The sequence below is a fragment of the Bacillus rossius genome, chromosome 11 (assembly GCF_032445375.1).
Source record: "Bacillus rossius redtenbacheri isolate Brsri chromosome 11, Brsri_v3, whole genome shotgun sequence".
Classification (NCBI taxonomy): domain Eukaryota; kingdom Metazoa; phylum Arthropoda; class Insecta; order Phasmatodea; family Bacillidae; genus Bacillus; species Bacillus rossius.
Genome location: NC_086338.1, coordinates 300,804 through 544,596, shown reverse-complemented (window position 1 = coordinate 544,596; position 243,793 = coordinate 300,804). Strand labels below are relative to the sequence as shown.

Here is a 243,793-nt window from a genome sequence, read left to right as displayed (position 1 = left end):
GAGTAGATGAGGCGGGGAGGAGTGGAAGTCGTTAACTGACGGTGACGTTTCTGGCCAGCCCCCCACACATACGCACAAGCAACAAGGCCTCTCTTTCACACACACACGCACACACACAACCTGGTCTCTCTCTCTCACACACACACACACACACACGTGCGCGTGCAAGCTCGCAGGTCTCTTGTTTATTTTTAGACCTCCCCCTCTACAGCTAGTAAAATAAAAGAGAGAGAGAGAGAGAGAGAATGTTGACACCAGTCCCCCCTCCCACTTCCTTCGCTTCGTCTGAGTCATCTAGTCCTCCGTGTCACATTCCTGCCTGCCTCCCTTCCTCCGGCCCATGTACCAGTTGTGACGATACAGCGCTTCATTATCTTCCGTCTACACAGCAGAGTTTAAGTATTTTCCTGACGCATCACCACACATCAATTTAAATTATCATTTGTTTAATACGTAATTACTTAACAGGTACCACAAAATGTTAGTACAATTTATTTACGGAAAAAAAAAAATTTTTCTTTGGAATTTGTTGCAAAAATCGTGGTGCGCGCTATACACGAGTAAATACGGTATGTATTACCGTGATTTCTCGCACAATCGTCGCACTTTTTGTACTTAAATCAAGTTTGAAAAGTAGGGGTGCGACAATTAAGTTTAAAAAAAAAATTTGTTAGGTGAAATTCATAAAAACATAACCCATTCATGGAAAAAAAAAGTATACAAGAGCACGCCAAACAATTTATATTAATAATTCATGCAACAAAAACCTTTCTTTAAGTTTAAATAGAAAAACAAAATCTGTGACCCGGATGTAAGCTACTTGAATCTGTGACGTGAACTAACGCGTATTGTCGTAGTCCACACTTACCACGAAAGAGAGTGGGCTATCAAATGTAGTTAACTCGGCACTCGACAGAGCGCGTGTTGCGTGCAATTGGCGAGATATCAATATTCGACTACGTGTGCGTGCTCTATACGGGAAGCAACAAAACCAAACACGAATGATGCCAATTAGCGCTGCCTACATTTTTGTAAGCGGTACACTGCGGCGACGCAGACGAACAAATTAAGGTTATAACAATTAAAAAGTCTTTTAAAAGAAAATTTACACATCAGACAACTTCGTATTTCTGTTAATTAAATAAGTAAGTGGTAATGTCCTAATAAATATTAGATTTCTACTTTAAAATATACATTGTTTTATACAGAAACGATACGTACACAAAGCGCTCAGAATCTAATAGCGGGCCCAAAAACATCATGGGACGTTTACGGGAGATTTTTTTTTAAATTCAAATTTTGACGGCCTAAAATATGAGTGCAAGGATTATGCGCGTGCAATGATTATGTGAGAAAAGAGGGTACTCTAAAACCTTCAACAAAAACCTTTTTTTCCATTAATATTTTTTTTTTAATAATAAACTGTATTTACTTTCCAGACATCCTCATAAAAGTGTGTTTGTCTGTAGTTCTTGTAGTGCAGATAAGGTAAGGCCTAGAACCTTGAAATTTTGTTCAGAGATCATCCATCTGTTTGCACCACAATGTTTTTTTTTTTAAATTCATTTTATTGTCTTTCTTAGTGATCTTCGACCATGCTTTCCCAATAATCTCCACAACAATGACCAATGCATTTATCGTATTATATAGTTGCTGTTTAATTGTTTGTGACACAGATACAAGAAAATATGAAATATCAAAATATGATATGCACAAAACCCTCTATCCATATTCCTGTTATTAGTTTTAACAATCACTTCTTAGTCTGTTAAACAATTTATAGGTATAGTTAAATTTTCAAATGAATGATTGTGAATGAAGGATCACAACACACAACTCAGTATGAGAAATGTTTTTCTGCAGTATGGTAAAACTAAAATAATTAAATGTATATTCATACTTACAGTATATATCTAGCCATAAAAGATTACAAGGACTCTTACTCATGAAGACATAAAATACTACAATAATAGAAAAACTATGCAAATTACTATACCTATGTGCACAGTATGTGAGTAGCCTTCCTTGTTAGGACAAATATTTTAGGAGTGATGTCAGATTAAGGTACACACAAGATTTTATTAATTAGGATTAAGCAAAAAAACACTTAAAAAAAAAATTAAAAAAAATGCAAATGACTATAATTTCACTGTTGAACTTTAATACTCAATATAACCAGACATATGTTTTAAAAAACAATAAATGAAATAATATACTTTCAAATTTACATGATAATGAATGCATACGTTCAACACCCTACTAGTAATTATACAATTATTACAATCAATAACAAATTCTAAATACGTAGGTAAATAATACCTACATATATTAAATACACATACAGTAGCGTCCTGCTAATCCAAACTAATTGGTGCACACACCTGTTTGGAAATGATATTTTCAGATTAGCGTAGTTATTGCCATAATATAAGAGTGTGTAGTAAAATATATATCTAAAAGCATTGAGTTATAACAGAACAGAACACAGCCCATCCAGAGTTGGACAAGATTTGGAATTTTGGTTTGGGAAAATATTGGGCAGGAAAAGGGATGGGAATTATTTGAGTTTACAAATTTCAAAAATTCCCATACTATTTCAAAGGAAAAATGTTAGCCTTGTTTTTTGCATAGTCTCAAATCTAAAATTTATACATTGATAGAGGCAGGTAATTTTAAAGGACTGCAAAATTAAAACACAAAGCCTAATTGGTGAGATAGTGACAAAATTAGCTCATATTTAACTCATGTACATTATTTACGGTGGCCACGTACACATTCACCAATATTACAAACATGTTTACAATGAATTTCCACTTGATTCTAGCACTTTTTTTTTACATTTGTTTAAATTGCTTTTAAGGCACAAATTAAGTCTCAACGTCTATAGTGCCATACATAAATGCAATAAGTTGCTACTGTGTGAAAATGGTGGTAGATTGATAGTAACTATTGATTTAACATAGGTTAAATAAATTTATTCACATTTTGACCATAGCACTACAGTTCCCATTCTACACATTTAATGTGTCTAAAATATGTATTTTCAATTGTGGATGAGATAATAACTTTGATTATTTGGTGCATGTTTCAAATTCTGATTAAAGTGCTTGTTTTTGATTGTGCCTGTGAATATTTTTCACACCACCTTTAATATTTTAAGTTTGAACTGCTAACAATGATGCATTTCCGATTGCATGTATATATTCAATCAGGTTAGAGTGTAGTACTTTCTTTGAAAATATTTTAACAATAATATTTAAACATGGACATGTACACTACTGGAATAAAATAGTGGAATGGGAAAAAGAAATTTCTCGTGCAAAGTTTTAAGAACGATACGTACTATAAAAACTGGGATCCCACCCAGCTGTACCTAAAACACTTTTAAAAGCACAAAAAGCATTGGGCCAAGACTTCAAAAATAGTTTTTAATATACAAAAAAATTCAATAATTTTTTGTTACTTACACCTGAAAACTCACTTGGATTACCCAGATTTTCAGATTAGTGGGGTTCGGATTAGCAGGACTTTACATTTATCTTACATTTAACTGAACAAAAAAGCTACAACCATTACTAAGATAGGCTTAACTTTTAAAAATGAAAATTTGTGACCTTGAGAATATAATTTTAGCTGTAAACACGTACTATAAAAACAAGAAAATATACTATATTTTCTGAGATATTAAAGAATTAAAGATATACATTAAATTTGACATACTAAATTTGACACAGTACTAACTAAAATATTAAGGTCAAACCTACTTACCCACGCATATTGATCTTAATCACATTTTAGTTTTTAATTTAGAATATGTTGTATATCATCATCAAATTGTTACACAGACTTTGTAGACATGCAAACTGCTAATTAATCATGATAGCCTGCATAGGTACTACTAAAAATATGAATTTCCTAATGTTCTCCAAGATATTGTGAAATGTGTACTGGTACCAAATGTTTATTCAGTACCTATCTGTAATTTTTTTTTCAGGTCATATTACATGCATTTAAATTTACTAAGTTAATTCAAACAATCAAACATAACGCAAAATAAAAAATCTTAAATATAATAAGTTCTGGCATTAATGACCAAGTTTATCAAGATTAAGTTTGTTCCTGAAAATTCGTTGTATTAGTTTTTTCTTTAGAAATTCACTGCTTTTTAATTTTAATTACATCAAAACAACTATATTATATTAAGTAAAGCACTAATAAAAAATAGTTTTGCTAATATTAAAATATTAATTATGTTGATTCTAAAATTTTCAGCACAGAAAATGTTTCGGGTAATGTATTTAACGTGCTTTCTTGGAACATAAAGTGAGAGTATTAACTTCTAGTAGCAATAATACAATTTTCCTTATTCAGGAAGGTCACTCTAGTGGCAAAATCAAATTCCAGGATTTTAAAGGTTTTCTTAAGAAATTATCTATGCTTTTAATAACGTAGTCACAATTTATTAAATGTAGCTAACAATGTTGGTTACATCAAAGCTGAAATCAAATGAAACCTTTACTATAAAATACAAAACATTTCATATTATGTAAAATAGAAAATATTATGATAAGATTATATGACTTCTGTGATAAAACTTGATTTCCTGAAAATAATTCAGTACATAGTGTATGCTGCTTAAATCATGACAGTAGCAATCAACAGCAAAACTTTACGAAAAGACAGCTTTGGTATAAATAATACAGCAAACCATACGGGCACAACAAAAATTACTTCAGCAGCTGCTAGGAATGAAAACAGTTCACACATTAAAAATCATAATAACTAACACCAACAATCAAAACTCTCACCAGTATTTTTGTTAGTTGAGCACTTTAAGTCTCTATAAAGAATTTTATCACAGTAATCTGCACATAATGATTTTTGAGTTGTGAAAGCTGTGTTTACCTGTCAAGCATATTTTTATAAAATTAACTAAAAATTATTAATACTGGCTGTAGAACAAACATATACAAAAACTAACTGTAATGGTAAAACTTTAACTAACATTTTTTTTTCCTTAGGTTAGCCCTTCAAAAAATCTATAAAAGGACACAAAAAAAGAATAATGGCACTATTTGTTAGTCTAGTTTATTCTACATTAAACATTACTTTAGGTTTTATTCTGCAATAGAGGCTCCAGTCATTCACGTGACAAATCAAGGTAATAGCTTTCAGTTGTAGCTTCTGTTTATTATTACAGTCAATGTAAAAATAAAAAAGAAACACGAGAGAAGAAAAACTGAGGGGTGACTTCGGAGACTTCTTCTTCCTCCAGCTAATGGTTGGCACCCGTGTGCCACACTTCTCACATCCGCTGCGGACCAGTAAACAGTACCTTCAAAATGTTGGTTTGACTGATACATTATGCAGTTTTTCAATTTAACTATTTGTAATAAGTTATGTGTAACGCTTCGGAACAAATAAAATAAATCTGTTAAGTATTTCTCTGCTTCAAAAAAAAATTCTATGTCATAATGTAAAAATAAGTAACTAATGACAGCTACAAGACTTAAAAAAAGTAAACTTTTTCCAATCTATTCTTATAAAATTGTGGTACAAACATTATGTTAAATAAACTACTTTCATTGACTTTAATATTTTAAAGATCAGGTATTTGCCACTAGAGTTAAGTTTTAATTGAAAATGCTGATTATTTTCATTATTTCAATTGCATATTATCTTGGTGTTATAAGGTATATTGACATGCTTTACGGTGTTATCTTGGTTTTATCGCAACTCACCAAATAATCTTGTCCCTAGTGACAGCTCTTACATCAACAAGACTGTTGTGTCACCAACTACTTTTTAGCTTGTGGGTTGAGCCCACACTTGTATATATGATGGTGTGACTGATGTTTCGGCATGTTGCAGCCATCTTAAAAGGTGATTAACAACTGAGGCCTGGTGTTCTGGCACAGCTGAGCTGTGATTGGTTCCTATGGGCGGCCATGACTGATGGAGGGCCTAGCCAATCAGGGATAGATCCACCAAGTGTGTTAGTGCAGCAGTCTTGACTTTAGCTGATTCCTGAATGGTGACCATGACCAATGATATTTTGAAATAGAAACTATACCAAAAAAACTACCAAATACAAAATCACTGTTAGTTCCCCTCACGTTCAAACCTACTTGTGGCATGACAGGTAAATAATGAATACCTTCTTTTATCGCATAATCGTCGCACCCATATTTTGGGCGTCAAAATTTGGATTAAAAAAAACTTCTCGCGTAAACGTCGCATGATGTTTTTGGTCCCGCTATTAGATTCCGAGCGCTTAGTGTAGGTATATTTTTACAGTATAAAACGGTGTATTATAAAGTATAAATCTACTATTTATTCGGAAATTAACTATTTTACTTATTTAATTAACGGAAATACGAAGCTGTCTGATGTGTAAATTTTCTTTTAAAGACATTTTTAAACGTTATAACTTTTATCTGTTCGTCTTCGTCGCCGCAGTGTACCGCTTATAAAAATGTAACCAGCACTAGTTGGCATCATTCATATTTGGTTATGTTGCTTCCCGTATAGAGCGTGCACACATAGTCGAATATCGATATCTCGCCGATTGCATGCAACGCGTGCTATCTGTCGAGTGCCAAGTTAACTACATCTGATGGCTCGCACTCTTTCATTGCAAGTGTGTACTACGGCAATAGTTACGCGTTAGTTCACGTCACATATTCAAGTGGCTTGCGTTCAGGTCACAGAATTGTTTTCTATTTAAAGTTTAATAAAGTTTTTTTGCATGAATTATTAATATAAATTGTTTGGCGTGCTCTTGTATACTCCACCTTTTTTTAAAAAAAAAAAGTACTTTCCTTTAAATGAATAACTTTATCTAACGAAATGTATTTTTTTTCCGCATAATCATCGCACCCCTACTTTCAAACTTGATTTTGGTATAAAATGTGCGACGATTATGCGAGAGAACAACAGCCCAGTCAATTAAAATCATTGAATGCAAAACCCTAATTTTACATGACATACACTTACTGGGTAAACTTTCAAGCCAGTACTTAAATAAAGAATTTTAGTGAAGGTATGTGGTTGAAAACAAAATTAACTATGGGATGTGTCATAATACTTTCTTACAAATGTTTTGCCGCGATACAAACAAAATGCCGTGTTAAGTAACTGATACAGTTTAATATTAAGGCATTTTGTAACCCAGTGTCAGAAAGTCTTTGTGTAAATGGTTGAAGAAAGAAAAAGTGAAAATACTCCTGAGAATTTAAACTATGCAAACATTAACAATGATGTTCAACATTTTCCAAACATCAACACATCACACATGCGTGAGCCACAACTGTGAAGTATAGCACCAACAATATGATTTGCAACAGCAGAATCTCATCACCACACACAACAAATCTGAAGTGCTCTGAGGCACAAAACATCTCCAATATTAACACAAAAACATGTTCAAAATGGGTACTAAAAGGTATCACATTGTAAAATATAGTCAGGATTAAAACTTATTATATTTAAAATTGTTAGTAACAACCAGGGAAACAGTTACTTTTAATCTGCATCATATGTAGTACCGTATTTACCAGTATAAGCCGTGCCTTCGAAAAAGCCTCAAACCAAACTTTTAAAACAGAACTTATGACCATATTTCAAGTTTCTATTAAATGTCTATTCAGGACTTGTGTGATTATTCAAAGTTAGAATAAAATTGGTTTTAAGGTTTTTTGTAGTAGTCTTTTGTTTAAAGCACTCTTTATTCTTACCAGAAGAGTAATATTAAATGTATCAATTCTGCAAATATGTATACATCCCAACAGATATCACACAGTAAATATTTTATTTGTGTATTAAGTGTGAATAATATATTGACTGTCAAGTGAGGAAAAGGCATCATGAATGTTAAATGGCTACTGATCGAAGCTCCAACATCCCGACCATGAATAACCGAAATCAATGCTATGGTACTCAGATTATAACAAAATAAATCGGGATGTTTCTGAAGAAGCACAAGCAACAAATTCTCACCTTTCAAATAAAATAAAACTTTTATTACACTACACAAATCCCCCCCCCCATTTTCTAGTCAGGTGTAAGAGACTTTCCACGAGAAATATACTTTCTATGTGGAACACAATTTTCCATTTCCTGAACCTTTTTATGTTTTTTAATCATTATTCGGATTTTTCAGCAGCTGTAGTGATCGCGACCACAGTTAGTAATTATTGCAGAGTACAGTAGAACCCCGATTATCCGCGACTCGATCATCCGATTCGCGGATTAACCGTGATTTATGTCCATCAAGTCCAATTTTTTAGTTACATATAACCAATGAGTAATGACTCAATATGTATGTAAATGTTAAAATACTTTGCAAAATGTATGTTGGGCAAAGTACTTTTGACTCAGTCATGTTTATATACAAAGAAAGTTAAAAAAAATACTAGTCGATACATACGTATGTACATACTATTTTTGTGTTCCGTGTTACGTGAATAGATTATACACCGGTGCGCGATTCCATGTCCGCATGACCGGACTGTACACTCCCGCGCGCAGCACGGCGCCGTGCCACAGAGATTACCCGGCGCATGGAGACAGTCCATTAGTGTACGTTGTTGAAGCGTGAAGGTGGTGATCATTTTATGTATTGTAACAGTGATCTGCATTCCGACGGATTATACCGTAGTGTTGTGCGGAAGTGGTGAGCGTAACATTTCATCATGTCATCAAATGAACAGAAAAGAAAGCGAGTGGTACGGTCAATCGACAGCAAAACAAAAATTATGGAAAGATTTCAGAGTGGAGAAACGATTGCAAAACTTGCGACTGAGTTTGATGTCGGTAACACAACAGTGTGCAACATCATAAAAAATCGCGAAAAAATCCTTCAGTTTGCTTCACAGGCTGACACTTCAAGTGAATTAAATAAACGAAAGACGATGAAAGAATCCACATTTAGCAGCTTGGACGCTTGTTTGTTTGAATGGTTTCAACAGAAAAGGTCGGAGGGTGTACCACTAAGTGGCGTAATTTTATCACAGCAGGCTCAAATTTAAAAAAAAAAAAAACTAGGCCTGACAGAAGAATTCAGTGCATCGCGAGGTTGGTTGGCAAGATTTAAAGATTGTCATGGAATAAGAGAATTGTCCTTGGAAGGTGAAAAACTTAGCGGCGATACCGAAGGGGCAAGCACATTTAAAAAGGAGTTCCAGCGGATTATTGACAGACACAACTTAGTTCCAGACCAAGTGTATAATGGAGACGAGACTGGTTTGTACTGGAAGTGCTTACCAAGTAAAACACTTGCAGCATCAGCAGAAAAGTCTGCGCCTGGCCACAAATCGAGTAAAGAGAGAATCACAATCATGTGTTGTGCTAATGCTAGTGGAGAAGATAAACTAAAATTAGTGTGTGTCGGGAAAGCAAAACAGCCACGATCATTTAAAGGGCACGGAAATGAAATATTTTCCAGCTGATTACTATCACAATAAATCTGCTTGGATGACTCGAGAAATTTTTAAACTGTGGTTCCATTCCAAATTCGTACCACATGTTTCTGAATTTTTGAAGTCAAGAGGTTTGCCGGTCAAAGCAGTGCTTTTCTTAGATAATGCACCATCTCATCCAAATGAAAACGAGTTGAAATCAGCAGATGGGAATATTTTTGTATCCTATTTGCCTCCAAATGTGACTGCGCTCATTCAGCCAATGGATCAAGGTGTTATTGTAACATTAAAGAGACATTACCGACGAGAACTCTTAAACTTACTGCTGGAGGAAGATAGGGCAATGGTTCAGTTTTGGAAAAACATGAACTTAAAGGAAGCAATTTATCTTGTTGTTAAGGCGTGGGGAATGGTCTCAAAAGTAAATATAGTCAGATCTTGGAGGAAGTTGTATTGTGACATTGAAGGTTCAGCTGATAACTTCCACGGCTTTGAAAAAGAAGACATTGAGACGGAAAACTTTGCTGAGTCGCTTCAATCGACTATAAAAAACAATGAGCAATTTGTTCATGTTGATGAAGAAAACATATAGGAATGGCTACAAACTGACGTCTTGCTTCCTGTGTATGAAATTAAAAGTGATGACGACATTGTCAGTTCGAACACATGCGCGGCCGCCGATGTCAGTTCAAGTGATGAGGGCGACGGGGAAGATTTGACTCCAGCAATACGTGTGAATCTGCAAACTGCGTTAGAGTCAACAGAAACACTTTTACAGTTTATGGAACAGGAAGAAGATAGTGAGTTCTCAGATATTCTTACATTAAGAAAAGTAAGATTAGACATCAAACGAAAAATAAACAAGTCGCGACAGAAAAAAGTAACAGACTTCTTTAAAAAAACTGTAGAAGACTTAACATATTTTCCTTAAAATGCTTAAAATGTGTTCAAAGTTCTAAACATCTAGTTTTATAATGTTCTTAAGATAACTTTTGTAAAAGTTTGTACTGAATTCCTTTGTTTTAAATTGCAAACCGCTCCACTTAAACTCCTCACTGTGAATGTGTCACGCTGTTTGGGCCAGTAAATCATTTCTCTCGGTAACAGTGATGTCAGTAGTGACGAAGATAGTGGTGGTAGGTCTGATTCAAGTCTGGAAGGGATAGCACCACTGCCAGATAGTGATTAGGAGAGTACCAAATCGTAACACTATATTGTTGTCTTACGTTACGGTGCTATTTTATCGATTATTCAAAAAATAAACATTGTTTCCTTTTGTGTCGTGAAAGGTAACGGCACCATTTTCCTGTTATATTACTTCTCCGTTATTTTATTAGCACCGACTGTACTGAAGTTTGTGTGTGTTGCAACTAGTGCTTGGCACGCAAGATAAATTCAGCCTATCACTAGCTGACGCGGCGCAGTGATACGACGGTGTTTTTTATTTCAAAACTCAGCTAAGAGTGAACGGAGAATAGATACGACCCCTCACGGTTCCCGAGATTAGGGTCGTTATTTATATGTAATCTCCGAATGTCCACAGATGCAAGCATGACTCGGCTAACCGCGATTTTCGATTATCCGACTCACTCGTCCCCTTCATTAACACGGATAATCGGGGTTCGACTGTATTTCTCACAGAAACACACACAAACAACATGCAAGATGTCCGTCATACATTAGCAATAGCAGGGTTACCAACCTTGGAGCTTGATGGAATTGTGAGGTGTAGCCATGCGGCATTGTCAGGTTTCTAATAAGCAGCACACCATTCTTTTCCGACATACATCTTATGAAACATTAGCGGGTTATTCGGGTAAATACGGCAGTAAGTGCTTGAGAAATGTTTATCACTTTGCACCACCACTATGAACAGTACTTAGTTTTAGTATCCCATGAAACGTCTCTTTATTTTAGGTGTGAGCTATTTAATTTTGGTAGCATATATTCTATCTATTCAACATATTTTAGATTCAAGCTTAAATTTAATACTTAGATTTTGTACTTCACCTTACCAACAGAACCATACAATTTTACTCTTTTAACAGGTTTTCCCTAGAAATAAGTTTGAATTTTAAAATACCTCGAGAAACTTCTTAAAAGGGATTCACTATACATAAGAGCAATTTGAACCCTGATACACACACACAAAACACATGCATGGGATTACTCTACTTGTACAGAACCAAATCAAATTGCTTGATAAAAAAAAACCTAACATATTAACACATTAAAAAGTTTGAAAAACAAATGAGATGTACATTTCTTTTTACAGCTGACATTACTAACATTACTAGAAAAACCATAGTATTAACATGAGAATAGCTAATACACACATTTTTTAGATTCAAAACCACACAGAATAAGTTAAAAACTAAGTAAGTTAAGTAGTTCTGTAAAGACATACTGTTTTTACATTTAATCACTAATATACTCTAAATGTACATCTTAAAACAAAAAAAATAAAATAAAAATTATTTTTCAATTTATTTCACCTGCTTACATATCACATGATATAACAAGCCTAGTGACCTACCAATAACTTGATTGAGTATTCGAACTCATTTTTCAGTTGCATGATATGTAAAGCATCATGGTTAACTAGTAGAAAGTAACCATGTATGTATCAAGTTATCATCTAAAAATAAAAATATACAAAAAAATACCCAGGTCTTATTAAAATCTTTGTAAGCCATCATAAAATCCTAGAGAAATAAGGTACATTTAAAAGAGGAATTTTTTCTATGAGAAAATTACGTGCTATCAATTATTTTTTTTTGTTATTGAGAGAATTTACTCAATAATTTCACCATTTCACACCTGCCAACCCACAAGGTTTAAAAATCTTGAGGTTTGTAAAAGATTATCTCTAACTTCAGAAATTGATTGTGGATACAGTAAAAAATGTAAAAAAATAATTATTATGTATTATGTATAGTTAACGTGGCTAAAAGCAGGACTGCTACACAACTGACGGTGGGCAGAAGGAAACAGCCGGGAAACAGATATGCAAAATATTTATCTTTTTTTCTGTCCAACTACCACCTGCTTCCTGTTTAGTCAATTAGTTGGCTGCATTCAGTTTGAAAGTAGGCTACATGGCAATGGCTTTTGTGCAAAGCAATAACACCAGGAAATACGTCTGAATACGACTTGTTGGATATTGTCTTGTAATGCTTGAATTTACTGCCACTTAGTTCACGTTCTGACGTTGTGAAAAGCATTAAATTAACTGTAAGATGTACAACCTCACACCACTTAACACACCTCTTCGTGTTTCACTAGAAAATGTTAAACAGAAATCACCTCGTGGATGCAGATTGAAAAACAATATACGGATTAAAGCTGTAACGTTACAAGAACCCTGCCTTCCTAATGAAATATTTTTCTTTTAAACTATTTTTATGCATGTAAATATTTCTTAAAAAGTCTTTCTAATAATATTTTACCATTTGTTATAAATTTTAGGGTTGATATTTTTCACTTGCTGTGTGTTTTAAGAAGGTATTTTGTATTTTATTAGACATTTTTAATCATTACTATTTATTATGTAATTATTCACAAATAAGCAGTTGTATTAGATTTGTGCTTGTTTAGGCCTACTTTTTCAGGTTTTTCTCAATAAGTTGAATTTTGTCAAGTAATTTGTGTTGGGATTGCTGTTTTTAATGTTCATTAACGTGTTGCAATATAATTATAGATCACGGGACTGTGTCTGGGCTGGGGTGATGTGTAGAAAGAGAGGCATAAGAGACATGTAAGTGTGAGTGAGAAAGAAACAGTAATTCCCCTCAGAAATAGATAAAGACGGGAATTCCCCCACTGCGTGGGAACTGAGTGATAACTGCTGTCTCACGGTGTGGGAGAGAGAACGAGAATGGGAGTCCCCGATTTTGATGTGAAATTGAAAAGAGACAAATCAAGGGAAGCCCCGAGTTATGTGTGTACAGGATTTTTTTTATGTATTGTAATTTGTTCTGTGATTGGCTGGTGTTGGAGGGAGTGCTGGATACTGTGCTGTGATTGGCCGAAAGTTACGTCATGGTGCAATCCTTGGTCTCTCCTGAGACCAGTGTGTCGTTTTGGTTCCTCAGTCATCTACTGAACAGTGACTGAGGAGGTTTAGATTGATGAAGATTTAACGAGTAAATTTCGCAGTTGTGGTCCGGGCGTCACCGGTTTATAATCTACCTTATTTTCGTTATTTGGACACAATTAGAATTTTTTGACTACAGTCGTCGGTAATCGTAATCGCCCAAAACAGGTCTTACCAAAGTTTTTCACTGTTTCCGAGGACATTGTCCTTCGGCACTGTACCGAAAGTTGAGTGCAACTGCGGGACTTAACTTCGAACGGTTTTAACATTCAATTTTCGGCCAATCAGCGTGTGAATCAAATTAATGAAGCTTGTTTGTGAGTAAGTAAAATACTGTTTCAACTTGTAAATGTTGTCGCAAGATGGCGGCAAATGTCTCGTGAATTAGTAAGGTATAAATAAATAATCAGTGAAAAACATTTTGTGTACGAGAGACACAATTGAAATTCAACAATCGCCCATAACTATTTTCCTGAGTGAAACATAACCTCACTTTTTCAGCATCCGAATATGCAAGTGTACCTTGCGAGTAACCCTTCGAAGACCAAAACGTAAAATATCTGAGCTAGTCCGGCGGTCTTTGGAGTGTAACAAAGCAAAGCAACACAAAAACAAATAATAAACAAATTTGGAGAGTCATAAATTGACTACTGTTATTGAATTTGCTTCAACACTTTGATACCTGGTGGCAGTAATTATTGTGCTGGCAGTGCTAGTCATGCATCAAAAATATTATTCTAGTCTTCATGATTAATTTAGTTTGTGTGTGTAAAACAATTATGCAAACACAAAAAAAGTTAAAGTTTTTAATCATTGGGAAAAAGCGAGAGAAATTCACACTTAAGTTGCGAGGGTGTAAGAAGTAGTAAATAATTTTGAGCCTCACGACCAAATTGAGAGTTGGCAGGTATGGAATTCCTTTTCAAACACATTCAATATGAAAGATAAACCATGTTCTCAAATTTATGTACTACTATATAGGAGTAGCATAATACAAACAATTATAATAAATGAAAGAATACCCAATAAAAAAAAATCCAGTTAAAATATTACAGCATATTTCCAGCTCAGAATCATATGCACTTGGTACCTCATGTATAGGTCTGGACTTTCTCCTTGATGGCATATTAACAGAGGTACGAGTAAAAATACATTTTTTTAGCATTTTGGATAAAAGAAAATAGCATTTCATACCACATGAAAAAAAAAAAACGTATTTTCAGAAGTTTTAATTTATACTCTGTCATCTGTAATTATGTATTATGCATCTTCCCAACTCAATACAGAACATTTCCTAACATCAGCTATATAATTGGCAACATATGATATTGAATACGCAATGATAGTAATTTTGCAAATCACTGCTTTTGTTTTTGAAGATCAAATGTCATAGGCAATGTATAAGTGCAGAACCAGAAAAAAACTGTGCAAAAAGAAATGCATTATATTTTCTATCACTTAAATTTTACTAATATATTTTTTTTAGGGGTGGGCCACTCAAATCTTTAAATACCATAAAATCCTTGGTACTCGAAGGATTCAATATTCAAGGGCAAAGATTCAAAGAAAATTATTGGAGGAAATGGAGTTAATCAAAAATCCAACCATGATAACATGAATAGGGACCCTTTTATTTCGCGAATGGTTTATTCACGAAATGTTTATACAAGCATATAGGGTCAACATACCAACAATTTGTGTTATTTTTATTGTGTTACAAACCGTTTATGCGTCGCAAAATTCCGCGAAATTTCACGAAATTTGCCATTTTTCTCGTTTTGCGCGAAATAGGGCTAAATTCCTCTATTTCACGAAATTTCGCACGAAATAGTCAATTTAAAATCACTATTTTTAAGATTTGCGCAAGAATATGTTTACAAGTCAAAGATAAAACTCCACACTACACGAAAATATTTTACAGAACGACGCCTAGGCAAATCATTTTTTCACTTTATAATTTGATAATATAAGTAACTTCATATTTTAACACCATCGGGTTCAAGAAACGGGTTTATTACGTTTATTAACCTAACAATAACACAACTGTTTTGTTTTCATTCGTTGGCCAACGGGTTTCCTAACGGCCATAACAAGCCATAGAAAAGAAAGTACATAAACACTTCATCATGGCAACACCATGTTGAATTTTTTAATTTTTCGCTGTGAATCTTTACTTTTTTCTTTCAAACCCCATTTATACGGAAAAAAGTCTTAATTTTCTAGAACATTCACAATATACCGTATTGGCCCGAATATAAGGCGACCCCGAATATAAGGCGACCTGCAGTTTCAGGAGGCCAAACAAATGTAAAAATAATTTTTGGTAGAAATTAATGTGAAAATTCATTAGACATACATTTTGTGTTGATAAATCGTTTTTGCATTTATGTATAACAATTAATTTATATTTATCACTTTACTTATTTAAAATAAGTTTGAATGGCCTACCCTAAAAGTCAAAAGAAAACAATTAGAAAATATTTACACTTTTAAATATTACACTAGAAATTTTTTCGTGTTTACTCTAATGAAGCTGCATAATTGTCATCTTCAGAGCTGTTTATTTGTCTAGAGCTCGTTCCCCGCCGTTCCACCGATGTGTGATTGTTGATTTTTCACAGTTTACTGTATCTACGAATTTAAAATTTTTACAATGGCTATTAATCACTCTTAAAATACAGCATTTAACTTTCCGTTTGACTTAAGCTACGTATTACCACAGAACAAGGTGTATTACTATTTAGTAGTGTGTTTAACGTAAAAAAAGCAAACAAATAATGCATCTTGCCGGAACAAAACAAGTGGCTAGCTGACATGATGAAGCATACGGCCATGAATAACTTCGGTTACGTGACCGCGTATATTTGTCCATATTACTCTCTGACAGAGAGAGTCTGTTCTATGAATTTGAAAGAATAATCTATTATAATTATGAAAGGTTTTTACATAAATAAAGAGCGGATTATTAAAATAGCTTTTGAAGCAACGTACCAAATTCCTGTTAATATGGCGTCTTCGAGCGTGTTCGGCAATGTTCGTTTTACAACAAAGAAATATTGTGGAAAGACAGTTGGCAGCCGTGAATTTCCATACATTACATCCGAAATGTTTGTAAACGTAAACAATCGTTCTGAAAATAACTGTGATATTTTAGTACAAATATTTCAGTTAAAAATCTGAAGATAAATTACCGTAAATGTTAACACGCGATTGTACACAAAGTACAAATATGAATTGTGAAATAAAAGGTTGCCATTTTGAGATGCTTCAACATTCACGTTTTTACTCAAGAACAAATATTTTAATTTTCAACTTCAAACAATTGTAAATTACTGCAATATTAGGTGGATTTATTGTTTTTACCGTGTGAGGTAACAAAGTTTTAGTTAATATAAAAAATCGTGAACGTTTTGTTAAACAATGTTTCTACTGTAGCTTTCAGCTTGGAACTAATGTTTGCGGTTCTGACGTCTTGGGTGCGAAAATAAGGCGACTTCCAATTTTTGCATCTCTCGTTTATGTAAAAATGGTCGCCTTATATTCGGACCAATACGGTATCTGAAGTCAATACCGAATTACGGTAATTTACAAAAAGAACAATAATTTTACCAACATGGCGTCCTTCCATACAAAATGACATCCTTGATGTATTGTGAACAAAACTTACACACTTTATCTCGTCTTCTCTGAGACGTTCGGAGAAACAGATTTATCTTTGGCTCAGAAACTCCGGGTTTGTTTGTTTTGATGTTGCTTATTGTTGAATACACACTTTTTATATATTTTTTTAGATTGAAAAGTGGATTTAAGTGTTACTCTTGAATTTATATATTCATACATTTATCTGAAACAGTAATTTATCTAGTACTTTTCCCTCGAATGAAGCATGTAATTTAAACAACATTTATACAATTGCAATTCGCCATATCTAAACGTGTTACAAGCGTTTAAATCATGCCGAAAATTGTATCAATTTGCAACTGACGGATTTGATGCAAAGAAAAAAATATTGATGTGCAAATTTTGCAACTTCCCAACAAGGGTTTATATTAATATTACAATTTTAAATGTGTAAATGTTCAAGTGTTTATAATAGCAAGATGTTTTCAATATTATCTCATTATGAAAGTTAAAATTTAACAGTTAAGTTATTTTCACTTTTCCTGTATTCTCTCTCCCCCCCCCCCCCCCCTACATAAATGTACTACGTGTTAAGTGAAACAAATTTTATTTACCGCTTTATTAAAAATTTTGACTTTTTACACCGCTTCTACTGGTTTTTTTACACCGCTCTTACCAGGTTTTTTTACACCGCTTTCACTAGTTTTTTTGCACCGCTATTGGTAGTTTTTATTTACCATTTTTCAGGGTCCCTACATATGAAGTTTACTAGGGCAACTTTTTTCTTCCTATCCTGTTACTATTCCCCAAGATATTGTACTTTTAATATTTAATTATATAAATAAAATCACTATTATGTATTAATACTTTAATATTGGAAACTTCGTGGGCAAAACATTAAAAAGGTTAGAGTTTCAACACCACAGTTAAAATTTTTCATATCTTGTAAAATCTTTTATTTTTTACCATTGACACCTAGATACATATTCGAGGGGTTTACTCATGGTACTCTTTGGGATTCAAATGTAAGAAAACTGGGAATAGAGACAACACTAATTTTTGTACATCACTTTGAATCGTTCATCCTATTTATTTTATTTGTCAAGAACTAGAGTTTTTGACATAAAAAGACAAACTTCAAGGGCTGTCAAAATAAAATGGCTGGACCGATGTTAACGGACAAGCTTTAAACATCTGCCATCCTTATTCTCCCGGTCTTCCCCATTTCCAGCCCCCTGTCTTTCCTCCTCTCAGAGGAGACAGCTTAACCCAACATGTATGGTTTGGTTTTTTACGACAATTGGGAAAATTTTTGGCTCACGGCCTATGTAACTTAAATTGTTTATACCATACCCCCCTCCCTCCCAAATCCACAAGGTGGAGAAAGGGTTAAAGCTACCAATTTTTCGGTACCACGAAAAAATTTATATATGTACCTTCATTTTGACGCACTCCTGACGCAGTTTGACATCGCCGGACCTCATTTGAAAGGAAACTGTTAACCGCGTTATTTCATTCTGTCAACACATCCACGGAAGACATGAACGTATAATAATAAATGTTTATGATAACTGAAATTATAGAAGTTCAATTTACAACAGAGAATGGAAAAATATAAAGTTTTAACACAAAATGAAAATTACATTTACAGCCATGTAAGCCATGGAATTTAATTCTAATTGATGTGCAATTGTGACAAAACAAAATTCCCAAAGAAAACTTAATGGAAACTCTGGATTTTTGTAGAATAACCTAAACTTTCAATTTGGCATATCATCACAGTGAAAACAATATTTTGCATCTATTATCATTTATAGAATTTGCAATTCACACGTACCTCCATTTATTAATTACATTATAATGTTCGAAATTTGTACTTATACTATGTTAAAAAAATGTATAAATACATAAAATAATAAAAATGGTACAAAAATTAAAAACAAAAAAATATTTTAAATGCTACACATATCTCTTATACAAGCAGATTTCATAAAAACTGGCAATTTTTGACAAAAAACAAGGAAACAGTAGTACTGATTATTAGAGACCTGAAAAAGTATATATTTTTTCTTTAAAAATTATGTGTAATTTTTTCTCTAAAATAGATCTTTGTTTTTTATTTTCTCGACTTCACATGACAACCGTGGTTTCAAATGACAACTAAAACTATTTTTTGTTGTAAGCTGTGTATGAAAAATTATAACCATAAGCCAGGTTTTTTCAATTCTAACGATGATGGAAAAAATTCATAAATCACATATTTAATGCTTCGTACTGTTTTCATATTATCAGGTTAGATTTAAATTCCAAGAATGTCGGATCATGTTATCAAAACAATATTGTTATTTGTATCATTATACTCTCTGTATTTTGTATTGAAGTGTTCATTAGAAAGTTATTTTTGCTTATTTGAGCATGCCTAACAATAAGTCTCAAAATGTCTTAGCAAACCAATTTCTTTATTCTACATGTGGCAGCAGTTAAATAGGTATCTAAGTAAAAATATAATAAATTTTCTATAAACATTACAAAACCACTTAATAATTAAAAAAGAAAAAGTATTACCATAATGACAAAATTATTTCAAACACTAGATAATTTTAATTTATTTGTTGGCTAACTTTAAAAAAAAAAGCAGTACAACTAACATTTCAACAACATTTTGCATTTGAAAATGCCAAAATTAGTGTTATAATTAGTGTTATAGCAATTGCTATTTTTTTCAGGTCTCTACTGATTTTACAAATTGCACACACATATATGTGTGTATTTATACATACACACACAGAGCATGTTGCTTGAGAGTACTAGATAACATTTAGTTTGGCACATTAAAAACATGAAAATATGTATTTATCTATCAATAATGTAAGTTAATGTATCTAGTCTCTAACACACTACATTTTGATCCACAGAAAATACTGTATTAATTACCACCAATAAATCAATAAAATATGGCTCATTACAATGAGTTAGCTCACAACAGACTGTGTGATGATGTTTCTGTGTTTACCGTGATTATCAGATAGCTCGAAAACACCTACCAATGTTAAAACATTATTAAAAAATAACGCTGCTGTCTTTAAACAAGTAGTAGTTTTGATTATTAGTAGCAGATTATTAGAAGTAGCTTTGACTATGACTGTTTAGTTCATACTTCTGACACAATCACATTGACGGTAGAGACACAGACTTAAAGCGACAAAATATCACGAAACCCCGAAATTTACGTCAACCATTTGAATTGTCTAAAAGCGGAACTTCGCAAGCACACAAATTATTAGGTAGACGTGAGAAATTATGTTGTGTGCATAGCTGATGTAATACACGTGATGCTGGCCTGGTATCTGGCAGGGACAGAAGTGTTAATGAAATATCTATAGTCTGTCATTTAACACAACCTGATGATATAATGCTGCACTATACAGTAAGGAAAAAAAAATATATGAAGATTTCCAACTGAAGTAAATAACAAGGGTTATAAATTAAACATTACCTATTTTCCACAAAAAAAAATACTAATAGGAAGAACAGTTTTTATAAGGAATGAGAAAGAAACTGTAGTGTTTAAGGTTTAAGGAACAGGATGTTACATTTTGATAAAAGAGATGCAATGTTATCATCGCTTAAATTTCTAATGCTTCCAGATGGCTCATTGAGTCTTCATCTGCCTGAGGTAGACTTCTCTGACCTGGTTGCATGCAGCACACCGCCGAGCGCCTAGAGCCCACCAGGGCCAGGAGCAGTGCAGTCTGCCGTCACACCCGCGGCTTGCAGACGTGCCGTGGCACAACGGGCACACCCACAACCACCCGTCGCTCGGAGGTGGACACCCGCACAAAGTCTGGGGAGGCTGCCCGAGGGGGAGGGGAGTAGTGATGACGCTGCTGCGGCCGCCAGACACCAGGCTGCCCGAAGGGCTTGGGAGGGGAGTAGTGGTGACGCCAGGCTACTGGTCGCACGAGCCCATCGCCTCGAGGCCCCGGGCGCACTCGCGCAGCAGCAAGGCCTGGTCCAGCTCGTCCACGGAGGCGCTGAGCTGCGACTCCCAGGCGCAGCGCCCCTCCTCCCCCTCCACCGGCCGCACCGCCAGCCGCCGCACGCGCGCCCGCAGCTCCTCCACGTCGTCCTGCCGGAATTCCTCCTTTACATTAGTTCATTTCCGTCTACAAGACATCGGCTTAAAATTATGAAGTTTATTTATTTTACTCACACAAATGAAAGTACTAAAAGGATTGTAACAACCCAGATTACAGCCTTCCTCATACAATCCAGTAGTAATAATTTTTTATAATTTTTTTTGTTAAATTACAGGTTAGATGTAAAGTTTTTTTTCCTTTTAAAAGTTATTGTAAACGTAATTCTCAGGGTTTATTGTTTTTATTTTTAAAATTCATAAGTTTATATTTCAAGTATTTTTTTTTTTTTTTGCTGGCTTCAATGTGTGGGAAGGCGTGCTGACGTGATTCTCCTTTGTTTTTTCCACGACCGAGGATTTGTTTCACACGCTATGCGTGTGAGTCACGGTCAGGGGAGTGTGAGAAAGAGACAAAATCGCTGTGTCGTGGGAACAGAAGTAAGCATTTCGTGGAAGCTTCTGTGGCTATGCGCTTTGATTGGCTGCAAATTACGTCAGCGAGCCCAGGACACTGCCCGCACGAAGGGAAGGAAGGCTGTAATTCAGTCATTGTCCGAGCACCCGGCCGAGCGGTCGTTGTTGGAGCAGGCCGTGGCCGGGCGATGGCTCCGTGTATTATTTTTTTTACGTACAGTTTAGTTTATTTTTTTTTGTGTGCTCTGTTGTACGAAATATAGTGTGATTTATCCATGAATTAAAAAAACAGGTAATACGTCGAAAATTGTGTATAAATTTCTTCTTTCTTCGTGCCAAAATTTCAGATTTTTAGACTGCTCCTGAGAATGTATTTGTAAAATAACTGCTTCATTAAATCGGGGTTCTAGTGTAGATACAGACAGCAAATAAGCTGCTACTGTATCATGTGGTGTTAGATCAATTGTGACTATCGATTTATACATCGTCAAAACTATGACATTTACTTCTTTTAATGGCCATTGCAATGGAGTGTCCGCGTTTTGTGGTGTTGCAGTCAATGGTTGTTGACGTATATTTATTTTATCCCACTTCTGAAGCTTGTGACGAAATGATACAAATAATATTTTGTTTTCTCGTTTGAAATGAAAAATATGCCATGTTTTGAACTGTTCACGCAATTTATCTGTTACTCTTCAAAGAGTCGGCAGCGGAAAAAAAAAATTTATACTTATTTTTAGACACCTGCGAGTACTCCAAATTCGAGTTTTGAGTCGTGTTTTTTAGTAATACTCGAACTCAAGCTTGTGGCTTTTCAACAACTCGAAATTCGAGTGAGCTTTTCTTGCACTGTACCTTTAGAAGTAAAAAAACTCTCATAAAAACCGGGAAAATGCAAAATGAGGGAAATGTTCCAATTTTTTTTATCATCTCACTATATGGGAAACAATAAGAAAATATATACCACACTAAATAATATGTCAGAGACGGTTACGTTTTTATATATTAACTAGAACTTCACTATCTCACATAATTAAAATTATAAATATATCCAATATCTCCGTTCTTCATTATTGCCGAAAGTTAAACATGAAATCTGCTGTTCTTGTGTAGAGATGAGAATGTTGAAGCATCTTGATATAGCCACTTGATGCTTAAATTTTGTAACACGATTGATTTTTGAACTTTGTATTTAATTACGTGTTAAAGTTTTATTAATTTCAGATTTTTTGAGAAATAATACTATAAAACAATAGCTACCACCATCAATATAATTGTTTACGTTGAGGAATAGAAGTTAAATTGCCATTGCATTATTTGGATATTCATTGCAGCCATTTGACTTTTCAGAATGTTTCTAATGTGTTAAAATGAACATCGCCGAATATGCACGAAGACGCCATATTTATAGGAAACTAGTACGTTGCTTAAAACATATTTTAATAATGGAACTGTAATCCGCTCTTTTGTGTATTTCAAATGCGAGTTTTCACCTTTATTTTCATGCATAATATACATTTAAGATTAAAGGGGAACGCTAAGAAAAGTACTTACTGTATTAATTTTCATGTTTATGTCACCATACGTTTGGTTCATGGCCGTATGGTGTACAATAGCACGTGGCACAAAAAAAAAGTAAGTTGTTTACAATGGCGAACGAAGCTGTGGTGACCATACACTCATGCAGTAATGCTTAATAATTAAACTTCACTCTATTCATTTTGAGAATTTATTGTTTTCTCTAAATTTTCCGATGGTTTGCCACGAAATACAGCACTAATTCTACGTAAACAGTGGGAAATGCTTTTGCACAAGGCGGGAAAAGAATGCAATATTAGTAGGGATGGGCCGGTCGAATCCAGGATTCGTCGAATCCCTAGAATCCAAGGGATTCGAGGGATTCGACGAATCTGCGAGGATTCAAGTAACCTATTGGCGAAAACCACACACATTAGTAAACATTCAGCCAAGAACAAGAGAAATATGTATGCAGGGCCGCAACTGGGGCGGGGGGGGGGGGCAAGCGGGGCATACGCTTGACATTAAAAATACTAATGTGAATTAACATTAATGGTTGTTTAGTTCTAAAGTATTTATAATGTAACTGACCTGACCTAATCAACCATTTTTAATTATTAATTAGGCATTCACGAACACACGGCAAAATAAAAAAATGGCGATGGTCAAATGATAAATACAGGTCTTGTATGCTTAATAAGAACGGCGATATCTCCTAAAGTATTTGTAATTTCTTATCTCCGCCGGGTTTAATGAAAAGAGGAAGTAAAGAGCATAGAATAAAAGTATTTTCGGAATTTTTAATTTTTTTTAACAAATATCACCCAACTATGAAAATTAAAAAATTCGATAACTCCTAAAGTATTTGGAATTTCTTATCTCCGCCGGGTTTAATAAAAAGAGGAAGTGAAAGAGCATATAATAAAATACCTAACCCAACCCAACCTAACCTAACCTAATGTTTGGAGTGTGTATAGTGTACATAGGTATTTAAGTATTTTTGCTGACTTTACGTGTGCAACAAATTTGAGACTGAACATTCGAACATTTGAATTCCCGCGCTGCACAAGTAGCAGCGCCACCCCTTCACAGTTGGCCACCATGGTTCCAGATTTGGCAACACTGCCAAGGTTGGCAGCGCGTCGGACTTCCGTCAGGAAGTCAGTTCATCGTGTGCTTTCGTGATGGTAAGTGTGGCTATCGGGCCCGCTCACCATTGTTTTTCGTCTCGTAACGCAATCCGTTGCAATCGTTGTTTGTACAGTCAATTATTTTCGCGTGATGCGAACATTTTGGTCCTCCGGGCCGGATCTATTTGTGCCGGCGTCGCTTTCGTTGTTTCGGCGTGTCGTGTGCCGCGTGGTGAACGTTTTTGTGTGTAGGGCGAATTTCTTGAGTATGTAATTTTCTCTAACCTTTTGTGCTTCGTTGAACGTTGAGCTTGTCTCCGCTGTAGTTACTCGTGCGTCACCGAGGTAGCATTTACCGGCATACTTCTCACGTGGTGGTGTTTTAGGTTACGTGTTGAGTCATTGTACTACGTGACTATTTACTATGGCGGATAAACGGTCAGCGCTGATACGCGTGCGCATCGCAGAGAGTCGCCTGAAGCGGGCATTTGACCTTTCTCAAAGCGCGCGTGAGGACCCCTCGCAAAGAAACTTATTTCTTGCAACAGTGCGCGACTTGGAAAACATAAAGGAGCAGTTTGAAACTGACTGCGTCGCGGTGGAAGCAGCCATCGGCGAAACAGATGTGGACGTAGCTGAGCACGCTTCTCGCATGGAAGCTTTCGATGATAAATACTTCCAAATCAGGGCCGTTGTAGCCGGCATAGAGGACTCAAAGGTACAGCCCTCCAGCCAACCACAGTCTCAGGTGAGCAAACCACGTGTGGCCCTGCCGAAGATATCACTTCCAAGTTTTGATGGTAGTCCACAGCAATGGCCCAACTTTTCGAACTTGTTCAGTACACTTATCACCAATAATAGTGAGCTTTCCCCTGTAGAAAAGTTAGCCTATCTGAGATCTGCCCTCAGTGGAGAGCCTTTAGGGATGATCAGTTCCTTGACTATGTCCAATGCCAACTTTGATGTGGCCTGGAAGCTACTCGCAGGGCGGTATGAAAATAAGCGACTTGTCGTGGCAATACACGTAGATGCACTCTTGCACGCACCAGCTGTTACCTCTGACTCACCTAAAGCACTACGCCAATTGTTGACAAACATCACTGAGAGCATTTCTGCCCTGACGGCACTGGATGTGCCAGTGACTCAGTGGGACTTGATCCTGCTTCCTATCCTATGCAAGCGCTTAGATTCTTTTCTTCAGACACAGTGGGAAATGTCGCTTACTAATGAGTTCCCTACAGTGAGTGATTTCGTAAAGTTTTTGGAAAAGCACTGTCGCGCTCAGGAGGCTGTTGCTCAGTCACGTGGCAAGTCGTCAGGACTGCAGCCGCCCATGAGAAAATCTTCTCCACCATTCGCTGGCTGGAAGCAATCTCGTGGTCAAGCGCTGAATAGTTTAGTCAGCTCCTCACAGACCTGCGGTCTGTGTGGTGGCCCACATGCTCTTGTAAAATGCAGTAAGTTTAATCAAAGTGACCCTAAAGATAGGTATACCATTGTGAAAAGACAGGATCTGTGCTTGAATTGTCTTTCGCCTGCACATCGAGCCAAAGGTTGTCCATCGTCAGCATGTCGTCATTGTGGAGCTCGCCACCATACTTTGTTACATTTTAAGCAGCAACCACCCAAAGGCAGCTGTGCATCTCCAGAAGGCTTCAATGCTTTGTCAACAGAAGCTAATTCTGCGACAGTTGCCGTTACCGCCGCAGCCCCGAGCTGTTCTAAGACTGTCCTGTTGTCAACTGCTCAGGTAAACATCCTCGACCGCACTGGTACACCATTTGTTGTTCGGGCACTGCTTGACACTGCTAGCCAAGCTAGCTTCATTTCAGAGAAGTGTGTTCAGAACCTGCGGTTAACAAAAAGGGGGGCTCATTTGCCCATACAGGGCTTATCCAACACCCCTGTCAATGTGGCCAAATCCTATGTTTCAGTTGTTATCACACCAGTTGGCATCTAGGCGTCTCAGTTTGCGCTGGATGTTTTTGTGCTTCCTCGTATAACCAGTAGCGTGCCAGGTACAAAGTTGTCTGATAGGGTTCGTAAATCTGTGGCACACTTGCACCTTGCTGATCCTGCCTTTGACACTCCTGGTCCAGTCGACCTACTTATTGGTGCTGACCTGGTTCCGTATTTAATGAAAGGTGGAAAGATTGATGGGTCTCCAGTGGCTCTAGACTCTGTACTAGGTTGGATCCTGATGGGGAAGGTGGAAATTGAACAGACTTCAACCAACATGACATCCCTTTGTGTTTCGCTGGTGACCTCTCATCCCCCATTACCTGATGTCATGAGAAGGTTTTGGGAGATTGAAGAATTTCCCCTTGTGAAGCATCAGTCTCCCGAGGATGTACACTGTGAAGAGCTGTTTGTGAAGTCTTACACAAGGCATGAGACCGGCCGGTACAGCGTTGCGTTACCGTTTTGTCAGCCTGAGCCAGAGTTAGGGTCCTCTAGACCCAAGCCATTAATCGTTTGCTTCGCCTGGAAAGACGTCTCAAAGGGGACCCTGCCCTCAAGCAGAAGTATTCCGAGTTTATGGAGGATTATCTCGCGATGGGCCACATGGAAAGAGTCGCTGAGACAGAAATGGACTGTGCCCATGCCTTCTATATACCTCACCACGCTGTCGTGAAACCAGACAGCTCCACTACAAAGGTGCGCGTTGTTTTTGATGCATCAGCCAAGAGTTCCACAGGTGTGTCGCTTAATGATACTTTGTTAACAGGGCCAAAATTGCAGCAAGATATTTTTAATCTACTATTGAGCTTTCGTTTACATGTTGTAGTTTTCACGGCAGACGTAAAACAAATGTATCGCCAGATCCATGTCCATCGTCATCATCAGGATTATCAACGTATTGTGTGGCGCTCTAGTGACGCAGCTCCAGTCCAGGACTACAGGCTGAAAACTGTGACCTATGGAGTGTCTTCAGCCCCATTCTTGGCACTCCGCACTCTTAAGCAGCTGGCTGAAGATGAGAGAGAACAATTTCCCACTGCCTCTCGAGTGTTGTTGTCGGATGTTTATGTGGACGATGTTGTTACGGGTGCGCCGTCTGTGGACTCTGCAGTGGCCATGCAGCAAGAGCTCATCAAGCTTTTAGCGAAAGGGGGATTTCAACTCCGAAAATTCATGAGCAACCATCCGACACTCCTGAATTGGCTTCCTGCTGAGGATATTGAAACCCTCCAACCGTTAGCCTTGGATCAGGACAGCTGCACTGTAATCAAGGTACTGGGACTACAGTGGAACCCCACCTCCGACACATATTCATACAAGGTCCGAGCCAGCGCCTGCCCTGCGACAAAAAGAACAATTTTATCGAATGTGGCAAGGATTTTCGATCCTCTCGGTTGGTTGACACCTATCAGCATGTTTGCAAAATGTCTCATTCAAGTCCTTTGGGTTCAAAATCTCGACTGGGATGCAAAACCACCACCAAACATATTAGACAGCTGGAACAAGTTCAACAGCCAGCTCCCTCTTCTGTCTGCACTCAACATCTCTCGCCTTGTCAGGGGAAAACAGGGCTGTTCCTATCAACTTCATGGATTTTCAGACAGTTCAGAATTGGGTTATGCAGCAAGTGTCTACCTTCGTGTGGTTGATGTTGATGGGACAATCACGGTACACCTGCTCGCTGGCAAATCTAAAGTAGCCCCTGTCAAGGCCCAGTCTCTACCTCGGTTGGAGTTGTGTGGAGCTCTTCTCTTGTCTCAGTTGCTTCGTCACATGATAAATGTGCATGGAATGGAACTTGAATTCACCTCCATTGTTGCCTGGACTGATTCACAAGTAGCCCTAGCGTGGATCCACTCTTCATCTCATGAGTTAAAAACATTTGTGGCAAATAGGGTTAGTGAGATTCAGGACCTGACCCCTTCAAGTTGGTGGAGGCACGTGCGTTCAGAACACAACCCTGCTGACTGTGGCTCACGTGGATTGTTACCTGCCCAGATACTTGACCACCACCTTTGGTGGACAGGCCCTGCATGGTTGACGTTACCTGCAGATGAATGGCCTGCAAGTGCTTCGTGTAGTGACATTTCCGATTTGGTCCAACAGGAGAAGAAGTCGTTGGCATTGGCAACTATTCTGTATACTGAAGACATTGATTCACTGGTCGAACGTTTCAGCAGTCTAATGAAGTTACTGAGAGTGACTGCCTATATTCTGCGTTTTGTTGCTAATTGTCGTCACTCACAAAGTGCTCGTGAATCAGGGACCCCGTGTCCTCGTGAGTTGGAGACTGCCTTAAATTTCTGGATACTTAGAGTTCAGTCGATGGTGTTCAAAGATGACCTGGCCTCTTTGAGAAAGAATACGCGAACCTCACCACAGATACGGAAGCTTCATCCTTTCCTCGACTCTGATGGGTTTCTTAGGGTGGGTGGCAGGCTTGACCAGTCGAAGCTCCCGTTTCAACACAAACACCCGGCCTTGCTTCCTAAATCAAACCCCTTGACGAGCAGGATTATACAACACTATCACAACGTCAATCAACATCCCGGGATACAAGCACTTCAAAGTATTCTTAGAGAGAAATTTTGGATTCTCTCAGATAAGCAGGCAATCACCAGCTGTGTTCACCGCTGCTTGAAGTGTTTCAAGGCACAGCCACCCACTTTCACACCCCTCATGGGAAGTCTCCCGGCCATGAGAGTTCAGCAAGTGAAACCATTTTCGAAGGCCGGCGTGGATTACGCTGGCCCCTTTTTCATAAAACTGGCTCGTGTGCGCAAAGTCACTCTGTTGAAGGCCTATCTGTGTATATTTGTATGTTGTACCACTAAGGCGGTTCATGTGGAGTTGGCGTCTGACCTGTCGACTGAGGTGTTCCTTGCTGCATACAAACGTTTCATCGCCCGCAGAGGGAGATCCTCTGACCTCTATAGCGATTGCGGGACGAACTTTGTTGGAGCCCACAACCAGCTGACAGAACTGCAACACATGTTGTCATCCTCATCGCATCAGCAGACCATAGTGGATTGTTTGGCTCCTTTTGGAGTGAGGTGGCACTTCAACCCTCCAGCCGCTCCTCATTTCGGAGGCTTGTGGGAGGCTGCAGTTAAGGCGTTCAAGTCACATTTAAATCGGGTCATTGGTGAACAGATTCTCAGCTTTGAGGAGCTCTACACGGTCGTGGTCCAAGTGGAGGCCATACTGAATTCTAGGCCACTCTGTCCATTAAGTTCCGATCCCAATGATCTGCGTGCTCTCACCCCAGGACACTTCTTGACCATGGAGCCGCTGGTGTCGCATCCTGAACCCGAATTGGAACAGGTACAACTTAACAGACTGCAGCGTTGGCAACTAGTATCGCGGTTGCATCAGGACTTTTGGCACCGGTGGCACCGCGAATATCTGCACACACTGCAGCAGCGTTCGAAGTGGCAAGATCAAACGATAGCTATCACACCAAACCAATTGGTGTTGATAAAGGAAGATAGAGTACCTCCCCTGCAATGGAAGTTGGGACGCGTCCTGCATCTTCATCCTGGATCTGATGGTGTGCCTAGGGTCGCTACAGTGCGTACCACCTCTGGGAGTCTAAAACGCCCTGTAGTGAAGTTGTGCCCATTGCCTCTTGAGTAGTGTTGAAATGGGTCATTTCAAGGTGGGCGGAATGTTTGGAGTGTGTATAGTGTACATAGGTATTTAAGTATTTTTGCTGACTTTACGTGTGCAACAAATTTGAGACTGAACATTCGAACATTTGAATTCCCGCGCTGCACAAGTAGCAGCGCCACCCCTTCACAGTTGGCCACCATGGTTCCAGATTTGGCAACGCTGCCAAGGTTGGCAGCGCGTCGGACTTCCGTCAGGAAGTCAGTTCATCGTGTGCTTTCGTGATGGTAAGTGTGGCTATCGGGCCCGCTCACCATTGTTTTTCGTCTCGTAACGCAATCCGTTGCAATCGTTGTTTGTACAGTCAATTATTTTCGCGTGATGCGAACACCTAACCTAACCTAACGTATTATTTTCTGATTTTTAAATTTTTTTTTTGCAAATACCGCTCAATTACATATTCACCCTAAATTAACTCATGAGTAGTGTTAAAGTAGGTTTTTTTTTTTTTTTTTTAATTTTTTAGGTCATATTTACTAGCATCGCATGCCCATATTTCATCAAGTAAGTTCTTTGTATTTGTTTTATGCCTTTTTTAATGGAATAATCTCCGTGTTTTAGGTTCATTTGTACTAGAAAACAACTATTTGAATGAAAAAATTTTTTTTAAATAATTTTTCAATCATTTTTTTCTTCATGGATTCGGATTCGATATTCGACAAATCTTTAAAGGATTTGACTAAGTATTCGGTTTCGGCCAAAAATAGGATTCGACCCATCCCTAATTATTAGTATAGAGAAATTGACACTGCATGTAAAAAAAATACGTTAATCGCGAGAATTCGTATATTGCGGGTACGTAAAAACAGGGTATGTTGATTTTAATCAGCATGATTTAAATCGTGATTTTAATCATGATTTAAATCATGTGATTTTTTTTTAAAATCAGTGATTAAAATCAATTTATAATATTATAATATGAACGTTAATATTTCCTATACTGTAGTGTTTAAACAAAGTAATCATGCCTACTTACATAAAAAATTGACTACTGCAATGATAGAATGAAAATTGAATAGTAGTTAATTTCTTCTACAATGTATTTTTAAGTTATTTTGAAACACTTGTTAAATATAGGTGGGTGGAATGTACCTTTAAATGCCACCTCATTTTCTCTCTTCTCTCCTCTACCTCATGTGTTTGTGTTGTGTGTGTGTGTCATATATCTCCTTGGCAACAGGTTTGTCTTCCAACAATGTAAAATGCTATTTTAGAACTGTAGGAAGGAAATTTTCAGTTCTTTGGTATGTCTGGTTTGGTTCAGTCAACATTAAGAAATCGACTGGCTACAGAAAAATCTGAAAAACTTGTATTTTTGTTTAAAATTTTAAATAAGTAATATTTTATGCAGAAGTTTTACTTTGAATACTCTCGTATATGTGCAATTCTGAGAAGAAGAAAAAAAGGAATTTGTGATTTTGGTTTAAATTACTTTATTTAAAACAATTGGACTATAAGACTATAACACTATAAGGGATGACAGAAGTGACAAAGTTACATTTAAATATGATATATTTTCAATGATGTATTTATTTTCTATAAGACATCTTTTTTTTTACTAATGTTAACTATGTTACTGTACTAAAAATTTTCATAAAGAGACATCATTAATGTTTCCTTAAAACATTATGCAATGTAAAATGTGGTTATTTCAAAGAAAGAAAATTAGGCTAGTTGTCTTTACAAAATGAATTAATCTGTTATTAATTGTACTGCAGAGCAAAGTCAAGTCATGAAAAAAGTCATGAAAATGTACTGTATATTACACAGATTACAATTTTTTATATTTTACATCAAAAAAACCCGATTTTAATTCAAAAAATCTGATTTTTTGATTTGTTTTAAAAAAATCAGGATTTTTTTCATACCCTGCGTAAAAATGAGGTTCTACTGTAGTATGAAGTTTATTTATTATAATGCTTCATTTGGCATTGTAAACAACCTAGTCTTTTATTTTCGTTAGCCACATGTCACGGTAAACAATACAGCCATGAACCAAAACGTGTGTGACTTGAATGCGAAAATTAAGTTCAGTTTAATATCTCTCCCCATAAAACGTTAATGTAACTTGCATGAAATGAGTTTCAAATGTTGTTTTTAAATAAAATAGTCAAATAAGTTTTAAAGCAACATAACCAAGTTTCCGTAAAAGTGTGCCGTCTTCGTGCATGTTCGGAGATGCTCGGTTTACATCAATAGAAAATTTTGGAAAGGCAGTTGGCGTCTATGAATTTGCAAATATTGAAACGGAAACGTTTGTAAATTTTTAGGCAAAGCAGCATCCTAAACATTTGAATTTTATTTTTTAATTAATGATACTCTGAAAATACTATTTGAAAAACATGTTTATTATTTTATTATCTTGTGATGCTTAACTCAGTATAGGTCAAGCCAAGTCAGATACGTTTCTGTTGACAAGTTCGATACATCGATATATCGACCACGTGACTAGGAGTAACAAACTTCAATGTACCAACTTGTACGGATTTATTCAACATTTTCTTTCTAACTATTTATTCGTTTTGTTTGTAAAAACCAAAATAATGTACTACAATATCAAACCTAATAATAATTATTGACGTTGCGATGGTTGTTTCCAATGATTACAATTAAAAAAACATTACATTTTGGTCAATTTTTTTTGGAATATCTCCACTACTACCCGATCAATCAATATATATATTTATTTTTCAGCAGTTGAAAACTGATCACTACCAGGATTTGTGTGTAATTAAATGCAATTAAGCGTGGATATTTTTGCAAGCAGAATCGTAAAGAAGTTTTCAAAAATCAGCTTTCATGTTGTGAAAGTAATACGTTTTGAGTGTTGAGATGGATGCCACATCAGCTCATTCTTCACAGTTTTCAGGAGTCAGTAATTTGGAACTTTTACAACAAGCATGGCAGTTGTGATGCAGTGTGCAATACATGTTTCAAATCTTTGAAGACTCCAACTGATTCCACTACAAGTTTGATTCGTCATTTAGAAAAGAATTCTAATGAACTTAACCTCTACAAGAAATAGAGGTGGAACGATACCACACTTTCGATACTCGATTCTGTATTGTTTTTTCAGTTCGATACTTTCGATACTTTCGATACTTTCGATACTTTCGATACTCCAGGGAAAAATATTTTCCCATTAAGTAACAATTATTACAAATAACATAAATTAGTTTTAAACTATATAAATTCAATCTAGCATACCAGCACAATGTCTGATTAAACTTAAATACATAATGTGTAAATAATTGCATTATATTAATGAAAGATATAAATTCATCATTATATATACGAGGGTTATTTTTTTTTCAACCTCCGATCGGCTGTAATAAAAAAAGGGAATGAATTGGGAAATTATTTTAATGTTAAAAGAAACGTACATGTTTACTCTATTTTTCCACATAATCACCGTGCAGATTGAGGCATTTGTCGTACCGATGCACCAGCTTTCCAATACCCTCTGCATAAAATGATGCCTCCTGCCTATTCAGCCACGTTTTAACAGTCACCTGCAGTGTGATTACAGTTTCATTTCTCCATGGCATGCCCATTAATCAATACCCTAATCGCTCGTACACGAATCGACACGTCTCGTAGTGTTTACCCCCTTCCACCAACCATGTGGAGCGGCCAACTCACACCTCAGTTGAAGCTTGGTTATGGGAATGTCAACATGGCTGCAACGATAAACTGTACGGCGAAATGCAAGTTGCGTGGAGTCATCCGTTTCTTACAGGCAGAAGGGCACACTGCAGCAGAAATCCATCGCCGAATGAGTGTTGTGTGTTAAAACGTGGCTGAATAGGCAGGAGGCATCATTTTATGCAGAGGGTATTGGAAAGCTGGTGCATCGGTACGACAAATGCCTCAATCTGCACGGTGATTATGTGGAAAAATAGAGTAAACATGTACGTTTCTTTTAACATTAAAATAATTTCCCAATTCATTCCCGTTTATTTACTACAGCTGATCGGAGGTTGAATAAAAAAAAAATAACCCTCGTACATATAATAAAACCACCAGAAATGTAAAATACAGTCCATAATCAAGTAAAGCTGACATGAGAAACAGTGGCCTTACAAAATGTTATGAAGTCCTTTCGTGGAGGGGGGAAGGGAGGGGGGGGGGGGGGGGGGAAGTCACCAAGCCTAAATTAGAAATAAAAAAAATTAGGCTATTGTAAAAAGAAAATCAGAAATTTTTGCTTGTTTGTTTCATGTTACAAACAACTTTATGCAACAGAACAATTTTCAATAAAATTATAACTTGAGAAACGTAAAATACAAAACAATCTGATCGTAAGAAAACAATAACAAATGGGTATATTCAGTTAAAAGATTAATGAATGCACAAAATATGATATCCGTGCGTTGGTAAAGCGCGTGCACCATTTTCATATCATTGCTAGTTTACGCCACTAGTCTCGCTTGGTGCTGGCCATAGATGCTACAACCGAAGTGCACAGTCTTCCTGATACTATCCATGTATCTATGGTGCGATAAAGTTATTTTCTTACGTTTGCAAAGGTAAACAATGAACGTTTTTCAAAATGAAAGCATTAAAACGTAGTTTATCAGGAGGAATATAACAAAAAAATTTGTGAGTTTTAGGACTTTTCCACTTCGTAAAAACATATGAAACGGGAAATTAATGATTTTATAAGTGTATGTTCCGGGAAAGTAAACCATTGTAAATATAGTACTTTCGGCAGGATCAAAATTAATCGGCGTATGACACGGGAAAATATATGAAACAAGAACGTATCATCGTAGTTGTATTTTTTACGATGGCGACTCAAAACTTAATTCAATACAAATGAACAAGCATTCCGGTATCGAAAAAATGTATCGAACTTACAGTTTCGATTCTCGCTACTTTGCGATACCGTCAAGTATCGAAGGTATCGAGGTATTGAAGTATTGGAAATCCCATCACTAACAAGAAACTAAAGGAAGAACATTCAACAAGAACACTTTCACAGAAACAAAAAAATAAATGACAATTTCAAGCAAACGACCCTTGGTGAAGCATTCCAGAAGCCAGCAAAGTTCCCTCTGGATCATGCCCGAGCAAAAGAAATCACAATGTATATAGGAAAATTGATGGCAACAGATTTCCACCCCTACACAATAGTTGAAGATTACGGTTTCAAACAACTGTGTGAAACCATGGAGCCGCGGTACAACCTGCCAACAGCAACTACATTTTCAAGGTCTGTAATCCCAGCATTGTTTGATGAGCAGTCAAAGATCCTTAAAGATGAATTGGTGACTGACATTGAAGGGAGCATATTTTCTTTGACCTTCACAACTGATATGTGGACCTCTCGGAGTGGATAAGGATATATGTATCTCTGACTTCTCACTACATAACAAACAACTTTCAGCTCAAAAAACATGTGTTAAGCATTTCACAGTTTCCGGGCAATCATACTGGAGAGGCCATTAGTTCAAAACTGACAGAACTTCTTCACACGTGGGGCCTTGCTGAGGTGACTGTCTCTATATATGTTGTCTCTGATAATGCAAGAAACATAGTGAATGCTGTTTCACTTTCTGGGTATGAACACATACAGTGTTTTGTTCATTCGCTTCAACTTGCCATCAGTGATGCAAAGAAAGGTCTTGGTATCATTGATTTGCTTGCTTCTGCCAGAAATATAGTGACGTATTATAGTCACAGCAATGTGGCTAGGGAAGACTGCACTCCAAACAAAAACAAGGAGGTTTTCCAGTTCATGAACTGATTAAGATGGTCGACACCAGATGGAACAGTGAATATCTGATGCTTTCAAGGTTGCTAGAACAGAAACAACCTGTCATGGCTGATTTGGTAGAAAATTGTAGGGATGGACTGTCGGCCAAGGATTGGAAGATGGCAGAAGGTATGGTGCAAGTGCTTCAGCCAATCTATGAAGCCACTAAAGAAATGTGTGTAGACAGACTTCCAACATTACCCACGGTGATTCCAGTTTTGATTGGAATCGATAGTGTTTTAAAGAAACACATTGATGCAAGTGGAGCTGTTCAGCTGTGTTGTTTGCAAAACAACTGAAGCAGTGTGTTTGGTCGGGATTCCCGGAATACAAAAAGAATAAAGTGTATAGGACCGCCATGATGCTTGATCCTAGATTCAAGGCCGTTCTTCTTGATAAGTATGAAAAAGACTTAGGAATGCATGAAATAAGTAAAGAAGCCCTAGAAATGAAAAGTTGTAATATGCAGCCCTCACAAAGTATTACGTACTAATGAAAGTAAATCAAGTGTAGCTACAAGCAGCAGTGATAGTAGCAATATCTGGTCTGTTTTTGAAGAAATGAAAGAACAACAATCTACAACACCTGGTGAGTTATTTTTATTAATTTTTTTAATTTTTTTTTTTCAGTTTTATTTTTTTCAATACTGAACTAATTTTTGTGATTTTTTTTGTAGAAGTGCAGAGCGTTGAGAGAGATCTTCAGATCAGGACTTTTTTCAGGGAAAGCACTATTCTCCGCTCAGAAAATCCATTGGCATGGTGGTGCCAAAATGAATAAAAATTCCATTTACTTGCACCAGTGGCAAAAAAGTACTTGGGGATTCCTGCTACACAAGTAGCAAGCGAGAGACTGTTTTCTTCTGCAGGAAATACAATTACTTCAAAGAGAGATAATCTCTTGCCACAACATGTGAAACAACTAATTTTTTTGCATGAGAGACTTTTACCTAACCAATGTTGTTACAGGGTGTCTACTGAGTTACAAAAATAAAAATTAGTGACTTTTTCTTGACAATTTCCACTGAAGTGTGACCACGAAACTTGTCAAAATGGTATAATTTTTAAATGTTATAAAATTAAGTGTAGCCTATACCTTACATCAAAAATAAAATGAAAAATTGAAGATTTACTTATCTTTATCAAAATATACAGGCCTAAGTGCTGGAAAAAAAGACATATGAAGGTTAGTTTGAAACTTAATTGAATAAAATTAATTATATCTGCTTTCCCGCATGCCAATTTTTCGTCGCACTTTAAGCGCTAAAACAAGTTAACATTTGTTGGCAAACATTTTCAGCACATTATATCATAGAAAATATTACAATTCCATTCCGTAGCACTTTAACCTCTTCGACAATGATTTCAGTTGGAAAATAAAATAGGGCGGTAATTTAGGGATTTTGTTATTTTGTAATTTGTAAACATAGTCGTTAGCAAAACGAAAACACGAAAATACATCACACATTTTGTGCACAAATTTTTGGCTTTCTTTTATCCTAGCCAAACATAAATTTACGTTTCGTACACACAAGCAAGCAGTAAACAATCGAACTCAACGCAAATAGTTCGATTATGAACGCTCGCGCTCGCCATTTGGCCAACAACTTATCGATATGGACGCAGGTCGCGCGCATTGACGCCTTGACAGCTGCAATTGATTATGTGCGATCGTTGTGCGATCTGTAGAGTAAGAATGAAACTGACTATGCCGTGATCGGCACGGAACAAATACCATCCTTTTTTTAAGCGTGTAAGGTACGAGAATTGGATAAATTACGTTTTCACAGCATTTGAATTGACTTTTTTTTTTTAAATAAAGAAGAGCAACTCGCTATTATTAAAATTTTCTCTGCATTCTATGTAAAAATTATGACGTTGCACGTAGGAGAATAGAAGCTGTAAGCAACATTTTGAACGGGAATTTAAAGTAAACGTCTTATGGCGAAAATGGCGGGACTGGCCTAGTTAAACACAGGAAAATGTATTGTGTGGGAACATCTTAAGCCATGATTTTCCTGAAAATGCAGACTGTCAAAAGCACAAAAAATATTTTATATACAAGATCAGTGCACAAGAAATACACATTAGCCTTGTAATAAATTTTTTCGTAACTTTTACCAAAATATACTTAAAAATGGTGACTTTTTCGGGACTTTCGTGACCTTTTACAACATTCGTGACTTTTTCGTGACTTTCGTGACCTAGTAGACACCCTGTGTTAAAATACAGTAATATTGTAAAAATCTTCCCTCATTTTAAATTGTAATAAACTGATTGAAAATATTTTCTTGCGTAAAAACTCTATTGTAACCACAGTTTGTTTGCACGTTATTTATAATTACCTAAATGCAGTTTCACAAATTCACTAGGTAAATTTCTATAACATACTGTAAATCCCTGTAATACAATTCTCAAGGTTACCAAGAAATTTAGAGTTAGACTCATTAACAGGAAATTTTTTATTAAAAGTGTAAAATTCTAAAATTGTATTTGTTTACAGTGCCAGTTCTAATTTTTTACCATTATGCAAGAAATATTCTTAAGTAGGAATTTATTTAATAGGTTTTTACTGTTACAAAAAATTATTTATTTATTTATTTTTGGTACACTGATTTTGAATTAATATGTGAAAAATGCTACTCGCTCTACTCGACTCGGACTCGTGAGTATTTTCCTAGAACTCAACTCGACTCAACTTATAAAAACCCTGCTCGCAGATGTCTACTTATTTTCGTATTTTTGATTATGAAGTCCCATTAAATATGCTAAAATTTAAGCAAAATCTGATCTAAAAAGCAGTTCACTGTAAACTACAGCAAATCACAATGCAGTTGAATGCAAGGTGTCTATAAAAATCTGGTGAACCAATCTCCGGATATTAAAAAATTTTTTTATGACTTCTTTATATAATATGGTCTAATGATACACAGAAGTCATAAGAATTTTTATTTTAAAGAAAGTTCAAATCTTTTCACACATAATTTCCGCATGATATACAATGACAGTCTCCAAATGTTTATATTTAATGCATGACTATAAACTGAATTTGGGCGTCAAAAAAAAAAAAAACCAAATGCCAGTTACAAAAAAAAAGGCCGCTGGAAAGTAAAGCATGATGACTTCCAGCACAGTTACTGTTTTTAGAACTTTTTTCCCCCTGAGTCTTTCATGATCAATCTGTGAGTTTCGTTACTTTTTCGTGACTTTCATGACTTTCAGACACCCTGGAATGTGATGCAAAGCAAGCCAAACAACAGAAGGATGTGCTGGTGATTGACGCACCTCCTCCGGGGGCTCGCCGTCGTCCTTCTCGCTCACGGAGGAGCTGTGGCCCGCGCTCGGCACGTCGCACCGGTCCAGCTCCCGCTCGTACGAGGCCAGCAGCCGGGGGCCGGGCTCCTCGAAGGAGCTGAGCTCGGCGCCCACGCCGGGCTCCCGGGGCCCCCTCAGGGCCCCGCGCCGGCAGTGTATCTCCTCGGAGATGCGCTCCAGCTGGCGCAGGGAGGCCGAGTACGAGGCCTTGGTGGCGGCGACCGCCCCCTGCAGGGCCTCCACGCGCTCCTTCTGCGTGGCCAGCTGCTGCTGGCACAGCGCCTTCTCCTCGAAGTAGGGCCGCGCCTTGGCCACGCTGCGGCGCAGCCTCTGCTCCAGCTGCTGCGCCTGGCACGCCACATCACCACATCACAAATACCAAGCTGTCTCATGTGTCAATTTTCTTTTAAAGACTTTTTCAAATGTAATAAATTTTATCTTTTAGTCTTCGTCGCCGCTGTGTACCGCTTATAAAAATGTAACCAGCGCTAGTTGGCATCATTCATGTTTGGTTGTATTGATTCCCGTATAGAGTGCGCGTACGTAGTCGAATATCGATACAGATAGCTCATCGATTGCATGCAACGCCGAGTTAACTACATTAGATAGCACACGTTTTCTTGTGGTGTGAACTAGGGCTGGGCCGATGCCGATTCCGATTCTTAAGTATCGGCCGATATTCAGAGTATCGGCATCGGCAGCATCTGTAAAATATTTGCCGATACTTCGCGCCGATACCTCAGTCCAAGTTATTACACTGTGTTATATTTTTTTGTTAGAAAAAAATCACGCAACTGGTTTTTTCGTAAGTCAAAACTAATTTTTAAAATGTTCTATATCTTGGAGCCCTTAATTCCCTATGGGATCCACTGAACAAAAACTGAATAAATAAATAAAAAAATATTCATTGCCAACTGTGGAGCAAAGACAGCCTCATGTTACGTTTACCAGTGCTCGCGATAAAGTAAATTGCACTCGCGATCACGTTTACAGCACTCGCAATCATAGAAACAGTTGCTGAAGAACGTCTGAGTTGCTTGCCCCATCTCCATGTTATTTATATATCTAAGACTTTGCTGATGTTAGATTGTTGTATTTGTTTACAATTTAGTATTTACGTTAGCATGAATTGTTAAAATCTAAACCTAAAATGATATTTTAAAGATTTTTCTGAGTGTGATGATATGGCTGGGAAGAGAAGTGAAGTTTGGAAATACATACTTCACTCTTCAATCAAATGAAGATACCAAGGCTACATGCACTTTCTGCCATGTAAAAATATATAACGAGGTGGGGTGTTTGGACTTGTAAATATTGTGTGTAATTTAGTGTATACAGGGATGCCAACTTCCGAGTAGTCTCATCAGTAGTCACCCCTCCTCGCCAATGGATCATCGACCACACTTTGTAAGAGAGGGGTCCGGAGACCCACCCCCGGAAAAATTTGAATTTCAAGGTGTAAACTGCTATTTACGCAGTTTTTGTATCTGAATATTAAATATACTACCAGTTGGAAATTTGCTATTGTTTTATAATATTTCAGGTTAAAAATTATACACATTGGTAGCCTTGAGGGAAAGAGAGAAAACAATGAACACCTTAAGTGCTATCTGCCCTCTAAAACTCACAAATGACCAAAATTTTTTTTTTTGTATACATACAACGCACATGCAAACACAATGAGAGACCAAATAAATCAGAACACTTAAAACATGGTACATTACATTTACCTGCACTCACAACTAAAATATCTCATTTATGGCTAAATTATAAATAAAAAATTGCAAGCTCACCTCAACAGGAATTTCTGATCACATATTTCCGAAAGTTATGAAATAGGCCTAGGCCTACCATTTTTTTTTTTAAGTTTTACACTCATTTCTGGAATGTCTATATACATTTAACTTATATACACACACATATTTACAAAATCGTCTCATTTCAGCAGTGTGCCAACAAGTTAATTTATAAATCCTCCTTATGCACCCCTCCTTGCTTCAACTGGTTAACAGTAGCATGCTTAGCCATTTCTAGTTGCTTCTTGGAAAACTTCTTTTTGTAACATTTATCTCCGTGTGCACCCATTTTTATTTTTTCAACCATTAAAGCATTTAATGTCTCAGTTCCAAGATTTGCACGAAAGTCAGTAGCATTTTGCCTTACTATACTGAAAATACGCTCTGCCGCAGCATTGCTGTGAGGAACTAATAATATGGTCAGCATAAGTTTTGGGAGAACCTTGTACTTAACACTGCCACTCGCATCTACCAATTTGGAGATTTTTCCCCAACATACGTCCATTTTTGGTGAACCTAGGATTTCTTGATTTAGTTCGTCAATCTGGTACCTACTGAATTCAAGCTCTATTTCATCCATCTCACTTTCATTGACAACCCCAGGAAATTGAGACATAAGATACTCTACAGATGAAAAGTTCTTCTCTTTCTTAAGATTGACATCCACTATCTCAGTGTGTTTCAAAAATGTATCCTTCATGGGCAGTTTAGAAATCATATAGTCACAAGCTACAACAAAAAAATTTCTGACAGACTCATAAAATGACTTCAACTGTGATGTAGAAAGTATTTCTTCATTTTCCCTTAAGTAAACTCTTGCTTTGGCTCCAATCACAAGGTTTTCATCTGATTTCTGATGCCGTTTTTTTAACTGTACCTCAGTTATGTCAGAATTAGTTGAAACTACTGCATCTGGTTTCATGAAACGAACCAACAGATCTGTGAACAAGGCCAACAGTTCTCTGCTAACAATGTGTATGGATGGAGCCTCAGATTGCAACTTTACATTGCAAGAAGTGAAAGCGGGTAATACACTACTAAGAAACAAAAAGTACAGCTTGGTGAGAGGAGATTTTAAAATGTTCCTTACACTTAAGAAACTAGAATTATGGCTATCGTTAACTGACTCATCTTCGACACCAAACAACTCTAACAATGCATCCCACTGTTCCAAAAGTCTGTTAATAGCATCCAATAATGACAGCCAGCGGGTCGAAACATATTTAAAAATTTTGTGTGTTTTCAAACCACACAGCTTTTGGCAAGCAACTAATTCCTTTTTCCTCTTTGAGCTTTTTTCAAGGTAATAGTAAATGTCAACAACTAATGTTTCGATGTCACTCCCCAACTGTTTTGTAGCCTTCTGGGCACAAATATGCAATAAATGGCACACGCAACCTTGAACTACTATGCTAGGATTTGCTGTTTTCAAGAAGGATGCTACTCCTCGCAAATGCCCTAACATTGTATTACAATTGTCACTGCCAAATGCCACACAATTTTTCCAAGGTGTATTTTTTGCCTTCATCTCTGAATCAATAACAGAGAAAATTCCTTTTCCAGTGTTGTCGTCTGTTTCTAAAATGGAGAGCAAAGCAGTTACTATTTCTCCTTTAGAACTGTCAAAGTAACTGACCAAAATGGGGTAGAGTTTAACACTATTTTGGTCTGTACTGCCATCAGTTGCCATGGAAAACTTACCATGTTGCAGGATGGAAACAACATCGCGTGTTGTATCTTGCGCCATCGACTTGAGAACTGCAGTTGTTTTAGTACACGCACATGCATATTTCTTAGCAATTGTAGAGTCCGGAAACATGGCCCTAAATAAATCTCCGGCGTGGTCTGCTGATGATAGTGGTAAATTATGTTCTACTATAAAACACGTAAATAGCATTTCCGCATTCATGATGCTGTGAGAATTCTCTGTCTTGGTAAAAAACGAACTTAATGATTTCGTTCCCGCCTTAACCTTCGCAAGTTCGATGTGTTTCTTGGAAGCGATGTGTCGCCTGCAATCATCACGGCCTCCACGTTTGACTGAAAAGTCACAATTACACACGGTACAAAAAGCACTATGTTCCGACACCTCGCTGGTTTTCAAACATTGCCATTCGCGTGCATACTCAGTCCGAAACCGCTGCGCTGCGACCTTTTGTCTTTTCGTGGTCGTGCATTCATCGCCCGACATGGTTGTTGAATATTTACTTCGCCTTATATCATGACTAATTTATTTTAACAACCACTGTTCCACATTTCAACAGATAACGCAAACACAAACTACAACCGGCAAAGGCAAACTAATACTGGTAACCGGGTGTAAACAACAATGTCCCAAACTGAAGTGCGTGGCAACAGTGCAAGTAAGTTAGTCGCTTAGTGAGTATGGTACGCTCGCCGCGTAAGACAGGTACGCACGTAACAGAACATCCTGGAAACTACTGCTACGAGTACCGAAACATCGGTACGTCTACGCATCACTTTAATGGCAACGCTGCACGGATAGCGACGCGCGCGCGCCAGCCTTGTGAAGGTGAACTACACAAAACAAAGAACGCAATAAACATCTTCGCGATGCCTGGCCTGTAGTCCGCATTCTTCACTAACAAATGAATACAACGTAATTAATAAATACATAAAACAAGGAACACGGCTCTCAGAATAATGTTTGTCTGCCGATTAAAAATTTACTGAACGCCAAAAAAGAGGACTACTAACTAATTTGCCGCGCATCCGTAGTCAGCCATACACCGTCCGGAGATTCGTAGTTTACATACTCTGTCCGTAGGAACTACGGAAAATCCGTAGACGTTGGTATCCCTGTGTATAGTGTTTGGAAACATTTGAATTTTGAACTTCCCGCGCTGCTTGCTAGCAGCGCCAAGTTTTTCAAGTTGGCTGCCTGCCAAGGTGGGTAGCCCTGCAGCTTCCGGCAACGAAGCAACTGTTGTTGTTGAACCATCATGGCGGTAAGTTCTGTTATCATGCACACTTGCTGCCAATCGAGTTGTTCGCGAGTGAATCATTATTAATTGTTTCGTTTTATATGGATTTTACAGTCTCGTACGTCTCTAGACAAAACATTTGGTCCTCCGGGCCGGATAGATCCGGTTTTTTCTGGTGTTGTTTGAAACGTGATTCGTGTGCACGTGGTAATCAATTACACTTCGTCACACGTTATTTCGTGCGCTTTTCTTTCGTTATTTAGAGTATTTTCATGGTCAAGATTTCTTCGGCAACGTGTTTTAGAAGAAATTCGCAGAGATTTAGCGATCTAAGAAACTGTTATATTTTCTTTGTTTTCGTGGAATATATTTCGTGTTGGGGTTATGCTGTATTATTTATCGGCGTCTGCTCATGTTTTTTGTTGCGTTAGGTGTTTTTGCTGGATATAAATTTTGATTTGCTGTGTCTAACTTTGGTTATATTGGTCTTTGTTGTGTTTATTTCTTTGTTGTGTTTTTTTGGTTATTTCGTCCTGTGCTTCTGTTTGTGACCATGGCAGATATAGGCTCGGCACTCGTGCGTATCCGACTAGCAGAGGCTCGGCTCAAACGTGCCGTCGACCTGTCTCAAAGTGTTGTTGACGATATTTCTAAGCAAGGATTGTTTCGGGCCACAGTTTGTGATCCACCCCAAGTCCGTGATAAGTTCGAGGCGGATTTTATGGTTCTTGGGGCAACACAAAACTCTGACATCGATCTCTCAGAACTGACGGCACGTATGGACGATTACGAAGAAAAATATTTTGAAGTCATGGCGACGGTAAGTGCCCTGGAAGGGTGTTCGATGGAGAGCTCAACATCGTCAAGGCCCAAGGTGAGCAATTCTAGGGTGGCTTTATCAAAAATTATGCTTCCAAGTTTTGAGGGTAGCATTAAAAATTGGCCTAACTTCTCCAACTTATTTTGCACTCTCGTTGCTAACAATAGTGACCTTTCATCTGTTGAGAAACTGGCTTATCTGAAGACTGCTCTCAGTGGTGAACCCCTCAGCATGATTCAGGCCTTGCCCACGTCTGAAGTAAACTTTGATGTGGCTTGGAAACTACTTGTTGGTAGGTACGAGAACAAGAGGCTCATTGTCTCTGTCCATGTGGAGGCTTTACTTCAAGCACCCTCTGCATCAGCTGACTCTCCCAAGACATTGCGCCAACTGTTGAACACAGTTACAGAGAATGTGTCTGCTCTTAAGGCCTTGTCTGCCCCTGTAGACCATTGGGATCTGATGCTGCTGCCCATTCTATGCAAACGTTTGGATACTGCCTTACAAACACAATGGGAAATGACATTAACAGACGAGTTTCCCACGCAAAGTCGTTTCACTTTGTTTCTTGAAAAACATTGTCGTGCTCATGAGGCTGTGATAGCTTCCCGTTCTAGGAGTTCAGGAAATCAGGTTCCAAAACAGACGGCTCAAGGGTACCAAAACAGCTGTAGGCAGTCTCGAGGTCAGTCTGTACACATATTAGTAAGTTCTCCACAGTCACAAAGTTGTCTCTTGTGTAGTGAAATTCATGTGGTTAGGTCATGCCCTATCTTCTCGCAGGGTAGCCCCAAGGAACGATATGCAATAGTAAAGGAGCATAAGTTGTGTCTGAATTGTCTTTCCCCATCACATTGATCAAATTGGTGTCCATCTAAGTCATCATGTCATCATTGTAAGGCACGTCACCATTCCATGCTGCATTTTGGGGGTCAGCAATCAGATGAAGACTCCATCCCATCCAACTCAGACAAGGAACCACCATCATCTGACTCTAATCCTGCCACTGTTGCAGCAACTGCTGCTAAACCTACCTCAACAACAACAATATTGTCAACTGCTCAAGTACAGATTTTTGATCATTCTGGTGTGCCTTGTGTTGTACGTGCTTTGGTAGACACTTCCAGTCAAGCCAGCTTTATCACCGAACAGTGCCTACAAAAGCTCCGGCTGGTTCGCAGACAGGCCCATCTTCCGATACATGGTTTGTCCAGTACACCTGTGAATGTGGCTAAATCCTTCACATCAGTTGTCCTCTCCCCAGTGGGCAATCCAGACAATCAATCTGCCCTGGATGTACAGTAAAACCCTGTTAAGAAATTTTTCAAGGGACTGGATGCTCAAAACTTTTTAACAGGGAAAACTTCTTAAAGGGGAAAAGTAATCTCCAATGTGAAAATTGATTTTACTCAAATGACATGTACTGTATTCACACAAAAATACACTTATTATCATTGGCATGCTGGAATAACGGAATAACTAATGACATATTTTTTATCAGTAAATTGAATTATTAAAACTGTATTTAATTTGATTAGCACATTAAAATTAGTATCATCAAAACACTAGCAAAAAAAAGCAATAACTAACATTTATTGTTTTAAAAAATATACGCAAATAATTCAAAGAAAGTAATAGCTGGCGGTATATGGTTTACTTTGTTTTCGTCAAGTGACTTGAAATGGAAAATTGGTGTACTGATTGAACAGCCTCTAGTCCCTGAGAATGCAAGCAGGTGATTGGTCGTGTGGCGTGCGACACAGGTTTCGACGATCATGCGTGTTTCTCATTTGTCACTCTAAACGGCGCACAGATAGAACAGCGTGTGGCATGCGGCGCAGGTTTTTCGACGGTATTGTTCTGTTCAAATTAACTACCGTATTGGCCCGAATATAAGGCGACCTGCAGTTTCAGGAGGCCAAACAAATGTAAAAATAATTTTGGTTGAATTTAATGTGAAAATTCATTATACATATGTTTTGTGTATACCTTTTTGCATTTATGTATACCGCATTTAACTTTCCGTTTCACTTATGCTACGTATTACTATTTAGTAGTGTGTTTAACGTAACAAAGTAAACAAAGAATGCAGCTTGCCGAAACAAAACAAGTGGCTAGCTGCCATGGTGAAGCATACGGCCATTAATAACTTCGGTGACGTGACCGCGAATATTTGTCCATATTACTCTCTGACAGAGAGTCTGTCCTATGAATTTTAAAGAATAATCTATGATAATTATGTTGTTTGAAAGTTTTTTACATAAATAAAGAGTTGATTACTGTGAAATTATTAAACTAGCTTTTGAAGCAACGTACCAAATTCCTGTAAACATGGCGTCTTCGTGCGTGTTCGGCAATGTTTATTTTACAACAAAGAAATATTGTGGAAAGATAGTTGACAGCCATGAATTTCCAAACATTACATCCGAAATGTTTTAACATTTTCTGTTTGTAAATGTAAACAATCGTTCTGAAAATAGCTGTGATATTTTAGTACAAATATTTCCGTTAAAAATCTGAAATTAAATCACCGTAAATGTTAACACGCGATTTTACGCAAAGTATAAATATGAATTGTGTAATAAAAGGTTGCCATTTTGAGATCTTCAACATTCACATTTTGACTCAAGAACAAATATTTTAATTTTCATCTTTAAACAATTGTGAATTACTGCAATATTGGGTGGATTTATCGTTTTCTCCGTGTGAGGTAACGATGTTATAGTTAATATAAAAAATCGTGAACATTTTGTTTAACAATGTTTCTACTGTAGCTTTCAGCTTGGAACTAATGTTAGCGGAGTTGACATCTCGGGTGCGAAAATAAGGCGTCTTCCAATTTCCGCATCTCGTTTATGTAAAAATGGCCGCCTTATATTCGGACAACTACGGTATTAAACGTTTGGAAATTTTTTAATTTTTAAAATTAACCTTAAAAATTGTTCAAAAGCTTAAAAATAAACGATATTATTTAATTTTTTTCCCACAAACGCTGAACGTTATATGCGGGAAGCAAATATAAAGACAAACGTTATGAAAGGGAAATATTAACATAGGGATATATGGAAGTGATCAAGGGAATAATTTTTTGAACTTAATAAACGGGAAAACGTGTTACGCGGGAACGTCTTAAGCGAGGTTTACTGTATTTGTGTTACCACGCATTACCAATAACTTGCCAAATGCTAAACTTTCATCGGATGTGCGTCAATCGGTGGCTCATCTGAAGCTTGCTGATCCCTCTTTCGACACACCTGGTCCTGTTGACCTGCTTATTGGTGCTGACCTATTTCCTCTTCTCGTAACTGGAGGCAAGATTGAAGGGTCTCCAGTGGCTCTAGACTCTGTTTTGGGATGGATTCTCATGGGAAGGGTGGACGCCAAACTTCCACCATCCCGCCTGGAATCACATTGTGTCACATTGTTTACTACTTACCCTCCATTAGATGATGATGTACGTAAGTTCTGGGAAATTGAAGAATTCCCACATGTAGAACACAAGTCTCCTGAGGATGTTTGTTGCGAAACCATGTTTGCCGAAACTCATGTCCGAAATGAAGAAGGCCGATATAGTGTGTCCCTGCCATTTCGCCACTCGAGACCTGAGTTGGGCACCTCTAGACCCCAAGCTATAAATAGGTTAATGCTCCTAGAGAGACGCTTGAAAGGTGACTTAAAGCTCAAACTGATGTACTCAGAGTTCATGGAAGACTACCTTGCCAAGGGTCACATGGAAAAGGTTCCAGATGATCAGATTAATGTGACTCCAGCATATTATATCCCCCACCATTGTGTCGTGAAGCCGGAGAGCTCAACCACAAAGCTGCGCGTAGTGTTTGATGCGTCTGCTAAGAGCTCATCTGGTGTCTCGCTGAATGACACACTGCTAACCGGCCCTAAGCTGCAAAGAGACATTTTTGACCTGCTGTTGAAGTTTCGGCTACATCCCTTTGTGTTTACGGCAGATGTTAAACAAATGTACCGTCAAATATCTGTTCTGCCCCAGCATCAGGACTACCAACGCATTGTTTGGCGCTTCTGTGATTCGGAACCTGTGCAGGATTATCGATTGAAGACAGTGACGTATGGCGTCTCCTCAGCTCCGTTCTTGGCCCTTCTAACTCTTCAACAACTGGCGGTCGATGAGAAAGACCACTTTCCAGCTGCCTCAAGAGTTTTGCAATCCGATGTGTATGTCGATGATGTGGTTACCGGTTCTCACTCTCTTGAATCTGCTCTGGCCATCCAAAAGGACCTTCGAGCTCTTCTTGCCAAAGGGGGCTTCAAGTTGAGGAAGTTCATGAGCAACCATACAGCGCTCGTAGACTGGCTTCCGCCTGAAGATGTTGATATGCCCCAATCATTTGATCTGGATCCTGAGAGTCAAGTTGTGGTCAAGGTCTTAGGACTTCAATGGAACCCAGTCTCGGACACCTTCTCCTGTGTAATCCGAGGCCACTCGAGTCTTGTTACGAAGAGGAGCATCCTTGCCAATGTAGCCAGAATATTTGATCCTCTAGGATGGCTTACTCCACTGTTAATGTTTGCAAAGCATCTATTGCAACTGTTGTGGGTCCGGTCCATTGACTGGGATGATCACCTCCCCCCTGATCATGCTTCTCAGTGGGATCATTTTAGCCGGGAGCTCCCTCGGTTGCCCTGCATTGCTGTCGCTCGGTTCATTAAGGGTCCAGAAGGCTCTACCTATCAACTGCATGGTTTCTGTGATAGTTCTGAGATTGGTTACGCGGCTGTGGTGTACCTGCGCATAGTGTGCCCGGATGATCGAACCATCATTCGTCTGCTGATCAGTAAATCCAAGGTTGCACCAGTCAAAAGCCAAACCTTACCTCGTCTGGAGCTTTGTGGAGCACTAGTGTTGGCTCGTGTGCTCAACCATGTGATTGAGACTTACCAAGAAGTTTTGCCTGTATCTTCCATCACAGCCTGGACAGACTCACATGTGGTTTTAGCATGGATCAACTCATCTCCTCATCAGTTGAAGACTTTTGTAGCTAACAGGGTAAGCGAACTCCAAGAGCTTACCCGTCCCAGTTGGTGGAAACACGTACCGTCTGAGTTCAATCCTGCTGACTGTGCCTCTCGTGGTCTCTTCCCTCTTCAACTATTGGATCATCACTTGTGGTGGACTGGTCCACCGTGGTTAATAGTCACCCGGACAGTGGCCTTCCCAGTCACCAGATGCAGTGGAAGTGGATCCCGCCGTGATGGAGAAGAAGATTGTCACGTTGACCACTGTAACGTCCTCTGATGATCTTGGCCAGTTGGCAGTGCGATTCAGTCGACTAACCAGGCTTCTGCGTGTCACGTGCTGTTTATTGCGCTTTGCCCACAATTTTCGCGTGTCACTGAAAGAGCGCAAGACTGACAATATCAGAGGTGCCAACCTTTCACCAAACCTTTCAGTAATATATTTGTAAAAAATCAGTAATTTTCAATAATTTTCAGTAATAAACAAATTACCTATTACACCATTAACGACAAAATCAATACACAACGAAATCGTACACAAGAAAACCATAAACAAACTTATAGCACTAGAAATATAAAAAATTCAGCTAAACCAAATAGGCCTACTTAGAAAGTTCAATTTAACTCACCTATTTGAACAGATTAATGTCATTTTCAACTTAGGCCTAATAGTTTATGTACAATTTCAATTTCCATATATAGTAACTTTCACATCAGTTTTTAATCAAATGGTGAGCACATGGATGCCCTCTTTTTTCACACACAGGATAAGGCTAAGTATGTCCAATCAATACACTTATAATGTTTCAACAACATGTGTAAAATTATATACAGTTAAAATTTTATGTCCCCAGAATTTCACTCAATTATGGCGACTTTTGCAACATTTTGTTAGTTGCTTTTTTTGCTCGAACAAGCAGTTCTTTGCTGAATTTCTGTTCGTAACATACTTTCCCGCTAGCCATCATGTGAACATTTTGTATGATTAACGACTCTAACAATTTGGAGCCTAATGTTGAACGGAATTCTGTTTTGTTCTTCCTGACTATGCTGAATATTCTTTCACAGAAGGCATTACTGTGAGGAATACACAAAACTGCTAACATTACTTTTGGGAGAACACTGAACTTAGGCGCACCATCAGCAGTTTTCATATTCATGATTAAATGCCATGAAACATCCATTCTGTCACTATTGAGAATTTCTTGAGGGAGGTTCTCTGCTTGATACCTGGCAAACTCAAGTTCCAAATTGGACGTTTCCTCCTCACTTAGCAAGAAACTGAATTTCTTACGGAAAAATTCCACAGGGTCAAATGTCATGTTATCACGCTGATTAACATCTGCAACTGCTGCATGAATCAAGATTTCACTGTTGAGTGTAAATTTGTCCACAATGTATTTACAGGCTGACTGAAAATATTTCCTGACAGTGTTGTAGAATACAGTAATATTTTCTTCACTTAGTCCTACACTACTGTCTTTCATGTAGGACCTAGTTTCGAAGCCAATCACAAGACTGTCGTTTTCTTTTTGTGATTTTCTGTTGCAATACTCTACTGCCAAGACACTGTCAGCATTTCTGATGGCTTCAGGCTTAATAAATCTTACATACAGTTCACTTAGCAAAGATAGGAGTTCACCGCGAAGAACATGAATAAGTGGGTCCTCATTCTGCAGTAAAACATTAACCTTTGTGAACACTGGAACAGTACTCTGAAGAAAAAGACAGTACAACTTCGTAACTGGTGAAGAAAGAGCTTTATTAATCCTATCAAATCTACTATTGGAGGAAACAGGCTTAGTCTTGCTGACTGAAATCTTTTTTACTGGTCGGTCATTGGTTGAACCATGTTTCTTGCGTTTACTTGATTTAGCAGACTGACTGCTGGAGGATTTGTGGCTCGCAATTTTTTCTTTTGAAATCAGTTTTGTAGGTTAACTCATCTTAGATTTAGGACACATTCCCAATTGATTAGATGATGTAGACGTAACACTTGCAACAAGCTTACTAGAACTCACTGGAGTGGGAGTGGAAACATATTTTGGCGTACAGTTGTTTCCAGCTGAGTCAAAAGGAGAAACTGAAACAGCCGACACCCTAGCTACATTAACATTAGATCTTCCTGCTGGTAGTGTTTTGTCACCAAGGATAAACGTTTGTAATGTAGGCCACTGTTCCAACAACCTGTCAACACAATTTTTCAGTGACAGCCATCTAGTGCTGGTATGTTTAAATATTTTATGGGTTGCTGCATCACAAAGAACTTGACACTGTTTCAATTTCTGGTGACGTAGAGCACTTTTGTCCAAATAATAATACAGATCTATCAATAAATCTTCAATAGAAACAGGTAACTCTTTAGCTGCTTTCTGTGCAGCAATATGTATTAGGTGGCATGCACATCCTTGTACGAAAATATTAGGATTTTCCTTAGTAATAAAGGCAGCGGTTCCTTTATGCAGGCCAGTCATAGTGGAACAATTATCAGTCGCAAAGCAAATACAGTTGCTCCATGAAAGGCCTTTATTATGCAGCTCTTCATTTAGGAGTTTGAAAATGTTTTCCCCAGTATTTGACATAACACAAACTGGAAGAGCCAAAACTTCAGGAACTATTTTCCCTAAATCAGATCTGTAGGCTGTAACAACTATCGGGTACAGAGTTTCCTCACCAGCATGATGACTACCGTCGGTAGCGATACTAAAAGCTGACCTCACCGCATTTCTCACGATTTCCTCTTGGGAAGCCTCTGCAAGTGTCTGGATTACAGCTGTATTCTTGGTTCGTTTGCAGGAGTATTTTTCAATAATTTTTGAATCGGGACACATTGCCTTTAATAACGGGCCCACGTGGTCTGCTACGGCAAGTGGTATGTTATGTTCCACTAAAAACGTAGCAAAAAGCACTTCCGCATTTGTTGTAGGATCGACGGCATCACTCTTAAAAAAAGAAGTTACAGGCTTGTTCAAAGCTTTCAATTTAGAAAATTCGACGTGTTTTTTGCTATTTACGTGACGGCGGCAATCGTCCTTCCCGCCATGTTGTACGCTAAAGTTACATTTACACAAATCACAAAATACGTGTTGTTCTGATACACTTGAGGCACTTAAAGATGTCCATAACTGCGAATATATTGGACGGTATTTCTGACCAGTTTTTGGTTTCGAATTCATTGTCGAAATTTAGAATTTTACACGCACATTTTACTTTAAGTTCACTCGCGTGGCTAACAAAAACTAACAGAACAGCAGCGCTACCTCAGCGGCGCAGCATAGCATTCCGCGGAAGAAGCAACTCGAGATAAAACAAACGAAGCCGGGCGCATGCGCCGAGGCTGCTTCAGAGTAATGTCTGTTATTTTCGCCACACGCCACACTTCGGGTAGATGCGTTAAACCTATTGTACATCTTCGGGCAAATGCTCGTTAGCTGACAGCAGTTGCCACTAACGGAATGTTGTTAAATCTATGGCAAGTTGTGACGTCACGCAACTTGAACAATAACAAGTACAGATGCGTAAATACAAATGCTGAAAGTAAGATTTTGAAAATAATAAATTCCGTAGTTTTACAGGAGCAATCGTAATTCCGTAATAAAGCACTATTATTCGTATAAATTACGGAAAATCCGTAGTACTTGGCACCTCTGCAATATGTCTCCTGATGAGTTGAATAAGGCTTTACATTTTTGGCTCTTCTGGGTACAATCACATCATTTCAAAGAGGATATAAGTGCTCTGAAGAAGGGACAGTGCATTTCCCCTCAGATTCGCAAACTAGTACCCTTTCTTGATGACAGTGGCCTGATAAGGGTAGGTGGTCGTTTAGCTCACTCCAGTGTTCCTTTTGAGCAGAAGCATCCGGTGCTGCTTCCAAAATCTCACCATTTGACTGATCTCATTATTAACCACTATCATGAAAAGAATCATCATCCTGGAGTTCAAACTCTTAGAGAAATTCTTAGAGAACAATTCTGGATTCTTGCAGATAAGGATGCCATCTCTCGCTGCTTGCGTCACTGTGTTCTATGTTTCAAGCAAAGACCAGTAGCAAGCACACCTCTCATGGGCGATCTTTCCGCTATGAAAGTGCAACAGGTTAAACCATTTGCCAAGGTAGGAGTTGACTATACTGGTCCTTTTATGGTTAAACTTGGTCGGGTCCATGGGGCAAAGGTTTTGAAGGCTTACCTTTGTATTTTCGTCTGCTGTGCGACAAAGGACGTTCATGCAGAACTAGCTTCTGACCTGTCCACTGAGACCTTTATTGGAGCCTACAAACGTTTTCTTGCCAGGCATGGGAGAACATCTGACATCTACAGTGATTGTGGGACCAACTTTGTCGGAACTCACAATCGTCTTAAGGAACTTCAGCAACTTCTGTCGTCGGCACCACACCAGCAGGCTGTCACTGATGCATTGTCCCAGCTCGGTGTCATGTGGAACTTCAACCCTCCTGCTGCTCCCCATTTAGGTGGTTTGTGGGAGGCTGGGGTAAAGTCATTCAAACTCACTTAAGTAAAGTTATTGGTGAACAAGTGCTCACATTTGAAGAGCTTTACACCCTTCTAGTGCAGGTGGAAGCTACGTTGAACTCGAGACCCCTGTGCTCTTTGAGCTCTGATCCCAATGACATCAGTGCTCTAACCCCTGGCCATTTCTTAACCCTGGAGCAGCTGGTCACATTACCAGAGCCTAACTTGAGGGATGTACGGCTAAACCGCCTTCAACGTTGACAACTTGTGGAACGCCTCCAACAGGACTTTTGGCATCTTTGGCACAGTGATTACTTACACACGCTCCAGCAGCGGCAGAAATGGAATGAGCAGGGAGTTTGTCTCACTGCCAACCAACTTGTGTTCCTGAAGGAAGACAGACTCCCACCTCTACAGTGGCGCTTGGGGCGCATCGTGGAGCTCTATCCTGGGAAAGATGGTGTTGCCAGAGTGGCTACTATCCGGACTTCTAGTGGAACTTTGAAGCATCCTGTGGTGAAGCTCTGCCCGCTTCCGTACGATTGTTGAAATGGGACATTTCCAGGGAGGCGGTAATGTTTGGACTTGTAAATATTGTGTGTAATTTAGTGTATTGTGTTTGGAAACATTTGAATTTTGAACTTCCCGCGCTGCTTGCTAGCAGCGCCAAGTTTTTCAAGTTGGCTGCCTGCCAAGGTGGGTAGCCCTGCAGCTTCCGGCAACGAAGCAACTGTTGTTGTTGAACCATCATGGCGGTAAGTTGTGCTATCTTGCACGCTTGCTGCCAATTGAGTTGTTCGCGAGTGAATCGTTATTAATTGTTTCGTTTTATATGGATTTTACAGTCTCGTACGTCTCTAGACAAAACATGGGGCAATGCTTAAACATGTGGGCTGAAAAAAAGTATTTGAGAGTGTTTTATTTAAGATGCATGTTAGTAAGTGTTTTGACCGTTTGATGGTACTCTTGTCATTATAATATGAAATTAAAAAATTCTTTATAAGTAAAATATCCTTTCATAACACAAACATTTCTTTGGTTAGTATCGGCATCGAGTATCGGCAGTATCGGCCCATAAGAATCGCTATCGGTGGAATCAGTGAAGAGTGGTATCAGCCCAGCCCTAAGTGTGCACTACGACGATAGTTATGCACTCCAACTCACGATCGTGTCACAGTTTTTGTTTTTCTATTTAAAGTTGAACAATATGTTTATGTTGCATGACTTATTAATTTAAATTGTTTTGCGTGCTTTTGTGTACTCTACTTTTTAAATGAACGTACTTTCCTTGAATAGGTTTTGTTTTCATGAATAATTTTACCTAACAAAGAATGTTTTTTTCACATAATTGTCACACCCCTACTTTTCAAACTTGATTTTAGTATAAAATGTGTTACGATTATGCGATAAAACACTGTATAATTTTATTGGCTTTCACCTTGCTGGCTTGGGTATTATTTATGTAAGTGTGAATTTCAGTGTTTTATTGCATTTAGCTACATGTTTGTTACATAATAATAATTTGATGTATGTGTTTTATAGTAATTTTAAGAAAGTGCATATTGTATTTTGAGAGAAAGAAAGACGTGCAGTGACACAGCAGCGCCAAAAGACAATGTATTGCATCCTGTGTAAGAGAGACACAGACGCTAGACCAGACCATGGGAATATCTGACAAGAATCCCTGGATTTAAAAAGAGATGGAAGGTGTGGGAGAGGACAGAGACATGTGACAGAGTGAGGGAAAGCCCTCAAAGAACGGGGGTTACTTCATTATAATTGTAAGAGTAAATATTTCAGTCAATCATAAGACAGTATTTCGGGGAAGTCCCCACCTAACTGAAATTTTCCAAGTGTTTTGTGATGTGCCGAGTTTCATCAGTTGTTCGCGGGTCGGGCTAGAAATCGTCCCGTCTCGGCGGCTCGGCAACATGCAATGTTGGTCGTTTAGTAAGAATAAAAGTAGTAATTAATTTCAGACTTTTTTTTTATATGGTAATTATTCTGAACAATTTAATGTCAATTGACAGTCATCAACAAATTTCTACACCCTACTACCTACAACAATCATAGAGTTTTCGTTAAGTGTTTTGGTTTGTGCAAATAATAGCAGTCGTCTTAGCCGGGCACGATTGTGACTTGTTATAATTGCCGACCCAACGTCTGGCTGGCACTTATTTTTACACGCTCTGAGAACTGAAATCTTCTGAATCGTTGAGTGAACATTTTGGCAAAATCGTCTAACTTCACTCGTGTGTGTTACAATTGGTTGGCACTACATGTCATGGTTTTTATTTCTTCACGCCCTAAGAAAAAAAAATTCAGCGAAAGAAAATGTTTAGAAAAGTATGATAATAGTCGGAGATCGGCACTGATGGCGAAAGAATGTGATGTCTAAAAAATGAAGAAATATGTGAAGCAAATTTTCCAATTTCTAGACCTTTGATGCAGAATAAGGCCGATTACTAAGCTTTGAGGTTAGGGATTTCAGAATTTAAATACAGCAATGGTTGGCTACAACGGTTTATATAATACAGTGTATATAATATTATTATTTATAATAATTAGAAGGTAATCAATTTATTAATGTCGTAATGTTTTTCCAATAGTTTGATGGTTAATACAAGCCTCATTATTGAAAAGTGCTAAATTTATGGTCCCTTCAGGTTTGTAATAATGAGATGAGACTGTAATGAGCAAGGGATGTAACCCTCAAGCAAACAAAGGTCTGTTAAAAGAGGATACGTATGCTCACTATGATTTTTTACATTTAAGGTGACTGAGGGCTGCAAAAGTGTTAGCAAACACCTACAGTTCATGAGTAGTAGCCAACTATAAATTATGGTAGTTTATAGTTAGGTCAAGATACTTAAAAGTATAATGAGGCTGTAATAATTTCCTTTAGTTGAAATGATCATCCCTTTTTTGAGTGAAAAAATTGTGAAAACAAAGAGCCAGGATACAGGCACTAAGAAGTCTTGTTGCCGTAGGACTGCATGAAGTTAGAATGTATTCCTGGAAGGTTGCTTTATTTTTTTGGGTAAAAGGGAAAAAGGGGGGGGGGGAGGAAATTTGGCTATAAAGCTTTCCACGGTACTTGGAGCATATTTACAATTCTAGGTGCCGGGTAATTTGGTGGGAATAGAGAACTGAGACCACAACATCACTAGTATTTGGACACAGCCACTTGCTAACCCAAAGTTCTAAGAAACCATCATCTGCAATGTTTTTGTCTCTAACTACAGCTAAAGGTCTTTAATGCAGCATTCTATGGTGCAGCACAATCTGTAATCCAGCAACAAGTAAGCCATTCGCATTAAAATAATTTTTTATGTGAATTCCAGTTGTTCATTTTGTCCGCTCGATCGCGTTACTTAGCTACATGAGTTCTTAATTCATTAAAGAGTTTTTCAGTACAGTGTTCCCGATTTTTAAAGGTTTACGTATTGTGGTTTCACATTTGGTACTCCCGTTTAAACTACATTGATGTTATATAATACTGCAAAATCGCTAATCCGGCATGGCCGTGATCTCGAACATGCCATATTTAGACTCTCGTAGTTGGAAGCCATACCTTCTGCTCGGCCGCGTTGAACAGCATGGCCCTCTTCTGGTGCGAGCGGCCACTCTCCACCTTCTGGTCCTCCGCGTCCCTCACCTGCAGCATGCGTGAACGACACAAGTAATACAACAGGACTGGCACAAGACGACACATCTCGTGTTAGACTCCCAAGACAAAATTTCAGTCAGCCCGAAGGGAAAGCACCAGTACAACCAGGCCGGCCTCTTCCCGGCTGCCGCGCTTTCCCCCCCCCTCCAACACCGGGTCGGGCTGACGTCACGTGGAGGAGTCCGGTCTAGCTCCTCGCTTGCTAAGCCGTACACAGCGGCAAAATAAACTTGCCATCTTGAAAAATCTAATTAACCAATCTTCACAAAACTTTGAGGTTATATTTCTTAAGTTATGCAGCCGTTATTGCGTTTAGCGAAGAGAAGTAGCCTGGCTTCTTCAGTTACAGACACTGGAAAGTGATTGGGAAAGTTCCCGTAGCGGCACCTAAGATGGGGTTGAGGTCACTTGAATGTTATGATTTTTCTGAATATAGGCTAGGAGCGAAAGCAGTAAGTGAAATAACGTTTCTTAAAAAAAAAAAAAACTATAGCGGAACAGTGGTCACGTAATTTTCTACGAAATCATTATTTTCCTTAGCAGCTGTTGCTACTTTTGACCCCTGGTGAATAAGTTGTACCACCCTAAAGATCTGTTTCTGTGACCAGTTGCCCTGTGGTTTGTATCGCTCCATTTTCCGCCAGAGAAAAAAAGATAATGTATTAAATAATTGTTCGAAAGTGTTTTTTAACTGAGTAATGAGTCTGATTTGAGCCCAGTTAAATGAAATGGTGTAAATTTATCTTGGTTAGAGTTAGTCTTGATTCCATGTTTTTAGAGTCATAGTACACGCATGCCAGTACGATAAAACTGAGTACCCTATATTTTATGGAAATATTAAGAAACCATAATACTTTTTAGTATATTGCATTTAAAATATATTTTTAAAAAGTTTTTTTCATCATTTTACTCTATGCATGCCTGAGAGCAAACGATGTTTTAATTTAATCGTGACCTGACTAACAATAAAACATTCTTCATCAACAATTAAAAATGATTTATTAACTTATCCCTTAACTAAAAATCCAACCGACGACATACAAATCCAAAAGTAAGGCTGCGAAATTATTTCTTGAAACCAAATTTTGAAATTAAATTTTCCTCCGCATTAATTTTTGTAGTAATCAAGATAATATGTTGTGATAAAAATCTAATCACTAATTGTTGCATTTATATGCTTAAAAAACGAATAGGGGCATTAAGTATTCGACAATAGAGTCTGAATAAAATCGCTATATTTTATCAGAACTACATATCAATGAAAAATGGCGGTATTGGATCCATTAGGTACGGCGTTATTGTATACATTTACATTTAGTTTTTTTTTTTTTTTTAATATTTATCGCATGGAAAAAAATTGGGGGATATTCTTTGCAGTGCGTTTTTTAATGTCATGTCAATGAAACTAAATGCGTAAATTACGAGATGCTTAGAAATAATATTCTTAATATTGAGCCAGTGATTTAAAAGCAATATAAAAGTTTACTCTTTCCAATCACCTGCAAGCAGAAAGATTGCTATTTTTGAAGCGTTGTCAAAATTCCTGTGCGACCAACTTTCACAAATGTCACCTAACAAAAGCCTCTGCCAGTGGGGATTAAATATACCCAGAGCAGGTAGTCGTGGCAGGGTACAAGTCCTGGAAATACCACTGAACAAAAAAAAAGTGTCGTTATTGCATAGCAGCGGGGCCCCTTCCCGGCAACCATGCTTTCCCCCTCCAAACTCACGTCTCGCTGAAGTCACTATGGGGGCGCTAGACTAGCTTTTCGCTTGCAGTTCTTGTGTTGAACGTTCAGCAACGGGCGTGATTTTGACTAACAGTTCAGTGCGCCGTCTATTCTTGCTAAATGTGACAAAGATGAATAAACAATCTGAGTACAGAGTTAGTTGTGCTATGGCACAGTGTACCAATTGGGGATCGAAAACTACTGGTGTTGTGTATCACAGATTTCCTAAATGTGAGGAGATTAAGCGAGTGTGGGTTTTGCGCTGCAAAAGAAGTGACAAATTTAAGCCAGAAAATGCCAGAGTGTGTTCTGTACATTTCCGCGCGGATGATTACGAACGAGACTTGCGAAATGAACTTTTGGGAATACCGCAAAGAAAAATCTTGCGAAAAAATGCGGTCCCTTCTCTGTTTATTGCAAACTGGCATGGTGACAAGGCTTCGAGTTCATTTCCCAGCTGTAGCTCTGGTGACTGCACTGTTGCCAGCCAAACTACAGAACAGGTATGTATCTAAAAGTACAAAATTATAGTTGTTAATATAGTAATTTATAGTCGTAATTAGTTTATTGCCAGTGTTTGACAATAATTCATTCACACCAATGAAAAAAAATTCTTACACGGCTAACTAATAATTAAAAATAAAGGTTACTATAAGCGACATTATTTATTATTTTAACTATATTAGATAGTTTATTATAGGGTCTGCCTAGACAGGGATATAATTTTAAGGTTGACATTCCTTGGTTTAAAACATTAACACGCAAACTTCGAAAGAACACTGGTATCTTTTACCCCCTTGGAATTTTAAGTGGTTATCATACCACGCACGAACACATTTGAAAAAAAAAAAATTGGATGTTTGGATGTTTTCGTTAGTTACTGCATATAACCATAGCAATTTAACATTAATATAAATTACACTATAAGTTAAGCTAAATTAAAAAATAACAAATGGCTGAAATGTCATTTCTAATAATTTTGGTTTTGTTTTCACCCTAACTTTATTTTACATATAGATAGTTGCTATTTTTATGTCTTTGATATGCACACCTATTCGTTTTCTATTATAATTTTTATATATATTTTGGATTAAAAGGTATTTTTCATTGTTATGATTGTTTGGTCCAGGCTCTATTTATTAACGTTTACAAATACAGTAGACTCCTGACTGTCCGGGTGTGAGTTATTCAGTTTACGGGTTAATCGTGCAATATTTCACTTCCAAAAACACACAAAAATTTTTTTTTATTAGTTTATTTATTTATTTATGTGAGAGCCTTTACGCTGTGATTCAAGATGAATAATGCTGCCAAACATAGTGCATACATAACTGGTGAGTGTTAGGCCATGAACTTCACAACTGCTGTGGCAAATTATAAACGCATCTCAGTGAGCCGCGCGCGCCTGTGTTCCACGCGCCAGAATGAACCGCCCACAGGTTGACGGCAGCGTGACTCGCGCGAGCGTGAACGGACCTGTGTGCGTAGTTTAAGGCAGCAATCGCAAGGCAGCAGTTTTTTTTTCAGTCATCTTAAGGGAGTAATGTGCATTAATGATTGGAAATGAGTGGAATTTAACTTTCAACAAAAATTAAAAATTATCGAACAGCTAGACGTAAAATAGGGCGATGGAAAATACGGCTATGTTTACGTGACATGTACTGCAACGTTTTCTGTTAATTACGTCTTAAAATTTTAGTACCTATTACGTACAACAACCCTAGACAGTGTTTGTTTGGATAGTCAAGATAATTTTTTTTAACCATGCAGTTTTATCGACATTGCTTTAACTGTGTTATTTTTTTATCCGCGGACCCCTTGACAGTCACTACCCCAGATAATCGGGAGTCTTCTGTAGATACATATTATATTTTGGTTTCTAATTTTATAAACTTTTTTTATTCAATGTGAATATTGTAACTTTGCGATAGACTAGGCGGGTACCTTTGAGTGACAGCTTAAGTGTTTGTTAATAATAAGGGGCTGATTTAGAATTGCACACAATCATTTTAGACATTCTATATACATATATTTTTGTCCAATTTTGCTTAAATGTAATAAACAAATTATATTTTACAGGTTACCAGTGACAGAGAAACGCGCCAAGAAGCTAGGCAGGTGAGGAAAAGAGCTCTATCAACATTAGAAACTTTGTCACCTAAAAAAAGAAAATTTGATAAAGCGACTAGCACAGAAGCACATCAAAATGAGGAGATGGTAAAACTCCGTAAGCAAGTTGAGATTTTGAAGAAAGCTAACGCAGTACTAAGGCAGAGGGAAGCTGCTAAGCTTAAAAGACCTAAGTTCGTAGCAAAACGACTGCCATCTTCTCGCAAAGTAAAAGTTGGGGAACAGAGAAAAGAAATAGTTCAGATTCTGTCCAGGTGTTTCACGCAGGGGCAAATTAGGTGTCTCTTGGGAGGGAACAAGAGAGTGAAATGGTCCTCGGAAGATATAGCGAACGCCTTGACTTTAAGATCTCTTTCCCGAAAAGCATATGACTATTTGAGAAAACGCCACACTCCTCTACCATGTCGTACTACTTTACAAAGGTGGATTAAGCAGTTTAAATGCAGGCCTGGAATTTTGAATGAAGTTTTGTGTATGTTGAAAGCCAGAGCAGTCAACTACAAGGAGCATGAAAAAGTAGCAGTGCTGACATTTGATGAAATGAACATAGACGGGCGTATTTCATACGATTCATCAGACGATCGCATACTAGGACCTCACAGTAATGTACAGGTAGCTATGGTCAGGGGCCTTTTTGCTGCATGGAAACAACCAATATTTTATGACTTTGACGTGACGATGACATCAGAGTTGTTAAAGAAAATTATTAGCGACCTAGAAGCTTGTGGAATCCGTGTTGTCGCGGTTACTTGTGACATGGGAGGGAAAAATTCTAAGGTGTGGAAGGAACTAAATGTAAACACAGAAAAATCTTTTTTCATGAATCCTGTGGACTATGAAAGGAAAGTTTGGGTGTTCTGTGATGTTCCCCATCTTCTTAAATTGTTGAGAAACCACTTTTTAGATGAAGGTTTAATATTAGCTGATGGTACATCATTTCAGAAACAAATAATTGAAAACATTTTACAAACTCAAAAGGGGGACTTATCAATAACACACCACATTAACGAGGCTCATCTAAGTGTAAGTGGAAGATCTCGTCAGAATGTAAGAATGGCTGCTCAATTATTTTCCAGGCGCACTGCTCTAGCAGTTCGATATATTCTGAACAAGAACTCTGAAAGCACCTTCGTTGAGTTAGTCAATGACACGTTCGATGTGATGAACTCTAGAGTTCCTAAAGACGAACAGACTCCCCTAAGAAGCGGATATGGTTTGAATTTAAGAAGCCAAGAAAACACACTGAAACGTTTTTTGGAAGTGATTTCGCAAGTGAGAGTAACAAAACGAAAAAACCTACTTCCATTTCAGAAAGGTTTCATAATCTCCATAAATTCTCTTTATGGACTTTTTGAAGACATGAAAAAATCAAATATGTCTTACATTTTAACTTCAAGATTAAATCAAGACTGTTTGGAGAACTTCTTCTCTCTTGTCCGTGGACTAGGAGCTTTTTATAACAATCCATCCCCTTTCGAAGTTCGTAATAGAATTAGACTTCTATTACTTGGAGGAAAAAACGAAATTCCTCTCTCCAGCGATGTGTCAGTAGAACATGATTCACCTACAAGATATCAAGGAAGTTCCTTAATAGCTAGTAATGAGAACGATTTTTTGAACTTTGTTACCAATGAATTGTGTATAAATGTCGTCGAGGGACCCATGGAAAATAGCCATGTTAATGAATTGGAAGAAACGTTACAGTTATTGCGGTTGGAAGAAACAAGCAACGACTTTGAAAATGAAGACATAAATGAGGATGCAATAAAATATCTGGCGGGCTATTTGGCATTTAAATGCCGCTCTGTAGACGAGACCTTAGGTGCTAAAAATGAAATATTTCCTTCGTCGGGGCAAGTGCCACACGACTGGATAACAGTAATTTCAAAAGGCGGCCTTACTCGTCCAACTGATGAATGGTGTCAAAAAATAAAGCAACTGGAGGTATTGTTCGGCAGTTTTCACGGACTTAATATTTCCAAATGTGAACGAGTTATACACACTCTCAGACCTGCCAACATTCAAATTTAAAAAATCATGAGGTCCTCGATAAAAATTTTCAGGCCCATAAATACAGGTTAGATATAAAAAACAACAAATGAGAATCTTTAAATTTAAGTGACATACCTGTACATATGTTACATGGTCTCTGCTTCAAAATTTATTTCAACAAATTATAAGTTGCAGATTTAATTTAGTTGAACATAATTTAGCGCTGTCGTATAGTAATCATGCAGGGCCGCAACTAAAAAAGATGTAAAATAACATTCTGCTCGTGTAACACTATTATCACTGTTCACAGCAAAATTATTGTCTTTATTGGAAGCAATACACTTCACGTGTTAGTTGTTTTTTTGTAGCGACATGTTTCACAATGTCTCCTCTTCCACTATGCGAGATAGAAAAATCAGCACGGGACACGCTACAAAACACAAAATTGCTTCCTTTATGTGACTCGAGTATTGATGGAAACTCGTTACTGTAAGCTTTCGTAAAACTTGTTTTGTAACTTTTACAAACAAAATTTTGGGGCCCCAAAAAGTCGTGAGGAAACACTATTTTGGCGTGAGGGCGTGAGATGGACCTTAAAATCGTGAGCCTCACACCAAAATCGTGAGAGTTGGCAGGTCTGCACTCTGAAATGTCTAATCAAATCAAAATTTCCAGAACTTGACGAGACTATTATTTCGCTGTACGCAAGGACACGGACTTTCATTAGAATACGCCATCTCAACAAAAAACTCCAAATGCAAGCCACGGAGAAGCATTCAGCAAAAAAGCGCCGAATGTGGGCAGCTTCAGCTTCTTCTAAATCATCATAAAATAATCAAAATGTAAGTTATAAAATAACCACTAACTACTCATCAATTATATATTTGCATAACAAGATGACTAACTTATATATTTTCTAATTATGGTGGCTGTCAGGATTAAACGTATGGCCGCAGGTCAGCTTGCATAGTCATGACATGAGACCAAGGAAAGTATTTCTACCTTTGGTTAACCTGCTAAGTAATTGCTTATATATTGCTTACTTAACTGAAGTGCATCTTGAGAACATTATTTTCATCTGCAGCAAGACTTTAAAAAACTTTAAGCTGGTACTGTATATTATAGTGGAAAAATAGTTAATAATATGAAAATGCACTTTATTTTTTTTTAACAATTTAAATACTACGTGCTAAATTTTTTACACTTAAGTATTATTTCCAAAGAACTTCTGACCCTGTTTTCACTGTCGTAAAAAATAACTAGTATGTAAATAACGAACAGAAATAAATGAAACTTGTAGAGAAGCATTAAAAACCCTTCAATGTTTTTTTTGTTTCAGTTAGATACCTTAAAACCACATTGTTTAGTTTTTTTTTACATAATTGCCTCTGAAGCTCTGCAATACAGTTTGATAGGCAGGCAGCCACCATAATAATTATATTTATTTATTTTTTTCTATAATTATGCATTTTGTGTGGCATGATTTTTTTTCCTGGCATGATGTTTGGATTATTCATTAAAAATCTTATTTTTGTTATGATAAACAATAGTTATATTAAATAATGTAACACAGTATGTTAGAAAAGTTAGTGTGATATATAAAATATAATACCTATATATACATGTCCACACAGATACGTGTGTGTTTATATACACATACATGTGCATATACATACATATACACAGACCTATATATAAACAAGTAGATGATTTAATATATATTTCTTAGGAAAATATGTTAAAACCAAGAGATAGCTTCGAGATAGCTTTTCTGAAGCATTTACCATTGTGCAAGTGAAAGCGCGCACGGAACCCGAAAACATACAAGACGATTCTGAGCGAACGGCTATATCCACTGACGATAAGAAAACGTATTTTTGATACTTGATCCTTAATGCACATATTAGATGCTTACATTGATTTTCTAGTGCCATCTGGAAAGTAATATCCTTAAGCCGCGTACACACTTGCGCGCCGCGGCTGCAATGCAACACGAAACGCGCGCCACCCGCGCGGCGCGGAGCGTCACAGCGCGCCGCGAGCGCGCGCCGCGCACCCGGCGAACCACCTGAGACTGACGAACACCGCAGTTCAGCCGGTCATGTACGACGAGGAAGACGAAATTCTTCTCGTTAGCAGTGCTGTGGTTGTAATAGCTGCTTACCATTGTATGCAACGAAAACATAAGCGTCGATCTCGACGATGGTGGTGCTCAAATCTTTTTAAAGATCGTGTATCTAACCAGATGTTAGGAGTCCTGAAAGCTCAGGAAATAAGTGGCCAATACAAAAATTTCACACGAATGAGCCCGACTACTTTTGAAGATTTATTGATTAAAATTGGACCAAAAATCTGTAAGAAGGAAACACACTTGCGAGAACCGATCACTATTCAAGATCGGTAAGTAGCCTATGAATTGTTTACAATTTGTACTAATGCCTGACAGCAATTTCCCTGTCAGCATTATTAAAAGTGTTAATGTTCAATATGTTTAAGTACACAGGTTTTCAATTTTAATGTTCCAGGTTAGCCGTGACATTGCGGTTTCTAGCGACAGGAGACTCGTACTCAAGTCTGCAATATCTGTTCAGAATTTCAAAGCAGGCTATAGGAGGAATAGTAACAGAAGTCTGCTCAGCGTTAATTGAAGTGTTGAAAGAAAATATCAAGGTAAGTTGAACGTTAGAACAAATAAACGTTCTTATTGCTTAAGTTTTTATTTATAAAACAATATTTTCAAAAATACAGTACTCAAATGATGTAAGAAAGAAAAATTAAATAAATGAACTCATTAAATTCAAATTAAATCAGAGTAGTTCACATAAACAAATAAATAAATTAACACAAAAATTGTGATGCAATTTACACACAGTCATTAAAATCATCAGAACACTGAGATGAATGCGATAAAGGACTTTGCATTGACGCCAGCGGTGAAATGGTGTGACTTGAATTTGTTTGTATACTTGTAGCCGAGGCACTAGGTAGCATAGTAACTTGTGCATGTGGAGTCATTTGTGTCGGGGACCGACCAGCTGGAGAAGACTGCGACAGATTTGGCTCAAAGGGTTGTTGTTGTTGTTGTTGTTGTTGTTGAGCAGGAAGATAAACTGATGAAGTTGATGAGTGGGAAGCTGGCTGTTGCATATACATGCGAGTAGAATAGTTTTCAGGTGCATTGGAATGAAATAGTTGACCTTGACCATAGTTGTATGTAGGTATTTCAAACAAACCTCGATCTGCTTTCATCAAAATGTCATAAACAGCGTGCTGAACCCCCAATCTTGTAGCTGAAGAAAATGTCGCCATTTTGGAAGATAAATATGCGCAAAATGTTTTAATCTCGCTCTGTTCAGAAGACATGTTGAATTTTCCAGCAGTAGCTTGTAGAATGCTAATAGCATCCGCTAGCAGTGCAGTTCCATCACCCTGTTGCCTTCCTTTTGCTCGCTTAGGTGCACTTGGAGAAAGAAATTCTTGGTCTTCATTTTGCACATTCAGTTCTTGATGGACGTGGTTTCCTTCAATGATCACCGGCTCCTTAAACATAATAATTAATAAACATAAATATACTTGCGATAAAAGTATTTATTACATAATCCCTCTACATTAAAAATTCTTAGCTTTGTCAGTACAGAAAGTTTCAATATTTGAAAACAAAGGGCAATACTTGTGAGGGAATGTAAATTTTCATCGAAAACAAATGTGGATATTTTCATATTAAATACTTTCTCTTAACAGTGCACAAAAATACGATTTAAATAGTTCCCAAAAGAATCTGTTTTCCTAGGTAAATTTCAAATGAAAATGAAGTAACCTGATTTTCATGTGAGAGGTCATACAGAAATATTATGTCTGTGACCACTATTGTCTTATCATGTATGTATCTATCCTTTCAGCTCCCCAAAAATCCCGCGGAGTGGATGGAAGTTGTGAAGGTGTTTGAAGATCTTTGGAATCTGCCTCATTGTGTGGGAGCTATCGACGGCAAGCATGTCATTATACAGTCTCCAATGAACTCTGGCAGCGAGTTTTACAACTACAAATCACAATTTAGTATTGTATTGTTTGCTTTGGTAGATGGAAATTACAACTTTTTATTTGCTGATGTGGGATGCCAAGGAAGAATTTCGGATGGGGGAGTTTTTAACAACAGTAAACTGTATGACATGATGACGAAGAGAACTTTGGGGTTGCCATCTCCAACAGAACTTCCTGGACGACAGATGAAAGTGCCGTATTTTTTTGCAGCTGATAATGCTTTCGCCCTTGGAGAAAATATATTGAAACCTTACTCTGGAGATTTAGAGAAGGGTTCTTGTAAAAGAATATTTAATTATCGGCTAAGCAGAGCCCGTAGAGTGGTAGAGAATGCCTTCGGAATAGCAAGTTCAGTATTCAGGGTTTTAAGAAAACCAATCCTCCTGGAACCTGAGAAAGTTCAATTAATCGTTACTGCGATTATACATCTGCACAATCATTAAAGACGGCATTCAACAAACCTATACACACCGCAAGAATTAATGGACTACGAGGAAGGTGGTGTCTTGACGGAAGGTTCCTGGAGAAAGGATGAAAATATGACATCCCTGGTTCCATTAAGAAGTATTCCTAGAAGATCCTCTGCCCATTTTCAAAAAATAAGGGATGAACCAGCAGACTACTGCGTTAAAGAAGGTGCGATATCGTGGCAGAAGTCATATGCTTGAAACTAACGTGTGTGCCTAATTCGAGAGGTTTACAATGGTGTTGGCAGACACATAAGTGTATTTGATGGTATTATATCCACTTTTTTACTATCTTCCATTTTAAGGCTAAATAATTTAAAACATAAGGCCAAGATACATCTCTCGCCATTTAATCATACTTATAAAAACTATCAACATGTACTGTTAAAATGTTGAGCTTACCGTGTTCATTGTTGGCCGTGGCTTATCTCTGCCTTCCAGAAATTTTAACGACTCGTAGGCGAACCATCGGCTGGTATACACTTCGGAAGTACCTGCAAAAACATGCGCCAGGATTACATAATTTTTTGTTAAAAATATGTCAATAATTATTTTATATTCAGGTGTGTCAATTAATTAAAAAGTATTAAAAATTAGGATATAATTTGTCATGTTATATAAACACATTGATTGTTCTATGTTCAGCAGTTTCATTCAATTAAAGGTAGTGTAAACTATTAAACATATACAATATGCAATACATTTAATGTACATTTAATGTACTGATAACAACAATTTCTATTATATATAAGAGCTACGTATTAACTACTAAATGTGGTATTCAACGACGGTACAGCAAAATACTGTGAAACCTAAAATTAACATTAATTTACTTGCAATGAGAAGTATAATAAAATCTTACCTTTACCAGTCCCTATTGTGTTTTTTTCTTTTGACTTCTCCCTTCTGTACGACGACAGCAAACTAATCATTTTTTTCCTGCATTCATCTTCTAACTGCCCGACTGTAACAGCTATGTCTCTCCACGCATCCATTTTTTTAGCTTTTTTGTAGTAGTCTCTATTACTTGGGTCCCAAAGCACAGGATGTGTTCTATACACTTCAATCAAGCCCAACATATCTTCTTCGCTCCACTCCATGTTCGCTGCGTGTGCGCTGCGAGCTGCAAACACGTCCACACTGGCGCGCCGAATCCCTTTGTGTTCGTCGAAAAAACCGACAGCTGGCGGTTCGCGGCGCGCGGTTCGTGGCGTGCGCGGCGCACGCTCGGCGCGTGTTCGAGGGCCCGTACACACCTGGCGAATCCTGTTCGTGGCGTGTTGCATTGCAGCCGCGGCGCGCAAGTGTGTACGCGGCTTTAGATAACGAATATTGTACCAAATCATCTGCTAAACCTTCAAATCACTGTGTGGCGTATTATTTTTTTTCTGCCATATCATAGCAAATTATACATTGAAAACTTAACCATTAGAGGCTATGAACATCAAGGAATATATCCCAAAAAAAGATTTTACTTTGGTCTTTTAGTTTCTTCACAATGACGAGTTTATTTTATCGCGGCGTACTGCTGCGCTGGCCGGCAACTTCCAGCCCGCTCTCTCTCCTCCACGTGACGTCAGATGCCTTCAGCCAATGAATGCGCAGTCAGCGGGAATGGCTTACCTTATATACTCTAACTACCTTGAGTACAACGAACTTCAGTTAAACGAACACTTCACTTAATCGAACTCATTGTTTGGTCCCGCCAAAAACGTATATAATAACCTTGAATTTTATTTCATCTTAACGAATTTTACGACGGTCCGTTTCTTCCTGAAACAAAAATATTCACTTGAACGAACAAACTTGAGGCAAATTTTGAAAAAAATTACCATCCAAAAACTTGTACTTTATTTTTAATTTTCTTATTCAAACGTAACAGCGTGTACGTAAACAAAAACAATAACGGAACTAGTATGTGTGCGCATGTACTGTCGACATGAGTAGATTAATTCTCGTGTTTTGAAATAATAATGGGATGGTATTACGTCCGTTGTACGATAAAAATAGTACATATTCTCGGACTTTTTGTTTGTTGGCTACTTACATCACGATAATTTTTGTACGGTACTTTGGCTAACCTGTGCTGTTTTAATTTATTTCTTGAAATTCATTTTTTTCACCATATTGTTTTTGTCGTGTCTACAGACGTGAAATTTTTTTCCTTTTTTCAATAGTGTTGTGTTCTTCAGTGCCGGTTGTGGGAAGCCTACAACTCACGTAGTTTCGGTTCCCTGCAAGAATTTCCGAAGATTTCCGAAGTTTTGCGTTTCGGTATTAACGCCACTTCAGCCGCTAAATTAATGAAAACAAGCATGTTGTGACTAACCTAACCCAACCCTTCGATTTTTTTAATTTCAATTTTTGAGTGAAATCCAAAGTTGCACGAACGTGGTAGGAAACCGAAACTACGTGAGTTGTAGGCTACCGGCCGGTTGTAGAAATGAAGCGTGTATCTGGGGGATAAAAAAACGAACGCAATTCTTCAAAACTTTCGACCTAAGACCTAACTATTCAAAAGAATGGCCATGCTTGTCTTCAAATGTTTTGGAACACCACGCGTTTTGTAATGTATGCACGTTTGACTTTTCGATTGCACATAGGGATGCAACATCGCTCTTAAAAACATCGATATCACGAACATCGATGTTCAAACGAAAAAGCATCGATGTCAAAAAACATCGTTCTGACAACCGATACATCGATGTTTTAACCGATGTTTATATATATCAGGAAAAACATGCCAAAGTGATTTAAACTAAAGTATGTAGCCAAAAACCATACCTACTACAGATTCCTGACCACAATATCCACAACCTAATTACAGTCGTGTCTCGTGCAGAACAAAAACATGTATTAAAAGCAAATTCTGCTACCAAAAACTTAAAAAATCCCATGAACTTCTTGACCATCTCTCAGTAAACTTCAAAGAGTTGTGGACAAATTTAAATGACTAAAACTTCAACATTAGCAGAAGTAAAGGTAAACATTAAAGGGCATGTCCCTAATTTAAATGTATGTAAAGCTGGCCGTCTGTTCGGGGTTTATGTGTGTCTGTGAGGCGGGATGATAAGCGCGACGCTCGCTGGTGCTTCTAGAGAGGTGTCTCCTCTGGACTGGCACGCAGTCTTGTCGTCGTCACACAGGATAACTGAGAGAACTGAGCGGTGACCGTGACATTATATGGCCGAGAAATGAAGATAAAGGTGTACTGCACTGCCCTTAAGTGGTTTCAAAATTCTGTATCGGTTGTTTTATCCCTAAAAATTACTCCGAAAACACGCCTTTTAGCCATTTTCACTCTACTAAAAACACATTTTAAAAACTTAATCCGAATTCAAAAGTACCTTTCGACATTCAGCGAACACTTTAATGCTTTTTGTAAACAGACCCCACTCGGATATCTTGAGTAGTTTTCAAATCACGTTGGTTTTTCCTGAAGCTCTGCGCACCGTGTGTGTGCCCGGGCAGACTGCAGGCTTACTTAAAATAAAATTACCCTTGTTATTTATGTTTTTAGTTATCATTTCATGAATATAGTACAAATCATGAGGGATATATTTATCCAAAAACCATTGCGATACGACATTTAGTTTTCAAGAAACTTTTTTTTTTAATTTTCGATACTTATAAAACTTACATTTTTAAGTATAAAAAAGTAGGTAAATGCTAAACCATTTTGGTTGGTACCCTTATCATTTTTTTTCCAGTATTTTAAGAAGTCCAAAATCATTTAAAAAATAACTATTTTTTTACACAATTTATTTTTAATTAAAAAAAAATAGGGAAAAAGCATGAAGTGTATGTGCAGGTTTAAAATGTAACATTAATTTTCTCGATAGAGCTAGCGAGACCGTATCAGTACCAATCAATAGCTTGTATGTACAACAAGCTATGGAATTGTCCATAAAGACTCGCTGCTTTTTCCTTATATTTTTTAAAATTTTAAAGAAAATTCTTATGTAAACAAATTTTTTTAACGGTGTTCATTTTTTCCAAATGATTTTACACTTCTTAAAGTACTGGGAAAAATGTATACTGAAATCAACCAAATAGTTCAGTATTTACAACATTTATGATACCTATCTACTTAAAAATGTAGGTTTTTATAGTAAGTATAGACAGTTAAAAAAATTGTATCTTAAAAACTAAATGTCGTATCGTAATGTTTTTTTTATATATTCAATAAATATTAATGAAATGATAGCCAAAATATTATAAAAAAACTATGGCAATTTTAATGATGAACGATGTCGATGTTTTTGGACTTTTTCGTCGATGCATCGGCGATGTATCGCTCTTCAAAACATCGATGCTAACATCGATGTTTCATGAACGATACATCGATGTTTTCAAAACATCGATGTATCGTTTGCATCCCTAATTGCACATGGTGGAAGGGATGACTGTAGAGGGCACATTGAATTAAAGAAACAGGCGGAACATTTTATAGTCATGACGAGCAATAAATCCATATCGTAGTTTTTTCGCTACATCTGAAAAAACGAAAGTAACGAACGCAGAGTTATTGTTTAAAAGTTCTTTTGTTTGTCTTCTGTTGTTTGTTTATAAGGCAGTTCTTATCCAACCAGGATAAAAGAAGCAAATAAAAATATAATTGTTCAAAAGTATAACTTTGAATACTTTGAATTGAAGGTTGAAAATTTCCTGTAAAATTAATGACATTTCTTACATATTCAGATGATTGTATTGTTCAAATAGTTTTTTTCTTCGATTCATTAATTTTCATTGTATTCATATACATAGGCCTACATTTTTAATTTTTTTTGCATATTATTGTCCTTTGTTTTCTCTTGTGTGTGTCATAATTCCTCAGGAAAAATTTATTGTGCATGATTTACGCGTACTTTTTTAATATAATTGTCATTACTGATGGGTGTGATTTGAGGTTGGCAGCTCTGCCTACAATGTGTCTCCTGACCATAGACAAAGCATCAGCAGAGAGTATGTGAACAGGTTCTTCAAGCGGCCATAGACTAATGACTGAGATACTGAACCTTAAAACACTTAAGGTGTTTCATGTGTTTATCGGTATACATATTTATAACAATGCTTATGTTTCAGTATAAAGAACTTCAGTATAACAAACTCAACTATTTTTTGGTCCCTTCATGTTCTTTATAGTGAAGCTTTCCTGTAACTGGAAATGAATTTGGGAAGGAGCATACACAAAAATTTTTGACTTGATAACGTCTTATAAATCGATGAACGCCGGCTGCACGCACGAAAAAGCACGACTCATCGTCACGTTCCGCCTGAGCCGAGCGCGCAAGCGAGAGCGCGGAACAAGCGATAGAGAAGCACGATCGTCTTGTGACGCATCTATCTCTCTTCCACTCCATCGGCCTATGCGTCCGAGTAGAAGAGAGACAGCGGCAGCATACAACCTACAAGTGAACTGTTTTGTCAACTGTTTATTAAGGACGTTATCACGTAAAATTATCGTCCGTAAACCGACTTTACAGACAACCCCCTATTTTAAAAACATTTTGGGACCATTACCTGATAAACTATCTTGCCTTTTGAGGTAGAGATGCACTGTTCAATACCACAATCTACCACTTTAACGCAGATCAACCTCGCAAGCGAAAATAGTTTACTTCGAAATCATGTCAAGATTTTATTTTTAAATACGAACTTCAAATTGTTTGTTTGTTGAACAATTAATGATAATGTTTGAAATTTTGGCAGTCAGCTCAGTACAAGGCTAATGAGAGTAGTTTAAAATTTAGATAAAATAAAGTGTATCTTTTACTTTGCATCGTTATGCATGAAGGCTCAAAGCATTTGGACATCAAATATTATTGCAGTTTTTGGGCTCCAACCACTTCGGTACTGTCTCGGCACTCATAAACTGAGTCACGCTGTCATAAAGTCCTCAGTGGCAGTGATCGCTAACACGTCACTCTCATGTTGTCAGGATTGTAGGTTTGTCACAACATCCCCAACATGACACACATCTATGAGAACTGTGTCTATACCCAAGTGATTCGGAGCCAAACATAATCTTGGAACTTCCTTCACCTTAAGAATTCATCACACACAAAAATTTTCTGCTCTGCCTTTTCGGTGGTTTTCGGCCATGAGGGGAAAATGAAAGTTAAGAAACCCAGTGGGGGGAACCACACATAACTTAGAAAGTCACAACTTAGAACTGTCATAACTTAGAAAACTTGGAAAAATCCACGTAACTTAGAAACACACAACTTAGAAACACACAACGCAGAACCACACAACTTAGAAACGTCATAACGTAGAAAGTCACAACATAGAACTATCATAACTTAGAAACACACAACTTAGAACTGTCATAACTTAGAAACGCGTAACTTAGAAACACGCAACGCAGAACCACACAACTTAGAAACGTCATAATGTAGAAAGTCACAACTTAGAACTATCACAACTTAGAAACACACAACTTAGAACTGTCATAACCTAGAAACACGTAACTTAGAAACACGCAACGCAGAACCACACAACTTAGAAACGTCATAACATAGAAAGTCACAACTTAGAAACACACAACGCAGAACCACACAACTTAGAAACGTCGTAACGTAGAAAGTCACAACTTAGAACTATCACAAGTTAGAAACACACAACTTAGAACTGTCATAACTTAGAAACACGTAACTTATAAACACGCAACGCAGAACCACACAACTTAGAAACGTCGTAACGTAGAAAGTCACAACTTAGAGCTATCACAACTTAGAAACACGTAACTTAGAAACACGCAACGCAGAACCACACAACTTAGAAATGTCGTAATGTAGAAAGTCACAACTTAGAGCTATCACAACTTAGAAACACACAACTTAGAACTGTCATAACTTAGAAACACGCAACGCAGAACCACACAACTTAGAAATGTCGTAATGTAGAAAGTCACAACTTAGAACTATCACAAGTTAGAAACACACAACTTAGAACGATCTTAACTTAGAAACACATAACTTAGAAACACATAACGCCGAATCACGTTACTTAGAATTTGAATGAGAAGGCATAAATATTTTGAAAGGACTGTAGTGAGAAATATTTTTGTTTGCACTCCCTGCATTCAGAGCTGCACTCTTGTGGCTAAATATTTACTTTCGCGTTCAGTTTGGTTCTCTCTGTATAGATGGCGCTGTTAGTTCCACACAGAGCTAAATTGACTTCAGCTAATGGTTTGCTCGCCACATCTGAACGACACGTTTATTTTATTCCTGTTTTCAATGATTATGATTTAATTTGTGTTAGTAAAACAGTTATTTATTTTGTATAGCTATAATAAATTAAGTTGATTACATAATGAGCGTTGGGCTTAATTCACGTGTTTAAATAACTACAAGTAAAACCAAGAAGAAAAAATTGAATTAATTTTCCCGGTTTCTATAACGTCACTGTTGACGGAAATTAAAACGAAATAAATATATATATAAAAATTGAACTTGTATTATCTGATGTACTTTCATTGTAGCGGCATTAGGTATTCTTCTCTCGAAGGTTACATTAGTGCCATTTATTTAATATTAAATTTTAAATTTTTTTAAATGTAGCGTTAAACATAATGTTGAGAATATAAATACAGAATGTATGTAAAATAATCATTAAAATTTTAATAAGTGAGAAATCACGTAATGTAGAGAAAGCAGAAACATTAATGTTCAGACGCAGGTTAGTTATTAAATATTTTTAGATAAAAAGCGTTGCAAATTTTATATATGAGGAACATAAAAATTTAATTTTTCCATTTCATAAAATTTATATCAAGGTACTATTTTCCTGTTGATTTCCTGGGCAATACTGCACAAGCAATGTTTACTGGGGATGCAGAAAACGTTTGGCCAGACAGCTGGTTCCAACATGACGGCTAGGTTATTGGAGAGGTGGTAAAAAATCAAGATTCATGAAATGATTTCGAACCTGAGCTTTCGCGTTTGCGCTACGTCGTTGTATTATACGTAGTGAATTTCCGAGTAACTCTCTTTACTTGATGTGAGATAATGTATTTTTACGGGAATAAAAAGGTTTTAAATTTAAAAGTATATATTTTATTACAAATTTTTTCTTTGTTACTTTGATTAATTTATTGTTTGCGTAACCTATTTTCATAAGTTTAAAATAAAATTCGATAACTATTTTCGTTTAACCCTTTGAGGCACACAGAAAATATACTTTAAAAATAAATTAGAATCTATTATGTAACTTTTAGCAGACATGGCGGAAGGAAAATTAAAGCAGCCAATGTTGCTTGTTCTTGTTAGGATCGCCAGATAGCAGCTCAAGGCTTACTCACGCGAGGTATTTCGGCAATACCACTGAAACATTGCGAATAGTAATATTTTTTCAAAGTGGTATCATAGAAATACCACTACAAAACAAAGGGTTAATATACCTATTCATATCTTTGAATGAGTTACCCGTAGTTATTTATAACGATTTTTGACTAATATTATAAAAATTTTGCAAAGGTATTTTCCGTTTATATATTACTCATTACTTTGAATTAGTAACAGTTTAGGAAAAATTGCTGTTTCTTTTCTTCGGCTCGTAGAAGTTTCAATCGAGTTCATATTTCAGCGTGACTCATGTGGCTGAAAATGCGGGTCGATCTGCTTGGTGTGACCTGCGTTATGCCCTACGTCTAAATCAGAAATTTTACTATCTCTCTCGGACTTTCTCTTCCATCACGTAAGATTGCAGCGTATTATGTCTACAGACTTCTAAGTTTCCAATGTCTTAGTAATTAAGTTGAAATGTACGTACTACGGCAGTTCCCCCCCTTTTTTTTTATAGTAAAGTGTTAACAATATACAGTTTTTCATCAATTAATGATTACATTATTTTTTATTTCATATTTCACACAATAAACGTAAAAATTTAATATTATGTATTTTAATGGTTCTATGAAAAAAAATTCCTTTTTCTTATTTACTTTACTCAAAAAGTAAGAACTGTGTAAGGTGATTTGGACGAATATTTTAAGCTCTATTGCTTGCAACAAGATAACTATTTACTCGACTTTGAATTAACACTTTCAGGGAGCGTTCAAGTATTACGTAACACAATTTTTTGATATTTTTGACCCCCCCTCCCCCCATGTAACGCGCCGTAACGTTTTTCTGTACCCCCCCTCCCCCCTAGTAAAACGTTACGTAACCCCAAGTGACCATTTTTACCTAAAAGTCACAATTATGTGGCGTAACGTACCGGAATAAGTCACTAAAATACCTTTGTTATTGTTTTAATCGCGTTAATGTTATTTATTAACATTTGAAATGACTTGTTTTTAAAAGCAAGAGCTTTCTAATGTTTTTTTTGTCCTAATAAATTTTTACTACTCAATCATACATTTAGCAATCATACATTTAATTACGTCGTTTTCCTGACTTGGCTCTGTCCTTACACACTTTTTGCTTTATCCGCCATTGTTCTTCTCATGCATTCTCCTATTTTAGCGTTTTACTAATAAAGCTTTTAAAATTAAATAACAAATTTTATTTCTAATAATTATTTTTACCTTTGGCAATGCAATTACAAACATAAAACTAACTGCAATAAAATATATTTGTCAAAATATAATCGTATTTAAGAATACGATCGAACAAAAACGAAAAACATTTAAAATAAAATTAGCCATAATTAAAATAAGTAGATTGTAAAAAAAAACAATTCAATTGGAATTTTACTGCTCCTCTGTCCATGGGTTTGCCAGCCACTCAGATTCTTTCATTACTGGCATCCGGAGAGCAGACGAAGAGGGATCCGGAATTGTTAACCCGCTTGCATCAACTTCGTCTTCGTCGAGCCAATCGGCATCCTCAGACGATGTTTCACAGCGACGCACAATCCAGTGAAGCTCATTTGCCCTTCTTGCAGCAAGTCGCTGTGGCCGTACTCGACTTTCACGAAGGTCTTGGGCAGTCTTGCCATGCATGTAACGATTGTGCATTTGCACACTCTTGTGGGATGTAAAAAAAAACCCACAGGTTGAACATACTCGGTTCTTTAGGTTGGATTGTACTGATGGGCAAAATAAATCGTAAGGCATCTGCTTAAACCCTTCTAGAGGAGGCGACAGATCAACAGAAAACCTCACAAGAAGTAGCGAAAACTTGCATGATCCTCTGTCTATCTGACTAGGTACCACGAACTTGTTTGCGGTTTGAAGGATTGGGCAGGGTGGCGACAGGAAAGTTTCTGGAAAGACAGATTTTAATGCATTCCTCAAGCGGGAACAGCAGGATTCATCCGCGCATTAAATAACTTGCAAGAATATTGCGATTCATGGACATGAGCGCTATACCACGCCGAAACATCGTAGTTGTCAATTTTCATACAGTCGGTCGAGTGCTTGGAGTACATAAACGAAAAGGGTTGCCATCTTGGGAGAACAAAATACGAACAATTCAATCGGGAATCCTCCATAAAAAATAAATTAAAAGGGTTGCCAACTTGGGAGATTTTAATTCACTAGTTTTTTTTATTAACCTTTCAGACCAATCGTCTTTCGTACCACAACATTACTGTTGTGATGAGAGAAAATCTCACACATAGAAAACAGTGTATTTTGAATATCAATACCTATATAATTTCTAATATGGCGATTGGAGTCTACGTTTACAACCGAAGTATAACGAAGCCATCCGAATAGCGGTATTTTTTGTTTTAACTACTTTACTGGAGTGACGAGAAAAACTATCACAGCTGTTGATATATATATATATATATATATATATATATATATATATATATATATATATAGAGCTTTATGTTTGGAGTTAGAAAAACCAATATTCACCAATCCTGTAAAGCAAGCAGAAGCATTTTGTGAAGGTAAAAAAAAATTTAAGCTATCATGCCATTTGAAATTTTGAGAAAAAAAAGTTTTAAAAAATGCGTGGAAGAATCTGTCTCTACGCGACCGTTCTGAAGGGTTAAAAAAAAAAAAAAACAATGTGACGTAACGCGTAGGTCAAACCCCCCCTCCCTCCCCTGTAACGCATCGTAACGTTTTACAAGACCCCCCTCCCCCCCAAATTCGTTACGTAATACTTGAACGCTCCCTCACTAATTCATTGCCAAGTGCGAGTAGGTGAGTGGAGAGGCATTATTCACAAATGAGTTAACTAATTATTTTCTTGAGAAAAATGCTGTGACACATTTACTTAATTGAATGTCTGTGGTTGGTTCTGTTATGTGTAGACCTACATTATATCAGTCTGTGGCTTTTTGCCTTATAGTGCTACACTCCATTAACTAGTAATTTTAACATTATTCACTTGCGTTGTTTTGTCATATTTTGACTTTTTTTTTTTTGCAGCTGAAATTAACAGTAGGTCCTTTCCCTTTAAACACACAAAACTCCTTTTGATATATTTTTAAAGAATTCTTAACAAAAAAAAGTATTTATAATGAATAAGAAGTTCACGCCAGTATGCATTCAAAATAAACATTTTTTCTAACATTCCGTATTAGAAGTGTATAAATGTATGTCCGGAAGCTGAAGTCGGTGCGTGGTGTGTTTGGAGTCCGCCATCTTGGATTGTGACATCACGGCGGCCATCTTGAATGACCTACACTATGATCTCGCCGCCATATTGGAATCTACCATTTTGTTTCTGAAACTTTCCACCATCTTAAAATCAAATGCCCCAATTCGTTACGGCCGCAATCTGGTTTTCCATCATCTTGTTTTTATCTGCCGGAAGTTGTCATCTTTCTTTTCTTTCTTCTACTGGAGGTCGCCATCTTGGATTATGTAATGTCTACCATTTTTGTTTCTGCTATTTTTTCCTAGTGTGTGTCAGCTACTCTCTGTCTCATGTACATAAGTTTGATGTTCCATTACCTACTAATGAGGTTATGACCCTTATCGACATATTAAATTTAATTTTTTATACAGTATACATTGGCAGTTAGGTGACTCGAACCATGGCAGTTCGGAACTCTGGATTAGAAACATACGCCTTTGACCACATGACCATCGAGACATTTAACAGACTGAGAATTATATAAGGTACTTAAATATAAAAAATGTCGCATATTCGGACTTGTAATTTTTTTCAATATGATGAAATAAAAATAGCAGAATTTGTTAGAGGGAACTGCCGCCATACTTGTTTTCAATTCACAATAATAGGAGCGCGAGTGTCACGTATTACACCAACCATATGCTAGAGGGCGCTGCCACCATCTTTGTTTTCAGTTCTTGCTACCAGGCACGTTAGTGACCAGCCGTTTACTATAGAGCGCTACCGCTATGTTGGCAAGAGTGCAGGACCATAGCAAAAATATTGTCACTTCCGCCATCTTTTCGGACATCATAGCCGTCATATTGTAATTATTAGGGCTGTACGGGATAGGTAATTTTGGTTCGGGAAAAATTCGGGCGGGCAGCTATGATTTCCCTCGGGAAACGGGACGGGAACGGGAATTATTTAAAAGTGCAATATGTATCCAAGCAAATTTATTTATTTCAAAAATGGGCTATCAAAACCATATCATTTTAACTTTTAAAAGCCATAGTATTAAAATAATAATTTTGAAAAATAAACAATACTATGAAATGCCTCCATTTTTGTGTATGAACACCAGTTCCTCTGTATGTTCTGAGGAAAGGGACATACGCTTGGGGGATACAATGTTCCCAGCAGAAGAAAACACACGTTCACTTGCTGTTTCTGTTGCAGGGATGCCTAAATACTGCATTGCAACTTTACACACGTTAGGAAACGCATCTTTTCCTTTTTCTCTCCACCACTTTAGGGGATCATCACTTCTTTGTATAACAGGCATACTGAAATAGCAATCAGTTTCTGATGACATGATCTGGTTACTTGATTCACTCTCAGCAAGTTCGTCAAAAACACTCCAGAGAGAAGTAGAACTCTGTGCCAACTCACTGGTACCTGCAGTTGTTACTGAAAGAAAAAGAAACACCACATTCTTACACAATGCTATAGTGGCTTTTGTATAAATAAAATAACTAGGCCTACAAATAAATTAAACAATACCTGGTTGTGCCGTTGCCTGTGTGATTTCTTTTACTTTTTTATCCAGGTGGTTACGTGCCAAAAGTTTTTCTTCCGTTGGAATTACAACAGCCTTAAACCTCGGGTCAACTAACATTGCAGTATAGTATGGCTCTTTTCGATCGTAGCATGGAAATCGTGCTTGGAGAGCCAGAAGTACCTCATTTGCAAACTCCCATCCCTGTTTTGCATTGGTGTTGATGTAGGCCTTCAGACAATTTTTTAGAGAAAAAATGACCGGAATGACCATTGATGCTGATGGTGAACGTTCACCACAAAGTTGGGTTGTAGCATCATACAATGGTTGCAATATATTAATGTAAGAGTCAATAAGGTTCCATTCACTCAACTGCAGATTGTCCATGTTCAGTGTTGGTAAGTGACGAGAAAGAGGTATCTTGTTGTCAAACAATCTCTTCAGCATTAAAAACTCTGAATTCCATCTAGTCTGACAGTCTTGAATCAAGTTTAGTACCGGCAGATCTAGTTCTTCTTGAATTTGATGCAACTGTTCAGTTGCTCGCGCACTGTGTTTGTATCGTCCAACAATCGAACGTGACTTTTTCAGTACCTCTTTGATCTCACATGTTACTTTAACAGCATCTTGCAATACAAGCTGCAGTGTATGTGCAAAGCACTGCAGCTGCGTAAACTTAAGTTTGCATAGTGAAAGTCCCAACTTAAGGTTTCGTCCATTATCACTCACAATGTACATGTCCACTTTGTCCCCCGTATTTTCTAAGTCCCATTCATTGAAGCACTCTACTAGTTTCTCACTAATTGCTTCACCAGTGTGTCCACCAGGAAAGCTGTAACACCCTAAACAGTACTTCTTCATGTCGAAATCTTCAATAAAATGACATGTCAGCGACATGAATGCTTCGTTGCTAGCAGATGTCCACAAATCACAAGTGAATGATAAAGAAGCAATTTTGGATAAACTTATTGCATTGGCAATATGTTCAGACATTTTTGCCTTTGTTTTGTTGTACAGTTCAGGTATTACTCTTCTTGAAAAAGTGTTACGAGATGGCACTGAATAAAGTGGTTGAGCTATTTTAAGGAATTTTTGAAATTTATGATTTTCCACTGTACTGTATGGCAACATAGCATCAGCTATCCATTCCCCAATACAGTTCGTCAGTGAAATGGCCCTTTCATGTGTTGAAGGCCATTTGTAAGCTTCGTCTAAGCGAAGTTGCTTCTTTGTTGGTTCTAAAGTTTTTTCCCCAATATTTCCGCCTTTCCGTGTTGCTTCTATCTGTTCAAGTTCTTTTTTCAAATTTGGATGTTGCATCAGATGTGGAAGCAACCCAGATGTGCTACCAAAATTGGTTTTTAAAACCTTTTTGCATTGTTTACACTGTGCAGACACATTATCTGGCATTTTTTGGTAAAAGACCAGATAGGAGTTTTTAATTTGGTGTGGCGACTTTCCATGATGAAATTCACGTACGTAAACACACACACCTTATGTAAACAACTTCACACTAAAATACTCGCCAACACAGATAATATCACAATGCGTTTAAAACCGGAGTAAAATACATTGAATATCTTGTTCTGTAGAGAAAGGAACCTGAATCTCTGGCGCTCGGCTTTGTGTGTGGAACAGCATCGGTGACAAACTTTACGATATGTAAATACAGTAGAACCCTGTTATAATGTTCCTGCTTATAATGTTTTCCTGCTTATAATGTCATATTTTTAAAGTCCCAATATTTCCCCCATAAGGACAATGTATTTATTTCCTGCATATAACGTTCATAAATATTGTAATTTCCTGCTTATAATGTTTGCTTTCTAACATTCAATAAGTGGGGAAAAAATGTTTTAAAACCAAATTATTCCAACACTTACGATAAAAAGTTTCCTTTATGTATGTTTATTTTTACAATCACTGCCATACAATACATGAAGTTTGTTAAAATACAATTTTATGCAATATACTGAAGGTACACAATGTTCATAGTTACGTGTCAGTTGGCACCCTTAGTCAACTCTTCTCTTCCTTGCCATTCCAGTGGCTATTCAGATGCACGTACATAGTCCTACGATATTTAAGTTGCCAACCATTGAGCGAGGGCATAACTAAAAGTGTTTTCTATTGCTTACAAATAATTTTTTTTTTTTCATTCATATGTAGGAATCCCAAAATTGAACATTTTCAGGTGGCGAAGGAGTAGACGTTCTCACTCTTAATGTGGTCATCATGAATCGTGAGACAATTTTACAAAAAAATGTGGCAGTGTATCTTTAAAGACAAACAAAATTTAACCAGGGAACAAGACGAAGTTGAAAAATTGTTGGCTTGTTTCAGAAAATTCATGTATCAAGTATCTTTGGTTTTAACATTAAAGTTGTTTACGAAGCTTGGTGAGTCCATTGGTACAAAGCTCGAACATTGTTAAGAGTTAAATTGAGATTTCCTGCTTATAACGTTTTCCTGCTTATAATGTTTTTTTCTTGTGCTCCCTTGAAAAACATTATAACAGGGTTCTACTGTATTTAGAAATAACATTTCACCACAGTTTCTCTCAACGCCTATCTTTGCTTTCACCGTCGTTTGTCCTAAACACCAAATTTATGAACGTTCAAATAAATTTCGATGTAATATACATCAGTGTCGCCAACGTCTTTCCGCAATATTTCTTATTCGTTAAAACGAACATCACCGAACATGCACGAAGACGCCATATTTACAAGACTTTGAACGTTCACATCACCAAACGTTTTACTCATGGCCGTATGGTACACCTTGGCAAGTGGCACAAAAAAATGTTTACAATGGCAAATGAAGCTGAGAAATCGCCGTGGCCACAAACGAACGTAGTAAAGTAAACTAAATACAGTTTACACAATTCGCTTTACTTTTGTTGTTCCGTCTAAACTTGTGTCACGGTTAGCTATAAAATGGAGCGCTAATGCAACATTAATTGCGGGAAATGCTTTGCATTAAACGGGAAAATAATGCATTAAAACTATAGGGAAAATGACGGTGCCAGTAAAAAAAATACGTTAATTACGCAAATTCGTATATCTTAGGTACGTAAAAATGAGGTTCTACTGTAATCACAGAAAACTTATGTTCCGTTACGACGACACCTAAAGATAGGTTACGCAGTGATTTTATCAGAAAAATTATCAATATACATTTTCGGGAAATATTACTTTCCCGAATAATTTCGGGAAAAATTCATTCCCGAAATTTCCCGAAAAATCGGGATCCCGCCCAGCTCTAGTAATTATGTAATTATTAACCTATATATCCGGAAATTATTCCAAAATTTATAAAAAAAGTTGCCCATTAATGTAATGATGTCTTTGGTTCAATCCTTGACCAATACAAATAAAGATTTATGTTTAAAGTTTAATTTAATTAAATTCATTTAAAAATACAAAAAATATATATATTTACTGTCCTGATCTGTCAGCTTCCAGTGAGCCGCAGATGTAGGTTTGGTAGCCATATCGAAATTCTGTACTTATTAAATAAATAATCAAGAAAAAATCGACAAAATATTAGAAAATTAGCCAAATAATATATCGATTGAATAAATCGATTTCAGTCCTCGGTTCGAACCTTGGTCGAAAGAAAAAAAGGGATTTCAGACTAAAAAAATATATTTTTTATTTCTCTCTTTACCTTCTGACAATTGGATAGTTGGCCTTACAACGAAACGTCTCTCTAGACAGGCCGTATGACAAGCGTCTCCACACCAAAAGGTTTGGAAACCCCTTCAGCTTACTCATGAACCATTTCAGGTATAGACAAAGTATCCCGAACCAAAAGATCTAATTCATCGGTTCTCAACATACTGTTCGAACAGATCATTTACAATGTCAGCCTTGTAAGCCAAGCGTATCCGAACCACGATGTATTCGTTTTCGATGCTTGTTATGTTTTACTGCTGATAAAGACACTGCACCTGTTAAAGTCTCCTCTAGTATGTAAACAACGATGGTAGACCTCCACAATGATCTATACTGACGATAGTCAGCATTACTGTTGTTGTAGGTGATAGGTCAGACTGAACTGAAGAACCTCCAATTGGTGATGGTACATACGTCATCAAGGTCTTCGTCGTTGTTGCGACTGCTACTGTCCAGTCCGAGTAAAGATTAAAATCAACATTTCCAAATTGCTCTGGCTTCCACAGCTCCAACTGGCTACGACGGCTACAATGGCTACAGCAGCTCCAACTGGCTACAACGGCTACAATGGCTTCAACTCTCTACAACAGCTACAACTGAATTTGGCTCCAATTGGTTTCAATCATATTTAGCCCGAAAGTGTCTCGATTGCTGAGAAGACTTTTTTGTTACTTATTATTTTTTTTGGTGACGATTATTGCATATTTTAGTTAGAAATTGTAGTGTGAGAAAACAATCTTAGGCGATAAATTAAAATACAAGAAATAAAACATTTTTTTTCAAAATACCAAATATAATTTTTTTTTCAATAAAACACACTTCCAGGTAAAACAAGGCATTGTTGTACTATCCCGTACATCTTAGTTCATGAATTATAGTACATTTTTCTTTAGTGATGGATATATTTTTAACATTTTGGGAAGCAAGTAGAAGTCTTAACCTATCGACCAATATTTTAGGATCTTCTCATGTTGTGTAATCAATCTCTTCTGCTGCTGCCTCCATCTTCTTTGCGCTTTTACTGCCAATTTTCTGAGAAACTTGATAGTCTTCTGTTTTAAAACCAGCCTCATAGTTATTATAATCATAATCGTCCCATTGCAGGGTTCCCACAGAAATATGAAAGTCAATTTCCCTGACTTTCCCTGACTTTCACTGACCACTTCTTACAAAATTCCCTGACCATAATTAACATGCTTATACCAATACTTTATCTAATGTACTCTTTTTTACAGCCTCCACCATCCCCATAGCTGCCCATCACGCTCCTGTTTAACAATATATATATATTTTTTAATTTTTTATTATAAATTTTTGAACTCAAAAAAATTAGAAATGTTGGTATAAGCATTTTAAAAATTGAGATTATTGAACGAGAATACAAACTAAAAAATAACATTATCATGATAACAGTACCATCAAATTTAAATAAACATATGACAAGTATAATATTACCAAGTGATACAATTTACAAATCTTTCCCAGAACAAAAACCTATTTGAATTAAAAACAAAAATATTGCATTTGCCAATGGTTAACCATCATATGTTGCTTCAGTCCAGTATCTTTTTGTGTAACAAATTAATCTGTGCTGAAATGGTTTCTTCTTCATGCTGTTTTTCTAACCTTAAAATCTTTCTTCTTTCTTCTAGTTTCTTTATTTCATTTTGGGGTTGCCGCTTTTGTATGGTTCCACCTTCTTCTTTCTTGTTTCGCTTTGCATTGTCTAGATGCTCACTATACCGTCTTCGAGAATTTCTGACATAAGACAACATCTTTTGTGTTAGCGGGACCTTGTGTATGGTCTCGTAATATTTTATGCCATCATAAACTTTTCTTTGAGCTATGAGACTTTCTTCCTGTAGATTTTCAACCAACAAGCTTTTGTTGATCGAAAAACCACTCTCAACTGTTGCATTGCCATGTGAAAATATAGGGCACAATTTCACAACTTCCCACAGTTCTTGGTATTCAAGTAAAATTGAAGAATAAAATTCATCTAAGCACTGAGAAGACTCTACATTATTTTCTTCTAGGAATTCACAAAACTTTTTCTAAAGACCACACTGTGCTTCATCACAAATGCCAGAGTACTGAGTCTTTGCTCTTTGTGCAACAGTTTCCGTTATTCTATTATGTGAATACAGAACATCTAAGAGGATATCAAATCTAATTTTTCCTTGCTCTGGCTGTTTATGAATAATTTTTGGGTCCAATGAGGACAACCCCTGAACTACTGGATATTTTAAGAGACTCCGTTCAAGTATCTTCTCTGTCATTCTTGTTAGTATTTTTTGGCAATCTTTCTTGAATTCAAGAACTTCGCGATCAGTTGAAACCACCTCTCTAAGAAGTTTCTTAGTCTGAAATCCCAGATCAATGTTTTTGAGTTCACGTAAATTCTCCGCACAGTGTAAATCAACAGCAAGAAGTTTCTTGACTGTAGCAGGCATCTTGTTTGACTTGACAAATCGTTGCATCAAAGTTTAAATCAAGTTTTTCAAGTCTGAGGACAAGTATGGAGCGAGTGGACTTGCTGTTTGATATTTCTTCAGGAAAGGTTCACAGTCATTTGATAATGACTTGAAAAAAGAAAGTTTACACTTCATGAACTTGTCTTTAGATTGGTCTCTAACATTGAGTAATGTCTTGGTTTTTACAGCCTTTGTGTTTTCGATAAATTTCTTAACATCATCAAACAGAAGTAAAGCTCTTTCTAAACATGGAACATTCTCCAACCACCTAGTAGTACAGTACTTTCGAGGAAACTCTTTTCTTCCAGTGACAGAAGTGAAATCTGCACGCCTCGCAGGTGATTCATTAAAGATAAAATAAATATCGCGCAGAAAAGTAGGGACATCCCAACCAACAGAATTCAGTCCTGTTCTTATTACACCATTTACAACATGGAGACCACAAACACCAGTGTTCACAAGAATCTTGCCATCTGGTTCCGATTATTCTCTTATCTTCTCATCAAGTTTCTTAAGGAAACTCAAGTTTACGTTGGGCCCATCCATTGAAATACTCAAGATTTTGTTTAGTGACATAGGTTGAATGCCAGATGTAAAACTGTGGAGAAGGTTTTCTGCTGAGGCATGTCCTAGGAATACACTATTATAGTACTGTGTACAAACCTTATTTCGATTGACATCAAAATATCTTACGAACAAGTCCATTTGTCCTCTCTGAACTATTTTATTTATAGATTCATCAAAGGAAACAACATAATCTTTGCATTCACTTAAACGTTCCTTCAACAGCTGATCAAAATATGGTGCAAGTCCATGATTAATAACATAAGAACATTTAGTTTCACCCATTGAGAATTTTGAGGCAATCCCACTGTCTGGGAAAATTGAACGAAATATTTCACCTAAATCTGCGGTTGAATGCAATGACATATTTTGGGTATTCACAACTTTCAAAGCCCATAAAACCTCGGCTCTTAAAACATCATCTTTCAAGCAGAACGAGTCTACTGACACCGAACAAGCAGGTATGGATACAGTTGTGATTTCAAATATAGAAGACTGAGGGTCACTACTGTCCAACTTAGTACACTCTTCTGAAATGTCTGTAGTTTTACTTCCAACACTTGTATCTGTGTTCGCTACATTTGAGGAGGATGATATATTCACTTCATGACTACAAAAAAAGGTCTTCACTGATGTCTGGGAATTCACACATTTTGTCAAGTTCGTGTGCTTCTTTCCTTTAGCATGTGAGATCACAGCTTGACGACCCATGTTACCCAATTCAAAGGACTTCTTACAAGCTCTGCAGTAAGCATGAAAAATATCTGGACCTTTACATAACCATCCCACAAACTCAGGACTCTGCTTAGAGTCAAGCCATAGTTCATTAAAGACTGTTCTTTTTGAGGTCATGTTACACTATTTATAAAAGCTCACTGGATACTGAAAAAAAATGGAAAAGAAACAATTAGTAACCCTGAAGTAAATAAGATAAAGTTTTTACACATTATCTTCAGTCAACCTGGAAAAAAAGTTATTAAACACAACACACATACACAAAATTGCTGCTCATTAAGAATGCCATTAATTATAAATTATATTCCAAGATAAAAAAAAAAGAAGAAAGAGAATAGAAAAACTAAAAGCTGAACAAAGAAAGAAACCTCCACAGCATAAAAGAAGTGAAAGCTGTGGACGGGCAGTTTAACGTCATACCCAGGACATATTCACTGACTTTCTGCTATATCAGCACAATTTTCCCTGACTCACCGGGTTCCAAAACATATTTCCCTGACATTCCCTGACCAATTTTATTTTCACTGACTTTCAATGACTTTCCCTGACTTTCCAGGTCTGTGGGAACCCTGCATTGATCATCACGGAAATTATCAGAATTGATAATTTTAACATGTCGCTTCCATCGTTTAGGTCTCAGTGTTTCATCACAATTGTCCATCTTGTAAGATTCAGGTGCTTCAGCTTGGTCTTTGATCTTGAAAGGTTCAAGTGCGTCATCACGTTATTCGAACTTGTCAGCTTCAGATGCTTTTATATTGTTTTCAGTTCTGCAAAGATGACTTAAATTTGCTATTGATAATTTTTTTTTTCATTTACATTAAAGATGCTACTTTCTTCGTTAGCATTTAATTTCAAATCATTAACAAAATCTGGGATAGTGTTGTCTTTATTTTACTTTCTGGATGATGAAGCACCGTTCTTGTTATCATCAGTTAGCTTGGTTGTACAGATCTTGTGATGTTTATTCAAGACTAGCTGCCCGACCCGGCTTCGCACGGCTATACTAATGGAAAAGAATTAAGCCACATCTCCCATTTACAGTAATGGCAAATAAAAATTCAGTCAAAATTTATTACAATGCTGTATAATGTACCGGAGAGAAAATTAATAGCACCGATGGTTTCCCGACTCGTGCACGCAACGTACAACTGATGTACCCGTACTTCGCTACGGCAGTCTACAGGCAGATCATTCTTGCGCCGCTCATTATACATGCCCCTCCTTGTGGGTACGCCACTGCCGCGCGATGCCCGTTGCCATGGAGACGCAGAAGGCATGAACAATGCAAAATCCTGTTCTCATGCAGACAAAGTACCCACTGTTGCCTGGTTTTAACCACCCATGGGATCTAATTTTCGGAAAATGTCATCCTGCGTAACATAAGGTACATTACTGTGAAGTTTCAAGTCTGCAAAAAAATATATATACTTGAAAAAAAGGGTAATTTTTGATATTTAAAGTACCCGCCAAAATTTCAACGGTGATGAGGACTGCACTAACAATGAAATAGTCGTTGCCATAGAGACGAATGATTCATCAACAAAGCAACAGCCGTTGCCATGGTGATTTCCTACCAAAAACTGGAAATTTTGATATATTACGCCCCCGAAACTCCCCTTGGTATCGGAATTCCGCAGAATCCGTTCTTAGTGAGGGTCTACATCACAAAATGAGTAACTATGCTAAATTTCAAGCCAATCGGGTGTATAGTTTTAGAGATCTCGTGATGAGTGAGTCAGTGAATTGTATTTTATCCCCTTGGGGGTAGAATTAATCAAAATCCAAACTCGGATGCCTACGTCATAACATCTACCTGCATGTCAAAATTCATCCCGATCCGTCCAGTGGTTTGAGCTGTGCGTTGATAGATCACTATGTCAGTCAGTCAGTCACCTTAGAGTTATATATATATATATATATATATATATATATATATATATATATATATATATATATATATATATATATATATATATATATATATATAGAGAGAGAGAGAGAGAGAGAGATATATATATATTTCATCAACTAAATGATGCTGAGTACAACTAAATAATTTTTGGTAATGTCCCAAAATACACTCGCTTCTCTCATGACGGTTAACATTTATTGCAAGGTAAATTTTTTGCTGCAATAACTACACTTGTGTCCATTCGATAACGGCTACAGACATCGCTACGGAATCCATACTAGCTTCTGTGAATGTGGTCAGAAGCATACTGAGTGTTCCAAACTAAAACAAATATTCAAGTAGGAATTTCAGTAAACCATCAGCTAGAGTTAAATTTACATTTGTAGATCTGCTTTTCACCTACAGATGTCTCCTCATGTAATTGCTCACATTGTTCGTAATTTAAACAATATATCTGAATCCATCTAGTACAATTTACCTTGTATAATAATGCAAGTATAAAACATTCGTTATTTGTTATGTTTTAAGCGAGATGCGGGATGCTCACTCACGATCGGAATAGGAGAGCTTTGTTATATCTCAAGCAGAAGGAGAATAGTCTTGCATGCTGTGGTTCTCAGCTGTTTTAATACATATAAATCGACTCAGTGATAAATCTCATTTATGTGTAAGTTTCACCTGATTTAATTTGTAGTTGTAATTTGGTAACAGGAATTCACTAACTAAACGTAAAACTGAATACGATTGCATGTCTCATATCGAAAAAATCCTTGAAATTATTACCTACTTTTTAATGACTAACCAGAAGCACGCTAAGAAATTCAAAAAGTTTTGACAGGAATAACCAGGAGCACAGGGAGAACACCAACAAAATGTTGTCAGGAATAAAAAGTGGCCGAGGTCAAAGTCAAGGTCATGCAAGATGGCCGCCGTGAAGTCACAATCCAAGATGATGGACCTCAACCACACACAATGTACTGGCACCAGATGCCGGACATACATTTATATATTACTCATATGCCACATCGGAATGTTTTAGGGGAAAATTAAAGAGTAGCGGTTCCTGGAAAACAATAGTAACTAAAGTTAACTAAACTAAAGTTAAAGGTTAGTTAGGTTGCCTTTATTAATTACGTATAAAGTTTTACTTACATACCAAATAAATATTACTACTTCTAAATTCACGCAACGAATCTTGAAGCTGATATTTTATAAAATTACCATAATAGGAACCTATCATAATTTTTTGTTTTACAATATAGATTTTATACTCCTTATATACGAATTATAACCAAATGAATAGTGCCCACAGCGTCATCTAAGAATAATTAGTTCTTGAGTTTGGCTAGGTTAATTTTAGTTCTCAGTATATGTTCTTTAATACTAAGTGGGTTAAGTGTTGGAAAAACAAGTATGTTTTAACTGTGCGTAGCCCTGCTTTTGTGAATAACAGATTGTTTTGCAAACAGCCTCTCTGTTTTATTTGTACAAAACATTTCTTTTAAGATATTTTCGCTTTCACTTGATTCGTTGTGAGGATGACTTTGACTTTCCACAAAAATCTATAGAATTGGTTGTAGGGAAAGTGGAAAATAAGTACATTTCATCTTAAACTATTTTAGTAATTTGGTTGCTCTTGTATTATGTACTAGCCAGGCCCCGATTTCAGGAGCCAGCGCTCTGGGAAAATAATTTTTAGCCGCCCCCCTTTCTTTCCAGTTCACCGCAAAAATAATAAAACTTTTCAAAGTCAAGCTTTAAAACAGCATATTATGCAACTAAATACTAAGGTTTTTCAAAGACAAAGGCTATGGGTATTTTTTTTATTTAATAAATGCTTGTAGTATTTTTATACGGCTGTTATAGGTACCGTAATAAAATATGAGTTACAGTATACATACTATTAAACGAATTATAAATCTTTTTCTAAATTATTTTATTTAGTAATTTATATTTTTAGGCATTATTTCTCGTCCCTAAAACCTTTTTGTACAATTTTTTTCGTACCACGTATTCTTTTGCCGCTCAAAAACTGGAAATCTGGGCGAATGCCCGGTTGACCCATATATAAATTGAAGCCTAGTACTAGTACATTTTGTGGATCTACAGTGCGAAATTACTAGAATATGAAGCGTAATACGAAGTTAGGTCATGATATGTAAACATATCAATGCCTGATTATTAACTATTAATGTATACTTGGTTTATAAAAACTTATAATTTTTTCCTATTATCATAGAGTTCTAAGGTAAAGCTGCCATGAAGTGAACGATTTTTTATAAGAAAATGGAAATTCTTTCTTTTATTTTCAGTATCACTGATAGAATAATTTCTTTGAAAATATGATTTTTTTTACATCCGGTCATTCAAATATGCTAATCCTGTATGTAACCTGTGGGTTGTCTTTTATACACTGATTTTTTTTTGCAAGTTCTCGTAAAGCAAACGCAGTTGTGAATCATGGTAGTTGAAAGTGTAGACGACCAATAGCGCTGGATTTCAGTAATTAATAAACAGAGTATGCGGTTGTTATCAACGAGTTTATTTGAGAACTTTTAATATGTAGTTCGCTATTATAAGACATTATTTTCAATTTTCCTCCAGAATCATTACTTTGTTTTTTAATTATATTTAATTATATAATTATGTTTATATACATGTGTGTGTGTAAATCATGACCGTGGTTATTTTATCGTGACTCAACAAATTTTCAGTTAATTATTTTTTTCGTAACCGGAAAAATTCAATCACTTCATTACCATTTGTTAAGTTTTCACACACTGTGGAAGCAGCGAACGCATATTGAAACCTAAATTTCTTGAAGTCCCATTACACATTGTGGAGCGGGCTTGAGCGGTAGATACGTGGCACTTTTCACGTGGAAGAAGTGTGAAATACATGACAATTTAACAATTGGATGTAACTGTAGTAAATTATGTTTAAGAAGTGACCACGGGCGCCTGAAATTAAATAAAATCAACAAGTATAATTTGGCTACACCTTAAGGTGTTCACTAGTTGGAATGTTATAAACTTCGCAAGAAAAGCAAACGCACAGGATGCTACATGCAAAAGTGCAATAAAACTGCGGCAATTTATAGGCAAAATACGCCAGACGCTAGACATCGCCGACCCTGCAACTTGAAACAATACAAATGTCGAAACAATTTACATTTGGCTTATTTCTATAAGTACCTAATGTTAATTTTTTATGTCAAAGTAAGCAATTCTTTATAATTTCATTAAAAAATTTCATGTGCTTTCACTGTTTGATAGTTTCATAAGTGAAAACGTGAAACGTGTAATAAAAATAAAGTCGTTAGCTTCCATACATATAAATTCAGTGTTTTCGGAACACGTTACATTAAATATGGAGGGCAGAATTGCATTCATTGATAAAATTATTAGTTTATCATTAGTAGTTTCTTGTTTTGTCAATTTTAAGAAATGTTTGATTTAATGTTATTTTGTTTAAAACATAGTTTTAATGAAAGTAAAAATAATTTTAAAACTGCTGTTTTAATTGAATTAGTTCAATATATAAAGTTGGAAAATTTGTGACGTCACACCATCTGTGACAAGTCCCGGGTGGGGGTGGGGGGCAAAAAATCATGATTCGTGTGACATAATTTATGGATGGCCCCTTGTAAGTGTACACGTGCATCTCTCAAAGCTCGTTGTATTATCTGAAAGGGTGATAAATTTTTATGTGTTAGAATACGATTGTAAAAAGTGAAAAAATTCAGATTTTTTTTTATAACATTATTTAATGTGAAGGTTTAATTTTGTAAGTAACTTGGAACACTTAAACTAAACAAAAATTAATTTCCCATAGAACTCAAGGAGACTGTATTGCGTTTTTTAAATATTTTGTGTTTGTGAATACTCTAATTATATTTCATACAAACCAGCACGAAAATCTGCGTAAGTTTCATTCTGTCGTTTGTCTTGAGAATCCGTTTGCCTGTAAATGGTTCCCCCACCACGTGGCAAAATTCTCTCCCCTTCACCAGTGACGCACGGGTTTCCTGCCACACCCCACCCCCGCACATTTCAGGTATTCTTCTCCAAAGACCCTACGACCTTGAGTCCGGGATCGCAGGCGCCCCGCTGAGGCATCACAATGACTAGCCATACAGTACAATCTGCACACATTTCCGTCGACAACAAGCAGTAGCTGTGCTCGTATACACAAGCAAATATATTCGTTCAACCTATTCATAAACAAAACTAAATTAACTTTTTTTATTTTAGTATCTGATTTCGGGAGGCACATATCTAATTTCATTGAAAGAAATGTCAATGACTTAAACAAATATAGGTAAACGACTATGAAAAATAAACACAGGCCTGTTCCGTTCAATTAGCACTTTTATTCATTCATCCTACTAATATTATAAATGCAAATTTGATTTTGATTGTTTGTTTGTTACGCTTTCACGCCTTAGCTACTCAACCGACCATCATTAAATTTTGGATACACATTGGGGTACAGAAAAGGACATAGGATATATTTCATCAAAGAATAAATTATAGTTTAATAAACTAAAATAAAACTTTAACAGCAAATCTAACTAATATATCGCTGGGTGTAGTTATTTTTCGTTGCTATGAGCAATCCGTTAGCACGGAGAAACGTTTCCATAACATAAATTGTATGTATATATTTTTACTGGTGAAAAATCTTATCAAATTTAAAAATCTAAACAAAAATTGGTGAAAGGGTCTACGGAATTCAAAAAATTAATAATAACCTAGAACCACCTACATGCGATCCCGCTTCGAATGGTGATGGTCCCATACCGGTACTTTTAGTCGTGTTCACGCGATTGCACCTCAAAGCAGAAGAAATTTCATCATTTATATATATACTAGCTGCGCGACCCGACTTCGCACGGCTATACTACAGGGAAAAGAAGACCAAATTTCCCATTTACAGTAATAATTAATGAAATACCATGGAAATTAATTTATTACAATGTTTTTTAATGTATCGGAGAGAAAACGAATAGCACCGATGGTTTCCCAACTCTCGAGCACGCAACGTACAACTGGTGTACCCGTACTTCGCTTCGGCAGTCTGCAGGCAGAACACTCTTACGCCGCTCATTTTACATGCCCCTCCTTGTGGGTACGCCACTGCAGCGCCTCGAATGGAAAAAGAAAACAAAGTGATGCCCGTTGCCATGGAGACGAAGTAACCACTGTTGCACGGTCTTAACCACCCTTGGGAGCTGATTTTCGGAAAATGTCATCCTGAATAACATAAGGAACATTACTGTCATGTTTCAAGTCTGTAGGATTCCTATATACTTGGAAAAAAAGAACAATTTTTTATATTTAAATTCCCCGCAAAATATCAACGGTGATGAGGACTGCACTAACATTGACATAGTCGTTGCCATGGTGATTTTCTACCAATTCATCACAACATACACCTCTAAAACTCTAAAATTATCAGTGTTTCTCTACTATATTATGCATGTTTTATACATATAAACCTTATTCTTGAATCAATCTCTCTATTAAAAAAAATCGCATCAAAATCCGTTGCGTAGTTTTAAAGATCTAAGCATTCATAATGATAGTCAGACAGCGGGAAGCGACTTTGTTTTATACTATGTAAGATATAGATTACAAGCGGAGTTAATAAGGGATGTTAATTAACTGTAGGTAAAATTTAATATGGAGTGAAATCTTAAATTCGCGACAAGGCAGAACCTATTACTCTACTAACACAAACTCAGCTATTTCTTTTCTTCTCCAACACTTAACCCTGATTTATATTGTGTAATTTTTCTTTTGTAAATATTTAACCTCTACCCGTATCGAACAACAACCTGAATTAAATGAGTTAATTATATTATTAATTAATTGAATTTAATAGTTTTGCTCCTGTGTCGATCGACAACCAGAATCTACTTAAACGCGAACTAACCGTGGGATAAAGCTAGGAAGTAGTAAATGTGATGGATATTATTTTTATTATATTTAAAGAAATGAATGTATTATGTATCATTTATTCAATTCTTGTTCTACAAACTGCTGAAAATGTTTTATATATACACACATGTACATACAAACACAAACACTCACACATATTAGGTGTGTGTATATGTATGTATGTATGTATGCATATATATATATATATATATATATATATATATAATTTCCTTGCACGCTTGCAGTTAGGATAATATTACACTATGCTTTTCTGACGCTACGGCTAAAACTTACACTGAATATATATTACTTTTGACACGAGTAACTAAGAAATTTACTTTATCTTAAGTGAAGTATAAACATACTTGTAAAACATTTATTTAATAAATTAGGTGTATAATTCTTTATTTTTTTAATTTTTAGACCAGATTTTTCTAATGAAAAAGGTGTGGGACTGAGTAAGTTGTATAGTTGGATCAGATTTAGCATGTTTTCTTTAAAGAAGCAGTACAAATAACTGATATCAAAATGAATGTAAAAATCGAACAATTTCTTATATTTAGCTTTTAAATTCGACTTTATTTAATTATTGCTGTAGAAATGTGGTAATAATAACAGATGGACTGGGTTAACATTCAAAAGTGATGTTAACTTGTGAGAATTATAATATATCATATTTCAAAAGCACGTGTGCGCCTTGTTCCGGTGCAACCATGCAGTAATAAAATAGTAAGTGAATCAATGAATTATTTTTTTAACACATTAAATAGTCATAATTGATTCTACACAAAAATATCACCAAGAAAGTATTGAAATACAAATTATTTTATTCCGAACTTAAATCGAAACTGAAATGTTAACACCACACATAATTTTACAACAACAAACATATTAAAAATGTAAATCTACTTAAATATTTGTTGTAAAGCCAATTTAATTAAAACGCCAAGGGTTGAACCGAGTAGGAATTTGAATACTTAAAACTTATTGGCTGTTTCTAAAGAGCAATAAGTGTAATACACCAAGGGCCTTTCACGACTGCAGTGAAGAAAGCATCGACAATGCAATAGCTGCAGTCAGTAGGAATAACACGGAATAGAGACTATACTAAAAATCTGTCAAATTAAAAGTCATGCTACAAAATAAGTATGCTGTTGATAAAAACAAAACCTTTTAAGTGTTTTGTAAGGAATTTCCGAATAGAAAAAAAAGTTCATATGAAGAAAAAAATACTAATATAATATAAAGTAAACTTAATATATGCAGAAGAGGCATGTGAGGGGAGTATGTTTAAAATAATAGTTTTACAATTTATGTAACACGGGATTTGTCGCGTTGTCGAGGTGTATATAATGGCGTAAAGATCGTTTAACACGAAATAAAGGAAACTTTATTAAATTACCCCCTTCCCTTTCCTCTCTTCCAGAAGAATCTATGTAACAAATTAACGTCTCCGAGCAACGCGAAAGACAGACAGAAAAACTAATTTATTATTGTAATTGACAGAATTGATAAAAATGCATAGCAAAACATGGTTTAAAATATATGCATTGGTCTTAAAAGTAGAGTAACTTAAAAATATATTTATTGTAAAGAAAGATGGTTTGATTAGTTAGCAAAACGTAGTTAGGTACACACTGATGGCTAGCGTCTCCCTTCTGAGCTCCGTGTGCGTGGCTGACAGCAAATGAAGACGAGACTACAATCGCATTACTTAATAAGGTGCATGTCAATGAAAGACTGTAACGCTATAGGCGTATAAGCTTGACAGGAGCAAGGCACTGAGTCTAGGGATTGCAATACAGCTAAATGGAATCCCGCAATCCCGCGGGATCCAGCATCATCTGAAGGCTTGGGGGATCCCGCACTGCTTGTGGATCCACATCGTGAATTTGTTGACAAATCGCACAAAATTCAGTCAAATTTGCCATAAAATGCATGCACTTTTGTATGTGAATCCAATTATATGTACAAATAAGGCGTTTATAAATTATTGATTTGTATAAACAAAAATATGCGTCTTCTTGGTTAGAACTTTTGCAATTTTTTTAATAATGTTACATTACATGACACTTGCGTTACCTTCTTTAAGCAACAACTAAATCTGATTTTTTTTTGTTAAATAGGTATTTCTGTATTCACTTAAATATAGTACAATAAGACAATGACGTTAAAAATTTTTTGCTACCTTAAAATATTTTAAATGACTCTTTATGTATATACCATACGTTGCCAAACATTTCTAAAAATAATTATTTGTATTAAAAGTTATGAAAGAATTTCATCATATGAGAATAATTGTCATTAAATTTTTTTAATTGTATTAAGATTTACCAGCATTCTTTATATTTTTATGACATGTTCAGTGAGATTGAAAAGTTAAAGAATAGAAATAGTATTTGAACATAAAGACTTCCTGCTTGCTGCGGAGGAGATCAGTCACCTAATGGGCTTGGAAGTGTAAAGACACCGGTGTATTTTTTGTTGTCTTCCCGAGGTTCAAATACCGTGATTGAATTAATTGACACTAATAATTTTTTTTCATGTGACTGGTTTCAAATACGTCTTAATTTAAGTTATATTTATAAATAGTTGTCTGAAGAAAAGAGAATGATAAAAGAATTCATAATTTTTGTAATTTATTAAAAGAAATTTTATTTGAATCTTTCAGTTTCTAGGTAAAATTGGAATCTAGGATTCAAAATTCACTCGAAGTATCAAATTCTACCTTTATTAGATCTGTTATTTTTCTGTCAAAGTAATACGTCAAAGTCGGGTAGAACCCAACTTTAACAACAATAACAACTCTAAATTATGTTTTCGACTCGCCAGACCTTACTAGTTGCAAGAATTCAGAAATTTGTTAGTCCATTAAAATGTTATGTAACTTTATTCTCTTTTAATGTTAAAATATTCAAGTTAACCAACATGAAAATATCTGTTTAAATGCTACTTTCCTTATTTATTTAATTTAAAGGAATTTTGTAACTGGTAAAAATTACGACAAAATTTTTGTGACTGCAGAAGTTACACTAATTATTTTGGCAACCAAAGCCAAGTACAATTAATAAATACAGCAGTATGAATCAGTCCACCGGGAAATATTTTCAGGCAATATTTTGTATGGTTAAAAAAAAATAAATACTTAAATTTGTTTTCAGTAGACACCTGCGAGTACTCGAAATTCGAGTTTCGAGTCGAGTTTTTTAGTAATACTCGAACTCGAGCTCGTGGCTTTTCAACAACTCGAAATTCGAGCGAGCTTTTCTTGCACTCTACCTATAGAAAAAAAAAGACTCTCATTATAAGGGAATAAAAGTCTTACAACACTATTATCCTTTACTTTATAATGTAACATGATCGACCGTATACATGAACACATCATTTTTACGTACCCGGGATTTACGAATTTCCGTGATGAATTTTTTTTACTTCTATAATTTTCCACATAGTTTTAATGTATCACTTTACTGCTTTATGCGGAAGTATTTCCCGCTTTATGCGGAAACATTTCCCGCATTTTACTGTAAAAAGCGTTTAAATTGTCCGGGGTCTCATCATTTACGCCATAAAATGTGTGATATAAAGTCCCGTTTAAAATTTTTATGAAAGTTCCTGCCAGTAATGGCGCACGTAAATATAAATATGAAGAAAAGACAAATGAACAACAACTTACGAAGAAATATGGATGATGTACCATAACTACAGTACAATTCCAATAGTTATCTTAAGATAATTACCATAAAAAGAACTAAAGATTCTTTGTGGATACCATAACTACTGCAGAAGCATGATAGTTACCACATTTGCACTATAGTTGCCGTAATAACCGAGATGTGTATTTACCGTGATGGTAATGTATTTATTTAGGACATATTAAAAAAAAAGGATGTTAAATCTTGATATGTACGGTTGGCACATGTTGCTAAGAAATAATGCGATCTGAAAGAATGCAGTACTACTACGAAAAGTGAAAAGGGTACTCGTGGATTTTTAGGTTATGGCAGTCTCTTTCGTTTTTCAGTAATATCGGCCGAAAATTAACAAGAGTATTGGAAGTTGGCAGAAATGCCGATTCAACTAAATATTGGCAAAATCGGCTTCTTCAGTACAGCTCTACATTTAATGACATGAGTAAACATATTTCAGACTACAGGACATTGAAAAAGACTTTAATTTCCATGTAGGTTTATTGTGCGTAAGTTTTTTTTGCAAGTGTAAATTGAATTAAGTAAAATGCTTCTATTTTTATTACTTTAAATTGATTAAACTTAATGACAAGTTACAGATATTTGACACTAATTTTGAGGTTAAACAATTTGGTATATATTTAGAGTAACGGTATATGCGAAAAAAAATGCTAAAAATCCGAAAATACTTTTATTCTATGCTCTTTCACTTCCTCTTTTCAAATCAACCGGCGGAGATAAGAAATTCCAAATACTTTAGGAGATATAGAATTTTTTAATTTTGCAATACAACACCTGTACAACCATTAGACCGACGCCATTTTTGTTATTTTGCCGTGTGTTCGTGAATGCGTAATAAATAAAATGGTCGATTAGGTCAGGTCAGTTACATTATTAATACTTTCAAACTAAGCGGACATAAAAAATAATGTGAATTAATTTCAATGGTTCTTTAGTTTTAAAGTATTTATAATGTAACTGACCTGACCTAACAAACCCGGACAATATCCAAATAAAAAATAAGACTTTAAAATTAGAAACGTTAAAAACCCACCTAAGTTGGAGGCGGGTACATTTCCTTTGCCATTAGAAGGAAATGATGTAGTCGTTCACCTACGTCGCGATACCTCCGACGGATTAATAAATAAATAAATAATCACGTATTGGTTCATTTGAATACTGGCCAATCACGGAACTGTCACGTGACAAAATTGTCCAATAAGAAACATAATAGATACTCGTAAACCAGAAACAATGGTGATCGCCGCATGAATACCCAGGTATTGTGATGAAAATTAAAAAATTCGATAATCTAAAGTATTTGGAATTTCTTATCTCCGCCGGTTGATTTGAAAAGAGGAAGTGAAAGAGCATAGAATAAAAGTATTTTCGGAATTTTAGCATTTTTTTTCCGCATATACCGCGACTCTACATATTTACCAACAATTTTACTAAAGCATTCCAGCCACACAGGTTGCCAGAGAGAGATGCTTCTCATCTGCTGTAAACACCATCTCCAATCGTAGAGCTAATTTAACTCCTGAACGTGCAGAACAAATTATTTTTCTGCATGATAGATTGAAGAACAGAATTTAATACTCTATGACAATCTCTCTCAGAATTTTTGTGCCGAAAAGTGGAAATGTTGAAACAATGTGAATGTACTTTTCAAACAACATGATTTTTGGTGTTCAGTTAGTTGAAGCTCAGTAAGGACTCCAGAAAAATTGACAAGGATGAAATTATTCCAAAGTTATGTTACATTTACACAAACATATACGTACTTGTAAACTGTGGTTATGTTAGTTGGATGATATCAGTTACTAATGAACCAATGGAAACAGGTTAGATTCAATGGAAAACATGTTTTTTTTTCCTAGCAGTGCAAATTATAAAAGCACTCTGTAAATAGTTACCCAAAATTAATAAGCCCACTTCATTTTAATACTTTATTCAAACATTATACCTACTAAGTTTAAGGTAAAAATAATTTCCCAAAAGTGTAACTGTATCACAAAAGCTCAAGCTTCGAGAACTTTCAAGTAGGCTCGCTCGAGCTTGGCTCAAAGTAAAATTCTTAGGCTCGCAGACCTCTAATGTAGGTCTATCTATTTAGTAGGCTAACAATGATAATGGTTTCTTTTTTTATTTCCATATTTTTCTCAAAAGTTCTCACATTTTATTACTCCATCACAGTAAATTTATGTGCAATAAACTGAAAAAAAAAAACTCGAACTCGACTCGATACTCACGAGTATTTTAGCAAACTCGCTCGAGCTCGACTCGAAGTGAAAATCTTCTGCTCGCAGAAGCCTAGTTTTCAGGCTAATTTTTCATATAAAATTTTAAACAAAGTTTTTAATTTTTGATGAGTCTAGAGAAATTGTTTTAAAATGGAATTCTGAAGTAGGGGCCTATAAAGCGTTAACACAAATAAATTATGTATAGTAAAAGTAAGCTCAGGAACAGTAGGAATTAATGTAAGGTTATAACATTAGTTCTTAAAATACTCTCTTAAACAATTAACATTATTGAGTTAAAATAAGATAGGATGGCTGGTCGCTACAGCAGTATCAAATATAATTTCGAAACACAACTCATAAACTTTGTACGTGATTTGGCATTGTTTTCTTGATAATCCAATACACGATCAAACTCTATTCGGCAATCCGTTTGAAGTGTACAAAACTATGTTGCTAAGATTTTTTTCTCATTTCCATTGGCCTACAACACAAACTCTAGATGATTTACTTACAAATAACAAATGGTTGAAGTAATATCTTGTAACGTGTAATGAAACCATTGAACTATCACATAAATTTGCATGATTATAAAGCCCTGCAGTAAATAATAAACTTTTCATATACAAAAATAGCATATTAAATATGTTGATTTCAAACTTTTGTCAAAATATAGACCCGTAAGTCTGCTAAGTGTGTATTTATTAGACCAATTTTTAAACTAAAATAATACTATTTAACTGTGAATTGCACATAATGAAAACTTAAAAAAATGTTTCACTGTAAATTTATTGGCTAACTTTCTGTGTTGTATGGGATGATTATGCATTTTATTATGCATTTTCTATAAGACGTCAACTAGCCGTAATCATTAATGCATTTTATTACACGTAATAATTTAGCGAACAAACATTATTATTGAACATTGGACTGTAAATTAATATTTCCGTTTCACAAATGACCAATAAAGCGGAGCTTTATCAATAAAACGAAATAACATATAAATTTAAAATATTTGTTTTAATTACGCAGTTTAAATACACAAAGAGTTATTTGGTGTTCACTATTACAAAGAATAAACCAATCGTACTGTTCCCAGTTTTAAAACCATGCAATCAAAACTACCCATCAAGTTTTAGGCATTGCTAGCTAATTTAAATGACCGTTATTTCCATCATATTGGTAATTATATGTTAACTTTATTTATTAATTCAGTTGAAGTAATTTTTTGTTAGATTGCGCTTCAAATAATTTAGGCTATTTTTTTATACCATAGTTCAACTTTGTGTTTCAATTAGAGATAGCTCATTTTTTTACTATTCTACAATTAATAATACATAAAATTTATTTCTCACAGATGTTCTTTGTTAAATGTACGTACTGTGTGGAATTTCCATAGTTAATAAAAAAAGTTTATAAAAATGTAGTATTTAAAGTAACCAATAGAAAGCACTCCTGGTAAAGATGGTTAGGTATTCATCTCCATCTAGCGGGCAAAGAGAGAACTATGTAGGGACTGCATGAAAGACCGTATGAAAACCTTTGCCACAAACTAGCAACCGAAAGTTAACAATTCAAGATCCACACAACTTAGAAACGTCATAACATAGAAAATCATAACTTAGAAACACACAACTTAGAACTGTCATAACTTAGAAACACGCAACGCAGAACCACACAACTTAGAAACGTCATAACGTAGAAAGTCACAACTTAGAACTATCACAACTTAGAAACACACGACTTAGAACTGTCATAACTTAGAAACACATAACTTAGAAACACGCAACGCAGAACCACACAACTTAGAAATGTCATAACGTAGAAAGTCACAACTTAGCACTATCACAACTTAGAAACACACAACTTAGAATGGTCATAACTTAGAACGGTCATAACTTAGAAACACGCAACGCAGAACCACACAACTTAGAAACGTCATAACGTAGAAAGTCATAACTTAGAACCGTCATAACTTAGAAAATTCTAAGTTATGTGTTTCTAAGTTGTGTGTTTCTAAGTTATGACAGCACCCCCCCCCCCCCCCCCCCCCCCCAGTGGGCAGCAAGGCAGTAGAGAATGAGTTCTTGTATATCAGTGGGTGGTGGGAAAAGGAGGAGAGTTGTAAAGGTATTGACAGTAGTTTTTTTAATTTAGTCAATTTGCTACCACTATTCATGATCACAATGTGGCTATCAAAATATGTACATCTCTCAAATGGCATTAAAAATTAACTGTTCAACTACATCACCATGTCATCATAGTATGTGTAGTTTCAATTCCAGATTATTTTTATCAAACTGTGGAAAAACTCCAAGAAATAAAGGTATTGATCAGTAAAAAATTTGTCCAAAGCTGAATTTTGGTACAGAGATAAAGTTAACCATGCTTAGTAACATACCAAAAATTTATTGTTGTTGAACTTATGCCATATGCAGATAAACATTCAGATGGTCCTAAATGATAGCTTCTTGCACCTCCCAGCAAAACAAATTATAATACACCTAAACATATATAATGTCAAATTATTTATGCAAACTTGTGATATAGAAGCTAACGTAAAAAACCTACTTACAATTAGAAAAAATGATTTCATAACAGATAAGAAAAATGGAACAATGTATTATCATTGATCGATGTAACTAAAGCCAGGCATACAGTATAACAACATTATTTAAATTTTCTTATATGTTTAAAAAAAACTTGATTTTTAGAGCTTTTAAAAACTTATTTTTTTATAGTGAAAATTATAATTGATTTTATTGATTCTTATCTAAATAAAAAAAAATTGGTTGTCTGTTAATGTGGTTTACGGACAATAGTTTAACGTGACGTCATAACAAAACATTGATGAAATGATTGCATACTTTTATCATCATTTTTATTTTAATAATAAAAGAATAAATACTTGAAATTATACTAGTAATCAGTTTTTAAAATGCAAGTATTGCCGAAATTGTTGTTGTAATAAGCAATGAAAACCACATTAACTTTTCACTTCACTTTATAAACAGTCGACGAAACTGGCATTTAGCTATAAAGTTTAAATATAATTATGATCAAGTTTTCATATAAATAAACTCTAATCAAATATCTATCATAAATTATATGAATCACCATAATACTTTAGTCAATTGTAACATAACCTATTATTATTACTGCACTCGCCGACAGATGCTACTTTTTTTAATAATAAAATAATAAATACTTGCAATTATACTAGTAATCATATTTTTACAATGCAAGAATAATTAACCTTTATTGCCGAAATTGTTGTTGTAATAAGAAATTAAAACCAGAGATTAAAATCCGTCGAGAATATTTTTGTTTTTATGTCTTCCAGTGCTCAAAATGATATGCAATTGTGGCCCAGGCCACGAAATTTTATTTATAATTCATTAATAATAACGCCCCTCGCGATAAACAAAGGAAAATATGTATTAAGGAGTGCCTGGTTCCCGCGATAGCGGATAGATATCGCGATTCATTCGGTTCGCGTCCGTCACCGTAGACTGCAGCACGGTAGGGGAATAATATTATTTCGTTTTTGTAACACAAGTTTATAACAAATACGCATCCCAAATACACCAAACTTATTTATAATGTGTTTCAATATTTTTTAAAACATTGTGCAAAAGATCCCGGGTGTAATTTGAATTATTATGTGTAACTGTAAAACACCATTGTTCGTTAAAAACGTATTTGAAAATTCAACATTACTTTTAAATAACCGTACCGATTGTGCTGAAAATCGGTGGACGATGGTTAAATTACATAATATTAATAATTCAAACGACAAAAATATGATTGAAAAGTCAAATCGATGGTTGTTCCAATCAAGTGGAAGAGAGATGCCACGCATGCGTACAATGAGCATAACAGGACACATCCGTAGTGGGACAATGTGCGTTATGGGACACTTTTTCGTGTGTGCAGCCGGCGTTCATTGATTTATTAGACTTTGTTACGTCAATAGCGAGATTCATAAATCATACTGCTGAAGGGTAAGTGGTTAAGTAAATTTTGTTTTGTGAAAGAGTATATTTTTTATTTGGAAAATTATTATGAGGTAAGATTTAGACATCTGCGAATTGTGATTTTTCAGTTCGAATTGAATTCGAATCGAATTTCAAAAAAAATTCCCGAGTTTTGAATTTTTTTCGTATCGAAATTGAGAATATTTATTTTAAATAACATAGATCATTAAAAAAATTTTAACATACCACTTTTAAAAAACTTGTCGCATAATTAACAGTTTAAATCAAGTAACTAAAATTAAAGTGAGACTATATTGAAGAAGCACAATCAGAATCTCAAAAATTAAAAAAAAAATTAAAATTAATATGTCTGTAGCACTAACATAAAATCATACTAATTAGGTACTGTATTTTGTAAATTTATAGACTGGCAATCATTAGTGTGTTTGAACGTTTGACAGTTTTAGGTGGTTATTTTAAACTTATTTCCACTTTTCATGGGGTCAAAGTAAAAAAGTTTAAAAAGCGGGAAAGTGTAAATAAAGGAAAGACCATAAAAAGTATCACAGCTTACCTTATTTACTATGTTTGACTTTTAAGGATAAAAATATTAATAAAAATATCAAGCATAAGGAAGTTGTACAAAAGAAAAATAACAAATTTACCGTTTTTATCGCTTAAGCATTGCACATTTTATTCTGAAATCAAGTTTGAAAACTGGGGGTGAGACCGTGGGTGCTACTATTATGGGAAAAAAAAAAAAAAAAAGTAATCCATAAAAAGAAAACCTATTCATGGAAAGTACGTTTATTTAAAAAGTAGACTTTGCGAAAGCACGTTAAATATTTAAAATTAATGATTGATGCAATAAAACCATTTTATTCAACGTAAAAAAAAAGAAACCCGTAGCAAAAACGTGATTTGTAACTATACGCATAACGATCGTGCGGGTAACTCGGTTCCTGACAGAGCGCCCGTGTGCATGCAGTCTGCGAGCTATTGATATCAATCTTAGACTACGTGCACGCTCTCTATATGGGAATACAGGAATCAACACAACCAAACTGGCGCTGCTTACGTTTTTATAAGTGGTATAAAGCGACTCCAGAGATGTTAAATATGAAGTTTATAACTTTTAAAAAGTCTTTTAAATACGATTTACACTCAAAACATGGGGGGGGGGGGGGGGGGGGGGGCAGGGATGTCTTATATTAGTGCATCCGGGCCAGATTTTGCTAGTAGAATTATTGTAAAATGAATTCGATTCGAATTGACGAATCGAATATCAAAAAATTCGAACTCGAATTCGGAAATTTTGAATATTCGCAGAACCCTAGTAAGAATATAATCATTTGAATCTATTGGATGTTAATATTAAATATATTTAAATTAAAAAGTAATAACCATAGTCAGGTTTAGTTCATCAACTACACTATCTTGCTCTTACAATTGAAGTTGGGTAAAAGTTATATACAGTCAAACCTCATTAATACAAATCCGCTTTGTACGAAATTCCCGTTTATGCGAATTACTTTCACAGTCCCAGAAAAAAAGGTATGCTTTCCTATGTTATTCAGTACTTTTAATACGAAATACGGTTAATATGAATTACGAAGTTGTTTTGATCCCTCAAGTAGCTGTTAACGTGTATAAGTAAACGGTTAATACGAATTTCACAGCCGAAGTCTAAAGTAAATCACGTCTTCATAACCGTCATGTAAACAAACGTATCTCCAAAGATATATGTATGTATCCTACAGCGCAAAATGGTCGAAAAACAAGACGAAAAGTTCAACTCTAGTGGCGATGGGAGTAACTAAACTAGAAAAGATGCCATGTTGTAAACGGAAAACGAAAAGGAAAGTACTCTATACCTTATTAATATTAGTCGTCGGAAGTGTACATACGTAGAAGTTTAAACAATCTATGGAAAAAAGTTCTGTTATTTTCCATTGTTCACGCATGTGTGTCTTAACCTCAATTTTGAGTGTGAGTTGTTTTGTAATATGACTGCGAAACGTAAACACAACGACCTTACATTGCAAGTTAAAGTTAAAATTATCGAAGAAGTAGACAATGGAGAGAGAACGAAAACCGAAATTGCGAGAGAATTTAAAATCCCGCAATCGTCGTTGTCGACAATACTAAAAAATCGTGAAAAGATTGAATCGGCTTTTGCGAGTTCGTGCAAATTATCAACAAGAAAAAGAATGAGAGGCCCAAAACATCAAGAAATGGAAGCTACCTTGTTGCAGTGGTTTGAAGAAATGCGTGCAGGAAACTTGCCTATTTATGGACCTATGATTCAGAAGGCAGACTACCTGGCATTGAGGTTAGAAATTTCAGACTTCAAGTTCAGCAATGGTTGGCTACAACGGTTTAAGGATCGCAACAATATTGTTGGCAAAACTATGTGTGGGGAGTCGGCAGGAGTAGATACGACCAAAGTTAAAGATTGGATACAGACTGCTCAACCAATACTTGATCAGTACTGGCCTTTGATAAGCTTTGTAATGTGGTAAACAATGCCTATAAGAAAAAAATAGTGCAAACCAGAATTGATGCTTTTTTTTTTTAAAACCAAATGTTTGAATAGAAAATGTGTCATGAATGCAAGTTTATTGAAGTTTGTATTATGATTTATTCTGTAAGTGTTGCATTGTGTTTGTTTTCTTCAGTGTTTAATAATTGTTATGCATGTAGTGAAGCCAGCCTATACTACCAACAGTGTATATAATTTTCTTTATGGTTGTAAATATAGGCATTTAAAGTTCAATCAATTTTTTTGTCATGATATCGCAATAGTTTGGTTAATACAAACCCTCGTTATTACAAAGTGCTAAAATATGGTCCCTTCAGGTTTGTAATAATGAGGTTTGACTGTATGTAGTTATTTCAATTTCTCGTAGGTGACGATTATATCTCCGAGTGTCTCAAACTAGGCACATGAAAACCAAATTCTTCTTTACTTCTGGTTGCTGTTCGGTCTGGTAAGTATGCAGACTTAACATGACATTAATTGTTCTAACATCAATGATCCCGATGAAGTCACGCGCCGTATCAAGTGCCATACACTGACGTAATGCATTACACGCGAGCCTGGCCGGATATCAAGGGTCGTCTCTACCCCCCTCCATTCCCCACACATCGTCCTGCCTCAGCGTGGTTCTATCGCTGAGTGGCCTTGGAAATTCTATAGAGGCCGCCGCGTGAAGTGGCGTGAGCAAACGATGCTATTCTTGATGTTTCGGGCATCAGGTCGGCCTGGGATGATGTGACTGACTCATTAGAGCTGCTCTCGTCGGTTTGAGAAGGGCGACGCCGGCCGCCACGGTAGTTCGGCTGAGTTCCAAACGGATTCTGAGCAAAGGGAAGTGCGTCATCGGCGAAGAGGGTGAAAAGCCCTCCCCCCCCCCCCCCCCCCCCCCACCCACCTTTTTCACGAGTACGGCGCCACGTGGAGTTCGACTGGATCGTGAGAGTGCGGCGACTGAGTGGCCAAGGCTGTGTGTGTGTGGACAGGCGCGAGGTAAGTGTTGAACCATTGTTGAGTCTAGCTCCAGTGAGAAGTGCAAACTGTGTGGACTTGACAGACATACAGTGACTTGAGGATAAACATTTTTAAGTGCCAGTGATTTGCAATTGGACATTTTAAAGTACAATTATTTATTATTGTGAACAATAGTAATCAATAAAACTGTAATAAAAACTATTTGTGCTATCCCTTACGAACCCAGTTCTCCCCACATTATAGGTGGTAACAGTGTAATCACTTGCTTGAAATGTGACAAAATCAGCCACGAAATGGCCACCGTGGAATAAACAGCCAGCAAGGGGGTGAAGGCCGACCTTGATGGTGGCGTGGTTGAGCATCTCCTGCCAGGCGTTGTCGAACTGCCACTCGTGCTGCTTGCTGAGGAAGCGCTGCTCCGCCAGTGCCACCGTCTCCTTGGCCGCCTGGTGGATCTCTGCAACAGCCGTGCCGGCTCCTCTTACACTCCGTTTCTTTTGTGTCTTCTTAATTTACAAATATTATTTACAGTTTGTGCAAATTAAATTTAAATAATTTGTTTAAATATAATCATGAACAATTAGTCAATTATTTATAGAAATAAACTGAAATCAAATCAATGTCAATAAATTGTTAATTTGAAATGACGAAATTGGACGAATAAATAACTTTTTTTAAATTTCTGCTTTAAAAAAGACTGCCTTAACCTGTTTGATATTATAGAAGATTTTTTTTTGCACTGTGGTTGGCCGGTTCTTGCACGCTCGGCTCAGGCGGAACGTGACAATGAGTCATGACTTTTCATGCGAGCAGCCGGCGTTCATCGATTTATAAGACGTTATGTCAAAAAATTTAACAGAATTATAAAATGTTCATACCCACGGCAACGAAATGAAAAATTACAGTGTCTCAACCGATAAGTAATTATGAAATTACATGCCAAATGAAAAGAAGAATTACCATCAAAAAAAGTTTGCCTAGATAGTTCATAAATACTACTGTATCTGTAAACACCATAGATGACACAGTTCATGTAGTTTACATTTAAGTACAGTGTTTCATGTTTTCTAGATTTTCATGACACCATTTTCAAAAAAAAAAAATTAACAGAATTATAGAATTATAACTTGTTTATACCCATGGCAACGAAATGAGATATATATATATATATATATATATATATATATATATATATATATATATATATATATATATATATACACACACATACATACACACACACACACACACACACACACACACCATTAATAATTATGAATCCACATGCCAAATGAAAAGAATCACCATAAAAAAAAAGGTTTGCCTAGATAGTTAATAAATAATACTGTTTCTGTTCACACCATAGATGACACAGTTCATGCAGTTCACAGCATATTCAAGGAATGAACGTGTGTGAAAGCCGAAGGTGCGGGCAGGGACGGGGAGGGACGGGCTACCATTGGCTCGCTGGAAGTGGACGGCCGCCCGCTGGCACTCGAGCTGCGCATGCCGGGCGACCTCCAGCGCCTCGTAGTACGGCCGAGCGCGCTCGATGCAGCCGCCCAGCTTCCTGCTGAGCAGCTTGAGGCGGCGGGTCGAGTCACTGAGCAGCAGGCGGAACGCCGTGTTCGCCTCCTGCACACGCCCGGACACCCGCACGACACTCCTCAAGCGATTACAACTTCACACAGCGCATTCGCGACCCTGCTTGTGCCTGGATTAGCAGCAGATACGTGAATACCAGATACAAATTTAGATTGATTACAATGGTATGTAAAACAATTCGTAACAGTACTTGCCAGTGATGAGCAACATTTAACCTCGGTAACGATCATATTCATGTGTTCTCATGTTACAAATACACTTATAAATACACTCTGACACAAATTTTAATGTACAATTCTTTAAAATAATGCAGAGCGCCATAAATATACATTTGTGGACACCGATTACATGTCGTTTCCGCACACCCGCTGCTAGAATTAGCAACGGAACAGTCATGTAGACTATTGAATCATTTGATTAAAGAGACCAAAATTTTAAACTATATAATGAAATGGCTGCAATAAAAGCGAAAAAAAAAAAATTACTAAATTCCATCTTTAGACCTGATTTATGAAAAGGAATTTAATCAAAATACTCCCCTTCTTGTCAAAATTCACTAAACCATTAATATATAAGGTTTTTTTGTCTCTGTGAACTTTGGTTTGCAGCATCCATCACAGATGGCAGCCCCGTGGCTGTTACACTTTTCCGTTCAGGAAATAACTCCCACCAAATGCCATGTACAGAGAGCTAAGATGTTACACATCAAAAAATACAGATGAACGTTGATTTTCTTCCAAAAATCATCATAGAGATGTACTCCTGAAATGTAACACGCTGGTAGCGTAAACAGGAAGCACTGTACTGACCTTTCACCGTATATCTTGATAAGCCTGAGAACATAGTTCATGCCAACACTTGTGGCCAAACTTAAAAAATGTAGCATCTACAGCCACTCACGACGATCAGTTATTTCTTCCAGGAGTACGTGTGCTAGAGGAGGCAATTACTACCATCAGCTTGGAATTAACTATTTATAAAGTGAGAGGTCTTTAATATGGCATGTCTGGGACCAGGGCATGCCAAATTAGCGATTTTGCTGGATTATTTATTTTTTATTTATTTATTACAGGGTTCTTACAGATATTGCAGATAAAAATTCAAGGACTTTCAAGGACTTTTCAAGGACAATAAAGCCGAATTTTAAGGACCATCATTGGCTGTGATAAATTATCAAATACGTATACGTATCAAATACGTGAAAAATCTGATCCTCACAAGACTGAATGGTTTTCACGTACATTTTTAACCTATTTCTTTTTTATCACATTTTTAAGGGACACATCAGGAAAAAAATAATATCAGAAAATCTAAATACAATTGTAAAATTGATTGTAGAATGAAATATTATTGCTAAAATTCTAATAAATCAATTTCATCACTTACCAGTATTTCATAAACCTTCTCTGCTGGTCACTGTCCCTCAATTTTCAGAATTATACATTATTAACCTGTGCTTCAGTAAAATCATTTTAATCATGTTTCACAGTTCGTGTTTCTGTCTTGTCACGAGTAGTATGCTGTACTGCAGACACTGATACCCATTAACAAATCTAAACAAATATTTACACTAATGTGGCTAATAAAATAATTGTGAATTTAAAAATATGAAGACCCATTTCTGTATATTCAAGATCAAAAGAAGAAAAGTCCTAAGCAGACAACAGACAATACAATTTAAGTTAAATTTGTTTATAATCATTCAACTTGCTACACAAAAGCTCATCAAGTTTTGCAAGTTCTGCCACTTTTTCTTTTGCTGTCCTCCTGTAACTGTTAGACCTTGAAACAAACGTTAACTTTCCTGTTTTTTCTGCTTGCTCTGAGAGTTTATCAGCTGATGCACTCAGTGTGTCTATATCCGCTTGAAGTCTACGCTTTTTTTCCTTCAGTTCATCTAACTCATCAGTAACACATTTCCTTTTTAAGGATTTCTGCTCTGTTTCTCTTGCTCTTTTTTTTTCTTCCAAATAACCTTGCCACTTTTGCCGTGCTGCCGATGCTGAGATGATCATGTCTTTTGTAATGTGAACATTAGTAACACCACCAGCAGATGTAATGTGCTCACCAATTATTCGCTGTGCAATAAGTGTACGCTCTTGCATGTTCTCCACTTCAATTTTCCTGTTCAAGGAAAACCCTCTCTCAACTGCTGCTTGACCATGGGAAAGAATAAGTAGCATTTTCATTACTGACCACAGCTTTTCATAGTCAGATTTTGACATTGCACAGGCATATAATAGCGAATCCAAACGATCTACCACTGGTCTGAACTTCTCAAATTCTGAGGTGAAACCAAATTCAGCAATGAATTCTTTGTATGATGAAATTAAGTCATCACAATCAGTTTCTTGAACTCGTTTAGCCTCCACTAACGTCTTCAATGTCAAAGTAAACTTTTTTGTACAATCTGTTGAAATATTCATTTCCCTTGGGTTTGAGGCTTCTCACAACTGAATACTGTAAAGGACATTTCTTCAAAATTTTCTTTACAGTTTCAACTAGAAAATCACGGCATTGCATACGCAACTGCAAAACATCATATTCCTTGACAACATTCCTCTGAATCAAATCTTTGATCCTGTTCTCAGCAGCAAATCCTAACTGAACTTTTGCCACAGGCAAATGATTCTCTTTCATACTTACATCAATTTTCATAAGCTTGATGCCCGTAGCAGCACTCTTCAGCTCACTATCCTTGATGAACCTTTCCATCAAGCTTCGGATCAATTTCTCCATGTCCTTAGCCAAAAAGGGCAGCATGGGTTTATCAGTTTGGTATATTTTCAAAAAAACTTCAACTTGTTTTGCAATTGATTGGAATGCTAAAAGCTTCACTGGACACAATGTATCATTTGCTGCTTCTTTAATAACTGAGAAAGATTTTGTGTTCGGGTTTGGAATCTTTTTTCCTGCAACTGCCTGTACATACATTACAATATGAGGCCAAATCTCAAGAGCACGAGTAACCACAATCACATTTTCAACCCATCTTACTGTACAAAACTTCAAGGGAAATACATTTGATTCTGTCACTTTGACATAATCTGCCCTTCTAGCTGGTGAGTCCTTGAAAAGATAATACAAGCTAGATAAAACCTTATCTAGATCCCATGTGGATGATGTAGAACCATGCTTGAATGCCCCATGAATTATGTGTAACCCGCAGCTGCCTGTATGAATCACTGAAACATTGGAATCTCTCTTCAGCTGATCACACACAAGGTCATAAAATTTCCAATTTACGTTTGGGCCATCCATGGACAGCTGTAACAAAGAACTGCTTGGTATACCAACATCTGAATACATCTTTTCATAGGAGGTGAACATATCTTGAGCAGTAGAGTGTTCTAAAAATTCGGAATGTATGTAAGACGATCTGACCTTATCACCTTCCCAGTAACGAACATGGTAATCCATTTGTTTCTTCTGCAGTTTCCTGTTCATACTTTCATCAAAAAGCAAAACATAAGTTTCTTGTTTCCGAAGGGTTTCCATAAGTAGAGATTGAAAATATGGAGCAATGCCAAAACAACAAAGATAAGCACACTTAGTTTCTCCTAGTGAAAAGCTCTGGGCAATGTTACTGTCACTAAACATAAGTTTAAAAATTTTTGAAATATCTTCACATTACTTATACGAATAGTGGCTACAGCATACTTTCAGGGCCCACATAACTTCAGCTTACAATGTATCATGGCTCGAGAAGAAGGGAGTAAGTTTCTGGTTTTCTTGAGGTGTAGGCCTTATGTTCACTTCAGTATCAGCCACCATGGAAGATGAACCTTGTTGGGACTTGGATCTACCATAAAAGTACTGGATTCCTAAACAAGACTTTTTGTCACTTGCACGATTCGAGTGTTTTTTCCCATTCATGTGGCTTGTTAAAGCAGACACACCCATTTTGCTAACATCAAACTCGGTTTCACACACATTACACCTAGCTTTATTTTTGTTTCCAGCTTTTCCCAGCCACTTATTAAAACTGGGATTCTGGAGCCATAAATCATTGAAAACACAATTGCCGGGCATTTTGATACAGACATTAAACTTAGTAGACCTAAATTAACCCTAGTTATGGTCTACACAAATTACACACCGAAAAAACGAACTCCACTACCACAAAATTAAACTACACAAAACTGCATAGTGCGAAGTAGTTATTGCAGACACTAAAGTTACAATCACAGCTGAGTCCGAACGAAAACAGTGTCATTTTCTTCTTAAGCCAGCACACGCCAACTGAAGCCCGCAAAGAAACGGACCAACACGAAAAACGAATTAATACATTGGTGACGATGATGTAGTAGTTTACTGGTTATGTAAATATTATTAGAGTTAATGTACAATATTTAATAGAGCTGTAGCAAACCGTATGTATTCGGTACTGAGTAACGGGTGCGACATCTAGTCTCGAGTAACGAAACGTTACACATGGCTGGATTTCGTTACTCACATTTTTCGTATGTTTTACGCATGCGCGTGCATATTCGATGAATTTACGTTACAAAGAACGATGTTTGTTTATTAAGTAAAGTATAATTTAGAAATTCGTCGTCCAAGTTTTTTTACTGTTTATAAGAATGTATTTTTTACAAATTAGAAATATGTATGTTTTTGTTTTTTATTATCGCGTATTTTCACGTATTTTTTTTTGTTTTCATCTTAAAAGAGATAATATAATAAAACCGCTCTAATGAGATTTAATTGTTTCTTGGTTAACAAAAACTGTTAATTATCAAATATTGTTAATTGTTTATATTCTATTTATTATTATTTACGCGTCGTCATACTGTACGCGTACGCAATACGACTCGATTCGTTGCTGCAAAATAACATAGCATGTTATGCGGTATCAGAAGTAACAAGTAACGTGACGATACAATAGTAACGAGTACTAATTGTTATAGTAACCAGTGTTGCCAGATAGTCAATGTCAATGTCTCGTACCAAGGAACGAAAATACTCGTACGACACACAAAAGATCTCGTACACAATGGTATTGTAAGAGCAAAAGTTTAAATGTGTTTCTACAGTATTTTTATATACTTGACATTTGAGTTACAAGCCTAACAAATCTAAACTAAACAATTTTCACAATCCTATGATTACATAAGTAAAACATTATTAACAACAATTTTCACAAAAACGCAATTATTCCTGCCATTCACTCTTTTTGCATTATTTTTTTCGTACAAAATATCCAGTTTTTTTTTTTTCGTTAATTTAACATACAAAAATACTCTAAATTGTGAGTTAGGGGTTGTGCATTTAACATTATTCTGACTCTGGGTCATCATTTCCTGAGCTAGACAAATAGAGGTTGGCACATGCTAATAAAAAACAAACACTATCTTTTAGTCGGCATCGCCTGTGTTTCCAGCCAAAAAAAAAAGTCACCGCTGTCGGGCAGGAACTTCACTTAATGGTATTAAGTTACAAAAGAAATGTTATACACTTGTTTTGACAAAACGATACAATAAAACTAATATATCTTACTAGAACCCGGGTAAAAAAAAACCAACAGTGATAGCGATCTTCAAAATTCTCGTACAAAATCGTACGAGATCCAACTTTACCTCGTACAACGTACACAGGTTCTACATTCTCGTACAAATACGAGAATTCTCGTACGTCTGGCAACACTGATAGTAACGAATACATACGTGTACGCTTTTTTTCGTAACTCTTACACCTCTAATATTTAATGAGCCATTTAGGTGGCAGTTACTGAATAAAGCACTTCGGCGGAATATTTTACACCGTAAAGATGGCGAAACGAGCTATTTTTCAACCTTCGGAGATGTTCGATAACGCTCGGAACACACGCTCCGGCAGCCATACGATATTAAACGTATATTTACACATATTATCGTACAATTAAAGTATGGTTACACTTTAACTATAGTAATAGTTTATTCGTACCATAGTACCACACATTTATTGCTTCGTCATTCCGTTTAGAGTCGTACGCCGGTAGCCAGATATTTGTAGTACCCACGATTTTATGTCACGTTAACTCAAACGTCTAAATTCTAGAGGTGTAAAAGTAACGAAAAAATGTGTACCCGTATGTATTCGTTACTATAACTATCAGTACTCGTTACTTTCGTATCGTTACTCGTTACTTCTGATACCGCATAACATGGCACATGCTATGTTATGTAACAGCAACGAATCGAGTCGTATTTCGTACGCGTACAGTATGACTTCGCGTAAATAAAAATAAATCGAATATAAACAATTAAAAATATTTGATAATTAACAGCTTTTGTTAACCAAGAAACAATTAAATCTTATTAGAGCGGCTTTATTATAATATATCTTTTAATATAAGAACATAAAACGTGAAAATACGCGATAATAAAAAACAAAAACATACATATTTATAATTTGTAAAAAATACTTTCTTACGTTGTTTCTGTTCGAATCTAAAACTTTGTCTACACACACAATACCTTTAATAAACAGTAAAAAACTTGGACGACGAATTTCCAAATTATACTTTTATTAATAAACAAACATCGTTCTTTGTAACGAATAAGCGCGTGCATGCGTAAAACATACGAAAGATGCGAGTAACGAAATGCATTCGTGTGTAAGGTTTCGTTACTCGTTACTAGATGCCGCACCCGTTACTCAGTAACGAATACATACGGTTTGCTACAGCTCTACTAAATTCAAGGACTTTTCAAGACCCAAGTAATATCAAGGACTTTTCAAGGCCTTGAAATCCCCTTACCTAAATTCAAGGACTTTCAAGGACCGTACGAACCCTGTTATTAAGATTTGTGGCAGTAATGATACTTTTATGGTAGGTATGATAAAAACTAAAAACAAAAGACAACATAATACACATACACAAGAGATATAGCCACTGCATGTAGCCGGGCACCGCAAGCAAGTCAGCACTACCCAGATGTGGGCACCACCGACAAGAAGTAATCCATGCAGGTAGGCACCACCCGCACGCAGTTACAAACCAACCAATCAGCACTGCACACTTGCAGGAACATCAATATAGTTATAATGGGAATACTAAATTATAAATGTAACTTATAAAACCGGAGTAACTGTATTCAAATGAAAACCGACAGTAATGATAAACTCAGAGAGAAATGAAAGTGTCGCAGAGCAGTGCTGCTCCTGGTGGTGACGGTCACACCCAAGAGAACATGAACACCAGCGGCTGATTGGTGCTGGTTTGCACAACATGCCGGATCAAAGACTGTAACACAGAGGACTCCTATAGCCAAGTAAGGACTGATTCACTGTTATCAGCCTGGCAATATATAATATAAGGTACGGAATTAGGAACTGTCAGAAGACATGGTTGCAGCCACTTGTTAACCTCACCATCGCTACACACCTAACCCTCACTTAGCATGTCTTCAGATTGCACGGATTCATTTAGCGCGATGTGAATTTTACTGACCCAGTCTTGAATAGCACGTCTGTAAATTTCAGTTAGCACGAAATTTCCACAGGCAAAAAAAAAAGTCGGGTACGATGCCACAAAGTCTGTTTCAACTTTTGTAAACCACTGATGTGCCGTAGGATACAGTTAGCCAAACAAGGATAGAAGATACGTGCGCAGGTCTGTCTACGCTATCAGCTGTTGTACAAACATCAGCTATGGCAAGTTAAATTGCGGCTATCGAGTGTAAAGGACCAAATGTTTTTACGTCCGCGCGTGTGCTGCCGTGCCATTCTGCTGTCGCCTGGCCACAGACCGGCCCGTGAACTCAGTCTAGCCAGTGGCAGGGAATTCAATCAAACAAAAGCAACGTCTGCCCATTCATATGCCGGTAACTGAACATGCTTGATCACTCACAATGCATCGTGTTCAAGTATTTCAGAGTTAACTAGAAGTATTACGGCACGCAGATTGTCATGAAGGCGACACTTATGTTGGATGCACTTTAGTTTTAAGCAAGTTAACTAAGCGCATAATCGTCCGAAATAAGGACTCTTACCAAAATTTATATAAGTCTGATGCTGTTGCTTTTACTAGCTGAAATATACTTGACATTAGATACCGGAACAGAAATGAACAGATGATTCACGTGGAAATGGTTGTTAAATGAATGTTGCAATGAAAAAAATAATCATTGGCCTGACTGGATTTGTGTAAACTAGGTGGTGATACGTGAATAATAATAATAATCCTGACAGTAATATCTGTTTCACTGTCAGTAAAGGATGGCTTGGAAAGGTATGCAACGTGAGTTGAAGGTCATGCCTTGGCGGTTAAGTCAGCCAGCCGACTGACGATAAAGTACATATCCCCGTTACGCTGTGTCGTATTTGTCATACAAAGTGCGATGGGAGGCATATAAAGATAAATGGTGTGACATATTTATAGTTGAGTGTTATTCAACGCATTTATATTACGTAAAGTATAGTTTCCTACACAATTTTGGAACACATTAATTAAATAAACCTTGCTTTTTATGGAAACTAATGCTTCAGAATACTTGATTTCGAATAGCACGAGCATTTTTATGAACAAATTAGTCGTACTAAGTGAGAGATAGGTGCATTGTTCTGCCCAAAACATTGTGGGAATGATGCTGGGTAACATCTGATGGTGGTCAGTATGTATGAATTAGAATCTCAGTTTTAAAACCAGTAAATTTTATAAAAAAAAGTTATTTAAAACTGTTTCCACAATGAAAATACTAAGCTTCAGCCAATATGGCGAAACATGTAATAATGCGGACGTGGCCAATGTCATAGCACACACATTCAGGTACGTCTCCAGGGCTGGGCAAGGGGGCCTGTACCAGTTAGTTTTCATTTGTCTAGTGTTCTGTTAAAAATATGGAAATTAATGAGAAAAAGAAAATTAAACTTTAACTAGCATGTAAATTAAAGTACTGGTTGATCCCCAAATTCAATTCATGATTTCATTGGTATTAGAAAATCTTTAAATTCTTTAAAATATTTTATCATCCCATATAATTACATGATTCCATCTCAATTTAATTGTTAATCGTTTATAAAACTGACTCGAAGATAATTTATTAAGAACGAATATTGAATTTCCTTAAGATAAATTAGGAACACCATTGTCAAAACTTAAGTTCCAAGTTGGATTAAAATATTGTTTGAAAGAGTTACATGCTCAAATGTTCCGGGGTAAGACCCCCATAAAAGTATATAGTCCAGGGTCCCGCTAGCTATAGAGCTCTGTCCCTGCGCACATTTACTGGACAATGACGGACAGTGTGGGCCACGGAGGTTGAAAGGAACTGGCAACTATACCTAGGGACAAGATTACATGGTGATTTGCGATAAAACCATAACTGAAATGCAACTTAATACACTTAATGCAAGTTATATCATGGAATTAAGCAGCATTTAACCATAACTTAATTTGAATCACAATAAAATAAATATTTTAAAGTTTGAAATTACAGTGCATCTCTTATTAAATAACTTTTAAACCTCAAATGCTCGCCAATTTATTTTTAGTGTTCTGAATGCATCTGTTTTAGAACAAATTATTACAAAATTATTTTTATCATAAAAATGCAAGATACAATTATGCTATTTTAGTGAAGTATTACAAAAAAGTATTTATAAAAACAATAACACAGAAAACTTCTGTTTTAAAAACGAAATTAGACTAAAGATAAAACCATAAAAATCTTGTCTCTAAGTATGCCTCATCCAAATCGTGGCTTGAACACCTTCAAGGTGCTATGTTGGCTAACAGTGTTTTTCTTAGCTTTAAGTTGGCATGGTTCCGTCACGGAGCCACACGGACTTGAACCAATCCCGAATATCCGCGCACTTGGTAGGATTGAACCAGCTTTTGGGCTGATAGCCACACACACATTCACAAGCAGAGGGTTAATAATATGGAAAAAGGACAGAATTAACGTCTCTTCGAAACCCGTATCAAGAGACCACGAAAGATGACGAGATGCTAATGGAGCACTGACAGAATTAAGGAGTGGGTGACGTGGCACTACCTCGAGAAAACAGACTGGCAACATTAGCCATGTTTCCCACTCGTGAACAATCCAGGCATGATCCTGCTGGCAATCAAACTCGTATTACCTAGATGCCAGGCGAGCTGACCTGAATACAGCAAGCACAGTGACACAGAGAGGCTTAAATAGTTCTGAATATAAGGTTAAGGTTAAGGTCCAACCCCCCAACCCCCAAGGGCACACACTGTCTGCATAGCTACAGCATACAGCGTATTGCTGGAGGGAAGAGGATAAGGAGTCCTTTTCTATATTTCAATTTTTTACTGTGTTTTTATAAGAGTGGGAATGGCTAAAACGTGATTTTAGAGTACAGAGTCTTAAAAGCACTCAAGAGTCTTGTATCAATCCTTTGTCTTCATTCCTCCACCATATATTGCTATTGCTATGGTTACTAAACTTAAGCACGACGAGAAGACTGCGCGCCAGTCCATAGGCGACACCGCGCTAGAAGCACCGGCGAGCGTCGCACTCATCATCCCGCCTCACTGACACACATGCACCATCGACCAGGCAGACCCCTCCGGTGGCTTGTGACATGGCTACCCCTCTACCCCTCCTTGTAAGTTGTCATGTTTGTCACTGCGGCCGAGATGCTACGTTAGTCGGGCCAGTCACTAGTGGTCTCAGAGCACAGCTTGTCTGGGCACTTGCTGGCTGTTTGAGTCTCTCGCCACAAACTTTAGGAAACCTGTTGGGAAATTGTGTATCACCCCGTACTCTTGCTCGCACGCATCCCCCCCCCCCCAACCACCCCCGCGCACACACACACATACACATTTTAATAAAACTGTCTTGCAAATCATAGGTAATTTTTATGTTTTAAGACAAAATAATCATAACATGAAATAGATTTACTATTTTCAGGAACGAGGTGATTTTTATGTTAGATTGTTAAAACCTTTTCAGATGTGCTTTATACATGATTGAAGTGGCCAGTTTCCAAATATTTATATTTAATGTGCGAATATAAGATGAAGTGGAGCATCAAAAATAACAAAATGCAAATTAGCAAAACAACAGTGGAAATCGAAGTTCAGTGACTCCCAGCACCATTACTGCTTTATTTCAGAACTTTTTCATTACTTTCGTAATCAGTTATTTTGTTTAATTACTTTTTTGTGATTAAAGTGACCTTTATACACTATGGTATAGAAATCACAATATGATACAAAACACCTCAAATACAGACAATTTGTACAACTGCCTTCACATAGTGACAAAAATTAATGTTCCTAGGTATCATTTGCATTCAATACCAAATGCTAGTAAATAAAACTTCTTAGTTGCTTTCTACAATATATGAAACTGCATTCTATACTCACATCCAACTCTATCTCCAATTTGTTTATCTCATCGGTGGCATTGTTCAGCTTTTCCAGTTCAACCTGAAAGAGAAAAATATCTACCGTTAAGTACTATAACAATGAGCTAATTGTTTTTTTTAAATCTATAACAAAAACCATCCCGGACTGAAAAAGATACTGAACTTACTTGATAAAGAAACCTCAGATGTAGACATACACATATCAAAATAGTGAGACACAATAATTGAACTAGTTTCATTGTATCTTACAAGGCATTAAATACGAGTCCTTTTGGAGATTTAAATTTCATGCTACAGAGAGTGGCAAATGAATGAGTTTGTGTAGGCCTACTCTTTAATTCTAAAGCAAATTTCCAAGTATTACAGACTAAGTCTACTCTTGTAAGGAATTGCATTAGTCAAAGCAGTCTCTGATATACAAAAGTGTTTAAAAAAAAAAAAAAAAAAAAAAAAACTTTGAGTTTGTCCTTAATATCTGCAACGCCTCAACTAATTTGTAGTTAAAAAGAATCGCACATTCTACAAAATGTCTAGACGCAATAAATAATAAACCAATGTTATTTGATAATACATATATTGTTTTACAGTAAAATGAGGCAAACAGAAACAGTCACCTGAAAAATATTTACATATTTAATTCTTTAATTAAAATATTTATGTTTATTGTAAGTTATTTGCCAAATTAATTAAATTAGTGATTTAGATTCAAGAAGTGTGCATTTTTGGATCCTTTGAATAAACTGTTTCTATTCACCCTGTTTTACAGTATTTATTCATCACTGCGCTTCACTCACACTGCCAATGGCTGAGTCGACTTACTTGTACGACAGGCACTGTAGAAAATTCAATATAACTACATAACACAAATACAACCATGACAGGTATATCAAGATAAAATGTTAGTATTGTTACGATTTACCGTGGGTTCGTAAAGGATAGCCCAATTAAAGATTTTTATCACACAGTTTTATTTATTGCTACTACTTATGTCACTTACAAATAATCTTCTAAAATGGCAAATAATTAATTACACTTAGAAAGGTCTATTCCCCAGTCACTCGTTCCACACACCTCGCTGGGCCGCACCTCTGGCACAACTCTCGCCGCAGCACCCCTCGTGGGTCTCCGCCCTGGGACTCCGTCGCCACACTCTGCCGTCACACCCTTCGCCGAGATTCCACTCGACGCCTCGCTCGGAACTTCACTCGGGACTCCACCGCGCCCGCAACTCTATCGCCCGGAAACTCCGCCGCGGGAGAACTCCCGACTGAACACTCCGAACTCACCGACTCTCCAACTGGCGTCCTCGGGCATATATATAGGCACCAGCGAATTTCCTAAACTCACGAGAGCGGCCGGGGCCAGTCGCGTCAGTGCGAGCCGTCCCGACGGCAGAAATCTCTCGAAAAAACGTGTCGGCGGCTCGCGCAACTCCCAGCTGTCCGGTGTCAGTTACGTGTCAAAGGCAGGGCGCCGCGCGGGGAGTGCGGAGGGCTGGAGGGAGATAAAGCGGCGACCCAGGTGCGCACGGCACATCTCATGTTACAGCGTGCAGCTGCGCGTGATGCGGCCTGGCTAACGTTCGTAACAGTATTATTACTTGAACCATGATTTTGATTAAACTATACAACTTTGCTAGATGGTGTCAATTGTTCTAACAAAGAAACTTAAACCAAGTAAGCAACGTTAAAAAATTAAAATACATATCTAAAAAAAAAATTGGTTGTCTTAAAAGTCGGTTTACGGACGAAAGTTTAACGTGACGTCATAACAAAACATTGATGAAATGATTGCATACTTTTATGAATAAAATTGAATAATTTTTATTGAATTATCACTATTTTGTATGGATACAAAGGAGGAGTGAAATAAAATCTACAATTTAATTGATAAATTTACTTTTATTTGCACTCATTAATTCAAATCTGTTTATTACTTTAACGAAGAGATTATTTTAACTATAACTTTTATACATGTTTGCTATTTCACTTCTTCCAATCTGTGTTATTCTGTTAAGGATAGGACGATGATAGGAAAAGTAGGAAACGAATGGGAGTGTTTCAAGTTTAATGTGCCTTGAAAAAGTCAAATCAATGGTTGTTCCAATCGAGTGGAAGAGAGATAGATGCAGCGCAAGCATACAATGTGCATAGCGGGACAATGAGTCATCCTTTTTTGTGCGTGCAGCCGGCGTTCATTGATTTATTAGACGTCACGTCAAAAGTTACCTAAACAAACCGCTAGTAATGCCACGTTAATGCTTTTCTTAAGTAATCTGATACATTTAACTAAACAAATAAGTTCTACATACTCCTGAAAATAATTTTATTACAATAAAATTACAAGTTATGTAAACAACTTAAAAAATAACAAATTTTTATATTAGATTATAATAAAATTAAACAGCTGCGTTTCTTACTAGTTGAATGGATAGAGCACAGCCACATACTGTTTGAAAACTCTAAAACATGTCTACATCTGTTAAAAGCAAATAACTTTGGAACAACATACCTAAACAGCATAGTGCTTAAATAGAAACATCAACAACATGACACAATAAATATAGGCATTTGTTCTGCTGATAGGGCCATGTTTCTACAAGGTTGCCAGGTTTTTTGCTTTACTGTTACACCATTCTAATTAGAGAAATATCTGTGGGTAACCATGCAGTCGCTGTTTATTTGTAAACATTGATATAAAATTAAAAAAAAAAGGTTTTTCGGATTCTTTTGATTAGGTACTTCTGGTGGATAATATTGTATAACAGTGTTGTCATATTGCATCTGAGAAACATGTAATTTTCCAGGATGTTTGTTTCTTTATATGACTGTCACCATGGCATATGATGTTTTAAATTATTGTGTCAAAAATTATAAATTGATTGACTTTATAATTATTTTTTATGTGTTGATTAGTTAGTTGAGGTCACCAACAATGAAAACACTTAAAAATCTTTTTAATTAATAACACTAGAGGAAATTAATTTTTTTTTATTGTGAATATGAAGTTTCACTAGTGAGGGGTGAGCTTCGAATGCACTTAGAGGCATGTGACTGAATTCCAGTGAATCTTAGGCTTCCATTAGTACTAAGTAATTAAGAACGTTGCTTTCATTGAGTGTGGTCGTGGATGTAAAAAGCAGCAATTTGGGTAAATAATTACAGCAGAATTTGTATGATTTTGCCATTTAATTTTTAGTATTTCCACATGCACGGTGAAATGAATACTTTCTTTAATGAATGGTAATGTATGTTGGTACCTAAACTGAAGTGAGGTCGTGAGTTTTTAATGTGTTTAAGGTGTATTAGAAGATTTAGGCACATTTAGGTGATGGTAGCCAGAATGACAGGTTTGATTAAGTTAAATCAGTGACATTTTACATGGTGAGAATTCATGAAAATTATGATTTCCTGCAAAATGTAGTTTTTGAATCATATTGGATCCATAGGAAAATTGTGGTTTAGCTAATTGATATAAGTAAATATTGATAGGAAATGATTGCAATACCTATTAAGTATTTATTTGTAACAAACATATTAATGATTTCACTGCCTAGAAAAGGTGGTCTTTTGAAAACATTAAAAATCTGAAAAAAATATTTTTCAGTACTATTCTCCTTAACCAGAGAAATCCCGATAAGTATTTTTAATGCTTCTAACCAATTAACCATTCACAGCAATTTCATTATTTTTAATGTAGCTAACCTAACAAAATATTCCCACAATTAACTAACTCTTATTTACAGTAAGTCCCTTAAAATATAGCGAATTTACAAATTACCATTCTGTGCTAAAACAATGCAAAAAACTGTAGATATCATTTATCTAAGCGATGCAATGCGTAACAAAGAATGCTTTCTACTAGAAATGACTGGGTAAAAAAAAAAGTATTTTTAACTCTATAAGTTCATCAAATTATAACACACGTACAATAACGAAAACAAAAATTTTCAAATAACCCTCAAAAGAAAAAAAGTTTATAGGCAACTTTTCAAAATGTTGACAAAAAACATTGTTACATTGTGTATTTAAAAACTAGGGAAACGTAAACAAACAACAACAAAATAGTTCGTCTGCTGTACCAGAATGAAAACAGCACATCTTGTTCCACAGTGAAGCATATACAAGAAATACTAAGAATCAAAACACCCGTGAAATCATCTTCCAACACAGGCATACCTGAATTCGAGGATCCAAATCAGGCTCTTCTCCGTCCTCTTGAGAGCAAGATTGTTCCATCTTTTAGACAGAGGATTGTTGTCTGAATTCCATGTTGCAGTGCCCATGCAACCTAATCAGCTTTCAGGTATGAAAAAGAGTTCTACAAATTAAATTACAAAGGTGGGGGCTCATGACTTAAAACCAGGAAGTGAATAGACGAATCCTGTCTTACATATTCACTGTTTTACTCTTCTCCCATTTCTTCACATAAGCAAGAGTATATAAAAAATACTCTTCATTGTAAAAACATTTCTTCTGAATCCTTCATACTATTGTTCATAGTACAATACCTGCTAGAGTATAAAAATACACTTTAAAGTGCTTTTTGCGGCAGGGATTATATAATAGTTTTAAAACATATTATATTCCATATATCGAACGAAAGACCAAAAAATATATATTAAAAAATTATTTTTTTTTGCGTCTGTAGGACAGTTTGTAGCAAGTAATTAGTACAGTACAATTGACTCATGTGCTAATAAATAACCTGGAACGCAGCAATGGCTGGAGAATTGCTCATTTTAAAATGGCGTAAAAATTCACTCAAATATATGTATGAAATAAAAAATGCATTTTCAATATGGTACAACAATTATTGGCTTCAATCGATATATCCTAATTCCGACGATATGTTGCCCCCATCATAGGATGTGAAGCAATACTAGTTATCATTAAATATTGAGTGTGCACACAAAGAGAATGGAAAAAAAAAGTATTTGCCCTTAGGTCTGGTTTATGAAATATGCGAGAATGCTAAATGTTCAGCAACCACATTTGAGAGTACTAACGAAAGGCACAATAACTTGACAAAAATTAGTTTCGTGGCTGAAACCCTGGGTGAGCCTTATGGCATGACTGGTGCTGTATGGTTGAAATCTATCCACGAGGTTGCCAGGTTAGCTTGCAAACTATCCAGTTGTGGTTGCGTGGGTCGTCGATCCTGGCAAGGACCACTAGTATTGCTGCTGGAAGTTCCTGAACGAGTTAACTATTAATACAGGTACACACTCCCTAAACAACGTAGATGGCTGATTCCTGCCTATTGTATACATGTATTACAAACCACCAAATGAAACACATTTTGAAGGAAACATGGTTTTAATCACATATTACTGTTCGTACAATTACAGAATTTTCACAGACTAATTTCAGTGACATTTAAACTAACAAAACACGTTGTACACTTGTAGGTTATAAAAAAAAAACTAGAATTCGTCCTGCAAAAGTCTGTCTGGGAACAAAGTAATTTTTATTGGAGCCGGCCAATCCCATAAATTGCCTATAGAATGTAGCTTAGCTTCTACAGCACGTCAAGATTTTATGTAGTTTTTGATGTGAAAATGTCTAATACATGGGCGTCGCAACCGGGGGGGACGGAGGGGACACGTCCCCCCCCCCTCCCCCAATAATAAAAGTCTTCAATTTCGTCCCCTCCAATAATATATTTAGTTTCGTAGTTTCTCCTGATGTTTAAATTAATGATTTTGTGTGGATATAGCACCAGCAGATATGTTAACTGTGTTTTTACAAATTTGTTCTTTGAAAATATTTTTTATAAAAAATAAATTATATAGTGCAACCAACTATAATTAGAATATTTAGGAAAGAAAAATGCCTAAAAACCACCTTTTTGCACCTTCAAACCCCAAATTTTCCGAGGGGAGGACCCCCGGACCCCCCACTTTTTTCCCCAGGGGATGGATATTCCTCAAACAACTAAATCAATTGAAGTCCCCCCCAAAAAATATATCCTTGCGACGCCCATGTCTAATAAATCGATGAACGCTGGCAGCACGCACAAATAAGTGTCCCGCTACGCACATTGTTCTGTTATGCTGACGTCGTACCTCCTCTTTATTTAAACTAAAACCCGGGTCACAGTCCTGTCCGCGGGGTAACATTCCAGCCATGGCCATTGTATTGCCACTACTTGTCACCAGATGGCAGTTGTGAATGTTAACAGACAATGTATTATAGTTACTTTAATATATGTTATAATTGTAAATATTTATGAAAACTATTAAGTGTGAGGTGTAAATACATTTTGTAGCCTTCTAAGTAACATTGTAAATACAAAACACCCAAAGGGATAACAACATGTAAAGTTTTAACACGAACAAATGTAGAAAAAAACTGTATAAATCATGCGGGCTAACATAGCTTTGATGACAATCGTGTCCTTCAAGATGTAGAATCCCATACCTGTACATCGATGTGGGTATGAGGGAAGTATTATTCCCCCTAGTGCACTGTCAATGAAGTGTGTACCCTGGCACGTTTGCAGACGATAATGTGTTTGTAACTATTTCTGCTTTCTCTCTGATAATTGTAGTGTCATCATGTACATTCAAATCAATCACGAACATACACATATATAATTTGTAATATAATAGGGCACTCAATTTCTAAATTGTGTCTATGTTTGTACAAATACTTAACTAATTAATTAGTGTTTACATTTTGTCATTTAACTTTCATTTACTTATAGTGTCGTTTTCTTAAATAATTATGTAATTTCTTTCAAGTGCTATGCTTAGGAAATGTAAACCGCAACCTGGCCCACCGCGAGACGAGTCTCTCCCACGCCGGCCTATTTCCCCTTCCCCTCCTCCACCCTCCCGCGCGCCAAGCGCGCTGACGGGCGGAGGAGGCAGTGGCTAGCCTGACTCGGAGCCGAGCAGACGTGGGCCCGCTCCGCTCCGTTCGAGACGCGCGCAGTACAGAATCGTTTCTCGCTACCAGTATAATTCGTTACGGGACTGCCTCTGCAGTCGTGTCAAGCCGTGTCAGAATTAGTTTGCACTGCATGAACTTTCATCGCCAGTACATTTCGTCAGAATTAGTTTGCACTGCTGAACTTTCTTCGCCAGTACGTTTCGTCACAGGACTGCCTCCACAGTCACATCGAGTCGCGCTCCAGCTGTTAACAGTGTGTTTCCGGGAGTCCGGGTCGCGGCGGGGGAGGACGCTCGTTCCGCAATGCATCAGCCAGGTTGCGATAGGGCTTCGACGGAATAAAGGAGCTCATGAAAACGGACAACAACGACTTCTCCTTGCAACCTTCTACATTTCCTTCTACCTACGCAAATTTCCCTCCCGGTCCCAGGTGTCATGGTCCCGGCCACGTTGGCCTGAACTCCACATCTCTCCGACTGGATCTACGCAGGCAAATCAGGGCGAGTCTCAGGGCAATTCGCAACAGGGACTTAGGGACCGCAGGCCGAGGGACATCACTTTGTCCACACTTCTCATATAGCGAGTTATGGGAACATAATAGACCCAGGTATCGCTGTCACACGCTCCCGGCCGCGCAACATGCACTTATTGTAATAAGCATAGTTTGTAGAATTTTAATTTTTTCCCTTCAAGTTATAGGTACTGCTGTCTGGGGCGGATGTGGGGCGGTTGCATCCCTGGCCATCAAATTCCAGTCCCAGAGAAGACAACAAAGCGTATCTTGAGTCCAAGTGACCAACCCCCGCATGGTAGACTCTTTCTACTCAGACCAACTCTTCATCCAGACCATCTTCTGGCTCCTGTACTTTCCTACATTTAATGCATGCCAACTTGCATCCCGCATGAAAGTACCCAGGGTTTTCCCTATGTCTATGCAGGTTTTACCTGGGCCCAATTTAACTTGTAGTTTAGACTAGAGATAAGAGTGAGAGGAGTTTGTCATGGCAACAATAGCTGTCATGACTGGCCAATCCCCTCCTAGCACATGATGCATGCGACACTCTCCCTGCATGGCTAATCCCAACATGACTAAGGCGTGATAGGCTTCGGCCTGAGATGCACTTAGGTCCCTCCCTAAACCGGACCCCTCCCAAACACACTTAGCTTTTAGTTAGGTTAGGAAAAAGAAAACAAAAAATCCTAGGGAGCTCTCCTCTCTCCCAGCCAATCTGGGAGAATAGATACCTACACAGTAAATAGTGGTATTATTGGCTTACTTTTCTCTCTCTCCTTCTCCTCTGCTAGCGACTCCTAGTGAGACAGCGGGCTTCCCTTCTCTCTCTCTCTCTCTCTCTCTCATTCTCCCTCTCTCTTGTACCCATTCGCTAGCGACTCTATGTGAGACCGCGGTCATCCTCTGCTAGCGACTCTTCATGAGACCGCAGGCATCCCTCTCTCCAACCTTTCCACTAGCGACTCTTCGTGAGACCGCGTGCATCCCTCTCTCCTACTCCCAAACTTTCTGCTAGCGACTCCTTGCGAGACCGCGGGCACCTTCCTTGTCAGCACGTCCTCGGTCAGCTGCACTGGGCCGAATGGTCCACTCCCGCCTCAGAGTGTGAGGTTGCTCTACCCAAGAGCTAGCGCCGGGCAAACACCACGACTACCAAACGACCGAGCAACGTCCACCCCGTCTCCAGATCTTCATCAGAGACGAGGTCGCGACATTTGGCACCCGAACGTGGGGCACACTTCATCATCGAGACAACAAGATAGCACGAACAGCCAGCAGCATTCGGCAACCCGAAGTGTATATTTACTAAACAAGTATAGAAGAATGTGTGCAGGACAGACAGTGTAGAAATTCATAACCAATGCTACCACACAGACTGACAACCACATGTGAGAGAGGTCAGCCACCAAGGGACTTTGACCTAATGACAGGAGAGGGACAGTGGCACAACACATCTGAGGGCAATCCAGTGAGATCGGAGTTAGCAATGGGTACATTGGTTTGGGACACACTAGAAACACCAAGGCCCACACAGGCACCGACACAGAAGGCAGGGGCAAACCTCATAGACTGGGAGGTGCTTGCAAGCCCAGCACTGCAACCAAACATGCATATGGGGCGGACAGCTACCACAACAGGACGCATAGTGCTACCAGAGTTCAGTGGGCTAGCGCATGAGGACCCATGCGTTTTTGCACAGTGGTGTAAGGGATGGTTGACACAATGTGGGGTGCTGATAGAAGAATGGACACAATGCACGAGTGAGCAATTGCGCGGGCAAGCTCGTGAGTAGTGGAACCTGTGGGGATGCTATGACATGCAGTGGCATAAGTTCGCTACCCGCTTAACACGGCGCTTTGACGACCGCATGACAGTCATGAGATGTAAGGCTCGCTTCTACGGCGAGTCCCAAAAGGACTCAGAGTCAGTAGAGCAGTTCGTGGCAAACAAGCTGCAGCTGTAACGGCGCATAGCCCCGGGAGAAGACCCCGAGCAAGCTTTACCAGAAGTTACGGCATTAATGCGAGAAGAATTGCAACCATTCCTCAGGCCATACTGTGACGGAAATTAGGAATTTCAACACTTTTTTTTAAATTTTTATTATAATTTTAAATTATTTTTGAAAATTTTATTTTTCTTTATAATCTAGTTACAATAGGTTGATTTATACTTTGTTAGGCTGGTGTATGCTACATAGTTAAACTTTGTGCCAGTGGACTGAAGCACCTTTCTCAGGGACCTATTTGATATTTTGTAGTCTAATGTGGATGTTAGCAGCCCTGATGACATTTCTCTCGCCTGCAGTCACGTCTCGGGTTTGTAATATTAATTCCCTGCATGACTAAAATCGCATAGAGCAGCTTCTGGCCTGCAAGCTCTATTTCTTAGAGGCCTGCTGAGACTAGCGAGTCTCGGCACAAACGAGTCTCCCGTAGACGCACGTTCCCAGCCATCTCTGCGCTTTTCTGTCCACCCTCCCCTCTCTCTCCACCCCTGTGGTACGCAGAATTTACCCAAGATCATTTCCCTGTGGTGAACCCCGCCAAGGCGGTGGCCTACTCCAAGGACATTCTCCCTTGCCTTAAAGAGCCCCCCACGACATCTAGCGGCAGAAACTGTAACTTCGGCCCTGGTCGCCAGCGTGCAGAGCACACGCTCGCGACACCTGTGGGTGATCTTGTTAACTCTCCCCTTTATGTCCCCTTTCGGCTACCAGAGTGCACCACCAGCTACGCAATAAGGCCCTATGCTTCCTCCTCGCGGCCTGTAATAGTCGATTGTATATTGCTTTCTGTACCTGCCGGTAGAGACCGCAGCAGTCGCTCTTTGGCGCGAACAACTGAAGTCGTGCTTACGACCGCTCTGTCACCTCCGGATGCCTTCGGCCAAAGCCGAACCTTCCCCCTCCTTTTCCCTTAGGGCCTAACGCCCGTTTTAATTAGGAGCTTTGTCCGCCATCGCCGCACTTTGTCCTCTGACCTCGGCTACTAACCGCATCTTATCGGCGTCCTCTGTGTTAAGAGGCTGGTCTTCGGCAACGACGTACTCATTCGAATCAAGAATGTAGTCATCTGTCTTAAGGGATGTGATCCCAGCTAAAATTTCAGTAGCCAGTCAGTAGGAACATTTAGAACAAGTCATGTCTTAGTTAAAATTTTATTATTTTTTTATTTCACTTATCGATGATTTCTGTCGCGTCATCCGCGCTATTCTCGGTCTGCGCCATTTGAATGTCGGCGCGAGACATCTCCTGAGCCCTGGAGCTACACCCTGTTTGGGTCCAACAGTTGGGTGCCGAAATTACACCCATCATGTTGTGCAGAACCTCCAGCTGCTTTTTCCCTTAAGAAGAGCTTTCCTCCCGGCCCGACGTATCCTTGGAAGACCCGGGTGATATTAAAAATATATTTCCCCCTTACATACAATGAACTAAGTGAATAAATTGCATACCAGCGACCAGTGACTTAAGAACTTAATCGACGAGAATATGTAAATTCAATGAGAATATTATCTTTGTAATCAACCAAAGGATCTAATAGGGTGGAATATTTCAATTTTTTTTTGTTTCTGTGATGATGTGTAATTAATATAACATAACGTGTTATTAATAATATCGGGCCGGCCTCTCTTTTTGGTTACTTGTTAATATCTTTTATTGCAATGCCAAAACAAAACCTTTCTAAATAAAACAGGGAACCTATAGACCAAGCTACTTATGTGGTCTTTATTTATTATATACCTTATTCTATTTCATGATCCACTAGCTCCCAAGTTGTTTGTGGGCAGGGAGTCTAAATTTGTCTTGTTCACCACCTCGTGCCCCCTCTGGTAACTTTATTCTTCTTAATATTTTGCCCAGCAGTTTCCTAGGTTTTTATTAGTAAATTAAAATGATATAATTTTAGGGCACGAGGGGCGTTACAACTCTGCAATGGGACGGTAGAGGACTATGTACGACAGGCAACTGATACAGAAGGCAACCTACAACACCTCCTGGGACGTCGGACCGGGACAACTATCCCCGAACGAGGGCCCAGACAGCAGGTCGGAGCACCTGCACGGACAAGCAGGAACATACCGCAGGAACGTCCATGGCGGACAGCAACACGGGTGATCGAGGGCCCACCTGGTGGGACAGACCAGAACACATCTCCAGAATGGCGGAATGCAGGCAATCGGCGCGATGGAGGCCGACCACCACAGTGCCATCTTGGATGCCCACAGGGCATGTATCACTGGCATCAGGACTGCCAGAGACACCAACAGTGACAACAACCAGCGGGAAACGGGCAGTAGGGAGTGTAGGACCTACAGTACTACCCCCCGCACCAGCCAATCCCCTGCCGCAAGCCACGGAGAACAATCAAAAACAACTGGGGCAGCTCACCACAGTAGAAAACCGACTGATGCGGATCCCCATCACCCTGGACGGGAGACCGACTGCAGACACAGGGGCGAGCCATGTGTTCGTAGCCCAGCACTGTGTACCACCAGAAGATATCACACCCAGACACTGTGCCCTGCGCCTTGCTACGAACACTGGAACCGGGACCGCCATTGGAGATCCCATCATCACAGTGGGTATATAGGAGGTGGTGACCCAAATTCCAGCAGTCATGGTAGAAGGACTTAGAGAAAATTTGGTAATTGAACAGCGATGGTTGGTAGATCTGTAGCGGTCAGGTCCGCTACCATCATACATCGCATCTCTGCGCGGGCGTCGGAAAACCTCCCCCCTCCTCCTCCCCCCTCCTAGTGTGTGTTTGATTTCTCCTCGCCTCCCCTCCTGGGGTTGGCTCATGCGCGCTGTGCCGCGCCGATTTAATAAAAGCTGCTTTTAGGGGGTAATTCCTTCTTATTAGCCTGATTACTCATCTCGTCTGGTCTAGTCCAGTAGCTTGAGTAGGTACATTGTCTGTTTTGGCATGTAGTCTGTTAATCTTTATATTGTAACGATGTGCGAGAGCAGCCTCGGGGGAAATAATGTAAGTGTTATTCTTGTTTGCGAGTGAGGCGGTGGCCCTTGCCCTAATGTAACGTAAAATAATAGGTTGTCTTGTTTAAATTCCCTTTCGGCCGCCACCTAGAAAATTATGTTTGGCTTAACTGAATTTACTTAATGAACTTAACTTGTTGTAATTGTTCTCCCCTGAGGCATCGACGTACGTAAAGTACGTAAAGTAATTTAAGTAATTTAAGTAATTTTGTAATAGCATGTAACTTCCTTGCGCGCATTATGTTGTTGTTCGCGTATTTTTTGCCTTTGAAGTCTCACTTGATGTAACTTTTCCATATTTGAGGTGTTTGTCTTGTGTGGACATAACGTCCCTTTTGATGGTCCGATTAGGGACCACGCACTGTTAAGCAGGCGTCGCTTGCATTTTTCTTGGCCTTGAGAGATGGCTTGTCCACCTAAATATTCATTGTGTATTTTCTTTGTCAATTATTAATGTCACTATTAACTGTGTCTAACTATTTATGTCATTAATGAAGGTAAACTTGTAAACTTAACAGACAAGCATAGTCTGTCATGCTGTCTTATTCCTATACTCTTTAACACGTCAGTATTATTTTGGCAATATTAAATGCAAACGTTAATCGTAATGTTTTTCCAATAATTAAACCTGCTCCGAAACACCTTTCCGCAGTCCCAGCCATGTTATGGCCCTCCCTCCACACCTTTAAGCCCTTAAGCTTTCAACTGCACAACTCTGCTTGGGACTGAGTGCTAAAGTGTGTTTGTTTCTTTTTTTACATGCATCATGGGAACTCCGGCAACCGGGTGGATATACCGTTTGCGGAGAGAATTCCTAATTCAGGCCCTGACGGAGGAAGCAGTTCAGTTCGAGGAGGACGCTACCGTAGCTACCCTTCGTTGTTTGCTTGTTCAGCATGTGCGAGGCACCTGGGAATCATCAGAAGAGGTACCGTCTCGGCAAGTCCCCACCCCCGCTAATCCCACTTCATCTAACTCTAGATTTAACGAGAAAATTTTCTTTGCTAATTTAAAACTTCTCCCTCGTTTTGACCGCTGTGAACTGCGTGCGGTTCTGGATTTTTCGATTGCGGCTGCACGCTTAGTTGGGTTAAAACTAGTCTGTGAGGCGGAGCTTTTGAAAGCTCTCTTAAGCCTCTGTGGTGCGGCGATTTTGCCACTGCTCACTGACGCCATAAGCCGGAAGTTAACTTTCACGCAGTTTAAGACGTCTGTCTTACAGTTCGCCTGTCCATCACGTGTTTTGTAAACGTGTAAACGTGAGCTAGTATTCAGGTTTCAGAATCCTAATCAACCTCTATTACAGTTCATTAATTCCGTTGCGGCCTATACTGAGGTGCTGGAATTGAACCTCCCGGAAACTGAATTAACTCAAACTATAGTAGGCAATGTGTCACCCGTGGTGTTACAGTATAGCGCTATGCTAAGCCCTCCTTCCAGTCTGAGTACTCTCCGCAAGTGGAGCTCAGACGTGGAAAATAGATTGTTAGCAGTTCAAAAGTATTAGGAGGATTTTCACACTATGCCTACGCCAGGTAGTTTTGTATCTAATTCTAAAGTAAAATTTCCTAATGTTCAGTCCGCTGCGCAGGTCAGCTCTGAACCCGCTCGCACTATACGCGCAACACGACATGTCGAGTGCGCGGCTAGTGTCAGTGATCCCTCTGTCGCAGCGAGTCTTGCTGCCGGCAGACGTCCTGAGTCGGCTAATCGCCCGGCCTGTTCTCTAATCCTCCCAGGTGTGCCAACTACTGTACTTTCGGCCACGCGGTGTCTGAGTGCACGCAGCCCGCTGTGAGCCGCGATCAGCGGAAATGTTTCCGTTGTAAACGCACAGGGCATTACAGAAGTCAATGTCCGGGAAACGGGCCCTGACCGGGCGTGCGAGTGGTCGCCATGGTCGTCGCATGAGGAAAGCCGCTCATCAATTGTTTAATAATTTTGTACACGTTAGTCTGTTTGGCGAAATTATTCCGGCCTTAATAGATTCTGGTGCTACCCATTCTTTAATTAGCTCTGACTTGTTCGATGCATGTTGCATCAAAAATCCTTGTTAAGCCGTGTATGTACCGGCTCTGACGTAAAAATTTGTGTCGCCAACGGCGTGATTATTCATTCAGAAGTTGATGTTGAAATTCATTTAAAAATGCGGGTTTCTCATGGAATTGGCGATTTAATGTAGTTCCGGGGTTATGTCACCCACTCATTTTGGGATTAGATTTCTTGGTAAAAATTCGATGTTTGTTAGACGTCGCTAATCAAGAAATTGTATTCGGCTTTCATCCATGTAAAAAGATTAGACTCATTCATCAAGACTCTGCGCCTATCGTCATGTCGTGCTCCGACAATTCTGACGTCATCAATAGGGAAGCTGTTATAGCTGACGTCATGAATAAGTATTCTGATGTAATTACCAGTCGAATAGGCAGGTGTGATGTCATGCCCTATGAATTTTATCTTAAGAACACGACTCCCGTCAGGGCAAAGGGACATAAAATCTCACCCCCTAAGTTGCAAAAATTGAAAAATATCATCGATCGTCTCTTAGATGCAGGAGTCATTGCTCCCTCTGTTTCCGATTTTAATTCGCCTTCCTTTATAGTTCCTAAGAAGGAGACTGGGCAATTTAGGCTGCTTCATAATTATAAAGAGCTTAACGATAAGATAAAGAGGACGGCAACGAGTTGCCAACCGTAGAGAGCGCCCTCCAACACCTCGGGAATGCTGCCATATTTTCTGTTATTAATTTAAATGCTAGCTTCCACCAGTGTCTCTTGCATCCTGATTGTCGCAAATACACTGCAATTTTTTACCCCATGGGGGCAATTTCAATTTAATCGAGTGCCTATGGGTGTGTCTTTAGGTAGCCAGGCGATGAGCTGAGTGCTAGATCACATTCTAGGTGACTTGAAGTATAAATCAGTCTTTAATTACATTGACGATATTATTGTCTACAGTGCTAATCTGGAGCAGCATAAACAACATTTGTGTCAGGTGTTTGATCGCCTTAGAGTCACTAATTTAACCGTAAATTCTGACAAGATTCACTTGGGAAAAACTACGTTAAGTTTTTAGGTTACATCATTTCTAAAGGTAAACTTATCATGGGTCCCGATAAAGTCTCCCCTATTGTAAATTTCCCTCCTCCTAGAAACGTCAGAGGAGTTCAAAGATTTCTGGGCATGATGGGATATTACGCTGGCTTCATTCCCGATTACGCTGCGGTCGGTAGTCCGCTTAATTATCTGCGTAAAAAGAATGTTGTTTTCGAGTGGGGCGACGCTCAACGGAAGGCCTTTGACGGCCTTAAGGCTTTGGTGTCTTCTCCCCCTGTCTTGGTGCTTCCTGATTTTTAACGCAGGTTCGCCCTGCAGGTAGATGCTACAAGCATCGCTGTGGGTGCCGTACTTGGGCATATTGAAAACGATAGGTTACGCCCTATCGCCTATGCCATTAGAACACTCACTGATGGGGAACGATGTCTGGGTACATACGAGAAGGAAGCCTTAGCATGTTTGTTTGGCATCGAGAAGTTCGCGTCTTATTTTGATTGTCACGAATTTGATTTGTACACGGACAATCAGGCGCTCAGCTGGCTCTTTAACCATCCGAACTAGCTCGGTAAGCTCGGGCGTTGGGTGTTGAGGTTGTCTCGCTTTAAATTTAAATTACATCATATTAAGGGTAGTGATAATGTGGTGGCTGATGCGCTTTCGCGAATGTTCTCCCCGGATGAGTTTGATAAACGTGTTTTGTCTGCGGCTGAAACAAAGGCGATTTGTGCCGCTGTTTGTAAAGAATTTCACGAGTCTTTTCTTAGCATTCATCAATGTCAGCAGGAGGATCCGTTGTGTATTCAAATCTGTAAGGATTTGAGTGCCGGTAAAGCCGTGCCATACATTGAGGAACAGGGTGTAGTGTATTATACCGGGAAATCCGGCAGGCAAAAGAAGGCTGTTGTTCCCGCCTCCCTTCGCCCTATGGTGTTAAAATACTTTCACGACTCCTTGTTGGGTGCGCACTTGGGCATCGATAAAACTTTTCGTTGAATAAGCGCGCATTTAGCCTGGCCTGAACTGCGAGCTGATGTTCAAAAACACATTGTCAAGTCTCAAAGCCCCCGCAGTGGGCCAAAGTCGGCTTGTATTGCGCTGATGCTCCTGTTGCCCCCTGGCATGTGCTTCACATTGACATTTTCGGTCCCCTCACACGATCAAAAAAAGGTAATAATTGTATTTTCGTCATTTTTGATATTTTTTCTAAATTTGTGTTGCTCATTCCCTTGAAAAATATGAAAGCCGTTAGTATTGTTAGAGCCTTACGAGAGCAGGTGTGGAAATTGTTGGGTGCGCCTGCCATGATAACTTGTGATAACGCACGTTATTTCCGTTCTGTGCAGTTTAAATACATGAGTTTCTAATGGGCCATTAAGCCCATTTACAGCAGTCCGTACTGTCCTCAGGGAAATCAATCTGAGCGTGTTAATAAAGTGCTTAAAAGTATCCTTACAGCTTTCTACAGGGATGATCAGTCACTATGGGATAGTGATCTGGATCTCATTAATGTAGGGCTTAACTCTGACGTGCATTCCGCCACTCGATTCCCTCCTTCGATCCCTTTCCTAGATAGAGAGTTGACTCACCCCCTCCTTAACCTGTGGGGACTGTCGCCACTGGAATCCACCTCTGATGATGAATCACTGGAGGCCGTGCTTGATAGTGTAGAGTGTAACCTCACGAAGGCTCGTCAAGCTGTGGCTAATTTGTATAACGCTTCGCGGAGACCTCATGATTAAGTAGTTGGAGATCTTGTGTTGGTAAAGAATTTTTTTTGCCTAGTTTGGCTGATAATATAAATTCTAAATTAATTCCTCCGTACATTAGTCCGTACATTATTAATAGATTTTTGGGAAACAATACTGTTTTGACGCATAGTGCTGCCGGTTCAAAAAATTAAAAAAAGCCCATGTTGGACAGCTAAAGAAATTTAACGTTTAGCCTTGATGGTTTGCAGTTGTTTGGGCGTTCGCGTCTGGCTTTGTGTTTTTTTTTTCAGTTTGGTTGATTCCGTTTCCCCCCCCCCCCCCTTCCCCGTCGCGGACACCACGCCCACAAGAGGATTCGCGCCGTTGTGGACCTGACGCTCCTCAGCCTGCCCGCTCCGTCGTGGTCGCTGGTGCCCGTCTGTTTTCCGCTGCGTCTACGAGGCCGCCCGCCTCTTCTGCTGTCGTGACAACATCGATGCGAGTTCGTCACCCGGAACGCAGCATCAGCATGTTGCTGTGCCGCTCTTCCTTGGCTCTAAGGACAGGGGCCCGCCCTGAAGAACCTTCTTTGAATCGCGGCGGTACGCTCGATGCTGTGCCTGGCAGAGCGAGCGGCCGGCTACTCTGCGGTGCTGGCGTGCTGGCATGTCGGCGTCGGCGGTGGCGGTTCTCATCCCGCTCGTCTTGAGTCGAGTCAGCTGGACGCACACAGTTGTACCTGGAAGTCCTCGCCCCTGTGAGCAAGCAACCCGCTCGACAGTGGTGCGAGGTGAAGAAACGAGTCAGCTGGACGCACGTGGTTGCACCTGGAAGTCCTCGCCCTGTGAGCAAGCAACCCGCTCGACAGGGGTGCGAGGTGAAGAGCCGAGTCAGCCAGGCGCCTGGGTGTTATCAGCTTTGGGGACGCCTGATGCTGCCGTGCCCAGTGATGCGTCTGCCTGTCGACTTCTACTGATTTTGGTGGTCAAAATCACATTTGAACTTGAACTTTCTTGGGACGTCCCGCAACTTCAAGACTAGTCTTCAGCGCTGAAGATGCCTCCTGGTCTATGTAACTGACCTTTTTATTCATTCAAGAAAACTTGGCCTATGTATTTGGTGTATGTAATCGCATGTATTTTTGGACGTTGGTTTACATGTTTGAAATTTATTGGTATGGACTTGCAGTTAAACCATTTCGTGGACACTTCAAGTATTGTGTAAATTGTTTGAAATCGTTTGGAATTGAACTTTTGAACTTCATTATTGCGATGTTGGCGGGCACGGTAATGAAGGGCAGGGGAGTTATAGCGGTCAGGTCCGCTACCATCATACATCGCGCGTCTGCGCGGGCGTCGGCGCGGGCGTCGGCGCGCCTCCCCCCTCCTCCTTCTCCCTCCTAGTGTGTGTTTGATTTCTCCTCGCCTCCCCTCCTGGGGTTGGCTCATGCGCGCTGTGCCACGACGATTTAATAAAAGCTGCTGTTAGGGGGTAATTCCTTCTTGTTAGCCTGATTTACTCGTCTCGTCTGGTATAGTCCAGTAGCTTGAGTAGCTACATTGTCTGTTTTGGCATGTAGTCTGTTAATAATATATATGGAAATAATGTAAGTGTTATTCTTGTTTGCGAGTGAGGCGGTGGCCCTTGCCTTAATGTAACGTAAAATAATAGGTTGTCTTGTTTAAATTCCCTTTCGGCCGCCACCTAGAAAATTATGTTTGGCTTAACTGAATTTACTTAATGAACTTAACTTGTTGTAATTGTTCTCCCCTGAGGCGTCGATGTACGTAAAGTACGTAAAGTAATTTAAGTAATTTTGTAATAGCATGTAACTTCCTTGCACGCATTATGTTGTTGTTCGCGTATTTTTTGCCTTTGAAGTCTCACTTGATGTAACTTTTCCATATTTGAGGTGTTTGTCTTGTGTGGACATAACATCCCTTTTGATGGTCCGATTAGGGACCACGCACTGTTAAGCAGGCGTCGCTTGCATTTTTCTTGGCCTTGAGAGATGGCTTGTCCACCTAAATATTCATCGTGTATTTTCTTTGTCAATTATTAAAGTCACTATTAACTGTGTCTAACTATTTATGTCATTAATGAAGGTAAACTTGTAAACTTAACAGACAAACATAGTCTGTCATGCTGTCTTATTCCTTTACTCTTTAACACGTCAGTATTATTTTGGCAATATTAAATGCAAACATTAATCATAATGTTTTTCCAGTAATAAAACCTGCTCCGAAACACCTTTCCGCAGTCCCAGCCATGTTATGGACCTCCCTCCTCGCCTTTAAGCCCTTAAGCTTTCAGATCAGGATGCCTTGATTTCGCCAGCATCAGGCCTGGTAAATTTAGGTAAATGTGAGTGCCTGGCAGTATATACACTAGGAAGCATACCACCACCCGAGGGGGAGCCCACATGGTTGGAAGACCTGGACAATCAGGTACCCTCCGAATATCAAGATGAGGTTAGGCGACTCCTGTGGGAAAGACGAAGCATATTTGCCACTGCAAATTCACTAAAGCGCACCACAGTGACCGAGCACAAAATTCCTACCACACATGACGAACTCATATATGAAGCCCCCAGAGGATATGGATTCCGGTAGGAACGGGTGATATAAGAGCAGGTGCAAGAAATGTTGTGAGATAGGGTTATATAGCCATCGAATAGTGCATATAATTCACGCATTGTCTTAGCGACCTAGAAGGATGGAACCATGCGGTTCTGTGTGGATTTTCGGCCGCTAAACAGGGTTACGATCAGTTCCCCTCCACCACATATCAGTGTAGAAGAAGCCTTGGCAAGCCTAGGCAATGCACGGGTATTTACAACTCTTGAATTATGCTCTGGCTACTGGCAGGTGCCAATCACCCCAAGCCACAGAGAAAAGACAGCATTTATTGTATGGAATGGTAGACACTTCCAGTTCTGTGCCATGCCATTCGGCCTCAAGTGCGCACCAGCCACATTCCAAACTATGATGGTCCGCGTACTATAGGGGTACATCGGCCAGTTCGTGGTGGCCTACCTCGATGATTAGATAGTGTACTCCGAATCCTGGGAGCACCTTGCGCACCACCTGTCACTGGTCCTGGAGTGGCTTGAAATGCACCACCTGACCTGCACCACCCAGAAGTGCCACATCGGACTAAGAGAGGTGGAATTCTTAGGGCACGTGGTGGATGATGCTGAGGGCAACCGGCCCCACCCGGTACACCTAGCGAAGATTGTAGGGGCAGAACCCCCCAGAACACGCAAGCAGCTGCAATGGTTCCTGGGCCTCGCCAACTTGCTACGGAACTATATCGCAGAATTCGCCATGCTCGCAACCCCACTGACAGACCTGTTGTCACCTCGACAACGCTACCAATGGACCCCAGCTGCTCAGGAAGCACTGGACAATCTGAAAACATTCTTCTCCAGATGTCACACACTGTCCCAAGTAAACCCCGAGAGTGTGCTGAATGTCCAGACAGATGCAAGCACTGACGGTGTGGGGGCAGTGCTATACTAATTGGACCAAAAGAGAGACAGGTGCATCATCGATTATGCTAGTGCCAAGTTTGTACAGGCAGAAAGGAACTACCACGGCAATGAGCAGGAGTGCCTAGCTGTGGTATGGACACTTAAGAAGTACCGGCCCCACCTGGCGGGGAGGCCATTTGTGCTATGCACAGTTAACCAATATCTCACATGGTTACGAACACTTCAGGGATGTAAGAGCAAGCTCGGGGTAGAAAACCAGCTGCTGGATGCCCTGTCCCGAGACCCTGATGAGGGCTCCTACCTGGAAGATGACATGTCATGGGAGGAAATACTGCCACCTTCCCATAGGGCACACGACCACAGGCCAAGAGACACGACCTGTCGCCTGCTCACTGTGGGAGAAGATGATGACCCACCTCCAGCGGACCTGATCGAACTCAAACAACAGGTTCTCGACGCCCAATGCACCTCCCCAGATGCTGAGCGTCGACGGGCAAAGCAAGTGGAAGGACTGGATGAGATATGGACCATGAGAGAGGGCAATGTTGTGTACGAAGGGGATAGGAACCAACCAAGAGTGGCGCACCTATGTACCACTGGAAGCACGGGAAGCTGTTCTGCGCTTCATGCACGATCATGACCTGGCAGGATATCCAGGAGTGGACCAAACCCGACGGGCAACCAGCCAGCACTACCACTGGCCCGGCATAGCCCGAGAAATAAGGGAGTATGTAAGGACCTGCGAGAAGTGCCAGGAGCGAAAGGCACGGTGGAGTGATGGGACTGAGCAGCAGCAGCCGCGCCTCCTCACTACCCCATTCCAGTCCATCGCGCTGGATGTTATGGGGCCGTATCCCCATACTGCCAGAGGGAAGAGGTTTTTGGTGGTGGTCACGGACCTCTTTACACGATGGGTAGAAGCATATCCTACCAGTAACATCCGAGCCAAAACCATTGTGAGAATCCTGCAGACGGAATTCTTTCCACGATGGGGATACCCGAGGGACCTCCTGACGGACAATGCCAGCCATTTCATTGGAAGGCAGTGGCAAGAATTATGTCGGACATGGCAAGTGGAACACCGGACTACGCCGGCTTACCATCCACGAGCCAACCCAACAGAGAGACGTAACCAGGAGCTGAATGTCCAAATGCGCATACATCTGGGGGATGACCATACCACATGGGAAGAACACATAGTGGAGGCCCTGTTCTGCATTCGCCGCAGGACCAATGCAGCCACAGGGATGTCCCCAGCACAAATGGTCCAAGGTCACAATCTGCCCATGGCCAGCGAATGGACGGCCCACGGAGTGACAGATGAAGGGGAAGACCCCGAGGATCGCTGTGGCAGCAAGAGATTGAGCTGAAAACAGCGCGAGAACACTAGAGGGCCTACACTCAGCAGATAACCCCGCGGACCACACAACAACCACCGGAGCTACAGCCAGGTGACCACGGCTCCTTCAGGCCGTTATGCCTCGCCAGCGCCATCTCTTGAGTGTGTGGTGCGACGCAAGTGGCGGTGATGTGTGACCTTGTGTTTCTTTACAGGATATGACTTATTATTTTATTATAAATATATTTTTGCTTTATGTTTTTTGTATATTTTTATTATAATTAATTTTGTAATGAAGGGTTTTGTATTTTATAAGTTTTAATTGTTCACCGGGCGCCAAGGCCGCGGCTTCCGCCTGTGACCAATCAGCGTGTTCCGCGGGCTCGTGGAGAAGGGGGGGAGACGCGGGCGCTGAGGCGCAGCAGGGGAGTGGGAGTCAGTCGTCACCAGGACTCGGCAGACAGCGGTCGCGCGAGTGTCATCGCTCCGCCCTAGCGGGAGGCAGTCGTGGACCCAGCACGAGAGGCGACGGACGTCTTGGTGACGCCGCTCCGGGACGATGAGACAAGCGGGCGCGGTATTAGCACAGGTTTTAGACTTTTGCCATGCGGAGACGTTTTCTCAACTTTGCAGTCGAGCTTGTTGATTTGTAGTTACGGTCGCGAGTTTTCCTTTTATTATTCGCACACGCGTGTTCTGCTTTCAATTCGGGCGAGTCGCGATTCATTGACCCCTGTTTGCCAAGAGTCTCGTCACGGCGAAGGGCAAGAAGTGGAAGCACCTGAGGATCAAGGTGAGCCCGACCTTCATCTCGGGCAAGATAAGGAGGATGCTGCAGTTGGTGGAAGACTGCAGCAAGAAACTGGTCAGGCACATCGACCGGGAGGTCTCCGAAGGTAAATCATATCTCATGGACCATGTACGATTTAAAAAAAATAAAATTGGAGCAAATGATCACTTAAAACTTTATTTTTTAAAACTTACTATAGGAAGCTTTTAGAACCAATTGCTTGTAATAAAAGAGTATTTTCTTCTCATGTAATAGTAATTTTATCTGAAATTTTAAGTGATAATTGAATGCACCATCAGTTTATAAGGGGTGATTTGTCATTGCATCACTGAGCAATAGATTAACTAACACACTGCTCAAAGACACAAATGACGGCACCTACTCTATTCACAACTCCGAGTCAATTGGAGCACAATTTTAAGTTTCCCACCGACTTAGTATTGTTTTTTCAGCTTTGTTCATTTGTATATTGATATTTCCTCATTATGTGTCTGTATGTTATTGTTCAGAGAGGATGACTGTAGGGGCAGGGACTTCCCCGAAGTTGAGAGAGTTTTCTTCTTCACAGGGAGGCCTGTTGTAGTGAAGGACACAATGGCCAGATACACCATGGACGCCATCGCGTCTTGCTCCTTCAGCATCAACGCGAACGGCCTGGGGAACCCCAACTGCGAGTTCATCTCCAAGATGAAAATGTTGCTGGAACCCAAAGGTCTCCAGATAATATTGGCCGCGATCATCATCTTCAATCCCTGGCTGCAAAAGTTCGTCCATGCGAAAGTCTTCGACATCGGCGTCACTGACTTTGTCCGGAGGACGTTCTGGGACATGGTGGACCACCGGAGGGCCAGTGGGATTGTCTGCAAGGACTTCGTGGACCTCCTGATGCAGCTCCAGCAGGATGGGGAGGTGCGCGCAGAAGACGAGAAGGATCAGGAGGAGATCAAGCAGGGCAGCAGATACATGAACGCGGAAGTCTCTAGAACCGACGGCTCTGATGTCAGTAAGTAAAGTCTGTTAATACGTGTAAACTGACTTCGGTCTGCTAATAAAATGATCCAATAGTTGACCTAGCTGCTCCGGAAACTAATTCTAGTGGTGGGTGTGGAAACTATGGACAATTCACGTGAATAAATGTAGCTGATAACACAATTTGCGTATATATTTATCACAATCGGCTTTATTTTAATGAACTCTATGTTATATTTCGTGTCCGAGTTTCGTATTAAAGTGTGTTTTTTTTCTCGTTACCGATGTTATATGTTACACTTCTCTGGCAAGTACTGAAATATTTTCTCATGCTTTATTTCCTTCAAATTTTTTTACAAACTCTGTATTATAAATGTATCAAGTATGGTTAATTTACTACACTTTAAACATATAAATTGAACAAATATAGGAGAGGTAGCATGGAATAAAAAGCAACATCGTTACCGTTTGGTACATTAAATTACATCCATACACTACCTGGTAATTTTATTTACAATTTCTTGCAGTTTACATACAACAGCGGTGCAGCCAGAACTTGGATTTGTAGAGGAATTTTTTTACAGCGAAAATATCTTACAGTAGCACTATTTTATTACTCAGTTTTTTATTAAAAGTTTAACCATCCAAAAGGTATAATGTACTTAAAAAAATATTTTTACCAAATGCATGACATAACAGGGTTGCAGAAACTTGAAAATATTTCCATGGAGTCAAAATTGTTGTTTTGGTAATATTCTGGTTATATAGTGCATAACGAGTATTTAATGTATTTAACTTAGTCTCCAGGGGCTTTGAACTACCATAAGCCTACTCTTCTTGCGCTTATGCATACAGTAAATCACCAAGTGTATTAAAAAACTTTGCAACAATAAAAATGCTATATTAAAGTTCATAAATATCCTGGTAACCAAGAGTGGGTGAGTGGTCAAATCACTCACTTCTCATCAAAACGATCAGTTTACGTTTCAATACAGGTGTCAAGCCTGTAATTTTTCGCAAGTAGATGTTCCCAAGAGCTAGCGTGGGTTTTATCGTGGTAGTCCCATTTCCTCTGCCAGTGATTTATTTCATTGTTCAGTTTCATTGTTTCACCCTTGTCCATCTCCGACAATTTTATATGATTCCAGAACATTGATGAGAAAAAAAATAATAAATGGAGATCCAAAGTGATGTTTGGTTCTTTAGCATGGCATTAGACCGAAAATCGTTTGATCGACAGACGTTTCTCAGACTTTCGATCTACTGACTACTTGCTAATCGTTTGGCTTATACAAATTTTTGTGAGTCACCCTTACTTGCATGTAGGTTAGGTTAGGTAAGGAAAGGTTAGGTTAGGTTAGGTTAGGTTAGGTTAAGTTAGGTAAGGTTAGGTAAGGTTAGGTTAGGTTAGGTTAGGTTAGGTTAGGTTAGGTTAGGTTAGGTTAGGTTAGGTTAGGTTAGGTTAGGAAAGATCAAAAAGCATCATAACCCATTTTAACATTATAAGTTTACTCGAATAGAAACAATTTCCAATTATAAAATGCACATAAACCATCTAAATAAACCTTTGGAATTTACTCAAATGTGTGGAAATGTTATCTACTAGAAAAATTTAATGTGAATTGGTTAGGTTAGGTTAATTGGGTTAGGTTAAGTTAGGTTGGGTTGGGTTGGGTTAGGTAAGGTTGGGTTAGGTAGGGTTTGGTTGGGTTGGGTTGGGTTAGGTTAGGTTATGTAGGGTTGGGTTAGGTTGGGTTGGGTTAGGTTAGGTAAGGTTAGGTTAGGGTAAATTGGTTAGGGTAGGTTAGGTTAGGAAAGGTTAGGTTGGGTTGGGTTGGGTTGGGTTGGGTTGGGAAGTTATCTGTGTCTTGAGGAGAGTCAGGTAAGGGGGCAGTACGATCTTTGGGCTTAATTGACCTACAGACTTTTGCATAATGGCCTTTCTTACCACAGAGTTTGCATGTAGCTTCTCGCGCTGGACAGGAAGAACGAGGATGACGAGGGAACCCACAGAAGAAACATTTCTGACTACTGCTGGCTGCGGTTACAGGATAATTTGGTTTTTGAACCGGCTCAGTTGAGGCTAAAGGTGTCTGGCTAGGAATATAGGATTCAGAAATTATGTGAGCTGATTCTAATTATCGTGCTTTTGCAAATGCTTCATCCAGGCTAAGAGTTGCGTTTTCTAACAAACGTTGTCGGATACCTACTGTTCGATGAGAGACCTTTTATAAATGCATCTCTAATGTATTCGTCCCTATAAGCCGGGGAAGCCTACATTTCACAAAGGGTTGAGGACCAACCCGAACATGCCTGAAGACTTCACCTTCGGCCAACTTCGGGACTTTGCTTTTATTTTCATAACAGCACGGCCATGTTGGTGGATATCAAAAACACTTATTAATAATAATTGTGAGGTTAAGTGTTTAATTCATAGAAAGAAAGTGCATATTTAGTAATAATCTTAAGATTATTATTCACTGTTATATTACAAGTATTCGTTATGTTCAGGATCTTTCAACGCACTAAATTAAAACAGCAAGCATGATGTACCTCGGGATCAAGTGAAAAACTTGGATATGCGATACTGAACTTTAACTAACTTTCAGATTTGCGTGTAAATTAAGAGATATGTATCATCATTTAGTTCATATTTTCTCTCTACAGGTTTTAAAGTTTAGCCTAGGTTGACGTAATTTTTTTCGTATCACGTGTCCAAATTGATCCCTTGGTTTTGTGGTACAAGATGCTTGCTGTTTTAATTTGTTACGTCGAAAGAGTATGGACATAACAAATACTAGAACATCACAAGACAAACAAATTATCTCAGGTGTTGTGAAATAATTTTATTTGTAACTGTTTTACATTCATATATAAATTGTAATAACACAAGTTAGTATGCCCATGTTCTTTCAATGTACCAAATCAAAACATCAAGCAAAATGTACCACAGGAACTATGTATACAAGATCATGCCTTCTGGATCAAGGGATTAATTTGAATATGTTATACGGAACTTTTACCAATTTCACTTTCGGGACAAGTATGTATCACAATATCATTATCACATTAATGACGACATTAACATGGCACATTTATGTCATTACCATATCTGCATTATTATGTGACTAGCATGATTATATGGGGGTTTTAGTTGGGGAGTATTCTAATGCTTGTTTTGCACAAAATATGTTTGTGTATTAAACTAGCTTTCTGGTAATGTATTTTATGCTATGGCCATGCTTATTCTAGATTTAGAACATACCTACTACAGTATATATTTTACCTGTGGTATCATATTCTATACTTAAGAACAAGCCCTTCCTGTACTAGTATAATAGAACACCATACTGAAGATATATTACATTTCATTATTATTTCTCAAGATATATATCTGATGTAACAGAAGCATATGAATGTCCTCCGTCCAAAAGTTTTTTTTCCAGTGTTTGTACTTTAAGAACGTACAGGTATGTGTGAATGCACAGGTATTATAATGTAAGCTTTAAACTTTGATTACTTGCTAACCTGTAGGAATTTAAAGTCTGTTTTCAGGATAAATTCAGGGCTATGACTAGTGTCAAAAAAAGTTTTTGTCTAATTTTTTTTTAGTTTGTGGAAAAGCCACAACGTAAGATTATTACCCACCTCTCTCCTAACAGCAAATAAAATGCACAGAGTAATTGTATTGTTTTGCGGCTTTTAAATGAATAAAGAAAAAAATTCTGAAAAACTTTTTTTCACATCCTGACATGTATCGAAATATTTCCCAAGAGAATGTTGAGGTACTTTAAGTTGTTTATCATTTTTAAAACTGCACAAGATTGTTTTAATCAACAAAAGTAAGAAGAGTAAAAATTATAACTTTTTTTTTTTACTTCCTGATATGTTTTTCAGTCATTACCCAAGAGAGCAATACTTGCAGCAAGAAACACATAACTCCATATGTGACAAAATCTGATTATGAGGCCCTTGTTTTTATTGAAGCAAGCTTTTTGCAAGCACAGCAGGGACTCGCACATGGCGGCGCTTGCGATATCGCAATCATGAATGTTAAAACTATAAAACTATTGGTAGACTGCTTGATGTAACACAGCGCTGTCTTACAAAATGATTCCAAAGCATTTCAGGAAGCAAAAGGTATTTTGTAATTTTTATTTTCTTGTTTGCAAAAAATCTGATAAACTGTAAAATTACAATGAACACAAAACACTACTACTTAATTACTATAACATTTTATAAAATCAGAAAAATAAACCACCTACTTTTCTGGCTGCTTGTCTTAAGTTTACACAAAAAATATTTACTGTTCTGCCATTAATCTCACTTAGTGTTGCAGCATACAGTATCGCAAAATGCAGTCACTACTACAATCACCACACGTTTATATTCTATACATCTCCCTGAGAAACATTAAGAGCTAAGTGCTGTTAACTATTGTTACCACTTGTATTTATAAGCAGTAGTAGTTTTTTTTTTTTTAATTAATTTGTGTAGGTGCTAATTTTGCCATTGCATTAAATCACCAAACACTCTTTGTGATGTAGGTATACAATATTTCCAATTTTTTATGTAACTGAATGTTTGACAAATATTAAAAACAAAAAAAAATAGTGAAAGCTGTGAATACATGAACAGTATACATTTAAATAAGATAGGCCTACCAAAACTATTGAGCTTATCAAATTATACATATACTTACCAAATGAAATGTGTTGACCATATGGTGTGTATTATGTTGCCATGAATATTATTTTTCTGCCAGATAGTTTCTGTTAAATACTATGTATTACTTTATTGCTTGACAGCTTCTGTAATGGACTTTGTCTCCAGATTGCCATTTGTATGACTTATTCTCTACATTCTCAGTACTTTAAAATTGTTTCTGTTTGTTGCAGGCATGTAAAGAAATTAGAAAATGAGCTGAAAAAGTACACTCCTTGGACACCCCATGTAAAGGAAGAATTATTTTCTGTTTGATGCTGGCATGTGAAGACATTAGGACATTTGCTTGTAGATTAAATTCTTTTGACACTCAATGAAAATGAATTATTTTATAAATTTTTGTTATAACTGTGCTTTATTTAATTTCACTTAGAAGTTTTTTTCATTGCCATTGAATTGATAGTAACTAAGAAAGTTAAAATAAAAATTTACTTACGGAGAAATAAAAAGAGTATGTTATTACAACCTTATATTTCACGACTGTCTATTATCTTCAAAAATTATCAAACCTGGGTGATTCATATGGAAAAATAATGCTGTCATTTGAATGGAAAGAAAAGTGTAACTATTTTTTGCTGAACGTTCATAATCAATATTTTACCTTTTAACATGACAGGTATCTTTAAAACACATAGTCAGTTATTGGTACAAGAAAGAAAGTGCAAGATTTTATGCCTTTAAAATATTAGTGTTTAAATATTTAATGTGTCATCATTTTCTTCATGCCACAGCACATAAATGAATTTTTTATAAAGTGTACACATGAATTTAAATGTAACATGTAATTTTTTATGTGGTATCGCTTTCATAATACATTCACCCAGAGTGTAGGAACATATCAAGTAAACAGACAAACAATTAGGAAAGGTACATGGATAGGGTTTTTTTTGTACAGGACTGTTACGGAACAAATAATACAATGGAAAGAGATTACTGTATTGACCCAAAAAATAGTTAAATATTTATGTTTATTTTCATTAAAAAAAACATATTCTTTAGTGACAATGTCTCATACATTTCTGTATTTCTACTGAGCATTACCGACACAGGGATTACACAGTAATATTTCCGCTTTACATTATACCATCCAGTGGCACTCCGAAGTCTAAAAAACATGCTATTGTTTTAAACAACCGCAGTATCTACCTTTATGGACAATCACTTTTATGGTGAGAAACAGAATGTAGTAATTTGTGTATAAAAGTAATTGTTTAATATTTTGGCCAACAGAATTTGTGTAATGCCTGGTTAAATAAATTCAGTATGCCAGTATATTACATTCAGTTGTTAGTTGAAGTTTAGTTCATACTGATAAATACTAATGAAAGTGTTAGATGTAATATTCCTTGTATCCAGTAAGAGTTTTGTTCATGACAGGGTATGAGACATACACTCCAAAATAATACATACAATTCACTTAATAGTCATGCACCATATCTGCACAATATGTATGAACCTCGCAAATATAATGAAATCAATTTTTTGTGAATGACCACAATATTAAAACCTAGCATTTTCACACACATCTTGATATATTGTGATAAATGTTTTATAAACTTTGTCACCTCTAAATCTTTTTTCACTCGTTACCCATGCGTCCCTGGGTCATCTTTGCGGAGTCAGGCTCCTGACCGCCTTAAATTTAACCCTGCCACATGACCACGTTGCAGAGTCGACACTTATGGAACTGGCCAACTCCAGAGAAAAGTATTTTAATTTCATGCAGCTGTGCATATGTCTGCCGGTCACAACAAACATAGTAAGTATTTGTAGATTCACGGCTCGCAGAGCCCACTCGAGTCAAAATTCAAAAACTTACGGGCATGGCCGACTCCATGCAAATACAACAACACTGTTGTTAGATGTAATGCAAGCACGTAACGCACAATCAGAAACCATTGTCAGGGTAAAGTACAATCTATAACGCATAGTGTAACTCGCAACTCGTAGCATGCCAATAAATGCTACAACAAATTGACGGTGATTTCCAGTGCCCTCTTACCTACCCATACTGCCTGAGGAGTGTAATCCGACTTATCTAGTTATTAATTCAACCACCACCACGATCCTAGTGAACCACGCTGAGGCCGATGACCCCTCAATAGCAACAGTTAGCTGTGTAAGCTAGCCTGGCACCCTCTCGGAAATAAAAGCAAAATTTAAAGTTGTAAATATATAGAGCTGATTTTGAATTTCCCTTGAAAAACAGATGAAACATGCTATAGATACAAAGAGAAATATAATTATATTAAAACACAGATACACTAAAGAAAATTTCTGTACAGAAATAAAATAACTACAATTCTTATAGAAGACATACTTTCTTTCTCTCAACTTTGTGTAATATACCTTATATAAATTATACTCTAGTCTTAAAACTAACTATTGGTTGTATCACTTTTTTGTATCAAATTACTTGATTAGTTCCACAGTTAATAATTATACAACTTTACAGTTTGACAATCATTCTAGTTACAAACAGTGTGTATGTATAAATTTAATTACAAATAACAATGGCTTTGAATAGATCACAAAAAATACCTAATGGTAAAATAATATCATACACATTTAGAACTGAATTCAATAAGTCATAATAGTGTGAACCATACTTGTGATGGGTAACTATTTTGATTGATACAAGTTTGCCCATATAGGTGCTCATAGAGTCCAGCTTATTGGTTGGAATGTACCTACATGTTGTACATGTACAAATGTAAACTCTCAGAAATAGTGGCCACCAAAACCTTTTCTGCTAGTTGCAAATATTCCTGTTTTCCTCACCAAACCAAAATTTTTTTTGAAATACATAAACAATTGTATGTACAAAACCTTAAAACACAAGTATGAGTTGTAACGGTTCTTACATACAAAAATAAACAGATTTTCAACGCCGATTGTAATTTTGTTGTTTTATTTTTCAAATAGAATGCACAGACGAATCCAAACACTTTCAATAAAGGCTGCTCACTCATTCCACAAACATTCGCCCATCGAGAAATGCTCGCAGTTCGCGTGATGAGAAATTAATAATAAAAAATAATAACGTTGATTTAGTTCTTCAGTAAAATCTTACTGTAAGCTGTAATCATACAAACATCAGTAGGGCCTCAAATGCAGCCGCAACTGGTGAAAAACCGCGAGCCGCCGAAACGCGGCCTCGCCTAGCAGCGATCGCCCGACGACTACTGATGAACTCATGACACGTCTCCTCCACGCAGGGAGTAGACGTCACATGACCTCACCGACCAATCACACGAACTCTTCATTCACTCTACAAATCACAAGCCAATCACAGAACAAATTACAATACATGAAAAACCCTGTACACACATAACTCGGGGCTTCCCTTGATCGGTCTCTTTTCAATTTCACACCAAAATCGGGGACTCCCATTCTCGTTCTCTCTCCCACACCGTGAGACAGCAGTTATCACACATTTCCCACGACCAGTGGGGAATCCCAGCTTTTATCTCAGCGGGGAAGCACTGTTTCTTTCTCACTCCCACTTACAGGCCTCTCATGCCTCTCTTTCTAGCCATCACACCAGACATAGTCCTGTGTTCTAGAATCATTCCACACGTTAATGAACATTACCAACAGCAATTATAATACAAATTACTTTACCAAATTAAACTCATTATTTATAAAAACCTGAAAAAGTAGGCCTAAACAGGCAAAAATCTAGTACAGTGACTTCTTTGTGAATAATGACATAAAAAATACTGATGATTTAAAATGTCTGTTAAAATACAAAATACCTTCTTTAAAAACACATAACAATTCTAAATATCAACTCTAACATACATAAACGGTAAAATATCATTAGAAAGACTTTTTAAGAAATGTTTACATTCATGAAAATAGTTTAAAAGAAAAATGTTTAGCTAGGAGGGCAGGGTCCTGCAATGTTACATTGTCCAAGAAAATATTTTTATAGTCACATAATTTTTTTCTTCGCTGACTTACTGAAGCCAGTCCCATTGGTATAGAGGTCAGGATTCTTGACTTAAAATCATGTGGTCTCTCGTCCAAATCTTGAACACATGTGTTTTTAATATAAGTTTTTAAGCAGTCTTCCTATAAGCCTTCTGACATGGTGAAAAATAATGTTGTGTAAAATAAACTGAATCATTATAAAACTTCTGCTTGATCAAAATTTATAGGTATTAGTTCCTCAGTTTGTTGCAAGTCACATTACATTCACCAAACTATGTCATGACTTTTTTTTTAAAGGTTTGTTGGAATTCCTACTGCAGTTCCTACCCTGGTCCTACGCTTTTTACGCAAAGGCAACATCTTGTATTTATTTTTTATTTTTTTTGAAACAATGCTTTTCAAATTACTTGACTCTAGGAGGGGCAACCCAGATACACGTTTTATTTTTCCTTCCATTTCTACATGCATTTTTCGTAGAATCTCAGTGTTTCCCGAAAAAAAACTTTTGTCTTTACAAACATAAGACAATTCAATTAACATTTTGTTGAACATTCAGAATTCCCTTTGCAATGCTGATATGCTAGAACTTTCATCACTGGAATCTTTGGTCAACGTGGAAGTACAATTTTTTTCAGTTTCTTCCGTCCAATTGTTTTCAGTGTGTGCTGTTGCTGTGGAGGAAGGATTTATGTTGTATGTTGTAGTGCAAAAATTATTATCTGAATCCAGTGTAATGTAAGGACTGTTAATATATGCAGAGTTCAGCTGGAGAAAACTCCAGGCAGGGAAGAATTCAAAAATTGCACACATATGTTTGCAAGGAAATCTAAAATTCATGAAGTCAATGCAACTGCACGTAGCACTATCAAAATTAACACAGTAAAATTTTTTTTTATCTGATGAACTCTGAACTTTAAAACTCCCCTTAGAAATTTCTGTAATGGATTCCTTGCAAATATCTGATCGAGCAGCACTTATCCTGGTGAGCACATGTCTTATAAAGTTCTGTGGTCGGTTTATCAAATATGAGGGTATCTCTGGATTAAACATCTTTACAGTAGAATTCTTATAGCAGTATTTTCGGTACATATCAGGTAAATAGTTGTTTATAACTGTCTTGAGCATTCCTGTGAGGGATTTATCAGAATTGTGACAAAGATATGAATGCTTTAACACTTTATTTTGACTTTCAATTCCATTATTGGTGTGAATAATTGTAACAAAGTCTTTTTCACTGAAGGCCTGTACCCACCTGTGTTTGTGAGCTAGCCAGTGGGTAGCAAAATAGTCAGATGCTTTAGGGTTTTGTTGCATGATGTCACTACTATTCATTACTTCTAGATTAAGGTCAAACTCGTGTTTGTCTCTTGAAGCTTCAATAGCACGCCACATACTTAAAATCTCTTCTGAATTACCAGATGTTACATTACCACTCTTCCTGACCCACCTCAACCAGGCTTGCTCTCTGTGGAACGCACATAAGTACACTGTGTTTCGAGGGAAGGTCTTTTCAATTGCTACTATTTCCATCTCACTGAAGTCCGTCATCCAGAACTGTGGTTGCCATTCAGGAAGCCATTCCTTGAATACATTCAAAGCTTCAGCAATTAATGCAGTGCTTTCTGACTGAACTACAAAAGTACCAACAACACTGTAGCCAACATTGGTCTTCACTGCTAAAAAAAAGAGTGGCAAAGCATACTTTGTCGTCTTATAAGTGGCATCTAATAAACATACACTACCATACCGCAACAGTAACTTCTGTTGCCACTTTGTTTGGTGACAAAACAATAATGGTGACACATCACTGTCAGAAACATCTTCATACGGTCTGTAAAAAAAACAGTCCTCCCTATTTTGAATTTTCCATTCATTGATGGTTTGCTGTAGTACCTCTTGGTCCATTTGGTCTCTTTTCTGCGAAAATATTGCCCTGTAAACATGAGCATAAATTACTGAATCTTCTGGGTAAAAGGTTTTACTAAGCCTGTTGGACATTTCATCACCAGAATATCTATTTCTCACATATTCCTCAAGTAGCAATTTAATATCCCTGGTGGCTGTAATGCCTTGACCCACAAGTCTTTTGATTTCTGTTACAAGATCTGGATGAATTTTTTGGCAGAGATAAGTAGAAGTAGTTGTGTGGTTGTGGTTCTCTGCTTTGCTGATTTTTACATAGAACCTAAGGTAACTTGAAATTGGAACTTTTTCCCTCAGGGCTTCCTGCAAATTCTTCAAGACCTGAAACCAGTATAACCATATCAGTTAAATACATTGAAAAGTGTTTATGTGAGTATTCAGTGAGGAAGTAAAAATCAGAGGAAAGAGTTATAAACCCATAAATTGCACAAGATAACAAGTGGGTTTAGCAGCTGAGTTTTGATGTATAGTACTTTTGCAGAAGTGTTAAATACAGCTGAAAAGATAACAATTTGGCTGTTGTTATTCGGCAGATGTAATTAGTATATGTAGATTAAAGGTTTGTTCCTGTTTACACAGGAGACAAGGTTTTTTAAGTCATCTCTTCAGCACACTTGATGACTTACTCTAGGGAATCAAGTAATCAATCATTTCTGAAACATCGTGGAATTTCCATTGTTCAACACAACATGTTGACGTCGTCCGGGCCTGCGGCCCCTTTGAGCCCGATACGACACCGCCCAACCACCATCTATATTCAAACCTCCCGCTCGTGCGTGCGTGTGTGCGTGTGTGTCTAGCCCGGCAAGAGGGCGCTTAGCTGCAGTGCGCCGCACCCCTAATTTGCTACGTTTTAATATTATTTGTAAACCCTTTTTGTTTTCATTCGTCTTTGCCCCAGTGTTGTGCAATTTACTTGTGTTTTCTTTAATTTAAATAGGTTACCTTAAATAACTATAGACGTTGCCCGGGCGGACCCGAACAGGCACGGACTTGGACGAGGGTAGGAATGCTTTTACATAAATTGTCATTAAATAAGTAAATAGTAACGAACTTTCCATTGTCAGTAATTTTTATATATTTTTAATGTTTATCTGTAATTTACTCAACTTTCGCCGGGGCACGGAATCGTAGAATATAGTAACGGTAATTGTGTTGGCGCGAAGGGCGCCATGTTGCCACCTGCGAGCGATGAGCTCAGCCCAGTCGATCTTCATCACTGACCGAGAGCAGACGCGCCAGCACCCCGGGGACTTCAACCTTTGTTCTGCACTGACCAAGTAATTCTGTCTCGTTAAGTATTTCTGAATCTCTTTCGCTCGTCATCCTCGGGGCAGCTCTCGGTCAGCGGACTGTTTAATTAATTAATTGTCTCAGTCGAGTTTCTTTCATCACCGTGTAATAAGTAAACTTTGCAGCATGGCCACGTGTGTGGACCATGCCTTCACCTAAACCGATTCGTGCCTCAGGCTTTTTTAACCGTGTAATGTGTAACGTGTAACGGGCGTGTAGAGAGACGTGTTAGTGAAATTAAATCTGGAGAATAAATATAAAGTGAGTACTTATTTAATCACGTGGTGAGTGAGTCTAGGAGTGTGGCGTGCCCGACGCCTAGAGCGGGCCAGGTCTGGGTAGCTAGGATAGAAAGGGCTGGTAACTCGTCCCCACTTGGGCTACGTCACGCCCTGAGTGAGAGACTCCGCCGGGTCCACGTGCCCTTCCACGTGGTGGCGCCCGTAGTTAACATCTCGAAATCACCGGCAATGCGCGATCAGCCCTCAAATGGCGCCCAACGTGGGGCGAGTTACATCTTCCGCGAAAACCAGACCTGTACGAGCGTGTGAGATAGGCGGTTGTTACGCGGAGCGCGCGGAACTAAAGTTCGCGCCGGAACTATTGTTCGCGCGGAGCGCATAGCGGGACTCTGGCGCGCCGGCCACGTGATCAGCCAAGCGCACGCTTCCAGGAATCCGCGCACAAACAACGGACTCCGAGCGCAGTAAGTAACACAGTGCTGATGTGTTCGTGAGGACTGTTCGTGTGCAGAGTACCACGTGCGTAGACATGTATCCGTATCCGGACGAGTGTATCGGGTGTTACTTTCCCCGCCCGAGTTGGGACTTGCATGGCAGGACCGCCGCCGGATACGAGTGTGGCTACTGTACGGAGTACCGCATACACGGCGTGACGAAATGTGGAGCTAGGTCGTGTCCCGGAGGTAGTAGCGAGGGATACCGCTGCCAGGAATGTGCCGGCCTGTGGCATCGTGGCTGTATCGGCGAACGTGAATGGACCGTACTGCGCAAGTTTTTTACCTTCACGTGCGCACGGTGCACTGCCTACCTAGCCACCCAGGCGCAGTACGAGGCAGAGACGCTGGAAAATCCTCCACGACACGCCTCGACGCTTCCCGAAACGCCGACGCCGCTCACGCCGACACCGACTCCGATCACGCCGACACCACTCACGCCGAAAAAGACGCCGCTCACGCCGACGCCAACCACGCCGAAAACGACTCCGCTCACGCCGACGCCAACCACGCCGGAAAAGACGCTGCTCGACTCGCCGACGCAGCCCGTGCCAAGGACGCCGCCCGTTGCCGGAACGTCACCGCCGCACCAAGCCGACTCCTCACGCACGACGCCGACCCCAGCACCACGAAGGTACGTCCTGACGTCACCCGCACCGCCACGTGTTACGTTACCGACGCCTACCGCTCTGACAAAGACGCCCGTCGTCCTGACGCCCACGCCCGTCGTCCCGACGCCGACGGCCGCCGTCCCGACGCCCGCCGTGCCGACGCTCATCGACTTGACGTCTCCCGACACAAGTCCGATCCCGCCGCCGCCTGCCACACTGCGTTTCGTCGACCCGACGCCACTTATCCCGACGCCGACGCTCGCCGTCCCGACGCCGACAATTCCGCTTCCGCCACCTCCTGTCCTGGAGCCGCCAACCCCGGCACCTCTCGTCGACCTGACGTCTCCCGACGCTGGTCCTAGCGCATCCTCGCCAGCAAGACCTCGTTTCGCCGACCTGACGCCACTCATCCCGACTATGATGACGCTTGACTCGCCGAAGCCAACCGAGCGACGCACGACGACGACCGTCCCGCCGCAGTCTGCGACGCCGTCCAGCACCCGCCTCGTGTCGGAGACACCTCCCGACGCCGGAATGACCTCGCCACCGCACCGAACCGCCGTCCCGACGCCACCAAGGTCATTTCCGGCGAAACCCGCCTCGTCTCCGCCACACGACTCGCCACGGACGCCACCAGACTCGACGCCGACGCTTCGTGTCACCATGTCGCCACCACCTGGCTTCGACGTCATCATGCCGTCGTCACCGCCACCAGAGTGCGCAGTCGCAAACAGGACGCTTTGCGACACGATGTCCAGGGCCCTGACGCCGAGACGCCTGAGCGCCGCCCCGCCGCCTGGGTTCGCTCCTCTGTGCCCACCCGGATTTGCCCCGCTGTGCCCGCCTGGCTTCGAAGCACAGCCGGTTGTACCTGCCCGAGTGAGACGGACGCGCGCGACGCCGACGCTGACGCCGCCTACATGCCCACCTGACAGGACGCCAGAATCGACCGAGGCGCCACGACGCCCGATTCCGACGCCGATCGCCGCAGTACCGGAACACCGGTCAAGTGCCCTGCCGCACGAGACGCCACCCAAATGTCGCAAGTTGGCAACATTGGGACGCCGCACCGTGAAGAGTCGCCTGAGCTCCCTACATCCGCCTGTCGCGATGCAGGTCGACGCCACGACGCCGGGACGCCCGACCGTCCCACCACCGAACGTGACCACCACCCGGACTTCGACACCTGTCACCCGTCTGTCACGACGGGCCGCGAAGCGCCCGCCTGTCGGCGAGGCTGAGCCGGGCCGTGCCGAGCGCCGCCCGCGCTTGCTGCCCGCCTGCCACGAGCCGCCTGACCTTGGCCGCCGCCGTCCCTGCCGGCCAGCGCCCTGGCCACCGCCACGCTATCACACGCAGCAGCCGCCGCAGCCGCAGCTGACGCAGATTTGGGGCTCGGGACAACTGGTGGGTCACCACCCACAAGGTTAGTCAGCCAGCGCCCATTCTGTCCGTGTGTATCGTCCTCCATAGTGTAAATATTGCTCAACTGTCATTTTGTAAACATTGCTCGCCGCCATCATGTAAACATTGCTCGCCCTTCCATCGTGTAAACATTGCTTGTCCGTCCGTCATGTCAACATTGCCACCTGCCCGCACAAACATAAACATCAACATTGCCACGTGGGAGTGCGCGACGTAAACACCACAGGCAACGCCCCCCAACCATCTGTCAAACGGCGCTGTCATATCGGCCTACTTTCGGAGGGGGCAATTGACGTCGTCCGGGCCTGCGGCCCCTTTGAGCCCGATACGACACCGCCCAACCACCATCTATATTCAAACCTCCCGCTCGTGCGTGCGTGTGTGCGTGTGTGTCTAGCCCGGCAAGAGGGCGCTTAGCTGCAGTGCGCCGCACCCCTAATTTGCTACGTTTTAATATTATTTGTAAACCCTTTTTGTTTTCATTCGTCTTTGCCCCAGTGTTGTGCAATTTACTTGTGTTTTCTTTAATTTAAATAGGTTACCTTAAATAACTATAGACGTTGCCCGGGCGGACCCGAACAGGCACGGACTTGGACGAGGGTAGGAATGCTTTTACATAAATTGTCATTAAATAAGTAAATAGTAACGAACTTTCCATTGTCAGTAATTTTTATATATTTTTAATGTTTATCTGTAATTTACTCAACTTTCGCCGGGGCACGGAATCGTAGAATATAGTAACGGTAATTGTGTTGGCGCGAAGGGCGCCATGTTGCCACCTGCGAGCGATGAGCTCAGCCCAGTCGATCTTCATCACTGACCGAGAGCAGACGCGCCAGCACCCCGGGGACTTCAACCTTTGTTCTGCACTGACCAAGTAATTCTGTCTCGTTAAGTATTTCTGAATCTCTTTCGCTCGTCATCCTCGGGGCAGCTCTCGGTCAGCGGACTGTTTAATTAATTAATTGTCTCAGTCGAGTTTCTTTCATCACCGTGTAATAAGTAAACTTTGCAGCATGGCCACGTGTGTGGACCATGCCTTCACCTAAACCGATTCGTGCCTCAGGCTTTTTTAACCGTGTAATGTGTAACGTGTAACGGGCGTGTAGAGAGACGTGTTAGTGAAATTAAATCTGGAGAATAAATATAAAGTGAGTACTTATTTAATCACGTGGTGAGTGAGTCTAGGAGTGTGGCGTGCCCGACGCCTAGAGCGGGCCAGGTCTGGGTAGCTAGGATAGAAAGGGCTGGTAACTCGTCCCCACTTGGGCTACGTCACGCCCTGAGTGAGAGACTCCGCCGGGTCCACGTGCCCTTCCACGTGGTGGCGCCCGTAGTTAACATCTCGAAATCACCGGCAATGCGCGATCAGCCCTCAATGTAAAACCATTAATTGTGATAACTAGCAAGAATTATTTAAAGCAAAAGACTGATTAAAAGTTAATGAATGGTATAATTACTAGTTACTATTTTAAAGAGTTATTGTGATGACATATGAGCACAAATAAGTTAATACATTCTCCGTGAACTGACTTTTACTTCCTCAGTTAGTTGTGGCAATGAATACAGAACCAGGAAACGTGATATTAGTTTGTATATAATGAACAAGTAGTAAACAACCTTTGCTAAAACAGGAAAAACCTGAATTATTTATCCCAAAATATGTACAAGTGCTCAATATTTATATTTTTTATCAACACTAAAATGTCATTATTAAATATTTGAGGCATTCTAAAGCATTCAAAAATGGTTTTGTGAAGTTTGACCACGGCAATAATGACAGACAGATGATTTGCACAGTCTCAGCTTATAGTTTTATCATGTTCTGCACTACACAAAACATTTAACAAATTAATTAGGTTATATATACACATTTGCTATTATACTTATCAATACCTATTCACACTCATTTCAAAATATCTTACACCTGAAGTATCCATGACAGACATAAATTTTGTATAAAATTATATTCATTATGATTGTGCTCAGAAAAGCTTAAAGCTTTTATGTGATCTCCGTGTTGCAGAGAACTTCAAATTATTTGGATATGGACTACTTACATAAAAATTATGATTTGTGGAGATGATTCGGCTTTTTAATAAGAAAAGGATGGAGGTGTTAGAAACAACGTAATATATGATTTAATTTTACGGATTAGCTGAGTTTTCTGCAAAAATTGTTGTGATATAGGTATTTCTGATGTCTTACATTGTCTGCCAATTGCAAATGTAAAATTCCTTCATTCAATATTCTTTGCACGAAAGAATGTAATTTAAATGAAGTTCTACATGTAAACCTGTTAACATAGTATCTGCTGCCTGTGACAGTAAAACTACAAACCACTTAAACAATGCAGGATTTTTTAAATAATCTCTTCACTGTCATATCATTATGAAACCACGAAAAAGATATTAGGAAATAAGTATCTGTCTCAGGTATTGAACTTACAGCACACTTTTTCCTCTTCGAATTTGGCGAGGTAAAATCTGGATAAACCCTTATACATCTTACATTCATTCTCGCTTGACATCCAATTTTTTTTGAATTTTGAATCAAAAATTTTTTTTTCTTCAAGAGTGGATGATCAGGCTATATAAAAAAAAAAAAAAAAAAAAAAAAGCAAATTACAAGAAGCAAATTTATCAATTTAAACTTAACAAAATACTATTTCTGATGTAAAGAGGTGATGGGTGAATGATGTTACAGTCATAGTGACAATGAGTTGTATAACTTTGTTAGATATCCTCCCCTTGAAAAATGATAACAATGTATCAGTCCCATAAAGAAAAGTACAGAATTTAAAAGTAACATATAAAATGCATTCTAACTAATCATAACATTTTGGATTTAACTTCCATGACATTTTCAAGTATTTAACAGCTAACGATAGAACCGGAAGATAGTGTTTTTATACATCTCTCAGTTTTATATTTTAGAAGCTTATTCACTGAAGAGAAAGAGAGAGGGAAAAAAAAAAAAAAAGCATGACATCAAGTACTCAGACTAACTGGAATGCACTTAAATTAATAGAATATTTGCTGCATAAAACAGCAGCTTCATACGCACATAGTTATACAACTTACCAGTGGATCAACAGTCTCTTTAGACTGCTGATAATTGTGGCCTTGACCACACTCCAAGTAGACAATTTTTTCTATGCTGAATGGTAAACCAAAAAAAATCAATATTTGGGCTATTAATCAACTTTCCCTGCTGATACTGAAAGTAAAGCTTCTTGTGATCTGCAAAATAAAAAAGAAGGTATAGAATAAATTCACCATGCACTTTTGAAAGATACAGTATAAATTTGTTCACAATCATTTAACATTCATTTAAAATTCAAGTCCAAGAATTTACGGAAAGAATTGGCCACAAACGTACCAACTTTTCTTGCAGTAATTTTGAGTATCTAACCAAACTCATAATTATCAAACAGGGATCATCTCACCTCAGATCCTCCCAAGTACTAGATCAACATGTTAGGTAGGTACTGTTGAACCACCATGACTTATTATAATAAAAGTTAAATCTATTATTTTTAAACTCAAATTACTGTTGATTTTCCAAGTCAAAACCTAAAGAATTTAAATATAAACTCAAGGAATTATTAAAACCTCATTCTTTTTATTCATTACAAGAATTTTATGCCAGTTAATTTATATAGATTATGAGATGATTATTTTATAATTTTTAGCAAGAAGTGTTTTAAATATTAGTATTTTTGTGTTATTTTATAAATTTGTTATTTATAATGTCAATTTGTAATTTGTTTTCATAATGTAAAAATTAATTATTTGTTGTAAAGAAATTGTAAAATAATTGTATAGACATGTCCAATACGGTGATGTGCAAAACATATACTGTATTTACTGGACAAAATAAAATGAAACTAGTGTGTTAATTTCATGCAGTAATCATTATCTCATTTGTATTATGTTCTTCTTCTCCCCAAAAATTTTATTTTGCATAGTATTCACGGTGCATGTAAAATATTATTATATAAATTTTAATATGTTATAATGCCAACAATAGGCAATGAAATGTGAACAATAATATTTGAACGTAGTTCACGGTAAACACACTTCATATATGCCATAACCCCTTTCCAATAAACTATATTTAAAACTAGCTTCGCTACAACAGTTTACAACCAAACACACACACTGCTCATTATACATGCCCCTCTTCGTGTGTACCCCACTGCTGCACCTCAAACAAAAAAGGACAGTAATTACATAATTACAAATTAATTTATAAAAAAAATTTGAGCTATGATAAATGTAAAGAAATCCAATCCTAACCAAATAGATGTTGCTTTGGAGACTGTTAGGAAAAAATGATCGAAAATCACTACAAAACAAACGAAGTAAAAAATCTAATAAGAAAAAAAATTAGAGGTGCAACAGGGCCCTTCCGAGAGAATCTATACAAACGAAATACATACAAACTTCCTTTTTTTACTAATATAGTGTTAGTGAAAATTATCATTACCTGCTGTGGCATTGTTGACACTACTACGCACACTGAACGAGTGACCTAATTGTAGCAATCGGTCCTTAAAAGTTTCAAATTCACGTTCTGTGTCTACAAAACCAACTAAATAATCCCTTTGATTTTCCAAACATTCAGTGAACAAATCTTCAATTCCACCGCTTTTCTGTGCCATGTTTCCTTTTAACTCCAACTCCATCACCACCATAATTCCCGCGCATTTTGTTAAAAGAAAAACAAAGTCCAGAAGTTGGCCGAAGGTGAAGTCTTCGGGCATGTTCGGGTTGGTCCTCAACCCTTTGTGAAATGTAGGCTTCCCTATAAGCCGCTGCTTTAACATCTGTGAACTCGCAGTCAGAGCTAAGGAGACGCAAAGATTGTAAGAATTGATTTACACTTTCATCAGGTTGCTGATGTCGGCTCATTAGTTTATGCCTTGAAAATATTTCATTCTTAGGTTTAATAAAGAGTGAATCTAGATTTTCGATTGCAGACACATAAGAAGTACATTCGCTAATAAGTTCGTATATACTGTGACTCACGTGATTGTAGAGTAGTAACAGCTTATCAGCTTCAGAAGCCTTGATTGATGCTGTGAAGACTTCGAATGTTTTCTTCCAGTGATTCCATTGTGAGGAGCTTTTCCCAGTAGTGTGATCTGCTTCAAATCTCTCGGGCTTGAAATACTTGTCCATTGTTTGTATTAAATGTTTATTGATAGAATGTGCTTAATAAATTGACATAATAAACCTTATCTTCAGAAACTAAGGCTTTATTAAGCACAAAACATGACTTAGATATTTACATGAATTAATACATAGATTTGAATAAGAGGTAATATTGAAGGTTAAACAATGTTCATGCAAAGAGGTTGCTAAGAGGTTAAAACCAATATCACCACACGTTGTTATAAATTTAAGCGATTAAAATTAAAAAAATTTGATATGAAACTTAAACAATAAAAAAATACGAGATTAAAATACCCCTGTAAGTTTTAAGTTTGCTTTTCGGTAATTTTTATTAATGTTTTTATTTGTCTGTATTGATTTACCATTTATGCTTATGACTTTTAAACAGATCTTATTATAAAAAAATCTAAAGTGATATTATATATAAGGAAAAAAAAAAACAGTGTTCCGAAGATACTGGATGTGGAGATGCATCAGTGGATGCGAGTGTCGCGTCCCTAGAAACCTCTCGGTTTTAGTTGCCACAGTAGGGCCTCGTAAGGGGTCGTTACCACAACGCTGAAATACCACAGCGCCGAACATATACCATAATGTCGAATGCCACATTGACCGCAACGCCGACAGCTAGAAAACTGCTGTGTACCACAACGCTAAAATACAGTAACGCCGAAAAATGTTGCTGCGTGGAAGAGGGTTGGGGGGGGCGGGGGGGGGGGGGGGGGGCACAGGAGCCAAATGAAAAACTACTGAATGAATTTGTGTGTGTTTCTTAAATGTATCTTAACGCCGAAATACCACAACCCAACCTAACCTAACCTAACCTAACCTAGGCTAGCCTAGCCTAGTCTAACCTAACCTAACCCATACAGCACAGTGACGTAGAAAAAACGTGAAATATACGTTGTTTAGGAAACCTGCTGACGTTAAATCATCATCTATTACACGTATATTCAACGTTTTATCAACGTAGAAAGAACATCGAAATGTCCGCGACAGGCGACGTCACCAGATGGACGTTAATTCTACGTCGATCGGAGGACGTGGATACCACGTTGGTTGGGCGACGTTGATGAAATGTCTATTGGAAGTCGTAGAATCTACGTGGCCATGTGGACGTGAATTCAATGTCAGTTGGTGGAGGTTGATTGTACGTTAGGTTGAGGCCGTGGATACCACGTCGGCTAGGCGACGTTGATGCTATGTCTATTGGAAGTCGTAGAATCTACGTGGCCATGGGAACATGGATTCAATATCAGTTGGTGGAGGTTGATTATGTACAAACATACCAATTGTCTCAGGGAAAAAATATTTTTTTTTCCTGCCAGTGGTATTCTCTACATTGAGGCATGAAAATTGCTTAAAAAGCACATATTGTAAGTGTTCTTACAGTGCCTAAGAATGACATCTCAAAAATTGATACTCATTTAAAATAGTTATACACTGATTTTAACAACCCCCCCCCCCCCCCAAACCAATACAGTTGAATTTAATTACATTTTCCAAATTTAGTCAGCTGTAAGCATCAGTAATTGCAAAATGCGTGGTTTTTTTGTTATTAAATACCATTTCAATTAAATTGGCAAACGTCAAAAAACAATTTCACACTGAAACTTAAAGTATTAGTACACTCCATGACACAAATTAATTGAAAACATTGGGTGCTAAGTAACCTTAAAAAGTGTGAAGAGAATGTAACATGATAATTAAATATTTTCACAAATATGACTTTTTCATTATTTTTTCTTTTACAAATTACAACTCAAAATCACTTAAACAAGTAACGCAAGGACAGATCAGAGGATGTCGTCGGTATTTTTCTTGATCTGTCCAAAGCTTTCGACACAGTAGATCATAAATTACTTATTGATAAATTATATAATTTGGTAATTAGAGGTGTAGTCAATAAATTGTTGAAGTCTTATCTCACAAACAGAATGCAGATAGTTCAAGTTACTAGAGTCAATAGTAACAATATATTAGAGTCTTATAATTCCCTACCTAAACTTATGAATGTAGGAGTTCCTCAAGGAAGCATTTTAGGGCCACTTCTTTTTCTGGTCCATGTAAATGATCTAAGTTATCATTTTACCGATATTCCTATCATTTCTTTTGCAGATGATACTAATGTACTGGTTAAAGCCAATCCAGCTTCTAAACTTGATGCTCTGGTTATGAATACACTACATACATTAAACTCTTGGTTTACAAATAATAAACTGCTACTGAATTATGGTAAAACAAATTTTATTTATTTTTTCCTCTAAATTAAAATCAAATAAACCAAATACTCTGTTAAAATACTAACTTAAATTTTGTGGCACTTTCACGATTCCTTGGACTTGAGATTGATGAATTTTTATCATGGGACAAACATACGTTTGGTTTGCTAAATAAATTAAACAGTATGTGTTATATGTTTAAAGTACTTTCTCATATAACTACCAAACAATGCCTATGGTCTGCCTACTTTGGCTATGTTTATTCTTTAATCAGATATGGAATTATGTATTGGGGTAGTAATAGACATCATCTACAATCAGTTTTTATTATACAAAAAAAATTAATCAGAATTATACTCCACATGAAACGTTTGGACAGTTGTCGTAATATTTATAAATCCTTAGGTCTTCTTACTGCCCTGTATTTATATTTACAAAGTATTATTGTTTATTCATAAAAACAAATTAATTTATATAAAAAATACTAATATTCATGAGCATTTCACGTGAATTAATGCAGATTTTCATCTGCAAAGGGTTCATAAGAAAAACAAACTTTACAGTCAGTTAGAAATGTTGGTATTAGATTATTCAATAAATTACCATCAGTTCTAAAAAATATGGACCAATATAATTTATTTAAAAAGGAATTATTTCTTTATTTATCACATAAGGCTTTTTATAATATAGATGATTATGAACAGGAGGTAGCTTCGTAATTTTGTTTTTATCTATTACTTTTCTTTTATATATAATATTATCTAAATAGGTGCTTATTCATGGAAGTGCAGCTGTTATATTATTTTAATATTGTAATGCTTTTAATACTGTTCTTGTACCTGTTTGTGTGTTTGTATTTATGTTTATTTGTAATTTTATTTTGACATATTCTATACCATTATGTACGGTCTATTGAATGAAATAAAAAAAAAGTGGATATTATTTACATAGTATTCAAAGCAGTTGAAAACAAATTAATATAATTCAAAATATCAAAAATTGGCAGCATGTTGACATTTAACAATTTTTCTAACGACACGTATTTGAGGGTACAAGCCCAAGCCATAATTTTTAAATAATATTTGACCGACTGGTTTCCCAGTTAATAGGTACCCTGAACTTATGATGATGACTGGAGGTCCATATCACAAATAAACACTAAACAAAATATACTTACTTATTAAGAGTGCTACATGTAGAGTTTATAAAAAAAATGTTTTTTTAAGCATTTTTTCTATAAAAAACCTGTTTTATTTTACAAAAAACAAAAAAAAGTATTTTTTTCACAATAAAGATTAACTGTAAAGTATGAGATACAGTATATAAAATAATTTAAAAAAACCTGAAAAGTGGGGGGAAAAAAACTAGGGACAAAGTTTTTTCTAAAAAAACAAAAAACATTTATTTTTAGAGAAAAAAACACATGCTTTTTTTCATTTACAACACTAGCTACATCTCTTCTTCGCATGTTTTAACCAATTAGAAATAATGATGGACACTTCAGTCTCGGTAGCAGACGGATAATGGAAACGAACCACCCCTGAAACAAATTTTTGAAGGTAAATGAGTTTCACATGAAATAAATATTGTTTTGTTACAGGGAATCAGTGCCTATACTACAAACATTTATTTTGGTATTTTGTTGCTTTTACGTTATATTTTAAGGGCTGATATCACACGGGATGCATTATGACAAATTTTCTAAACTCACTATTACAATAATTATAAATGCAGATGAATTTACTCAGTATGTGAATGGCCAAAGAAAAAATTGAAATTACAAGGGGTTTAGCATATCTAAAAACTTCGAAAACATCAGGTCACAGATTTACCATTCTTGGACGTTGCAGAGGAGGAACAGATCCAAAAGGAGTGGCAAAAATAGAGTGATAACTGTAATTGAAATCTTCTGCTAATACCAACTCTCGCTTGCTTCATAATTTACTGCACAACAATAATTCCCATGGCAGCAAAATCAAGCTACACATGAAATTGTTCCTCAGCTGTACACAAAGACACTGCAATTATTAATTTTTTAACTAATTGAAAAAAATTTTTGGCTAACCAAATTAATACTGGCTTCTCACTCATAACAACATGTGAAAGTTCCAATTTTCTGAAATTTTTCTTCCCTTTTGCTCCCCACCAACTGTACTCTGCAGCCAGTTGATTTGTCAACATTCTTTTGAACAAATTTGCGACACTTCCTTGTAAGTGATTTCCTCTAATTACCTTCAGCGATAATACGCCGTTTTTAGTCAGCATGTAAAAGTAATTCCGTACAATTAATTTTGTACGTCATGATCACAATATTAATATCACGGTAAAAGTTTCGTATTGCGTATCCAAGGAAATACCTTCATTATGATGGCATGTTATTCAAGTATATTTAATGCAGCTGTACTAACCTAACAAAACATGCTAAATCACAACAGCAAGCATCATGTAACACAGCATCAATATTTACAGGATCGTGTCCTCAGGATCAAGTGATCTCCTTGGATACGCAATATGAAACTTTTACCAATATTACAAATAAATGTGTGACATCATAAGAATAATAGTTTATATGAATTTACAGTACCTACGTGCATTAAAATATGGTAGAACTGGAGAGTAACGATATCTGTTAAAAAAAATATATTAAAAATCCCAAAATAGTGTCATTTTGTGCTCCTTGACTTCCTCTTTTCATTAAAGGCGGCGGAGATAAGAAATTCCAAATATTTAGGAGATATCGCCGTTTTTGTAAAACTGGAGAGTAACATTGTGTTTTTTAAGGAAATACAGCTAATCTACATATTTACCCAAATATTACCCACAATTCTTGTATTGATACTGCAATGGGATTTTTTAATGGTAGCACATCAGAACTTCAAAGTATCATTTCAGTAGGTTAAAGTGAGCTACTGCCCCTATTTTACCTGTAACCGTTTACCACTGCAACAGGAATCATAAACATGCATTATTCCGATTTCCTACGTAACACGCAACGTAACGTACCCAACCTAAATTAACCTTTGTTTGTTTGGTATAGTATTCTACAATACGCCTGCAAATGCTTTTAATAACTAACAAAATAAGTCCTCAATATAGTATTCACAAAAAGTGACGGGAACTTTTGTGTACACAAGTCAAACATTTTATATTCGAAAACGGCCGCACGTGAAGTGTGTCTATGGAGGTTATGTATAGAACATGGGATTCGCGAATCCACAAAATAAAATACACTTCATCATTCTAAACATAACAAACAAACCTGCATTAAATAGTACATAGCGTTACAAATATAAACTTACCAAACTAGTCCAGAACCACAGAATTCAGAACGCCAATAATATTCCAAAATCATGCCATTAACCGTTAATGACCAACTGCGCAGAAACAATTCAAACATCCGTTTAAATCTAATTAAAAAAAATACTTATTACATTTAGTAAAAAGGACAATGAACATTTATTAATGTAATATTATTATAATTTTACATTAATTAATTATACTGTTATTACTTTCTAAAACGGAACATGATGGTCGAAAGATAGACGTCATGTCGACGTCTTGTAGGCGACTCGAACCTCAGGGAAACTGAAAAACACGTCGCTCCGACGTGGACAACGTATACTTACTTCATGGTTTCAAAGACCACGTCGATTCGACGTCGGTTTTGGTGACGTGACCACATTTCGACATTACCACGTCGATGCGACGTTTCTTACACCAAGTGTGCTGTATGGGAACCTAACCTAACCTAACCTAACCTAACCTAATCTAACCTAACCTAACCTAACCTAACCTAACCTAACAAAACCTAACTTAACCTAACCATCACATTAAATTGTATAAGTGGATAACATTTCCACACATTTGAGACCTTTCCAATGGTGTATTTATAATAAATCATGCATTTAATAATTGGAAATTGTTTCTATTTGAATAAACTTAATTCGTTATTAATGGGTTATTTTGATGCTTTATGACATTTTCTACTTCATTTTACTTAAATAAGTCATTTGGGTGGAAATCAATTTATTTATATTGTTTCAAGTGTTTTGGATTCATGTAATAATTATCCGAATCAATTCGTTAAAATGGGATGAATTTGGTATTCATTGGAATCGTTTAATATTCTTTTGGTTAAATCACATTAAATTGTACAAGTAGATAACATTTCCACCCATGTGAGTTTTTTCCAATTGTTTATTTATATTAAATTCATGCATTTAATTATTGGAAATTGTTTCTTTTCAAGTAAACTTATTTTGTTATAAAAAGGTTCTTTTGATGCTTTTTAACCTTTTCTATTTAATTTTAATTAAATAAGTACGTTTAGGTGCAAATAATTTATTTATATTGTTTAGAGTAATTTGGTTTGATGTAATAATTTTCCGTATCAATTGGTTATAATTGAATTCATTTCGTATTCATTGGAATCGTTTACTATTCTTTTGGTTAATTCACATTAAATTGTACTTGTGGATAACATTTCCACACATTTGAGACCTTTCCAATGGTTAATTTATAATAAATCATGCATTTAATAAATGGAAAATTGTTTCTATTCAAATAAACATATTTTGTTATAAATGGGTTCTTTTGATGCTTTTTGACATTTTATACTTAATTTTACTTAAATAAGTCATTTGGATGGAAATCAATTTATTTATATTTTTTCAAGTGTCTTGGATTCATGTAATTACCCACATAACACATCAACGTTGAAGAAACGTTTCCACAATGTTGCCTTAAAATTTTTCAACGTTGCTACAATGTTGAAGTAATGTTTATGCAACGTTGCATCAACGTTGATGCAATGGCCAGATGTCCGCCCTGTGAAACGTTGTTCATGCAACGTTGTAACAACGTTGAATTGTAAACCACCAAACAACGTCAACATTGCTTAGCAACCCAAGAAAAGTGTTGCAGCAACGTTGTGCAGCCAACTTTGCAGCAACGTTGTGCAGCCAACTTTGCAGCAACGTTGCCCCAGACAACCTTGCAGCAACGTTGCCCCAGACAACCTTGCAGCAATGTTGCAAAGACAACTTTGCAGCAGTGCTACTCTGACAACTTGGTAGCAAAATTGCCCTAGACAACCTTGCAGCAAAATTGTCCCAAACAACTTTGAAGCAACGTTTCTCTGCCAACTAATCAGCAGCATTGCCAAGTTAGGTAGTCTATCACATAATAAGTTCACTTTTCTGACAGCTCTGAAAACAGTGTCAAATATGTTTTATGTTTGGAATTTAAAACCCTGGTTGTTGCCCATATCACATTAATACTGTATTTACTCGCATAATGTCTGCAGTAATTTGGCAACATTTTTTATGAAGAAAATGGGGTGCGGACATTATGAGGTTAAGTTCGAAAATTATTTTTTCTCAAAATTTTACATCATATTTTTATGTAGAATAAAAAATTTTCTTTTATCATAATTAGTTTATTTGGATTTACCTTGCTGTGATGATAAAACGTTGCGTAATAACGTTACAATATTATTTTTGATCACCCACACCGGTAACCAACCGGAGTTGGACCATGCTTACACTGCAGTCGTTGACACCAATGACTGTCTCGTCCGTCAGATATCACACACTTTACTGTCTGGACAGAAAGAAGTGTAATTGGTGCAATGATTGTGACGGCCAAGGCGGCCACTGACGACACGCGGCATATGTCTAATGTCTTCATTAGCCGGCGCTGGCGAGCCTCCCTCCCTATGTTTATGGCGACACAATGTTTGGTAGAGCCAGCGGTAAATAAGATGGCAAAGATGGCGGAATACAAGCATTGCTATACCTTACAGATATATTTCTTGTACAAAGTAGCAAGAACTCTGGTACAAGCAACAAAAATCTTGTGTCTTCTTACTGTAATTAACAAATGTGTGAATCTCGCTTAATACTATTGCGTTGTACGATAACTCGCCATAGATTTGGCAACAGTGATCAATAAACAAAACAACCAGGATGGTGACGTTCTCAGCACGGAACTAATATCTTGTTAATTTAATCTGGTGTGGACTTCATGTAAATTAAAAAAAAAAAAAAAAATCAATTGCAAGTATTTAAAAATAAATGTGTGGACATTATGCAATTAAATACAGTTACTTCACTTTTCTGACAGATCTGAAAGTAGGGTGATATAAGTTTTACATTCGCAATTTAAAAACTTGGTATAGAAAAACATGCATCATGTCGTACCAAAGGACATTTGGAGGTCAATGGTGAAGTTGGATTTAATGAAACACTGATTTAGTGGAAAGATTTTAGAAAACAATGGCATCTCATCAAATCGGGATGCTACTGTACGATGAATTAATTCTCTTTATCTAAGTAAGTAATAGATAATGTAGATAATACACACAAGTTATTAAAAAATTAACTCTGTTGGTAGAAATAAAAAATATACTGAAAAATTAAATAGTAGTACATGACAGAATTATCTTTTAATAGATTCACTATTATTACAGTAAAAATATTTTACATGAGTCACACAGAAAACATTAAAATAAACAAACTTTTTTTTACTTCCACAAAATTAAGTTTTTTTATTTGTAATAAGAGGTCAACGTTTGACCCTCGATATATTGAGGCATAATTGACAGACAAGGTTTGCACCATGTTCGCAAAATTATCCTTGAAGTTAACAATGTGTCTGTGTTGACTCCGGAGGACCTTCAAGTCGAGATCACAAAAGCCAGAGTCGGTCACGCTGAAGATTGGACCGAGTTTTGAGGAGACTCGTTCGCAGCTAGAGACTGGTCTGGTAAGTATTTTGGTTAGGCTTAGTAGCTTTGAATCAAGACATTAGTGTTGCATGAAGGCAGTTAAAAAACAAAACCTTTTAATAAGTGTAAGTAAAAGTTTAATTCTGCAATATTTCTACAAAGTATTTTATAGTTTTCAAAGTAGAGTATCAAAATATTATATGCAAGGTATTTTTAAACATTCATTTGGCACAATAATTCATGTCCTGGTAAAATTCATTACAAAGTAGTTCACTTAAGTTCTTATGCTTCTTTTTTCAACACTGGTCAGAAACTGGCAACTTCCTGAAAAAAGAAAATACCATTCTTAGTAATGCAAAGGCTATATATATATATATATATATATATATATATATATATATATATATATATATATATATATATATATATATATATATATATATATATATATATATATATATAAATGTAGTGTTTAGACAACACCCATGTTATGCCTACATAAATAAACAAATTAAAGGGAAATCTATCACGGTTTGTGTTGGGTCAACATTTGTAGTGAACATTTCAAAACCTGAATGAAAGCATTTCATAACACCAAAATGCGTATATGAAATGCTGGAAGATTGGAAATAAAAACATGTTTAGTCTCTGAATTACCATAATTCCATCTGTTAATTACCAAACATTTTAAATAATTATTTTATGACATTTAAAATAAATAAGACAGTGGTAGGAAAAGCCAACCACTCTTTTGTATTTATCTTTAAAAGATTTGTGCAATGGGAGTGCATGACTTGATGTAAGTTTTTGGACATACGCCATTGCTAAGAAATTTCTTAGCAATGGCGTATGTCCAAAAACTTACATCAAGTCACTCTTTTGTAGTGAGCAAATGATACACACTTATTCACAGTTAAAAAGTTATTTATTCCTTATTGTTGCAAAACACTGCAGTGTTAAACATAATATGTACTTGCTTACAGTGGATTTTTTGCTTTATTAAAAGTATAGTCCGTTCACCACTGGAAAGACTTTTTGAAATCCAACTTTTGAAAAGAAAACCATAGCTGTTAGCAGCTTGCATTGTTATGATCATTACTAGAGACAGAGCGGCCCATCACATTTCCTTCAGTACACAAAGTGAAACAGTTCCAAAAACTTTTCAAAAAATATGCTCTCTTATTTAATATGCTGGATGTACCTATCCCTGTGGCTAGCCTGAACAATTGATAAAGTACAATAGAACCTCATTTGTACGAACCCGGGATCAACGAATTCCCGTGATTAACGTATTTTTTCTCTTGCACCGTCATTTTCCCTACAGTATTAATGCATTATTTTCCAGTGTTAAACGAAAGTGTTTCCTTCAATTTACGTTGTAACAGTGCTGTATTTAATAGAAAATCGTTAGAAAAGTTGTGATGGAACAATAAAAGTTGAAAGCGAATAGAGTAACTTTACTTATTATATGTGATTGCATGTTTTGAGGTCATGGCAGGGGTTCTTTACCCATTGTAAACAAATCTTTGGTGACGTGAACGTGAAAATTAAGTTGATATTTTATCTCTCCCTTTTGAACTTTAATGAATAATGCTTAAAAATTAAGTTGTATAGTGGAGTTTTTAATTAAATAAATATTGTACTACGGTGGTACCACTAACATAACTTTAAAAGCAACATTTAAAATTCTTGTAAATATGTCGACTTCACGCATGTTCGGCAATTTTCGGTTTACCACATAAGAAATATTGCAGAAAGACGATTGGCAGCACTGAATTTCCAAACATCACATCTCAAAAGTTTTTTTTAACCTTTTATGTTCTGTAGCCGTGTTATTTTAGAACAAATGTTTACTATAAAAATTCTGAAATTAAATCAATATTAACAAGCGATTATACACAGTCAGAAATAAGAATTGTGTGATAAAATCTCACCATTAATAGTGGACGTTTTAAAATGCTCAACATTCACATCCTTTCCTCAATAACCAAAATTTTAATCTTCAACTTTAAATAAACATTAATTGTGAAAGTTTGGGTGGATTTATTGTTTTCACCATGTGAGATAATTGTTATAGTAAAAACGTAATCTTCTCTTTTTTATTTGGTGTTGTGTGTATTTGCTTGTTTCCACCATAGTAAGAATAAAAAAATTTTCAAACACTTCCCTCCTTTTACATTTCTCCCGATATTTACTTATTTTTTTCTTGGTCCCTTGAAATAAGTAAAAACGAGGTTCTACTGTAACAAAACAGTAGGGCTGAACTGATACAACTTTTTATCAATTCCATTACTACAGATTCTTCTGGGCCAATTCTGGCGATACTATGTGCCGATACCATGAAGGATTAGACACAAGATAATATTTTACTTTAAATTAGGGATCTGCAAGTACAGGTTTTTGAACTGAAGCTGAGTTCGAGCAAGTTTTCCAGAAAGCTCACGAGTTTTGAATGGAGCTTATTTTTATACAAAATTTACAATAAATAAAATGCAGCATTACTAAACAGTTGTGCTTATTATGGTACAAATAAAAACTCATAAGTTCAGTTTTTTTTTTTAGCCTTGGATATATCAAGCTGCAGTTTTTAATTCAAGCATGACTCTGCTCAAAAATTTGAGTTCTCGCAGATTTATTTCGTTAAAATGGGTTATTTTGATGCCTTTTGATCTTTTTACATCATTTTACCTAAATAAGTTAATTTATGTGAATTAATATTATTTATATTGTTTCGAGTGATTTGGTTTCATGTAATAATTTTCTGAATTAATTCGTTATAATTTGTTTATTATGTATTCATTCAAATCGCTTATGATTATTTTTGTTAATTCACATTAAATTTTTCTAGTAGATAACATTTCCACACATTTGAGTAAATTCCAAAGGTTTATTTCGATGGTTAATGTGCATTTAATAATTGGAAATTGTTTCCATTCGAGTAAACTTATAATGTTAAAATGGATTATGATGCTTTTTGATCTTACCTAACCTAACCTGACCTAACCTAAACTAAACTAACCTAACCTAACTTAACCTAACCCAACCTAACCTAACCAAATCTAACCTTTCCTTACCTTACCTAACCTAACCTAACCTAACCCAACCGAACCCAACCGAACCGAACCCAACCCAACCTTACCTAACCTAACCCAACCTAACCCAACCTTACCTAACCTAACCCAACACTACCCTACCCAACCCAACCCAACCCAACCCTACCTAACCCAACCCAACCCAACCCAACCCAACCTAACCCAACCTAACCTAACCTAACCTACCCTAACCTTTCCTAACCTAACCTAACCTAACCAATTTACCCTAACCTAACCTAACCTAAGCTAACCTAACCTAAGCTAACCTAACCCAACCTTACATAACCTAACCTAACTAACCCACCCCAAACCAACACAACCCAACCCAACCCAATCCAATCCAACCTAACCTAACCTAACCTTACCTAATCCTGTAACCGCAGCCAGCAGTAGTCAGAAATGTTTCTTCTGTGGGTTCCCTCGTCATCCTCGTTCTTCCTGTCCAGCGCGAGAAGCTACATGCAAACTCTGTGGTAAGAAAGGCCATTATGCAAAAGTCTGTAGGTCAATTAAGCCCAAAGATCGTACTGCCCCCTTACCTGACTCTCCTCAAGACACAGATAACTTCCCAACCCAACCCAACCCAACCTAACCTAACCTTTCCTAACCTAACCTACCCTAACCAATTTACCCTAACCTAACCTTACCTAACCCAACCTAACCCAACCTTACATAACCTAACCTAACCCAACCCAACCCAACCCAACCAAACTCTACCTAACCCAACCTTACCTAACCCAACCCAACCTAACCTAACCTAACCTAACCTTACCTAACCCAATTAACCTAACCAAACCTAACCAATTCACATTAAATTTTTCTAGTAGATAACATTTCCACACATTTGAGTAAATTCCAAAGGTTTATTTAGATGGTTTATGTGCATTTTATAATTGGAAATTGTTTCTATTCGAGTAAACTTATAATGTTAAAATGGGTTATGATGCTTTTTGATCTTTCCTAACCTAACCTAACCTAACCTAACTTAACCTAACCCAACCTAAGCTAACCTAACCAAACCTAACCTAACCTAACCTATCCTAACCTAACCTTACCTAACCTTACCTAACTTAACCTAACTTAACCTAACCTAACCTAACCTAACCTACATGCAAGTAAGGGTGACTCACAAAAATTTGTATAAGCCAAACGATTAGCAAGTAGTCAGTAGATCGAAAGTCTGAGAAACGTCTGTCGATCAAACGATTTTCGGTCTAATGCCATGCTAAAGAACCAAACATCACTTTGGATCTCCATTTATTATTTTTTTTCTCATCAATGTTCTGGAATCATATAAAATTGTCGGAGATGGACAAGGGTGAAACAATGAAACTGAACAATGAAATAAATCACTGGCAGAGGAAATGGGACTACCACGATAAAACCCACGCTAGCTCTTGGGAACATCTACTTGCGAAAAATTACAGGCTTGACACCTGTATTGAAACGTAAACTGATCGTTTTGATGAGAAGTGAGTGATTTGACCACTCACCCACTCTTGGTTACCAGGATATTTATGAACTTTAATATAGCATTTTTATTGTTGCAAAGTTTTTTAATACACTTGGTGATTTACTGTATGCATAAGCGCAAGAAGAGTAGGCTTATGGTAGTTCAAAGCCCCTGGAGACTAAGTTAAATACATTAAATACTCGTTATGCACTATATAACCAGAATATTACCAAAACAACAATTTTGACTCCATGGAAATATTTTCAAGTTTCTGCAACCCTGTTATGTCATGCATTTGGTAAAAATATTTTTTTAAGTACATTATACCTTTTGGATGGTTAAACTTTTAATAAAAAACTGAGTAATAAAATAGTGCTACTGTAAGATATTTTCGCTGTAAAAAAATTCCTCTACAAATCCAAGTTCTGGCTGCACCGCTGTTGTATGTAAACTGCAAGAAATTGTAAATAAAATTACCAGGTAGTGTATGGATGTAATTTAATGTACCAAACGGTAACGATGTTGCTTTTTATTCCATGCTACCTCTCCTATATTTGTTCAATTTATATGTTTAAAGTGTAGTAAATTAACCATACTTGATACATTTATAATACAGAGTTTGTAAAAAAATTTGAAGGAAATAAAGCATGAGAAAATATTTCAGTACTTGCCAGAGAAGTGTAACATATAACATCGGTAACGAGAAAAAAAACACACTTTAATACGAAACTCGGACACGAAATATAACATAGAGTTCATTAAAATAAAGCCGATTGTGATAAATATATACGCAAATTGTGTTATCAGCTACATTTATTCACGTGAATTGTCCATAGTTTCCACACCCACCACTAGAATTAGCTTCCGGAGCAGCTAGGTCAACTATTGGATCATTTTATTAGCAGACCGAAGTCAGTTTACACGTATTAACAGACTTTACTTACTGACATCAGAGCCGTCGGTTCTAGAGACTTCCGCGTTCATGTATCTGCTGCCCTGCTTGATCTCCTCCTGATCCTTCTCGTCTTCTGCGCGCACCTCCCCATCCTGCTGGAGCTGCATCAGGAGGTCCACGAAGTCCTTGCAGACAATCCCACTGGCCCTCCGGTGGTCCACCATGTCCCAGAACGTCCTCCGGACAAAGTCAGTGACGCCGATGTCGAAGACTTTCGCATGGACGAACTTTTGCAGCCAGGGATTGAAGATGATGATCGCGGCCAATATTATCTGGAGACCTTTGGGTTCCAGCAACATTTTCATCTTGGAGATGAACTCGCAGTTGGGGTTCCCCAGGCCGTTCGCGTTGATGCTGAAGGAGCAAGACGCGATGGCGTCCATGGTGTACCTGGCCATTGTGTCCTTCACTACAACAGGCCTCCCTGTGAAGAAGAAAACTCTCTCAACTTCGGGGAAGTCCCTGCCCCTACAGTCATCCTCTCTGAACAATAACATACAGACACATAATGAGGAAATATCAATATACAAATGAACAAAGCTGAAAAAACAATACTAAGTCGGTGGGAAACTTAAAATTGTGCTCCAATTGACTCGGAGTTGTGAATAGAGTAGGTGCCGTCATTTGTGTCTTTGAGCAGTGTGTTAGTTAATCTATTGCTCAGTGATGCAATGACAAATCACCCCTTATAAACTGATGGTGCATTCAATTATCACTTAAAATTTCAGATAAAATTACTATTACATAAGAAGAAAATACTCTTTTATTACAAGCAATTGGTTCTAAAAGCTTCCTATAGTAAGTTTTAAAAAATAAAGTTTTAAGTGATCATATGCTCCAATTTTTTTTTTTTAAATCGTACATGGTCCATGAGATATGATTTACCTTCGGAGACCTCCCGGTCGATGTGCCTGACCAGTTTCTTGCTGCAGTCTTCCACCAACTGCAGCATCCTCCTCATTTTGCCCGAGATGAAGGTCGGGCTCACCTTGATCCTCAGGTGCTTCCACTTCTTGCCCTTCGCCGTGACGAGACTCTTGGCGAACAAGGGGTCAATGAATCGCGACTCGCCTGAATTGAAAGCAGAACACGCGTGTGCGAATAATAAAAGGAAAACTCGCGACCGTAACTGCAAATCAACAAGCTCGACTGCAAAGTTGAGAAAACGTCTCCGCACGGCAAAAGTCTAAAACCTGTGCTAATACCGCGCCCGCTTGTCTCATCGTCCCGGAGCGGCGTCACCAAGACGTCCGTCGCCTCTCGTGCCGGGTCCATGACTGCCTCCCGCTAGGGCGGAGCGATGACACTCGCGTGACCACTGTCTGCCGAGTCCTGGCGACGACTTACTCCCACTCCCCTGCTGCGCCTCAGCGCCCGCATCTCCCCCCCCTTCTCCGCGAGCCCGCGGAACACGCTGATTGGTCACAGGCGGAAGCCGCGGCCTTGGCGCCCGGTGAACAATTAAAACTTATAAAATACAAAACCCTTCATTACAAAATTAATTATAATAAAAATATACAAAAAACATAAAGCAAAAATATATTTATAATAAAATAATAAGTCATATCCTGTAAAGAAACACAAGGTCACACGTCACCGTCACTTGCGTCGCACCACACACTCAAGAGATGGCGCTGGCGAGGCATAACGGCCTGAAGGAGCCGGGGAGACAATTGGGTCGACGTCAAATGCCCCCCCTCCGACGAGGCCATTATGTCCGGCAGCGCCACTCATTTACCCGCATGGACGTGATGCATTGGGTCGCTGTACTGGAACACTGACCTGGTGTGTCCGGCGTCGTCGTGGTGTCCGCGCTGACCATACCTGCTGCCATGGGGGTAGCCGAGGAGGGCGGCGGCGGCGGTGTGGCGGCGCCTTCTGCATCAGGCGGCGGCATGCCCCAGGTGGTGCGTGTGGCAGGCGGCGTCGTGCCCCAGGTGGTGCACGTGGCAGGTGGCAGTGGTGTGTCGCCGCCTTCTGCGTCAGGCGGCGGTGTGCCCCAGGTGGTGCGCGTGGCGGGCCGCGGCGGTGTGGCAGTGCCTTCAGCGGCACGTGTGATGGGTGTAGGTGGCGCCGGGTTGACTGTGAATGGCTCGACAGGTGGCTGATTCCCTTGAGAGTGTTGCAAAATCGTCGTTTTGTGATGCCGTTCCGTGCCAGCAGCTTTCTCAGCACCCGTGGGCGGCGCCGTCGGGGTAGTTCCTCCAGGTGATCTTGTGTTGTTTTGTCCTCTGGTGGACGTGGCAGCACGGCCGGTTTGCACCGCGTCAGCCCACTGTGAGCCTTCACAGCAGTTGGGGGCGGCGGCGTCGGTGGTGGTGGTGTGATGACCACGGCATGGTATGGCGTTGACTCGGCAGTCTCGCAGTGTGTTGTCTCGCTGACGATGTTGCCCGACGTCGCACCAGCAATCCACTGGTCAGCTGGGGGCGGCGACGTCGGAGGCGGCATCTGGAGTGGTAGCGTCGGTTGCGGCTGCGTGGGTTGCAGCGGCATCGGGAGTGTTGTTGTCTCAAGCCTTGACATTGTGAGCAACATGTCGGCGTCCGCACAGTAGGACCACTCGGCTTTCGTGGTCGTCTGGCCCCAAGGAGTTGTGGATGGGTGAACTTCCAGAGGCGGCATCGGCGGCGGCATCTGGATTGGCAGCATCTGTTGTGGCGGCTGTTGCGGCGGCGTCTAGTGTGGTGGCGGCATCTGTTGTGGCGGCGTCTGTTGCGACGGTGTCTGGTGTGGTTGCGGCGTCTGTTGTGGCGGCATCTGGAGTGGTGGCGTCGGCGGCGTCTGTTGCAGTGGCGTCTGTTTGGGCGTCAGGTGTGGTTGCGTCATTTGCGGCGGTGTCTGGTGTGGTTGCGTCAGTTGCGGCGGCGTCTGGTGCGGTTGCGTCTGTTGAACTGTCGTCTCACGCAATGGCAATGTGTCAGAGTCCGCACAGTACAACTTCATTCGGTACGGTTCACATGTAAAGCCAAACATCCACGCCTCTTCACGAGCGGTCGGATGTAAACATTCCTCGTGCCTCAGATTCTCACACTCCTCGCAGAACCACCCATCAGGTGTCCCGCCGGGGCATGAAGGCGCACCGCATTTCGTCATGCCGTACATCCGGTATTCGAAACAATATCCACATTCATAATTGGTAAAGTGCTCGCAACTCTCGCCTGACTCCGGAAAGTCTGCGTCGGCCCACGACTCATATGCTTCCTGGAAGTCGTTCATGATTGTCACGACGTGTAGCCTATGTGTCGTAGTCGCAATCGCTCAATCTCAGTAACATCTAGAGAAGCTTTTCTCAGGCGCCAGCAGGTTCCCATTACACTCTCGACTCGTGCCCGTCTTGTCACGTCATCCACACCACTCGCCCTGCTCGTAGTTATCTCCCATTTATCCGTTACTCGTCTTCCCGGCGTATTCAATCTCCGCCTTATCTCGTATCTTCCCGCGACTTTATCTCCCCCAGGTCGGCGATCTCTTCCCGTCGCGAGATACCTGATCCGCGCGGCCAGTGATAAGCCGCGCTGCTCCGCCGCGCGAAATACGATGCCGGCGTGAGACGCCCCGCGTTATCTCGCTCCCGCGCCGCTGTGTCGCGCCTGTTTCCTGCGCAGCTGCTCCCACGTCTCACGACTGTCTCCGCGTCTCGTCTCGCCCCGCACATAATGTCCGAAAAACTATGTCCAATGTCCCGCGCACTACGACTTTTGCCACTGTTCAATGTTCCGCAAGCGTAGTCTTTTAACATAGACAAAGTTCGAAAACGTATTTTGGCTAGGCCACACTAGTTAGGGCGCCACATGTCGTGGTCTGGTCGACTAGTTCCTGACAATGCTGCTGTACTGCCGGCTACTCAGGGTTCGGTAGAGAGGGGGTTCAGGCCGCGTAGCCGAGGAACTTAGTCTCCAGAGATTAAATGAGAACAACTCTAATAAAGTTTGATGGTCCTTTATGCTCGAGACTCCGAACACTTTACATGGGGCTGCCACGTTTCCGCCTGTGACTATTTCTAGGTGGGTCGAAACCCGGTTCCGCGCACTGTTCTGGTTAAGAAAATTACGGACGTCCCACCCGTGATGACTATCACTCCCACGGTAAGGAATATAATTCTTATGACCCGCGCGTGATAGGATGTCTGTCTGACTGTACTCCGCACTGGCCAGAAAGAAATGAAAAAACACTAAACCTATGACTGCGAATGACCAGTTTGAAAAAATGAATCGCGACTCGCCCGAATTGAAAGCAGAACACGCGTGTGCGAATAATAAAAGGAAAACTCGCGACCGTAACTGCAAATCAACAAGCTCGACTGCAAAGTTGAGAAAACGTCTCCGCACGGCAAAAATCTAGAACCTGTGCTAATACCGCGCCCGCTTGTCTCATCGTCCCGGAGCGGCGTCACCAAGACGTCCGTCGCCTCTCGTGCCGGGTCCATGACTGCCTCCCGCTAGGGCGGAGCGATGACACTCGCGCGACCGCTGTCTGCCGAGTCCTGGCGACGACTGAATCCCACTCTCCTGCTGCGCCTCAGCGCCCGCGTCTCCCCCCCTTCTCCACGAGCCCGCGGAACACGCTGATTGGTCACAGGCGGAAGCCGCGGCCTTGGCGCCCGGTGAACAATTAAAACTTATAAAATACAAAACCCTTCAATACAAAATTAATTATAATAAAAATATACAAAAAATGTAAAGCAAAAATATATTTATAATAAAATAATAAGTCATATCCTGTAAAGAAACACAAGGTCACACGTCACCGTCACTTGCGTTGCACCACACACTCAAGAGATGGCGCTGGCGAGGCATAACGGCCTGAAGGAGCTGGGGAGACACTTGGGTCGACGTCAACATAAACACACTAATAACATTAGATCCTACATAGCAGTGAAATAAAAAGCAGCTAGTAGAATAATAAATTCTGTTTCAAAACAAAGTTCATGCTCTACTGAAAGAAAGTATTACTTTTATTATTTTAGTAGTCAGCTGATGATGATGATGATGTGTTTATGTTTATGTTATATATGATTACTGTTACATCCACAAATCCTCATTGAGATTGAGGGGTTCCAGCTGCGCCTTTGTGGAGGACGGACGTGTCCCGGAGCTGCTCTACCAGACCTTCCAGTACTTCGCATCAGCTGTGGCTAGCACCTAGTGCTGCCCAGCGCTAGACGCCCAAGCTGTGGTTAGCACTTATTAGTGCTACCCGGCGGTTTCGAAATGTGCCTGTGTGCTAAATGCGCACAGGCGGTAAAAGTGAGCTGCGCCAGGTGTAAGTTTTGATGACCAACGAACTCGGCAACACCCGGGGAGTTAGATCCCCTGTAGCCTAGCCTGAACCCGGCTAACTAGCCCCGGGGGACGGTCAGTGTGTGGAACCGAGCGGCAGGCGACAAACAAAAGAACAGGACAATTACCAGCGAAACTGTCGACATGGCAGTGAGCGAGGCCCCTTCAGGGCCGAGCTCTGACGAATCAAGTGGGTGGACAATGGCCACCGGCAAGCGCGCGAAACGCCTGCACACGGAGGTGTCTGGTGCAGGCAGTGACGACGAGGCGGGCCCCTCCCCCTGCCCTCAGCAACCAACCACGACCGAGGCCGCCAAGAGGGCGCCGCGCGTAAAGCCCCTGTTTGTGATCCTGGATCAGGGACACCAGTACCCGCGGGGGTACACCACCCTGAAACAGGCAGTGGCAGAGAAATTCACGTGCCAAAACCGCGGCCGTGATGAAATCCAGGTTAACGTAGCCTCAGTCCCCGACTACCACAGGGCAGTCAAAGTACTGCAGGCCATCGGTGCCCAACACTCCGTCCTCCTTCAGAGGGACGAAGTACCGAAGAAGTTTGTTTTGCGCGGAGTGCACCGCCACACCCCATCTGAGTTCCTCCAGGAGGAATTCAGCGCCCTGAATCTGCCGGTCCAGAACCACTGGTTCCTGGAGAACCGGCAGCGCCGCAAAATGTGCGATGCACTTGTGATAGAGGTGCCTCAGAGCTGCGACTCTGAGCGCATCTACAGCCTCAAGGAGTTCGCCGGCATGCTCGTGCGTGTCGACGACTACCGTCGCCCCTCAGGCCCCTCCCAATTTAGCGTCTGCCAGCGCTACAACCACGTTGGCAAGGCCTGCCACGCGGCCCCTGTGTGCCGGTGGTGCAGCGGGCAACACCGCGCTCCCGACTGCCCCAATGGGGGCAACCTGGAATACAAGAAGTGCGCGCACTGTAAGGAGGCACATTGCGCGAACTACAAGGGCTGCCAGGTCTATAAAAAAGAGACCCGCAGGCACCTTCCGCCCCAGGTGCGCAAGCAGCGTGAGTAGCAGTCTCGCCGCGACTTGCGCGACAACAGGCGAGCTGCAATGCAGCCCCAGCCGCAACCGATGCCAAGGCCCCCTCCGGGCTACTTCGGCCCCCCGAGGCAAAACCCCTGGGGTACACCGAGGTACCCCTCTCCCCAGAGCTTCGGCGACTACCTGCAGCAGACAGATGGCAACCGATTTGCGCCCCTGGAGCAGCACTGCGAGCCTGGCTACAACGAGCTGGACTACCCAGTGCTGGCAAATAACCCCTGGCAGCAGAAGGGGTATAAGAAACATCCGACGGGCCATAAAAATGGCCAAGGCAAGCCCCAGCGACCCACCCAGGACAGGCCCCCGCAGCCTGGGCCGGACAGGCCGTGACAGCCTGCCCAGGAGAAGCTCGTGGCAGCCAAGGCTGCGCCAGCCCCGGCGAGGCGCACGACCGTGCTCTCCCGGCCGCAGGTAGCCCCCGCACCTGAGATTATCATGGCAGTAGATGCAGCTCCAGTGCTGCCAACTGCACCGCCCGCGCCCCAACAGCAGCCAGCCTCGAAACTGGGCCTGGCTGACTTCCAGAAAGTGCTGGAACAGTCGCGCACTTTCAACACGGATGCAAATCTGGCGGCCACAATTGTCCCCATGTGCCAGCTTATGGTTATATGGTGCGACCCATCTGTTGCCCTAACAGAAAAAGTCCATGCGATGATGGGCTTCGTCCAGTCACTGGCTGCCAAGCTCAATGGCAGCCACTAGACAGGCCCCGAGTTGCGTAACAACCCCAGCCGATAGGTTAAGCTTACACTCCCTCCTCTTCTGGAATGCGCGTGGAATCAAACATAAATTACCGGAATTCATCCACCACCTGGAAAAATATAAAATCAAAATAGCTGCGATTAACGAAACACACTTGCAGCCGACCGACCGACTGACAATACTAAATTATACAGTTTATAGGCGCAATAGAGAGCACAATAGATGGGGAGGAGTAGCTATAGTAGTTCACCGTAGCATCAAACATACTGTATGCCAGCTACCCATTTTTCAAAATTTAGAAGCTGTTGGAATCAGCTTAAACATTAACCAACAAAACATTAAACTCATTTCAATGTATGCTCCACCAGGTAGGTCCCTCAGTGTGGCGGATCTGGATGCCCTGTAAGGGGCCGCTCCGAACTTCCTCGCTGTAGGTGACATTAATGCGAAACACCTGGAGTGGAATTGCAGGCATGCGATGGCAAATGGCGGGCTTCTCTATGCGCATCAGCTTGATAAAAACTATCAGGTTCATGCTCCTACTGAGCCCACATTTGATTCAGGCAGACTGAACCAGCTGCCAGACATCCTAGACATCGTGCTTAACAAGCGTGTCACCTCGGGGTTCGAACTCGAGGTCGTACACGACATGTCGTCCGACCATTTCCCTGTTCACTTACATTTCGACAGTGCGAACACGGAAACCAACCCGCCACGTAAAATTCGGGACTACAAACACGCCGACTGGGAAGGATTTAAAACTCAAGTCGCGCAAAATTTGTCAGACATCGCGGACATAAATAATAGTGAAAGTTTAGACACCGCAATAACTAAATTTACTGCGGAAATCCAGGATGGTATAAGCCAGTGCATCCCAGAAAAGGAGGTTAAGTTAGTACACGACGAGCTGCCAGTATACATACACGACTTGATATCGCGCAAAAACAGACTGCGTGTGAATACACACGACGACGCACTATCCAAACAAAACAAAGAATAAATGAATTACAAATAATTATTTCAGACGAAATTTCACTGTGGCGAAGCAGCCAGTGGGAAGCAAAAATCGCTCGTTTAAATATTCAGGACGGGAGTGCATGGACTATGATGAAGCGATTTTTAAATAAATCTGAAAAAATTCCGCCCCTTCAAACCAATAATGGCCTAGTCTTCAAACCCCTCGACAAAGCACAAGCATTCGCAAATACGCTGGAAACAGCCTTTCAGCCAAACATGGTGCCTTGCGATAGGCAATACACAGCACAAATTTACCGCGAATTACGCGAAAAATTGCGCCAGCCCACTATAATTATCTGAGCCTCTATTAACTCAGGCACAGGAAATCAAACGAGCTATTAGGAAAATGAAGCCGCGAAAAGCACCTGGGAATGACGGCATACAAGCTATCGTTCTCAAACAGCTCCCAGATGAAGCCCTGGAATATTTAGCTGAATGCATTAAGAGCGCGTGGGAGATAATATTTTCTCGCGCGCGGTCAGTTGAAGTGGTTCATGTTTTCCTCGTAGGATAGCGTTGCATTCGGCCAGAAGAGCATACGGCGCGGCATCATGTGGAAATCCCACGAACTAGTAGGAAAACGGAATGCTACCTGGTGTTTGTTGGGAGGGGGGTGGGGGGGGGGTGTAGTGGAGTGAGTGAGAAAGACAAATGAAGGACGGCTGATAGGGTGGGATGAGTCAGCTGAAGCAGCCGAGGCAACGGCTTTGTGATGTGCTGAGAAGCACAAGACGACACTGGACTATCACGTCCGTTTCATACAAACCAGACAGAGCGGATAGATCTTTTTTTTTTTTCCGTTTAAAGGAACGCCGATTTTATGCTTAACTGTTTTGGCGTCCATTTTATAACCTTTACGCTTCGTGGATGTTACTGTGTGATACAACACCACTTCGTTTAAATAAAAACCGTTCAACAGTTCTGGTACATAAAATATTACAAAGTAAATTTTTTAGATACTTTAGATACAAGTCTACACTACATACCTAATAGTTTAGTATTGTCATCTGCCTGACAACTGCAGAACGAAACTTCTTATTTATACCTTTTTTAATACATTTGACGTTTCTGACTCGTGTTTTGTAACAAATATGCCGTTGATTTGTAGAGAATAAAACACAACATAATTTGTTAATAGTTTGAGAAGATAACAGCATATTCAATTCTGAAAAATCGGCGATCTCGGCACTTTCCGCATTACAAAATATCGGCTTGACCTCAACTTTTTCTGCTCTTATCGCGCGAGGTGGCGTTAATACCAATGGCGCGTCCTGATAGGCTGGAACAGTTTTCCGCTCTGTCTGGCCGGCGTCCCGGCACCCGAATTACTAGGTACTGGCTCAGGCAACTGAAGCTGAATTACTCCAGGAAAAATTATCCTTATCAGTTTGCTAGTTTACTATTTTCTACATGAACATTTGTTAATTGTTTCTCCAAATTTCGTTTCGAAGTTAAAAAAAAAAAAAAAAAATCGAAGTCCGCGTAGTCTACGTTTTTGATTTTAAGAAAAGTCAAACAAGAATTTGTCTTTTTTTTCCCCGCAATGGACCTAGATAATAGTTTGTATATTTTCTGTAAATCCAAATGTCCATACTTTAATTTTAACTTTAAGTTAACTTTTATAAATGTATGTTGTGTATAATTAAGTATACCTTTTTTTATCGATCAACATAATATTTGCTCCGTAACCAATTAAGTGAACTTAAAAGTCAATGTTACTGGCATTACAGTATATTATACATAAATTATTATTAATATTGCAATCACAACTGGAAATCATAATTTAAACAGAACTACTATAATCTATTTCATTGTACGAATTTTGACGTTTAGCTTGTGAGAAAGGTCTGTGTGAACAGGATTGCAAAGATCTTATTTTACTAGAAAACTATTGGACTGCCAGAAAATTTTTAAAAAGTGAACGTCAAAATTCGGACAACATGGACTTTATCTCAATGGAAGTTATTTCTGAATACAAAATATTACCATATCGGTTTTTCGAAATTGAATGACAGTTCACTATATTATCATTGCGTTAAGTATGTTGAAATTGAGCCAACTTCTCGCTACAGAAAGGAAACGTATGTCTCTTCTCATATAACGTAGAACATGGTCGTGGTAACTACCCACCTATATACTACCTCTGAAGGTACAATTACTAAACTCGCATTCGCGGTGGCCTGGGTTTCAATCCTTTTCCAGAGAGTCTTGTTATATTTTAAGTAGTGTATCTATATTGCGGCAAATATTAGAATAAATTATATGTGTCGTTAAGAGCCATGACCATCTATGGTAGAAGGCCGCGGCCTAAGGTGTGGGAGGGCTTGCTGCCTGTCGCTCAGTGGCTGTTCTGTAATTGAAGCTACCGTATATCTAAATATGATACAGAGACTATAACAGCTAATGAGCGAGCGACAGCCATTAACCCTTGCACACCGCGGCCTTCCAATAAAGATGCCCACGAAAGAGCCCATCGAAAATTAATATTGAAACATGTAATTAATTTGAGTGAAAAATTATGTATTACTTTAGAATTTGTTCGTTCATGTTACGTAGCGTTTTCTTTCCATAGACTAGTAATAGGTTCAGAAACTTAACCACAGTAAGTTTACTCTTGGTTATTGAGCACTATATATATATATATATATATATATATATATATATATATATATATATATATATATATATATATATATATATATATATATATATATATATATATATATATATAATACATATTATAAAGTTTACATATATACACAATGTGTATCTAAAACATACGTACAAACTTCGGCAGGCTGTTTCTGGAAAGAATACAAGACGAAAGCCTAATAACCACTTTACTCATAAATTGAGTTACGAACCTCCGAAAATGGAATTTTCCATATCCTGACATTAACATCATCAGTAAGTAAACTGTGGCATATGATTTTTTATAAAGGAAACTTTACACCTTGGAAACGTTCTTTGTAATGCCTGCCCCGGTTTTTTTAATTTATTATTAGCTTTTCAGGTGATAAAATTTGCTAAAACAGAAATGCTGTTATATTCATAGAAAGATGTTCATTACAACCTACGTATCTAGTGGTGAAAAATTTGCGTTCTACAAAAACATCAGACACATGCAAGTTATTCAAGAATAGGAAAATTTGATTTTTGGGGGTTCAAAACTCCGAATCCATTTACGAGAAAAGTATGGTACACAGGTTTTCGACTTGTATTTTCGCCAGGAATATTCTGCCAGAATTTGTCAGTATGTTTTAGATACACGTTGTATATAGAATACATTTAAAAGTTTATATATATATAATACAGTAAAAAAATTATACATATAATATATAGAATACATTACTAACTTTAAAAATGTATATAGAATACTTTAGAAAGTTGACGTTCCGTGTTCGGCCCTTGCAAGAATCGAAGTTTTACAAATCGCATCCACAAAATAATAAGTAATGTGTGCAGAAAAGATAAAAGATTATGGAGTATATATTAAGAAAATGATATGAAATGATTTTATAGTAGGATAGGTCTTACAGTAAAGCACACAAAAAACACATTTACTATGTACTTCTTGCATCAGAGAATAGCTTTGGCGAAACCTTGTATTCATTCAAACCTTCTTTTGAAAGTTAGCCTATCTGTGTATATGCATCGTAGTTAAAAAAATTGTTTCAATTTATACAGTTAAAAATAGTAAGGAACATATTCACATATCATTATAATTTATGCAAGTATTCTATATGTAAATTAATCATGATCATACCTAACGAAATGGCGGGTTTTAAAGCATGCTTATTTATAATAGGCCTACTTATACATTTTTATTTTGAACCCTACAATACCGCACATAACATATATTTTGGGTTAGAGTTACAAGAACAGTGAGATACTTAAATACTAACAATATGTACACTGATACAATTATGATTGCTACAATGAATATTTCAATCAACATAAAAGAAAACATCTGTTGTTTGAGTTAATATGCACACAACTGGCACTTGTCAAAGCTCAAACTAACCAAACATGTTTTCATAAATCGTACGCATCTAGGTACATAAATACATAACGAAGTAACCGTTTTATTACGCACTCATTATGTTGGCTGACAGCAAAAATGAATGACACTATTATCAGTCAAAGTAAATCTGGCTGGTATTGTACGACAAGAGGTAAGATGATACTGAAAAATAAATGAGCAGTATAACAACATAATATGTTTTCTAAATACTAATAAACTTAGTGTCCTTTACAAATTATTAAATAGGCAACTGTTTGCAAGGATATTATAACGAACAAATTTCTTCTGAAATCAAGGAAGAAATTATTATACCAACCCTTAACAAAATTAATACCCTCTTGAAATAATTAAAATTACATGTTTCATACTTATTTCCGAGTATGTACTTCATAAAAAAATATGTTAACACTTCTTGAATACGTTAATAAAATTAGTTCACTACAGCTAGGTGAGTTCTGGCAGCGTTATTAGTTAAATGATATGAAGAAAATCAATTATAAAAGATTTGTGAAAACTAACAAAAACAGAAAAACCTGCCAAAAGTAAAATTTCACCTACACCAAATTATAATTGAGATGTCTGCCCCTGCCGTGTAGGCTTGACATACTGTTCTGAAAGTGGTCTTTAGACATTAGTTAGTGATTTCAATTTAAAACACAATAAAAAGTACATATTTTATATTTGCCAACAAAATTGCAGTGCCCTAATCAATGCCAATATACGCCACGTGCGAAACAATGTGACGTCGTCTGGCCGACGACCACCCCAGAGCCCGACCTGCACCCGCCAGTATACGCTCCCGCTAACGGAACACACCCCTGGCCATGGCCCACCCGAGTCAGGCGACCCGAACAGCAATCAAAGACAAAGCCGCGGAAACCTGAGTAGACAAGAGAAGAACCGTACCCATTCCTCCTAAAACATTAAATTAGGATTTTAGCGACAATAAAATCTCTTCCAGACACACCCGTTTGGAGTCTAGCGTAATGAGGTCACGCCTGGCGCGAGAGAGGCCGAGCCTCCCTCGGACGCCATGCCAGTTCGGCAGTTCAGTGCAGCTCACGGACCGGGGCGGACCTACGTCCCACGGAGAGGCAACATCCTTTGTCTACATCGAAAGTAACGTCCGGTAAATATAGTCACTAATTAACAGAACCCCTTTTATTACTTAACCTCTCCGTGAGTACCCGGTCCCTTTTTTCGGTCCAGGACCTAATCCGGCCGCATCAATTTAAAGACACCCCGCACCACACTTGGTCAGCGGGGCTGCTCTTCAGTATACGGCACGGGCCGCCTCCCGCAACTTACAGAACTTTATTTAAGGTCACGCGCACGGCGCTGACCACAAACCCGCAAGGGAACTTGGACAAACTTAATTGCGGTGCGTGTTTCACCACAGTGGGCACAACACCCGCGCCGAGACATTTGCATACGGGATTGGCCGTCTCCAATCGTCCACCCCCTTAATTCAGTGTATTTTTGTATCCCGTATTTTGTATTGCTAACTTACGTTACCCGAGTAACGAGTGCCACGTAACTTGTGCGCGCCCCCTTAATTCAGTGTATTTTTGTGTCTCGTACTTTGTATTGCTAACTTACGTTACCCGAGTAACGAGTGCCACGTAATTTGTGCGCGCCCCCTTAATTCAGTGTATTTTTGTGTCCCGTACTTTGTATTGCTAACTTACGTTACCCGAGTAACGAGTGCCACGTAACTTGTGCGCACCCCCTTAATTCAGTGTATTTTGTGTCCCGCCTTTGTGTTACGAAATTACGTTACCCGTGTAACCAGTGAGACGTATGAGACGTAGCAGCGTCCGAGGCCACGTAACGCGGAACACAAACCATACGGCGCCACGGAATAACGAGTAAACCCCCCCCCGGGGACCTCTGTAGAGTGTTGTATTGTGTACGACTCGTTCCTATGAATAAAAGGTACGACACCACCACCTTAACTCCACGCCTCTTATTTAAAATCATCTCACGCAACACCGCCGCCGGCCCTAGTGGGCCACGCAGGGGCACATACATCCACGACCCCCAAACTCACGACTAGAACCGAGCTAGTCTGGCGCCCACCCGGACAATACGTAGCAAGAACCGCCTTTTCCCACTAGGAGCCACACCGGGACTCGAGCCCGAGACCCCGGACGACGGCATTTGGCGCCCGCTGCGTGGGGCAGAAAATAACGTGAAAATTTTTTTTTTCACTTCTGGACATTTTCGAAATAAATTCACCAACAGGCGACAGCGGAGACACGAAACGGCCATTTTGGACACAGGAAGGGTCGAAGGCCAGACAGACCGGCGCGACGAGGCGAGCGGACAAAGGACACTCCAACCACCCCCACCTCCACACGTCATCACGGCGAGGCGAGCAACGGAGCGACGTCACCACCCCCACCCCGCGCGGACCGTTTTCGCCTCCTCTTTGTGCGGCTGTCCGGGCGCTCGCGGCCATCGCCTCACACGCCCATCCGCACCCCCGCCCATGCCGCGGCCATTCTCGGCCTCTGTTTTGTGCGGCTGTCCGGGCACCTGCCTAGCCGGCGAGCGCGACCCCGCGCGCAGACTTGCACAGCGCGCACAGAGCCACGAGTGAAAAACACGACTCGACACAGCTGAACACGCACGATAACAAGAGATGGATGCAGACGAATGCAGTGGGTGTTACCACCTCTACCCGAGATGGTACTTAAACGGCAGGATCGCCGCGGGGTACGAGTGTGGCTATTGTCAAGAGTATCGCACATACGGGATGACGATGTGTGGAAGCCGGTCGTGTCCTGGAGGAAGTAGCATGGGCTACCACTGCGACGAGTGTACCGACCTATGGCATCGTGACTGCACCAACGAGCGTGAAGGTACTTTGAGGCGCGAGTCCTTCACGTTCACGTGCGCGCGATGTACCGCAGGACGAGCCACCCAAGTGCAGTATTCGGGAGCAGCGCTACTAATTCCTCCCCTACGATACGCCGCGACAATTCACGACATCGAGACGCCACTCACGCAGACGCAAGACGTATCACGAACTCACGCCCCGACGACATCCGCACCGTCACGTACAACCGTCCCAACGCCGACACTCACGCAGACGCAAGACGTATCACGAACTCATGCCCCGACGACATCCGCACCGTCACGTACAACCGTCCCGACGCCGACGACCTTCATCATGCCGCCAACAATCCCGCTCCCGTCGCCTCCTGTCCCGGAGCCACCAACCTCGGCATCCCTCGTAGACCTGACGCCTCCCGACCCAAGTCCGGAAACACCGTCACCAGCGAGACCACGCTACATCAACCTGACGCCACTCACGCCGACGCACTACGCCTCACCAAGGACGCCTTCCGTCCCGACGCCGACGCTCGTCACCCTCTCGCCGCCAATCCTGCTCCCTCCGCCTCCGGGCCCAACGCCACCAGCCTCAACACCCCTCGCAGACCTGACGCCACTCAACATGACTGCGACGACGCTTGACCCGCCAAAGCCGACCGAACGACGCACGACGCCGACCGTCCCACCGCAGTCTGCCACGACGACCCGAATCCGCAGCGTGTCGGAGACACCTCACGACGCCGGGATGGCCTCGCCACCGCACCTGACCACTGTCACAGTGCCGCGAAGGACCGTTCCGACGCAACCCGCGTCGTCTACGACACACGCCTCATCCGGGACGCCACCAGACTCGGCACCGACACGTCGCGCCACACCGTCGCCACCGCCTAGCTTCAATTACATGCAGCCGTCGTCACTGCCACATGAGCGCGCGGTCTCAAAAGGGACGCTGGAAAACGGAATGCCCAGGGCCACGACGCCGAGACGCCTGTGCGAGGCCCCGCCACCGGGACTCGCCCCGCGGTGCCCGCCTGGCTTCGAGGCACAGGGGATGGAGCCCACCAAAACGAGACAGACGCGCACGACATCGACGTCGACGCCGTCTTCGGCACCGCCTGAAACATCAAAAACGCTAGAGGCACCACGACGCCGCCCCTCGGCCAGCCTGCCACAGCAGCCACCGAGGCGACGCGCAATCTGCCCTCAAGAGGCGCCACGACGCTGCCCCTCGGCCGGCCTGCCACAGCAGCTGCCGAGGCGACGCGCACTCTGCCCTCAGGAGGCGCCACGACGCCGCCCCTCGGCCGGCCTGCCACAGCAGCTGCCGAGGCGACGCGCACACTGCCCTCAAGAGGCGCCACGACGCCGCCCCTCGGACAGCCTGCCACAGCAGCTGCCGAGGCGACGCGCACACTGCCCTCAAGAGGCGCCACGACGCCGCCCCTCGGACAGCCTGCCACAGCAACTACCGAGGCGACGCGCACTCTGCCCTCAAGAGGCGCCACGACGCCGCCCCTCGGCCGGCCTGCCACAGCAGCTGCCGAGGCGACGCGCGCTCCGCCCTCAAGAGGCGCCACGACGCCACACCGTGACGTCACCGCGGCTACCGGGTCGCCTGAGCTCCCTGCATCTGCCTGACGCAATGCAGGTCGACGCCACGGCACCTGGACGCCCGACCGCCCCCCCACCGCACGTGACCGCCACTCGGCCGATGACACCTGTCATCTGTCTGGCACGACGGGCCGCGAAACGCCCGCATGTCGGCAAGGCTGAGCCGGGCCGTGCCGAGCGCCGCCCGCGCTTGCAGCCCGCCTACCGAGAGCCACCTGACCTTGGTCGCCGCCGCCCCTGCCGGCCGGCACCCTGGCCACCACCGCACCGCCGCTCGCTGCAAGACACCGCAGCCACACTCGGAACCACTGTCACCCCCCGAGAACGAGTCCGGGGAGGTGCTTAGGGCACAACCGCACAACGACCACGCCGACACCACCCACATGATGATGGAACTGGACGACGGGGACGAGGAGGCCTCTACTCCAAACCCGCCCGGCACACCGGAACGGGAGAGGAGGCTGTACCCATCCACGCCGTACCAGACGCTGAGGGCCAACGTCAACAGGCCACCTCGACGAGTCGACCCCCGGATGTTCGGCGTGGGACGACCCGGGACAGGTGCTCGGGCCCTACCAACTGCGGCCACCGCGAGCACCACCCGGGTGGGGCTGTTGCCGGAGCTAGGAGGCGCCACGACGCCGCCCCCGGCACACCTGCCACGACGGCAACCGGGGCGGCACACACACTGGCCCAGTCGGCCACGATCACCAGGTCCAGTGCGCTGACCCTATCAGCTGCTGACCCCACACAGGCGCCACGACGCCGCCCCCGGCACGCCTGCCACGACGGCAACCGGGGCGGCGTGCACGCTGGCCCAGTCGGCCACGATAACCAGGTCCAGTGCGCTGACCCTATCAGCCGCTGACCCCGCCCAGGCGCCGCGACGCCGCCCCCGGCACGCCTGCCACGACGGCAACCGGGGCGGCGCGCACGCTAGCCCAGTCGGCCACAATCACCAGGTCCAGTGCGCTGACCCTATCAGCCGCTGACCCCGCCCAGGCGCCACGACGCCGCCCCCGGCACGCCTGCCACGACGGCAACCGGGGCGGCGCGCACGCTGGCCCAGTCGGCCACGATCACCAGGTCCAGTGCGCTGGTCCTACCAGCCGCTGACCACACACCGGCGCCGCGACGCCGCCCCCGGCACACCTGCCACGACGGCAACCGGGGCGGCGCGCACGCTGGCCCAGTCGGCCACGATCACCAGGTCCAGTGCGCTGGTCCTACCAGCCGCTGACCACACACCGGCGCCGCGACGCCGCCCCCGGCACACCTGCCACGACGGCAACCGGGGCGGCGCGCACGCTGGCCCAGTCGGCCACGATCACCAGGTCCAGTGCGCTGACCCTATCAGCCGCTGACCACACACCGGCACCACGACGCCGCCCCCGGCACGTCTGCCACGACGGCAACCGGGGCGGCGCGCACGTTGGCCCAGTCGGCCACGTTCACCAGGTCCAGTGCGCTGACCCTATCAGCCGCTGACCCCGCACAGGCGCCACGACGCCGCCCCCGGCACGCCTGCCACGACGGCAACCGGGGCGGCGCGCACGTTGGCCCAGTCGGCCTTGATCACCAGGTCCAGTACGCGGAGCCAACCAGCTGCTGAGCCGCGAACCACGCCGGGATGGAGCGGCCGGAGCTAGGGGTGGCCCCATGTTAGCGGGACCATAAGCGGCGCAAGGTCGGGCTTCACAGGGGGGGGGCGTTTGACGTCGTCTGGCCGACGACCACCCCAGAGCCCGACCTGCACCCGCCAGTATACGCTCCCGCTAACGGAACACACCCCTGGCCATGGCCCACCCGAGTCAGGCGACCCGAACAGCAATCAAAGACAAAGCCGCGGAAACCTGAGTAGACAAGAGAAGAACCGTACCCATTCCTCCTAAAACATTAAATTAGGATTTTAGCGACAATAAAATCTCTTCCAGACACACCCGTTTGGAGTCTAGCGTAATGAGGTCACGCCTGGCGCGAGAGAGGCCGAGCCTCCCTCGGACGCCATGCCAGTTCGGCAGTTCAGCGCAGCTCACGGACCGGGGCGGACCTACGTCCCACGGAGAGGCAACATCCTTTGTCTACATCGAAAGTAACGTCCGGTAAATATAGTCACTAATTAACAGAACCCCTTTTATTACTTAACCTCTCCGTGAGTACCCGGTCCCTTTTTTCGGTCCAGGACCTAATCCGGCCGCATCAATTTAAAGACACCCCGCACCACACTTGGTCAGCGGGGCTGCTCTTCAGTATACGGCACGGGCCGCCTCCCGCAACTTACAGAACTTTATTTAAGGTCACGCGCACGGCGCTGACCACAAACCCGCAAGGGAACTTGGACAAACTTAATTGCGGTGCGTGTTTCACCACAGTGGGCACAACACCCGCGCCGAGACATTTGCATACGGGATTGGCCGTCTCCAATCGTCCACCCCCTTAATTCAGTGTATTTTTGTATCCCGTATTTTGTATTGCTAACTTACGTTACCCGAGTAACGAGTGCCACGTAACTTGTGCGCGCCCCCTTAATTCAGTGTATTTTTGTGTCTCGTACTTTGTATTGCTAACTTACGTTACCCGAGTAACGAGTGCCACGTAATTTGTGCGCGCCCCCTTAATTCAGTGTATTTTTGTGTCCCGTACTTTGTATTGCTAACTTACGTTACCCGAGTAACGAGTGCCACGTAACTTGTGCGCACCCCCTTAATTCAGTGTATTTTGTGTCCCGCCTTTGTGTTACGAAATTACGTTACCCGTGTAACCAGTGAGACGTATGAGACGTAGCAGCGTCCGAGGCCACGTAACGCGGAACACAAACCATACGGCGCCACGGAATAACGAGTAAACCCCCCCCCGGGGACCTCTGTAGAGTGTTGTATTGTGTACGACTCGTTCCTATGAATAAAAGGTACGACACCACCACCTTAACTCCACGCCTCTTATTTAAAATCATCTCACGCAACACCGCCGCCGGCCCTAGTGGGCCACGCAGGGGCACATACATCCACGACCCCCAAACTCACGACTAGAACCGAGCTAGTCTGGCGCCCACCCGGACAATACGTAGCAAGAACCGCCTTTTCCCACTAGGAGCCACACCGGGACTCGAGCCCGAGACCCCGGACGACGGCAAATGTCAGACTCACATGTCTTTATTATCTACAGAAGCTTTTTCCTTGCTTTGGGAACCACGCTATTTATTATCTTCCGCATGTTTTCTTTTCTTCAAAGCCTGTTGGGCGTCCATAATGTAAGGCGGATCCCGTATCGGTAGTGAACGTCGGTGGCGTGGATCAACAAGCTCAGGAAGAAGGCATTCTAAATAGAATCTTTGTAGCTTCTCTTGCATCTCATCACACCAAAACATGTCGTCTCTGTATATTATCTCTACTTTAATCCCCAGCGGCGTCCAGACTCCGTAATAACACTTATTTCGTTTGGTAATGTGCAATTGTCCTTGAATTTGAAAGAAATGCTTGTGTTTCTTATTGATGCCTGTAATTTCATTTTGGATTTTGTTAACATTCCAAAATGTCACTTTTCTGGAAAAAATAGCTGCTTCTGGGGTGAGATTTCTTGCTGAAGAAGGACATTTCACCTCAACTATGGCATCGAGGTCTACTAAAGCATCTGGTGTAGCACCTAAGTATGGAATCTCTTCATCTACAAAAAGACCACATTCTTCTATTTTAACATCGAGATATCTTCCAATCTCCAGTAGCGTAACTTTTTCGTGGTCTCTTCCGTATTGCACGGAATCAGAATCTATTTTTCCATAAAGCAGCTGCTTTACAAGATTCTGGAAACTAATTTCAGGTCGTCTGCAACAAACTGTCCCAAAATTTGAAGCAGTTAACAATTTTCTCCTTTCTTCCATCCAAAAACCGCTCTCTCTTTGAAGAATTGTTGCACGTTCCAGTTCTGCAATTTCAGCTTTTGTACGAACCAGAGACTTGAGAAAGTCCTGCTTCTTTTCTTCATACATGGGTTCTGGTAGATCTGGTTTTTGTGCATTAGGTCCATAATGTATGTCGGGTGCGTTATGTGGGTTTTTATACCTATTTCCTCTTCTCACAGGTCTAGTTCTCTCGCGACGTTTCTGGATTGAACGCAGACGACGAGCTTCATAAAGTTTTGTGTACTTCCCAGGACTTTTGTCAGTAAACATCACCTTGTGAAGTAGGTATAGAGGTCGGTGCGTATTGTGAGACACAAGTGCTGCAGTGCAGCGGCCTTGGAAAGAACGCTTTTGAGTGTAATTTATACGTTTTCCACCAATAAATTTAGCAACAAGAGAAAAAAATTGTTCCACAATATTGCTGTTCAAGTTTTTCAACAAACTTCGGCAGTGATCAGTTAGCCCACTAATTAATTTTTGCAAAAGTGCATAGAGCCCTGCTGCCTTCAGTTCTGGCACTTAGTTCACCTCATCATCTTTACTACCGGAACAAAAGTAACCTATTTCTTTGCAGTTAAGGTGTTCACCAAATATGTGACTTGGGGAGTTGATAAGGTCTTTCTTCAGCAGTTGTAACTTTGTCGTATCCGGGAGATTCTGTGATGCTCGGTATATCGAGGCCTTCTGCACTGCTGTTTTCAATTTCAAAATGTTCGCTCCAATTTTTTGGCGTAGTTTCACATTTCCTAGTTTCGCATTTTTCACCAAGTCTCTTAACTTGTTAGTATAATTTCTTAGAATGTGATTTGTACACTCTATTTTTTCCACTGTGAGATCGTCATATGGTCTTGCTTGCAGAATTTTTGAATATACACTTGCATCTCCATCAGCAATAAGAATTCCATATTTTACACCATACATCTCCATGCTAGATGCAAATCCATCGACGATAATATCAGCTTCCATACTGGAAGAGCTACCAGTGAAGTTCTTGTAACAGGTATGTTTTTTAACAGGAACACCTGCGTTTTCTGCTCTCTTGCATAAAGTGCAGTACTTATTCCTCCACCCTAAGAAAATTACTTTTCCAGTTCGATATCCCACAATGGCTGCCTGCAACGAAAAATAAATGGGCACGTGATGTCAATTAACTCATCAACAATAATTAATTTCATTGTGTTAGCATAGCTGTGTATGATTACATGTGACAAAACATGATCAAAATAGTCACCAACATTCAGTTTACAATGGTATGTGTATATGTGATAGGTGTATGAATAACTATGGCTCAATTAAAATTTATCTTAACAATTTTAAAATATAGTAAACATAGGGGGGGTTTTGCCTTATGGAGGAGGTAGCAGTGAACAAGAATTTAGACTTTGGGGCTCGTAGGATGGCGCCATCCCTGAATTATTGTGACGTGATTTGGAACTCTACATTACAACACTACCGATCTTAGGGGGGAGGGGGAGGATGCGGCAGTTCTCCATGAACACCACTCCGGGAATCGAACCCGGATTACCGTGAAAATTGTAGGGTTCCAAATTCAAATAATGCAATTTTTTTCCTTCGTATTAATGCACCTTGAAGGGAAGTTTTGTGCACATTCTTGAATTCTATGCTAACATATGATATATTCTATATATGGTAGGACTAATAATTCAAACTGGGTTTGTGCAGTCGATGTATCTGTAAGCCGCAGAATTAAATTAGCACCTATATATGGTTTTCCTGGTTTATTATACTGTTGTGAATTATACAATTATTTACAGTGTTACCCAAGGGACCTGCTTGCCTCGAGCTTTTTTTTCTAATTAATAGGCATGACAAATACGGAGTGATAAGGGCAGTTATGCTAGTGTAGAATCCTTTATTCGCGGAACACTTTATTAGTGTGCAGTGTTTAAGAAAAACCCAGGTTTTCATGAGCCTTTCGGCAAGTTTTGCAAAACATGAGAGCATGTCCGTCTAATGGTTTCGTATGAAGGCGTTGCAGTAAGTGCTTAGCAAGTGGCTAATAAAATGTAAACTTTACTTTTTTTCTTAAATTGTTGAACATATTTATTTTTAGCGAATTTATCTCTAAATTATTACTTAGGGAACATTGTAAGATTTTAACTAGCCCAGCGGATTTTTGATGGAATTCACTGTAGCGCAATTTTTGCTCCTTACGTTATGAATTAGTTACAAATTATTTTACTAAATACTAATTCTTACAATTTTATGGAACAAAAATATCTGAAACATTTCTTTTTTTTCTTGAATTCACGACATAAAAATGAAATGAAAAACTCACCACGCCAGACAGAGAACTGTAATTGTTCCTAAACGATCGTTTAGGCCAACTGCCGTCTGCGTACACTTTTAGAACAGGTATTCCATTTTTGTCCGTTTCCCCATATTCCACAGCTAATTTCGCTTCTTCTTCAGCAGCACGCTTCATTTCCTCAAGAGCTGTGTTCTCGAAACCATCAAATACTTTATCTTGATTTGTTTCGAATGTTTTCGCTGCCATACTTGGTATATTCATCGCTGATGTTAGTTCGGTTAAGACAGAAAACCCAGATCCTGATGCGACACATCCCGCAACAGCAGCTGCGTTAACACTCATTTTATCTGAATCTTTCGCATCAGTGCTAACACTCGACACCATGTTGCACATACGACATCTGAAGGAGAGAACACTTCGTAGACCACGACGAACCTCCTTAAAAATATACATATCACTGAATTTGCAACTGAATGGCCTATGATCGTCTAACTCTCTGATCGTATTTAAAAGATGATTGATATCAACAATACGTCTACCAGTGATTTGAAGCGCAATTGAGTCTTTAGTAGAACAACCTACTTCGACTACAAAATTTTCATTACTCGGTAAGTTAACTTCAACAGCGGAGCATGGCTGTGGCAAGTCCGTAACATTTTCTAAGTTTAGCAGTGGAAAGCTGATTTCATCAGTGACACATGACATTGGCAAGTTGACTTCACCAGTGGAGCTTGGCAGTGGCAAGTTGGCTTCATGTGTAGAGCATGTTATTGGCAAGTTGACTTGACCAGTGGAACATGGCAATGACATGTTGACATCACGAGTGGAGTATGGCAGTTACAAGTTGACTTCACTTGTGGTGCATGGCTGTGGTAAATCATCTGCTATTGTGATGGTAGCTTCCTTGGATCTGATAAACAAACGAAAAAAGTGATCAAATGCATTCTGTTGAAGCAGTATGATTAGGTATGTTCAGGTGCAGGTGGAGACAGACGAAGGCACTATCCGGGTCATTTACCGAAGGTGCCTGACTCTTACCTATGACACCATATTTTAACCTTTATCTTGGTCTACATTTACCTTCACCTCGAATTACCTTGGCCTTTACCCCGAACACCGCACCTAAAACCAAACTGAAGGATTTTTTGCTCATTTGGGTATGTAGTAAAGATCAAGGTCACATAGTCGTGTATGTATTAATAAAAAGTCACAAAAATGAAATATTGTCAGTCACATTAAAATTGGGGGAAAGACAATATTTCAAAAATGTTACTTGTTATGGGGTCAAAGGGTCAGAGTCTTTTGGCGTAATTTTTCTGTAATGGCGTAGGTGAAGCACCTTTATTTACCCAGTTTACATGAGTAATTTTAGGCAGTCTCGGTTTTTCGCCAAAATGAGCCCCAAATCCTCCATGTTGGTTTTCGGTAAGGTATTAGGGGTCGAGGTCAGGTTCATTCAAAGTCAAGGTTAGAGGCTAGTGTTAAAGATCTGGGTCAAGGTCACACAGGGCCATGTTCCCTTGGTCAGTGACTTGGCAAGTTACTCCACCTGGCTCCACCTGCATTCAAACATGCTAAATGTTACTATAGTGCGACAACAAGGAAAAGAACCTGCGCAGATCTCACTGCCAGCAGACGGTCACATGATGAGCGCGTCACGAAGTGGAGGGGGTTAGTAATGGAGCAGCTGTCTGGCTGATAACACCTTCGCGCTCGACTGTCTCGCAGTCCGTATTACACAAACCGATCTACGTAATGGCTTCTACGTCGGGATTTAAATCACGTATTAAATCTGGCACGCCAGTGCGAGGACAAGCTCGTGAGATTGTTTACAATGTTGCAACACATCTAAGTAAACAAAAACAGTTGTATAAATTGACGTACAATGTCGCTGAAACAACAAGTGCTGCAACAGGTGTCTCAGTATCAACAGACGAATTCTAGCAGAAGGTAAGGCGAAATTAAAGAGCAAAACCAGTTTAGCTTTTTTGACACCGACGGGTAAGAAAACAGATTATAGGTAAATAATCGAAGTAGACGATTTTATATGTGGTGCCGTGCGGAGAAAATTTCAAGTGTTTTATACAGTAAGGAAATCGGTTCCGACATTAAATAAGTTGACTAAGGCTTTGCAAGAAGACAACGTTTTGAACTGTAGCAGGTAATACTTGCAAAAGTTTTTGAATAGGTTAGGGTTTCGCTGGAAAAATTGTCAATCGAAGAGAAAGATTTTGATTGAAAAGCCAGAAATAGTTGCTTGGAGAAGGCGCTATCTTGAACAAATGCGTGAGTTACGTGATGCTGGCAGAACCGTAGTTTATTTTGACGAAACTTACGTTCATGCTACACACAGAGTAAGTTCCTGTTGGCAGTCAGATACGGAAAAAAGGCGTCACAGAATCCATTGGGAAAGGTCCAAGATTAATTATTGTTCGTGCGGGTGGAGAAGAAGGCTTTGTTCCGAATGCTTTACTTATTTTTAAGTCAAAACAAAAATCTGGAGACTACCACGGAAATGTGAATTTTGAAAACTTTTCAATGTGGGTGAAAAGTAAATTACTGCCAAATTTACCTGAAAAATGTGTCGTAGTTCTGGACAACGCCAGTTATCATAATACACAGCTAAACAAAAAACCTACAGCATCATCCTTAAAACAAGACATCCAAAACTGGCTAGCAAAAAACAATATTTCATTCTCTTTAACAATGACCAAAGAGAATCTTCTGCTTTTAGTAAAAAAGTCCGCCAGTAAAGAAACAATTTAAAATAGATGCGTTAATCACGGAGTGTGTCCATGATGTCATTTGCCTGCCTCCATGCCATGCTGATTTGAATCCGATTGAGCTGGTATAGGCAGACATCAAAAACAAAATTCGGAAAGCAATCTCTTCATCGCTAGATAATAAAAGAAAATTGTGTGAGGAATTGTTCAGCAGCTATTCTGTGGACAAATGGAAAGAGTGTTGCAAGCATGTGAAAAATATTGAATTGGACTATGTTAACAGTGACAGGAGAATTGACATTGAAATTGTTAAAATAATAATAATAAATGTCGGATGTTCAAGTGACACGAACACTGCAAGCGATACAGACAGTGAGGAAAGCAGTCTTTGTGATTCGGAATTGGTGAGTATGTTAATTGTGGGCTAGCTTTTTTTCCTTGTCTACGAAGTGGTTATTTTCTATGCTTGTTTCAATGTTTTGAAGCAGTACCTACATTTAAAATGGATTCTAAACCACTTCGGTATAATCTTTGCTTAAATATAATTTTTAACTTCCTATGCAATAAATTAGACTCGGAGAATCTAAGTTTATTCAGCCATGCATTTGAATGAGCCTTTAAATTTATATATATATATTAAAAGTTTTAAATGTTTGTGATTTAAACGACGAGTCGATACATGAATCTTCAATCAAAACACAATCATAAAATTAAACATCAAACCGGGAAAAACAATAACAATAATGCTATGCCATGAGGGACGTAGACTTTAATCTGGAAAACTAATTTAAAATTTCTGAGGTGCAATTTAGTTTCCACTGTGGTCATATGATGAAATGAAATGCATAATTACGCCATTGGTGTTCGTGTAAGACGGGCTCAGGCGTGACGGGTTGGTTTGCCACCTCTCCTTTCCCACCGTGGTAGGGGAAGTCTGTGGATGTGCAGAGAATCTGAGAACGCTCTTTTGTTCGTTGTCGCATTATAAGATTACTTTCTTGTGTAACTAGAAAATTTGACTTGAAATAAATTAATATTGTAGATCAATTCAAACATATCATGTCGGTTTTTAAATAAATTAAATAAAATTATACAGATGCTTTGAATAATAACAGACTATTAGCTTCATTTTGAATACAAATAGTGAACGAACGGTGAGCGATTGTTAGTGTCGCTAGTGGCTAAAGTATTGGAGCTCACGGAGCTGTATTTGATGTTCTGAAACATTGTTAGATAGCGTTATAAAGATAAGTATTAGTAACGGTTGTTCTTAAATTTCATGAAGATCTTCGGGGTATCGAATTGCTTCGAATCTGTAGGTTCCAAGAAGTCTTTGAGCGATAAACTACATAAACTTTCAAGTTATTTTCCACCATTAAGTTTTTTAAATTTACTATATAAAGTACGTCGAAATTTATTTTGAAATAAAGCATAGTCTTAGTAGAAAACCACATATGATACCACAAATTAACGATTAATTGTTAAAGCTGGAATAGTACCTTAGTAGTCATTGCAATTTGTATTCTATTCATCTGTTCATGCGTATTTATAAAATTTTTAGACAAGTGAGATTTTTACAATGTTCTCCAGTATCAGTCGAGGTGAAAATTACGATTATTGTAATGTACTCGCACAAAACAGAACAAGAGTACAAAAAGGCTTTACCACCAAAAGTAGTACACATTAAATAATTGAAGCTATAGCAGTTCGTAAGATTCGTTTGCCGTGCCCAAAAGTTTGAAATACTCCTCACTTACAAATAAGTGTAACTATGTTACACCGCGTACTGATACAAACATTTCGGGACCAATAACATTTTACGATGTAATTATAATATTATATTAAACTGTACTCCTCCCCCGTGTATCCGGCATCCAGTTATCCGGAACTACAGTTATGAGGAAAACATCTGCTGGCCCGTACAACCTCACAACACAATGCCCCCCTCTCCCTTTCCTTTTTCCCTTCTGTCAAACCCGTAATAACCATTCACTTGCCTTTTATGGTAGACGCGGTAGTCAGGTCACACGTCGACCTCGGCCGGCCGTTAGTGCTAGATAGTGAACTGGCAATGCAGTTGTGCCGTATATATATTTAGGACGTTTAGTATTTGTTTATACTGTGTTCAGGGCTTGTAACAGGTTAAAAGCTTTAAAAAAGTGGAAAAAGGGACTTTCTGATTAAAAAAAGTGACTTTTAGTGACTTGAGCAGGTTTAGTATTTTAAAAATATATAATACTCCCTGAAACAAAAAATTGTTAAAAAAAAAAATAGAAAGGAGATCCATCCCAACCACCCCATATCTTTCTTCATTCTATTTTAAATTATTGTTTTTATTTATAACAAATGTAATAGTGAACACAGATAACAAATACAACAGTTCTAGGTTTTACAATTCTAACACAAAGTATAACAAACTATTAACTAAACAATTTATCAAAATTTAGTAAAACAGGCCACTGAAAAGTGTCTTTTGAAAGTATTTGTTTGAGACAATGTTCTACAAAAAATCAAAATAAATTTTTTTTTATTTCCAAAGAATTTTCTACACTTTTAACAGTCTGTCTTCACCTGTCAGCTTCTACTTGCACTTTGGTAACAGAATTTTATTCAGCTAAACGTTTTTTAAGATGCTTCCATTTATTTTCAACCTGGTATGATTGTGAAACCATCAATCTCTTCAATTTTATTGACAGTTTCATGCCAAATCTTGCGATTTGGCTTTTCGGCTGACATAAAATCAGATTCATGGTTTTTGTACTGAAAATATTTGTTGGAGCTAACGTTTCACAAAAAAATCAGAAATTAATTTTGATTTCTTTCTTTCTACAGATTTTTCTACACATTTAACTGTGTGTCTTTGCTTATCAGCTTCTTCTTGCACTTTGGTAACTCCTTCTATCATAGCTTGTGCTAAAGCAGCTTCTTTCAGATTATTGTTCCTTAATGCCTTCTTCGATCTTTCATTAGCTTCAGTTAGCAGTTTTGAAGCATTGTCAAGAGTATCATCTTGTTCTTTTCGCATTTTTACAAGTGCTTCTTCATCTTTGGCGATAGATTTTCTCTTCACATCTAGCTTCTTCCTTTTTTCTTCTTCGGCTATCCTTCTTTCTTCATCATTATGTTTCTTCTTTTCTTCTTCTTCTTCCTGTCTACGTTTTTCTTCCAAGTAAGCATGGTAACTCTTATATGCTACACGTCCCATGTTAAGAAGTTCATTGCTTATGGGAATCAAGTATGGCTTGTTGTCATTGACAAAGTGCTTTTGACAGTCATCAGAGCATTCAATGTTCTTTCTGACATTTTAGCCCTGGCAGGTGTTAGGGCTCTACATGAAGATGAGAAGCTCCTTTCAGCATCTGCATTTCCATGTGACAATGAAAGTGCAGCTTTTACCACTTTTGTCACAGTTGGATTAGGGCTGCCATTGATGTCTCGTTTTTCCATAAACTGTAGCCAGTACAAATCAATACGCTTATTCTGTGACCCCTCCTCATCACGTTCAAGTTGCAGCAATTTCCACTCATCCAACAATACGTCTTTAGACACCTCCCATGGCATTACTCGAGCAACTTCAACAATGCTGTGGCAGCTGTCTGTAGAAACTCTCTCATTTGGATGGAAACAGGCAAAACTCTTGAGCAATGGGGAGGACAGAGAAGACTTATTAATTAGATGTTTGACACTTTCAGTGTAATGCTTTTGAGCTAAGAAACAAAAAAACTGTCCGAACTTTTTCTGTTACAGCCTGCAAAATTTTAGAGATTTCGTCACTAAACACCATTTCAGTCACAGGAAGTAAATGTTCTGAGCTAAGCAAACCCTCGTAGTTTTCAGGTTTAAATGTTCTGAGGGAATCTTGTTTGCATATTCTGCCAAGCAAAGTTCCCACTAGAGAATTCAGACTGTGACTCAACAGGTGTACTAGAGGCTCTTCCTTTTGGGAAAATTCTGTCACCTGGCTAAAAACAGCAGCACTAGAAATTACGAACATGACTTCAGCTTTTACTGCAGGTTTCTTCAGTAGCCTTACAACCTTGGTGTAGCTTGGTTTTGTTACTAAATCAGCTTTCTTTTTTGGGATGAAGTCAAGAAAATATTGTATCACAGCATCCCACTGTTCAAGCAATCTATCAGCTGCTGCTTGCAAAGTGAGCCACCTGCTACAGACATGTTTAATGAAATGATGTGATGGAATTTTCAAACTTGCTTGAACATTGCAGTAACTATCCCAGCGAGCCGGCCAGCCATGGAAAAAAACGTAAATTGCAAAAACAAGATCAGAGACATCATCTCCAAGTTGTTCGAGCCCTTTTAAAAATGCATTATGAACAATGTGGATATTACATGTTCCAACATCTATCAAAGGTTTTCTTCTACACAATAGAAGCTGATTATTTATGAGGCGGGCTACTGCTTTGTTGACATTTGGTCCATCTGAACCAAGCATAAGAAGGTTGGATAATGGAAGAATGGCATTGGTCATGGCATCACATATCTTGTCTGTTAAGATTGTAGCAGTGGCTGTAGTGATGTAAAAAGTTTCTAAGTGCTGGCAAACAATTCGTTTATGCTTCTTTGACCAATATCTAACACCAGTTTTCAATTCCTTTACTCCAGCAGCATTGGTAGTTTCATCGTAATACACAGTGAAAAAAGATCCCTCCATTTCTTGTATCTGAATCTTCTTAAAATATGGTGCCAACGCATCAGTTACGAGGTAGTGAGCTTTGTTGTTACCAAGAGAAAAGTCTTGTGGTACGGAGTCACCAAACATGATTTGAAATGTTTCTCGCAGTCCAATACAGGATGAAAATGAATAATCACTTGCTACACACTTCATACACCATATGAGTTCAGCAGCTGTAGTTCTGTCACGAGAATTGTACAACATAATTGATGAACAAGGTGGAGATGATACAGGAGGTGACAATGTTGGCTTAGAGCACTGTTTGTCAGAAACACTGCAAGAACTAGCTTGGGGCAGAAGATGGAGTTGATTTGAGGCTAACTGTGTTTCAATCGCTTGCTTGTGTTTTACAATACCTGCATGCTGGGTAACTGCTTGAAATCCTTTGTTAATATTAATAGTCTTTTGACAAATCATACAAAACAGTTCAGCATCATTTTCTTTTCGTCTCCATTGTCTCACTTTATAACCTTGACTATCGTCTCTTTCTAGCCATGTTTCATGAAATTTACACTTCCCCATGCTTCACACTAAACTGTAACACAAGAGTAATAAAACAAACATAAATAACAACTTCTCTGTTAAAAAATGCTAAAAAGAGACCGTTCAATTTTTAGCAAATAGCCACAGATATGCACTGTAATAATTAAAAGTACTATGAAAAAAAATAAAATAAAATGGAAACAAACACTTAGAATTAGAATACACATAAAATCCAAAACTTAAAATATCTGAAACTAACACATAAACTAACCCAAAACACTGAAAACAAATCAAAATATTTGAAGATATTACACATAAGAGAAAACATGCAACAGTCAATGGTACTGAAATATTCTGAGATCCTATGATAATCTCCTGCAAGAAAATGCAACAACAAGCTGGGTGAAAACAGCTTGGAGCATGAAATGTGCCCCTCACAATACGTTCATTGGGACATGATTCAGTTTAACACTCGAATGCTAGTAGTTTTATTTAATTTTAATGTAAATATTATCACAATTTATGTACAATGATGATGTTTTTGTGAAAAATAGTGACAAAAAGTGACCAAATTTGAAAAAAGTGACAAAAAGTGACCAACCACAAAAAAAGTTAAAAAAAAATTAAAAAAGTGACTTGTTACAAGCCCTGTGTGTTATATGATGTCAGCAACAATTAACATTAATGTGTGTCCAGATGCAGCAATCCAAAATATGTAATGACCAAAAAGATTCCTTGATAACCGTTTTTAAATCCTCTAAAATCATGTTTTTAATAGACCCGATATATAATTGCTATGCTACGCTTATTTGATAAGTTTCCATTCACATGTGACATGTAATGACCAAAAAGATTCCTTGATAACCGTTTTTAAATCCTCTAAAATCATGTTTTTAATAGACCCGATATATAATTGCTATGCTACGCTTATTTGATAAGTTTCCATTCACATGTGACTTTCAAGAGTAGTATTGCATAAGGCTGTGCGAACGTTCGAAATTTCGAACTCGAGCCGAACTTTAAAATAGTTCGGTTCAAATTCGAGTCAACAAATTTGGGTTCGAGTTCGTTTTTTGTGACAACACTAGAACTTGTTAGTTTCCACATTTTAAAAATAATAGAACCACGATTTTACGTATTCTCACGGCAAGGGTGCCAATATGGCAGTTTGTAGGGGGGGCAGACTATATGATAGTTTGTAAGGGGGGGGCAGACCTTCAAAAATTGACAAAAAGTGTCAAAAATTACTCACAATTTGCCAAAAATCCTCAAAAACCCATACATTTTTTCCTCTTCCTGAAAGCTGGGGGAGGGGGGCCACAGCCCTACCCTGCCCATGGGCATGGGCGCCCTTGGCTCACGGTTACAAGAATGGCATTCGTAAAATCTCTGCCTTTGTAAAATCGGGGCTGGCCCATTTGCTCCCCCCCCCCCCCCCCATTTTATTTCTTTAACTTTTCGAACTAAATATATTTGGTATTACTTGTGTGTATTTTGTCGTAATAAATAAAATATAATTAAATATTAACGACTATTACTGCAACGAGGGGAAAAAAAACCTCCAACGTGTGAACGTGGAATGCGCACTGGCCCGCCCCGCCAGGTCGGCGCCGTGGACTGTCTGCCGCGCGCCATCTCCTGCGCTACATTCCCACGCTGCGACCGGTCTCGGATGCTACAGTCTCTTTCGCAGCAAATATTAAAAAATATCTGCTGTGCGTTACAGCCTGACCATGCGTGGAATGAGGAAATGATGCCGGCTTTCACACTCACTGTTATTGTTCGAGTTCAGTTCGAACTTGAAAATTGCAGGTTCACACAGCCCTAGCTATTGCATATTCCAACAACGCTGAGGACACAGACGACACAGGCCGGGCCAATCGTTTTAAAGATTTTGGAATCAAAACAAACTAATACCATAAATTTAAAAATAAGTTACTTACCTTTTATTTTTCCACCACTCGGACAGTGCTTTGCCTTTTCTTTTCTTCCGCCTAGCAGAAAGAAGCAGGTTTCCTTTGTCTTTATTCTTTTTAAAACGCGTCTTATTGCCACCCATTGCAGCGTTTCCCACCTATTTCAATTTAAAAACGTGGCTTCGTGGTAGCGCGATACAACAAAACAAGTAGTGACGACGTCCGACATGTGCGACATCTGTGATGTGTTACTGCAATGAACCTCTGCGTGCGGAGTGCCCGACATCTGTGTGTGGACGCGTGAACTACGATGTGTAAAAATCGTTCTTCGTCTACCGATTACAAAGGTTACGGCGGAACAGATTTTTCAGCTGGTATTGCTTCTAAATGCATCCTGCTGTTTCTAACTCATGCACACATATGTGTTGTATAATATTATTATTTTGTTTCCCATTTCCAATCAAATTATACTAGCATTCGTCTACTAAACATCGCCGTTTTTAGGAATAATTAGTTAATAAAATAAGACGCATACCGAAATTTCGAGTAATAACATTTTAAGATCCATCCTTACTCTGTAAATAATATTGTACCAAAATCCAATTTATTTCATGGTATTTACAGAATCTGCTCCACCGCAAACGTCGATTTTGCTGCTCGGAACCACATGTATCGCGCACTCTTAATGCAATGCTCAGGCTCAGTATTTTCCCCTCCCAGTGGAAGGAAGCTAACGTAATAGTTTTCCACAAGCCAGGCAAAGATAAAAAACTGCCCCAAAATTACAGACCAATAAGCCTGCTTAGTACTGTGTCAAAAATAGCCGAAAGCATAATATTGCATCGACTAAATTGCCACATACACGAAAATAACTTGCTGCCAAATGAGTAATTCGGCTTTCGCGGTGCTCATTCGACCGTTCACCAGCTAATGCGTCTCACTGAAGAGATTACTAGTGCATTTAACGTACAAGACTATGTTGTCGCGACGTTCCTAGATGTAGAGAAAGCCTTTGATAGAGTGTTTCATGCAGGGCTTCTCTATAAATTATACCAAGCTGATTTCCCTGACTGCTATATCAAGTTAATCACGTCATACCTAGCAAGCAGAACCTTCAGAGTATCAACCGAAGGAGCCACATCAGACCTAAAACCAATCAGAGCAGGAGTGCCACAGAGCAGCATCCTAGGCCCTGTTCTATTCAATGTATACGTACGTGACATGCCACGCCCCGCACATAGACTCGTCAAGTTAGGCTGCTATGCGGACGATACTGTCCTATATAGCAGATCACATAACCTACAGCTGGCCACGACTAGGCTGCAAGTTGCGCTCACTGAAATAGAACAGTGGTGCACAATGTGGCGCATTAAAGTGAACACAACGAAGTCAGAAGCTATTGTGTTCACTCGTAAACACCTCCCGCCAATAGACCGCAGGCCGCAACTGAGTTTGTTCAACGAACACATCCCGCATAAAGATGTGGTTAAATACTTAGGTGTACACATGGACAGGAAATTAACATGGCGCCATCACATAGACACTAAGCGAGCACAGGCTCAGGCTAGACTGTGCTCCTTGTATCCAGTTATGAGTAGACGATGTGGCAGCAGAGTCAAAACCGGCCTACTGCTCTACAAAGCCCTCATACGACCAATAATCACGTATGCATCCCCTTTATGGGCCACTGCAGCAAAGACACACTTAATAAAATTACAGCGAATTCAGAATAGATGCATTCGAATCGCCACAGACGCCCCAGTGTACTGCCCTGTCGAAGCATTGCATCGTGAAACCAGATCGGAAACTTTGCAAGACTTTTACATTCACACAACTCAGACTTTTTACGATAAATGCGTAAATAGTTTGAATCCGCATATTACTTCTCTAGGAAACTATGATCTGGACGTAGATCAGAAGTATAAACGACCGAAATCACTCCTGGCGCACCGGCCGCCGTAGTGGCCTGCGATTGGCTGGAGGCTTCGGCCAATCACAGCGCAGCGCGCGCGCGGCCGAGGCCAGACCCCAACACTGCGGTTGCGGACTGGCGAGAAAATTCTGCCTGTGCTGTAGCACGCAGAGTGACACTCGTATTTCTGGCAGCTCGTCCAATTTAATTTTAAGAATATTATTATTATTAAGTTATAACATTAAGTAATAATCAATAGGATTCTGACCATGTGCCTGACCACGTCTTGCGGCGAAAATGCCCAGGCTAGCAGCATAATGTGTCGGAATTAAGGCCTCCCACAACCCCCAGTACACTCGCCGCGCCGCTCGCTGGATCTAGTCGTGTTTTTGGCCCAGCGGGGCTCTAATGAAACCAGTCGCGTTTAGGCCCAGCGGGCCTCTAATGAAATACACACGTGTCCTGACATTTATTGACCCTTAGATTAAACTAAATATAATTATTCAGTGAGTAGACTCACTCTTGATTAATAGGTGTCTGACCATGTGCCTGACCACGTCCTGCAGTGCAAATAAGCAACATTGGACTAGCCGATGATTGACATGCCCAGGCTGGCAGCACAATGAGTCGGCACACACGACCGCGGCAACTGGGGCAACCTGGGCGTTGCGGCCGTATAATTATATATAATTATTATTTAACTATTCGGCTGGCTGGCAACCTGGCGGGAAACGACTTAAGTCGCCCCCAAAACAACCAGTGCCACCAAAACCAAATGCGGACAAAATGTCCAAGCTCCCGCCCATTTGCATAGTAGCCTTTCTACTCTGTCCAACTCTTCTTCCAGAACCATCCATCTGTTCCTGTAACCAACCTGCTTGTAATTAATGCATTAAATTTTGCATCCCGCATGTCAGTGCCCAGGGTTTTCCCTGTGTCTATGCAGGTTTTACCTGGGCTCAACTTATCTAGTTTTAACTTAGAATAGTTAGTGAGGGGCGTTAGTCATGGCTAAAACTTTGCCATGGCTGGCCAATCCCCTCCTAGCACATGATGCATGCTTCCTCTCCTGCATGGTTCATAACCTGCATGCCTAGAGCGTATAGGCTTCGGCCTGAGACACACTTAGAGTCTTCCCTACACAGACCTCTCCTAAACACACTTAGTAATTAGTTAGGTTAGGAAAAAAAATCCTCATCCTGTCTTACTACCGAACGATGCGATTACAACACACAACCGAGACACAGTTTATACGAAATAAAAATGAGTGAAATGTCTAAGAGGGATCTGAAAAATAGGAAGTTCGAAAATTTTCTCAGGAAAATATTGGAAAATAAGGAAATGTCTCCAACCCAATTCCATTCTGTCACACAAAGAACTGTTTCGTAACACACGAGCATCACTGACACTTCCAGGCCAATTTGCACAAACATAATAGAACTGCAGATCTGGTCCAGCTACTATCATTACATTAATAGAATGGTTACCATGTCTATCCACATAAGCTTGTTCGTCTAATTAAGGGGCATCTATTTTAATTAGTGTTACATCCAATGCACCACAAATGAGTGGCATTCCTGCTATTTCACTGAACTTTTGTACAACTTCATCAACATTTTCTGGCCAGCACACTGTATTTACTAGAAGAGAGTCATTCACAGCAGTGACTACTTTGTTAACCACCCTACTGACAGTAGCTCTTGAAACATTATGCATGTCTGCAACACAGTGGTATTGCACACCACTGCCAAGCCAGTGCAGTGCTATTTGGAGTTGTTTAGCTGAAAGTGCCTGGTTTCTTGCTGTTGGATGGGATAACGTAGCCTCAATGCTTGTCAACACATAATTAAAAACACCACGTGTTAATCTAAAATGTTCATTGTACTCATATGTTTCCTCTAACAACCTATAGCTTTTCCTTTCTTGAAAATATCTAGGACTTCTTACTATATTACATCATCTTCACTTTCACTAGAATCTGAGGATTTCATTATTTAACAAACTTTTGTAACCCACAAACTTGAGTCTACCAATAGTTTAAACTTATAAAACAATTTATCATGGAGTCAAGACTGATACATTTCAGTGCTATTTAACAGTCCTAATTATAAGTGTCTGAAGTTTGTGAAACAATCTTGGTTTTGAACTCCTAATATTACTCGTTATTAGGAGTCCTACACTACTAGCTACTTTTTTACACTATGAGGCCGTCCCCGTTGCCTGATCTGAATTTTACGTGAATTTAAACTGTTTGATTAATTTTGGGTCTCAAGGGCGGGGTTCCTGGCCTCGTGGCTGCAGGCAGGGACGCGTCGACAAAGGACTCCCCGGGCTGTTATGGCCTCCCAGGACGCCTTATTAATAAAACACACGCGTAATTTTAGCTGTTTTATTCCGTCGCACACTTTACACGTTACACGCTCACTTAACTGGCCGCTTCATCGTCGACCTAAGCTCCGCGCACGCCACCCTCTATTGGCGGACTTCTTACGGCCACACGGTAACCCGGTGGCAAGTACGCCGAAGGGGGTTGTTCACGGCGACTTGCGAGTGGGGTGCTCAGGCGCACGATAAACCTGTTCCGGCCTATGTGAAAGTCCGCGGACGCAACGTGAAATGCGTGGGCGATTGGTCCCGCAAAATTACTTATTATAACACACTACACTATAGTCACTGTGGTTAGTCCCGCACAGATGGGTATATAAAGGCGGCTGCTCCGCGTGGTGGCTGGGGCCACGTTACGCTGGGTACGGGCGCGGTGGGATCCTGCAGGATATCACACGCACGACCGTGGCACGTCCCAGTTAATGACTCGTCCTTACATTTAGGTACGCGTTTGGCGCAGTGCCGCCCCGCGTGGGCGAAGAACTATTCCCCGAGAGGGGATTTCACTGGCGTGAGGCGCAGGTGCCACGAGGGGTCACCTAATTGATTACGTATTACACTAAAAGTCCTGTGTCGGACTGCACATTTTATTGAAGGACCGCGCGGGGTCTCGAACGGTCGATTCGGGCCGACCGGGGAGCTGAATTAAAATGATTTGGCTATAATTACCTATTGTAGTTACTGGTGATGTTGGCGCGAAAGTTGAGAGCTCCCCGTGCGTGAGCTGCCGGCCCGGGCGAGTGCTGGATGGCGACTGACTAACCTCCCTGGCCACCGGGGCCAGGGAGGGGGGAAATACCGCGGGAAAACTGCGGAGCGCGGGAAGATGACTTCGGCCAGTTTTGTGAATGATAACCCTTTATAAAATGATTATTAAATTAGCATTAATTATTAATGGTTTTAGACTTATGAGTTTCTGTTTATCTTATCAAATGCATGAATAAATAATACCCTTGCGCAGTGCCACACCCGGCCGGGCGCTTTGCACACGTAGGGGGCCTTGACTGACGTCACGCCGTTCGGGGCACTGCACCACGTTGCACGCACGGGCGCGTTCGAGTTGCGGCACTGATCAGGTGTTGAGGACACATAACGGCCTGTGCTCTCAGAGGGAGCACCGACGACGGCGTCAACTACTAGCTTTATGAAACAGAATATATAATTAGGAACTGGTTTTATTACTCCTCACTCCTAATTAGGAGACTAATAAGTTTTAATTTTTATGAAACACAACTTGAAATTAGCAGCTACTTTTATTACTCCTCACTCCTAATTAGGAGACTAATAAGTTTTATGAAACAGGGCCCTGGGCCCTATTTCATAAACACAGTAATAATATTAGTTCCTAAATAGTAGTGAAATAAAAAGTAGCTATTAGTGAAGAAATATGTGTTTCATAAACAAAGTTGAAGGACTGCTAAAATAGTTCACTAATTTTATTAGTTTAATAGTCAGCTGATGTTGGTGGGTAATATTTTGATCTTTACATTTTTGAACATTGTATAAAAATGGCTAAAAGAGAACTTAAAAATTTTCGAGAGTAAAGATGTTCTGTTTGGTGCATTTTCTGGCACTTTAACAAAAGATGTGAAGAAGTTATGTTGGACAGAAATACGTGATTATGCAGTTGCAATCGGTTTAGTCATAAACTACAAAGACTATGCCAATTGCCCTACAGACAGTAACTTTAGAAACATTGTGCATGTCTGCTATGCAGTGGTATTGCACACCACTACCAAGCCAGTGTAGTGCTATTTGCAGTAGTTGCTTAGGTGAAAGTGCCTGGTTCCGTGCTGTTGGATGGAATAAAAAAGGTTCAATGCTTGTGAGCACATAATTAAAAACACATCGTGTTAACCTAACACGTTCATTGTACTCGTGTGTTTCCTCTAACAACGTATAGGTTTTCCTTTCTTGAAAATGTCTCGGACGTCTTACTATTACATCATCATCTTCACTTCCATTAGAATCTGAGGATTCCATTTTCTTTGTTAAATTTTTGTACTACACAGATACCACTGCTGTTCTCTAAAAATTTATGACTCTTAAATTATTTATTATAAAGCTGAGATTGATAAATTTCAGTGCTAATAATCAGTGCAATATATTTGTGCTTGAAGTTGACGTCCCTCGGCTTCTGGTCCCTGTTTTCCCGTTGAAATAAATGTCCTGTTATGCCCGTACTGCCCTCGTCGGAGAGGTGTGGGTCCAGACCAACGTGGCCGGGACCGGGAAAGGCGGGACCTGGAGGGAGAGTGAAGTGATTGCGAGGAATGTTGGTAGGTTGTCGCAAGCAGAACACGGCATTAACGAATTTCACGAGCCGTCTTTTATTAACGCTTATAAAGTCCTGCCGCAGCCTGGCGGAACCGTCGCGGAACAAGTGCCCTACCACGGCGACACGGACTCCCTGATGACGGGGCGGTTCTCAAATACGTTTCGGCGCGAATCGTAAAGTTTATTAATGCTAGGCTGACCCCGTGAGAAAGGGCCCGAAGACGGAGCGCTGTACATACGCGGCCCGTTACGTAATGTTCCGTGGACGGCGAAAAGTTCAGAGACTCGTAGCACCACGTTCGCGTTGTAGAAACTGCCCGCTAGACACGTCTCCCGATGACTCGTAAGTTAACAATGCTAAGCTGATTCGCGGTGGCAGCTCAGCTGCCGTGACCGACTGCGGACTGAGCGAACGTTCAATCCCGAGCGCAACGTGCGCGGCTCGCGGAGCAACGAACACGTCTGTCTCCGCTCGAGACCAGGACGCGACTGCCTCTCCCCGCTCGCCCGCGGGCCGGCGCCCGCGGGTGGCGGGGAGGGAGGGGAAAATCGGCCGGCGTGGGAGAGAGCTCCGTCCCGCGGCGCGCCAGGCTGCGATTACATACTACGGCGAAACCCTTCAGAAAGTTATTGAATTATTTACAAAGACATACACGAGACATTAATGAATAAATAAGTTATTTACATTTAAGACCCTTGATCGTTTGCAAATATATATACACAGACATAACCCTCACTGGCATGCTAGGGCGCACGCGGGTGCGTCCCTGGCCGTCGTACTCCACTGGGGACACACAGGGAGGACGTTGACGAGGCATAACGGCCTGAGGGAGCCGAGGAGACACTTGGGTCGACGTCAAATGCCCCCCCTCCGACGAGGCCGTTATGTCCGTCAACGCCTCTCATTTATTAAATGGACATGAAGCACCGGGCCTTGGCACTGGAGAACTGACCTGCTGAGTCCGGGACCCTCGTGACAGATGGAAGGGGCGTGGCACCTTTCGAGACGCGCGCGGCAGCAGGCGGCGACGTCGCGTCCCAGGTGGCCCGCGTGACAGTTCGAGGGGGCGTGGCACCTTTCGCGTCGCGCGCGGCAGCTGGCGGCGGCGTCGCGTCCAAGGCGGCCCACGTGACAGGTGGTGGGGGCGTGGCACCTTTCGCGGCGCGCGCGGCAACAGGCGGCGGCGTCGCGTCCCAGGTGGCCCGCTTGACAATCCGAGGGGGTGTGGCACCTTTCCTGTCGCGCGCGGCAGTGGGCGGCGGCGTCGCGTCAAAGGCGGCCCACGTGACAGATGGTGGGAGCGTGGCACCTTTCGCGTCGCGCGCGGCAGGTAGCGGCGGTGTCACGTCAAAGGCGGCCCGCATGACAGTCCGAAGGGGCGTGGCACCTTCCGCGTCGCACGCGGCAGCTGGCGGCGGCGTCGCGTCAAAGGTAGCCCACGTGACAGTCCGAGGGGGCGTGGCACCTTTCGCGTCGCGCGCGGCAGCAGTCGGCGGCGTCGCGTCAAAGGCGGCCCACGTGATAGTCCGAAGGGGCGTGGCACCTTTCGCGTCTCGCGCGGCAACAGGCGGCGGCGTCGCGTTAAAGGTGGCACACTTGACAATCCGAGGGGGCGTGGCACCTTTCGCGTCGCGCGCGGCAACAGGCGGCGGCGTCGCGTCAAAGGCGGCCCACTTGACAGTCCGAAGGGGCGTGGCACCTTTCGCGTCGCGCGCAGCAACAGGCGGCGGCGTCGCGTCAAAGGCGGCCCACGTGACAGGTGGTGGGGGCGTGGCACCTTTCGCGTCGCACGCGGCAACAGGCGGCGGCGTCGCGTCAAAGGTGGCCCACGTGACAGTCCGGAGGGGTGTGGCACTTTTCGCGTCGCGCGCGGCAACAGGCGGCGGCGTCGCGTCAAAGGCGGCCCACTTGACAGTCCGAGGGGGCGTGGCACCTTTCGCGTCGCGCACGGCAGCAGGTGGCGGCGTCGCGTCAAAGGTGGCCCACTTGACAGTCCGAGGGGGCGTGGCACCTTTCGCGTCGCGCGCGGCAGTGGGCGGCAGCGTCGCGTCAAAGGTGGCCCACGTGACAGTTCGAAGGGGCGTGGCACCTTCCGCGTCGCACGCGGCAGATGGCGGCGGCGTCGCGTCAAAGGTTGCCCACGTGGCAGTCCGAAGGGGCGTGGCACCTTTCGCGTCGCACGCGGCAGCAGTCGGCGGCGTCGCGTCCCAGGTGGCCCGCTTGACAGTTCGAGGGGGCGTGGCACCTTTCGCGTCGCACGCGGCAGCAGTCGGCGGCGTCGCGTCAAATGTGGCCCACGTGACAGTCCGAAGGGGCGTGGCACCTTTCGCGTCGCGCGCGGCAGTGGGCGGTGGCGTCGCGTCAAAGGTGGCACACTTGACACTTCGAGGGGGCGTGACACCTTTCGCGTCGCCCGCAGCAACTGGCGGCGGCGTCGCGTCAAAGGTTGCCCACGTGACAGTCCGAAGGGGCGTGGTACCTTTCGCGTCGCGCGCGGCAACAGGCGGCGGCGTCGCGTCAAAGGCGGCCCACGTGATAGTCCGAAGGGGCGTGGCACCTTTCGCGTCGCGCGCGGCAGCAGGCGGCGGCGTCGCGTCAAAAGTGGCCCACGTGACGGTCCGAAGGGACGTGGCACCTTTCGCGTCGCCCGCAGCAACAGGCGGCGGCGTCGCGTCAAAGGTGGCACACTTGACAATCCGAGGGGGCGTGGCACCTTTCGCGTCGCCCGCAGCAACAGGCGGCGGCGTCGCGTCCCAGGTGGCCCGCGTGACAGGTGGTGGGGGCGTGGCACCTTTCGCGTCGCACGCGGCAACAGGCGGCGGCGTCGCGTCAAAGGCGGCCCACTTGACAGTCCGAAGGGGCGTGGCACCTTTCGCGTCGCGCGCAGCAACAGGCGGCGGCGTCGCGTCAAAGGCGGCCCACGTGACAGGTGGTGGGGGCGTGGCACCTTTCGCGTCGCACGCGGCAACAGGCGGCGGCGTCGCGTCAAAGGTGGCCCACGTGACAGTCCGGAGGGGTGTGGCACTTTTCGCGTCGCGCGCGGCAACAGGCGGCGGCGTCGCGTCAAAGGCGGCCCACGTGACAGGTGGTGGGGGCGTGGCACCTTTCGCGTCGCACGCGGCAACAGGCGGCGGCGTCGCGTCAAAGGCGGCCCACTTGACAGTCCGAAGGGGCGTGGCACCTTTCGCGTCGCGCGCAGCAACAGGCGGCGGCGTCGCGTCAAAGGCGGCCCACTTGACAGTCCGAAGGGGCGTGGCACCTTTCGCGTCGCGCGCAGCAACAGGCGGCGGCGTCGCGTCAAAGGCGGCCCACGTGACAGGTGGTGGGGGCGTGGCACCTTTCGCGTCGCACGCGGCAACAGGCGGCGGCGTCGCGTCAAAGGTGGCCCACGTGACAGTCCGGAGGGGTGTGGCACTTTTCGCGTCGCGCGCGGCAACAGGCGGCGGCGTCGCGTCAAAGGCGGCCCACTTGACAGTCCGAGGGGGCGTGGCACCTTTCGCGTCGCGCACGGCAGCAGGTGGCGGCGTCGCGTCAAAGGTGGCCCACTTGACAGTCCGAGGGGGCGTGGCACCTTTCGCGTCGCGCGCGGCAGTGGGCGGCAGCGTCGCGTCAAAGGTGGCCCACGTGACAGTTCGAAGGGGCGTGGCACCTTCCGCGTCGCACGCGGCAGATGGCGGCGGCGTCGCGTCAAAGGTTGCCCACGTGGCAGTCCGAAGGGGCGTGGCACCTTTCGCGTCGCACGCGGCAGCAGTCGGCGGCGTCGCGTCCCAGGTGGCCCGCTTGACAGTTCGAGGGGGCGTGGCACCTTTCGCGTCGCACGCGGCAGCAGTCGGCGGCGTCGCGTCAAATGTGGCCCACGTGACAGTCCGAAGGGGCGTGGCACCTTTCGCGTCGCGCGCGGCAGTGGGCGGTGGCGTCGCGTCAAAGGTGGCACACTTGACACTTCGAGGGGGCGTGACACCTTTCGCGTCGCCCGCAGCAACTGGCGGCGGCGTCGCGTCAAAGGTTGCCCACGTGACAGTCCGAAGGGGCGTGGTACCTTTCGCGTCGCGCGCGGCAACAGGCGGCGGCGTCGCGTCAAAGGCGGCCCACGTGATAGTCCGAAGGGGCGTGGCACCTTTCGCGTCGCGCGCGGCAGCAGGCGGCGGCGTCGCGTCAAAAGTGGCCCACGTGACGGTCCGAAGGGACGTGGCACCTTTCGCGTCGCCCGCAGCAACAGGCGGCGGCGTCGCGTCAAAGGTGGCACACTTGACAATCCGAGGGGGCGTGGCACCTTTCGCGTCGCCCGCAGCAACAGGCGGCGGCGTCGCGTCCCAGGTGGCCCGCGTGACAGTTCGGGGGGGCGTGGCACCTTTCGCGTCGCACGCGGCAGCAGTCGGCGGCATCGTGTCAAAGGCGGCCCACGTGATAGTCCGAAAAGGGCGTGGCACCTTTCGCGTCGCGCGCGGCAACAGGCGGCGGCGTCGCGTCAAAGGCGGCCCACTTGACAGTCCGAGGGGGCGTGGCACCTTTCGCGTCGCCCGCAGCAACAGGCGGCGGCGTCGCGTCAAAGGTGGCACACTTGACACTTCGAGGGGGCGTGGCACCTTTCGCGTCGCCCGCAGCATCAGGCGGCGGCGTCGCGTCAAAGGTGGCACACTTGACAATCCGATGGGGCGTGGCACCTTTCGCGTCGCCTGCAGCATCAGGCGGCGGCGTCGCGTCAAAGGTGGCCCACTTGACAGTCCGAGGGGGCGTGGCACCTTTCGCGTCGCGCGCGGCAACAGGCGGCGGCGTCGCGTCAAAGGCGGCCCACTTGACAGTCCGAAGGGGCGTGGCACCTTTCGCGTCGCCCGCATTATCAGGCGGCGGCGTCGCGTCAAAGGTGGCCCACTTGACAGTCCGAAGGGGCGTGGCACCTTCCGCGTCGCGCGCGGCATCAGGCGGCGGCGTCGCGTCAAAGGTGGCCCACTTGACAGTCCGAAGGGGCGTGGCACCATCCGCGTCGCGCGCGGCAGCAGGCGGCGGGGGTCGCGTCAAAGGTGGTCCGCGTGACAGTCCGAAGGGGCGTGGCACCTTCCGCGTCGCGCGCGGCAGCAGGCGGCGGCGTCGCGTCAAAGGTGGCCCGCGTGATAGTCCGAGGGGGCGTGGCACCTTCCGCGTCGCGCGCGGCAGCAGGCGGCGGCGTCGCGTCAAAGGTGGCCCGCGTGACAGTCCGAGGGGGCGTGGCACCTTTCGCGTCGCGCGCGGCAGCAGGCGGTGGCGTCGCGTCAAAGGTGGCCCGCGTGACAGTCCGAAGGGGCGTGGCACCTTCCGCGTCGCGCGCGGCAGCAGGCGGCGGCGTCGCGTCAAAGGTGGCCCACGTGACAGTCCGAAGGGGCGTGGCACCTTTCGCGTCGCGCGCGGCAGATGGCGGCGGCGTCGCGTCAAAGGTGGCCCACGTGACAGTGGTCGCGGCACGCCCTTGTGTGTGCAGAGCGGTTGTGTCAGCACAGCCGGTTCGCACCGCGTAGGCCCCTCGTGAGCCCCTACGGCAGTTGGGGGCGGCGGCGTCAGGGGCGGCGGCGTCAGGGGCGGCGTGTCTGAGTCGGCCTGCCGTATCCACCCGGACGTCGCATGCCAGTCGTACCACAGGGGCTGGACGGGCGCGGCTTACTCCGTCTTCAGCGATGTCCTGCTCGGCATCTCCACCCCATAGGGCGGGGGCTGTGTTGGAGGCGGTGTCGGAGGCAGCGTCGGCGGCGGTGTCGTGGGCAGCGTCGGCGGCGGCGTCGGTTGCAGTGGCGTTGGGAGTATCGCCGACTCCTGCAGCGTGATGGCGCCCGCCCAGTGTGACCACTCGACCTTCGCGGTCGAGACACTTGCGGCACCACGCACGACCAGTTTCGCTCGGCACTGGTCACACGTAAAGCAGGACATCCATTCCTCTTCTCGCGCGACCAGTTGTGAACACTCCCTGTGCCACAGATTCCCGCACGTCCCGCAGATCCGCCCATCCGATGTCCCGCCGGGGCACATTGTCCTACCATACGCCCGGTACTCAAAGCAGTAACCGCACTCGTAATCTGCGAAGTGCTCGCAGCACTCGCCGGGCTCCGGAAAGTCTGCTTCCGCCCATGTCTCGTACGCTTCCTGTAAGTCGTCCATGTTTATCGGGAGTGTCTCTGTTCGGTAATTCAGTCCGTGTCTTCCTCTCGCGGCGTTATCTTGAACCGAAGATCCCTGCTGCGTCGCGATCTCAGGTTCGTGGCGCTCCCACGACACGTTATCTGTCGCGCCACCGATCCCTGTCGCGTCGCCCGCCGTCTCCGGTTCACACCGCTCCCACGTCGCGTTATCTTACGCCGAACGTCTCGAGTTCGCGTCGCTCTCACGCCGCGGTATCTCTCGCCGAAACGTCTCGTGTTCGCGCCGTTCCCGCGCTGCGTTATCTCCCGCCGGCGCGCCGTCTCGAGTTCGCGCCACTCCCACGCCGCGCGGTCGCACCTGCTTCCGTCCTGTCCTGCATCTGCGCGCTTGCGTGCGCTTGCGTGCGCTTGCGTATGCTTACGGCCACACTAGTTGGGTGCCAAATGACGTCCCTCGGCTTCTGGTCCCCGTTTTCCCGTTGAAATAAATGTCCTGTTATGCCCGTACTGCCCTCGTCGGAGAGGTGTGGGTCCAGGCCAACGTGGCCAGGACCGGGAAAGGCGGGACCTGGAGGGAGAGTGAAGTGATTGCGAGGAATGTTGGTAGGTTGTCGCAAGCAGAACACGGCATTAACGAATTTCACGAGCCGTCTTTTATTAACGCTTATAAAGTCCTGCCGCAGCCTGGCGGAACCGTCGCGGAACAAGTGCCCTACCACGGCGACACGGACTCCCTGATGACGGGGCGGTTCTCAAATACGTTTCGGCGCGAATCGTAAAGTTTATTAATGCTAGGCTGACCCCGTGAGAAAGGGCCCGAAGACGGAGCGCTGTACATACGCGGCCCGTTGCGTAATGTTCCGTGGACGGCGAAAAGTTCAGAGACTCGTAGCACCACGTTCGCGTTGTAGAAACTGCCCGCTAGACACGTCTCCCGATGACTCGTAAGTTAACAATGCTAAGCTGATTCGCGGTGGCAGCTCAGCTGCCGTGACCGACTGCGGACTGAGCGAACGTTCAATCCCGAGAGCAACGTGCGCGGCTCGCGGAGCAACGAACACGTCTGTCTCCACTCGAGACCAGGACGCGACTGCCTCTCCCCGCTCGCCCGCGGGCCGGCGCCCGCGGGTGGCGGAGAGGGAGGGGAAAATCGGCCGGCGTGGGAGAGAGCTCCGTCCCGCGGCGCGCCAGGCTGCGATTACATACTACGGCGAAACCCTTCAGAAAGTTATTGAATTATTTACAAAGACATACACGAGACATTAATGAATAAATAAGTTATTTACATTTAAGACCCTTGATCGTTTGCAAATATATATACACAGACATAACCCTCACTGGCATGCTAGGGCGCACGCGGGTGCGTCCCTGGCCGTCGTACTCCACTGGGGACACACAGGGAGGACGTTGACGAGGCATAACGGCCTGAGGGAGCCGAGGAGACACTTGGGTCGACGTCAAAGTTTATGAAACACTCTTGATTTTGAACTCATTTTATCACTCATTATTAGGAGTCCTACACTACTAGTTTTATGAAACAAAACTTATATTTAGCAGCTACTTCTATGAATTCTGACTCCTAATTATGAGACTAATAAGTTTTATGAAATAGGGCCCTGGCCAGAAAAAAATAAAGGAACATGGAAACGGAAACAAAAATAATAAACTCCCAGGATGCAACAGGGCTGCAACACGGCAAGTCAAATTCAAGCCTTCGGCAAGCATACCGAAAAAAAAGGATCGATATAGCTCATAGATGACTTAAATCAAGCTTGAATCAACCTTGATGCGTCAAGCTTGCATGGAAAGTTTAATTCATGCCTTTGGCAAGCTTGCCGATAACAAGTGTAGGTCGCAATGGATGACAGAGCACTTGAATCAAGCTTGAATAAAGTTCGATGCTTCAAGCTTGCATAGCAAGCCAAATTCAAGCTAAATGACAGGCTTGCTGCAAGCTTTCATGCTATGTGGGATTCGCTCTTCACTCCAGGGTAGCTCCTTGAAGATCTAGATGGTCTGGCAGAGCAGCTCCGTCAGACGACCTCTCTCCTCGGCAGCGCAGCTGGGACTCTTTCTCCACCATCACGGATGTGTTTACGCATGCGTGGCATCTCTCTGGTATGTTGCCGACGGTACAGAGAACTCGGCCGGCACGTGGCGACGTACTGGTTCGAGGTTATTGTTGTGCACCGCGCCACGGTAGTATATTCGCAAGGAAATGGTGTTCTTACAAGTACGTATTATTTTAATTACTAGTGTAAATCAGTATATTTAAACAGTGTTGTATGAGTATTGTTTTAGCTGTGTAACTAAATATTTATTGCTGGTATGATACTTTTCACACTTTAGTTTGACATTGGTAATTATTTGTCATGAGTTATTATTTGATCAACTAAATCACACACAGTATTATAGTTATGAGCCCACAAGCGTGTAAATATTTCGTGTCCAACAGAGAATATGCTAGTTAAAATAAATTCAAACAAATATCGTGCGTGGAATATTATTAATTTATACCAATGAAACAATTCTTCTCAATATGGCCTCGTGGCCGTGTGGTTAGCATCCATCCAAAGGTTATCGGTTCGAATCTCGGCAGTTGCGAAATTTTTTTTTGTACTTGTAAAAATAAATATGGCGCACGCAACATTTCAAAAGTAATAAATATATTTGAATTAATGAATGCAAATAAAAGTAATATTATTAATTAAATTATACATTTCATTTCACTCCTTCTTTGTATCCATACAAAATGGTGATAATTCAATAAAATTGATTCAATTTTATTCATAAAAGTATGAAGAGGTAGATTTTATCATACAAAAGATAGAAAATTAAAAAAAAAAAATTCTTCCTCGAATAATATAATATTTTTAATGCCTAAATGGTTTGGTTGCAAAAACCTATTACGGCTCAGTCTCAGGCCGAATATGATATTTCCTTTTCTTCTGGATCAATCATTTCATCAATGTTTTGTTATGATGTTGTCACGTTAAACTATCGTCCGTAAACCGACTTTACAGACAACAATTATTTTTTTTGTTTAAGTACTTATCTTTCAAACCCAATTATTTCCTGGTTTATTGCTGAGTAGAACTTTCACTTTTGTATGCTTTTTGTAAAACAAATTCTTTCTCGATTAATAATAAAGAAAAAAAAAATTCAATTCAAGCATATTTCGCGCAGGCTACTTCAGTCATTCGGCGCATATTTTTGTTGGTAAAAGTATATACAGAAGATCTCACGGCCTAGCTTAAAATTGTGGATGGTACAAATTGTAAAGAAAGCCTTGGCCTAATGCTGGAATAAAAATTTATGAGTGGACAATCCTTAGTTTGATCCCTATGAATGAACAATTATAATAATTTCTGGGTGCAGTGGTCCATGTTTAGTCACTGTCTTTTTTTATGTACTTATCTTTCAAACTCAAATATTTTCTGGTTTATTGCTGAGTAGAATCTTTACTTTTGTATGCTTATTGTAGAACAATTTGTTTTTCCGATTTAGATTGAAGGAAAAAATTATTCAATTCAAGCAAATTTTGCGCAGGCTACTTCAGTCATTCGGCGCACTTGGTAAAAGTATATACAGAAGGTCTCACAGCCTAGCTAAAAATTGTGGATGGTACAAATTGTAAAGAAAACATTAAGCTAACGCTGGAAATATGTTTTAAGTTCGGACAATCCTTGGTTTGATCCCTATGAATTAATAAATACTTAGGTTTTGGTGGGTTATGTTATATATATTTTTTATTTTTTTTTAAGGAACGTTTCTTTTAAACAAAAATATTTTCTGGTTAAACAATTATTTGGACATTGTTTTTTTAAAAATTAAAAATTTTTTCTATTCATTTCTGACTTTTTTAATTTATAAAAGTTTGTCTATTATCTTGGGTTGATGTTTTTACTTAGAGGTTTTTTATGGTAAAACCATTATGGACTCCTACAGTATGTATTTTTTGGTGTTTGTCAATTGTCATATACATATGTAACTTGACCAAGGTTTAGCCTACATGATCGTTGTCGATTCCTGAAGTTTATTGTCAAATTGAGCGTGTGCTTTTCGCTATCACTTCGTTGTTTTGTCCGGGTTGTACCGGTCTTCTCTGGCCAATTTCTCCCGTGTCGATATAATCCTTAGTTTTTCTATGTTCTATACCATCATCATGGTTATTTGTGGTGTTTGAGAGTTATATCACAACTAACCGCAACGTAAATGGCCTCGCAAAACTACGGATGGTTTTAGACTCAACCTACGGAGGGTTTTAGACTCGCCGTATCATACGCCTCCATCTTCTAGGATTTAGTCCTTTCAGAGAGAAGTGGAGTTTGTCTCAGCAGTGTTCTAGCATCGTTGTCTTTTCTGCAACTTTTCTCAAACGTTTTTTCGTCTCGTAGAATATTCCAGTACAGCCGAGTCCACTATAGTGGGGTAGGTTAGCTTAAAATTATACCAAAATATTTCACGTCTGGCAACCAATGATTCAGATAGTACATGGGTAGTCAAGTCTAAAGAGCCCGGGACACATTTTTCTTGGCACTATTGGTGTTTATGACGTAATAAATATGGCTGTCAAAGTTTTGTGACAGGCTTCTACATTTCCTTATATAGGTAACTATGGTTTGTATTTTTATATTAACTTAAATTTGTAGTGATTATTAATCAGTAGAAAATGTGCTTTCAAAATGTTTATTCAATATCATTGTTTAGGTTCGTAATACCTGAAATATTTTTAATTTTATTAAAAAATTTTATTTTTTAATTTTTCGAAACATTTTGCTAATAACCTGGAATCTGTTACATGTAGCTGAAAACGTGCCCTATACGTTTTTGTTTGTCAGAAAATTATCTTTTGTACAGTATACATTACTTCTATTTTATCAAAAACAGTTGCTGAAAATTCGCCAAAACAATGTAGCAATTTGTTATGGCAAAATGTAATTTATTGGGTTTCGAAAAGTAATAGAGCAGCTTTATAACTTTATCTAGGAAATGTAATTATTGTAATTTTTATACATTTAAATAAATACAAGCTTTTTTAGGGCTATGTAATTTTCATTACCATTTTAAAATCAGTTACATTAAAATTAAGTACAAGTATGAGAAACATACGAATGTACCTACAATACAATATTGATACAATTTAACATCCAAATCCAATAATATCCTCTACATTGTCAAACACACTAATGTCAGCCATAATATCCAAATAAAATAATATATTGCTATCATATGAAATAATACCTTAATGATTTCTGTAAATTCTCTTGAGATTACCGATCACTGTCCGAGCACTGTCCTTCACATTCACAGAGTTTCGTACATCGTATTCCCATTCTAACAAAATTATAATATGTGGATCGCTTGCGGCAAGTACAGGAGGTAAGTTGTACCCAGTGTTTTGACACTTCTGGTATTATTGTCCACACAGGTCGGTATGATCCTCCTGAAGTTACGATCCATCCCCACTGCGTATTGTGCGACGAGACTGTTGTCCCAAATTCTTGCTTGGAGAGTAGCTCGTTTGATGTGTTTTAAAGCATCTGCTGTAGGAGGTATGTTTTCGATTGCTCGATACTTTCTTGTAAATAACACTCGTCTGCAGTCATTGATGCTCTGAAGATCTGATGCTTCATCATATAGTAGAATAATAAATCGCTGCAACAGATCATGACATTCATCATCAATATCACAGGTGCCTGTACAGAGCTGATGCCATACACAATCAATTCGCGAAATTAAATCCAGACCTTCCAAGCAGTCTTCTTGCCAATGCCACAAAAAGTGGAAACTGTGTCGCAACCAGTTAGACAATGAAAAGCCAAAAAATTTCTGCAAATTTTTGGTTAGAGTTTCACACAAATCTCATGAATTGGAATGAATTTCCTGTATTTTCCACAACCATACTCAATCCATAGTTCATCAATATCTTGTATTTGTTGGAACAGTGATATTGAAATAACCACTACATCTGAGTCCACAGTTCGTATTAAGATGTGAGTATGTCCACTTTCTACTGCGTGATTAACATGGAGAAGTAGGCGGCCATCTGCTTCTTCGTGTGAGGCGGGAGAAATACTTGATAAATCCACAGTTGTTGATGTTAGGACTCGGTCATCATAAGTACAGACAACATGTTTTCCTGGGTAGGTACTCGTCTCCCACCATTTTCTTAGCTAGCAACTGGAACAATTGTGTCTTGTTTTCATTGACACACTGGAATTCCTTATATTTTTTTTGGAGTTGCAGTTGAGTCTGAGACTTTAATACTTATGCCACTTCCTCTTGTTTCTCGGTTATCTGCCTTTAAACTGCTACTAGTATACCTGTCGAATACAATATCTATTCGTGAACTATTCTTCAGTTGATTAGTGAAATATGGTTTGAAAACATGTTCGTAGTATCCGGAAAATGTTGTAGCAATACCAGGATTAAGCATATGTATTACGGCTGCTCCATCAAATATTTTCGCTGTTGCATTTGGTTGGCTGTGATTAAAGCTAAAGTCACAAATTTTTTTTTTTGCATTCAATAATATCTGACTTGTTGGTTGGTTTTCGGAGTTTTCCATAATTTGAAATATATGGTGGGTACATTTGGTTTTCATGCGCAAAGAAATCATTAACACTTTTACCGAAACCCTAGGCCTCACACCACTAACTGAAACCCCCTGTCTGTCAGACCTCAATATAATATTGACGCAAGGGCCCTCGGTCTCCGTCAAGATCAACACAAATGTCACTCAAAATAAACATTAGGGGTGGGGGGGGGGGGGTGGTAGCAGTAGAGCTGGTACCGGGATTGTCTAACCTCCTTAGGACAGGGGGTGTAGGGTGTTGACTGAAAGAAAAAAAAAAGTATTATTTATCCCACATCGTTTCAGGTTTTATTTCCGGTAAACTATGACCAACACATAAGTAAATAATTAACTAATTAAATAAATAAATAAAGTCAATAATGTCAAAATACTCTGGTAACAAACAAAAAAAAATAAATAAACAATAATAATAAATTAACATGATTATTCGTAACGCACACCTCGACCCATCCTTAAGCTAAAATTAACTAAAGAAATTTTACATTACTGAATACTTCAAACTGCCTGCACTCCTGGAAAGAATTAAAACGTTAAGTCATCCTAACACAAGTTTTAAAATACGCCCACAACTGTTACAAGAGGTGAAAGAAAATTACGAGTTCGCCATTACTTACAACACCGTCGAACGGCAGCACGCAGCTACCCGCCAGGCCGGGGCTCCGACAGACCTCCAACACCTCACCGAGAAGAACCACCCCGGGCGCACCCAGGGTGGCCCCCTTTATTACATTCACTTCACAACGTCATCACGTCGAGAACACTCCACGCGAAAACAAAAATCCCGGCCGCGATTTCACAACACAACCGCCATTCCGCCAACCGACGCTATCCCCCCCTCCACTGGTCATGCTAGACTCGCACTTCTGCCACCTGGTGGCGACACAAACACCAGCGCGTGACGCGCACGAACAGCAACGCAGCGTAACCAACCAGGGCGGCCAACACTCCCGGAGATTCCAGGACAGGATGACGCAACCGCCCGCGCAGCTGGCCAGGCTCTCGGGCGACGAATCACGTCACCGTCCCAGAAAAACAGAGAGCGTTAGCAATCTACCGCGCCAGGAAAACAAAAGTCAAAGCCCGAGTGTCGCAAACAAGTGTCAGGAACTCACGCGGGCTCACAAAGCACTACATGTGTAAAGCCAAATTCAATAAACCCTACACGTAAAATTTACCGCGGGACATCACTCCGGACGACGAGGGCTTGTGCCCCACAAGCCGAGAACCACATCTTTAAATTTACAAACAAAGGATTGAAAGAAAATTTTACAATGTTAACTATTAAGATTACAAAAGAAGCCTGAGAGGCACGAGCCAATTCCTAAAAGTCATAGCACGACCGGCCAGAGGAGAATCAATAACATAACAAACAGAGCTAGACTTAAAGATGGGTTCGAGGTATCCAAAGATTGATCCGATTGCTTACAACATAAAATTACAATTTCATATCTCCCATTATGAGTATACATTGTTGTATTGTAAAGTAATCTTGAGGTTTTCACTTCAACTGTGTACAAGCACATGTAAGCCTATCTTGACTGGCCTACAGCCGAGAGAGGCGGAGTATGGTGACAGAACAGCTCGAAGGGGCGGCGGGAACCATGGTCCCGGAGGACGATCTGCAGCTCGTCCCCAAGTCCAGGGCTCCACCTTTTGGAGTAGCACCCCTCAGCTCCAGCCATCTCTGCTGCATGTTGCCAGCAGTGCCATCCGTCAATACTGTGAAACTTTCATACCCAGCATCAGATTCATCAACAAAATAAACAATAACAACAAAAAAATAATCTTAGGTGATTCAAAAACATAAACTTACATAGGGGTAGCAACATACTTCAACAATAGAAAAGGACATACTCATAAATTTAACCTTTCATTAATGTCATTTAACAACAGTGTCTAACATAGGCAAATCTCAAACAAGGTAGGTATGGGAATCCAAAAACGCCTAACCATTGATGAACCCAGGTGCCTGTTTACCCCGCAGATTCAATAATTAGGATACAAAACTTACATCCTACAAATAAAGGTTAACCCGAGCAAAACAAGAAATTTGTAACAAAATATCCTTCCCCTTTTAAGAGGACCGAGGGCACAAGAGGATACGCTTCTAGGTAGGAACCAGAAGGTAGTTCAAAAGTTTCAAAAGTTAGTTGAAGTCCAAAATCTTCACAGAGTCGTAATGGCAGCAACCAGCTGCGGGATAGAACGTTCACCAAAATCATTAGTACAGAAATGTAGCACTGGCTTCTCAACGTAGCAATGCCATGATAGCGGCGAACCCCACTGCGACCAAGCAGTCTCGTCTCTTCTCTTCTAGAAACTGAGAGTCCACACATACATGTCGCAATCAACTGGGGTCATCCTACGAATGCACTTCCACAGGAGTTACACACACAGCCCACAACAATTCCTGGATGGGATAACAGTTACTTTTTCCCACCACCAGGTACAGGCTGTATAGTCCCAGATCCTCGGTAATGAGGATGGACACGATGATTGATGCTATAACAGTTCATCTTCTACACTAGCACCACATGTCGAGTTTAAAGTTGGTCCTGGCTCTCCGAGTCCATGGAAATCTGGTTCAAACGCACAGTACATGACACTGGAAGGAGTATGGAAGGGAGGTAAAGGAGATAAGAAACTCTTTCTTGGCTTAACCTCCAAATCCAGCATAACCTATCAAAATATCAGACACCTAGGGTCATCTCTGGTTAACAAACAAAATCTAAATCTTTATAATCAATACACCAATGTGCCCAAATAATTAGTCGTAACTTACTTTGTTTTAAAAAAACATAGCTAATTCTTCATTAAACAAGTGAAGTGGTCGGTGCGCGTCACTTGAATTTCGCGCCGCGCGGCGGACTTCGGCGCTCCTTCCCTTCCTACTTTCCCCCTCCTATCTGCGTCCAGTGCTGTGTTTTGTCTTCCCCTCGTGAGGTGTCCGCGCATGCGCGTGGCGCCCTCTTGCTTAATTAAAACTAGGTGTAATGCCTTGAAGGCTCTTCTTGTTCGTTAGCAGTCAGTCGGTGCTGGTCGTGAATTAAGCATGTAGTCTGATACTTGCTTTAGAGAGAGTGTGTGACAGCGGGGAGAATGCACGTAAGTGTTGTAAGGTGGTGACCCTTACAGTAATGTAAACGGTACTTGGTAATAGCTGTATTATAAATTCCATTTCGGCCGTCACCGTCTAAATTCAATTTGGCATTTATTGTTTTCCTTGATCGTTTTTGTATTAATACCATGCATAGTTTGTTTGACGTCTCTCCCCGTCTGGTCTACAGTCTTCGTTAGGACTTGTTTTTTCGTAATGAATTTAATGTATTAATATGTAAATTTTCCTTTTATATCATGCCTTATCATGCTTTACAGTAAGCTTATACCGCCTAGTGTAGGTTAGGCCGCGGTCGCCTGCATGTTCATTTGACGTTTTTGTATTCTCTAATGAGGCATGTCTGTGTTCACGACATTGTGTAAGCGTTAATACTTAATTGTAATATTTCTATCCATCAAGTATCTATCAAGTTTCTATTATGTATTAAGTATTTAATCCTAAAGAAAACATGGATATGTGTTCACGTGCCGTGGCATTTGTACCGCTAATTTTTCTTGCTATCAGTATTATTAAAAACCCAGTATTACTCTTGTATGTGAAAGAATGTTTTACGTGAGGCTTTTGCCCAGGATTAAACGACATGTATGTAAATTCATTCTTGCTAATTTAACCTTTGAATCCATCCTTGGCTATAATTGTTAGATTACCTCTTTGAAAACCTTTTATTCAGCATAATTTATTCAGTATTTTTAGGATAGTGTTACACGCAGTTGAAGGTTCACGTGAATGTACTTCACCTGTTTACACTGTCCCATGAAGCTCATGGAAGCCTTCAACTGCGCAACTCTGCTGTGTTATGCTGACTATTAACGTTTTTGTTTTTCTCTTTTGTCTTGCATGCACCATGGGGTCACCGGTCACGGGATGGGTGTATCGTCTACGCCGTGACGAGCTGGTTCAAATCCTCTCCGAGGAGGGCGTTTCCTTCGAGGTGGCGCTACTGTTGCTGTTTTGAGGAGCCTACTCGTCCAGCATGTTCGTAACTCCTGGGAATCAGCTGATGAGGTACCGTCTCGGCAGTTCCCACCCCCTTCTGGCCCCGCCTTGAACTCAAAATTTAATACAAAAATATTTTTTTCTAACCTTAAGCTTCTTCCTCGGCTTGATAGCTGCGAGCCACGAGCTGTTTTGGATTTTTTAAGTGCGGCATCACGTCTTGAAGGGCTGAAATTAGTTAGTGAGGCAGAATTGTTAAAGGCCCTGCTGAGTCTTTGTGGAGCCGCATTTTTGCAATTACTTACTGACGCAATTACTCAGAATCTTTCTTTTGCTCAGTTCAAAAGCTCAGTTTTGCAATTTGCCTGTCCTCCACGTGTGCTTGAGAGCTGTAAACGTGACTTAGTATTTAGGTTTCAATTGCCTAACGAGCCCACTCTTCAGTTCATTAATTCCGTGGCCAATTATGCGGCCGTTCTTAATTTAAATCTCACGGAAACTGAGTTAGTACAAACTATATTAGGGAATGTCTCTCCGCTTGTGCTTCAACATAGCGCCATGCTTAGTCCTCCCACAACTTTGAATGCTTTACGCAAGTGGAGCTCTGAAGTGGAGAATCGCTTGCTCGCTGTTAGAAAATATAAGGAGGAATTCCCCATTTCATCTACATCGCGGTTTTATAAGCCTAAAAACGTAGAATTTCAGCCTGCTGTGAATGTTTATTCTCAGTCTGCTCGTGCTACGCGCGCGCCGCAGCTCGTTGATTGTGCGGCTAGTGTAACCGAGCCCCTTGTCGGCTCCGACCGCGCTACCGACAGGCGCCCCCCTCCCACTAATGCGCCCGGCCTTAAGGCCAGCCGGTCTAGGTGTGCCAACTGCGGAAAGTTCGGTCACGCGGTGTCTGAGTGCACGCAGCCCGCTGTGAGCCGTGATTTACGCAAATGCTTTAGGTGCAACCGCGCAGGGCACTATAGGGATCAGTGTCCGGGAAACGGGCCCCGATCAGGGCGTATGAGCGGTCGCCGCGATCGTCGTCAGAGAAAAGCCGCCTTTCATAAATTTTACAATTTTGTTCATGTTAATTTGTTTAGTGATATTGTTCCGGCATTAGTGGATTCCGGAGCCACTCGTTCTTTGTTGAGTGCTGATTTTTTTGATTCCTTATGTAATAAATTTCCTGCATTGCAGAGCCGTGTGACTACGTGCCCTGACGTCATTATTTGTGTAGCTAACGGAGAAGTAGTACGCGCTAACATGACAGTTGAGCTTCACATTAAAATTGCCGGATTTTCCTGGAACTGGCATTTTTACATTATTCCTGGTTTGTGTCATTCACTTATCCTTGGTCTGGATTTTCTGGGGAAAACTCGTTGTTTGATTGACGTGGCTAATCAGCATCTTGTTTTTGGCTTTCGCCCTTCATTAAAAATTAAATTAATTCCGCAGAATGCCGCCCCTGAAGTCATGTCTTGTCCTGACATGAGTGACATGACCTTCAGAGACTCTCCGATTTCGGACGTTTTCAGTCGTTATCCTGACGTAATAAACAGTCGTATAGGTAGGTGTGATGTATTGCCCTATAAGTTTTATTTGAAGGATCGCACGCCTGTTAAGGCCAAAGGCCACAGAGTATCACCCCCTAAACTACAAAAAATGAAGATTATTGTCGATCGCCTCATGGAAGCTGGGGTCATTGCCCCATCTATTTCTGATTTTAGCTCGCCTACTTTTCTAGTTCCTAAAAAGGAGGCTGGAGAATTTCGCTTGGTTCACAACTTCAAATCTCTAAATGATAAGGTCATTCAGGACTCTTACGAATTACCGACGGTAGAGAGCGCTCTACAACACCTAGGAGAGGCAGCCATTTTTTCCGTCATCGATTTGAACGCCAGTTTCCATCAAATCCTCTTGCATCCTGATTGCCGTAAATACACCGCATTTTCTACCCCTTGGGGACAATTTCAGTTCAATAGGGTGCCCATGGGAGTTTCATTTGGTAGTCAGGCCATGAGCCGCGTGCTGGACCATATTCTTTCTGATTTAAAGTATAAATTTGTCTTTAACTATATTGATGATATTATTGTTTATAGCGCTAGCTTAGAAGAGCACAAACAACATCTAACTCAGGTGTTTGACCGTCTTCGAGCGGCTGGGTTAACTGTTAATCCTGACAAACTTCGTTTGGCCCAGGACCATGTTAAGTTCCTTGGTTACATTATTTCTAAGGGTAAGCTCATTATGGACCCTGACAAGGTTTTACCCATAGTTAATTTTCCGCCCCCTAAAAACGTCAAGGGAATTCAGAGATTCCTAGGCATGACAGGTTACTATGCACGCTTTATACCGGACTATGCTGCGGTTTGTGGTCCGTTGAATAAGTTGCGCAAGAAAAACACAGCCTTTGAATGGGGTGACGCGCAACAGAAAGCCTTTGATAATCTTAAGGCCCTTGTGTCTTCTCCTCCCGTTTTGATCCTTCCGGATTTTCAGCGTAGGTTCGCACTTCAGGTCGATGCGTCTAGTATTGCTCTAGGAGCAGTCTTAGGTCACCTCGAAAATGATAGATTACGTCCCATAGCTTATGCTAGCCGATCGTTGACAGACGGAGAAAGGCGTCTCGGCGTGTATGAGAAGGAGGCGCTTGCATGCTTGTTCGGCGTTGAGAAGTTCGCCTCGTACCTGGACTGTCAGGAATTTACCTGTACACTGACAATCAGGCACTTAGCTGGTTATTTAACCACCCTAACCAGCTAGGGAAATTAGGGCGCTGGGTGTTACGGCTGTCCCGCTTTAACTTTAAGCTACACCATCTTAAGGGTAGTGACAATGTGGTCGCTGACACGTTGTCACGGATGTTTACCCCTGAGGAGTTTGACACCAGTGCCTTGCCAGTATCCTGTTCTGAGCCGATTAGTGCCGCGGTGTGCAAGGTCTTCCCAGAGTCTTTTCTTAGTATCCGTGATTGTCAGAAGGATGACCCGCTGTGCGTTCGCATACGCAGGGATTTGCATCATGGCACTGTTACGCCCTACGTAGAGGAACAAGGTGTAATTTATTACACAGGGAAGTCAGGCAAGCAGAGGAAGGCAGTGGTCCCTGCCTCCCTTCGTCCGATGGTTCTTAAATACTTTCATGACTCATTGTTGGGTGCTCACTTGGGTATCGAAAAAACGTTCCGCCGCATCAGCGCGCATCTGGCATGGCCCGAACTACGTGCAGACGTGCGTCACCACGTGAGGTCCTGTGTTGACTGCCAGGTTTCTAAACCCCCGCAATGTGCCAAGGTTGGCCTGTATTGTGCGGATCCCCCGGTTGCTCCATGGCACGTTCTGCATATGGATATTTTTGGCCCCCTTACACGCTCCAAAAAGGGAAATATTTGCATTCTAGTGGTTCTGGACATCTTTTCCAAATTTGTGTTACTACTCCCCTTAAAAAATATGAAGGCGACTAGTATTGTTAAAGCCTTAAGAGAGCAAGTGTGGAAATTTTTTGGTGCTCCTGCTATGATAACCTGTGATAATGCCCGTTACTTCCGGTCTGTATTATTTAAGGATATGTGTTTTGAATGGGCTATTAAACCCATTTACAGTAGTCCCTATTGCCCCCAGGGTAATCAGTCTGAACGTGTAAACAAGGTGCTTAAAGCCACTCTAACTGCTTATTACAGGGATGACCAGTCATTGTGGGACAGTGACCTTGAATTCATCAACGTGGCGTTTAATTCTGCTGTCCATATGGCGACAGGGTTTCCCCCTTCCATCCCCTTCATGGGCCGTGAGTTGACCCATCCCTTGCTTAACTCCTGGGGACTGCCGCCTCTGGAACTCGCCTCTGACAGTGATTCCCTGGAGGCCATGCTTGACGATGTGAGTTGTAATCTTAAGAAGGCCCGCGAGGCTGTAGCCGCCTCTTATAATGCTACGCGGAGACCTCATGGTTTTGCTGTTAATGACTTGGTTCTCTTAAAGAATTTTAAATTGCCAAAACTGGCTGATAATGTTAATTCAAAATTGATTTCTGCTTTTGTTGGGCCATTTGTGATTGATAGATTTTTGGGAGACAACACGGTCCTATTGCGTAACCCTTCTGGTTCTAGAAAATATAAAAAGGCCCATGTGGGTCAATTAAAGAAATTTCATCAATAATTTTTTTTTCCTTTTTTTGGACTTTTTGTTGTTGTTTGGGTGTTCGTGTTTCCTTCTCTTTTTTTTTTTCCTTTCCTCCCACCGATGCTCCCGCCACGCCCAGAAGAGGACTTCGCACCGCAGCGCACCCGACGCTCCTCGCCCTGCCCGAGATAGCGTGACCGCAGCCGCCCGCCGGGTTCGTCGTGTCTGCAAGGTCACTTGCTTGCTGGGACGTTGGTCGCCGTCACGTCACCGATGAGGAGCGGTGGCATGGAGTCGCCGCCGTCTCCTGCCCGTGAGGGGCCGTGACGCGTGCGGAGACTGACTCTCCTGCAGCGGCCGCTTCGGATGGCCCTGCCTGCCAGGCGTCGAGCGTGGGCAGGCGGTGGGGACGCCCGCCGTTCTTGCCCTGGTGTCGCGCTGGGGGAAGGCATGCTGTTCCTGCTACTCTGGGATGAAGAAGATGCTGTTCGAAATTGAATTTATTAGGGACGTCCCGTACTCTAAACTTTCTCTTCAGCGCTGAAGAGTCTTTATTTCAGTGGAAACGCTGAAGAGTCTTTATTTCAGTGGAAACGCTGAAGACTCTTTATTTCTGTGGATACACTGATAATCCTTACTTGGTGTCCTACACGGAAACTATGCCAGTCATGAACTCACTTCAAGAAATTGTTATTTAGAAACATTGTTTGTATTTGTATACACATAGACATGTGTTGAACTCACTTCAAGAAATTGTTATTTAGAAACATTGGTTGTATTTGTATACACATAGACATGTGTTGAACTCACTTCAAGAAATCGTCAGTTAGATATCAAGAAATTGTTATTTAGAAACATTTGTTTGTATTTGTACACACATAGAATTGTGTTGACTTGACATTTGAGTTACTTCAAGAGTTGTGACTGGACCTGCAGTTCCTCGTGTCCTTGTGACTTGGTTGGCGAGGCTCGCGGTTGCGTTCGTCAAGGGTGGGGGAGTTGAAGTGGTCGGTGCGCGTCACTTGAATTTCGCGCCGCGCGGCAAACTTCGGCGCTCCTTCCCTTCCTACTTTCCCCCTCCTATCTGCGTCCAGTGCTGTGTTTTGTCTTCCCCTCGTGAGGTGTCCGCGCATGCGCGTGGCGCCCTCTTGCTTAATTAAAACTAGGTGTAATGCCTTGAAGGCTCTTCTTGTTCGTTAGCAGTCAGTCGGTGCTGGTCGTGAATTAAGCATGTAGTCTGATACTTGCTTTAGAGAGAGTGTGTGACAGCGGGGAGAATGCACGTAAGTGTTGTAAGGTGGTGACCCTTACAGTAATGTAAACGGTACTTGGTAATAGCTGTATTATAAATTCCATTTCGGCCGTCACCGTCTAAATTCAATTTGGCATTTATTGTTTTCCTTGATCGTTTTTGTATTAATACCATGCATAGTTTGTTTGACGTCTCTCCCCGTCTGGTCTACAGTCTTCGTTAGGACTTGTTTTTTCGTAATGAATTTAATGTATTAATATGTAAATTTTCCTTTTATATCATGCCTTATCATGCTTTACAGTAAGCTTATACCGCCTAGTGTAGGTTAGGCCGCGGTCGCCTGCATGTTCATTTGACGTTTTTGTAATCTCTAATGAGGCATGTCTGTGTTCACGACATTGTGTAAGCGTTAATACTTAATTGTAATATTTCTATCCATCAAGTATCTATCAAGTTTCTATTATGTATTAAGTATTTAATCCTAAAGAAAACATGGATATGTGTTCACGTGCCGTGGCATTTGTACCGCTAATTTTTCTTGCTATCAGTATTATTAAAAACCCAGTATTACTCTTGTATGTGAAAGAATGTTTTACGTGAGGCTTTTGCCCAGGATTAAACGACATGTATGTAAATTCATTCTTGCTAATTTAACCTTTGAATCCATCCTTGGCTATAATTGTTAGATTACCTCTTTGAAAACCTTTTATTCAGCATAATTTATTCAGTATTTTTAGGATAGTGTTACACGCAGTTGAAGGTTCACGTGAATGTACTTCACCTGTTTACACTGTCCCATGAAGCTCATGGAAGCCTTCAACAACAAATACCATTTTGAAATAATTACAAACCGCGATAACAGTAAACAATTAGGATGAGTCCATCAATCAAAGAAAATTTACCTCATGGTTCGATAAGTGTGATGTTTACAAGAAATTCATCACCAGTGTTACTAGACAATTTGGCCTTTATTACATTTTCATTACGTAATCGTTCTCGTAAGTCCATAGCCTCTCCACTCGTGGAGGCCTCAACAGGCGTGACTGGGGACGATATCTTCAAATTTTTCTGTGCACTTCGTTTAAGTTGAATACACTTCCAGATAAGAAAAGCCAACATACCAATTATAATTCCCAATATAAAAACCATAACAGTAAGTTCAGCATTTAACATAGTGGTCTCATCCAGTGCAGCTACACGTGGGAACGTTCCAATACCCACAAGGTATGGATTTCTAATAATAACCAAAAATAGGGTACCCCCTATCACAAATAATGCAATACTCTGAACATGTCTGACCATGAAACTCAATACTTCAACCGGTTTATTCAAAGAAATGGGGTCCAATCTAGTGAACCGAGAAACCGTGAAATTCAAATGAGGAATGGCAGAGGGCCAGTCCTCATCTAAACAATCCTCCAATGAGGGGAAAACTGTGTGGCTGGAAGCAGTCCGTGGAAAAATCTTTAATTTCTTTAACCTAGTCCAGGCTGCTGGGATCACATGAAGTAGTTGAAACTTTGACTTAGCTCTATAGTCACAAGGGTACAATTCATTAATTTTCAATTCACTATTCAAATACAATCGACAGTCACATGGAACTTCTATGTCCACAGCACCTGGTCGTTCTTCATCATCTATAATCAAAGTTTGGTTAGGATTCTTGGCACACTGTAACTCCACCTTGCCCCTAAGGTGAGTCAAAAAATAGCGTTCCGGCCCAGCCTGCGTGATCATGAGGTGAGTTCCGGAACGGCATTGAAAAGTACAAAGTTCTGCAAGTCTTT

The 243,793-nt window shown here is 40.1% G+C and overlaps 4 protein-coding genes across 16 annotated transcripts; 1 reads left to right on the top strand and 3 right to left on the bottom strand.

The window, feature by feature from the left end:
• Positions 1-1,633: 1,633 nt before the first annotated feature.
• Positions 1,634-127,279, bottom strand: LOC134536555 (SH3 domain-binding protein 5 homolog). Its single transcript, XM_063376308.1, has 7 exons — positions 126,953-127,279; positions 122,773-122,835; positions 111,302-111,479; positions 110,183-110,301; positions 57,642-57,725; positions 39,010-39,387; positions 1,634-21,265 (listed from the first exon to the last, which is right to left on the bottom strand). Exons 1-7 carry the CDS (start codon positions 127,010-127,012, stop codon positions 21,086-21,088), a joined length of 1,062 nt encoding a protein of 353 aa, XP_063232378.1. The 5' UTR covers positions 127,013-127,279; the 3' UTR covers positions 1,634-21,085.
• LOC134536554 (uncharacterized) lies at positions 66,346-71,740 on the bottom strand. Its single transcript, XM_063376307.1, has 3 exons — positions 68,960-71,740; positions 68,500-68,591; positions 66,346-67,129 (listed from the first exon to the last, which is right to left on the bottom strand). The coding sequence occupies exons 1-3, from the start codon at positions 69,441-69,443 to the stop codon at positions 66,452-66,454; spliced, it is 1,254 nt and encodes a 417-aa protein (XP_063232377.1). The 5' UTR covers positions 69,444-71,740; the 3' UTR covers positions 66,346-66,451.
• An 18,527-nt stretch (positions 127,280-145,806) lies between the features above and the next one.
• On the top strand, positions 145,807-151,745 carry LOC134536551 (cytochrome P450 6k1-like). 4 transcript variants are annotated; one of them, XM_063376295.1, is made up of 2 exons: positions 145,807-146,549; positions 148,482-151,692. In XM_063376295.1, the coding sequence occupies exons 1-2, from the start codon at positions 146,042-146,044 to the stop codon at positions 148,511-148,513; spliced, it is 540 nt and encodes a 179-aa protein (XP_063232365.1). In that variant the 5' UTR covers positions 145,807-146,041; the 3' UTR covers positions 148,514-151,692. The 4 variants fall into 4 exon arrangements, 3 of the variants coding, with proteins under 3 accessions (XP_063232365.1, XP_063232364.1, XP_063232366.1); XM_063376294.1 differs by having other exon boundaries at positions 148,469-151,692; XM_063376296.1 differs by having other exon boundaries at positions 151,414-151,685.
• A 421-nt stretch (positions 151,746-152,166) lies between these two features.
• On the bottom strand, positions 152,167-193,154 carry LOC134536550 (cytochrome P450 6k1-like). 10 transcript variants are annotated; one of them, XR_010075798.1, is made up of 8 exons: positions 192,878-193,154; positions 181,676-181,861; positions 180,780-181,214; positions 178,748-178,850; positions 172,190-175,614; positions 164,248-170,103; positions 163,613-163,753; positions 155,543-157,420 (listed from the first exon to the last, which is right to left on the bottom strand). XR_010075798.1 is itself a non-coding variant. In XM_063376286.1 (5 exons), the coding sequence occupies exons 4-5, from the start codon at positions 163,679-163,681 to the stop codon at positions 155,729-155,731; spliced, it is 1,761 nt and encodes a 586-aa protein (XP_063232356.1). In that variant the 5' UTR covers positions 163,682-163,753; positions 164,248-164,406; positions 166,198-170,103; positions 171,863-172,061; the 3' UTR covers positions 152,167-155,728. The 10 variants fall into 10 exon arrangements, 8 of the variants coding, with proteins under 8 accessions (XP_063232356.1, XP_063232359.1, XP_063232355.1 ...); XR_010075799.1 differs by having other exon boundaries at positions 192,950-193,154; XM_063376286.1 differs by lacking the exons at positions 172,190-175,614; positions 178,748-178,850; positions 180,780-181,214; positions 181,676-181,861; positions 192,878-193,154 and adding an exon at positions 171,863-172,061 and having other exon boundaries at positions 152,167-157,420; positions 164,248-164,406; positions 166,198-170,103.
• Positions 193,155-243,793: the final 50,639 nt, after the last annotated feature.

Excerpts from the sequence above, each read along its gene's own strand:
- LOC134536550 (XM_063376289.1), bottom strand. The coding sequence starts at position 163,681 with ATGAATGTAAGATGTATAAGGGTTTATCCAGATTTTACCTCGCCAAAT. Across the intron at positions 157,421-163,612 it reads CGAAGAGGAAAAAGTGTGCT|GTCTTGAAGAATTTGCAGGA; the intron begins GTAAGTTCAATA and ends TACTGGTTTCAG.
- LOC134536551 (XM_063376294.1), top strand. The coding sequence starts at position 146,042 with ATGTTATTGTTCAGAGAGGATGACTGTAGGGGCAGGGACTTCCCCGAA. Across the intron at positions 146,550-148,468 it reads AACCGACGGCTCTGATGTCA|AGTTTGCATGTAGCTTCTCG; the intron begins GTAAGTAAAGTC and ends TTCTTACCACAG.
- LOC134536554 (XM_063376307.1), bottom strand. The coding sequence starts at position 69,443 with ATGATTTGGTACAATATTCGTTATCTAAAGCCGCGTACACACTTGCGC. Across the intron at positions 68,592-68,959 it reads CACAATAGGGACTGGTAAAG|GTACTTCCGAAGTGTATACC; the intron begins GTAAGATTTTAT and ends ATGTTTTTGCAG. Across the intron at positions 67,130-68,499 it reads CACGGCCAACAATGAACACG|GAGCCGGTGATCATTGAAGG; the intron begins GTAAGCTCAACA and ends ATTATGTTTAAG.
- LOC134536555 (XM_063376308.1), bottom strand. The coding sequence starts at position 127,012 with ATGGAACAATCTTGCTCTCAAGAGGACGGAGAAGAGCCTGATTTGGAT. Across the intron at positions 110,302-111,301 it reads CCACTTCCAGCGAGCCAATG|AGATCCACCAGGCGGCCAAG; the intron begins GTAGCCCGTCCC and ends CGGCTGTTGCAG. Across the intron at positions 57,726-110,182 it reads TCAACCACGCCACCATCAAG|GTGAGGGACGCGGAGGACCA; the intron begins GTCGGCCTTCAC and ends CGCATGCTGCAG.